The following is a 288,358-nucleotide window of genomic DNA, read 5'->3' as shown; positions in this document are numbered from 1 at the left end:
AAGGACGAGTTGAATCGCTTACAAAAGAGGCTTCTCCCTGCGTGCCAATTTTAGGAAACGATTTAGTATCTGAACTAAGGTTTCATTTAGTACCCCCATCTGATGAGCGAGAACCACCTTTTACTCTAGTTCAAAGAAGGAGGATTAGAGCTAAGCCACGTCAGATACCTTCTGACCACGTCCTGATAGTTGCCTCCAAAGACACAGATAGCTCTCCCAGGCATATTCAACAGCACTTGGCCTCTCGCCTTAATCCAGCTAAGCTTGGGATTCTTATTAAACAGATTCGCCCAACTCGTTCCAAGGAACTTTTAATACGTTGTGAAACCAAGAAACATTTAGCAAAAATCAAGAATTCGATAGAAACGGTTCAGGAGCTCAAGGAGACGTATCAGGTCAGAGAGTCAAAACCTTTAAGGGAGCCCATAATAGATTTTGGTGTCCCGCCAAAGTTCACGGCTGAAGATCTTGTTTCAACCTTTGAGTCCTACGTGCTACCAAATAAACCAGGGACAATCCATCCAAGTATCCCGCAACATCGCTCCGATAGTCGGAATAATTGGGTGATTCAACTGGACAAAGACTATTTCAACAAGCTAGGCAAAGAGGGTCGTCTTTACCTTGGATTTACCTTCTGCCAGTTTAGACAGTACGTCAAGATTACAAGGTGTTACAACTGCCAAGGTTTTGGACACGAGAGTCGCTAATGTAAGGTCCCGCAATCTTGCGTACAGTGCGGAAAATCTCACGAATCTTCAACAAAGAACTGTCAGGAAACACCGACGTGCACAAACTGTGCAACTTCTAATTCCGAAAAAGGCACGGAGTATAATCACCCGGCAAGCGCTAAAACATGTCCGTCGTACAAGAAAGTACTCCAGCAACAGATAAGAAACCTAGCTTCGAATTAAACTCCCCTTTAAAAGACAGTTTCAAATATTTCAGATTTTTGCAATGCAACCTACAGAGATCAAAATTTGCTACATGCCATATGTTACACACGCAACTTGAGCTTGGAGCAGAAATCAGCTTATTTCAGGAACCTTACACTTCCAAAGATAATATCCTTATAAGAATCCCCTTCCAATAGTAAAACCTTCTTATCTAACAATAAACTGGCTTCTATAGTTTACACTAGAAAGCTTTCTCCTTTATTATGGAAAACTACAGAACACACAGTCTGAATAGTCATTGATTCAATAGAGGGGAAATATCTAATCATGCGAGATTGGCGTCGGTCATAGAGGATGCGAGATTGGCGTCGGTTATAGACTTTATAGACTCCAATAAGTTTGTGATATTAAATGCTACAGACTCTCTGGCAACATTCGACATCCTTCGGGCTAAAGGATGGCCAGATCTTACCCTTGCATCCACAAGATCTACCTCTATGATTCACGATTGTAAAGTCCTTGATAGCATCACTTTAAGTGATCATCGCGCTATCACATTTAGCCTGAACTCTACTTTTAATACCCTTTCCAAAAGAAGATTCAAGACAGCGTATGGAGGCCTAGTAACCTTTAATCGCTATTTCTCACCATACATCCCAGTTCTCCTTAACGAATTCCAGAATTGTCAGACAACAGTGGATTTAGGCAATTATTATGATCGCCTAATAAATACGTGATTCAAGCCTGCCACCAGGGCTTTCGATACAAGATGTACAAAGGAAGCACAAGTGCACCTGGGTGGACAGTCGATCTCGCAAAAGAAATATGCAAAGTATGTCGCCTTCGCAGACAGGCACAATCGACCACAGACTGAATTACGCCGAAATCTCTTTGTACAATACAAAAAAGCACAGGGAGAGTAAAATAACATACTGTCGTGGCAAAAGAACAGTCGTGGAAGAACTACTGCACAAATACCATCGATGCGTATGGTAAAGTGTACAAGATAGCATCAGATAAGGTCTTCAGACCAACTGTACTTCCAGCTGGCATCCTACCAACAGCACAATCTTCATCTGATGTAGTACAATTCGTTATTTCAACGCTACTTAAGGACGACTCCACGGAGGAGGATACAACAAGCCAAATTAGATTGAGGAATTATTTTAATAACTATGTTCCCCACCGCTCCTCTGGAGACCCCTCCCGAATAAATCGAAACTGGGAAATTACATAAAGCATCTAAATCCTAAAAAGGCCCCACGGCCCGATGGCATCGACAACTTTATCATACAGATGATAAATAAAATAGCGCCTGGCCTTATTACAACTTTTGTCCAAGGCTGTTGGAAAGTGAAACAATTCCCACTTGGTACTAAAACGGCAGAAGTTGTGTTGTTTCACTAGAAAGATAAGAATCCAGAGCTACTTACATCCTATAGGCCAATCTGTTTGCTTCCAGCTTCGGGAAAATTGTTGGAAAGAGTAGTGCTGGGCAGACTCGAGTTCTTTCTATCAAGTTCCAATAAACTGGATCCTGCACAATTCGGCTTCCTTAGAGTGAAATCCACCGATCATGCCATCTCTCGGCTAATCTCAGTGGTTCGATCCAACAGGGCCAACAATCTACACTCGCTAATCATTAGCTTCGGTATCCAAGGCGCCTTCGACTCTCTGTGGTGGCCAGGTGTCATTGACACCCATGAGCTGTCCGGGCACTTTGATTGATAGAATTCGGAGCTACCTACAAGATCGCACAGTCCAAGTCCCTCTAGACTCTGGAGTCATTACAAAGAAGCTTTCTAATGGATGTCCTCAGGTTCATGTTTAGGACCTATCCTTTGGACTGTAGTTGCAAATACAATACTCGAAGAACTTAACGGCGCACAAAGCTGCAACGTCATAGCTTACGCGGACGATTTTCTCCTTGTTATAAAGGGAAAGTCGAAACTGGAGTCAACTGGCCAATATTTCATCGATTTATTCTGTAATTGGACGAGGATTCATAAAATCGAAATTTCAGCTTCCAAAACGCAGGCCATGTTAATAGGTGCTGCAAGACCTCTCAAAAGAAAACCTGTAATTAAACTACAGGGGACCTCAATCAAAATAGTCGACCATATGAGGTATTTAGGCCTTGCAATTGATTCACGGCTGTCCTGGGTACCCCATCTAAAATATATCAAAAACAAAGTAGGAGGCCTGAATAACAACATGAAGAGAACGGCTGCAACAAAATGGGGAGTCTCCTCGAAATTGCTCAAAGTATGGTACAACACAGTAGCAGTGCGATTGCTTTCTATGGCTCAAGTATTTGGGCATTTTCGCTCGCTCAGCATGAACGAAGAGTACTTGTTTCAATTTAGCGACCTCATCTGCTGCTAATTAGACAAGGATACCATACCACACCCACCACAGCTCTGCAAGTGCTCATTGGCATTCCACCTCTTAGTAGCAGAGCGGGAGTGTACACTCACCTGTGTTTTGCGCCTAGGACAAGATAAGACTCTATGGAACAAAACATATTTGAATATTAATTATGAAGGGAAAACACACAAATATCTTTGCCACCCTTCAAGTAATAATCTCGAGGATAATATTAGCACAAAATTTTCAATAACATCTACTTGTGGAATCACGATATATACTGACGGCTCCAGGACGGAAACCGGAACAGTAAATGGCCTGTGTGTTATGAAAGATGGCGTCCCCATACACAAATGGCGACGAAGGCTGCATCAAAACAATTCAGTCTTCCAAGCAGAGTTAATGGCCTTAAAAAGGCGATTAACCTCTCCAGCCGCTTTAATGCACCTGTACACATTTTGAGCGACTCGAGCTCAAGTCTGGAAGCCATTCGCGGTACCAGATACAGGAACCCATTCGTTTTTGCAATACAAAAATAACTGCTTCAAATTTCGCCAGACTTAAGGCCCCAGTTGCGCTGAGTTCCAGCGCACACTGGCATCATCGATAACGAAATTGCAGACGAACTTGCTAAGGAAGCAGCAATGAGTATTTATCTACCAAAACATGCACAATTGTGCCCAAATTCCTACCTCAAGAAGACTATATATGCACAGCTAATTTCCAAATGGCAAACCAGATGGAATGAATCAACCACCGGAAGACGTACTCTTCGTTTCCACAGATTGTATCTTCGTTTTTACCAGCGCTAACTACCTTCCTCACTGGCCACGGCTCATACCCGACGTATCTGCACCGTTTTGGAATCGCTGAAAGTGATACATGCGAGTGTGGACAGCAAGGCAATCCCGACGACTACGCATTCTCCTGCGAGTTTTCAAAGAGATACCACCTGTCCAAGACTTCAAAATCATACTGGAAAGATTGGGCATTGCACTTAATGAGGCATAAAGGTGCACTCAGTAAATTAATCAATGTATTTCAGTACTGCAGTACACGCTACTGTTAATATACACTTGCATGAGCGTATATACTGCACAGTTCATTCAGTTTTCATCCTGCAATCGTTGTAATTTACTATTGTAAAATTATTATTGTATTTTTGTAAAATTATTTTCATTATACCGTGTTTAGTAGTAGTATTGGTAATGCTGATTACATACAATCATCAGTACTTATATTCTGCTTATGTACTTTTTTAATTCTAGGCATACCGAATGTGTATATTGTTATACTATATATTGTTCATATACTATACAATTATGTTCAAACATGTCTGTATTTAGATACTTAAGTTCATACTTTAGCTTAAGTTTTCTATTTTCTGTTATAACCTAAAGTATTACCGAGGCTACTCACTTTATTTGCTAATAACTGTGTCAGGTATTTCCCATGGAAAGGCCATTGATAATGCATGCAATATATGTACAGTAACCGTGTTATGTTATAGGAAGTCAGTAATTAGATACTTGGTTTAAGTTTTCTTATGTACTGTCTTATACTATGTATACCGAATGTGTGTATAGTTACACTATATACTGCCCTTACAATATGCAACTATGTTCAAACATGTCGGTACTTAGATATTCAGTGTAAGTCTTCTACTATCTGTTATAATCTAAAGTATTACTGAGGCTATCCATATTAATTTGTTAATAACTGTGGCATGTATCCCCATGGAAAGGCCATTGATAATGTGTATAATCTATGTGCAGTAACCACGTTATGTGATAGCTATGCATAACAGCATAACGGCTTAGTAACGTCTGATCATTGTGCATTATTCTCAGGAATAATACCACGGAAATATCCACAAAGGCACAATAGTATTTTCCTAGAACTTTGGACTCTCCGTTTCTACTTTTACTGTGACTATGGACTCATTTAGTGATTCAAACACGAAGGCATACTATTGTCTAGATTAATCCCCCCCCCACGAATAATCTTAGCATTCCTATGCAAGGTGACTAAGCAACAATAACCTACCCTGTCCATGAAACTCTTTAGTGGCAACGAATAAATTTACGTCTGACGGTCCTACGCTCAGATTCTTCCACCGAACAGGCATCATTCCGCTTGGATTTCTAGGACGGAAGCCTCCTTTGTGACGTACAGTCCTTTCCCATCCGCACAAACATGGCCTTAATGGCATTATTTTTGCAGGCGCGCTTGCATTACTTCAGTAGAAGCGCTCTCGAACTCGATGGAAAGTTATCATGACTCCGAAGTGGTCTCCTGTATGATTGTATGCAGTTCTTTAAGGACGTCCGGGATCCGCAATCTTGGAAATATCAGCTGCCATCAAAATGCCTTTCCATTATCCGATTCGAACTTCCGGTACAAGGCGCCGTTTCGAATGGGGAGTGAGCCTCAGAGAGCCCAATATTGTTTTGTTGTGAGACTTTAGCTCGATATATCCTGCCAGGTAGGTTTCTGGTTTGAAGATTCCATTAAATAAATAAATTATGGGTTTATTGCCATCGTCTTCCAACTAGTCTTTCCTGAGTTTCGTTGTCCCCTTCGACCCTGGAACAACATCAAAGCTTTATGGAAAGTGTCTTCTAGAGTCAGTGTTCTAGAGAGAATGTCAGCATTCTCATGTAATGATCCTTTCCAATGACGGATAATTATGTCTTCAGAGACAAAATGCAGTTCGTTATTTTCAAGGTCCAAGGAAAAGTTTTATTTTCGTAAAAAGTCTAATCCGAGTATGCAACGGTCTGCACTATTTACTACATATGTCGTGTGATGGTAGGCGGCATTCCTAAACGGGATGTTAAAGTTTCATTTTCCATCCATGTCGATTTTATCCCTGACACTGTTTGAAAGGTAACGCAGGATGGCGTCATGATGAGTTTACCTTCCAAATGTTCAGCCAAATCTCGTATGATGGACACATTGGCTCCAGTATCGATAATATCAACCAGTATTGCAAGTACTCAATCCAGTATTGCTAATCCAGTAAGGCTCAATCCAGTATTGCAAGGAACTCCACTGATATATCCCTTGATGGAAGGTCCTTTACAGCCGTCACTCACTGCAGAAATCTGAAGCGCTTTAAAATGTGGCTTCTCAATAGCTGGCAACCTCCACTCTGCGAGATTGCCACTAATTTGTTTTTTGCATCCTTGCTGGGGATCTTATTTTCCGTGCGTTGGGGTGTTCTGTAGTTCCTTCGTACAGGGCCTCCAGTACCGCAGTTTCAGCACTTTAGGGCGGTTTCTTGTCACTCCTATTCGTCTAGACGAGCGTTAAACACAATGCAATGCAAAACGCATCTGAAGAGCGAAGCTAACCGAGAGATATCTCAGTACTTCGAGTTTACGCTAAACTAAACAACAAACACAGAACTGACAGCAGATACTCCCCAGGCGTATATAGTTTTTATCGAGCCCCGAGAAATATCTAGTACTTCTCGAAATTACTGGAAGGCATATAAGGATAGGTACGGTTACTGTTGCATATGAAGTCAATTACAATACCTATTATGGTGATACACGGACCGAACCCAAAAGTCGCCAAGTGTGGGGGTCTTTTGACGATTTCTCGCCAAAATTTAGCAACAGTTAGTCCTCAAAACTGTTGCCAGCTTGGCGATATCTCGGCAAATTAGCGAGATAGCCATTTACTCAATGTTGAATACACTTGCCCTTGTATTCTGACTTTTCCAGCAAGCTTCGTCTCTCTAGATTTTTCATGTTACATTATAGAGTAAAATACAATAATTTCACATATAACTGCCCTAAAATCATCTATCTATATACATAATTTGTAACATTATTGAATCCTGTGAGCCTGAAGAAAATCTACAAAATATTATTTATTTTTTTATCATGGGTAGAAACAAAAATATATCCCTTATATATATAAAACAAAAGTTTATTATTCAACTCTTATAAATATAAGAAATTAACTGTAATCATTTTATACTTTTTAAGCTTCAACCAAAGAAATTAAAAAATTATGAGAGAAATAGATGGTCTTGAAGTTGCATAAGAAGTTCTAAGGTATTTTCTCCCTCAGTCCAGCATGCCTTCGTAGTGCAACGTAGCACACTCGGCGTGTATTCGAGAGGTCCGAGTCCCGGCGAGGGCATTGCACATTTTCCCTATCTCCAGCATAAAAAAAACTATTGACTCTATAGTTGCGCCCGAACTAAAAGGTGATGGAAAATAATTCGTCACCACCAGGATTTGGCGAGTGAGTTCCTTAATCCCCAGTCGCCCTTTAAAAGGGGAGTGTATAAGATATTTTCACCTTCCTTCGAGCATGCCTTCGTGGTGTAAGGTAGCACACTCTGCGTGCATGCAAGAGGTTCAGTTTCGAGTCCCGGCGAGGGCATTGCTCATTTTTTAAGGCTCCTGCTTCAAAAATTCCTAAGGACTCTACAAAGTGTAAACAAAAACACATTATTTTTTATGTTTTATTTAGTTACTCCAAAAATGATAAATCGAAGAAATTTCGATCCTATATAAATAGATGGAAGAATATTTAGAAAAAAGATTATACATTTAACGAAAAATTTTAGCGAAACCCATACTTCTAACACGTATAAAAAATAAGCATTTCCTTATCAATAAGTAAGGTTATTATGAGTGGTATAGGTTTATCAGCAACTACATTTGTTACACTTGCTTCTTTTAAAGTTTATCAGCTGGAATATTAGAAGTTGTTGATTTTACTATAAAAATAGCAGAAAGAAAAGAATATAGACATTGTTTAGATTTTTTTAAGAAATCCTTAATTCTTATAAAGCCAAAGAAATTTTTGAAGAAGAAATGTATAAAAGAGGTTGAAAAATATATAAAACAAATGCAACTGAATGATTATAAATATTGTTCCTGAAGTCACCAGCATGGCGACATTAAGGTTATTCATTACTATTATATTATTTAGTTTTTTATTATTATTATTTATAGTTATTTATTACTATTATATTATTTAGTTTTTTTATTATTTTTTATTATATTATTCATTTTGGCGACATTAAGGTCAATTATTAAGGTCGAAAACTTTGGGGTTAGGACTTCGTCCTAGACCGCAAAGTTCTTGACCTTATTAAATGGTTTGTAAAAAAAATATTTGTATTTTTAGAGAAATTAATGCAGAATGTTTAATAGGTTTAATTAAAGGCGGTGATATTGTAGGATTGTAACAAGATAAAATAAATCCTCTGAAAATGCATTTACCAGGATATCAATATTGTGATCCAATTACAAAACTAGAAAAAAGATTAAAAAGAGGAGATACTGGAATAAATAGAGTTGATAAAGCTTGTAAAAAACATGATATAAAATATAGTAAAATAAAGTATGCAAAAGAGATTTAGAAGTAATTGAAAATCCAACTATAGGAGAAAAAATAGGCAGAACTATTACGAAGCCGATTACAAAAGCTAAAAAAGACATTTCCGTATTGGAGAATTTTTACCCTTAATAGGTAAGAAACTGTTGGCTCATTTTCCCTCGTGTAAAAAGAAAACAGCAACTAAGGATCATTATGAAAGTACTACTAAAAATGGGGAAAAAAATGGGAAAAGTAAATTTGGAATAAAAAGAGTACTTTTTTAAGGTTGAAGGACTCCTGAAAGAAACATATTATAATCCAGAAACAGGAAGATATATCCAGAAACAGGTAGAATTTATGAATTAAAAAGGAAAACAGAATTACCAAAGAATGACACTGAATAATTTTTACATATACAAGATGACGGTCGAGGACACTTAGCCGGCGGGACAATTAACCGACAAGACATTTAGCCGACAAAGGCACTTAGCCGACATGGACACTTAACCGACAGGACATTTAGTCGAAACGGACACTTATCCGACAAGACATTTAGCCGACAAGGACACTTAGCCGACACGGACAGTTAGCCGACAGGACATTTAGCCGACAGGACATTTAGCCGACACACAGAATTCGCCGTTAGGGCATTTAGCTACGGGACAGTTAACTGCCATAGTCAACAGGACACTAAGCCGACAGTGACGTTTAGCTGGGGCGTGCCCAATAATTATTTAAATTTACAATCAATTACAAAATTTCTCGACTTCTCCATAAGTTCAATACGTAAGTTATTTTTTTCGCCTATCATTAAAATTCAGTTTTCGATTCTTGAAGATCTCATACGCGCTTTTAATTATTGTGTTAAGTTAGCATTGTTTGATATGTATCGTGCTGTTTGGTGTATATTGGCTAAATTGAAAAAACGCTGAAATTTCTTGTCAGGGAATATGAATTAAATTTCGAAAGGAAAAAAGAATTTTTTAGCCAAGCACAACGGTCACTTAGTTACATTTTAATATGGGATCTTCAAAAGTTATCCGTAATGCTTCTTCATTTAATCAACTGGGTTCTTTTAAACACTTTCACATGATTAATAATTTCCATTGTTTACTTAATGATAATAATTTTCCAATCTCGCTCTTCCAAATGCTTTCAAATTTCTAATATCTTTATGTTTCATTAATATCTTACTCATCACGTCATGTTACATTCTTTCCCTTACAAAATCGTTTGGCTCCTCCCACTAATGAAATTTCCTTTCCCTGTCCTATGAAGCGACGCAGTCGCAGATGTAGGTATCGAGCCATTGCCATACCCTGTATATAGCAAGTGAAATTACTAAGCATAACTTTTTCTGTGCTAGCATTAAGTTCAGGAAATTTGAATGCGAAGCATTCAGATACCATTTTGGCGAAATAGGAGGTGATGAGCAATTATAGTAGGCATAACTTGCTGGTAGGAATATCGTGCGAGAATCCGCAGTAAGGCGGGATCATTCATTTCGTGTTACGAAGCGCAGTTACTCGAGAGACATCGTAGGCTAGACTGAACTGGCTGCTGTCCTCAGCGTAGTAGGAGTTCTGAAATATCTGAATCATGCAATAAATGTTATTGTTATTCTTGAATTATATTTTATACAGAAACAAATGGTGGTGATGGTTAGTTTAGCAAATATATTTTATTTTGTTATTAGAAACAATTAAAAAAAGTGAATTTGTAAGACAAGCAAAGGTATAAATTATTTGTCACCTCTATAATTTGCAGTTCATGTCACCATTCTTGAGGTAAAAATATTGTGACATTTTATTGACCAAGCCTCTCGCTTAAAATATTGTTACGAAATGTACAGGCGCGGTGAGATAGCTTCCCCGCAAAGCAGTTTTAGGGTTGCCATAAGAATGGCAAGGGAGGGCAGGGTTGCTATATTTGGCGACAAAACTGGCGATATACCATGGACGGTTGGAGAGCATTCTGGAACGAATTCTTACCGGTTTAGCCCAGAATGTCCTCGAACACAGGCCGAAAGCTATATAAACCATGCTGGTTCGCAATCAGTCAGTGTATGTCTCTCATCGAGAGTGTGTCTCGTCTAGCGAGTCAATCCCTGCGGAGTCGATCGTGTTGACAGCCGGGCAGCGAGCGCCGAGTGGGTCGTCGAGTGCACCGAAGTAGTCTGTTAGTGTAGCGCGGTTAGTGCATCGTCGAGAGAGCGTACTGAGCTCCGGAAACGACTGAACCGAAGAGTGGGGAGCTGTGCTCGTGTGTCGTCGAGTGCATCGGGAGTTGTAGCGTGGAGAGTCTCGAGAGTACGTGGAGTTCCGAGAACGACCATGCAGAGTCGGGTGCTTTGCAGGAAGCAGTCTCCACTGTGATAGCCTGATAACCTGAAGGCTGTGTCGCTGATCGTGTCAGCGTGTTTATAGTAGTTCATCGACGACTGTAAAAACGTGTTTTGGAGCTGTCCTGGCAATACTGGCTAATAAAGTGTGTTTCGATACTTCATCAAGTGTCGTCGTTATTCACTCCAAATCTACGAACGTGAAGGAAGAAAATAACGTAACAACTGGTGTCAGAAGAAAAAAAGCAAAAATACTTACGTAGGTTAATGTTTATTGCTCTAAACTAGTGCATAATGTTTAATTTAGAAGTAAAATATTCTTTAAGGTTTTGATTTATTCATAACTGAAGCTGCAGAAGGAGGGGCCACAAAGCAGGGCGGAGAAAAGCGACACATCGTGAACAGTCACTGTGACTTAGTGCCATCTAACGATTTAACTATATTTGTCATGCAAATAGATAACATTATTTACTATGTTTTGAAAGTCGCGATGTGTAATTTGCAATATTATATATTATATTAATGTTTTTCTTATAAAATATAACTTCTCTCAATATCTGTTAAAAATGTATAAATTTTCATTTAATTTTTTATTCATTTTATTTTTTCTCTTTCATTCCTTCTCTATCTCGTTTTTGGTTTAGCGGCCACCTAACAGAAGTAAGTTTGGTTTATGTAATTACGGCAAAGCCAGAGGCTATTTGCCTAAGGGTAGGGATGCCTTGTGGAGGACTTTCTAAGGAAAATTTCCTCGTATACATGTTACACATGAAAAAAACTACGAAAACAGCCTGTCTGTTCGCGGGATTCAAATTCGGACCGAACTGCCAGTGTTCAGTGACTTTACCGCTCGGCAGCTGCTAAGTCTAACAGAAATAGAGTGACCGTTTTACTTAATATATAACCAGTCTCTTCCAATGAAAATTTCCCTTTTATGCTAGAAATTTATTAATACATTCAGGAAAATGGGCACCAAAAATTTTCCAATTACCATGTAGCTAAACCGAAAACGAGAAGTAGAAGGAATGCAAGAGGAAAAAAAATAATAAAATGAATGAAAAATGAAATGAAAATTTATACATTTTTAACAGATATTGAGAAAAGTTATATTTTATAAAAGTTACATTAAGAACATTAATATAACATATTATATTGAAAATTACACTTCGCGACTTTCAAAACATAGTACATAATATTATCTATTTACATGACTGATCTAGTTAAATCTAGCATCGATAGATGGCACCACATTACGGTGACTTTTCACGATCTTACGCTTTGCTCCGCCCTACTTTGTTTGTGGCCGCCTCCTCTGGCAGCTTCAGTTATGAATAAAAAAACTTAAAGAATATTTTACTTCTACATTTAACATTATGCACTAGTTTAGGGCTATAAACATTAAGCTATGTAAGTATTTTAAGCGAGAAGCATGGTCAATAAAATGTTACAGAATTTTTATCTCAAGGATATTGGCATGAACTGCAAATTATAGAGGTCACAAATAAATTATACCTTTGCTGGTCTTAGAAATTCACTTTTTTAAATTTTTTCTAATAATAAAATAAAATATATTTGTTAAACTAACCCTTACCGCCATATGTTTCTATAAAAACGTATAATTCAAGAATAACAATAATTTTTATTGCATTATTCAGATTTTTCGTGACAGGGAAAGGAAATTTCATTAGTGGGAGGAGCCAAACGGTTTTTTAAGGGAAGGAATGTAATATGATGTGATGAGCAAAATAGTAATAAACACGTAAACATATTAGAAATTTGAAAGCATTTGGAAGAGGGAGATTGGAAAATTAATATCTTTAAGTAAACAAGAAAAATTATTAATGATGTGAAAGTTGATTAAATGAAGAAGCTTATCCGTAAAGCTTCTAAATTAAAATGTAATTAAGTGACCACCGTACTTAGCTAAACAAATTCTTTTGCCTTTCGAAATTTAATTCATATTCCCTGACGAGAAATTTCAACGCTTTTTCAATTTAGCAAATATACACCAAACAGCACGATACATATCAAATAATGCTAAATTAACACAATAATTAAAAGCGCGTGTGATATCTTCAAGAATCGAAAACTGAATTTTAATGATAAGCGAAAAAAATAACTTAAGTATTGAACTTATGAAGAAGTCGAGAAATTTTGTAATTGATTGTAAATTTAAATAATTATTGGGTACGCACCAACTAAACGTCACTGTCGGCTTTGTGTCCAGTTGACTAAATGTCTTGTCAGTTAACTGTCCTGTAGCTAAATGCCCTGACGGTGAATTAATTGTGTGTGTCGGCTAAATGTCCTGTCGGCTAAGTGTCCGTGTCGGCTAAATGACAAGCGTCTAGACCCCAAACCTCACTTTTGCTCATCACCCGGGTTTCGGAATGACAGAGGGCAAAAGGTATTTCGTCCAAGCGCTTACAAATGCTCATGTTGGATTGCATCCACGCGCTCGCAATTGCTCGTTTCGAAGACCGCGTGTCCTGAAATACTAACGAATATGTGTTAGTAGTGTTATATTTACTTAGATTAGTTTTTCTTAAACATAAAGTGGCTAATTTCATTCAATATACTGTGTACCATTAATTGCGTGTAAAATTTCCGTTTGTAAATTGTGCAAAATTTTGTCTGAATGCAAATATTTCGCATATTTATATTATTCAATATGAGCAGGCAATCCCATGCCAACAGGTGACTGCATTTTGGCTAATAAATTGTTAATTACATTAATTTAAATCTCATCTATATAATGGGTAAATAAGGGGCATAATTCGGACTTTTGTATGAGGAAAATAAAGAGTTTTGATTTTCATTAGCAGCTTTGATTTATGAATGTAAAAACCCTTCTCTGTACGAGATTGAAACTTTCAAAGCTATACAAGCACTTATTTTATTTAATATTTTTCTTAACTTACGCTTATTATCTTAATCCATTCAACTAGTTGACGACTTTGTAAATTGGCAAAAACTGTGTGACTAACTTTATGGCTGATAGGTAATGTTCTGTTCTTAAATAAACAGGAAATTGAATGTGAAAAAGAATAACCTTTATGTGTGTTATTTACATTTTAAGAGCAGGTAGCTACTGTTCTGCGAAATGACAGTTAAATGAAGCATGTTATTTAATTCCTGAAACAAATGTGTGGTACATGCAAGCACGGATCAGCTGCTGTGGTCTTTATGCACAAAAAAAAAGATTAAAAAAAAAAAAAGATTGTAAATAAGTAGATTTTTTTAAAGGAGGCATAATAGGCTATATTTTAAATTATTTTTCCTCTTATCTTTGGTTTGGTCTGGCAAATTTAATATTGACTTTCATTCTGCAAAAATAAAATTCTCGTAAAAATTTGCTAGCTCATTTTATAGTATGATTCATATTTTATTAACTATTAAGTGCATACACATATTCTATGCAAAGAAGATTTTTCAAACATTTTCCTGTTTGGAGAAATTTATCTGATATTTCTTCCCTACGCTCAACATCTTTTAACGTTAAATGTGTAACTGATTGTATCCCTCCCAAAATCTAAGTTTATTTAGTACCATTCCATGTACATAAATCACATAACTGTTCATTACCGAAAGAAAAAAGAAAAAAATTAAAAGTAGTGAAATTTCACTACTTTTATTTTAATTTTTTTTGGTCCACTGAAGCATGCATTATACAAATTGTTATGTTATTTTAATGCACGTACACATCAAAACAAAAATGAAAAAGTATACAAGCAATACCTAAAGTAAGAATTGATAGAAACATTGTAGGAGTTAAACAGCTGCATTAAAAGTAACCAAAGAAATAAATAGCATATATATTATGATATTGACAAGGATAGAAAAGGCAACAAAAAGGTATAAAAAGTTATCATCAGAAACATTTATATTGTTTGGTTTATTTAATTATGACAAAGCCCACTAGGGCTATCTGCCTAAGGGGAGGAATGCCTTCGTGGATGACTTTCTAAGGGAAACTGGCTCGTATACACGTTACACATGGGGAAAACCACGAAAACGTCCATGCAGCCAGCCCGTTCGCGGGAATATTTATATTGTAATCTTTCTACTCTTTCTAGCTGTTACATTCCATTACGCTGCTAGAATCCAAAGCTCATGGCATGGCAACACTTGCTGTGAGACCTTTAGTTTATCATCTATGCTACTATGGGAAATAGCATTCTTAGAGACATTTATTCATTGTAGTGCATCTTAAATTTATATTTAAATTAAAATTATACATTGCTTATTTAATTGATTTAATATAATAATTATATATTATTTTCACTCATCTGGAAAAAAAAAAAAAAAAAAAAACTCATGAAAAATTGGACAGTTGAGATTTATATATGCATTTCAATAATATCTAATCAGTGTTATTTATAATCCATATTTTGTAAAAAAATAGCTTTTATATGGTGTATGAAAGACCTAGGTGATATTTTTATAAAAATTCCTAATACTCTGTGTGCCAGATTTTGTACGGTATTTTTACAATATTCGTTAAATATTGTAAAATACTGTTTAGAATTTCATAGTTTCTGGAAGTTTAATAATATGGAAATAGAACTCGATTGTAGCTTCTTCCATTTGTAGGTCTTCTACTGCAGTACGTTTTAGTCCAGTTAATGTTTTAAACATGGGATATCAAGAATTTTTAAAATATTTAATAAAATTTTGGTGGCATCTTGTGAGAGCACATGCAATATGTGCTTGCAAAATTTCCTTGTTAATTTAGAAATGAAAATTGTCCCAAGATTAAATAGAGCACTCAACCCAGGAAAGGATTATTTTATGGATTTTGAAGTGCTACCAATTTTCATTTTCCTTGTGAAGAGTTCAACAGCATTTTTTTTTACATTAAATATAATTTTTTATTCGTTGTGTAGCTTCTAATATATAAATTTGTATTTGCAACAATTTATATGAATAGACTAAGTGATGCTTTTTATGCGAGAAAAATCACATTTTTTCATCTGCAGAAATGGCTATATAAATATATTATCACAATAATAAGATTGCGAAGACAAACTATTTGGTGCAATTTTTTTTTATTTGGCATGATATAAAACAAATACATTAAAACTGTTTTGATTGATGATTACTTCGATACTGATGGTCGACTGGTTGGAAAACAAACTGTCTGTAACTTCTTGTGGAAAGGAGAAAAATCTTGTGGCAGTGCTAAAACCCATAGAAAAATTAATTAAAAATGTTAATTATCCCAAATAAACTTGTAAAACTTTAGATGTCCGAAATATTATTCACCCAAACCATAATTAACGAGAGCCTGTAAACTACTTAAGGGGAGTGTCTGCTTGTTAGTATGGCATAGCATTACAAATCTGTAAGATAGGACTGAATTATATTTTTGATATATTTTGTAAAGCCTAGACATTTAACAAAACTCTTGAGACCTTAACTATATCAAAGAAGAGTGCATATATAATTGATTAATAGGCAAATTGAGAATTTGGGTCTGAACCTATATTGATGTGAAATTATATTTTAGTCTTTTCAGAATAGCTTTAACAATCTTTCTCAGCAGCGATAATAGACTAAAAAGGACTGCGCATTTATTACATCAAAGCTTGTGAATTATCTCATAAAATAAACATTTTCATTCACTAAGTATGTATTTTGTATAAGATTACCAATATGAAAGTGAAAATATGATAAACAATGTTTGATGTATCTTTCTCAATGAAAATTTGTTTTAACCCATTGCTTGGTATGATAATGTCTATATTTCAAGACTGTGAGCTTCTGATGCTCAGAGATGGCAATTTTATTACCTAGATAAAATTCCACTGCTAAAAATTGAGCTAAACTGTGTTCCATCTATTTGGATCTATTAGTAAACTTGTATGTATAATTTAACTTCCAACATGAAAACTGAAACTTTCCAGTGAATTTATGCAGGTAGTGCAACACAAGAGTACCTGATCCATCAAAAAAGTATTTTTTCTGAATGTATATCCTAGAAACAGATCTGTAAGTGACTATGAAGAAGTTCATAGAAAATATGTAAATAAGTAAATTGAGAGCCCTGAGCCAAAATATCCGCCAAAACATGCATCGGGTGTACTCCAACTGCGCTGATGAAAATCCCCCCTCGTCCTGCTATAGTCCAACTGCGCCGATCAAAATTTCTTTCCCCCGTTGCCTACAGGGTTACAATTTTATTTTTCGAAGCCAACTGTAGCCAAAAGGAAAATAAAAATAAAGAAATATGTTTTTTATAAATGAATAGTGGATTTGTTGCCAATCTAGAAAACCTAAGCTTCGGCAACAACAAAGATAACGAATTCTTTTATTATTATTACAAATTAAGTCATGCTTAAACCTTTCTGGAATTTATTCCAGGAAATGTGTTTAAGATTTACTTCGTAATTTTTAATACAGATATTTTGAGTTTTTATGTATTTTTGCCTTGTCGTGAAGTAAGAACTGAATTAATTGATGAGAAACACTGAATTGTCTGTGAAAAATCGTTTCTTTTTTGTTTTTTTAATTTCTTTTATACATCGCTTTAGATTTACTTTTGTTAATATCTCTGTAACACAAAAGAAATTTTCATAAGACTTGCAGAAGGTTTCGTAATACTCTTGCAGGCAATAAATTCATCTTTGTAACAACATGTGGGGCTACAAGGCATTCTTCATGAGCACAACTATTGGCTCTGACCTTTTTCACCCCTACAACCGGAAGTCAGTGCATATTCCTTAAATAGCTAAATTTTCAATCAGTTCCGAACGATTCTTTGACTATCTTGGTGAAATATATATATTCTTCTTTTATAAAATTCAACCTTGAGTTAAACTTGGCGTTATTTAAGCATATTTACCTATGATGGAGTTTATTCGCAGTCAGAGAGGAAAAATTCTCGTTCTTTTCTCAGGACATAAATTTTATAAGGACTGTCGAAAAGCAGAGTACAAAAAATGGCGTTGTACAAGTAAAAAATGCAAAGCAACACTTTATCTTGATAAGACAAATAACGTGTTATCAAAATGTTATCCGTGTCACAATCATGAGCGTTGCAAGACTATTTCTAGACAAGTTGTTTCAAACGGTGTTAAACAGAAAGCAGCGGAAGATACATCTGAAAAACCTCAGAAATTAATCAGGAAAGAACTGACTAGCTCATCATTCAGATATCGTTAGCAGCCATGATGTTCACTGTATTCGGAGAAATATGTACCGACAGAGAAGGAAAGTCCTACCTCCACTTCCAAAATGTATTTCTGATGTGTATTCTGCATTAAATGTAATGCAAGTGATATCTTATCAACATGAAAATCTTCTTCAGATTAATGACGATAGAAATAATATAGTTTGTTTTTCAACAGATTCAAATTTAAGGATCTTATGTGACAAAAAAAAAAAAAAAAGTTTTTTGTTGATGGCACTTTCACATTTTGCCCAAAATTTTTCTTTCAGATATTTACGTTTCATGCAGTGGAAAATGGACATTATATCCCACTTGTATTTTTTTTTTTTTTTTTTCTACCAGGAAAGTCTACGGCAATATACGAAACTATGTTTCAAAAACTGCAAGAACTCTGTTCTAACTTGCATTTGAATTTTCAGCCAGAAATTGTGGTGGCAGATTTTGAATATGCAATCCATGAAGCTGTGAGAAAAATGTGGCCTGAATGTTCTATTACAGGATGTAGATTCCACTTGACTCAAGCTTGGTGGCGAAAACTTCAACAGTGCGGATTGCAGCAACAATATAGGAATGTTAATTCAGAAATTGGCAGATGGCTTCGACTGGTATTTGGATTACCCTTTTTGGATGCTACTGAAGTTTCGGATAGCTTCGTTGAAGATCTGATGTCAGAGCAACCACGGGATGCAAACATCACACGCTTTACTGATTACATAACCGAGAACTACCTAGATGAGGATGCAAAAATTTCCCCGATACTTTGGGCTTGCGCTGATATTTCATCGGAAAGAACAACTAATGCATGTGAAGCATTTCATTCAAAATTCAGAGCGAATTTTTATCATTCCCATCCTAATATATTTGTCTTCACAGATGTAATTCGTCAAATTCAGATAGATATATACGCTGCAATAAATGATGTGAAGCAGCATAAAATAATAACAAACAGGAAGTACGCAAACAGGGAAGGAAAGAATCGAGGATTTACTTAACAAGCGCAGGTATGGAATGATTTCACGATTAGAATTCCTAAGACGTGTTTCATGTTACCCAAAAATTGTAAGTTAATTATTGCAATCCATTGTATTCAAACAAATTAATGTGAAATATCATAATAAATGTAATAATTTTAAATTACAAAAGTATTAAGAAAAATATTTAAAAAAGCATTATATACCCTACACGGAGCACGCATTCCTTGAAACTGAAATACGGACATAGCGGCACAGAAAAATATTTTTTGAAAAGAACTATGTAGTAATGCATAAATGAAAAAAATTAAATAAAAACTATCAAAGAAAATATATAAGAATTATTACATCAAACACTTTCTTGACCGCAAGTGATAGAATTTTGTTTTCTCGTTTATCTTTTAGCAAAGCTTATACAATTAAATAATCACTTTCATTCGCGTAAAATTATAAACAAATGTAAATTATTATAGAAAACGCATAAAGTTAAACACTACAGTGTGAAAGGAAAATTCTGGAATAAAAATGTTAAGAAAATTAGATGAGAAATAATCCATAATTTATTGATATCCATATAAACTCTATGCTTTTGGAAAAAGTTACACATAATTTGCACTGAGGTATCAATCACCGAAACCAAGTTAATTTCTTTCCTTACTTTTTCTTATCAGAGGGATTTGTAAAAAGATACGCTAAGGTGAAAAATTTTGAAATATTTTTAAAGAATAAATTTTAAAAGTATTTTTACGTCATGAACTGAAATTTTTACTATACATTTTTACATAGTAAATAAGTACAAAAAAAGAAAGAGCTAGGGGATCACTGGGACTAGAAACTCGAGTCGAACTACCAATGTTTAGTGACTTTTCCGCTTGATCATAAGACCTTTTGAAATTAGGCTGAACAATATATTAAAGAAAATAGAAGATACAGCACACGTAAGAACAAAAGTGGGCTGAATTAGAGATTTACATGTTTGGTGAATGAGTTAAACTTACCTGTATGCCATTATGAAATATTAGGAATCATAAAAGCATGAGTGAAGAAGGCAATGGCAATCTAAATCATTGCAATCTAAATGTATAATCATTATCAGTATCTGCTATTAATTTCAATACTGCCGAAAAAATTATAGATGAATTATATTATAAATCACATATTTGTTGCATTATAAATTACAACAGTTAGAAATATTATTAGCGTGATTTAGCGACCATCTTTGTTAACAAATAATTTCAAGTAACTAATTTTACAAATAATTCAGCCTGAAACTAGGTTAGAAAATAAGCTACATGCTGAAGATTAAGCTTTGCCAAGGTGTTAGAAACATCTTCTATTAACTAGAGTTATGAAGCAAGAATTTGTAAAAATTATCATTTAAATATAAATTGGCATAAATACAATACAAATTATATAAATTTTACATTCATGAAAACTTGAGTACAGTGCAACAATATGTGAAAAAGGAATGGATTGAAAGGGAGACTGAATGAATATAAGGGAGTTTGAATTTTTTTTGTTAATTATAAAAATTCTGATGACGCTCATAATTATCAATTTATTAATTAAATGTGTATTAGAAATTAAATGTATGCCAAAGTACATCAGATGGAAAACAGAATAAATATTTAAACGTTTCCAGTATTAAAATATGGAATTTGTAACAAAGTTAAATAACCTTAAAATAACGTCAATGATTAAAAATGGAAAGCTTAATACGGGAATATATTGCAATAATATTAGTGTGAATTTAGAACGACTTAAGAAGTCCAATTTTTAGATTTAATAAAATAATTTTTATAATTAAATTAGAACTGTTTACCTAAAATGGTAAATTTGAAAGTTAAAACCATTCTGCTATCTAAGAAGATTTGTTAATATTTATCTAGACAAGAAACTTATTTAAGGTGAGCTACAAATCCGATATTTGATACGTTGATTATGTATCAGTTTTGTGTATGTCATTAATCTATCAATTTTACTATTCAAAACTGATATATATATCAGCGACTAAAATCTACAATTTGGAAGGTTTTTAATTCTTACAGAGAATAAAAAAGATCTGGCTCATCATTCCTTTAAGCATCATAAAACTTTAAAATGAGTATAAAAGAAATTTATTTTTTAGCACACGCCAGACTTTAAATTAATATTTGTTTTACATGCACAATTTTTACAATATTGATAAACGAAAATAAAGGCTTACAGTCTCAATAGAATGTCCCATTAATGGCGATAAACGACTTTTTGTAGCACCCAATCTTCTTGGAAAGAAATGGGGGACAGGAAACGTCGCGCAGTTCGTGGATTAAAAAAGAGGGGGACGGGGATTTTCGATCAAATTTGGCGCAGTTCGTACCCTACCCATGCATCCCAAAAATAAGCACATGGTTGAGCTGGTAGTCCACAATTAAAAAAAAGGTTCTCATAAATACTAGTTATTTACAAAGACTGCCTGTGTTTTATCCATGAGAGGATTTTCTGCATATTACAATATTTTCCACATATATTCCTCTATATACAAAAATGAAAAATTTACACCACTTTGTACAAAATTTTTTTATTTACGATCATAAATCAATCTATTTATATCAGCTATATAAAATGTTTTATTTAAAATATAGCAATTAAATTTATGAATTATAGTAAATTACATAAAGATAAAATAAATTTTAACTGAAAAAGAGTCATACCACAGAATTACATGATTTAAAGCGCAGGAAAGAATGCAAATTTAAAAGTTCTAGTTGGATGCGTTGCCAAATACATTTTGCGGATATTATGGATTGCCTATTTTGTCAATATACCACAATGTCGGGTGAATTTTTTTTATGGTTGGGTAGATAATCAGACATTTCTTAGTACTAATTTCTTTTTTATTAATAGTTTGTCAATGATTAAATTGCTTGATGTTAGGAAAAACTGTTTTCCCTTTATTTTTACATATCCAAAAGTATGTAATGATCATAAGTTACACTAAAATTACAGAAGAGTAGTAAATGATTTGTAAATTTCTTGCACAGTTTATAATGCATTCAACCATATTATCCCCCCCTTTTTTTTAATTTTTGTATATCTTAGATATTTTACAATAAAATTAACTGTGAATTATCTTGTAGAGTCCAGTTGGTTAACTTCTGTCTGTATACTGGAGTAGCAGGAAACTACACAGGAGAAGGGTTCATGTACCCTTTATAACCTCTTTAAAATTTACAATACATCAACTCGAAGCTAACAAACTTCACCTTTACTTGGACGGTAACTGAAAGTCAGATAATTGAAACTAAAAGTTGAAATATTAACAAGTGATAAAACTAACCTACAGGGCTCAGCGAGATCCGTAATTTCAACCTCCTTCTTACTAGTGGCAGCAAAGCAATGCAAAATAAGCCACTTGAACCAGCAATAAGCAAACGTACCTCAGTAGAGGCGGCAGCTAGAGCTTAACTCTCTCTTAACTACTTTCTTCAAAATAGAAAATTTGCATTCATTCACGCGCGCTACAATATTTAACTATTCTGGCACTGATAATTAAGGGAATGAAGACTTATAGGAAAGTTTTAAATAAAACTTTAAATGGTACTATTCGGTTTTGAGGGCTGTAAAAAATCCCAAATTATTGTTGATGCCAGGTGCTGCCAAAAATAATTGCACACTTTTCGTCATGGGCAATTCCCAAGTTTTTAAATCCACAGGATATCAAAAAATTAATTTAAAATCACAAAAAATATTTAAACTAGTATTTCAATGGCGTCTTAAGAAATATAGAACTATATAAACTAACACAATCTAAATCAGCGTGTACACTAGATTTGGCGCGCTGTAAAATGGGCACGTTTGCTAGATTTGGTGCATACATTTTCGCTGTATTTCTTTTATGGTCTTCAAAACGGAATAGTACCTTTTAAATCATTAGTTAAAATAAATATAAATTCCTACAATCTTACGTATAGAAAGGAAAGGTATCACTAAATTCAGTACATGAACATAGTGTAGATAAATAATACATTGGTATACGATAAACATTTGAATAAACTACACAGCATCTTAGTAAGTTATGATGGGATAGTATGCTTTACTAAAAGAAAATACAAATATTGAAACACTAACATAACATATGCAAATCTGTGGGAGCATTGCATAACGCACTGGAAGGAAAACACAAGCCTGACGGAATGAAGAACAAATTGTTACACAAAACGGGTAAAATATCACATCTAATATTTTTGGTGGCAGTTTTCGATATGTAAGAATAAAGGAAAAACAGTTTTTCCTAACATCAGCATTTTAATCATTGACACATTGATAAACTATTAATAAAAAAGAAATTGGTACTAAATATCTGATTATCTACCCAACCATAAAAAGAATTCACCCTGTTCCACAGGGGAAAGGTGTATACACCTGGCTACCTGAGCCGAACTCCCTACCGATATCAAACAAAATTAAAAAATTACTAATTATGTGAGCATTAACACAAAAAAATTTCTAAATTAAAAAAAAAATTGAGCTATATGAACAGATATAAGTAACAAGTTAGGTAAAAATAATGGATAAGTTTGAGCAATTTGAAATATTAAATTGACACGTCCTGTCAAACAAGATACAAAATAGTGCATATCTGAGAGGAGATACATATATAATTCAATAAGCATAGTTACAATACATATCACAAGTGCTGACTAATAATGCAGGTAACAGTAAGAAAACATCAATTAACATTTACATTAAGTATGGCCATAGGGCGTTTGCAGTTAGCAGGATCATTAATGTCGTAATTACATATTTTAATGGCAGGGTTTTGAATATTTTTTTGGCTTTCAAAAAAAATTCCTTGCTAATTTACAATATATACTATTAAGCTGGTCCATTTTGAGCTCAAAATTGATACGGTTATTACGAATGTACCAGGGTGAGTTTGAAATTTGACGTAATATACAGTTTTGGGCTGTTTGGAGCCTTTTTCTATCTGATTTGCAAAAGAATTCACCAGCCACTGTGCTATATTGCCAAAATAGGCAACCCATAATATCCACAAAATGTATTTGGCAACGCATTCAACTAGAACTTTTAAATTTGCATTCTTTCCTGCGCTTTAAATCATGTAATTCTGTGGTATGAACACTTGCCATGTCTTTTTCATAATTCTCGGTAAATCAGTTAAAATTTATTTTATCTTTATTAATTTACTATAATTCATAAATTTAATTGCTATATTTTAAATAAAACATTTTATATAGCTGATATAAATAGATTGATTTATGATCTTAAATAAAAAGAAAATTGTACAAAGTGGTGTAAATTTTTCATTTTTGTATATAGAGGAATGAATATATGTGGAAAATATTGTAATATGCAGAAAATCCTCTCATGGATACCACACAGGCAATCTTTGTAAATAACTAGTATTTATGAGAACCTTTTTTTTTTTTTAAATGCAGACTACCAGCTCAACCATATGCTTATTTTGGGGGTGCATGTTTGACGGATACTTTGGCTCAGGGTTTACTTATTTACATATTTTCTTGGAACTTTTCCATAGTCACTTACAGATCTGTTTCTAGGATATACATTCAGAAAAAATTCTTTTTTGATGGATCAGGTACTCTTGTGTTGCACTACCTGCATTAATTCTCCGGAAAGTTTCAGTTTTCATGTTGGAAGTGTAACTATACATACAAGTTTACTAACAGATCCAAATAGATGGAACAGAGCTTAGCTCAATTTTTAGCAGTGGAATTTTACCTAGGTAATAAATTCGCCAACTCTGAGCATGCAGCTATCTTTTTCCGTAATTCATAGAAGAGTCAACAGTTGATTTTGCGTGTCCCTGAGAAAGAACTTTTAATTGTTTCCAAGGGTATCCGCTGAATTTCAGATGCGAAATTACTTGTCCCTCTAAAGATCGTTTTATTATTTCAGAAGATACGTTAATACATTTTTCGTACCGTGATTTTACAGATACGCGATATAAACAACGCTATATAAAATTCCCTATACTCAAAATCCCTTTTCCCTTCCTCATATCCCAGAGAAAGAAAAAACCGGTTATGAGCAAAAGTGAGGTTTGAGGTCTAGCCGTTTGTGGCTAAATGTCCTGCAGGCTAACTGTCCCTGTCGGCTAAGTGTCCTTGTCAGCTAAATGACCTGTCGGCTAAGTGTCCGTGTCAGCTAAATGTCCTGTCGGCTAACTGGTGTCGGTTAAGTGTCCCGTCGGCTAAGTGTCACGGACCTACAAGATGAATATGGAGGAAATAAACCCTCTATTTGTAAATTTAAAATAAGAGTTTATGTATTTAATAGTGATAATCAATTTGATGCCAATTTATTATTTATTACAAATTATATTAATATAATGATGGGACAAGCTATTTGTTAACAGTTACAGATGCATGTAATAAATATGCATGGGCTTTTCCTTTATTAAGGAAAACATCTGAAGAAGTAATACAAGGATTTAAATTATCAATGAGTTGAATACATTTTATTGTTAAAGACGACGAAAATTATTTGAAAAAAAATTCATGATCCCCTCATTTTTAACATAAGTGAATGAATGACTATAGATTATAAAGAAAGAAAGAAAAAAAAAAAAAAAAAAAAAAAAAAAAAAAAATGAAAGAAGATATTTTACGAATTCTTTCCTGTCTTAAGAGATAACAGATAAGGAACTCTCACTTAAAATACAAGCTATAGGTGACAAATTGAAGGAACTACTTTCAATGAAAGGACAAGGTTTAAAAATTATACATAAACAATTGGAAAAGATTTATGACTTAGCAAATGAGATATACCATCATAATGAAGAAATTGAAAGTGAAGAAATTTTAGAATATAATAAGGATGAAAATACAACAGATCAGAGTGAAAATGCTACTTATAATTTTATTATAAAAGGGCAAAAATATATATATTTTATATTCTAGAAGTTTTCTGCAATTAGAACTAAAAATTGTAAAAAATAAAGGTGTTACTATTGAAGAAGAAAATGTAACTTTAAATAGTTTGGGACGATTTATTTATGCAGCACAACTAACTATAGCAGGTAAACATATTGAACATCATAATATAGATGCTTCATTATTGATTCATACTATTTTTATGATTCATTGTACTCCTGATTATTCGACATCCAAAAGTAAGAATGTTTTTCTAGCCAGATACTTTGGATAAACCTGATAAGCGATTTATTACCTTAAAAGGAGCTGATATAAGATTTGAATGAAGGATTTTTTTAGAGATTCTTTGTTACAAAAAAACAGCAATTATGCAAAAATATGGATTCCTTTAAAATACATATTTCCTTCCTTCAGAAACTTAGAGAAAAAATTAAACTTGAATATTATACTTAAAGTGAAAAATTAAAGTGTTAACTTCTGGGCATTTATAGTATAACAGCTCAAAATGCCACTTCGAAACTAACAGCCTTTCTAGGCTACAGCCGCTTTGGGCTAATAAATTTTTTAAGGAGTCAAAAGTGTTTATCACTATGATGTATTATGAAATGAAATAAAATTCCTTTATAGAAATTGTGCTATAATACTCATCTACAATTTAAAAAAAGCAGCACAATTTAGAAATTTAAACAAAACTTTCTAAAATTCGTTTTTAAAGATTTAATATTTTTTACTTATTTACACTAATAAAAAGCAAAAAAATTGCAAGAGAAAATTGCTTGTTTGAAATTTTCTATTAATTCAGATTTAAAATATTATTTCCTAAAAGAAGTAGTTACAAATTTCCTTACGGCATAGAAAAAGCTAAAAAAATAATCCAGCCCTGAAAGCATGCAATAGCTTCATAATTATTTGGAACGTTAATTATGCTTGATAAATATGCTAAATTTTTAAAAATCAATCTCAGTTTCAAAAATAAAAATATGGAGAAATTCTGATTTGTGAAATAAGGCACTACAACTTTTTCTTGACAATTATACACGCTGCAATAGGCAACCAATGTTAAATTTCTGCAAGTCGTCCCTACTCCTCCGGATGTGATCAAGGTGACAGCCGGCAACGCCTCAGACGAGGGAGAAAACCCGTTTGGGTTAGTCTATTTCTTATAAGGTCCATGATTGTATTTTGCTTTCATCACCGCATGTTTATCAACGGATGACAACTTGAGTGATGACTCATGCAGCGACGCCAAATAACAGAGTATTATCCGATTACAGATTTAAGTTTAATGCGCTAAAATGTTGACAAGGGGAGATTTAGCAGAAATTTCTTTCCTTATGCTAAAAATAGATTTTGTTAATGATAGTCATAGGACAAACGATTATATTTAGTGATACTTGAATTAAGAATAACTGATTTGTTATTCACATAAAGCCAGAACCAGCGCCAGAGCTCGCATGGCCGCACCAGGCGGCAGAATTTAGGGAAGTTAAACAGAAGTTTTTCATTGCGATGACAATGCCCAATCATAATCAATTAACGGAGGGCGAAATCTGCAGTATGGTTCTAAATCCAGAAAATACAGCTACCGATAGTGAAGAAAGTAACAGAGAGGTTACTGAACGAGAAAAAATTTTGATTGACAAGTTATTCGGAATTCTCGACACAGCAATTACAGGTCTTGAACAATGGAACTTAATAACTGAACAAGAAATTATATGTCTATAGTATTAGTCTAAAGTATTAGCAGAGAAAACAAATCAAACAACTCACATTGAAAGAAATGTTTAATAAAGTAAAGATATAAATATTAAGCTCTTTTCTTTTGTAAATTTTGATAACCTTTAAATCATAAATGCTTCATTATTTCATAAATCACGATTTCATATTTTCAATTTTATAATTTCTACGTGCCATCTTAGTAGATTTAAAATGATCTAATATCCGGAAAAATCTCAAATCTGGGATCGCCGAAGTCCCGACGAGTCCAGACCTCGGACTTTGTACTGTATATATATATATATATAATACGGAATGTATATTTTCAGTTAAACTTCTACCCAATAATTTTAGTAATTCATGAAAGTTAATTTTGCGTCTAGTTAATTCAGGAAAATTAGTTTCTATTAGTTGTTTTCAGCTTTAAAAATATTAAAAAATTTTTAATTAGTTAGTTATTTTCAACTAATAATTGTATTGCCATTAGCCAAAATAATGCATTACTATCGACAGCATAGGATTAAACCAAATACTTAATTGTCTATTGAAGCTTCAAAACGTATTTCCGAATTTAACTTTTTCTCGGCTAGCGTTACCGAATTTGCCCTTGGCGACCTAAAATCGAAATGGAGCCAACAGATTTCCCGCGAAATCGATAACAGACCCTCTGTAGAAATAAACTCATAATCCCGATATCCCATACATATAGTATGTGCAAAAGAGAATAAACTCTGTAGAAGGTGATAAAAAATTAATTTATGGCTTAATTGAAACAAACACAGAAATTAAGTTAAGTAAAACCGTGTAAAAAGAAATTGAAATGATGAAACTTAATTTTCATGTGAATTTTCAGCGCTGACTCTCCCATTCTAGAAATTTCAATTTGTTTCAGACCAAGACCACATTTAAGGATTGTTATCCATCAATATCCAGTCTTTGTAATCAGCTTGATGAAGCCACAGTTTATTGAAAATGCACTTTCCATGTATCTCGTTCCTATTGGCGTCGGAAGGGTTGTGGCCTTCCAGGTTGGAATTGCTCTAATTTTGGCAAATATTTTCAGAATTCCCCCCCCCCCTTTTTTTTTTCTCGAGCACCTTTATCATCACTTTCGCCTCTTAAAGAACTTCCGGCTTCACGCTTTCGTGACAATCTGCCTAAATTTATAGATAACACCTGTTTCGAAAGATTGGGTGAATAGCCAATCAGACACCGATACTTTAGTAGCTAATTGTAGGTAGCTATTTTTTTTTTTTATCGTTTGCAACGCAAATCTGCCAACAGATTGGTTAAGAGCCGTGTAATTTTAATTCCATATTCATGAGAAATCGTAATTCACACTTAGAATGGCAATCATTAGAAATGATAAGAAATGTCAAATGAGCAAAATTAAGGACCGTTTATTCATTTTGGCCAAAATTAAGGACTTTTAAGGACCAAAAATCATTTTTGAAAAAATTAAGGACTTTTAAGGACCGTACGAACACTGTCTAAACCAGAAAATAATGTAAAATTTACAGAGCATTTTATAATTCATCATTAATACAAAAAATCATTCAAGATCATTTAAATATAAATTTGCTTTATTTAATAATGCAAAGTATCTAATAACTAGATTTAAAAAGAAATATTAAATTATTGTAAAAGACATATCTTTCAAGTCTCTGAAGCTATGAATAGATCTGATATTCAATATATAAGAGATCAAGCACACACACATACACACACAAAAAAAAATTCTTAAATTTGTTTCCTTTCGATAAAGATTTATTTTTAAAAGCTAGAAAGCTGCAAATAAAATATAAATGCAATTTTAATTGGGAAAAAAAAAAAAAAAAAAAAAAAAAAGAACTTACCGAAGCAGATTCGGGTTTCATACTGGATTTTAAATGTACACTGCTGGCCATTAAAATTGCAACAACAGGAAGGAATTATTTTAATGAAAGTCAAAACCACATGAAAGGAAGAAGAGGTTGGGATATGCAAATGGTTAGTATTTTAGCACATTTAGACGACGCAGGAGGGGAATACAACATCTGAAGTACTGTATAAAAGAAAAGTTGTGTAGTGGATATCTCCTTCGGAAACCGCTTTGTAAGGTCAGAGTTTGCTCAGAATACCGTGCTATGCCTTGAATAATAATAAGAAATGCTTACCAGCAAATGTCGGAATTTGGGAAAGGCAGATCATTGCCTATCAAGAGCGCAGATTTTCGTTCCGTGATTTCGCCCGTTGCACTGGTCGACATCCAACCACTGTCATGTGAATATGGAATCAGTGGGTTGCGGAGGGTCGTCCTGAATGGCATGCAGGATCTCAACACCCTCCCATGACTAATGCCCGAGAGGATAGATATATTGTGAGGTCAGCTCTGCAAAACCATACAACCACATCACGGACCATTAGTCAGGAAATGGGCATGTTTGCAGCACGACCAGTATCCACTCGTACGGTGCATCGACGTTTGTAGCAGTGTGGACTATCAGAACGGCGACCATTACTTCGGCTTCCCTTGACAACGCAAGCATAGAGAAAGATGGCGACTCTGGTGCGCCGAACGACAAAACTGGATAGAGGGATGGTAAAATGCTGTCTTTTCAGATGTGTCCTGGTTCTGCGTGCAGTATTCTGATTTTCGTGTACGTGTCTGGAGGCTGCGAGGAGACCGCACGTCTTCTGCTTGCATTCGATATCGTTATAAGGAGCCCTGTACCTGGTGTGATGGTTTGGACAGCCATTGGGTACACGACACGCACATCTCTAGTTCGAATCAACGGTAATTTTAACGTAGATCGGTACATTTCTGACATCTAATGGCCAGTGGTAGTACCCTATTTTTGAAGCCTGCCAAAACGCCATCTTCCAACAAGATAATGCAAGACCATATGTTGCACGTCGTGTTCTGACCTTCCTTCATACACAGGGTATTCGATTGCTGCTCTGGTCTGCACGGTCTCCAGATCTGTCATCCATTTAAAATATCTGGTCATGATTCGCTCAGGGACCTATCTGCCACCCTTCTCCAGCTAATACAGTTGATGAAGTGTGGCACAGACTTGAAGCAGCATGGAATAAATTGCCCATTTCTGTCATCCAAGCCCAGTTCGACTCCATGCCAAACTGGGTAAGTACCGTTTTAGCTGGCAGGGGTGGCAGCTGTTTTTACTAATTTCGCCTCCCTTGTAAACCCCCCAGACTGCTTGCAAATTTAATCATTTTGTCTTCATGCATATTGTTTACGTACATTAATTATCTTTTTTGCATTTGCTTTCCTTCAAGGAGTTGGAATTTTAATGGCCAGCAGCGTATACTGAATTCAGGAAATTAATGAATTTTTATACATTAGAAGAAATAAAATTTTTAAAAATTTAATAAAAGAAGTTTTAAATAAGAAAAACATTTAAAAGTAAATTTTAAACTATTTTGTAATTATAAAAGAGATCTGAATGATTCTAGTGAAAAACCTAAAGAATTTTCATTTAAAATACAACAAAATCTGTTGTAGTAAAGTATTCAGATTTAGATGACTTTTAAGGTAGTTGTGCTGATAAATTATTAACAGAAGCTACTGAATTTTAAGAAGGATCAGGATGGAAATTAGATGCAAGAAAATTTTTAGAACTGGCAATAAATAAATATGTTCCTTTAAAAGGATCAAGTTATATAGAATTACCTAAGGAGTTAAAAAAATAAAAAACCCAATTATAAATGGAAAAAATAAATGTTTCGTGTGGTCTATTTTAACTGCAATTCATCCAGTAAACAGAGATTGTGAAAAAGTATACTTTAAAACTGTTTCACAATCTCTGTTTACTGGAGTAAAAGTATACTTTGAAACTGTTTCACTATCTCTGTTTACTGGAGTAAAAGTATACTTTGAAACTGTTTCACAATTTTTGTTTACTGGATGAATTGCAGTTAAAATAGACCATACGGAACATTTATTTTTTTCCATTTATAATGGCCTTTTAGGTAATTCTAAAGAATATGAGGTTGAATAAAATTTCGAAGGACTTGATTTTCCTGTTTCTTTAGATTAAATTAAAAAAATTGAGAAGAATAATATATCTGTTAATATATATGGTTAAGAAAAAAAAAAATCTTTTTGTATTAGTATAGAGTAAAAATAAATTAACCAGCCATGTATACTTATTATATATAAAAGATTGCTGGATTAAAATGATGTCTACATTATTAAGAAATCAAACTGGAATGGCATCAAGTATATTGGTATAATAGATGTTTATTAAATTTACATACAACTAAAAAATTTAAAGAATGTGAAAAAGAAGTCCTTGCAAAGTTCAAAATGCCTAAAAAAAGCAATTTTATAAAATTTAATAATTATAATTGATCAATGAGAGTTCTAATTGTTTTTTACACAGATTTTAAATGTTTATTAAAAAATAAGTAGTTCTAGATTATCTTATAAGTATGAATCATAAGAATATATAAGTATGAATTAATAAGAATTTATAATTTGGCAAAAGAAGAAATAGGTAATGGATTGTATAAATCAATTCTAAAACATAAATATAATTTTAGCAATGAAAAAATTAATCAAACTGAATTAAAATTAAATAAAAATTCTTATATACTTCCATATCAAAAACATAACACTGGTGAACTCAGTTATCACATTAAATATAATAATGAGTAATTTAAATCGCTAGTTTATTATACGGGAACTGATGAAATGAAAAAAAATTGTGAATTCACTGAAACGGAATCTGAGACATTTAATAGCAGAAAAGAAGAAAATAGAAAGGTATTAAACCTATAATAGATTTTTATGAAAATCATTATAAAACAACTAATAAATGCCATATATGTGAAAATTTTTTTTCACCAGAAGATGATAAAGTAAAAGAACTTGGATTCGATATTTCTAAATTAACTGCTATTATTAGTACTGAAGAAAAATATTTATCCTTTACTAGAAAATTTGCTAAATACTTAAAATTAAGATTTATAGATGGATTTAAATTTATGTCTAGAAATATAGATGATTTGAAAATTAGTATAGACTTAAAAGTATAGATCAGGGGTTCTCAACCGGTGGTACGCAAGAGAAAAATAGATCGTACGCAAAGAAGCAAAGTATTTTTAACTATTAAATTCAAAAATTAAAACCCCAGCATCCTGATTGAATTTTTCTCTAACACTCGTAAATTTATGTGATCTGAGTTTTGTTCAAGAGTGGTGGTGGTACTAAGGGTTTAAAATTGTTGTTTAGATAATAGGCGTTAGTCAAAAGGTTGAGAACCAATGGATGATTTAAAGAGAATTACCATGAATATTTTAAATCTGTGTTTAAAGAAACTGTAAAACATTTTCCTGATTCCGTTTTAGATTTAAAAATGAGAAAAAGTGTTTATCCTCATGATTATATAGATTCTGAATAAAAATGCAAGGAAACAAAATTACCACCTCAGAAAAAATTGTACAATAGATTGAATGAATGTGATAAAAATGACGATGATTATAATACTGCTAAAAAAACTTGGAAAGCCTTTAGTATTAAAAATTTAGGAGAATGTTCAAAATTAAAATATATATTTCACTATTAGTAGATGTTTGTTTGAAAACTTATAAATTACATCCTGCTTAGTATTTTATAACTCCTGGCTTATCTTTGAATGCAATGTTAAAAGACTGAAATTAAACTAAATTTGATAAGTGATGTTAATAGAGTTTTAATGATAGAAAAGTAAATAAGAGGTGGAGTATCACAATATTGTAATAGATATGCAAAAGCAAATAATAAATATATGAAGGATTATGATAATAATAAAGAACCTAACTACACTCTTTTGAAAAAAAAAAAAAAAAAAAAAAAAATCGAAGCGCCATGAAGGAAGTGGTTGTTTTTTATGAAATTGAATATGTGTATAGCTCATACACAGATAATACAATGATAAAAAAATCAAGGTCATAGTACCTGTTCACAGCTCACAATCACCCATTCAGTGTTCAAATTAGTAGTTGGTCGAACCGCCCCTGACGGCAATGCATGCTTGAATTCGTCGAGGTAAGGAGTGGTAAAGGTTCATAATGTCATCCTGCGACACATTCTACCGGGCATTCATCAGTTGTCGCTCCAGATCTGCAATATTTTGTGGTGCCCGAATCTGGCGGCCTACTATGTCCCAGACATGCTAGATTGGTGAAAAGTCTGGTGGCCAAGGAAGAGTATCAACCACAGAGACAGTCCAGAGATATGCGAGCGGTATGTGGCCTGGCATTATCCTGTTGGAAAATGGCCCCACGATGACAAGCCATGAAGGGTAATGCAACTGGCCGCAGGATGGTATCAACATATCGTTGAGCTGTTAAAGATATACGGAGGATGAATAAAGATGACCTCTGTCATAAGAAATAGCGCTCTACACTATCACACCAGGGGTTAAAGGCTGATTGAGACCACTGCCCCGTCTTCTACAAACACCATCATCTGCTTCAAAGGTCATCTGTTTCAAGAGAGGAGCAGGATTCATAGCTGAACACTATACGATGTCAGTTTGGTGGCAGCCATGATGATCGGCTGCGTCACCACTCCAGACGACTCCGCCAATGTTGTGGGTTCAAAGGCAAACTTAAAGGCCTCTGTGAGCGTAACCCCGCCTCAGATAAGTGCCGTGAGATGGTGGACAGTACCACGGGAGGTATAGACATGGCTGTAGTGTGTTGAATAGTCGACAATGATACCAATGAGGCTCGGGCCTGGCGAACAATCATCCTGTCTTGCCTCACATTTACGCTCCTTGGCCTTCCAGAGCCTTCATTTCGTCGACAATTTCCTTGTAGCAACCATTGCTGCCAAGATCTTTGCACAGCAGTGTCTGTACGCTGCAGGTGGCGGCCTATTGCTTGGTATGACCAGCTAGCAACCCTACAATGCGACCATGTTCGAAGTCGTTTAGTTAAAGTCTTCGATATCGTCATAATGGCATCTTTAGTTGCTTCTTTACGGAATTACAATGGCAGCAACAAGAAAAAGCTAAGGTTAGGTTAGGTTATCTAATTATGGCAAAGCCTCGAGGGCTATATGCCTAAGGAAAGGGATGCCTTCGTGGAGGACTTTCTAAGGAAACTGGCTCATATACACATTACACATGGGGAAAAACTACAAAAACAGCCATGTAGCCAGCCCATTCGCGGGATTCGAATCTCGGACCGAACTACCAGTGTTCAGCGATTTTACCACTCGGCCACTGGTGGGCACCCCCAAAAAGTTAAAATTTTCTGCCTCTGTTACTGGTTTTATACTTTGCGAATTGCGCGCTATGATTGCAATTCCTGTTCATTTGCATTTTTGATAAAGATGTTTTTGCATACCAAATTTCCTCACGTCCTTCTTGGTGCTTCGATTTTTTTTGCAAAAGAATGTATTTAATGTATTTAGATGCTAATGATTTATATGGTTGTACTATCAGTCAATATTGACCTTATCCTAAATTAAATACGTAGAAGAACCCAATTTATTAAAAACCAGATAAGTATGCAGAAAAACGACATGCACAAGATGTTGACTTAGAATATCTAAAAGAATTATATGATTATCATTTGGACTTACCTTTAGCATCAGAAAAGAAAATTCCCGATGGTTCTTAATAAGAAAATTATTAACAACTTAATGATAAAACGAATTATATAATACGTTATAAAAGTTTAAAACCGTATTTAGATATGGGATTTAAGTTTCAAAAAGTACATAGAATTTTATATTCAAACGATCAGACTAAAAACTAAAACTCAGTGGCGTAACAGCGCTAATGGGCCAAGGCCTGCAGTGCCCGAAAATCTGCTTTCTTGTCCGTGGGCCCCGGGGTGCATAAGCATATGCCCTGAACAAGTGGTCAGCTTGCCGCATGACCCCGTGTTTAGTCCCCAAGCAAACTTGGTGCTCATTTTATTGACACTAGTGATGGAAATCAAATGCTGAAAGGCTGAGTCGACCTTGCCCAGCCCGGGAATCGAACCCCGGACCTGTGGTGCTGCTGCGCGAAGCGCTAGCCACTGCGCCACCGGGACTCAAACGATCAGACTGGTTAAAAATAAATATAGATTTAAATACTGAGAGAAAGAAAAAAAGCTGCTAATGATTTTCAGAAAGAATTTTATGCATTAATGAATAATGCACCATATGGTAAATTTATTGAAAATGTTAGAAAAAGAATAGCTATAAAATTACATACCTTTTACACTCAAGTTAAAAAATTAATTGCTAAATCAAATTTTAAAGGTAGAATAATATTTACTGAAAATCTAGCTGCTATTCATATAAATAAAACAAAAGTAAAATTAAATAAACCGATTTATGTAAAAATGGGAATTTTAGATTTATCAAAGCATTTAATGCATGATTTTCATTATAATATTATTTAACCTAAATAGTATAAAGGACTTTCATTACCTTATATGAATAGTATAATATACATGATATTAAAACAGATAATTTTAATGAAGATATGAAATATTTTGATACATGATATTATCCTAATGAAAATAAATATACCTTTAAAAAAATAATAAAAAAAAAGTATTACATAAAATGAAAGATGAAAACAATGGTAAAATATTTATTCAATTTGTAGGATTAAGATAAAAAAAATCTATACTAATAAAACTGAAGACAAAATAATTACAAAATCTAAGGGAATAAAGAAATATGTAGTAGAAAATAGAATTATGTTTGAAATTATAATAACTCTATTAAATGAAAATGAACAATATAGAACCTTGAATCTTATTAGAAGTATGAAATATGATTTATATTCAATTGAGGTAAATATATTAGCATTATCTCAAAAAGATAATAAAAGATTTATATTAGAAGACAAAATTCATACAACAGCATTAGGTTATTCTAAAAATCGTAGCAATCATTTCCAGATAAGTTTGATTGATTAATATCTAGGCATCAGACATTATCAGAAGAATTTATTGAAAAATTTCAAGATAAAGTTGATTGGATATTTATTTCAAAAATTATCAGGGGAATTTACTGAAAAGTTTCAAGATGAGGCTCAAAGGAATGCTATTTCTAAAACACAAAATTTACAGACAAATTTCAATATAACGGTTGTTGGACATGCATGCATTTGTGAATTTCAAGAATTAACAGGAGAATTTATTGAAAAATTTCAAGATATGGTGACTGGACCTGTATTTCTAAATATTGGAAATTAACAGAAGAATTTATTGAAAGATTTAAAGATAGAGTCGATTGGGAACGTATTTCTACGTATTAAGAATTAACAACACAATAATTTATTAAAAATATCCAGATAAAATTGATTAGAATTGTATTTCTATATATCAATATCTATCCAATGAATTTAGGGAAAGATTTCAAGTTAAATTTTATATTTTTAAAGATAAAAAATTAGAAGAAACTGAAAAATATTTTAAGGAAGCTGTGTGTTTAGGATATCCTTTTGGATTTCTAAAAATAACTCTAAATAAATGGAAAAATCATTAAATGGTATTACAGGTAGAGCTTTACATTTTACAAATCGTGAAATTATTTAATCTTTGTAATGATTTGTATGAAAAATACATTTCAGATGCCTCTGAAAAAGAATTATCAGAAAAATTACAAGCAATGTTATTGTTGTTGCTAATCCTAGAGTCCAGCTTCTACTAGACGATATCCACAAGTTTATTCACCTCTAGTCCTGTAGGTTGCCTCACTGTGGCAAGGGGATATCACTGGGTGGAATGGGTGAAGTACATCTGAAAAGTATTCTCCTGATAGGGTCACCGAAAGCATGAAGGCCTTTCCATTATACCCAGCGAAATACCTCCAAGCAAACGAGCTGAGTGAGTCCTCTACCTCTGGTGCTCAGGTCTTTGGACTAACAGAGGCTGCCTTTTGTCCTCTGTCTATGAGTTATGAGTTATTTCAAGCAATGATTGAATTAATTGAAAAGGAAAAAGATGAAGATATTAAACTGAAAGGGTTAGGAATTTTACATGATATTCAAAAGAATTCATACTTGTGGTGAAATTATTATTTTATATAAAAGCCTTTTTTAAAATATGTTTATTTACAAATGGAACAGTCTTGGATATTATCATTTATACTCAATGATTATAAACTATAAAACTCAATGATTAAGAGCCTGGGAGATAAAATCTGATCTAAATATGGAAAAACAAACTAAATATGGAGATTCATGAACTGCAAAAAAGATGATGATGCAGAAAAAGTGTATTTTCTTAAAAAAAATCATGGAAAACTTTCTGACAATGCAATCAAAAAAATTAATACAGAAAATTTCATATTTAACTATAATGTTATGATTGGTGGAGAATATTCATATGAATTATTTAAAAAAATTTTAGGCAAAAATATTTTAAAATGTATAATTTTTTTTAACTTTGGCTTATCTCTTATTTTAGAAAACACATATTTTTGTCATTTTTATTCTAAGAAACTTAAGATTTTTTCATATCCATAAAACATATATTTTTATGTCATTTTTATTCTAAATACTTGATATTTCACTTAAGATTTAATTCATTTTTTCATCTAACTTAAGATGCATTTTTTTCATATCTAATTTTATTAAAAAAATTTAAGTTTTTTTTCGTTTTTACCTGTAATTTTTAGTGTTTGTTATATCTAAAATATGAAAAAAAAAAAAATATTTCATTAAAAAAATTGACATGTAACAGTCGTTCAGGTTTTTGGAAAAAAAAAAAAAAAAAAAAACAGAAAAGTAATTTTGACTCTATCTTATATGCTTCAATTATCATCTTAAAATGTAATTTTTTTAACATGCGGATATTGTTTCCAGTCATGGTCTGAAGAGACAAAAGAGTATCCTTAATTATAACATCAGTATATATATTTATTAAATGTATTTTACATTTGTATTTGTAAATGAAACATATTATAAATAATTATACACATCTTAACATCAGCTCTGGAATATATGCAAAGTAATATTTATGTATGTATATTTTTTTCCCTTTCCTGATACAATCAAACATAACTGAAACTATAAAGATGTGTCGAGTAGCCTACGAACTAAAATTAGGCACTGAAGAAGAAGATGCTTCCGATCGAGTTTTCAGTCTTGACATACCCCACCACTATGCTTGGGTAATACCTGCTTCACGGATTGCTCACTACAACCACAAGGCCAAGTCTTCTAAGGAAATTTCATTCAATAAAGGTGATATTTTGATCCACAAAAATGAGTACTGCACTGTCAATGCAGCTCTAAAAGGCAAAATAACTAATGGATTTACAAAGATGGTTCACAGTAAAAAAGAGATAACACAAGGATTTATACCTAATTATAAAACAAGGGAACTCTTTCAATTGATTGACTTTCCTATAAGGGATATTCAATGGAATTAATACTTGATTACAAATAAAAGTGAATATTGTGAAAAAACCTTTAAACACTTATTTTTCTGTATTCCATTTAAAATATGTTCAACTATGTATGCAGATATACTTTAGTTTTAAAACAATGTTTATGAAACTTTTAAGAATTGTTAATGAAATGCAGGTTTTGAACCTTTGTTTAAAAATGAATCGTTCAGCAAGGACATATAATTAAGTTAGATCACGTGTTATGAAAACACTCAATATAATAATAATCACTCATTTACTGCTGTAATTGTTTGTTCATAACCTTAAAAATTCAGTTTACAGATCACAGAGTGGCTCTCAGCCATTTTTTTCCCATCTTTACATCTCTCTCTGCTTAGGGACCCAGCAGCTATTTGAGCATATGCAAACATGTCCCCCCGGCATTGAAACATTTATAAAACATTCAATCACTAAGCTGTAAGAGAAATTTCATAGTAGTTTACAAATTATAACACTAACAATTCAGTAAAATAACTATGTAGTATACCACTTTAACCATAAATGCAATAAATAACACTAGAAATAATTTTCATTGAAAATTCACCTATGCACAATGTAAAACAATTTCACTTATCTACTTTATATATAACAAGTTTCGTTCAGGAATACGTTAAACAAAGATTTCGGAAATACATCTTTCAAATAGACCTGTTTTAGTTTCAACAACCCTAATTTTTTATCATCACCATAATACACATCAATCATTCGACCTACAACCCGTTTGTCAGTAGATATGTTATCTTCTACCAATAAAACTAAATCTTCTATAAGAATATTATCTTTTTCAAATCTCCATTCCTTTGCTGCAGTGCATTTAAGTAACTATGGTGACATTTGTTTCCAAATTAATTGTATGATTCTTGTTATTCTCTGCTATTTTTTAAGTCGATTTTTCATTTAACTTTGTTAAATCAAGCTCAATAACTGAATTTATTGATCTATTTATCAAAAAATGTGCAGTAGTTAACACTCCAAAAGCATCTTCATTAGCTGTTACAACACAGAGAGGTCTTGAATTTAAAATTCTCTCAATCTGTATAATTATTGTTAAGAATGTTTCATATGTTAAATGTGCGCCACCTACAATTCTTTTAAAATAATACTTAAGTGATTTAATTGCAGCTTCCCAAAGGTCTCCAAAACTGGGTGTCCCAATTGGAATGAATTCCCATTCAATATTCTAGACAGATAAATAATTAGCTGGTTTCATATGGGATTTTAACTAGACTGTGTAGTCTTTTTATTCCTTTGTTGTCACCAATGAAATTTTGTCATTGTCAGAACATAATTTTGTGCATTTATCCCTATGAGATTTAAATCTCTTTTATGCAGCTATGATGACTTTGGAAGTTAGACACATCACCATTTCAATATGCTCTACCTTTTAACCTTTTAACACAAAACACACAAATATGCAAACATACATTTTATGTAAAATTCCTTTTCTTTGGTTGCAAACTCTTATAAAAATGGACCACAGAAGTCCACTCTACAATTAAAAGGATAATCTGGTACAGATCTGTCTGACGGGAGATTTCACATTATTTTATACACAACTGGTTTGTTTTTAAAACATACAATATAATCATGTACAACTTTACGAAAAATACATGGACCATTTTAATGGAGAAAACTTTTCGCACACGACTCAATAATGCATTTGCACCAACATGTGAATTTTTTGTGATAATGTTCAATAACTAATAAAGTAAATTTGAGAACTTTAGGTAACACTGCCAGATATTTAGCAAAAGTAAGATTTGTCTTACTTAAACAGCCTCCAAATCAGAATCCATGAAGGGATTCAGATTCTTTAATTTACATAAGACTGTTCTGTGTCATATTAATTGGCGGATGTCCTCACCAAAGCATTAATTTTGGGTTTTTCATATCAGAAACAATTCTGCTTTGGCTATTTCCTGCATGCTAATTGGTCCTGACAATCTTTCTAAGGGCTTTAAATTATTCCCAAACCTGAAAATAAAACTATTTTCATATCAGAAACAATTCTGCTTTGGCTATTTCCTGCATGCTAATTGGTCCTGACAATCTTTCTAAGGGCTTTAAATTATTCACAAACCTGAAAATAAAACTAACACATAAAATAGTTACGCAATTTAAGTAAATTATGTAAAAAATTATTCACAGTCACATTCAACGTTGATAAAGTCTTTATCAGATGAGTTTTTGAGTTTGGCACTGAACTCTTAATTTTTATCAGAGATAGTTGCTATACGACTTGGATAGTCAGTGTCCACGAGAAACACTGGACCAGACCAACATAATTTGCAATGCACTTGCTTATTAGGATTTACATCCCATGACAGGAGATCTGCTGGATTCTGATCCGATGGAACATGATGCCACTGTTGGACAGATGAAAGTTCTTAAACTGTGGCCACTCTATGCTGAACAAATGTCTTAAGGTCCATAAGTTCCTTTTGCAGCTATGTGAGGACTATTACTGAGTCTGTACACAAGTTGACTTGAGTCACTGCTACTTTCAAGGTAATCAGGGCTTTTTTCACCAACTTTGATAATAAGACAGTGGCACATAGCACTTTTAAGAGGAGCAACTTGATTTACTCATGATTAACCTGTTGTCCCAGAAGAATCGCTGGACTTGCAATAAACTGCTTCTGCGAAACAACGTTTAGAAGCATTGGCAAAACCATGAATCTCAACAGCTTTAGCTTGATCAACCACAACATGTCTGTCAATATCAATGTTGTTTATGCTGTCTAGTGTCACCAGAAATTGATGCCGTTTCTGATTTTTCCCAGTAGTAAGTCTATCACTCCAACCAATTTTAAGATGCCACAGTTTTTGCATAAAAATCTTTACTTTAGGTATAACTGGGACAAGAAGATCCAAAGGATCAAATATTCTGGCAATTAAAGATAAGACATTTTATTTTAGAGTATGAACCAATCCCTTATTAGTTTCCATGATACACCCAAGGTTTTAATTTCAAACAGATCAAAGAAACTGTATTCTTTCCAATTTAGAGTAAGTTCAGAATGACTTGTGCACCACTTATGCAACTACTCTTTGCAAAACTGCTATAAGCTGCTGTTGGTCTCTTTTAACACAGAACCTCCACATAACACATCATCCATATAGAAATTTTCACTTAACACAGGTGCTGCCATTAGAAAATTACTCTCTTTATGTGAAGAAAGCTATTTTAGTGTCCTCACTGCAAAGAAGGGAGCACTGACATACATAATTACTACCATCTCATAGATTTTTGGTGGTTCATTGGCACTATCACTTCACATAACTCTTTTGAGGCTGTGTTGACTTTTATCTATCAGTATCATCTTATACATCTTTTTTACATTGGTCATTAAGGCATATACATGAATTCTAAATCCCATCAATTACCAAAAATAAATCTTGTATAACTCCACCGTTATACTGGAGAGTTGAATGAAATCCATTACTTGTTCACCTTGAACAGTTAAACATGACTCTTAAATTAGTAGTGGTGGTTTACATACTGCATGTTGTGTTGCATAATATGCCACTTCAGGCTCTTTCTCTTCTTTAACTTCCTTCACATATCCTACTTCAATATACTCATAAATGAAGTCACAATATATATATATATATAGAGAGAGAGAGACTTTGGATCTCTCGACAAGCGAGTCTACAGCCATCTGAGTTTTTTAACAGCAATCTAATTAAACTGATCTAAACATGAAGGATCCTATTTAAAGGGGCATTGTTACCACTTATCTACATTCCTCACTTCTCCTGTGCACTTGCACAAGATGTTCCTCACATATAGAATTTTCTTTACTTTTGGTTAATTCTAAATGTACATTTTTATTTCCCAAACATTTTTTAATGTTTCATTCAGATTCCCTTCCCGTATCAATCCACAATGTATTTTAGTCTCATTTCATTGATCAATACTTCCACTTGTGATATAGCCAAACACTGTATTCCGTAAAAGCAATTTTGAATTTTGGGCATAAATTTGTTGCGGTCTCAATAATTCAGGATATCTCTGCACCTAACATATGAACTTTCCCTTGGATATTAAAACTGTAATGAGCTAAGTTTGAAACCTCAACATTTACATTGAGTACCTGATGTGGTATAAGATCTGTATAGATAAATTTATCTCTTTCTCAAAACTCCTGTTTTAATTTACAACTGTTGTTGTAATGTGATCCTTCACTACCATTGACAAATCATTTAAACACATAATTAATTTATTTACTTTTTCGCTTTTTAGTCCTCAACACTTCATACATTGTTGACTTAATAAACATGTCTGAGATCCTGAGTCCAGTATACATCTCACCTCTTCTCACTGCAAACTGTTATTTTTAATTAATGCTCAAACTGTACTTAATAGAACATCTTTTGTGTTAGCTCTCGCAAACCTTGAAGTGACGACAGATTTATTTATGTTTGAATCCTGCAAGGAGGGAAAAACTGCATTTTCACCTATTTGATTTCCACTAATGGTTTGCAGTTCAAGGATATTCAAAGGAGTCCTGCAATCAGGCTTATTTTTATTTCGTCTTGAAAAATTAATTAATTTATTATGTGGCTTGCCACTGAAACAATCTCTTCCTGTACAATTTCTTGCACTACATTTCGGGGGACAAACATTTGAAGTATACCTTACTTATTTTTACCACGTCTACTCTTTCAGGAACCAAAAGTCTTTTAAATTGCAGACATGAGTTTAAAGCATAGACTTCATTGTTTTCACACAAATAAAATGTAACACATTTTTCTTCTGATAAAAACAAATTTGAGACCTCTTTTTTTAAAACACAAATTCTGAAACTTTTGCTGCTTATGACTTTCATACTGTTTAATTTTGTTTCCATTCGAAGGTTTCATATTTGCATTATATTCCCTTTTACTTTTACTCTTTGAAGTTAAATAAATGTCACATTCTCATCCTAGCTATTCTGGTTTAAAATACAATTCTCCTCTTTTAGTTGCTATATGAGTCACCAATTCACGATCAAATAAAACGAATATTTTAACTAATACAATTAATTCCCATAATGATTTAAAATCACTTACTTTATGCAACTGACAATAACACTCGAATGTAGCACTTAATCTTGATGCAAATTGCACTGTCTGAATATAATTTTTGTACTCTTTGAAAACAGTTTAAAAACTATTGTGTCGTTAGCTGAAATTCTTTCAACACTATTCTTTTAAGCTTATGATAACTGCACAAGTCTTCTTGAGTTAAATAAGCCATTAAATTATTAATGCTCTCACCCAGATTATTTCAAAGAATTTCCGATTTTAGCTCATCAAGCACATTTTTGGTTTCAGACACTTTCTTGGGGGACTGGAAAACAAGATTAAGCAACTTTAGTCTTGAGGGTACTGGGACACATACTGTTTAATATGTTTTATTAAATTTTCTAAACTGTCCTTTGACGGCTCTACCATCGAAGATGATGTATTTTGAGACAACTCCTTACACATATTTGCGATTTCCAAGTTCTTTTTCAAATTGCGCTAGCTTGATTTTCTCAAACTCTAGCTTTGTTCCATTTCCGAGTTTTTTAAGACAATTTTGACTTGGTTTTGGTTTTGAGTTTTTTCACTTCCTCAAGCACATAATTAACTATACTTTTTATTAGCTCCAGATCGGTTTTGAAAACCATACTAGTTTCTATCAAATTCTTTAAATCAACAGTTTTATGTCTTTTGACAGACCTAACTAGACAGCAATGAGTTTTATTTGTCTTTCCTTAATTACACAATTACAGACATATTATAAATAAAGCTAAATAAGGAAATTGCTCTTACCTCAAATCACTAGGATCACTGAATTGCTTTATGGACTTGTTGGGAATTATCACTCTCTCATACGCACTTTGTATACTACTATCCACTGATTTATCGCATCATCCATTTCATAACGACCCATGTTATGAAAACTCTTACTTAGTATAATAATAATTACTTCCTGACCACTATAAATGGTTATTGATAAACTTAAATAATCAGTTCACAGATCACACACACAACAGCTCTCAGCCACTTTTTTCACCTCAGGGGACCAGCTGCTATTTGGACATATACAAACATCAACACTACTAAAAATATTAACTGATAGAGATAGGGGTTCATGATTCTTGAAAATCAAAGGAAGAAAAAAGCAGACACATAAACATATTTGCCATAAGCATAATTTTAATACAGAGCAATAATTTAACAAGAATATTTACAAAGTACATTTTCAAATAAAAAAAACTTTCATTCAGTAGTACAATCACAAATATTAATATTTAGTTCCTCATTCCATTTACTGGAAATGCAAATATAAGGCATTACTCCATCTTGCTTCTTTCAAATTTTGTTGTCATTATCTCCTGTAGCATTAAAATGGAAGACTATTACTGACATGTATAAAGAGCACAATGTATTTTTATACAATGATGGTAACATTAACACAATTTTAAAATTTAATTTAATAAAACAAAGTTATTAAAAAAAGGAAAAAATGTAAAACTTAGAGGAAATCATTACTACCAAATCTCTTTTAAAAAAACATGCAGTAATTTCTGCTGCGTGTACCAGAAACTAGTTTACAGAGACAAATCTACATGTTAGAGCAGATTTCTGCACATAAAGAAATTCTTTATTAAATACTGGGAATTGCTAACTAGCAGTACAGAAGAGTAACTGCAGTTTTAATTCACGTGATCAGTTGTATTTTAACTTGGCTAGCATTTCACATTTTAATATAACAATCTGAGAAATTTGGAAATTACTTATAACATATAGCAGATTTATGTATAGAGATATTGTTTTTACACACACACAAAAAGATGAAATTAGAAACATAAAAATCATAGCAGTGGTTTAAATGGGATAAACATACATACATTAAAATGCTACATATTCCATTAGCAGAGCAATACAGAGTGATTACAAACTTAAATGACTTTAACATCCACAGAACAAAAGATGAGGATATACATGGGATATGTGCTGTTGAGGTTAAAGGGAAAATACATTTTTTTTGGGGGGGGAGAAGAAGGGGAAGAATTAGTACAGTATTTTGCCACTAAAAGACAATGACAAGGAGCTAGGACTATAACTTCTAAACAGATTATCAGGAACTTTATTAGAACAACTTCTAGGGGACGTTTCTGTTCACCATATGTTGAAACAGCAATGTAGTATTGAAAGTTGCATTAAGGATTTCAAGAGATCCAACTCATATTTTACTGACCTTCTGCTTAAACGCTGGATATCAGTTTCACTTATACATGTAAGTTTTAAAAAAAACTCTATGCCAAAGCGAGGTCACAGGGTAACCACGCATCTGTAAATAATACAAAAGTCATTGAAAATGGGATAATCAATTTTAGCCTGTAACCAATATGAACAGTTGATCTATTTTACATAAGGCTGTAGTATCCAGCTATTCCTACTTTTGTAAAGCTGGAACTGTGCAAGGAGTATACTACAAAATGCATTTGTATGTATGCCTCACATAACCTTGAAGTGCCAGCCTCATTGTGGCCTCTTTTGGCCAAAATGAGCTGGCTGCAAACTTACTCTATACAATGTGTCCACTAAGTCCTTATACAGCCTTCATTCCCACAACTGTTGGTCAAAGGCATATAATTACAAAATGTTTTGTTATTCTTAAATTTAAAAAACTACTTTTGAAAATATTACAAAATTTAACTTTTTAAATGGTCCCACTGTCCCTATACTTATTACCAGTAAAAATTTACACTTTAAAAAAAAAAAAAGAAGATAAAGTAAGCTTGATTCAAATAGAAGAAAAATTTAGATAGTCTTAATATGAAAAATTTCATTATATTCGATATTATTTTTTATGCTAATAATGTTATGAATAATATGGAAATAAATTTAAATTGATTAATACGTTTCAAAAGTCTGCAAAGCAGTACTTGTCAATCTATTAACACAGAAATCTTTTTCTAAATGGATAATTCACTTTCCACTTCAACTGCAAATATCTCACAATTCAATTTATGCATGATGCCTGAGCATGATCTAACATCATAATTAAACATTTCAGTCAATTTCCATTACAGAGGAGTAAATTTCTTGTTTTATTTTTTAGAATGTGCATGCCATTCTACTAACTGCATACAAGCAGATGATATAAAAAAATAAGATTCATAATTTTTACAAAATTGTTTGAATTTTTAAATGCCAGAACTAGAATACCTGCATCACTTCAAAAATTTTCTCCAATTGGATACATGTCTATGACAAACATTTACAAAAACAGGCGTTTGTAAGGACTTTTGTACACTTGGTGTATAGTAACATAATCAAACTGTAAAGGCTTCTATTGAAACACATCAGTACGAAAGGAACAGCTTATGTGGCAGTTCTGAGTGTTTACTGCTCCCTGGAAGAAAAATGTGGCTCACTTGTCCAAAGGTACTTCGAAGTCTACATCATTCATTCTCATTCTTACTAAAAATGCAGAGTAAAAGAGATGTGTTTAAGTAGGTTTTGTGATTTCAAATTCTGAACCATTCACACTTATCGATATCACTTTACAATGGACCATAAAATCTCATACCTTTTCTTAAACCTTTCACACTGCAATATTCTGAGAGTGCAGTAAGGAACTATTAATATCCCTCCACCTGAAAAATATAACTTCAGCAAAAGCATCTGTTCTTTCTTCTCTAAAGGCTGAAGGAAAATCGATGCATTCTTAATTAGCTGGATGAGGATCAACACGAAACTATTTTACAAAACTAAACCTTTGCTTTTTAAACCAAACGCACACTGCTTCCTAATTTGTATAAATTTTTACTGAAAAGCTCCATCAAGAGATGCGATTTTGAATGACAATTCTTTCATTTGGAAATCATCTTCCAATTATCCAAACAGCATGTATACCAAGTTTCATATAGCTTTGAAACAAAGTTGGACACTGAAAGGTGGGAGAGAAGTTTATTATAGATGATCTGCAGCAGTTAGCAAAAAAACTGGGTAAAATGTTTCTTTAAACACATGAAACACACATTTCTTTAAACACTAAAATACCTCACTTGAGGAAACTAAATAGTGTCAACTATATATAAACAAGAAATGGTCAGGGAATTTTGAAAAATTACATATGTAAAGCAATTTATATTAAATAGAAATAAAAACACAGGAGAAACTAGCTTAACCACTTAGCAGTTTTGCTCGAGCACTGCTCTGATGCTACAAAAGGGAACTTCTCTGATTTGCCTGTACACCACTCGGGCAGTATTTTTTCCTACACCAGTCTGATGATTTGTCTGGCCTTTTTCAGTTTTTTTACTTTGCAGCGTTTTTAATAAATCTCTAATAGTCCAGAAGAGACTGCATTGTAAAACCAGTTCAAGGACAGTGAAGTGATTTTCATTTAGGCTTCGTTTAGGTGCTTAGGCTCAAAAAGGAATGACATCAGAAAAGAAAACAGATACTTTTATCCTGGTTGTAATACTGGATGCTGATAACCTCCATGTTTTAAAATACATCACACCAAAACTGAATTTTGAAAAGAAATAAAAATGTAAGTATTTAAAAAAATACATCCCCCCCATCTCCTATAAAGTGTTCTTTCCAACTTTTACACATTCATCAGGAAAAAAGCCAACTCTAAGTAAAAATGCCTTATTTTCAATGTAGTTAAAAATTAACTTAATAAACACAATACTTGAACCAGGTTTGACTGCTGATTTAAATTCAAAATTGTTTATTAAAAATATGCTTATTTTTAACACAATTGGGCAGAAAAATAAAACTGGTAAATGGGTAATAAAATAAATGAGGATCACAAGAAACAGCAAGGCACTGAGACAATGAACAAATAAACTACTATAAACTTTTTAAGAGTGGAATGCTGAATAGGTAAGGTGAATATAATTATAATGCCTTTGCATATTTTTTACTTCTTCAAACAGAAAATTAGATCAACTTAATTCATTACTAAAAACTATTTTCTGTGAACTGTCAAATTCTATAAGCATTCATCGAATATCCAAGTATAAATAAAATTTATTTTTAAATAAATTCAATACAGTTAAAAAATAAAAATTCCCTTAATAATAAGATTTATTCTAAATATATAAAATTAATTAATCACTCATTACCTCATCGGAATCCAAAAGACTAGGTAAGGCTCTGAAAATGTAACACACATTAAATGAGTTCTTCATTTATAAAAGCTACTGTCATAGATGCATGAAATCAAATCATAAAATACATTTTACAACTTACACATCTGATAAAGATGTAGGAATATTTTCTTCCACCCATTTTAAATCTTCATCCTACAGATAAGTATAAAGAGAAATGGAGTATTACAATGTTACCAATTTTAACTGTTTAAAAAGTTAACTAAAACTTTAAACATGCATCACTTCACAAAGGCAGAAAACATTTCAAACTAAAAGTAAACAGAAAAAAATATCTTAATGGTGCTGAAGATAAGCTGAGAATTGAACATCATTTACTCACTCTTTATACAAAAAACTTTCAAGGTGTTTTAAGGGTACTAAGTTATCAAACAATATTTAGTGATCATATTTAAAGCTTCTACCTCAAAAATATATTAAAACTTATTATAAAGTTTTGTCTCCTTTAAAAATTTGGTGATTGTTTTGATTACTGAATATTCCAATTTATTTTATTTGCAATTCTTAATGACTTTTTCCATTAAATTGTTCAGTAATTCTTTATCTGTTACCTAATTGCATTCATAGTTTCTTCATTATTATTATTCACCTTTTTAGCATATCTACTTATTTAAATTTAATACACATCATTTGTATGCATTTGCAGTCTTTTTGTATGGCTTACTTTAAGAACATCTGCCTTTGGCATTATTTAGTAATTACCCCACAAGAATTTTAGACCCTCCTTTGATGTTTTTCTGTCTACTCTATGAAGGATATTCTGCAAGATGATTGGGCAAGAAGAAATACTTTATTTCACTGATGTGCAAAGATCACAGTTCACTTTCCTACTGTTTATTTATGTTTTAGCTTTTAGCCATATAGCACCATTCATGACATCCACAAAATTTTTTGCTCAGTAACTGTGATAAGGAAAAGCTGAGAATAACTTGTAATAAAATCTTTACTTAAAGGGTCATTGATCAAAACTTCCCACTTAAAATTTACCAGTAAATTTGAAACTGCAACAGCATGAGAAAAGATATTAAAAAGAAGCACATTGCATAAGAAAGCAATATACAAAACTGGTTTATAATATTAGCTTGAAGTAGTATCCCAGTATTTCACAGTCAAGACCCACTAAAAAGGACATAAAAAAAAGGTTACAAGTAATCAGTGGTTTATTCTAGAGCCCTCTAAAATAAGCAGCTTTAAGACTACACTCATCACACTTGAATGGTATACTAAGCACTGACCTGTATTCTCAGTAAACCCTTATAGCATTAAGTATATTCTTATAATCCCAGACAACAATAACATACACGATTATTTTTTTCTTATTTGGGATGGAGTGAGACCTCCAGGTCTTGCTTCCAATAATCAAATCAAAACATTTAACTCCATCTGCATGATACCAAGAACATACTAAATCTATATTCATGTTTAGTGTTTATCATTAGTTGATATCAAACATACTTTTCAGTTATGTAGTAGCCAAGATGTTCTATATTATATATCAAGAGACATATTGTATATTATTTGTTAATATTTAATACCAAGATGAACTGATTACATTTAGCAATAGATTAAATCATTAGTCACACATGCATGCATGGAACATGAAATACACTGTGAGTCAGATATAAGTTATGCAGTAACCAAGATAATCTGTATTATACATCAAGAGATTAAAATATGACCATTAGGAATGATTCCATGCTTGTTGAGTAGCACAGCTAAATGCCTCAAGTCCAAATATAATTTAAAACTTGTATGTTAATAAATTGTAAAATATATTATTTTACACGATTAAACTGTATTTTTATTACGTCTATACCTAACACTTCTGGTTTACAAAAACTGGTTTATTTCTTTATTTCTTATGATTAAGATATTAAGGGATCAAGGACTTATAATTAAACTACAGGGTGGATGTAATCAAGCTGATAATACTCAGAGGTATGTGTGGAGAATATTATCTTCACCTGATTCATATGAAATTTGGTATACATGATAAACAGACCATCGGGCAAAAATTTAAAAAGAAAGATTTTTTTTGTTGAAATTGAAAATTTATGCAAATTAGAAGAAATAAATTTGCTGATTTAAAATCGTCAATGGCTAATGTCAGAAATCATTCAATTTGGTTCATCATGGTCATAAACAAGGAAAAACATTGGATTGGAGCATATTTAGGGCAACCAATCAGGACAAAAATGATTAATGAAATTACTATTACAGTAGCTAGGAAAACTGCTAGTACACCAAATGCTTCAGTAAGTGTCCAAGCAGTGGCACAGAAACTTCTATTCCTTGATCAATGATGCATAAGATTTTGCAGATCCCTACAGAATCAAAATGATCTAACATGTGAAATAGCAAGAGTCACCTAATGCTTTAATTATTTTGCTTTGAATTTTTTTATGCAAGTTTAATTGAATGAGCAACACACTGAATTTCCTGTGCATAGAAGAGTCATATTTCTACTTCAAAAGTGCATCAGCAATTCTAACTGCTACTTTCTTAATATTAGTGCATCCTTGCATTATTTAAAAATCATTACATTTGGCACAAGTAATCATATGATGTAGATACATTACTAATTTCATTCTCGCCCCCCCTTTTTTTGAAAAGCATAACATGTGAAAGTCTTGTGAGATGTATAGCATATTGTGACAGTGTTATAAGACCATGAATATGAGGATACTACCATTCAAATGAAAGACAGAGTAATTGATCACAGATGGTTACATGCTAAGAATATGTGCCATCTCTTGGGGCTTATAAAATTCATATTATGGAAAAGGATTCCGAAGTGTTTATTGAAGATGTATATCCTCTATGTTACAGCTATAAAAGTCAGCATATGACATTATCTCCCAGACTCTTCTTGACAGTATGATGCAACTGATAATACAATCATGTGGTTTCAAATATGATACACAATGAAAGATCTCACAACTTTACAATTTTATTCATGTAATAAAATTCTGGAAACCCATCTTATAGCTGTTATTCTTGATAGTATTAAATTTACTCCTGATGGAAAAAAAAATTGAACTATCTTTTTCTCTTCATGAATTTGTGCAGTCTTGATACAGATAGCATGCAAATCAAATTTCATTAGAACTGTCTTCACATATCTCAAGGTATTAATGAGTTTAGTTGTAACCAGTCTGTATATACATATTACACACAAATAAAATCCTGAAAATATTATGCAAACAATCCATGAAATGAGTAGGAATTGAAACACAGACTAATTATCAGTGTTTCATAGCCTCAGCCACTCCTGTCACTGATCACCATCTACGTGGAAAGATTAACAGATTATTTGTACAACGAATTTTCCAAAATTCACAAAAACCAGAAAATATCGTCTCCCAATACTGAAAAACCTTTTAACAGCATCAACTAAAGCTTCTCAATTTATCTATTCAATAAAATGATAGGAACGATGCAAAAATTATTTAACCACAAATTCTATTCAGAATACAAATGCAAAAGTTTTAGTTTGGCATTTTCAATGCTGTTACTCAAAATAAACTTCTAATTCGCAATATTTTAAAAACTTTAATTCGAAATTTAAGCAAATACTACTGAAAAGAGCACACAAGTCATCATGCATTTCCTACAACTGCTAGGTTATGCTAATTAACAGAAAAAAATGAACTCCACTTCAAAATCTTCTACAATGAATTAAGAATTTAAAGACAAGACATTGATACCTGCTTGGATTTTGAATCATCTTGCTTAGGAGAAGCACTTGAGTTATTTTTTGTCCTCATTTTCATACCAGCTAAAAGGTTTTATATATATATATTTGTACATCATCACATAATAAATATACAGAAAAAAAGCAAACTGCATGCATAAAATAATATGAAAAGCAAAGCAAATATTCTAAACAATTCTAAGTTTTCAAAAATAAATGCTGCCAACTGTTTTACTATGTAGTTAATGTACATGACAAATTAAAATTTAATATAGTGCTACAGTTTGCAGTGATATTTTATAAACATTTAATTTCAGTATTATTATAAAATGCTTCTCTTATCTACAATAATGTAGAAATGGAAGACACAGTTTACCATTTTTTATCAAACATTCCTTTTTAATAAAAACTCTAAATGCAACAGGAAAATCCTCATATACAGAGGCTACACAAGTTAATTATATTAAAATTATCAGAAATCAAACGAATTTTGTAAGAAATAAAATTTTTAAAATATAGAGAAGGTGCAAAAGAAACTATAAAATGATGTGCCATTTGGAAAACTATCAAATTTTAAAACTGATATATAAAATTAACTGAAAAATCACTGATACTGGAAGTATTACCTAGCTGTATGATATTATTCAGAATGAATAATAAAATGAACTCGAGTAACAAAATTCAAATGCAGAACAACTTAAATAAACCATATTAATTAGGGTCACAAAAACTGCCTTCTTCCCTTTACACCACTAAATGTATTCTGACCATACATATATTAAATACAGGATATGATCACTTAACTCTTGATGATTCAGGATTATGAAAAATTTCAAAAGAGATTCCCTTTATCGCATCACCTTTGTACGTCCCTGTGCCAGGGTCCAAAAGAATTAGCCCTTTCCAAGGCTACGTCAAACTGACCTTACACATTTTGTTTTGGAATGTAAAATTTGTATTCTCATCTAAGAATCACGAAATTTAGCCTTTATATTACATTTATTATAACAGACATTGTTTGAGTCTCCTTACAGACAATGATAAAATGAATATTTTGTAAAGGTTATATGTACTTTGATAGGTTATGTGTACTCTGACTATAAGTACTGAATACAGATTTATGATATGGGCTGTTCTCAAAGTTTGCAGGCTGGCAACACAGTACATATTCTATGATAGCAATTCTGTGAATGCAGAGTATATCACAATAGTGATGAGAAGGAAATAGATTTAATTAACAGACAATGGATCAATATTGAATTTTGTGTCTAGTTACTCATAAACAGACAAGAAACATTACAGATTATAACATTAATGTGCAAAGAGAAAATGGGCAGATTCAAAAGGTGAAGGCATTCAAAGCGAGGCAAATGCAGGATGAACTCAGACCTCAATTCATCATCAGAAATATACATCAAATATACATCAGAAATATTACATTTATTATAACAGACATTGTTTGAGTCTCCTTACAGACAATGATAAAATGAATATTTTGTAAAGGTTATATGTACTTTGATAGGTTATGTGTACTCTGACTATAAGTATTGAATACAGATTTATGATATGGGCTGTTCTCAAAGTTTGCAGGCTGGCAACACAGTACATATTCTATGATAGCAATTCTGTGAATGCAGAGTATATCACAATAGTGATGAGAAGGAAATAGATTTAAATTAACAGAAAATGGATCAATATTGAATTTTGTGTCTAGTTACTCATAAACAGACAAGACACATTACAGATTATAACATTAATGTGCAAAGAGAAAATGGGCAGATTCAAAAGGTGAAGGCATTCAAAGCGAGGCAAATGCAGGATGAACTCAGACCTCAATTCATTATCAGAAATATACATGAGCATCTGAAGAATGATGAGAACACGGTGAAAACAAAGACATTACTGAAAGACAGACAATAAACTATTCGTGAATCTGCAAATTATAAGAAGTACCTGGAAATATGTTACATTTTTGCATAATAGATGAAATATTCATTGAATGAAGGATACAAACTCTACCAGATCAGCACTGCAAGAGAATGGAGAAAAAGGCTTAATTTTCTCAACAGAAAATTTGTCCCCAAGAGTCCAAGATCTGATATTAAAATCCCAAATCAAAGCAGCAGTCCAGCATACAGAACACAGTCAAGGAGAACTGTTAAAAAATTTTGGATTTCGATCATTCAAAGAAGTTAATACTGATTTTGATTTTTGATATCTGTCTAACTGTACTGGAGAGCACTGGTTTTCAAGGAAGCAGAGATTATTGCACCAATGTTTTAAAAATTCACTTGAAAATAAAAAGATTAGAGTTAAATTCATGAAGAAGGGTTTCTCCTTTAGGATAGAACCTACTAGGTTTCTCCTTTAGGCCACCTACTATAAAATATGCTTCAGAAGATTCTGAAGAAAAATAGTGAAAACTTTATAGACCATTCTACACATCTAGCAATTTGCATGAGTTAACAAGATAGGAATCACATCAATCATAAAGTGAAAGCTACAATATTGACTATCTTATACAAATTTTCAGAAAATGGGCTGCAACTTGTATCAGAGAAGCCTTGCATCTCTGGATCCTGACCTTACAGAGTCAACATAGTTGCATGTTTTGCTTCATGGCTAAAAATAAACAGTGTTGTGGGTAAATGATCTAACTTCCTGCAGAAGAACTGCACTCGGCATGTCAGTATATAAACTGGACCAAAACTGAATCTGATTTTTCCGCACAATGCTGAAATTTCTTTTAATCAATACATTGCTCCTCTAGGCCTGAATACACAGCATACCATTTTTATTATTTTTTTGTCAAAATTCTGACTTTAAAAGGTAGTGTGTCGGAAAGGGTTAAAGTAACGTCATGATTAAAAGGACATATGTAAATTTTGATGACCATTTCATAATGCTAAAATAGAGTTTTAATTAAGTGAATCTAAAGTCAGAATGCATGTAGTCAAATTTCTTCCTAAATATTAAAAACTGTTATCCACAAAACAAGATTAAAAGGCTAAACGACAACATAGATATTTTATGAAAAAGTTTCTTAATTGGGAACTTCCTATTTTATGTTATTTATAACTATATGAATTTAAATAAATGGGAAAATGCACATAAAGTACAGCTTCAATATTTGGAAACAACCAATAAGTTGAATAAAATGTTTTGTATATGGAATTTCATCACCTCATAATGATGAGTGTATCTTTATGCTGGTTATTATGCCAATCAATAATAAAAATAAATTTTTAAATTTCAATCATTTATTATGCTTGAATTTCTGCAGAATAAGACTGAAATACTCTCACTTCCTCTCCCACTAGAGACAAATTCAGATAATATTCCAAATGATGGGATATACTACCCAAACCTTCTTTGTAAAACTCTTGAATAAAAAATAATTTATATAACTGTCATTTTCTATATTATTTATTAATGTTTATGAGCAAGTGCACTCTTGCTCCTGAAGGTTAACTTTAACAAAAATTTAAGACATAAAAACTATACTTTTGTTTCTATTAAAGAAAATATATTTATTTGACAGTTTGCATTTTCATTCTACGTTGTTCAAATTCAGTAGCCCAATGATAATATCTCTAAAATAATAATAGAATATCATTTACTCCATATCTATGGTTTAATGTGATTTTCCATTTTTAGTTTCGCATTCTGGTGAAAAGAAATATTCATGGTACTTATCCATTTTTCCGGTGCAGGCGATAAAGTCACTAATAATAGTACAACTGATGCCAAACAGAATATCCTCGCTGGTAACCTTTTATGCCTTATTTTCAAAACAAGTCACAGCCATTTCTTATCAGATTGGTTCTTTCAATACTGGCATACAGTTACATAGAATTTACAGTTACATAGAATTTTTACCAGATAGTACAATTTTATGCCCTAAGGCCATTTGCGGTAATTAAGTTAATTAGGATGCAATTACACTGCTCACCCGAAGGCAAAAATATAGAAAAGGCAAAGTCAAGGGTTAAATTCATCCATTCTAATGAAAATACACTAGCGAAGTAAAGCACTGCGGTTTTACATAATTTCTGAGTAAACTATTTGTACAAACTGAAATAATTCTTGCATTTAAACTTGTATTCCAAATTAAGATTTAACTTGAAATTAATGTAGATAATAACTGAGAGAATTAGATTTTTGTAGCGTAGTTTATATGAGATGAGATCACTTGGGTCGCGTGATATGAACTGCCAAATCAGCTTGTTGAATCATGAAAGCATAATAAATTCTTAAATTAATGCCTTTTTACAAATTTATTGGCTTTTTACAAAATTTTAAACAATATTAAAATGTTTATGCCTTCAAAATAAAAAAAATTCTTAGAACTAACATTTGTTAACATTTTTTTTTATGTGTATACTGTATGTTGTCACCAATTAAGTCTGTTTGACAAGATTTGTGGTGGCGAAATGGTAAAGTACCACATTCATTACCAGTTGGTTCTAATTGGCTCTTAGTTATTACTGCAATGTATAAGTCTCCTTTTAAGAATAACAGTTTGCAACACAAATGCATCAGAACTACTGTGAATGTTCAGACTTTTGTGCCAAGCTGCTGATACTTTCGTTCCAATTTAGACTATCAACGTTATGCAAGTGTGAGCCACAAGATGCTCAGCAGTAAAATCTCTGAACACTGGTAATTCTGACTTGCATTCAATTCCAGGGAAACGAGCTAGCTGCATGGGTGTTTTCATGGTTTTCCCTAAGCATAATGTGTATACCTGCCACTTTCCCTTAGAAAATCCTCAATGAGGGCATCCTCCCTTTAAGGAGATAGTCCTAGTGTGCTTTGCCATAATCAATTAAACTAAACCAAAACCTTATGCCAGTGCTATGATTTTGTAGCATAGTGCCATGGTTTTTATTTCATCCGTTACTTGAAAAAGTAAAAAATTGGATTTACATAGCTGTGTTCCTGAATGAAAATGCTGGGGGTCTTTTATAAAAGTTGCTTTTTTCTTTTCCAAGCTAGTCACTGACATCTATCTAACGGCCATGCACTTTTATGCCAGAGGAAGGTTTCTAAACAGCAGATGTCTAGCATAAAGGTGCTAGAACCTTTATGAAGAGGCACCATATAAAAGCAGCCAGAATAATGAATGGAAAACTTATTTCTGTGCTCAGGCCATACTAAGATTAGATGCCTTCAATGATAAAATCTACAACATATATATATATATAATTTATTTCCTAAACAGTAATGATTAATTGATTATATTATCTCCTAAGTTTAATTAAAGTAGAATTATTTTAAAAGTGTGCATCCATAACCATAGAGCTCAAATCAAAAAATTCAACGCACAAAATATAGCATTAAAATAAGTACACCATCACAACTTAATACAGCAGAATTAGAACACTTTAAACACCATGACTTCAACTCTATTCAACTTCAGATACTAGATATAATACCCAATCACAAAACACGAATTTTTCAGGAATCTCTCTATATACTAAAACAACGTTCACTTTATCCATATGGACTTAACAATTATATACATAGTCATAGAGATACTTCTAAGAAGTCTATTTTCAGCCAATTTAAACTCTACAGCATCAAAACGCAGAGAGGAAAAAGAGGAAGCAAAATAAAAAATAATGCAAGATTTTTATCCACTTTGAATACACTTGCATTGAAAAAACAATTGAAATGTTTTTTTTGACTCAGACTGCTTTCCCAAGAAACTTCTCAACTGGTTACACTCCTGTACTAATAAATTCCTTATCAAACTAAAAAAATTCATTCAAGAAAGCTACGACGACATACAAATCATTAAAGACATGATTCTTGATTTTAGTCTTTTCAGACTCTCTAATAGTCTCACTCAACGCAAAATTTATTTTAAAGTCAATTTTCTGCATCCGCAGTTTGGCAATATTCATTTCTCAAGAATCATCAGAGATTGTAAAGATTACTTCCCCGCAGTTGACACAATACCAATGATTGCATTTAAATATCAAAGGACCTTAAGCAACTTGCTTACTAACCACCATGAAATAGATGAAACTGCAGAATGACATTGTAAGACACCAATTTACAGCAATTACGTAGATTCTCATCACCAGCACATAATTACTGGCAACCTGAATATCATATAAAACCATCAACTAAAAACACTAATGAGTTATGGTACAAAATTTAGACCAGTCAGAAACATGACTACAAATTACTGTTACAAGACTTTCGAAAACAACATCAACGAATTTATAGTTAAAGCAAGCTATCAACTGAATTTACCCATAGATACCTTCTTAAAATGGAAAGCTAAAATTCTTCAATGCATATCCACAGAAATCAGTCACCTCAAATTTAAAAGCACACTGAATTGGTCGCAACTTACATCAGATATTAGTAAATTAAAACAGCTTTTTACTATTACAAAAATAGATAAAGCAACTAATAACTTTAGCATTATATGAAAACAACTCTACACTGAGATTATTCATAAAGAACTTCTCAACGCAACTACTTATCAATTAGCCAACCTTACAGAAACATCTATAATAAACAGGATTAAAACTTTTCATAAGAAACTCAATATTACTTTCAATGCAAACTACAACAGATTTACTAATCTTTATGCGATTCCCAAATTCCATAAAACACCATTAAAATTTAGATTTATAGCTAATGGAAGTAATAATTACAAGAAAAATATAGACTATTATTTTTCAGTTCAACTTAATAAAATCTGTAAATTTATTTTCAATGATTGTAACACTAATCATAACTATTGCTGGATCATTCATAATAACACTCCTGTCATTAATACCATTCATACCATTAACATCCAAAACATTAACTGCTATGATTTTGAAAACTTATATACCTCACTTCCTCTAGAAGAAATCTATACCAGTCTACTTGATCTACCAAAACTTTTCCCTAATATGCTCAATATCATGACTCTTGACAAATGGAAAACCTACCTAAAATGCACACTTTTTCATAACTACATCAAGTTTCAAAATCAACTTTTTAAACAAGTCAGAGGATTGCCAATGGGCTTACATTCCAGCACCTCGATCTGTAATATCTTTTTATTTGTCAAAGAATTTAACTTCCAAAAAAATCTACAACCACAAGAGTTAAATTACTACAAACACACCTACAGATATATTGATGACCTTATTACAATTAATAATTTTAGTAAAATTGAAAACTCCGACATTTATCCGAATTGTCTTAAACTTAATAAAACTAATAATTCACAAAATAGCATAGACTTTCTAGATCTTCAAATCATTAACTACAAGAAAATTTTACTTTTTGACAAAACAAGAAACTTCAATTTCAATACTAACAAATTAATAAATTGGAACTCCAACATATCCAAAAAAGTAATTAACAATACTATAATTAATCAAATACAACGAATTAAAACTATATGCACAGATACAATAGATTTACAATGCGAAATTTTGATCCTTATCAAAATTCTCAAAAATAATCTAATTCCCTTTCAATTTATCAACCATTGCCTTAAAAGAGCAGGCATTAAATACTCACTCTAAATCATTTAACTGATAGGGATATGATAATTTATTCCTAAACCTCAGAAGGTAGTATAAGTTGGATGACTGTCAGTTGAAAGATTTGTATACAGTGTAATTACTCAATTGTATATATTGTAAAAAGCTAATTGTCTTCAGACATATACTGTTACTAAAAAAACGGGCCTATTTCCTGCCTTTAGACTGTCTATTAGCTCTTGGACAGTGAAAATGCCCTTTTTCCTTTCTTAAATTATTAATCATTGCAACACGACAATTAGCCAAAAATTAATTAATTTCCATTCACTAGTATTTTCAAAAAAATCTTAACAGACGGTCTCTCTCAGATAAGAACTCCACAAAATACATCCCTCAAGAATTCCAAGTCCCACCCACTACCATAAATTACTTCACCCAAGTCTTACCGACTGATATTATTCAAAGCCCCTACTGCCGCTAAGAATTTTCGGACACCCTACACTTCTGAGTCAGACATGAAGAGAAGACTTTGCCAACTCCCCCACTAAAAAGAATGTAAGTTACTTAATATCTTTCTGGCCTTTATATCTTCATGTACATTCACTGATCTTATTTATATTATTTTCTATATTATTTTTATATTATTTTTATGTTTTCTTTGATTTGTTTTTACAAAGTTTGCATTATTTATCTTTTTTATAATCTTCTATGTTTATTTCAACTTTACTTTGAATTCGATTTCATAATGACAATTTCCAATGTTTAATTTCTACAAATAATATAGTACTCAAATACATAAAGATGATAGTGTCAGCGATGGTTACTCGAGTTTTACAGGATTTCTCTACAGTAATTGAATTTTACTCCAAATTGAATTGACTAAAATGCTTCATGAGAATAAGTTCTTTGAGTAGCAACTATTCGCGGAAATTTTTGGCCTGACTAGAATTGCCGGTTTGGCTTTAACTTATAACTCGAGTAAAGACAAAACACTTTCATATTTACGTATTTTTATCAATTATTGTTCATTGAACGGGAATTGGTTTGTTCCCCTTGAAAAGTCAACTAATTTCCGATCAATGACAATAATTACATGTTTTAATTTTTTCTTTTACAATTGATATATTATTCTTCGTGATGATTTAACTCCAGTCCCCGTTAAAACATTATTAACATTTTGCTTTCAAATTACTTCAAAACATCTTTCAAAATATAACTTACCAGTATGGATGCACACTTTTAAAATAATTCTACTTTAATTAAACTTAGGAGATAATATAATCAATTAATCAATACTGTTTAGGAAATAAATTATTATTAACTAACTTTGCAGCAATTGCGCAAGTAATAATAAATTGTATTCGCACTAAATGGATTTAAGTTCATACAACATATATATATATATATATATATATATATAATATATATATATAAAAGTAAAAAAGTAAAAAAGCAAATTTAAATTCTAAAAAAAGAAAAAAGCCAAAATAATTTAAAAATATGCAAACATGTAAAAGATTTAATTCTTGAACTAATCTACAATATCATTTAAAATAATTTAAAAATATGCAAACATGTAAAAGATTTAATTTTTGAACTAATCTAGTTCGAGAATTCAATCTTTTACATGTTTTCATATTTTAAAATTATTTTAAATTATTTTGGCTTTTTTCTTTTTTTAGAATTTAAATTTGCTTTTTTACTTTTTTACTTTTATACGTATTTGTTAAGAATTTAAATTTGTTTAAATTTAAATTTCATTCCTTGCAGCAATGGCACAAAGAATATTTAATTAAATATGTATTTAAATTTAATTTTTTAAATTAAACTCAATTTATTCTTATGAAACAATATATATATATATATACCTATATCTAATATAATACATCACTTTTTCCACAAACAGAATACTTTTCAAGAATCTACACAATGGTACTTTGAGGACTTAATATAATAGTGTATGATCTGAGGATGGCAAAGCTCATGACTGATTAGCTAGAAGCTGGCAAGCCTCAAACAACTATAAGGCTCTTTCCACTGCCTAAGGCAAAGTTCACAAAATTCCCTTCTACTTAACATTAACTATCTTATACAAACCTTATGCTATACTCCTACCCTCCTTCAGTGAGTCTTTTCAACACACAGACAATGTACTCCAGATTCCTGATAGCAGATGAAAATATGGGCACTGCTGGGAATCCATAAAATCCAATTAAGGTGTGAAAAATTCTCTCTTCATGGACATGTACTCTGCCAGCTCAGCTGGGAATCCACAAAATCCTGGTAAGGTGCAAAAAATTCTCTTCATGGACAGGTACTCTGCCAGCTAACTGAGCTATCAGGAGCCAATAACCAGCTTTTGATAACTTTAAGAAAAATTGTAAATTATGTAACTTTTCTGTGACTAGTTGATACAATCATTGCATGACTAAATACATCTACTAAAATGCTTCTTTTTATCTGCAACAACAGATGTCCCAGCTAAGTGCTGTTAAGCATGGGAAGACACCCTGCAACTTCAAAAGCTCTACATTAATTAGGAGCACCATTTTGAAGATTGAGCCTTAGCTGGGAATTTAAGCCATGTTATCTCTCCCAAGGGCAAACACATTTACTAGATGAGCTATCCAAAGCCATTGTTTAACCATAATATTTACATTTTTGTCATGAGCATATTCCTTTCCCAGCTGCAGGGAATTAAAATTCTATTACATGCAAACAATGCCCCTGCATTTATTATTACCAATGTCAAATAGCAATTACAATATCATTTATCAGTCAAGGCTGAATTAATACCCCTGTCAAATGATGGCCCCACTGCACTACTCATTCTTCAAGCAGCAGTGAAAATGGCTGGCTATTACCACAACATAACACCAGTTATATTGGGGATGGTAACACTCATGTGGTCTATCAATTTCAATGTGAGCTTGGCAAATTGTGTTTGGGAAACTTCCTTAAGGTACCATAAGAAACTACAAAACTGTGAATGTGAAACTACAGAATCAGAACTCCTGAAGTATGTGAGAACAATGAAACATACATTCAGTAATCCAACTCTTCAAGCTGAAAAAAATAAGCAAAAGAAAATGGTATGTCATCTATGCAGAATGTGCTGAGTCAAAATTAGTTATGATTGTAGTCACATCCTGTAAAAAAATGAAGTCACTATTCAGATATGTGCATATATTTCAAAATTCAGTACTTTTTCGGCCAAAACTGCAACATTTGCTCAACAAATTATTAGACTGCTCTAATAATGCTGTCAATTTGCTTTACTTATCACTTAGCTTAAAAAAAGTTTTAATGTATCTAATATTTCTGGTTCATGGTTATTACATAAAAGCTTCAGCAAATCTAAATTTATTACATGCAGTATGTAGCTGAATGCAACCAAACAACAATTCAGAAGTACTGACATCAAGAGACAAGCAAGGACAGAATCTAGCTTGATGCAAAAAAGACAATTACATACTCTAAACTTAATTAAAAAGTTATTTAAATTACAAAGTTGCTCTGCATTTCACAGAACAATTTTCATTAAATGATTGATGGCTGATGGCTGATTAAGTTAGGCTTCATAATTTAGAAATTAAAAATTACAAACTGAATGAGTTTTAAACACCGATACCATATGCATCATTTGTCATAGGACCATCTTCCTCCTCCTCATCATCCTCCATAGCATCCAGTAAAGGAGTAAATGCATACCTAAAATTGAAGAAGTTATAATCTTTTGCACTTACATATATATTAACACAATGTAACTAAAAAGAAATTCAAATCCAACTACCGACATTAAAATAATATGTTCTCTCACACACTGATGGAGAAAAGTTTTTAAACTGCATAGAAGTAATCTGTATTTTAATTTATATTAAGCAGAAAATTAATTTAGCTCACCTTTGATTATTATTTGTTGGTCGCCAGAGTATCATTATTACAAAAAGAATAGTAGAAAACAGAAAATGCCAATATGCCTCATCAACCCATAATTCTTTCCAATCCTACAAATTAGTCTTAAAATTAATTAGATAATGTTATTAGTACAAAAAAAAACTATAAGGACTTGAAAAGTCTGATAAATCTGAACTTACAGTAATACAGTTCACTAACTTATGTGCATGAATGGACCAGGTCATAAAAGCAACAGATCCTGGAAATTAAGGAAACAGGTTTTAAAATCGTATACAAACTTTTAAGTGTGAACTTAAGGATAAGTACAGGATATTTACCTATAACAGAGAGCAAAAGAGTATTTGTAAAATGCCTATATAACTGCAGTTTCACAATGTTTCTTCTTAATCGTAAAGTTCTAATAGTCTGAACCAGACTACTAAATATTTATTAAAAATTAAGGCAAATGTATGTGAAAATAAGATACACTGATATCAAATGTATTTTGCACAACATTATAGAAATCTGAAATACACTTTTCAAAAATGAAAATCATACACAACAGACAGCAATGAGATGATAAGAATACAATCAACTTTACAAACAGAAAACATAAATTTCAAACTGGAAATTACTTATGAAAAAAAAGTTGCTTTACCCTATACCAAATTAACAACAAAACTGATACATGTTTTTGAAAACTTTAAAATTATAGTGTACACTAAAATAAATACTCTGTGATACACACATAGAAAAAAATTCATGCACCTCAAAAAATATTCAATTAGGATGAAATGGTGCAGTAATGAAAAGACACAGATCATGTTATTAAAACTGTATACCAATCATTCTGTTTATTTAACAAACATAATAATCATTAAATACAATTACAATGCAAAGCCATCTCGCCTCTGATGCTAATGTACAAAGGCACTCGGTCTGGCATGTATACTTTCAAACAAAGATTACTCCCCTGTGAAACTTCTTATCAGATACAGCAGCAATTCGCTTACTTACTGATATGGATGCAACTAGTCCCATATGTACTTGACTAAAAAGAAGTCTGGAGGACAGCACAGCACTATGACAATAAACAACTGCTGGTAACATTTGCTGTTTTGGGGCTAGACATTATTTTCTAAAAGTTGGACTCCAGCAAACACATCACCATTTGAAGGGAAATAGATCACAAGGTGTCAGGGACGTATCACTGGGCTGTTAATATGCACAAATGATCATGAAAGGTGATCGCTTGATGCAAGATACGACTTTCTAAATGGTAATGCTCAGTGAATGTGATAAATATAAGCAATTCCACACCCATGTCAGATGAAAAGTTTCGGTAGAGCTTTCTCCGAATCCTATAAACTCTCCAGTCATTTAAACTATGCAAAAATCAATTCATTGCAGAGCAACCTATATTGATAACATAAACCCAGTCTTTCTGTAACAGAATGCTCAGGTATAAAATATTAAGGAAAATCAGATGTGTGTCAATACATTTCAGATAACAAAGCTATCAAAGTGTTTTTTATAATACTTGATATCAAATTATCTTCCCCTTGTGTGATTTATATTTACTCTGTAAAAACCCCTTGTATCCCCATCAATGGCATCACCATGTGCAATTGTTCCAATCTGTATCAATCACTTGCTTTTTCTTGGTTGACAATAATAATGACATCCATCAACTCACTTTATATGGTGCACTGTCAACCAGAGGATGTTCTGACATTCTGAACTGCTAATAAGCAGTCGACAATTTATACAAGGCTAGCCAAAAAATAAGTTTCCCACTTCATAGGGCTCTAGAATGTGTTCTATTGATCAAAATGAGATAAAATTTGAACTACCAATAATTAAAATGATGCACTTGGTATTTATTAAATGAAACATTTTAGTACAAAAATCCGATGATAGGCGGTGCTGTAATACACACAAAAAACATTTAATATGCTTTATAAATGTTAACTAATATCAAAAAGTACCATTAAGTGACCAATATGTCATGCTGTTGAAGTTGTGGGATAGCAAAATCCCTCAGCATATCACAATACCATTGTCTTGAGATGGAAGAGGTTTGTATTCCATTTGCAATTATCTCTTCAAAAAATACGGTCAAGTGGTAAAGGTAGTTGTAAAATCACACCATACTCTCACGTTTTCAGGATACAAGGATTGTTCTTGGATAGAGTGAGTTTTCCTGCAGCCCAAATTTGACAACTGTGAGAGTTAATTTGCCCATTGAAGCAAAAGTGGCTTTGTCAGTCCACAGAATGTTCCATGGCCAAGTGACATCATCAACCACCATTCAAGCAAGAAACTGAAGTGCAAATTTTTACAAACCTATAAGTCTTGTCCTCCTGTAGGTGCACAAGCTTGATTTTGAAAGGAAAAATATACAAAATCCATTGTAAGATTCTGCATACAGTGGACTATGGAATATCCAGTACACTGGAAATAAATAGCACATTAACTACCCTGTGATGATTGACTGCTGACTTCAATGACCATGGTACCTGCATTTTCAATGCTAGAAGACAGGATCTGCTTTCTTCTCTGCCTTGATGAGTGTCAAGTTGCCCAGGTGTTTCAAATTCCTTTATCATCTTGAGTAAGGCACATGGAGACATTGGACCTTTTCACATCTGCTTCACACGATGGAATTCTTTTACAGATGCACAGGTGTTCTGCTGACTCTGGTAAAACAATTTTACCAGTAGCAGTTTCTCTTGCAACATAAGCATGGAATGCAGAGAAGTAACTAATGCTCATGCAGAATATGCTTTCTTTTTACCTAAAGAATAATGCTAATAGACATGCGCTGTAACCTAATGATGTTTCATATTTTCAATATATGCAAATAAATACCATTTGTGTGATCGATGGATTTTTATAATAAAGTATTTTATTTAATAAATTTCAAGTGCATTATTTGAATTATTCTGTAGTTTAAATTTTATCTCACTTGGACCAATAGAACACATCCTAGAATCCTCTGAAGTGGGAAACTTATTTCTTGTTAACTTTGAATAACAGGTATCTCCATCACCAAAACAATCATGTCATCCCTCCAATCTGTATACAATAATTTATCAATATCAGCAACTCATTTCAACTGATGACATGCTCTCAATTAAAAGAAAACTAAAGCTCTTGTCTGATCTAGTAGATTTTGTGCATTCAATGACAAGTATTTTCCACAAATTAGATGCATGACTAAAATATTTTATGATTAAGCTTCACTATTCTGGAAAAATTTTTCGAGATGCACAGATTTTTAAAAAAAAGTACACATTATATATTTAAATACATAAATTAAAGGATATCCACCAACAGATGGCACTATCAGTTACAGCAAGAGGTATCCCTGCCATTAAAGCCTGGTTGCCAGGATCAGTTTTGGGCTAGAATAAAAATTGCACACGTATTTTGAGCATGCATGTATTTTCCAGTTTGTAAAGAAAACTATCTCTACAGTAAATATTAAACTAATATAACAAAAGAAAATAATATTTTAAAACATACATTATCATAAATGCAGTATTATGCTAAATCTATTTACATATTCTTATATTTAATATTTATCATAATTTGTTTTCATGTTTCCGCTTTCACTTTTGAATACATAAAATTAACAAAGCCCCAATTTTGTGTCTAGCAGAGACTCGGTCAAAAAATTGATCGGTATCAAATGCAAACAGGTACAGGTCCTTCTTAATCGGGCTGCAGGACTGGAAAGCAGCAGACGAAACGGTTGTATCCACACCCTAAGGCAGTAAAATGAATGAGAAGTTAGTGCTATTAGACGATAAAAATAGTACCGAAATTGAAAAATTAAGACAATAGAATTTTAAAAGTGTTATGAAGGACTGGATTGTACTTAAAGTCATTAACTAAACAAGATAAATCTTTGTGAATGTGAAAAGCTTCAAGAAAATCCAATTCACTATTGGAAGAAGCTTTTTGAATGATTTTTGCAAAACCAAACTCAAAACTATGATTAAATTTCCAACTATGATTAGCTATCAAAGACTTGTTAATTTCACCTTTTCGGAGATAAGATTCATGTTCCTAGATATGAAACATTAATGCTTCTTTAGTTTGGTCGATTGTATCTCAAACTACATTAAGATGATATGCCAAAAATTCCCCAAGAATTAAAGTCAGGAATGGAATCTTGAAGAATCAAACTATGCATTTTATTGATAGACAAGAAAATGACGAAAATTGAACTTCAAGAATCTGTGCAATTTTATAACTGACAGAAGGATGATATAGAAGCACAACAAGGTTATTAATGCTATTTCTAACAACAGAATGTCTTCTTTGATGAACAGCAGAAAAATTTTTTAAGGCTTTATTGATGACTGCAGGAGAAAATTCTTGGTGAATGGGAACTGAACTTAACTCTTTGAAATCCAAACCCTTCGCTAACCTGTATCCTCAAAAGACCGGACTGCACGAAATAGTTTTCCAGTTTCACAGCAATTTCCTCCCCTCCCCGTCCACTAACGCAGAAAATATGTGTGAAGATTTCCAATGACATCCTTTGTACTTTCTAACAAAGATTTCATTAGTCTTTGACCCCGTTCTTTATAAAACTATTCTGAAGGTCAAACCAACAAGCCTTTAAGGCTTTGTTATGATCACGACTGAGATTTTGTTTATTTCCATTATTTTTATAGGAAGGAATAAATTGTTTAAAAATAAATAGAATCCTTAAATTTTTAAACTGCTCTTTTATTGCTGTTTAAAGCTTAAAAGCACACTGTACTACAAAAGAATCAACAACTAAATGTCATGAGCAAGATAATGGCAAGATAAGAATTTACTTAGGACAAGCTGTCTGCAGTAAACTGATACAATGCATTTGGGGAAACTGCACCTGCTACTGCATACCTTAGGGGAAGGGAAGAAAACAACATTACAATCTCGGCCGTTTTCGTGTGGTTCTGGTTGTTTCAATGTAGGGCTGTGTCAGGCGGATTGGATGTGAAGGAGTTAAATAATTTAGTTCATAAGCAAACAAAGGTTCTGCAGAACAAACATCAAAACCAAGAAATACATAGCAGTAAACAGAAGCAATTTTCTGCTTAGCCGAATAACAGGCCTTAGCATGGGGCCGTAAACAAACAGAAAAGGTTTTACGGTAAACAATAATGCACAAAATAAGATTCATTGCAAGTTATAAGAATATCAAGGAAGGCAAAGGTATTGTCAGATTAAGTTTAAAAAATGAACTGGTTGGCTGGATCAATCAAAATTACGCATCCGCAAAGTTTGACTCTCAGAAGCTTTGCTTGCTAATGAATTCAATTATTTGAGATCAACTGCCACTGACTGAGGATTTTCTCCCATGGTCATTGATTAAGCCTTTACAAAATTATCAGCTTACCATCAAAGATGACAACTACTGTTAATAATAACATTAATAACCTTGCCATGCTTCCATTTCATCCTTCTGTCAGTTATAAAATTGCACAGGTTCTCCAGAACTACAATTTTCATGTAATATTTCTCATCTATCAATAAAATCCATGGTTTCATTCTTATAAGATTCCATTTCTGATTTTCAGTTTTGGGGAGTTCACAGCATATTGTTTCAGTGTGGTTTGAGATACAATCAGCCAACTAAAAGAGCATTAAAGTTTTGTATCAAGGAACCCAAATTTTATGTCCAAAAAGGTGAAATTATCTTTGACAGCCAATCATAGGTGGAAATTTAATCATAATTTTGACTTTGGGTCTGCTTCTTCCACTGATTAATTGGAATTTCTTGAAGCTTTTCACATTCACAAAGATTTATCTTTGTTTAGTAAATGACTTTAAATCCATCCAATTCAGTTCTACCTAACGTTTTTCTATTTAATTTTCCAATTTCATTACTAGTTGTGCCGACATATGGGTACTATTTCTCTTCCATTTTACTGCCATAGGGCATAAATATGACCATTGTGCCCACTGCTTTCCAGTCATGCAGATTTCTTTGCTCTTGATGAAAAGGAGCACGCATCTGTTTGCCCCTTGAACTCCACTGACTTCTTGACTAAATCTGTGCTACATACAAGGTTGTTGCTTTGCTAATTGTATGTTTCACTTTGGCATGTTTCTATTCTATTTTTAAAATAATAGATTAAAAATTCTCACAATGCACCTGATCTGCTTTCAGTCTATGAATTCTCTGAATTTCATACAGTACAAAGTGTGAAATCCGGATGTGCATCATTCGAAAAAATCTAAAAATCCAAGCTTCTGGACCACCAGGAATCTTTTCTTTTCAGTATACTAAGGCACAAATTTGAAGGTTTTCAGATTTCAAACCAAAAGCAAAATTTTTCAATTAATGGAATTTGTAAGAAACATGAATAAGCAATAAATGAAGTAAGTAAAGTAATAAATGAAGTAATAATGATAAGTAATAAATGAAGATGATGACACAAGTTTTTCATTGCAATAAACAATGCTCTAATTAATAGTCAACTAATGCCTGGTGAAATAAGTAGTACAATTATAAATCCAGAAAAAGTTGTTATCAGTAATGACGAGATTTACAGAGAGGTTGTTGTGAAGAAAAAAAAAATCAATAAGCAATATAATGGGAATTTTAAACATGGCAATTATAAGATTTGAATTATGAACTTTGCAACTGAATAAGACATTGTCTACAGAATTAAGAGAAAGTATTACAACAAAAAAGTGGCTTAAACAACTTACGTTGAAAGAAATGTTTAATAAAGCGCAAAAAAAAAAAAAGAGTTTTGATTCCTTTAATGGTCATAAATGCCTCATTATTTCATAAATCAGTATTTTATACTTTTAATTTTGTAATTTATACAGGTCCATATAACTAAATTTAAACAGATGATCAATATTTGGAAAAATCCCCCAACTTAAACCCCCCAAATTCTCATAAGTCTGGATTTTGCACTGCACAAGGAAATTGTTATATCTCAAAATATGAAACTTTGTAATCCTTCACAAAGGCAGGAATAGGCTGAGAAATTAAATAACACATTTGAAACTACCTAAGACTTGTTAACAAATTCTCTTTTTTCTCTTGTCAAAGTGCAAATGAGTTGAATTTCTACTTTACAACTATGCATTTGTAAAGTGAGTAGCACAGTGAGTTGGTGATATGCTACAAAAGGAAAACAGACAGAACAATGGCCATTTTAGTACAATTTCCATTCTTTCATAAAAAGCAAATATTGGAAACATGTATGTTCTTTCTTGTGTATGCTACTGTAATACACATATAATTGAGCACTGGCCATCAAGAAATGAAATATCCGTCCACATGAGTTAAATATGTAACAAGTTACAATGTCAAAATAAATACACCCCATTTATAATAGGGGAATTTATTTGTTATATTCAAAAATAAGCTGCAAAATTATTTCAAACGAGCATTTAAAATTTCTAAAACATAGTGTAACAATGAGAAGTCCATTTCAGCAAACCCTTTTCAATTACCAGACAATTCTTGAATCCTTTAAATTTGAATTTGAAAATTGAATCCTTTTTTTCAATGACACATACTATGTTCCTAAAAATGGCATGGGGCTCTAGAGAAAAAAAGCAGGAAACCAAGGAAACTTCAAGTGCCTAGTTTCCAACTGGCTTAGGCTACTTCTCTGGTTAGTTGGTTTAAAAAAAAATAGCAAAACAAACAAGGGCTTCTGCTTAAGATAGGGCTATCTACGAGAAAATGGATAGTATTTATGTTTTTGGTCTCTGCAGGTCTATGAAAATTATGACAGAATATCAAAAGTAGCCTTTGTAGTGTAACCAACCATTGCATTCTTCTAAAATTTTTTCACAATTTTCATGTCAAAATAGATCACAATCCTTTGCATAAATATTCATTTTCTTACAATAAATCGTATAATGTTGATACAAGTAATTGAATGTGTGGGTGGTTCGATTCATAATTTGGCTGATTATATTCAAGACATGTGAACGCAAAAGATTTACATAAGAAGAAAAACTGAAGTAAAGAACATTTTAGTAAAAGACAAACTCATGAAAACTTTCCAGAATGGTTTTCACTGAGCAGACACACACTGAGAATTATTAAAAAATAAAGAAATAAGAAAATCTAATTCCAAGGCAGTAATGAAAATGATAAAACAATAAAGCCAATGAAATTTAAATTATATTACTTTAACCCTTTTTTATTGTTTTTGTTTTTCAGATGCTAAGCCAAATTATTGGCAATAACTGAATGCAGAACTTTGAATAGCAGTAGTATGGATATGTTGGTGGATCCTTAGATGGTTACAAAAGGGACCAAAACAGTTGAAAACTTTAAAATTCCACCTTTTAAAGACATTTGCACAATATGTACAAAACAAGCTCTTTTCTTAACATAATCACTGAGTGAAATGAAAAGTTTAAATGTGAAAAAGAGATCAAAGGCAAGGTTCAAAAGAAGGGGTGATAATGATGTTACTCTACCAAGAAAGATATCACATTCCCATTCAACTGACGATCTCCAATTTAAGTCTTGGTTCCATGAATGAATGGTAGGTTTAACTATAAATTACAGTAAAAATAATATTTGGAATATGTTCATAGTTTCATACTTATTAATTATAGTAAAAATAATATTTGGAATGTGTTCATAGTTTCATACTTAATAAAACATTAAAATGCTTTTAAGAATACAAACGAAAAAAAAAAGTGTGGGGAAAAAGATTATATCATTAGCAAATATTATACAACATGAAAAAATTTTTCTGTTAAAATTCTGATTTTCACTTTTGTATGGCACATTAACATGTTAAATCAGCTTGCAAGTCTGATAACACCTAAATTTTTAACTTGGCATGTCATCAAGAAATACCTTCAGTAGCAGTTTCTCATCAGAGCTACAATATTAATGCAACATTCTCTTAACTAACCTATGGTTTTTACCAGTTTAAATCATATAGTTATCTCATTTAATTTTAATATAAAAAATGTAATGACACCGAATTATCATTAGATTCATTACATCTGAAAGACTATAAAAATTCAACAAAACAGCATAATACATGGATTACATAAAAAATTTACTTTTTCAGCCCACTAAAAACTCAAAGGTGAAAAAATATTTATGGTAATCTGTGGGTGTAAAATATTCACACCCACAAATTAGGAAACATACACTGCAAAAATAAATCATAAATATGGGTTTATAATAACAATATGTATTTTAACTTTAATAAAATAAGAATGAGGCAGTGTTACCTTTAATACTCGTAAACAACCTTCTATTGTGCCTAGACAGAAATATAATGCACCAACACCAATAATTCGATGCAACAAAGGACCAAGACGTGGCCTATAAATATTCCAAAAAGAAATATGCATCTAGATGAAACAAGAATCATGTGGAATTCCCCCCCCCCACACAAATGATAACTATACATACTTGACAATTCCAAATCCAAGGCTTACAATAATTATTAGCATTCTTGCTAATGTTCTTTTCATGCATGATAGTATCTCTGCAAACAATATAGCTCCTTGAACTGCAAGTCATTGAAAACACCATATTAATGAATGCATTTACAAAAAAATATTTTTGTACTTTTAAATTCAAAATTTTATACATATATCAATATCATTAAAGGCAGGACAAAGAGGTAAATTTACAGAGATTCATTTAATTTTTTAAACCGAATTGTTTATTTTAGAACCAAAAGACAAGATTAAAATCTTTTCAAACATATTATTTTTTAAAAAGTAAAATTAAAAAGTAATAACTGAAATCTTAACCAAAGAATCTACGAAGATATAGAAAAAGTAGAATCATAAGAGATACATTTTAAAACTACTGATGCATGTTTTCACGTCTTGTTATCACGTCACGTTTAATCATCAAGAACATGTTCATTACACAATCCTACAGTTCAGATATAATATTAAGGTCATTTTTTATGTTTTCTAATTATGAACTATATATACAGTACAAAGTCCGTAATCCGGACTCGTTGGGACTTAAGCAATTCCAGATTAGGGGTTTTTCTGGATTATAGATAATCAATTTAAATCTGGTAAGATGGCATGCAGAAATTATACAATTAAAAATATGAAACTGTAATTTATGAAATAAAGAGCAATTATGATCTAAAGGGTATCAAAATTTACAAAAAAAAAAAAAAAAAAAAAAGAAAAGAAAAGAAAAGAAAACTTAATATTTATTTGTTTACTTTATTAAACATTTCTTTCAATGTAAGTTGTTTAAGTTGCTTCATTTTTTGTGCTAATACTTTCTCTTTAATTCTATAAACAGATATAATTTCTTGTTCAATTACAAAGTTCCACCTTTCGGAAGCGGTATTTTCTGGATATAGAACCATACTACAGATTTCACCGTCCGTTAATTGATTGATGATTAGGGCATTGTCTTCACAATGAAAAACTTCTGTTATATCATCTTCATTTATTACCACTTCTCCAAATTTCTTTACAAAATCCAATAACTGGAAAACTTCACCTTTAGTTTGTGATGTCCGAAAACTTTCAAATTCATGGCTATCATCTTCATTGTCCTCACAATGAAATATGGCAGCTGACCATAAATTATGCCAAGCATTTTTTAATGTATCTGGAGACACATCCCCCCAACGTGCATGCTTAAACATGCATTAACGCGCATGCGTAAAGCATACCAAAAAAAAAGTTTGTGCCTTTGAGGTCCAGATTATAGATCATTCTGGATAATGGACGTCCAGATTACGGACTTTGTACTGTACTATAGAAACACTGCTTTGCAAAATCATGCAGAAATTTTATAAAGCTTTTATAGAATGATATTCTGTAAAAATTTGCAGTTTTCATACTGTATTCAAAGCAAATTTTTAGTTTCCAATGTAGTGTATTGAATATAGAAAAACAGAAGTAAACAATTTTTTCATAAGTGTTGAAACTTTATTGAATGATTTTACACTTACAAGTTTTTCCCCCTTAGCTTAATGTTTTTAGCTTCAAATTTATGTAACGTGTTGTATAATTTTCAGCACAATACTGCTTGTATAATACAAAAATTAAATTTTGTAAAAGCATAAAAACAACTTAAATTTCAAAATTAGCTAAAAGAATAAATTTATGCTGTTATTTATAAAATTGTAACTTTTGAAATTAATGCATTTAATTATTTTATGCGTATCCTCAGATAAGAAATTTTTTAAAATTAACTATTATTTAAAATTCAATTTTTTTTAAAGTAGTTAAGTTTAATTTTTTTAAATCAAAGCAATAGTGAGAATTTTTATTGGGGAGGGGGTACCTACCCAAAAGTTTTATCCCCCCCATGTCACAGATAATTTCAAATATTTGTTTAACAACTTCTAAAAAAAATCATTTTATAATGTTTTTGAACACCAAAGGCTTTTAAAGGTTCTTTTATAGAAAACTCAAGCAAGGAACCTTATTTAGAACACTTTAGAATTATAGCCCAATATTTAAAGAAACAAAACCTCATATTTTCAGTAATATTCTGCTCATTGATTCTATACATATAAGATCCTATATGTAGAAAATATACAGAATATATATAGTGCATTAGAAAATTCATACACATTTTGAACTATCATAGAATATTTATTTTCCTACCTATAAGGATAAATTTCTAAAGGAAAGTAATGTTCCTTTTGCCTGTTTCCTCAACGGGTGCCTCCTGTTGGGGACTTGGGGTCTTTTTCTAAAGTTACTGTAACTAGAGAAAAGTACCTAACAATACTTGCTGATTCCATTTTCTTATCAGAATCGGACATGAATTAGTGTCAGTCAGCTGTTATAGTGTCACACATAAAAACCGATACCCCTACCCCAAGGAAAGGGAAAACTGCAACAATTTTTTTTCCTCAGAGAATGTCTTTATTGCAGAAAGAAGTTACGAGATCTAGTGGTTGTTAGAAAAATATAGTATGAAACTGTGGCTGTTTATTTTATTTCGATTATTTGTGATATTATATTTTGTATTGCTGAATTGGTTTCCACATAAATGATTCACTATTTAAAGGAAAATATTATCAGTTTAAAAATTTAGTGAAATTAACTAAATTAATTATAACAAACCTCAATTAGAGAGTTCATACTTTAACTAAACTTAAGGGTAAATTTAAGGTAGTATTAAGTATAAGAAATTAGGTTTTCCTTATTTAAACTTTTAAAGATTGAAGTTTATTTAAAATCAAACCATGGTTTTTATGGGACATGGAAAAAAGGATTTGTTAGTGTTAGCTGCTGAAGTAAAAATTCAAGTAGATCCAAGTATGAATATTATAGCAATAACAAATAAAACAGTTCAAAGTGAATGAAGTATTTGCTAAAGAAATATTTTTAACGATTGTTGAAGAGAGGAAAAGAAAAGAAGAAACAGAAGAACTGCAAAAGAAATAACAGATTGAAGAACAGAAAAGGAAAGAAGAAACAAAAGAAAAGCAGAGAAAAGAATTAGAAGCACAGCAGAAAAGAGAGCAAATAGAATTTGAATTGAAGAAACTCAGAATTGAATCACGTAATTGACTGACACAAATTCCACTGTCAAATGAAAGTGGACAACGCAACTTCAATTTAATTAAGCTTATTCCTACTATTTAATTAAGCTTATTCCTACTATTTAATTAAGCTTATTCTTACGTTCATGTTAAGAGACAATGATATTCTGACTTATTTATCCTTATTTGAAAGACAAGCTAAAAGAGCAAAGATTGATCCTAAAGACTGGGTATCATGTTTATTGATTTTAATGCCATCTGAAATCATTCAACTAATTGGGAAAGAATATGAAGAAAATTTTGAGGATTATGAGTACAATTAATGCCATTTTATTCAAGAGATTTAAATTAAATCCTGAAAGCTTTAGAAAATAGTTTGTGATGCACTAAAAGAGCAATGAAAAATCATGGAGGGATTTTTGGCTATGAAATTACAAGTTATTTTGAAGAATGAATCAATGGCCTTAAAAGTCACAGACTTTGGCAGGTTAAAAGACCTCATTATCACAGACCAAATTACAAAAAGAGTGCCTCATGAAGTAACAGACCACCTTCTTGGCGACTGAGTGAAGTTCATTTCTCCAAACAAATTAGCGGATAAACTTGACAAATATGACTGTGTTCGCAATACTTCAAAAAAGACTGATGGTAGTCCATCGAAAGACAAAATTAATGAAAAGTGGCGGCCTTGTTCTCCACTTCCAGAAAGGACTTCCAAAAACAAATCATTCTCTGTTCAGAGCACACCAAGAGTAAACACTTCTCGTAAGAATGACGAGCCACGAAAGCCAATTTTCAAACTATAAAGCTATAATTAATTATAGCTATGTTAAAGCTATAATTGTGGGAAAGAAGGGTCATACATGTAAATTCTGCACTAAAAATTAGATACCAAAAAATATTCCTGCAACAGTACAAAACAATTTAATTCAAACACAAACAGCCCTTGCAGAAAAGGAAAAACCAGAAGTGCTACCTGTCAAGATGTCTATTCCCGTCTCAAAATCCGTGGACATACCTAGCAACATAGATGACTTGAAACTTGTCAAAGTTAAAAGCAGAGATACTGTTCTAAATGGAATCGTAGACACGAGAGCACAAATTTCAGTAGTCCATGCGAGACTGGTCGACGACATATCTTGCGAAGGAGAAAATAAAATAGATATCTTTTCTACTTTTAGTGAGAACAAAATTACTCCACTGAAAACTGATGATAATCTTCATGGCAGTGTACCCATTACCTGTGCTGTTTCAAAAAACTAATTACCGAGTTCTTCAGCTTATGAAATGCTCTGCAAAAATATGCACTGTGTCACAGTAATCATCAGTTAGAGATGTACCTCTCTTAGAGTGCGAAGAATCAGAAGAACCCTCACCAGTTGAAGACACTTCAGATTTAGCTGTTGTTAATCAGATTTCCCAAAGAGACATAGAAACTATGAAAACAACAGACAAAACAAGACTAGAATTTAGAACACTTCAAGAACAAGATGAGACTTTGAAAAAGTGTTTTGAATGGGCAAATAAGAATGAAAATTCATATGCTTTTGATAATGGCATATTACTTCACTCTGAATATACTTATGGTGTAAACATTCAGCAAGTTGTGTTGCCTTTAGGAAAAAGAAAGGAAGTTCTGAGAATGCCACATGAAAATCACTCTTGTTGGATACCTCAGTGAGAAAAAGACAATTCAACGAATCAAGTACTCATTCTTTTGGCCTACTATTAAGCTAGATGTTAAAGTTCTGCAAAAATTGTAAAGAATGCCAATTGAGAAGGACAATTACATACAAAGATAGAATCCCAATTCAACCTATCATTAGACCGGAAACACCCTTTGAAGTATGGAGCATCACAGACTGTATTGGACCATTAGAACCTCCATCTGGTAGAGGTCATTGGTTTGTGATGTGTGCAGTTAACCTATGCACCAGATTAGAACCTCCATCTGGTAGAAGTCATTGGTTTGTGATATGTGCAGTTAACCTATGCACCAGATGGGCAGAAGTCACTCGCATCAAAGAGATAAGTGTAAAACCCTGCCCCCCAACATGCAAAGTTTTGATGAGGAGTTTTTCTCAAACTGGATTTCCAAAGATGATTTGTTCTAACTAGGGAACTAATTTCACAGCAAAACTCACCCGAGCTTTTGAGGACCTCCTTGGTGTAACTCTACGAATATCCATGCCAGGACACCAAGAGAGTACGAGTGCTGTCAAATGTTGAACTAGAATCTTAAAAGGGATGATGAACAAAAATGACCAAGAACATATGAGAAGTTGGGAATTGCATCTTCCATATCTCCTGTTTGCCTACAGAGAAGTGCCACATAGCACCACTACTTTGTCGCCTTTCCAGATGGTGTATGGAAGAATACCATCAGGACCTTTATCCTTGTCCAAAGAGATCTGGACAGGTGAACATAGCATTCCAGTCACAGCTTCCCATTGAAATTGGAAATTATCTACAAGATCTTTTACAAAAATTAAGAAAAGCTCGTGACATTGCGTCAGCAAACTCCAAAATATCTCAAGAGGAATACACTTCAAGATATAACCTACATTCTAAAGAAAATACTTTCAATGTGGAGGACATAGTCCTCATGTTAATGCCCATCATCACCGCATAAATTGCTCAACATGTGGCAAGGACCAGCTACCATAATCGAACTTACAAGGCCACACGGAAAACAGAAGTATAAGAGAACTCCACATAAATAAGTTAAGACCTTATATTGCTCGTGTAGATCACGTTGGTATCATTTTTTTTATCAAGATCAAGACTTTGGAGATATCCACTATGCACCAGTGGATCCTATGACTGCTGAAGATATCTGAACCCACTTACAAAACTTGAAAGGTGACTTAAAACATTACCAATGAAAACGACTATTTAAGATATTAAAATCTTATGCCGATTAGTAACAAACTGGGACAAGCCAATGTCAATGGTCATGACACAAAGGTTACAACAGACTATAATCTGAAAAGATTAAGACCTTATCATGTGCCTGTTTCACTTCAAGATGAAGTTGACTGCCAAGTTAAAGAACTGTTAGAATGGGATCTTATAGAACGCAGTGACAGTAAATGGGCACATCTTGTGGTATGTGTTGCCAATTGCCAGAATGGTAGTGTTAGACTGTGCATAGACTTTAGGCTAAAATAGCTTTAGAGTTCCTGACGCCTATCCGATGAAGATTGCTGAAGATTTACTCTTTGAAATAGGAAAAGCCAAATTCATAACAGTTCTCAATTTAACCAAGGGATACTGGTAAATCCCGATGAAAACCAAACCTAACAAAGCATTTGTCACTCATTCTAGCCATTACCAATGGAAAGTTCTTCCTTTCGGTTTGAAAAATGGTGGATGTACCTTTCAATAATACATGGATAAAGTACTTGCAAACCATAAGAAATACCGCCGTTCATACGTTAATGATGTGGCAACGTTTTCTGAGACATGGAATGACAACTTCCATTACATCGACCAAGTGTTTCAAACTCTGAGAAATGTAGGTCTAATTGCAAATCTAGAGAAATGTGATTTTGGAAAGAGTCATGTGAAGTTTCTAGGTCACATAATAGGTTTTGGAACTCACTCTCCAGATCCTGAGAAAGTTGAAGTCATCCGGAATCTGTCTAAGCCTACCACTAAAAAAGGAAGTTGGAAGTCTTTTAGCGCTAGCATGTTACTATAGAGATTATATCACAAATGTTTCTGAAACAGTTTTGCTTCTAACAAACCTTAAAAAAAGGGTGTTCCAAATAATATTACTTGGGACTCTAAAATGCAAGCATCTTTCAAACTTAACGAAGACCTAATTAAAATGCCCTACCTGCACACTCAGGACATCGACAAGCCTTTTCAACTCTATACAGATGCATCTGCATTTGCACAGCATGTTTAGTTAAAAATGCTGAACATGGCAAAGAAATCCCTACAGCATTTTTCAGCAAAAAATTTACTCCATGTCAACAACGATCGTCAACCATCAAAAGAGAAATGTTTTGCGTTATCGAAGCCTTGAAAGATTTGACATCTGAATTTTCGATGCCAAAGTGCAAATTGTGTCTCACCACAGTCCCCTCACCTACTTGACCCAAAGTACCCCTCATGGTGCTAAACTGTCTCCTTCAGCCTTAGCATTACAACGTTATAACATGACTGTGACATACTGCAAAGGCAGTTCACACGGGAAATCTGATGCCTTAGGTATCAGTTACCTCATAAGGAGAATTAAATAATAAAGAAAACTTATTCTCATAATACAAAAGCAAAATATTTCCAATAGTATTAATTTAATACTGTAGTATTAACTTCTGATAGAGTGAATATGTTATATACAGTCAAAAGTCGTTAATCTGGACTCGTCGGGACTTCGGCGATTCCGGATTATAGATCATCAGTTTAAGTCTCGTAAGATGGCATGCAGAAATTCTAAAATTAAAAATATGAAACCGTAATTTAGGAAATAAAGAACAATTATGATCTAAAGGGTATCAAAATTTACAAAAAAAAGCTTAATATTTATTTGTTTACTTTATTAAACATTTCTTTCAATGTAAGTTGTTTAAGTTGCTTCATTTTATGTGATAATACTTTATCTTTAATTCTATAAACAGACATAATTTCTTGTTCAGTTACAAAGTTCTGCTGTTCAAGTCCCATTAATTGCTGTGCCGAGAATACCGACTAACTTGTCAATCAAAATTTTTTCGTTTTCACTAACCTCTCTGTCACATTCTTCATGTCTTTATCCATTTTTTGCAGCAATTCCACTTTTTGTTTGTTGGACATCAAAACATACTTTCGTTTTGTAGATCCTTTGGAAGTTCCAGCATCGGAAATTCTTTTTGACATAATCGAAAGTTCAAGTTTACTTTTATAAAATTGCTCTTACAGTCTGCAAAAAATAATAAGCGGGATCCAATTCGAAGATTAGAAACAACGCAATCATTAACATTAAGTGAAATAGATAATTAGATAATTTTAGCTTACACCGTCTGTTATACATTAAACGCGCAGGCGAAAACGTATTCTGCACTTGCGCACATGCATATGCGCAGTAGTCAAGGTCTTACGCGCACGCGTAAAACGCCTGTGCGCATGTGCCAACGCGGCGCATGCGCAGAAAGTTTTTAGCGTTGAGGTCCGGATTATAGATCATTCCGGATTATGGGTGTCCGAATTAACGACTTTTGACTGTATATATATATATATATATATAATTTCATATTAGCATCTGTTCATTAAATCATTTTATTTGGGGGAGCTGCATATAATGGAGCTCTAACTTATTCCTCATTGTTTTGAAAAGGAGCAGTCTTGCATTTTTTTTTTTTTCCCCAGTTACTGCATTTTCAGACTCTCTCTCTGAACTCTGAGCAGCATCGTCTCTTGGGTGACGAATGTGCTTCTCGTAGAGGGACTTGTAAGGATCGTTAGTTATAAATAAAAGAAAACTGTGTTATTTCGGTATGGCAACATAAAAAAAGAAGATTGTGACTTAAAAAATAGAGACAGTAGTGTCAATCACGAACAGAGGAAGAAATGAACACTGCTTAGTTGTGCTAAAGGTGTTTGTTAAATTGAAAGCCAAACGACTGGATTTATGAGTTCATGTGACAGAATCCTAGTCATCCACTGTGAAAAAGAAAGTCCTACTGAAACTGTTCTCATAAAATTTACTTTCCTCAGAGAAACAATGAAAATGAGAGTAAATTCTTAACATTGACATTTAAAATAATGAAGCGTTCAATCATTTTTCATGAATATTCTGTAATGCATATATGGAACTCCACCCCCTGAAGTTACAAAAGCTTTGTTGCAGTTTTAATTGCAATTTATTTTCTTTCTTTTCTTAAATACTTGCATTTGAAGTTTTAAACAAGTATAACACTGAAACTGCTATTCAAGTAGTAGACATTTTATTAGTAAATTTGTTATAATACGAGTTAAGAGGTATGAAAATATTTCTGTTGCACTGACGTACAATATTACAATTTGAAACATACAACAAAGATGCAATATATTCAGCAATAATCCGTCAACTTCCAGGGACAAACAATCTGCATGATAATTTTCAGCTAATTATTTTACATACACATATAATACTGCACTGTGATTCTCCATACTTTTCTCATATTTACATATATTTTGTAATGCTGTATTATACTTCCAGTTCTGAGTAATTATGATGCTTGTAGTTTATTTTTCACAATTAATTTATAAACTTACAATGCTCTAATTTTTATACCATTTCAGTACTGCTTTTCAAATGGCTTAGCTAAAGACTGTCAGTCCTTGAAAAGTATTTTTCCATTTTTAATACTATACATAATATGCACAATACTGTGGCTAAATATTCTTATTTTTACATTATTACTGTACATTTTTAAATAACTGTTCGAATTCAAATTTGATATAGTTTTATACAACTAGTTTAAGTATACAATAGCTAAAAATATAATCATTTAATAAATTTGAGGGTATTAAAAATATCCAAATCTTATTAAATGAGGACTTACAGCTGCAGCAGATGGCAGTGATAATAAATAAGGAAATGTTTTTTCTCCAAGGACAACAAGAACATGATTAAAAAATACAACTACATTTTTACTGCTGTAATGAAACACATGTGAAAAGAGAAACAGCATGAAAGTAAAGCAAAACTAACTAAATTAAAAAATAAATAAATAAAATAAGTGTACATTTTTAATACAAATTTAAATGAATACCACAAAGAAAAGAAATAAAACACCAAACCATCTCATAATTTGTGAAAAAGTAATAAGAAACAAATGCAGAAACTATTATATCTTGAGCCAAAAGTGCAATCACAGATAGACAAGAATAGATAAATCAAAACAAGAATAAAGAATCCAAGAATCCTAGAGGACAAGAATAAATAAATCCAAGAATGGAAAATGAATGGTTATGCAATCTTCAGACATGCAGTACCATAAAACAATCAATTCAACCCATTTCCATGTTTCTGACCGAAGAAATGAATAACAAAATGAGTAACTCGATTTTAAAAAATAGTATATTAATTTAATTTTTTTTTAAAGATAAATAATAAAAGTTACACTCTTTTGAAAACTAAAAGGAGGGACACCTTGAAGAAAGTGAAAGAGTTTGTTGAAATTAAATAAGCAAAAATCTTATACACAGGTTAAAAAAAAAAAATTATTAAAATTCAATCCAACAGGACCCAACAGTGGCTAGCGACTGCACACAGAATGTTCTAGTCAGTAACTGGTGAGTCACACCTGGTGGCGATGGATGCTTGTAAATGTTGAGGTACGGAGCAATAGGTTCTTAATAATCATGTGAAACATTCTGCCAGGCATTCATCAACTGTTATTCCAGACCTGAAAATTTTGGAGTGACTGAATCTGGTGGCCTACCATATCTTATAAATGATTGGTGAAAGTTCTGGTGACCTTGCTGGCCAAGGAAGAGTATCAAGAGCTTGGAGACAGTCGAGAGCTATGCCAGCTGTATGAGGTCTAGCATCATCCTGTTGGAAAATGGCTCCCACATGATGTGCCATTAAGAGTATCATAAACATCATTAACATATTGTTGAGCTGTTAACGTTGCATGCAGAATGACTAGGGTCAACCTGCTGTCATAAGAGAAAGCACCCCACACCATCGTACGAAGTGTAATAGCTATGCGCCTCTGAAAAACAATTCTCATTAGTACTGTTGGCACCAAGCCCTTCACACACAGACTAAACGATTACCTACTCTAAGACTTAAGCAGTATCTTGCTGAACACTATCTGATGTCATTTGGTTGGCAACTATGATCACTAGCTATGACACCACTCCAGATGACACTGTCGATGTTTGTGGGATCAATGCAAAGATTTTAGGGGCTAACGCGAGCACAAACCTATCTCAGGCACGTGCCATGAGACATCAGAAGGTGCCACAGGTGGTATGGAAGAGGTTGTACCATACTGGATAGTGGACAATGAAGTCACTGAGGAAGTTCAGGCCTGTCATACAATCATTTGATCTTGCTTCGCATTCAAGCACCTTCACCTCCAAACAGCCTTGATTCTGCCAATGAATTTGTTGCAGCACTTTTTCACAAATGTGTCCATACGGTGCAGGTGGCAACCTACTGTTGAGTATGAGCAACCCACTAGCGCATCCATACTGCAGTAGAAATGTGTGCTATGACTGAAGTTAACGCAAAATAGTGCTGGAAATTTAATTATTTGCATACAAAATTTCAAGATTTTTCCCCCCAAAAGAATGTATTTATTATTATTCATCTGCACATTATATGCCCCAAACTACACAATACTAGCAACAAGACAAACAAGTTCTTCACTGAAATAGCTGTAATTAATCCACCAATTTATATACATAGTGACCACAAAAGTACGTACCCTGCCTTATGTTCGCAACTATTAGTCGTAGAAATATACTTCCAGTTAACAAAAACATTTAAAATGGTGCAAAGATTCATGTTTTTATATTTTTAAATAATAAAAAATAATCTTGTGTAAAATATGAAATTAACTTTCCCTCTGATCGGAATACTTACAGTTAAGAAAATTTTCTAAAACTAAAACTAAACTCTGGTGCATAACAGCTCTAATGCGCCAAGGCCTGCAGTGCCCAAAATCTGCTTTCTTCACCGTGGGCCCCGGGGTGTGTAAGCATATGCCCTGAACAAGCGGTCAGCTTGGTCACACGACCCCCAGTACTTAGTCCCCAAGCGAACTTGGTACTCATTTTATCGACCCAAGTGATGGAAATTAAGGGATGAAAGGCTGAGTCAACCTTACCCAGCTCAGGACTAGAACTCCGGACCTGTGGTGCTGCTGCGCGATGCGCTAGCCACTGCACCACCAGGCCTCAGGAAAATTTTCTACTTGTTATAAAAAATAAAACATAGTTTGACTCGCATATAACAAATCTGGCCAAGATATATAAAAATCTGAAATCATATTCAGGGGCCATACACAGAGAGAGAAATGTTTGCATTTCTATGTAACTAAAAATAAAATGTCATTTAGAAAAATATTTCTGATAATACATGATGAGCATTTCTATGCAAATTACTGTCAAAAATACTGATCAATATACATGACCTCCATATTTTTCAAAACGGAGACCTCACTCAAAGCATCTTATAGAATTTGTGTTTCAGTATAAGCATGTAGCCAACCCAAAATATTATTTGTATTAATTAAAAATGAAAAACATTGCATTTTAATAAAATTTTACAGTTACCAGATTATGATTCTAAAGTAATAAAACTTCATGAGTATATTAACATATTTTTAGACTTTGAAAATTTGTAAATTACTTGTGATAAAATTCTTTCAGCATGCTATAAATATAACAAAATTTTAAATAAAGACACAAAAGAAAGCCCTGAATGGCATTTAAGCAGGAAAAAAATCAACCTCCATTTGTTCTACTTACTATTTATCAACTGACCCTTCAACGCAAATTCAAAATGGCATCAAATATCATAAATTTTGCAGTTAAATATCTTGGTCAATTTTTCCCATATGTGAGACAAATATTTTGTGTTTTATTTTTTAAAACATGTACAAAGATTTTCTAATTATAAGTAGAGAGACCAAAGAAGCACATAAAAATGTGAATTTCAAATTTTATATAAAATTTACATTTTTAAATTACAGAAACATGTATCTTTGCATCATTTAACACTTTTTTTTAATCGGAAGTGTATGTCTACTACCAATGGCTCTGAAAATAAAAGCCCAATAAGAACTTTTGTGGACACAGTGTTGAATAATATGTAATAAAACAATTTTCTTCAGTACGGTAAATTTTCTCACTTACCAAATGGAAGCTGACCTAAATTATTCAAAACTAAATTAATAAATAAATTAAATATGCGTATTCCAAAAGAGAGTACTTTAAGTCATTTTGCGAATGTTATATAGAATTTTCCAAGTAGGAGGCAGACATTCAATGAATATTTTTTTAACCCCTTTGCGCCGGGTAGCGCAAACACGTGCTTACCGCGGAGGACGGCAGTTTTTTACGCGAGCGTCTGTCCAGGGCCGGGGGCTTTTTTGCTATTAAGATTAAATCCATGAAATTTCCAAAGTATCAACGCATTGTTTAATAATGCTCTATAGAGTATTTAAACGGCTTATGCTTTATAGATATTTTTATATATACTTTAATTACCTTATTTCTTGTTTAAATGCATATTTTACACATTTTATTTTCATTACTCACCATTTTATGGCTTTTAACATTATACATCTGAAGACTAAATATATTACTTAAAATTCTCTTTTCATATGAAAAATTTGAAAACAGGGATCTACATACAGTCCTACGTTACATTTCTTGCACTCATAATAATTTAACGTTTTGGAGGATTTTTCCGGGAATGTGAACAAACGAAGCATCGTCGTCTCATTTTCTTATCAGTCTCTTTTGAGCAAAGTTTTGGAAAATTCTGCCAATGAATTTGTTGCAGCACTTTTTCACAAATGTGTCCATACGGTGCAGGTGGCAACCTACTGTTGAGTATGAGCAACCCACTAGCGCATCCATACTGCAGTAGAAATGTGTGCTATGACTGAAGTTAACGCAAAATAGTGCTGGAAATTTAATTATTTGCATACAAAATTTCAAGATTTTCCCCCCCAAAAGAATGTATTTATTATTATTCATCTGCACATTATATGCCCCAAACTACACAATACTAGCAACAAGACAAACAAGTTCTTCACTGAAATAGCTGTAATTAATCCACCAATTTATATACATAGTGACCACAAAAGTACGTACCCTGCCTTATGTTCGCAACTATTAGTCGTAGAAATATACTTCCAGTTAACAAAAACATTTAAAATGGTGCAAAGATTCATGTTTTTATATTTTTAAATAATAAAAAATAATCTTGTGTAAAATATGAAATTAACTTTCCCTCTGATCGGAATACTTACAGTTAAGAAAATTTTCTAAAACTAAAACTAAACTCTGGTGCATAACAGCTCTAATGCGCCAAGGCCTGCAGTGCCCAAAATCTGCTTTCTTCACCGTGGGCCCCGGGGTGTGTAAGCATATGCCCTGAACAAGCGGTCAGCTTGGTCACACGACCCCCAGTACTTAGTCCCCAAGCAAACTTGGTACTCATTTTATCGACCCAAGTGATGGAAATTAAGGGATGAAAGGCTGAGTCAACCTTACCCAGCTCAGGACTAGAACTCCGGACCTGTGGTGCTGCTGCGCGATGCGCTAGCCACTGCACCACCAGGCCTCAGGAAAATTTTCTACTTGTTATAAAAAATAAAACATAGTTTGACTCGCATATAACAAATCTGGCCAAGATATATAAAAATCTGAAATCATATTCAGGGGCCATACACAGAGAGAGAATGTTTGCATTTCTATGTAACTAAAAATAAAATGTCATTTAGAAAAATATTTCTGATAATACATGATGAGCATTTCTATGCAAATTACTGTCAAAAATACTGATCAATATACATGACCTCCATATTTTTCAAAACGAAGACCTCACTCAAAGCATCTTATAGAATTTGTGTTTCAGTATAAGCATGTAGCCAACCCAAAATATTATTTGTATTAATTAAAAATGAAAAACATTGCATTTTAATAAAATTTTACAGTTACCAGATTATGATTCTAAAGTAATAAAACTTCATGAGTATATTAACATATTTTTAGACTTTGAAAATTTGTAAATTACTTGTGATAAAATTCTTTCAGCATGCTATAAATATAACAAAATTTTAAATAAAGACACAAAAGAAAGCCCTGAATGGCATTTAAGCAGGAAAAAAATCAACCTCCATTTGTTCTACTTACTATTTATCAACTGACCCTTCAACGCAAATTCAAAATGGCATCAAATATCATAAATTTTGCAGTTAAATATCTTGGTCAATTTTTCCCATATGTGAGACAAATATTTTGTGTTTTATTTTTTAAAACATGTACAAAGATTTTCTAATTGTAAGTAGAGAGACCAAAGAAGCACATAAAAATGTGAATTTCAAATTTTATATAAAATTTACATTTTTAAATTACAGAAACATGTATCTTTGCATCATTTAACACTTTTTTTTAATCGGAAGTGTATGTCTACTACCAATGGCTCTGAAAATAAAAGCCCAATAAGAACTTTTGTGGACACAGTGTTGAATAATATGTAATAAAACAATTTTCTTCAGTACGGTAAATTTTCTCACTTACCAAATGGAAGCTGACCTAAATTATTCAAAACTAAATTAATAAATAAATTAAATATGCGTATTCCAAAAGAGAGTACTTTAAGTCATTTTGCGAATGTTATATAGAATTTTCCAAGTAGGAGGCAGACATTCAATGAATATTTTTTTAACCCCTTTGCGCCGGGTAGCGCAAACACGTGCTTACCGCGGAGGACGGCAGTTTTTTACGCGAGTGTCTGTCCAGGGCCGGGGTCTTTTTTGCTATTAAGATTAAATCCATGAAATTTCCAAAGTATCAACGCATTGTTTAATAATGCTCTATAGAGTATTTAAACGGCTTATGCTTTATAGATATTTTTATATATACTTTAATTACCTTATTTCTTGTTTAAATGCATATTTTACACATTTTATTTTCATTACTCACCATTTTATGACTTTTAACATTATACATCTGAAGACTAAATATATTACTTAAAATTCTCTTTTCATATGAAAAATTTGAAAACAGGGATCTACATACAGTCCTACGTTACATTTCTTGCACTCATAATAATTTAACGTTTTGGAGGATTTTTCCGGGAATGTGAACAAACGAAGCATCGTCGTCTCATTTTCTTATCAGTCTCTTTTGAGCAAAGTTTTGGAAAATTCTGCCAATGAATTTGTTGCAGCACTTTTTCACAAATGTGTCCATACGGTGCAGGTGGCAACCTACTGTTGAGTATGAGCAACCCACTAGCGCATCCATACTGCAGTAGAAATGTGTGCTATGACTGAAGTTAACGCAAAATAGTGCTGGAAATTTAATTATTTGCATACAAAATTTCAAGATTTTTCCCCCCAAAAGAATGTATTTATTATTATTCATCTGCACATTATATGCCCCAAACTACACAATACTAGCAACAAGACAAACAAGTTCTTCACTGAAATAGCTGTAATTAATCCACCAATTTATATACATAGTGACCACAAAAGTACGTACCCTGCCTTATGTTCGCAACTATTAGTCGTAGAAATATACTTCCAGTTAACAAAAACATTTAAAATGGTGCAAAGATTCATGTTTTTATATTTTTAAATAATAAAAAATAATCTTGTGTAAAATATGAAATTAACTTTCCCTCTGATCGGAATACTTACAGTTAAGAAAATTTTCTAAAACTAAAACTAAACTCTGGTGCATAACAGCTCTAATGCGCCAAGGCCTGCAGTGCCCAAAATCTGCTTTCTTCACCGTGGGCCCCGGGGTGTGTAAGCATATGCCCTGAACAAGCGGTCAGCTTGGTCACACGACCCCCAGTACTTAGTCCCCAAGCGAACTTGGTACTCATTTTATCGACCCAAGTGATGGAAATTAAGGGATGAAAGGCTGAGTCAACCTTACCCAGCTCAGGACTAGAACTCCGGACCTGTGGTGCTGCTGCGCGATGCGCTAGCCACTGCACCACCAGGCCTCAGGAAAATTTTCTACTTGTTATAAAAAATAAAACATAGTTTGACTCGCATATAACAAATCTGGCCAAGATATATAAAACTGTTGCAAAGTTTTGGATGTCTTTCAGTTAATCTGAGCGATTAGTTAATATTTTGCATCATTTCTGCTATTTAATGCCCTGTTAAACATTTTCGACGCTTCGACATTGCAACGGTAAAAACAGAAAGAATTCACGTCTAACAAGATCTAATTATTATCTAAAAACTGAACTGCAAAACGAAATACCCAACGCTTTAGCGAAAATAAAACTTCTCTACTTACAAACAACTACCACGTGAGAATTTAAAGAGACGTCATAAATCACGCCATTCGGAAACATTTATTTCCCCTTTTGTTTATATAATCAAAAACACATGTATGTGAGTCATGCTTCTCTCATTTCGAGTAGAAGGTCTAATGTACATGTATCTGAAACCAAATGGACATCCAGTGACATCTTGTGGCAGAAATTATAGTTTTTAAAATGTTCCAGGACACTGGCACAAATACGTGACGGTCGGGGCTGAAAGGGAAACACTCTGGCACGCCTGCGTGTCCGGCGGGAAGTGAGTGTGTTCGTTGCTGGCATGTAGATGTGACAGCCGGCGTGAAGGGGTTAAACTTTCCAAAAAAAATTTAATTAAAATTAGTATATATTATTTCTTAATTTCAATTACTCACTTAGTATTGTTCATTGTGCTGGTATGAAATCAGGTGACTCGTTGAAATGATTGCTTTCTAATACTGCACCCCCAATGAAGAAAGTAAAAACCAATCAATTTCCATCCTCTGTTTATTTGTTCGCCCATTTGACTGTAATTACATTTTTAGCCCAAAATATAGATGTCCCCATTTATGTTTTTTAATTTTTTTAATTTTAGATTCATGTGACAATTTCTTTCTTTTCCATTCATCACTTATATTTAAACTGAAATACAAAATATGGTCAACTCATATCAGTATGACCTTTGAGATAACAAATTGTTCTAATACAATAACCAATAAAAAATTCCAAACCAATTTTCCATAAGCCTATCTTCCATTTCATTATACAGTCAAAAGCCGTTAATCCGGACTCGTCGGGACTTCGGCGATTCCGGATTATCGAATTTTCCGGATTATAGATTATCAGTTTAAATCGCGTAAGATGGCATGCAGAAATTCTAAAATTAAAAATATGAAACCGTAGTTTATGAAATAAAGAGCAATTATGATCTAAAGGGTATCAAAATTTACAAAAAAAAGCTTAATATTTATTTGTTTACTTTATTAAACATTTCTTTCAATGTAAGTTGTTTAAGTTGCTTCATTTTATGTGATAATACTTTCTCTTTAATTCTATAAACAGACATAATTTTTTGTTCAGTTACAAAGTTCCGCTGTTCAAGTCCCGTTAATTGCTGTGCCGAGAATACCGACTAACTTGTCAATCGAAATTTTTTCATTTTCACTAACCTCTCTGTCGCATTCTTCATGTCTTTATCCATTTTTTGCAGCAATTCCACTTTTTGCTTGATGGACATCGAAATATACTTTCGTTTTGTATGATCCTTTGGGAGCTCCAGAATCAGAAATTCTATTTGACCTAATCGAAAGTTCAAGTTTACTTTTATAGCATTGCTCTTACAGTCTGGAAAAAATAATAAGCCGGACCCAATTCCAAAATTAAGGAACAACGCAATCATCAACATTAACTGAAATAGATAATTAGATAATTTTAGCTTATACCGTCCGTTATACATAAAACGCGTAAGCGAAAACGTATTCTGCGCTTGCGCACACGCAAATGCGCAGTCGTAAGAGGTCTTACCGCACGCGTAAACGTCGACGCGCATGTGTCAACGCGGCGCATGCGCAGAAAGTTTTTAGCTTTGAGGTCCGGATTATAGATCATTCCGAATTATGGGTGTCCAAATTAACGACTTTTGACTGTAACAATAATTTAATACAGCACCCCTTCTCATGAGAACATAGACAGTTGTTTAATTCCACTTATACAGTCCTAAAATATAGCATGTCAGGTGAAATTTTCATTTAATATTATTGCCTGATACAATGCATATGGAATTTTCAGTACGTATATACTAAAATAACCACACATATTTACTAAAAACATGCTTAAAACTGTAACTTTTTTCAAAATAATAATGAAGATTGAGGGTCAATTTTTTTCATAGCCTAGCATGTATGAACTACCAGCCCTGAGGCTATGCTTTCCAGGGAGATCATTTATCACACTAAAATAACCATGCATGCTGTTATGTTCATAAAAATTATCATCTGATATTTCCATTAAAAAGGAGCTTAACTGGAATAGTAATGGGTGGCTGGGGTATTATGCAGTGAGGTATTACAAAATTTGTTTTTAGTTAGCTAGAATGAGAACAGAGATCTATTAAAACACAAAATAGGTTTCATCCATTTCAAAAAGGCATCGTTTATTTTTCACATAACTTAGAAATTCATTTTAGTATGCTTAAAAAATTGTGCATAGCTGAATGCTTACCTGAATGACCACTGTAATTTATACTCTGATACTCAGCATAAAAGACAGCTTTCTCCATTAACCCTTTGAAAGAAGAATTAAAAGCAATATTACCAAAAAGAATTATGAAGTTGTCCAACTGTAGGCTCAGCAAAAGCAAATGTCATAACATTAGTAATGTTCATAAGTTTTCTTATTAACAACTACATTTTTTTAACTAAAAATTGTGGATTTTTGATACAAATTCAGTCAAGCATATTGTAAAAAATTCCATGCTAAAGATACATGAAAATTTTACAAAATTACAGGGAAAGAAATTTAACACAGGAAAAACTTGAGAAATCAAAATCAAAATTGTACATGACTATATGTATATAGTACATATGTTATTAATACAACCACCTTAACAGAAGGCAACGAAGTTTTGAAATGTGCCATACTTTGCAACCACACACAAAATAATTCTTCAGTTTTAACAAGGAAAATTACCAAATCCAAATACAGTTTTCATTTTGTATTCAAAGCTTTAAATTTTACTAGGCAATTTTTTTTTTATTTTTATTTTCAACTCGATTTTGAAAAAAAGCACTTGTGAGACTTGAGCGCAATGAAAGAAAATGTGGTAACATGTTGCTGCAAACTTGCTAAACGCTCTTAATTTATTCCTAAACAGATCAGAATAAATTTCTACCAGAACCAAAAGCAAAGGCCTGCTTGCAGGCATCAGTGACTTCCCTAAACATTTGCTACCCCTCTTAATGCACACACACACACACACAAAAAAAAAAAAAAAAAAAAAATCTATAAAATGTTAGAGCGACATATGGAAATAAATAAATGCTATGTATTATTTTTTTAATACTATTTTAATTCTAACATTTTAAAATCTTATTTTGCTTGTTTTTCATAAGCAAGGTTATTGAAGACATATTGGAAGATTGTTTCATTATTTCAATTGTTCTTCTCCTACAAGATACCCACTTTAGGTCTTAGATGCTTCTTAACCAATTTGTATTTAGAAAAACTCCTCTCACATGTAACACTTAAAGCAATTGTGAGGAAAATTCAAAGAGGAATTAAAATATTTGGAATTTTACTTTGGAAATATTTTGCATTTGCCTGAAAACTTTCAAAATGATTGTCTTTCCATGTCACAGTTTCATTTCCCCAAGCTGTAACAGAAATAAAACTCTCTCAGTAAGAATTATGACATTAAGCTCATAATTTATATTTTCCATTCAAAATCTTTTTGATGCAGTCAGGAAGGCATAGCAAGAACATGAAACTATTGAAGTCTCCCAACAATTTCTTTGACAATTCAGTCCAATGTAAGAACAATTCTCTCCACAGTTCAGTTTCTTATCATAATTTGACATCTCGTGATTTTTCACCTCACCAATAAATGAATGGATAAGATGGCTGGATACAGGTAGTTTGAAGTTGCTGTTAAATCCCAAACAATGTTTGGGATGAAGAAAGCACACATTGGAACATGAGGTTGCCTTCTATGATTTTACCTCATGTATAATGTAGGGTTTGTAATGCTGTATTCACATGATGTGAATATGAATGGGTGACCTTTTTGCAATGTGAATTTAAGGCAGTTCCCATTTTTTTATGGCCTTAATACATAACTTTAGTCTTTCACAATTTCATCCCTCTCCTTAGAAAGCATACTGAACTTTGCTACAGTACAATAAACATCCCTCAGTCTTTCTGTTTCAAAGGTGCATTATATGATATGTTTAAAGGGAGAAATACCCCCTCCAAAAATATACTGATGTCTTCTAGCTATTACATTGGGTTTTTTAGATTGATTTTTCAGATAAAAACTAATTAAAATGCAAAATATGTATTTGATAATATGGATGAAAGAATAAATAATTTTTTTACAATTATATATTATCATTATTTTCCTTCAGTATAATGTCAAACTGCATTGAGGTAGTTAAGCTAAACTGTAAAGTAAATACGAAAAATAAATGCCTGTATGTAGTATACTGTAAATAGTGTACAGCTGATTTAATCATAAGCTTCAAGGTTTAAGGAATAAACCTTAACTTATCACTGAAAGATTACTTCATGCGCACCTTATTTCCAAACCTTATGTACTACTCATCAAATCAAAAAGTTCTGTTGTATAGATATGGTAAGTTGCAATACCTTTTGAAAGCAGCTGTTAATGAAGCAACAAGTTTAATATGGCTATATTTTATACAGCACATTTTTTTAAAAAACAACTATCAAAACTTAAAATTTTCAGTACCAAAAGCTACAAAATACTTAATAACAATACCCAGTTATTCGTAATTTCCGCTGCAGTTCCAAAATGCTACAGTAAAATCCCAAGATGAATGCAGCAAAAGAAACAAATCAAGTTTTTAATAATAACTGTTGGTAGTACATGGCAGCACACAGTTGAGTGAAAGCAGTAAGTGAATCAAAATGGTGTTCATGTGTGAACAAAAAGCTTTTTGTGTGTTAGAATTTGCTAAATTGTAATCAGTAGTGTTGGTGCAGCGGGCATTTCGTACAAAATATCGAGCACATGGACCCACTGACAAGACGATTCATGTGTGATGCAACAAGGTCTAAGGAATTCAATGTGTGTGTATGATAAGCAATGAAGTGCTCGGTTGGGTCCATCTGCAGAAACCATAAGTGATGTATGGGAAACATTTTTGAGGAGCCCCACAAAATCAATCGCTTGTGCAAGCCATGAATTGGGATTTCACAACCAACAGTGTGGTAATTGGTATGCAAAACTCTGCATATGAAGCTATATCAATTGCAAATGGTACAAGTGCTGACTTCCGGGAGGGGCTGCATTTCTCATATGAACTTTTACACCAAGCCAATGATTCACAACAGCAGAAAATGATTTTTAGTGACAAATTCACCTTTCACTTGTCCAGCAAGGTAAACCGCTATAACTTACACATTTGAGGCACTGAAAATCCTAATACAGTAGTGGAACACTGTTGTGATTCAATGAAAATTAATGTGTTCTGTGCTAGCTCCTGCTCACATGTGTATGGGCAATTTTTTTTTTACATACTGGTGTAGTGTACATGGATAAGCTACAATTGAGGTTAATGCTGCAATTACATGAACATGAGGAGGACAACCTAATTCTTCAACAAGATGGCATTCTATCCCACTTTCTGTGGGATGTATGTGAATACCTTAACACACAATTAACTCATTTGTTTGGGCGAGCTTCTGAAGATGACTTACCTCTTTTGCCATGGCACCCACACTCACCAAATTTACCATCATGTAATTTTTTCTTGTGGGACTATGTAAAAGACCTTGTTTTCATGCCCGCTTTGAGGCATGGCATGATTTAGCAGAATTGCATGAAAGGATCACATGGGATGTCCATACCATTGATAGTACAATGATGAATACAGTCTGGCAGGAGCTGGACTATCGCATTGATGTTATACCATGTGACCATGGGTTCACACATAGTACACCTCTAAGGGCCACAAATAAAACTTGAATTGTTTCTATATGTTGTGCAATGTTCTTTTTTGCTATATTCATCTTAGTTAAGTCTTAGTTTTTTACTATAGCTTTTCTGAAACCCCAGAGGAAATTATGAATAACCCGGTAAAAATACTTTTGCCCTTACCAAAAATCACAATGTATGTACTTTTTCTTCTATTTGGATATTTAGTTATATTCCATGCTTAGCATAAAGAGCATGTTTGCTACATTACTTCAAATCAAACCTACATAGCTTTAAAATTTTATATATTAACAATATTTGTGCACTTAGATTTATTTCCAGCTAAACACATTTGTGACTAAACACATTTACAGCTGATGAATTTCAACAAAAACAATAAATTATATTATTATGATTCATTCAAGATTGCAACAAACATGCACATAGAAAAAGGGCTATACAATAAGATCTTAACTTAATAAATCTCGTAACTTTATATCTTATTCAGTCAAAATCCTATCTGTGATTCATTCATTCGATTCTGCAATACACAGCCATCAATAACTTAATACTAGAACTATTAATGATTTTTTTTCCAAAAGGGGAAAATATGTCATTTTGATGGGTTGATACTTATTGTTACATCTTCTAAATTTTCAAATAGACAGAACTGTAGTTGACACTGTGTTGTCAAATACGACATAGCACATTTATGCAACAAATTGTGCTAATTTATTTCTGGAAGTACAGGAGTCATTTGCATCTACGTTATTAATATGTCATTTGGAGGCTGAAAGTTCTGGCTTCATTCTTATAAATAACAGCAACTGCTCAAGTTTTACAGGTTTCACAACAAACTGAAGATGAAACACACCAAATTATGTATTTCACATTTTTACTGTTTTACTTCCATACAAGAAAGAACACACATCAAGATTATGAAAGCTATATAAAGTTTACCATGAGACTGCTATACGAGAATGTCAGTACCAATAATAATTTTCTTGAAATTGTGTGCTGTGGATTTTGAACAAAGCTTCTCAGTCAAGCAGGCAAGTCGAGTTGAATGACAACAAAATAAAGGCATTAACTGAGCCAAACCTACATTACTTAGCATGAAAAATTCTGGAAACATTGAGCATTCATGCACTCACGACCCCTGAAGAAGCTGGGATGCATAATAGAGTTCAGTATTTGGGTTCCTCACAAGCTTCATTTGACAATATGCATAAACATCTGCAATGTGTTTATTGAAGGCAAGGAAAATTCCCCTTTTTTGGAACAACTGATAACTGGTCATGAGAAATGGATTGTTTATAATAACTTTGTATGCAAATGGTTCAAAGGTTTCAATGCGATAATTTACATTAAATGATATCAAAAGGAGACATCGATCAGACGAAGGTCATACTTTCACTAGGGCAGGATTTTAAATTTTCCATGTTCTTCGAGCTTCTACCAACAAACCAAACAACCAACTGAAATGTGTACTGACAACAATTGGGATGCTTGAATGATATGGCTCTTACGTGTAAGCATGCTTGTAAATTATTTAATTGTTATTAGACAAAATATCTATTGAGAAAATGGCAACAGCTAATTTCTGGGTGTCGTTCTATTTATAATTATTTAAAATATACATGGAGATGATATACGCTTGAAATGTTTAATGGTATGATGCAGTAAGTACGTTTGTTATGTTATGTACGTTTACGAATACATTACGTGTAGGTTATCAAAATTTATCTTTAAATAAATGTTTGTCTTTTAAAACCATTTTATGAGTGATTAATTTAACTACAAAAGGAAGTTAACATAAATCAGAAGAGGGATTATTCTGAAACCTAAGCCTAAAGCTACAAGGATTTGCTATACGTAAATAAATTGAAAAGAATTTGAATTTCAAGGTATGTGCATTGATTGATGTAATATATTTATTATAGAATTTAATTTTGTTATTTTTTTTTATCATTTTGGAAAGAGAGTTTATTTTTTTTTCATTTCTTTAAATTTTGAAATATATTTAGAACGTCAAACAAACTTATATAAAATACCAATAACTGTGTTCTACTAAGTTGTCTAATTGGAAGTTAATAATAATAGCATATATATATAATTTGCATTTTAATGAGTACCAAAATGTCTATTTGTGGTAAGGCAAAGAAACGCGATTTAAGAATATTAGCTGAAGAATTGGGAGAAGATGTAAATGAGAGTCATAAAATGAGCGATTTTAAAAGGTAATTTTGGCTAGCAAAGAGTACGATGAAGAATGCGCCAAAGAATGGTTAAACATTATAATAAATGAAAGAAAAGAAAAAGAAGAAATTGAAGAACGAAAACGTCAAGAAGAAATTGAAGAACGTAGGCAAAAAGAAGAAATTGAAGAACATAGGCGAAAAGAAGAAATTGAAGAACGAAAACGTCAAGAAGAAATTGAAGAACGTAAGCGTAAAGAAGAAACTGAAGAACGTAGGCGAAGAGAAGAAATTGAAGAACGAAAACGTCAAGATGATGAACGTAGGCGAAGAGAAGAATATGAGGAACGAAAAGAAAAGTATGAAATGGAATTTGAACTGAAAAAAATACATATTGAAGCAGTAGATCTACAAATTCTGGCACCAATGAAAATAGCGGTATGCTCATGAATCCAAAGGAGAGCTTCATCGTTTTTGAAGCAAAAATTTAAACCTGACGAGAATGATATCAGTTTGTATTTAATCATGTTTGAACGTTTGGCTAAACAAGTTGAAATACCAGAAAATACATGGGTTACTTATTTGTTTGGCTTATTGCCGTATGATATTGCTCAGTTAATTGCCAGAGAAATCGATGAGATTGCAAACGATTACAAAGAAGTTAAAAGGATCTTATTAAAACGGTACAAGATGACACCTGAAAAATTTCGCCAAAAATTTTTTATGCACAATAAGAGTGTAGGAAACACATGGAAGAATTTTGCGTATGAGTTAAAAAAATTTTTTAATGAATGGATAAGCGGAATTAAAGTAGATACTTTTGAGAAACTTAGCGACCTTATTGTAGCGGATCAGATAAAACGTAAAGTGTCTCCAGAAGTAAAAGATCATTTTATTGACATATGGTCTGAGTTGATTTAACCAATTGATTTAGTTGAAAAACTAGATGATTATGATACCTTGAAGTCAACTTTTAACAATAAACAACCGCGTAAAGAAGGGTCTAACGACAAACAAAACTCCTTTAAAGATGGTCCAGTTGCTACAATCAACGAAAAGAAAAAGCTCTACGGGATCACACATAATGAAAATGGTGAACCAAAATGCTTCAGCTGTAATAATTTTGGACACATCTTAATGGACTGTCCGCTGCCCAAACCAGTAGTAACATGCCGAAAATGTAATAAAACAGGTCATAAAGCTAAAAATTGGGTTACTAAAGCTGAAAATAATCATTCAAATGATAAAAATTATTCTGTTGAGCGAAAATTTAGAAGAGAGCAATTCATATTTGAAGAAAGCAAAACTGAATAATTCTGAAGTAGTACAGGCTTTAATTGATACGGGGAGTTCTTGTTGTCTCTTAAGGACTTCAGTTGCTCAGAAACTTGAAGTGAAACAAGAACCTGCTATGAATGAATTGTACGGTTTTGGAAATCAAAGGGTGCCTGCAGTGACCTCTATAGGAATGATTAAAGCCGATATTGAAGTTGATAATGTAAAAGGCCAAGGCATAAATATATACCTTGTACCTGATAATGCACAGCCAGTTGATCTAATCATCGGACGGACATGGCTTGATCTACCTCACATCGCTTATGTCAGTATAGGAAAGAGATTTCACTTCGGGTATACGGAAGATGAACTATTTAGTAACCTCCAAATTGATGAAAAAATAAATCGAGTCTGCCTCAAAGCTCTTGAGGAAAATGAATTAGAGAAAAATACGATCAGTCTTGTCAGTTCTCAAACAGATTCTGTAGATAATGAATTAATTATGATAGAAAATCCTTCCGAAGGTATAGAAGCTGTTTATTAGAAATTAAAAATGGCGAAACTTGTACACCAGTGATTAACGTTGGCGATAGAAGTGTTAGGCTCCAAAAAGATCAATGCATTGGTAGAGCAGAAGAAGTTGAACTATGTTTAAATACTGAAATTTCTGAATTGAGCTCGAACTTAGCAAAATCATAGGAATGACAGTGAATGCAGTCAAAGTAGAATGGAAGGAGAAGCAACTAGTAAAGATATTGAAGCAAATGACGAAGAACAGCAGCCACGCGGTCAAGGCTCTAGATCTTGTCCACCTTACAGATCAAAAATGGGTTGTCGAAAGCCCCACCAAGCTGATTCACTTGCTAAAAACAGATCTTCGAAGGCCATCATTTCCAGAAATACAGAAGATGACGAGGTTGACGATGAACTTAAAAGACCCAACCGAACAGTGCGCAAACCATTGCGTTATAGAGACTTTGTATAGGACTTATAGAATTTTTTTTCAATTATATTTCATTTTATTTTTTTCCTACCTATTATTATATTTTTGTTGTTGTTTATTTGTTGTTTTAATGTATGACAAAATTTGGTTCAATTGAGGACAACTGAAAAGTCAGGATGGTCGAATGTAAGCATGATTGTAAATTATTTAATTGTTATTAGATAAAATATCTATTGAGAAAATGGCAACAGTTAATTTCTGGATGTCGTTCTATTTATAATTTTTAAAAATATTCATGGAGATGATGTACGCTTGAAATGTTTAATGGTATGATGCAGTAAGTACGTTTGTTATGTTATGTACGTTTATGAATACATTACGTGTAGGTTATCAAGATTTATCTTTAAATAAATGTTTGTCTTTTAAAACCATTTTATGAGTGATTAATTTAACTACAAAAGGAAGTTAACATAAATCAGAAGAGGGATTATTCTGAAACCTAAGCCTAAAGCTACAAGGATTTGCTATACGTAAATAAATTGAAAAGAATTTGAATTTCAAGGTATGTGCATTGATTGATGTAATATATTTATTATAGAATTTAATTTTGTTATTTTTTTTATCATTTTGGAAAGAGAGTTTATTTTTTTTTCATTTCTTTAAATTTTGAAATATATTTAGAACGTCAAACAAACTTATATAAAATACCAATAACTGTGTTCTACTAAGTTGTCTAATTGGAAGTTAATAATAATAGCATATATATATAATTTGCATTTTAATGAGTACCAAAATGTCTATTTGTGGTAAGGCAAAGAAACGCGATTTAAGAATATTAGCTGAAGAATTGGGAGAAGATGTAAATGAGAGTCATAAAATGAGCGATTTTAAAAGGTAATTTTGGCTAGCAAAGAGTACGATGAAGAATGCGCCAAAGAATGGTTAAACATTATAATAAATGAAAGAAAAGAAAAAGAAGAAATTGAAGAACGTAGGCAAAAAGAAGAAATTGAAGAACATAGGCGAAAAGAAGAAATTGAAGAACGAAAACGTCAAGAAGAAATTGAAGAACGTAAGCGTAAAGAAGAAACTGAAGAACGTAGGCGAAGAGAAGAAATTGAAGAACGAAAACGTCAAGATGATGAACGTAGGCGAAGAGAAGAATATGAGGAACGAAAAGAAAAGTATGAAATGGAATTTGAACTGAAAAAAATACATATTGAAGCAGTAGATCTACAAATTCTGGCACCAATGAAAATAGCGGTATGCTCATGAATCCAAAGGAGAGCTTCATCGTTTTTGAAGCAAAAATTTAAACCTGACGAGAATGATATCAGTTTGTATTTAATCATGTTTGAACGTTTGGCTAAACAAGTTGAAATACCAGAAAATACATGGGTTACTTATTTGTTTGGCTTATTGCCGTATGATATTGCTCAGTTAATTGCCAGAGAAATCGATGAGATTGCAAACGATTACAAAGAAGTTAAAAGGATCTTATTAAAACGGTACAAGATGACACCTGAAAAATTTCGCCAAAAATTTTTTATGCACAATAAGAGTGTAGGAAACACATGGAAGAATTTTGCGTATGAGTTAAAAAATTTTTTTAATGAATGGATAAGCGGAATTAAAGTAGATACTTTTGAGAAACTTAGCGACCTTATTGTAGCGGATCAGATAAAACGTAAAGTGTCTCCAGAAGTAAAAGATCATTTTATTGACATATGGTCTGAGTTGATTTAACCAATTGATTTAGTTGAAAAACTAGATGATTATGATACCTTGAAGTCAACTTTTAACAATAAACAACCGCGTAAAGAAGGGTCTAACGACAAACAAAACTCCTTTAAAGATGGTCCAGTTGCTACAATCAACGAAAAGAAAAAGCTCTACGGGATCACACATAATGAAAATGGTGAACCAAAATGCTTCAGCTGTAATAATTTTGGACACATCTTAATGGACTGTCCGCTGCCCAAACCAGTAGTAACATGCCGAAAATGTAATAAAACAGGTCATAAAGCTAAAAATTGGGTTACTAAAGCTGAAAATAATCATTCAAATGATAAAAATTATTCTGTTGAGCGAAAATTTAGAAGAGAGCAATTCATATTTGAAGAAAGCAAAACTGAATAATTCTGAAGTAGTACAGGCTTTAATTGATACGGGGAGTTCTTGTTGTCTCTTAAGGACTTCAGTTGCTCAGAAACTTGAAGTGAAACAAGAACCTGCTATGAATGAATTGTACGGTTTTGGAAATCAAAGGGTGCCTGCAGTGACCTCTATAGGAATGATTAAAGCCGATATTGAAGTTGATAATGTAAAAGGCCAAGGCATAAATATATACCTTGTACCTGATAATGCACAGCCAGTTGATCTAATCATCGGACGGACATGGCTTGATCTACCTCACATCGCTTATGTCAGTATAGGAAAGAGATTTCACTTCGGGTATACGGAAGATGAACTATTTAGTAACCTCCAAATTGATGAAAAAATAAATCGAGTCTGCCTCAAAGCTCTTGAGGAAAATGAATTAGAGAAAAATACGATCAGTCTTGTCAGTTCTCAAACAGATTCTGTAGATAATGAATTAATTATGATAGAAAATCCTTCCGAAGGTATAGAAGCTGTTTATTAGAAATTAAAAATGGCGAAACTTGTACACCAGTGATTAACGTTGGCGATAGAAGTGTTAGGCTCCAAAAAGATCAATGCATTGGTAGAGCAGAAGAAGTTGAACTATGTTTAAATACTGAAATTTCTGAATTGAGCTCGAACTTAGCAAAATCATAGGAATGACAGTGAATGCAGTCAAAGTAGAATGGAAGGAGAAGCAACTAGTAAAGATATTGAAGCAAATGACGAAGAACAGCAGCCATGCGGTCAAGGCTCTAGATCTTGTCCACCTTACAGATCAAAAATGGGATGTCGAAAGCCCCACCAAGCTGATTCACTTGCTAAAAACAGATCTTCGAAGGCCATCATTTCCAGAAATACAGAAGATGACGAGGTTGACGATGAACTTAAAAGACCCAACCGAACAGTGCGCAAACCATTGCGTTATAGAGACTTTGTATAAGACTTATAGAATTTTTTTTCAATTATATTTCATTTTATTTTTTTCCTACCTATTATTATATTTTTGTTGTTGTTTATTTGTTGTTTTAATGTATGACAAAATTTGGTTCAATTGAGGACAACTGAAAAGTCAGGATGGTCGAATGTAAGCATGATTGTAAATTATTTAATTGTTATTAGATAAAATATCTATTGAGAAAATGGCAACAGTTAATTTCTGGATGTCGTTCTATTTATAATTTTTAAAAATATTCATGGAGATGATGTACGCTTGAAATGTTTAATGGTATGATGCAGTAAGTACGTTTGTTATGTTATGTACGTTTACGAATACATTACGTGTAGGTTATCAAGATTTATCTTTAAATAAATGTTTGTCTTTTAAAACCATTTTATGAGTGATTAATTTAACTACAAAAGGAAGTTAACATAAATCAGAAGAGGGATTATTCTGAAACCTAAGCCTAAAGCTACAAGGATTTGCTATACGTAAATAAATTGAAAAGAATTTGAATTTCAAGGTATGTGCATTGATTAATGTAATATATTTATTATAGAATTTAATTTTGTTATTTTTTTTTATCATTTTGGAAAGAGAGTTTATTTTTTTTTCATTTCTTCAAATTTTGAAATATATTTAGAACGTCAAACAAACTTATATAAAATACCAATAACTGTGTTCTACTAAGTTGTCTAATTGGAAGTTAATAATAATAGCATATATATATAATTTGCATTTTAATGAGTACCAAAATGTCTATTTGTGGTAAGGCAAAGAAACGCGATTTAAGAATATTAGCTGAAGAATTGGGAGAAGATGTAAATGAGAGTCATAAAATGAGCGATTTTAAAAGGTAATTTTGGCTAGCAAAGAGTACGATGAAGAATGCGCCAAAGAATGGTTAAACATTATAATAAATGAAAGAAAAGAAAAAGAAGAAATTGAAGAACGAAAACGTCAAGAAGAAATTGAAGAACGTAGGCAAAAAGAAGAAATTGAAGAACATAGGCGAAAAGAAGAAATTGAAGAACGAAAACGTCAAGAAGAAATTGAAGAACGTAAGCGTAAAGAAGAAACTGAAGAACGTAGGCGAAGAGAAGAAATTGAAGAACGAAAACGTCAAGATGATGAACGTAGGCGAAGAGAAGAATATGAGGAACGAAAAGAAAAGTATGAAATGGAATTTGAACTGAAAAAAATACATATTGAAGCAGTAGATCTACAAATTCTGGCACCAATGAAAATAGCGGTATGCTCATGAATCCAAAGGAGAGCTTCATCGTTTTTGAAGCAAAAATTTAAACCTGACGAGAATGATATCAGTTTGTATTTAATCATGTTTGAACGTTTGGCTAAACAAGTTGAAATACCAGAAAATACATGGGTTACTTATTTGTTTGGCTTATTGCCGTATGATATTGCTCAGTTAATTGCCAGAGAAATCGATGAGATTGCAAACGATTACAAAGAAGTTAAAAGGATCTTATTAAAACGGTACAAGATGACACCTGAAAAATTTCGCCAAAAATTTTTTATGCACAATAAGAGTGTAGGAAACACATGGAAGAATTTTGCGTATGAGTTAAAAAAATTTTTTAATGAATGGATAAGCGGAATTAAAGTAGATACTTTTGAGAAACTTAGCGACCTTATTGTAGCGGATCAGATAAAACGTAAAGTGTCTCCAGAAGTAAAAGATCATTTTATTGACATATGGTCTGAGTTGATTTAACCAATTGATTTAGTTGAAAAACTAGATGATTATGATACCTTGAAGTCAACTTTTAACAATAAACAACCGCGTAAAGAAGGGTCTAACGACAAACAAAACTCCTTTAAAGATGGTCCAGTTGCTACAATCAACGAAAAGAAAAAGCTCTACGGGATCACACATAATGAAAATGGTGAACCAAAATGCTTCAGCTGTAATAATTTTGGACACATCTTAATGGACTGTCCGCTGCCCAAACCAGTAGTAACATGCCGAAAATGTAATAAAACAGGTCATAAAGCTAAAAATTGGGTTACTAAAGCTGAAAATAATCATTCAAATGATAAAAATTATTCTGTTGAGCGAAAATTTAGAAGAGAGCAATTCATATTTGAAGAAAGCAAAACTGAATAATTCTGAAGTAGTACAGGCTTTAATTGATACGGGGAGTTCTTGTTGTCTCTTAAGGACTTCAGTTGCTCAGAAACTTGAAGTGAAACAAGAACCTGCTATGAATGAATTGTACGGTTTTGGAAATCAAAGGGTGCCTGCAGTGACCTCTATAGGAATGATTAAAGCCGATATTGAAGTTGATAATGTAAAAGGCCAAGGCATAAATATATACCTTGTACCTGATAATGCACAGCCAGTTGATCTAATCATCGGACGGACATGGCTTGATCTACCTCACATCGCTTATGTCAGTATAGGAAAGAGATTTCACTTCGGGTATACGGAAGATGAACTATTTAGTAACCTCCAAATTGATGAAAAAATAAATCGAGTCTGCCTCAAAGCTCTTGAGGAAAATGAATTAGAGAAAAATACGATCAGTCTTGTCAGTTCTCAAACAGATTCTGTAGATAATGAATTAATTATGATAGAAAATCCTTCCGAAGGTATAGAAGCTGTTTATTAGAAATTAAAAATGGCGAAACTTGTACACCAGTGATTAACGTTGGCGATAGAAGTGTTAGGCTCCAAAAAGATCAATGCATTGGTAGAGCAGAAGAAGTTGAACTATGTTTAAATACTGAAATTTCTGAATTGAGCTCGAACTTAGCAAAATCATAGGAATGACAGTGAATGCAGTCAAAGTAGAATGGAAGGAGAAGCAACTAGTAAAGATATTGAAGCAAATGACGAAGAACAGCAGCCACGCGGTCAAGGCTCTAGATCTTGTCCACCTTACAGATCAAAAATGGGTTGTCGAAAGCCCCACCAAGCTGATTCACTTGCTAAAAACAGATCTTCGAAGGCCATCATTTCCAGAAATACAGAAGATGACGAGGTTGACGATGAACTTAAAAGACCCAACCGAACAGTGCGCAAACCATTGCGTTATAGAGACTTTGTATAGGACTTATAGAATTTTTTTTCAATTATATTTCATTTTATTTTTTTCCTACCTATTATTATATTTTTGTTGTTGTTTATTTGTTGTTTTAATGTATGACAAAATTTGGTTCAATTGAGGACAACTGAAAAGTCAGGATGGTCGAATGTAAGCATGATTGTAAATTATTTAATTGTTATTAGATAAAATATCTATTGAGAAAATGGCAACAGTTAATTTCTGGATGTCGTTCTATTTATAATTTTTAAAAATATTCATGGAGATGATGTACGCTTGAAATGTTTAATGGTACGATGCAGTAAGTACGTTTGTTATGTTATGTACGTTTACGAATACGTTACGTGTAGGTTATTAAGATTTATCTTTAAATAAATGTTTGTATTTTACAACCATTTTATGAGTGATTAATTTAACTAAAAAAGGAAGTTAACATAAAGGAAGTAAACATACGGTAAATATCACCTAAAGCATGCTGGTGAGGGACAATTATTAATTAACACAAAATGCCAAAATAATAATTAGAAATTAATATAGTCTGTATAACAATCACTTAGAACCAATTTTAAAGAATTTTGTTACAAAACATAAATCAGTTTCTGGTCAACTTCTGTAATAATATCCTGGCAGTATTTATGTTAATACACAAAATTTATTAAGAATCCAAATTTTCCTTTTTCTGTCCTTTTCCTTTTTCTGATAGAGTCATCTGTAATTTTACTGTTTTGTGGTTACTGCAAACCCACGACCTCACTCGGATGGATTTCTGGTTCTTTTCTAGAACTGAAAGATGCCAGAAGTTATACTGCTTCCTGCAATGTTACATTCATGATTGTTGACAACAATCTCCTGCATGCAATGTGTTATTACCTGTGAAGGTGGGCACATTGAAAACTCTCAATTAAAACAAAAGTATTTTCCCTCTTGTATCTTCTGTTGTCATTTGTTCTTTATAATACTGTTCTTTGCAAATGTTCTGTGCTGCCAATTTTTGTCATACATGTAAAACTCTAATGCCATTCATGGTCTTTCAATGCACTAATTAATTTGTACGGGAAAAAGTGGAAATTGTCATTTGAAAATTTCAGAGTTTATCACTGTCACCATAACTACAAGAGCTCACCATAACTAAGAGTTATTTTAAATCATCACAATCTCGAGCACACACCTTCAAATAGCAATATCTGAAATTTCATTTTGATTGCTTGAGTGGATAGTATGCTAGGGTTTCAAATATCTAGGAAGTTTTTTTTATTATCCCCCTATGCTTGACAGAAATACATATTAACCATCATTCTGTGCAGTGAATTTCGAAAATTTAATATACTATGAAAAAGTTCTTTACTACCTCGAACAAAGTAAAGGAAGTATTGTAATCCTGAACAACTTTGGGTATCATATTTCAGCGAAAATATCTATTTTGACTGTTCTGAAATCCATTTGAACGATTCTCTTTTGCAGGACATATAAATGTATGAACAGAATAAATAACACTTTTTTCCCAAAGTGATGGATTCCGAAATGAATTTAAAATGGATTCAGAGGGGATTTTTCCATTATGTTTTTACATATGTTCCCATGTATCCTGCATAACTCAAAAACCATTCTATAGGGCATTGAAATTTTGCATATAGGACTGTTGTGACTTCTAGTTGTGCCACCCACATAGCACAAAACATCCTCAGGATGTCCTATTTAAGTCGCAGTATCTCTGGACATATACTTAGGATGTCCTGAAGATGTTGATTCTCAGATGTCCTGAGGACTTTACCATTTCACATCCTGAGGACATTCATTCTGCATTGTCCGGAAAACTTCCGTTGTCAAACACTCTGAGGATATTTGTTCTCAAATTTACCAGTTTTAATTTTTTGACATTGCACATCTGAAACTTGCACATTATTTAATTTTCATATGTATTTTACAAAGTTGTTTCTAAATGCTGTACATTAAAAATATTGATATGATTGATGATTTATTCTTGTTATTCTATTATTAATTTTAACTGCTATTTTTCTGACATTTTTAAAAATTTATTTAGTCATGGAAAAGATTTTTTTCACTGGATTAGCATTTTCTAGAATATTTGCTAAGTTCTAAATATCATATATTTTTTTATAAAAAATGTATAAATTGCATGTATAATTACTTACAGATTACAAACCCTGCTATAAATATAGGTAAAATTATATATATAATTTTTTTTAAATTAAGGAAACGAATTCTTTTTTTTTTTAAATTTGGGTATACAGACATTAGTTTTTTTTTTTTTTGGAGGGGGGGAAAGCAGGAAAGATGAAAAATTAGCAACTGCCTTCACTGGGAATCGAATGACGGACCTCTAGAATGCCGGCCCAGTGTGCAGAACCACTACACCACGAAGACACGCTAGGAAAGTGGGAGAAATACCTTATATTACTCCCTTTTCTAAGGGCAACTTTTTTTAAGGGGACCCAATCGCTAAATCCTGAGTGTGGATATACCTTATCCAACACCCTTTTTTTTTGGTTCGGGCGCCACTGTAGAGACATTAGGATTTTTTGGGGAAGCCAGAGAGATGAAAAATTAGCAACCGCCTTCGCCGGAAATCGGACCACGGACCTCTGAAATACCTGCCCAGCGTGCAGAACCATTACACCACGAAGGCATGCTAGGAAAGCGGGAGATATACCTCATAAGAGGAAAATTTTTTCCCCTAATTACAGGACAGAAAATGTTTTTCAATCGCGCAATCTGTTATTGATATTGAATTACAGTCGTGCGATAATTTCACAGTAAAAATAATCTTCTGATGACTATCCAAGATTCTAGAAGCTTTGTCCTTATATAGAGATGGTCGTCTTAGAGAAATAATGCTTAATATCAATATTTATTTATAATCTCAGAACTATTGGTCACTTTCAGAAGTGGTCGTTTGAGAGGCGATATTCTATACATTTATTTACTAATACTCTCAGATTCCAAAATGTGTTTATATTCTCAGAAATATTGGACAGAAGGTGGTCATCACATGCATGCAAAATTTTACATTTCATTAAAAATTAATTCATTATTTAACTAGTTCCCTATTAATTAATTAATGAGATAAAGAAAAAATTATGAAATAGTACTGTTTATTACGGAATAATATAGGAAGTTGCAGAACTACCTTCTTTCGCATCATTGCACATTGTATCCGGCAAACTATTAGTTCCTTGTATTCTTCCGCAAATCCGTAAACGTCCGTCTGATTTGAAACGAAATCCAAGATGGCTGCGCCATGAGGTTTACTTGTTCTATGGATATTTTTTGTTGCATGAAAGGTAAGTTCAGTTGCAATACTTGTATGTTTACTTTTTTGCTTTTCGAATTTATGTCATTTTGACAGTTAAATGTGTTAGCTATCACAGCTTTATGAATTGTTACCGTTCTGTCGTGAATTACGTGTATATCTCAATGGTTGTCTTTTCAAATATCTGATTTGTCCTGCTATCCAAATGTTTATGAGTGATTTTTTTTTTAGTCCAGTTTATGCATTCAGATTCAAAATATTATGTGTGATCAGGTTATTATTTTATTGCAGCAATAAATTTATATTAAATAGTTTGAACAATTGTATAAAAAAAGAGTTTGCATTGTTTTGTTCAAAACATGTATGGTTGAAACATTAACTTAATCTAGTTTGGAATTCAATTTTAAAACATGGAGAATTGGAAGTTTTAAGTTTTTTGGGGGGTACTGTTCTGTTATTGGGACCGGATTTATAAATGTATGAACCTGGGATTGTAAGTATGTGCATAGATGTGTATATGTATACACACACACATACATTTAAAATATACAAGCATACATAAATACTTTACATACATAAAAATGAGATACTTTAGTTATGTAAAGTGAACATGAGAATATTAGGAAAGCTGAAGAATATGAATAGCTACCATAATACATATGTTCAGGAACGAGCACGAACTCAGTTAATACACAATAATTTAATATGTTCATTATAATGTAGATTTTTTGTGGCAACAGTGATGTTGTTTTACATATTACTTTGAGTGTGATAACGCATGGAATGTTATTCTTTTTGTAATGTTTAGAATGCTAAATAAAATAGTTCGTTGTTAATTAAAAAGGTTTTCTCTGCTAAATATATTAACATTCGTCCGAAATTAATAAATAAGTCAAGAAATTGATTAATTTCAAACAACTGGCGTCCGCGACAGGACGGAATTTCTATTTGAAGAAAACGAAACGATGGTTTGAAAACGAAACATCGATTTCATATTGGAATTTATCAAGTGAGTTTATGATTTATTTGATTATATCCTTTATTATTTGAATATATTGGACATATTGAATTTAAAATCATGTAAATTTCATTAAAAAAGCGTAAGCCATTAAGGCAATCGTTTACGATTACTGCCAATGCTTTAGATGCTGAAATTCTAAAGCCTGACGTGGAAGTTAATCAACTCCAAATATTGAGCTCACAGTGGTAGGAAAATTCAACAGATTAGATGAAGTTCAATCACAAATTTCCGAACTTTTATTGAAAAGTGAAAACGAAAGTGTACATTTAGCTGATTTTGACAGGAATGAAACATATCGTGATAAATATATCAGTTTAAAAACAAAAGTAGAAAATAAAATGGTGAATTCCACTCCTGTAATTACCCCTGGAATTTTAGAAAATTCCACGAAAAGGAACTTTAAGTTACCAAAGTTGGAACTTCAAAAATTCAATGGGGAGACCCGAAATTGGTTAGCAGGGTTCATAGCCTGCTAACCAATTTCGGGCCACATTTTAGTTAAAAAAATAAGCACCTATAAGCACTTTTTAAGCACATTTTAAGAAAAAAAATTAGCACCTGTCTAATTACATTATACACAACTGCATAACCTTAAAAGAAAAATAAGACTTGTAATTTAAAATATGAGAAATTCATTGTTTATTAAGAGAGAATGAGCATTACTCAGCCATGGAAAACAATTACATACTTTTTTTAAAAATTTTAAATAATAGTTCAATTTACAGAACTAGTTTACAATGAGAGAAAAAAAACTATGCAGAACTAAACTATATTACAAGATTTAATGATGAAATTTCAGTTCAGAATAGAGGAAATAAATAATAAGGCACATTTATTATATTCGCTTGGAACTTAATAATAAATACAATTTATTTTTCTACTCATATTGATATTTAACTAATTTAAATCTAAATTCTGAACATTTTCTAAATTTTCATCGTATATCAGTTTTTCCTTAACAGATATTGCAAGCAAAGTAATTTAAGTGAAAAAGAGGAACATTTTCTGAAATCAGAAGACAGAAATTTGCTTCATGCAATCATCCTTTAACAGTAAAAGCTTAACTACCCTCATACTTGAAAATTGGCGAATATTCAGAGAGTCGAGCATAACTTGAAAATGAGGAGCGGAGGGGGGGATAGACTGTAGCCGTTCTTTAGATTTTTCTGCGAAATAAAGCCTTTTGACATTTCGATATGTGCATCATATAAAAACAAACCAATGGAACAGAAAAATATTCTGCTTAGCAAGCACAGTAAAACTCTTTTAAGCGTTCATAAACAAATCGCGGACCGAACATCAAAATTAATTATCTGTACAAAATATCGCAAACATTATTGCGCAATATGTGCGCCGTAATTCTTCCCTAAATGATATTACGCAGTCGGAATCAACAGCTGCCGGTATTGGGAGAATAAAGAACTAAATAAAGGAAAAGAAAGAGACTAACCAATCTGGGGTGTTTTTCATTCTAATTTTCAACAGACTGCATTAAATTTACGGAATAGAATCATTCTTCGCTTGGGTTGGTAAACTTTTAGTCCTATTCAATCCAGATTGGAAAGTGACCAAAAAAAAAAGTCCGTTGCTTGTTTTGCAGTGAACTGTAATAGTTTCAATATTTGAGATTTTGCGGAGAAAGGCGAGAACCCTACAACCTTCGTACTGTATAATGTATTGGCCAAAGAGATTAAATTATTTTAACTATTTGGTTACTTTCCCTTTATTTAAGCCATTCCGAATATTATTCCTTAGAAAGCTAATCTGTGTTAAAACACAACCATTTTTGGAAGTTTACTATACTTCAGCAGTTACTGCAACTATGTTATTATAAACATTCATACATATACTCATAATCAGGGTTGCCACTCAAACAGGAGAATGAAATTCCCTGACTTTTCCAGGTTTTCCAGGTATGTTTCGAGAAAATTCCAGGCTATCAGTGTAATGTATGTTGGCTGTGCTAAGAGGTAAATTAATTATGGTATTACTTGTACTGTGTAGCAAATTCACTTAATTATTCAATAAATCCCAGAGGACATTTATTCTTAATTATTCTTGGTACACTTTGTTTGATAATTTTGTTTACTTTTCCACTTAAGAAACTTAATAAAATTTAAGATATATACATTGGATAACAATTGTACGTTTTATTTAATTATTACTCATGATCATCACCAGTTCAACATGAGGCTAATCCGGTTCTTATAAATCACAACGCAATGCTAAAAGTTAGGTTAGATTTTAGGTAAATTTAATTTGTGTGAGTCTTCTTAAAAGGCACCTTAACACTTGAAAACACAAATATAATTATAATAGGAGTTGTTTTCTCCACTGAAGATTGAGATTAGAATCTCCCCAATCTGGAATAAAATAAGGCTTTTTTTGCAGACATTCTGCAGCTAAATGAAAGAAAGAAATCTATTTAATGATATTTTTTTACTAAATTGAGGTATTTTATATTTATTTCGCAGCATACATAAAAAAAAAAAAAATATGTGCATTAAATTTCGTGATGTCATCATACTGCTAGAATTAATTTCAGGATTATGCCAGAGAAAATTTCCTGAAATTTGGAAATATTTACTAATGATAAATAAATTTAGAGGGAAGATGGAACATTAAATGATATGAATAATATAAAAATAAAGATAATTACTTACAAATTGAATTAGAATAATCAACGATATTTTAGCGAATATAGTTAGTTATATTACATGGTTGGCCTAGATGACTGATTACTATTTTTTTATTTTACTGCAAAATGACAAGGTATTTATTAAAAAGAAAAGAAAAAAAAAAAAAAAAAAAAAAAAAAAGATTTTGCGGTAAAAACCTAGTATACGGTACGGCCTTCGCACGATTTTGAAAATTGTCGCCAAGAACAAAATGACTCGTTTACTGCTCATCATCATGTCGCAAATCCCGCTGTACCATACATGGAGAATAATCTAACCAAAGAATGTCTATGTAAAGAAGGAAAGGTTCCATACACCTAAATGCTACTACGCGGCTAGAAAGCGAAAGGAAAATTTGCCAAGGGATTTGGCGACGGAACCTGGCGGCCAGAATTTCCCTCTCCGCGATGTGCACAGGAAATTGAGAAACACGTGTTAAGAAGAAACGTTCTTTGACAAAAAAGAAAACTACGAAAATCCGTTTTCAAATTATTGCGAAAATCCAAGAAGAAACGTTTTATCAACGAACGTTTTTTCTTGGATTTTTTGCAATAATCTTAAAAACGGATTTTCGTAGTTCTTTTTTTTTTTTTTCCCTCAAAATAACTAATCCATGAATTAATTTACTTCCGCCAAAAAATATTTTCTTTTCCTTTAGAGTTTAAAGAAATTTTAAACGATATTCATTTTATGAACTCTTGATAACGTGACCTTCGAACTTCGACACCGGTTTCGAGCTTTGGCAACAGATATATCGCGCATGCACAGCTGTTTCCCTCTGTGATGGAGCGGATCTAACCTTTATGGTACCGTATACAAGGATTAAACCCATTTTGTTTTATACGAGAACAGGTACTTTCTTTAGTTCTTGCACTGCACATGCGATTCTCGAGGCTACTGGAAACCAAAAGTTGCCGGAAACTTGATTTGCCTTTCTAAAAGACAATCAATTTGGAGCTGCGAAAATTGGCTCTATGCCAGCTGCCCGAATGACACTCACGTGATACACAATTCGCCAAAAAAGTGATCTCTTCCGACGTCAGCGCAAAACTCGCCTTTTTTGGCGGGATCGTTGTATGAAATTCCCTGACTTTTCACTGAATTTTTTGGTCAATTTCTGAATTCCCTGACTTTTTCCGGTTTTCCAGGTAGCGTGGCAACCCTGCATAATATAAGCATAACGATCATAATAAACACGAATATGAACTGACCAAGCGGAACGAGAATGCAAACTATTAAGATCTTGATAGAAATTCAAACGTGTGTAGTATTTGGGAGGGGGGAAAAGAATGCCGAATGTACCGAAATTTTCTACTGCTTTCGCAATTCTTTGACCAACGACGGGCACCTGTCTGTACTCTCCGCGCACACCAAAGGCTATGTTAATGCAGAAAAATGGGGGAAAAGCTATTTCCGGGAGTATGATTCACCATCTGACATTCCATATTAGGAAGTGTTGGAAAATATAGCTTATTTTTAAACCTTTTACTGCATCATCTCTCCTCCTTGAAATGTTTATTTAGTTTAGTCCTTATTTTAATGTAATATAGTAGTTACTTCTACTTCTTTTTCTTGCTGCCACTGTTTGCATTGAGAACGGACTGTTTCAACCTAATTGAGATGCAAAAACGAAACATGATTTACATCATCTGAAAAGCCGATTCGTGCCGATAGTTGATTGGTTGCCGTGAGATGACGTCATTCCTACTTCTGCTATAAGTATCTCGCGTCGCTCTGGCTCAACCCTTCTAGTTCCTGGTTTCCTGGCTGGTGAGTGAGCGGTTTCCAGCCCCTTCAAAAGGATGCATGCAGTCCGGTGAATAAAAATGCCTTGATTCCGGTTTGCGAGATGATGGTTCCAGATTAAAGTTCTTCGGTACCAGAGGCTATCCTATGAGTGACTGCCGTGGGTGGCATCCATGTTTCTTCAACGAAGGCGGAATTAAAGATACGTGAACGGCGACGACTCCTTGTGTAAACGGAGTTAGGCCAGTTTTAAGTGTTTTCACATTTAAATTTTCAGGTGTTTTTCTTGACCATATATTATGGACTGATTAAATGGGTAGCCAGCTTTATTTTTAGGCCGCATAGTCACTGTTTAGGACATTTTTTGTTTGTATAGAATGCCAGTGTTTTGGAGTACAGGTAAAAATATTTGATGAATGATGATTAGATTATATTTTTCCTAATACTCTAATATTGTTGACATTTATTTTTGTGTTTTTATTCTTTATTATATTGTTAATAAATTGGTTAAGTTCAAAATCTTTTATTGTCTTCAATGTCTGCACAACATATCTCAGGGAGCTTTCATTGCTACTACTGCTAAATGTTTAATTTCTTTAAACTTTAAACTTTGCTTTAGCATCATTTTGGTTATGGGCCACCAGCTCCTGAGTTATTTTTAGTGTAGACTTTTGAAGTTTAAAGTTAATTTAGGACTTAAGAGATTGGGGGGGCGATTTTTGTTAAAATTCAAATATGGCTACTGTCAGTGTCATGCATAATATTGCTAAACTTGATGCATGTAATTATTTTACATGGTCCAAAGATATGAAGTTTGTCTTGAATGAAAAAAATGCATGGCTTTTGGTCAAAGGTATTGAAAAATGTCCTGATTTGGATGATGTTAAGGGTATTGCAAAAGAAATTATTGCCGACTTTCAAAATAGAAGTCGATTGGCATTATCGTTAATTTATATGAATGTAAGCCCTGAATATAGAAATTTGATATGTGAAATTGATGACCCGGTATTGGCATGGAATACGCTTGCCAAATATTTCCAGCCAGATTATCGGTCAAGACATATGTCCCTGTTTTCAGAGTTCTTAAATTGCAAAATCAAGCCAAATGAAAGTATTAGTTTTGGCTTTGGTACGGGGAAAAATTGTGCATTCATTTAAAAAAAAGCACTAAAAGCAAAAAATAAGCACTAAAAACAAAAAATAAGGACTTTAAAGAAAAGTAAGCACCTATAAGGGCCTTTATATTTTATTTTCAAATATAAGGACTTATAAGCACTTATAAGGACCGCTACGAACCCTGGTTAGGATTTTGGGGACAGTTTAAGAAGATCGACGAAGATGTAAATATAGATGACGATGACAAATTTTAATACCTATTGCAGGCAACAGTCGTTGGATCTCCAGCGAGAGAGCTCATAGATAGTTATCCTCCCTATGGCGCGAATTATAAGGAAGTTATCAAGCAGCTAAGATCTCGATTTGCACAAGACGAATTGCTGGTAGAAATCTATGTTCGGGAATTATTAAAGTTGATTTTGGCTCAAGCTAGCAAAAAAGGAAATATGACTCTATCCAACTTATATGATAAGACACAACTCAGAGCTTTGGAGACGTTGGGGGTAAAAAGCGAGATTTATGCAGCTATGCTGTATCCCCTTGTAGAGTCTTCACAACCTGAAGAAATTCTGATGGCATGGGAGCGATCTCGCCAGCGTAGGGAAAGTGTTGCACACACTGAAAATTTGGAAAATTATTGCATTTTCTCTGAATTGAAGTTGAAAGTGAAGAGCGTCTTCAGTTGGCCCGTACAAGTTTTTCTGCTCCAGACAAATTTGACTCGGTTCCAGCCACAGCAGCTTGTATTTATGCAGGAGATTCAAAGAAGAAACAGCTAAATTTTTGTGTTCGGTGTGACCAGGAAACACATAATTCTTATGAGTGCTTTAAGCTGCACAGCCTTTCATTGGAAGATAAGAAAAATTTACTAAGAAACAAAAAAGCTTGTTTTAACTGCCTAAAAATTGGGCATGCTGCCGAAAAGTGTAAAAGTTCTGTGAAATGCCTATTTTGCAACAAATGTCATGTAACGGTGATGTGCAGGGAACTGAAAGGTTCTAGAAGTTCAAAAAAGGAAGCACCTAAAGCAGCTAACGAAACTAGTAAGACTTTATTGTCTAACCAAAAACTGCAAACAACTCTTCTCCAAACTATTATGGTGAAGATTGTCTATAATGGAAAAAAGGAACTTGTGAGAACGCTTTTTGACAGTGGGTCACAAAGATCTTACTTACGGAAAGACATAATAAAGAGACTAGATTTAGTCCCATTAGATCAAAAGATTTTGAGCCACAATTTATTTGGTGGAGTTGAAACTGAATCTCAGGTCCACAGTATTTTTTATATCAAAATACAAGGAACGAAAAATAAATTCAAATACGAGTTATCGGTTTTAGATAAAGACAAAATTTGTGGATACATTCCTAGAGTGAAACTCAAACATATATGTTCCTCACTTCGAGAACATAAAATCAAAATCAGTGATTCTGGAAGAGATATACCAGATATCGGATTGTTAGTAGGAGCCGGCTATTCCGGACAGTTGATGACGAATAATAGCATTCCAATTGACAAAAACCTTATTGCCAATGAAACAAAATTGGGTTGTACCCTACAAGGCCCGGTGCAAAGTCATAATACCTTGCTTGATACCGTCGTACTTTGTTATTTGGATCTTACAGAACTATGGAATTTAGAGACAATTGACATAAAAGATCAGGCGGAAGTGAAGACTAAGGAGAATTTAGACAATGAAACTATCAAAATTTTCCTAGAGAACATTAAAGTAATCGAGCGCAATATGTATGAAGTCTGTTTGCCTTGGAAGCATAGTCATCGGATTCTTGAAGATAATAAAGATAAAGCGGAAAAAAGACTTTTCGCCAATACACGAAGACTGCAGAAGATGGGATTTTTCGAAGAATACGATGGTATTATTAAAGGCTGGCACAAGGAAGGTATAATTGAAACAGCTCTGAATAATAGTGATACTGGTCACTATCTCATCAAGCAGTAATCAAGGATTCCAGTCTGACTACGAAACTGCGACCTGTATTGGATGCATCTTTGAAGGATGAAAATAGGAATTCCTTGAATGCTTGCCTCGAAAAGGGGCCGAATTTAATAGAAAGTCTTCCAAAACCTTTGATACAATTGGTATTATGTAAATCAAGAGTAGCGTCTGCCGTAGCATAATCTAGGAAGTGACTATTCCTAGATTAGAGTTGCTTGGAGCACTTATAGCTACTCGGCTGTATCGTCAAGTCACTGACGTTCTTAAATTGACAAACTGCCAAGTGTACATTTGGAGTGACTCGTCTAAAGTTCTGACATGGATCAAAAAGATTCCTACTGGAATGTTTGGTGACAAATCATGTAGCTGAAATAAGGAGATGCACAAATCTGGACGACTAGCATTATGTACCAAACTCAAGCAATGCAGCTGATCTTCCCTCTAGAGGGTGCGATGCCACAATGTTGCTACAGAGCAGATGGTGGAAGTGCCCGGATTGGCTTAAAAAAGAGCCGGATAAATGTCCTCTCTCTGAAGAATCAGAACTAGAAACTGATGAACTGAGTAGAGACTATGTTGCAATTTCCTAAAATTGCAAGGTGGGAGAATGTTCAGGAACGTGCACGAACTCAGTTAATACACAATAATTTAATATGTTCATTATAATGTAGATTTTTGGTGGCAACAGTGATGTTGTTTTATATATTTGAGCGTGATAACACATGGAATGTTATTCTTTTTGTAATGTTTAGAATGCTAAATAAAATAGTTCGTTGTTAATTAAAAAGGTTTTCTCTGCTAAATATATTACCATTTGTCCGAAGTTAATAAATAAGTCAAGAAATTGATTAATTTCAAACAACATGTATTTTTTCATCCAGCCCATTGTTTTAGAAACAAATGCACCATTAATATTATAATTAATGCTGGCTTATTTTATAGTTATATGCAGTTTAATTTTATGTCCATGTTACTGTAGTATTGTCATTATAATAAAAGTATTGATAATTTTTGTTGAATCTTACAAGTTGTCTAATATTCAGAATTATTTCTATCGAGTTTTACTGATAGGTTTGATTGAGTTGACATAATCTGTCTGATAAATAAAATAAACTAGTGTTTAATTTATATGCATTTCTCTTCATGTTTTATTGATGGTGAAATGGAAATATAAATGCTATCCAGAAAAGTGAATTCTTTTTTTGCCTGAAATAACAAACTGTACTAAATTATAAATGTTTATATTATTTTAGAAATGCCAATATTTTAGTTTCTCCCCCTTCTCTTCTTTGATTTTGAAATAATCTAAAATAAAATAATATATGCATAACTGTAATTAATGCAAAGTGTCATTCAATAATATAATTTATTTTTACTGATATTTTTATATTTCTTAACTGGGTTTTCTTTTGGTGTTAGAAAGAAGAAAAGGAAAAGACTGTAATGTTTTAATTAAGAAAATAATTAAAATATTACAGTCTTTTAAATAACACAATTACAGTAATGTTTATTGAAGCAATCAGTACTGTGTGATCACCAGTGATTGAATAATGTTAAAATGCATTGTTCATAAGGAAATTTGCTTATCTTTGTGTCATAGTTTTTATTCTGACACAAGCTGAAATTTGAATTATTTACTGAATCATTAATCAGGCCAATATTCTGTTACATAACATACAAATTTTCATACAAAATTATTTCTTTGAGTATATTATAAAGCTCATTTAATTTTATTATTTGTACAAATTTTAGACAAATGTAGCATGTATCAGTTAAAGATTTATCAAAGCTTACTTATTACTTGTGGTAACAAAGAAGTGTGAAAGATATTGTCACATTAGCAAACATCATTGATGCTTAGTTTAGTAATTTAATAATATACTGAGAAATGCTGAGAAATTTCAGAAATGGACATTTTGGAAATGATGGGCTTCATAAGAAATTTACATGGTTTTATTATTTATTTTTTAGTTAAAAATGGATTTTAGATGTTCATGTGAAAGAATTCTGTTTAATTATATGTGAAAGAATTGTTATAAGTTTGTCATTTAAAAAATGATTTAATAGTATGCAAATATCTTTTTATTATACATATATTACTATATATTTCTAATGCACTATGTAAATGTCAGTGCTAAACAATTTAGATACTATTGTCAGGGCAATTTTTTCTTATACATGAAAAATTCTGATACTTTCTGATCATCTGCCCTCACAGCTTCAACTTATGCTAAAACTGCAATAGTATGTACACGATAATAGCAAACTAGGAATATGCATACCACACACATGTATTTACATGCTTTATATTTATTTCTGAATAGTATTCCGTTGCATGAAAAATGTGTGAATATTGACCCAATATATATATATTTTTGTGTGTATGCATCCTAAAATTTCTTGTTTCTTATAAAGTGCTTATTTGAATTACTACTTGTGAACAGAGCAATAGATATGAACCAGAAACTAACCAAACAAACATTTTGCCAATTTTTCACAGCTTTGCAGATAATCAGAAAGCACCAAAATTTGTAATAATGTTAAGTTTAAATGATGTTCTATACTTTTGTGTTAATTTTTCTATTCTATTAATTCTATTATTGTGTTATCAAACTTTCTGTAGGGATTTCAACTGGTTAAGCTGTTATTACCATGCGGAGAAGAATTTGGTTTTCAAGCTTGAAAAAATTGCAGCTGAAGGATTTTGTGGAAGATCAGTCAAACTGGTTTTAGTTAATTATAATTTAATTTTGGGTGAAGAAGTCTCAAATTTATTTATCATAAGTGTCTAAAAGTCTTCTAAATTAAATTCTGCTTGTTTTGAAATTTTTCATGACATTCATTCTTTGATTATTATTTTTTTTTAAATTTACTAACTTATGTCCATGCACATAGCTTTGCATTTAATGCCATACCTTAAATATTACAAAATGCTAAAATTATACATTTCACTTAAAAATGTGGTTGTGACAGTAAATTTTCTGTTACATTTAATCATATCTATAAACACTGGTATAGATCATTTTTCAATAATCTATATATTATTTTGTGTATTTCTTTCACAATCAAGATATGGCATATGACTTGTTTTTTAAACTGATAACATGGTGTAATAATGCAATCTAATGGTTAAAGTTTACTATGGAACGGGCCAAATTTAATAAATTATTCTTTGATAAATTTATTCATGTGTTCAGTCTGTCTCATCTCTTAAAATTGCTAAAAAAAATTTATGTACTTGCATTTAGGAATTTTGACTGTATCAGTGTAATTTTGTTTCAGTTATAACATGGAAGGGAAAAAATTCATACATAGCTCTGTATTTAAAATTAGTTAATTAAATTCCCTAATAAAGACGGACGTTTCGTTGTTTTTAAAGTCAGTAGAGTTTAATTCAAAAATATTCCACATTAAGGGTTACTTTTTAACCTAATTGATAATTTTCATTACCTTAACATGTCCAATAATTGTTATTTGGAATGTTATTTTAACTCGGATATTGTAATAATATCAAAATTCCTTACTTTTTGATAGGTAATCCAAATGTGAAACAAGAAAAGAAAAAATTAAAATGTAGAAGTATATTTCATAGCTCTAAGAAACAAAAACAACATGAGCACTATTTACTGTCTATCTGCATAGTGTGGCATGTCCCGTAAGACTCAGATTTGTATGGTCAAACCCATGTTTCAATTAAAGGAAATGCATGCACAGTCTTCTTATTTTCACTTCGATTAAGGATTCTGTATATACTAGCATAAGAAATCTATTAGCTCATGCAGTGTTATACATCAATATTTATAGACAATTGTTGTGGCTATGTTTATTATAATCTTGTTCACCATAATGGCTGGAATGCCCAAACCACCATGCTGTGTAAACAAATCTCAAACCTTCTTCTCTGCATACTGCTTCACTAGTGTTTAAACCATTGAAATGGTGATTATGGTAGAACATCTTTAAAAAAAAAAAATTTACTCTAAGGTAAAAATTTACTCTAAGGTAACCCTTGGCGAATCCTTTCTTTTTTGATACCAAGATCGTCACCTGAGAGGATCGGCACCAATTTCAAGATGGCCGCTACACAAAACCAAAATAAGAAGTCAAAGACGTACACATACTCAGCGTCCATATACGCATCGACCTATTTTAACTTAAAAAAAAAAAAAACAGAGAACTGCACAAACTAGGCATTGTGCACTGCCTTAACTTTGTCCATGTACACATCGACCTATTTTCACTTTCAGAAAATCAGTTAAAACTATCATGTTAACCAGAAAAAATTCACCGCTGTCTTAACACACAGAGACAACCAAAAATACACAAGCAGAGCAGAATAGTTACAAAAAATACATATTTCCTAACATAAAAACATTAAACAACAAATCTTTTAACAAAAATTAACACACAGAGACGAATAAATAAATAAAACGTCATTTTTTAACACACCATTTTTTCACATGCATACGTTTAGGCTTCCCACCACCATCTCTTCCATCCTCCAGGTAAGCAATTCAATTAAATTTTTCGTCTCTTAGTCACCTCAAACATACTCAAATGATGGTATCCACACCAAAATAATAGCAAGATTAAAATACTAGACCATACCACTTACGTGCAAACAAACACAGCAATTGAAAAGAATGGTAAGAACCGAAAACCCGGGTCCATACAAAAGGGTTACTATTACAAAAAAGAGTCCAAAACTAAATTTATCACAACACGCTGGCAATAATTGTGGAAATAACCCTTTTTTATTGACAAAAATTCCCCCCCCCCAAGCCTACTTTTGCCAACATTATCAACATTAGGATTACCAAAAAACTTATTTGACACAATGGGCTTCCAGATTTCACGAACAACCAATACCACTTTGCGATTTTTTTCAGACAGAAACCAAGGTGTACCATACAGTAAAGATTAGCCACATCTTCATTTACTACTGTTACAACATAAAATATACTTCTTTGGTAGATTTCTGCAGTTAAATTCAAAAGTTTAAAATGAATAAAATCTAATCTGTGCAGAAAATAAAATCTAATCATGATTCTTATCATGATCAGATTTTATTTTCTTCATGTGGCTAACAATTACTTATGTGTTGTCAGATAAATGTTACCAGATGCAGTTACCGTATTTGACGGCATATAAGACACACTTTTTTTTTCTAAATTTGGTCTCAAAAAAGTTACCTGCATCTTATACGTGAAGGACACAGGTTAACTTTCAATACTGAATGCTATTTTTAGCCCGGATAAAGATCTAGACACACATAACTTTTTCTACATCTACATGGGTGTGGCCTTCTAAATAAGGGTGCGTCTTATATGCCGTCAAATACGGTAATTATTTTTTACTTGCCAATCTCACGAGACAAGTTTTTTTTTTTTTTTTTGCTCCTGCAAGATAACTTTACTTTGTGTTGCAAAATAAATTCATTCTCACTCTTTTTGGACTTGCTTACACAGTAAATTTAAAATATTTTTATGATTAGGTAAGATGTGATTATCATAATTTTGTTTCTCTCTTTATCTTGGCAACTTCATATATTGATTCGGTATCCAGGTTACACACCAGTGGCTGATTGATAAACCTGCTCATATGTTCAGATGGTGGTTTGAGTTTAGTTTCTTACATAAAAAATTTTTAAAAGGCAACCCCGACATTTATTTTACTATAATTGAATAATCAAATAATTGCTACTCTGTTTATAGGTACTAAATGTTAAAATATTTTAAATGCTTCCTTTAATTTGCATGCTAATAGTCATTAGTTTAAATTTAATTATGAATTATATTCACATATAATAATTGTGTCTTTTTTTATTTTAGGTGTTGTGAAAGGCAATGGCAGAGATCCAGTTTATCAAGAGTTCTTATATACATAAGAATACATATTCATTTTTTACATGGATATAAGATTAATTTTCAGGAATTTAAAGAAAATGTCATAAATGGATTAATAAAAACTATTTTGAATTTAAAAAAGTGTTTTTCCTCTGTTAATCTGCATAGTGCCATAAATTTCTGAATGTGTTTATTTTTCATCCAAATAAATAGGTTTACAAAATTTGTCATATTAATATTTATTGCATGATTTAGCATTATTATAAATATTTATTGTAACAGATTTAGCTGAACTACTTTTTTAGTCCCTTTGCAGATGAAGTCACAAAGGTAAGTGGTTAGATATTTTTCTGTATTCCCCATTAAATAATTTTATCCGGTAAATTACCATTACTTATATACTAAAGGTGAAAGAATAAGCTTTCCTTGAAAATACAAAATTTTTTAGACATTTGAAAAAATTGGTATACGTAAAAAATTCTCAAACTGCCACATATGGGAAACTGAAAATCTTATATATGAAATATTTCAGAAATATAAATATTTTCACTATTTGTTAACTATAATTCACTGCATTTGTTATATATAATCACAGATTAAGGTAGTAGTGCTTTTCTCACTCTGATTTCTCACGTATTTATAACACGTACATAAATCCACGTATTTTGATTTGAGACCGAATAAAAAATGAACTAAACATTTTCGTTGACATTGAGAGTTGAATAACAGGTCACCTCAAAATAAAATGAATTAATAAATTTATGGAAAATTTTACACAGCATATATTAAGCAGAAAGAGTACACTGAATATACTTATTATAAGTATTAATAATTGGTAGAACTGATTGCAGAATAAAATGCCTTAATTGCATGGTAAACAGTAGATCTTCTTTTGGAGATGCAGACTTAAGTGTTTGATATTGATTGTCATATAAATGGCAATTACTGTGTTATTTTGCTCTGAAATGAATGGTTAGTAATAAAATTCTGGATGAGATAACCTTTAACATGTGCTAGAATTTACAAAGCTTAATTTGGTGCTGATTTCAAACGGTAAATTTCATTTTACTGAAATTTGCATAAACTAATATCCAAACACTAGTGCAAATTATTTTCAGAACATTTTTTTAATCCAAAAGGGCTATTAGTCTTGAAATGTGACTTCATATCATCAATCGTAAGCTTGTTTCACTTTTCATTCAAGTCTTGTCATTTGGCAAAATTTAACACACTAAAATCTAATCTCTTATCGATTAACAAGCCAAGCTATTTAAAAGCAATACACACAGCTCTTAACAATGTATTTTTTTACTTTTTAATCTGATTGATTTAAAATGCATTTAATTCATGATATATCTAATTGAAAACATTTAATATTTTTATATAATTACATGATATAGTTCACTTTTCAAATATACAGAAGATATTTAACTTTCCGGTGTCAGTATCTTATAAAATGTTTTGCTATTTTCACTGCCCCATCTGTACTGATAATCTATGCACTCATAAACTTTGAGCCCTTTTGAGTGACTGCTAAAATCAAATCTGAGGCCTTTCAGATTTTTTTTTTTTTTTTTTTTTTTGTGAATTGTGTGAGCAGAAAGATAGAATTTTAAAAGAGCTCACTGAGTTACTTTTTGAATGATGTAAAGAATTGTTAACATAATGTCAAGAACATAATTTTTACAACTAAACTAAAAACAGCCTGCAGCATTTTCATGTTACGAAAACATATTTATTTATTCTGTGGCTAGGAATTGATTTAGTTTTAAAAATACAATTTATTCCTTTTAACAATTTCCCAATAGTCTCATCAAAACACTAAAATTTCTTTACATGTTTTAAAGAAAGATGATTCATTTATGTAAAGATTATTAAATGGCTAATTTTATTATTGAATTTTTAATACAAATTAACTGAAATTAGAAACTGATTTTGTAAAATAGTTTAATTATCTATACTTTAATTTGGGGGCTATTGGATGTTTAAAAAGGATCGAAAGATTTTTAATATCTTAAAAATAAAAGCAAAATTTTCTGTTATAATATTTTGTATTAATAATTCATTTTAATTTCCTTGCTCAGTTTTAATATATTCACAAATTCAGTTTTAAAAACAAAATAAGTTGTATAAATATTCTCAACATTTCTGATTTTTCCAGAGTAACCACAGGAGAAGGATTTGAGACTATCTGTGTAAAATAAGTAGGTTTTAGATCATTACGACACCTTCACATACTTTCACTGGAAGTTTCTTTGTATATATACTGGGTATTAAGTAGTTGAGAGTATGTATTTAGGAGGTTAAAGTGATATTGTAACTAGTAAAAATTTCAAATCCTGATAACATCCCCATATGCTGTCGTGGGACCTAGATAGGATGTCCTAAGGATACTAGGATGTGACATGAAGCACTCAGGAGGATGAGTTTAGGAGGAAACTGGGATATTACGGGATGTCCTGTGGATGTAGTAAGTAGGACTTTAAATCTTAATAACATCCCATATGCTGTCGATGGGACATAGACAGGATGTTTTTAGGATATAATGGGATGTGTTTAGGAGGTTAGTGGGATACACCGGGATGTCCTGAGGATGTAGTAAGTAGAAGTTCATACCCAAATAACATCCCGTACGCTGTCGATGGGACTTAGTTAGGATGTCCTGAGGATGTACTGGGATGTGGCATTAAGCCTTTGCAGCATGGTGGGTCAATATATGTCCCACCTAATTAATATTTATTTTCTCAGTTAGCAATTTCCGTTAGAAATTTTCTAATCTTTTAAAAATAATCTATTTTAGTTATTATTTTTCTCAGTAGATTAGTCAGATGACAGTAGATGTCATTACTATACCAGGGCTTAAGTTTATAAGCAAAAAATATTCAAAATAGGATCACAAGAGTGATATCCATGTATCTCGCATTTTTCAATATTTAAAAAATTTTGGTATACAATTTATGATATGTATGATTCTTTTTAATATTCAAAGGTATTTTAATCTTAATTGGATTCAATATTTTATAACATTAATTTTGCAGTTGAAATAAGTGGGTTAAAATTTGTCCCACCACACACTTGAATTTCCGCTCAATAGATGGCAGCACTCACGATTATTTTTCCTTTTCTTTTTTGCATCTACTTTTTTTGCGATTGCGCGCGCTTTTACATCCGTTGTATGCTCTGATGTGCAAAAATGTCTAGAAAAAAATTAACAACTCAGGAAGCTTTGGATCTTTTTGCTGAATTGCCATCCGATTGCGACTCAAATGCTTCAGGTGTCTGTTCTGATTCAGATGAAATTGAAATCCAGGAGAGAATAACTGAGGTTGAAGTTATTGCTGAAGAAGAAAGGGAAGTAGTTATAATTTGTTTCACTTTTTAAAGACACAGACCCATCTATGCATGTGGCTGCCATCTATGCATGTGACACTGTAAATATGAATCGGAAGTATCTACTCACAAATTTATGTCAAGAGAATATATAGACTTTTCAGTTAGCGATGATTCAATTTATTGCATAAAATGGAAGGATAAAAGATCCGTTTCTATCCTGTCTTGCTTGGAAAAGGGAACTGAAATGAAAGAAATTAATAGAAAAGAACGAGATGGAAAGACAAAAAAAGTACTGTGCCCAAACAGCATTATTTCATACAATAAGAACAACATGGGATATGTCGACTGATTGATCAACTGAAAGGACTCTATGAAATAGATTGCAAAAGCAAGAAATGGTGGCACATGATTCTTTTTTTACTTTTTAGATGTGAGTATAGTAAACGCATTTATTTTATTTAAGTTTGTTCCCGAACCCGATCATGATGTAAACACAATGAAAGATTTTCTTCTCACAGTTATAGAAGTTCTAATGGCACTTGCAGGCAAGAAAGAGGTGAAAAGAAAACTGAAACCCCCAGTTCAAATAAAAACTAAAAACCCATTTGTACAACCAGAAAAGAGACTAAAACATGTAAGTCCCACGCCAAAGAGAACGAGCAGGAGAAGATGTGCATATTGCAGCACATCGAAAGAAGAACGACGGACATTTTGGATGTGTGAAACATGTGAAGTGCCTCTATGCTTACAAAAGAATGAAACAACATGTTTGTCAAAGTTTCATGAAAAATGACTTTTTTTCAATTTTAATCATATATAAATGTTTTTGAATCAAGTACCAATTTTAGGATTTTATTTAGTATCATATGTACGTGTATCAAATTTTAATCTTAAAATAATATTTAAGAAAATATTTTCTTTTGTTCCTAAAATTTAAAAATATTAAATATATATATGCAAAATGTGCATATGCAAAATTTTACAAGTCATGCATATATGCAATAAGTACAAAATGCATTTTAGTGTTTATTATGAATATTTTAGAATGCATGCTTTATTTTGTTTATTCATTCCACATATTATTTTTTTTCCTGCTATACACCAATATGCTATCAGACATGTGCTAGCTGCATGGTAGGACAAACGGTATCCCACCTTCTCCCGTAAAAACTAAAAGCCCAGAATTTTTTTTAAGCCTTAAAGGCACTTAAGTAAGTTTATCTGACTTATTCTAAGGCATTTTTTTAAAGATTAAAATATATTTTAAATATGCGTGTCGCAAAGGGTTAAGCACTCAGGAGGAGGTGTTTAGGAGGTTTGCGGGATATTCCGGGATGTCCTGAGGATGTGTGCATATCACACAAGCAACATCCTCGGGATATCCCAAGGATGTTTTTGTGCTATGGGGGCCCTTTTTTGTTGCAACTGGCCGTACCAAACATATATATATGAAACAGTTCACTGAACCAGGTAAGGAAGAGGATAGGTATCTATTCACTCTCTTGCACAGCTCGATAAGCTCTTTTTCTTTTCCTCTTGGATGCTTGTAAATTGTGTATTTTTTCTTTATGGGCGATTGAATTATGTTATTCTTATGATCTGGTTAAGGTTTCTGTGCCTTTGGTTAAACTGCATAAAACAGTCATGGAATTATTTTCCTAACATATGCCTCACATTCCTCAATGCGACCTCTTTTAGTTTGACCAATGTAAATTAACCACAATGGCAAGGGATCCTGTAAATACCCCAGGAATTCATATCTGGAATGGGATTCTTGAGTATGAATCTCAGAATTTTATCGATAGGAGAATATATGGTCCAAAAGTTAAATTTCTGTAAAATCCTTGCAATTTTATAGCTCATTGATGGAAAGAAAATAATGACAACAGAATTTTTATAATTCCCTAAAACTAGAGTGTGCCTTCAATGAATTGAGGTGAGAATTTTTTAACTGCTTGGTTAATAATGTTGGGTGAAAAGCCCTTGTCAATTGCTATTGTTCTTAAATAATTTAGTTTTTGATCAAGACCCAATTTGGAGGAGCAAACTTGAAGTGCATGGATGACAGAGGAATAAAATGAAGCTAACTTTTCTTTAGTCAGATGGCATGATTTAAAGTGTGGTTGGAGATAAACCGATGAAGGTTTACAGTAAACCATAGTACTGCAGTTTGATGTGTTATATGTGAGCACAATGTCGAGGAACAGAAGAGAATCGCATGTCTCAAGTTCAAAAGTGAACTGAATAGCAGGATCAATAGAATTCATTATTGAAAGAACTTCATTTTGATCATCTTTATTACCCTCAAACAGGGTAAAAGTATCGTCAACATAGGAAAACCATAGCAGGAAGTTTAAAAGTTTCAAATAATTTTGATTCATAATAATGCGTGTAGATATCAGCCAGAATCAGAATAAGTGGGATTGCTTTTCACCTAACAATATTAACAAAGCACTTAAAAAATTCTCATCTCAGCTCACCAAAAGGCACATTCTTGTTTTAGGAGATTATAAGAATTATGTTGTCATTCCTCTCTTTCCATCAATTAGCTACGAAATTGCAAGTATTTTACAGAAATTTAACTTTAAGGTCATTCATTCTCCTATCAAAAAATTCTGAGTTTCATACTTAAGGACACCATTCCAGATATTAATTCCTGGGGTATTTACTGGATTCCTTGCCAGTATGGTTTAATTTATATTGGTCAAACTAAGACAGCCTTAAAATTTTGCATTAAAGAACATAAGGCATATGCTAAGAAAAAGGCAACACAGAAGTCCTCTGTTGCCCAGCACTGTTGGTCTGAAAATAACACTTTTCATTTTTCTGCAATCAAAATCATTCAAAAAACATCTTCCATTGCTGAATTAGATTTTCTAGAGGCATTTCACATTCAAAAAAATCTTTCTGTTCTAGTTAACAGCCCTAATTTCAATTCATCTTGACCTTCAGCCTTTAAGGAAATTATGTTTTAGTTTTCTTGTTTCATCAATAGATGGTGTCAGTAGCTTAACTCCTGTATCACTATATCTGATCTCATTCATTTGCACTTTGGCAGCTGAGGATGGTCCTTCAATTAAACCATCGAAACTAGTCCTGTGAAAATTTACAAATATAACGCTGATTTTTGTTGTTTGACTTCTAAATTAATATTTGTCCGGTGTGTTATTTTACCTTAATCTTTAAACTTATTAGGTAATATTTTAAAGAAAAAGCTTTGGGGCAGTTTATTTCCCTTAACTGTCTCATCACGAATAAAAAAGCTAATGATATATTACAAAGAGCAGCTGATACTGCACCACAAAGGTGGAGAGAGACAACATATAGACATTATCATCAGACAACATATAGATAATACAATTAAAACATAATGGGAGACTGGATCAGTTGCTATAGTTAAAGTGATTTATAATACATGTGTGAACTCTGTAGTATTTCTGTGAAAGCTTCTTTATTCCCTAGTAAGAAAAAGGGAAATTTCTTAATTCTTGCATAGCCTGATTTGTATTAACCATCATGATAAATATACATACTCATTTCTCAACAATTATGTTTATGCATCTTTCCATCAATGTATCCAGTCAGAATTATCAAATATTTTATTTAAAAAATGGCATTACTCTATCTTGAAAAACAAAATTTTTGGTGTAATATTTATTAATATCTAATTTTCAAATTCTTTAGTTAAGGAGGGTGGGAGACTACACAGAGAGAAGAAAAAATTATGCCTGTTAACTAACGAAACACTTCAAGTCCTAATATTGATGGCAATACTTAACAGCTAATATTAATCACAAAGGATAACATTTCAGACTTACCCAGAAGTATTACAGCTCCAATCCAAAATTGAATACGAAGTAAGTCTCGCCACTGTAGTGCAGATAAAATCAGCCATGCAATAGCGTATATGACATACAAGCCACACATTATACCATAAAACTAAAACATAAAACAAATTTTAGGCGTGGAAAGTATTTTTAGACATAATTCAGAAATGATTTTTCCTAAAACAATGCATTCTAAGCAAAACTGTTAAAAAATAGTAACGGATCTTTATTATAAATTTATAAAATTTCAAAATAACTAAAAATATTTCAGCCTTCTCAATCATAAACTCTGACCATCCTCACACTGATAACATTCAGAACTTAATGTAGGGGTCTTCAATCCATGGCCTGCAGCCCACAAGTGGCCCAATGAAGACATTTTAGTGGCCCCCACATTTGCATTTGAAGAAAAATTGAAGAATTTTAAGAAATTTTGATTTCAAGAAAAATTGCCTTGTCTGCTTTTTGTCATAAATTCTTTTTTTTTCTTTTATTCTTCATATTTAAAACATTTTAATGACATGCGTGACATTATTTGAGATAAAATTTTCTGAAAATGACGAATTTTTCAGAAATTTCACTTTATCTTATGTAATTTAAGGAATAAAAAAATTGACTACGTACAAAATCTTAATTCCACAAAAAGAGTAGATTCTTATCTCTAACAGGTTTGCAACAAATGTCAGTATTTCATCAATACCTCGCCAAAGGTGACTTTGAGCGTGCCGCTACTATAGAGGGGAGGGGGAATAAATTAACAGAATTCCATTTCTCCTAATGTTGCAATCACATGTCAAAGGGAACAATGATCATAAACATCCTGTTTGATTTGGTGACAAGCAGATTTCAAGCTAGATTACTCACGCTCATTCCACATTCTAAAATTCAGAAGCATTTATGGTCTTTGAATGAGTATACAATCACAAGCCATGATAACAAAAAACGAAAAGTTGAAGGAAAAGTGCGATGTTTTCAAGAAAAGTGGTCAAATCGTTATTTTATTTATTTTTTTTTTTGTTGTACATAAGGGTAAGGCAGTTTGCCTTATTTGCAATGACAGTGTAGCTGTGTTGAAGGAATACAACATTAAGAGACATTATGATACTAAGCACAGTGAGAATTATTCTGCATTGCAAGGTCATTTTTGAAGTGATAAGGCAAGTGAATTAAAATCAAAACAAAATTTTCAGCAGTCTTTCTTCACCACAGTGAATAAAGAATCTGAAAATAGTATTTGTGTTAGTTACATGATAGCAGAAAAAATTGCTAAGTGTGGAAAACCCTTTGCTGATGGAGAATTTGTAAAAGAATGTCTTCAGAACACAGTTGATGTGCTTTGTCCATCACAAGCTCAAGCATATTGAATATTAGTTTATCTGGTGTGACAGTAGTGAGACGCATAGAGCATCCTGCAACAGATATATTCAGTAAATTTAAATACAAATGCAAAAATTTTGGAGTTTTATTCTGTAGCGATGGATGAATCAACAGATGCAACAGATACTGCACAAGTAGCCCTTTTTATTCATGGCACTGATACTGACTACACAATTATAGAGGAATTAGCCAGTGTCATTGCACTTAAAGGTACAACACGAGGAACAGATTTGTATTCGAATGTGACCCAAATTTTGGATAAATGTGAATTAGACTTCAGTAATATATCTGCTATAACTATGGGAGGTGCTATATCTACGATTGGAGAGAAAATAGGAGTAAGAACATTATTCAAATTTGATGTGAAGGCAAGTGGAAGTAATACTTTGGTAACTTTCCACTGCATCATCCACAAAGAAAATTTGTGCAAGAAGTCCTTCTCAAACTTTGAACATGAATGTTGTTGTAAAAGGTGGTTAATTTCATTCAGTCTAAAGGACTTAATCACAGGCAATTTCAACAGTTCTTGAGTGATATGGAAGCTGAATATGGTGATGTTGTGTATCACACGGTGACAATACTTTCTGAAACTTAAATTATTAATAACTTAATTTGTAATCAGCAGAGTTCATAGAAACAGTGGAAGTGCAGGTGTTAAGACTTTGATTAATATAAAATTAACAATATATGGACAGAAAATTTTACCTTCTTGAATTTTTAAAATTATTTTACAAGATGAACTTGAAGAAATTACAACAGCAAATGTAGCAGAAATAATAATAATGTGACAATTAATATTACAGTACAGTCAAAAAACTTTAATTCGGACTCGTCGGAACTTCGATGATTTCGGATTATCGTTTTTTCCGGATTATAGAGCATCAGTTTCAATCTGGTAAGATGGCATGCAGAAATTATAAAATTAAAACTATGAAACCGTAATTTCTGAGATAAAGAGCAATTACAATCTAAAGGGTATCAAAATTTACACACACACACAAAAAAAAAAAGCTTAATATATATTTTTTACTTTATTAAACATTTCTTTCAACGTGCGCGTTCGTAAAGCGTACATTACGCATAGTCGAAATTAGAAAATTGCAACCAGAAAACTATTTGATGTATATTTGTGATATTTATAATGACGAGGAATTTTATTTAAATCATATCAAAGACGGTGTACATCAAGATGAAATACTTACTATATTTAGTAAGGAATTATAAGCCGAATAAAATAAAAACATCTGCTCTGAAGATAAGGATAGTGCTGACAGATCAACTTCCAGTTCATTGCGCACCGCAATGTGACAATTTTAAATGAGTAACAGGCAAAATGACAGCATCACGTGCAAAGCAAGTAAAATGAACTTTTCTATTATAAAAAGAATGCATCAAAATGTTTTATTTTTTTCCTCTGTATTGTCTTATCTTTATCTGTTTTCAGATACATTGTGTAAAAACATTTGGTAATTGTAAAATTATTATAATAACTTAAAGAAATATCAAAACTGCTAAATTTTTCGGCTACTCCCTGCTGCAGGTCTCGCAACCCACAGTTCAAGAAATGCTGTGCTAGAGCATGTAAAATTACTGCAACTTTAGCACATAAAATCACTTCACAAATTTACGTAGTATGTGATCACTACTTGGCAGAAGTAGCTTCTGACGGAGAAATAAAACCTATTTTCCTCTTCCACTGAAAGTTGTCCCACTATTAGACATAGTGGCAGCCCATATTACAAATTCTTCAGCTCCCTCCTGATTTTCTATTTTAACATAAATTGCATGATCTATGTTAAAATAGAAAAGGTTGGTTTGACAAACTTTGATAAAATTTCTTTAAACAGATCTCTAATCATTGATCGTAAAACGTAATTTAATTGAATTTTGCAATTCTACAAAAAAAGGAAAAAGCTTTGTTAAGGTTCAAAGACAAAAACATAAACATTCGTTCTTCACAAGATAAACTTACAGTAATCAGAAAATGTTTCAATTGTCAAGCATTTTTAGTCCAAAGGGACTATTGTTCCTGAAGGACTATTGTTTTCCTTTTGCGACTTTGCATTGAAAACTTTAAAAAGCTGTTTCACTATTCAAATTGTTGCCACCAAATACTATTGCACTGTATTATATTTGAAGAAATTAAATAATGAAGAATCTGCATAAATGTATGTTTTTCGCATTGTGATAAAACCTAGAGCCATCCAATTTTGAATAATGTAATCCTATTGCAAATATGGGCATCTGAAAGATCAAATTTGAAATTTGTTTCATTATCGATTTCATATTTTGTAAAACCTTAATGAATTTTTTATTAACAAACTCAGCGATTTAAAAGCGAGCAATGACAACACTCTACAGGGGGGGGGGAGAACCTTTTTATCTCCAGTGCGCGGAACTCTGTAATGGAATTACTAAAGATATGCTCATCTTAAAATTATTTTGAGACATTGCTGTTGAACTGAATTTTATGGTTTAAGTGCAAAAAACATGATATTTAATAAATAAAGGTAACACATAAAACTTATCACCTGCTTATGTTTCGCAGCATTATTTTCAGAACTGCCTATTAAATTGCTCGGAGGTACATAAATTATTTTTCTCAAACCTATGTTTAACAGTGTGGAAGTTGTAAATATATCTCCATTTACTTTAGGTATTTGATAACTTTCCGACCTTTTTACCTTAATTCTAGAAGCGTTTTCTTCTTCTTTAAAAAATGTAAGAAGTGTAAGAAGATAAATATTTCTATAAAGGTAATCAGTACATACATACATTTTATTTATTTATTTATTTTTTATATAATTTCAGTATTATGCAGCTGTTGAAATTTTTTCAATTTTTTCTTCCTTTTAGAACTCTTTTCAGGATCATAATAAATATCAATGTGTTCATTCACATTTATTGGTAAAGAAGGTGCCGTTTTTTCAACTGCTAAATGTAAGAGATGACAGGTGCACCTCATAATTTGAAAATCTGGATTATTTAAATTTTTTTTAAGATTCCTGCAACACCAATCTTGAAGCCTACCGTTACTGGTGCAATGTTGGCAGTAAGTGCTAAGCAATTATTCAGAGGAATTAATGAAGATTTAATAATTAGCTGAGCGATATTAAAGCCCGTCCAACATCCTTCTACAATGAGAAATAACAATCAATTTCTGAAGGATTATAAAAAGAAACAATTGGATACAGTTTTGCACTAGTTATTTTTGCCTTTAACCATACAGAGGTAGAATGGAGATATTTTAACACATTAGCTGCTGTTGTGTTGACGCAACAGTCAAAATAAATTCGTATAACTACCTAAGATATTTTACACCAGCAGATGATTTTGTGTCTGGAATATCATGAAGATTATTTCTGTAAAAAAATATTTGCCTTCAACAATCATTTTGTTTATAATAATTAATCTCATACTTTAAGCAACACTTTCAACCGGGTATTTTTGCCGAAATTACTATTTAACGAAAGAATTGCCGTCTTTACGAGTTATCTATTTTTCATCAAGGTCACCGCTTATCAGAACATTACATCAATCAGATGTTTATATTTGCGTTGGGAAGGAAAGAAAATCAGGTATTGTGCTGGCACAACGTCAGCAGGAAATGGGTAATTGCCTTTTTTACGCATTCATTTTGATGTTCTGGTTCATGTTCTGGCTGCTTTAAAATGCATAGAATGAGGTATCTTACATTAGAAGAAGCCCTTCAAAGATTTTTTTATGAAGAAACAGATGATGATAATGTTAATAAAAACCAGAATGAAACTGATATTGTTGTTGTTCCCACAGAAATAGCAGAAGCTAGTGATGAAGAAGGGAATGACAAAGTTTTAAGCAAAGATAATTATATTTTACCTTATCATATGGCTGGGGAAGTTGAAATTCACGTTAAGAAGTAAGATTCAGTCTTCTAAAAGTAAAAGTAGTCATACGAGAAAGTTTAAAAACCAGAAAACTTAAAACTTGAAATGGATAAAAAAGGAACTGTCAGTTATGTCTCAGAAAGAAAATAAAGAAAGAGATAGAAGATAAACTATAGAAGACAAAATACAAGGTAAAACTAGTAGAGAGATTTTCAATTTTCTTTTTGGTTCAGACATTTACTCTCTTCTCGTTGAACAGACAAATATATACGCTCAGCAAAACAAATCACCCAGAATTTATTGCATCTGAAGCCTATATGAGAAGATTTATTGGAATATTATTGCTTACGGGATATCATTCTTTACCTCAAGAAGAAATGTATTGGTCTCTTGAAAAGGACATTTCTGTTCCTATTGTATGAGAATCGATGCCGCCTTTGCAGTACAGGAATATAAAGCAGAATTTATATTTTGCTGACTATAGTCAAATTGACAATACTGATCAATTATATAAGTTGAGACCGTATCTAAATTTAATAAGAAATTCCAACAATTTGGTATATTTTCCCACAATCTGAGTATTGAAGAGGCAAACATTCAGCAATGATGTCCATGTTTCATTTTGATATTTATTCAGGTAAGTCGACAGCTTTAAAGTTACCAGAATATGAAGAATTTGGGCTTGGAGAAAGTGTGGTGATAAAAATGCTCAGTGATGTTGAAACTCCTGCCAAGCATGCTATTTATTTTGATAACTTTTTTACATAATTTCAGCTTCTCTGTCATCTGAAAAATAACGGTTTCAGCGCTACAGGAACAATTTAGGAAAACCGCATACAAATGTGTTCACTAGAAACTGTGAAATGTGTCCATAAGAAAGATAGAACTTATTATGATTTACAGTATGAAGACAAAAACAAAATAATTTTTGTCCGATGGAACGACAATTCCGTTGTAACTGTTTGCTGAAGATTTGGAAACATTCAGCCCATAAAAAATTTTTCCCGTTATTCTAAAACACAAAGAAAAAGGGTTTTATATCTCAGCCTCATCTTATTGAACAATACCATGACAAAATGGGTGGAGTCGATTTATGTCACAATTTAGTAACTAATTACGGAATGCAAAATGTTCCTGGCAAAAAATTGTGCTGGCTAACATTTACTAATTACATTGATGTAGCCTTCATAATTGCATGGAAAATATCACAACTTTCTACTACTGGAAATAAAAAGTCTCTTTTAGATTTCAGAAGCGAGATTGCATTATTTCTTTTGCAAACTCCTATTGAGAGTGTAGAATTAGCCAGTTGCATTATTTCTTTTGCAAACTCCTATTGAGAGTGTAGAATTAGCCAGAAATAGATCCACAACAGGAAGACCTAGTAAATTCAGTATTCAAACACCACTGCATGGAGATGGTAGGCATTTTATTGTAAAGTCCGATGACAACAAAAGACTTCGTTGTAAAGAGTGACATAGCCAAACTATTCATAGATGCAAAGTTTGTAATGTAGCTTTATATCATGATTGTAGTGAAGATTTTCATGCTTGAATCTTTCAATTGAAATAATCTGTATTTGTAAAAGAAATATAATGTATATTTTAATGTTAAATTAATTACAAGTAAAGTGATTTGTAGATTTATAAAATGTTATACAGCTAAAAGGTAATCTAGTGCTCCACTCAAAGGAAGCATCGCACAAGTACAACCCCACTCACTAAACATCAGTAGTCTTATTTCGCTGATGTTGCGTGAACACAACACTCGTTTTCTCCACAGGTAAGAGCATTTTCCTTATTTTCTATGAAAATTTATGTTATAAATGCTTAATTTAATATTTGTTATTATTTTCATGAGAATAGGATCATTCCTTGTAGTTTTGGCAGTTAATGAGTTAATGCAATCCGTAACTGAAGATTTATTTTTCATACCCATTTCTTTAGAAATTTCAACCATTTCTGCCCTTGCACTACAGTATTTTTTAGCGATTTTGCTATTGGGAGACATTTTTCTAAATAAAACCGTAGAATAATCCGAAGCATTTAGCAAAAGGTTGTACTACTATAGAAAGGCCACAAAATAGGCATTCAAAGGACAGGAATATGAAAAAATAAAAACAGCATGACTTTAAAAAAAAAGTCTGATTTTGTGTCATAATATGCAATAATATCTTAGAATAACACTGTATAGTATAAATCTAATGTATACCCTAAGCTGAGATTTCGTGACATAAAATTGTAATTATGATTATCGTGATTATAGCAAAGCCTCGAGGGTTATCTGCCTACCACGACATAAAAAACTGTAAAAAAGGTTAGCTTTAAATATGTTCTTGGCCCATAGATGGCGCCACTGTTTTTATATTCTTCTATAACTGTGCACTCCAATAAAACTTCACTTGTGTTCCAAACTCCCAACAGGTATGTTGTGTATTATTTATTCTCATGCATGCAAGTTACCACTCTCTGCTATATTGAGTTTCTAATAGGTTATGGGCCCAGGCCAGATTAAGAAATGAGGATAAATAATCTAGTGTCTAGTTAAGTTAGTTTGTTTATTTAATTCTATTTGTAAATTTTTAGAATTACTTTAACCAGAATTGACCACATGGTTATGTTAGGGTTAGCCATAGCACATGGTTGCAAAAGCTTAACTAGTACAAATATTTTTGACTGTTAATTATTTGGGCAAATGTTTCTTTGAGAATAAAATTAATTCAATAGAAAATTTGTTTGAATTTATCTCAAATTATAATTTTTTTTGTCTCTTGTTGATTAAAATTAAAAAAAGAAAAATGCCAGGGGGAGAAGGTTCATTTAGTCATAAACAATTGAGTGGAAGGGAAAATTACATGGATTGGAAATTTTCCATGAAAATGTATCTTATTAAATTAGATTTATGGGCTTATGTAGAGGGTACAAAAGAAGATCCAGTAAAGGATACCAAAGCTTTGTCATATATAGTTGAAGGGGTAAGTGAAATTATTTTCAATGATATAAGGGATTTAACAAGTGGAAAGGAAGCTTGGAAAGTATTAGCTGAAACATATGAGGATAAGGGAATCACAAGAAAGGTTTCAATAATTAAAACATTAGTGAACACCCGTTATACTGATTGTAAGGATATGTCTGACTATTTACATAGGGTCATTTCATCTTATCAGCAGTTAAAATCTACTGGTGTTAAACCTGATGAAGAATTAATTGCAGGAATAATTTTAGCTAATTTACCTGATAGGTTTGAACCTCTTATAATGGCTTTGAAAAATTGTGAGGCAATAACAGTTGACAATGTTAAAAATCGCTTGTTAGCTAAAGATTCAAAACCCCTAGTCAATGAAAGTAAGGAATACGCATTTGTTAATAAAAATATCGGAAGCAAAAGGTACTTTAAAGGAAAATGTTTTAAATGCAATTTGTTTGGCCACAAAAGCTCTGATTGTCAGAAGTCACCTCTCAAAAAGGATAGATATAATGAAAACAAGTTTAACAAAAAGTCTAATGTTGGATTAAAACATAAAAAAGGGGAAGAAGCTTATGTAGTGGAAATTAGTGTAGCTAATTCTAATCCACATCCCAATATTTGGTACATGGATTCTTGTGCTTCTTACCACATGACTCCACATAAAGAATTATTAGATGATTATCAGGATGCTAGTATTCATCAAATAAAAACAGGAAGTTCAGTAATAGAAGTAGAGGGTAAGGGTAAAATAACTTTCCTCTTATCTAGAAATAAAAAAAGGGAGTCTGTAACTTTTAGTAATGTTTTACACGTTCCAAAGTTAACAGCCAATTTGCTGTCCATTAAGTATTTAAATAAAGTATTTGGAATGGTTAGTACTTTTACAAGTGAAAGATGTTTTGTGTATGATGGTAAACATTTAGTTGCTACTGGAACAGGTATGGGAGATAATTTGTATTCTCTTGATTTATGTAATGAGTGGGCTTTAATTACTGATAAAAATATTTCAAATGAATTATTACACAAAAGAGTGGGCCATTTAAGTGAAGGAGGAATGACCAGATTAAAAGATATGGTCGAAGGTTTTACATTTAACGGAAAATTGTTAAATTGTGTGTCATGCATTAAAGGCAAAATGCATAGACAACCATTTCCCAAGGGAAAAGCTAAGCGTGCAAAAGAGTTATTAGGCATAGTACATAGTGACCTGTGTGGGCCTATGAATGTTACATCAATTGGTGGTTCTCGCTACTTTATTAGTTTTATTGATGATTTGTCGCGAATGACTTTTGTTTATTTTTTGAAAAATAAATCTGAAGTTTTTGAAAAATTCAAAATATTTCAAGCATTTGTGGAAAGGCAAACTGGCAAATCAATCAAAATCTTACACTCAGATAATGGTACTGAGTATGTAAACAATGAGATGGATAACTATTTAGCATCAAATGGAATTCAGCATCAAAAATCTATTCCATTTACACCAGAGCAAATGGGTGTAGCTGAACGTAGTAACAGAACTCTTGTAGAGCGAGCACGATCAATGTTGGTGGATGCTCACCTTGATCAAAATTATTGGGCTGAAGCAGTGCAAGCTGCAAATCACTGTAAAAATATATCTCCAACTATTGCAGTTGCAGGTATGACCCCTTATGAAAAATGGTATGGGGATAAGCCAAATTTAGAATACTTGAGAGTATTTGGATATCGTGCATTTGCTCACATTCCAAAGCAAAAACGTAAAAAGTGGGATATAAAAGCAAATGAATTAATGCTTGTTGGGTACTGTCAGGAGAGAAAAGGCTATCGATTAATAGATCCCAAAACTTATGAAATAATAAATGCACGAGATGTACAATTTTTGGAAAATGAAATGTACTACAAAAAGGCAAGTAATATGCCAAAATTCTATGATGAATCCTCATTCAGTGGGAGCGTGATTACGACATTTTCAGATACTGAGAATGCAATAGCTGATAATCAGAACGGTGAATTGGAAGGGATTGTTAATGATAATACTCAGTCTGATCATGAATTAGTTAATGCTAGTGTTAAATCTAATCACGATGAACATAATACTGCTCAAAATGATAGCCATGATAACAGTAGTGTAGTTGATGAGCTACCTACATTGACTAGAAACAGAAAACTTAGATTCCCAAATAGTTATACGGACTATGACACACACGGGATGCCAGAAATGCCAATGCCAAATTTAGATCGAATGTGCTTTGTTAAAGCTATGGCAGCAGCAACAAATGATGTGTATTCTGAACCGAAAACCATTGATGAAGCATTAAGGGGCAATGATGCAAACCATTGGAAGGATTCTATATGGGAGACTATATTAGGCCATATTAAAAACAAAACATGGGAAATAACAGATAAACCTTATGATAAGAACATTTTAGATTGTAAATGGGTTTTCAAAATTAAATGTAATTCAGTAGGCAAGATTGAAAGATATAAAACACGTTTAGTTGCTAAGGGCTATTCTCAGATTGAGGGAATAGATTATACTGAAACATTTGCACCAGTTGTCCGATACGTAACATTAAGAGTTTTATTAGCTTATGCAGCTATATATGATTGGGAAATTGACCAAATGGATGCTGTAATGGCTTTTGTACAGGGAACTCTAAATGAAGACATTTATATGAAAATTCCAGACGGTTTCAGTGAATTTTACAAGCAAAACTTAAAGGGAAAGGTCTTAAAATTAAACAAAGCATTAGATGGTTTAAAGCAGAGTGGTAGACTATGGTACCAACTGTTAGAAAAGGGTTTAATAGAAATGGGACTGAGGCAAAGTTCTTTTGATAGTTGTGTCTATATTAAAATAAATGAAAATAAAGATCTTGTTATTGTTACTATTTATGTTGATGACTTACTCATTTTTAGTAATAACATAGAACTTAAAAACTGGGTAAAACAACAACTTAAAGAAAAATTTGAAATGAAAGACTTGGGACCAGCAAATTATTGCTTAGGAATTAAAATTGAACGAGATAGAACTAAAGGGTCCATTAGCCTTAGTCAAACTCAGTATGTAGAGAGTATGCTTTGCAAATATAATATGCATGAATCTCATGGTGTAAAAACACCATTAGACCAAAATCAAGTGTTATCTAAACTGCAGATACCAACTAGTAAGGAACAAAAGCTACTTGTTCCTTATCAGGCTGCCATTGGGAGTCTTCTTTATGCAGCTCAAGCAACACGGCCAGATATAACTTATGCTGTGAATTTCCTTAGCCAGTTCTCCAATAATCCGGCAAGGGTTCACTGGAATGCTGTCAAGCGCATCATGCGGTATCTTCGAGCCACTACAGATGCTACATTGTCTTTTTCAAAGGACCATAGTGCTGATGTCCTTGGTTACAGCGACTCAAACTATGGAGGTGATGCTGGGGATCGACGATCAACCACTGGATATGTTTTCCTCATCGGAGGTGGTGCAGTGTCATGGTGTAGTAAGCGTCAACGAACCATTGCAACTAGTACAACAGAAGCCGAATATATGGCTCTTTCTGCAGCTACTAAAGAAGCCATATGGCTCAACAAAATTGTTAAAGAACTTGGGATTATTACTGCAAAGCCAGTATTATTATACTGCGATAACAACGGTGCTATTTATCTCAGCAAAAATAGTGTGTATCATGGTAGATCAAAGCATATTGATATACAACATCATTTCATGCGAGAAGCTGTGAAACTTCAGCACATTGACATACAATATAAGACTACTAATGATATGATTGCAGACTTTTTGACAAAAATTGTAAACAGTGCAAAACATGAAATGTCTGCAAAAATGATGGGTTTAAAATGAAGACCAATGTAATTTAATGTTTTATTATATGTATGTGTGCTGATCTAATTTCTCATTGTATTTAATTAGGATGATATTTAAACCTAAAGTGGGAGTGTAAAAAAGGTTAGCTTTAAATATGTTCTTGGCCCATAGATGGCGCCACTGTTTTTATATTCTATAACTGTGCACTTCAATAAAACTTCACTTGTGTTCCAAACTCCCAACAGGTATGTTGTGTATTATTTATTCTCATGCATGCAAGTTACCACTCTCTGCTATATTGAGTTTCTAATAAAAACACACAGTGAATTTTATTGAACAGCTAACTGGAAAAGGAGATATGTAAAACAGACCTTTTTTCTTTTCTTTTTTTTTGACTGACTATGTTCAGTCTCACTTCCCTGATATATAAACTGCAAAATGTAGAAAATGTCTCTAGAGGGCAATGCTGTGCAACAAGGGGAAAACCGAGAGTGTGTTCTCGCTTTGGAGAAGAGAGTGTTCCTGCCTTTGCGGTGAAAGTGTTAAAATAATTACAGAGATGTGATATAAAAGCTACAGTCCTAACTTTATAAGTGTTTTCGAGTTATTGCAGAAGTTGTGATTTATAAGATGATCTTTCATGGGCCATCGAGCCAGAATTAGAAACAAATCAGCGACATCTAAATAGTGAATTCGTGAAAACGAAAGTGTGCTCCTCTTCTGAAGCGATTGTGTTGTGTAACCTGTGTTCATAATAATAGAAGAAAAAATTAATTTTTTAAAACATGAAAGAGCTACCCTAAACGGTAAAATCACCTGTTTAGGAACCTTTGTAGAATCGGTGTTTGAACCGATAAATGAACATATTATAACCAAATTAGAAACTGTATGCACCCTGAAAGAATGTACAGTGGTGGCCAAAATTGTGGACACTTTTGGAAATTTTTATGTGTTTGAACTTCGTATGCTTAAAGAAAATGTTACGTTTCGCAAAATGCAAACTTGTATATAATTATTTTAAAGAGAATTTATTACTAAATTCAATACAAAACACAAAATTCAATTATTTGCAATACAAAAAATGTTATATGTACTTTAATATAAATATAAAACACAGTTATGAAGTGGTTTGTAATGTCTAGCTTTCCTGGCCAATCACTGTTCTTGTTCTGAGAACCAATCAAATGTTAGTAACTGAGAGTAGAAGCTGACATCATGTTTGAAACAATTCATTATTTTGCTTTGTTCTGTAGAAGGAGGACCTGTTTCTTATACACTGCAATTACAAGTAGGAATTTTTGTAAAAATTTTTAATATTTAGTCAAGAAGCAATGACATCAAATAAAAGAGTAGATTGGACACCTAGAAAGAGATGTAATATTATTGTGTTACAAGAAAGTGGTCTTTCCTATGCTGAAATTGCAAGACAGGTGGGTGATTCAGTGACTACATCTGGAGTCCGAAAGTTTTGTTTACGATATCAGGAGACAACTTCAATAAAAAACAAAGAAGGAGAAGGCCGAAAAAGGTGCACCACATCTATTGATGACAGAAGAATAAAAAGACTAAGCCTCCAAGACAGAAAAATGATCAGCGGCCATCAGAAGTGATCTGAATGATGCTGGCGTTTCTGTCAGTTCAAGAACAATCAGAAGAACATTAACAGATGTTGGAATGAGAGGTAGAATTCCACGAAAAAAGCCTTAATTTTCAGCAACGAAAAAAAGACTACAGTGGGCAAAGAAACACATTAATTGGACAGATGATCAGTGGTCACAAGTTATATGGAGTGATGAAACTAAGATATAGTTATTCGGTAGTGATGGGCAAAAATATGTAAGATGTAGAATAGGAGAAGAGCTACATCCTGACTGCATTCAAGCAACTGTGAAGAACCCAGTTAGTGTTATGATTTCTTCATGCATGTCAGCAGATGGTATTGGTCGCCTTCATGTCATCGATGGGACACTGAATGCCAGAAAATACATTGACACTATTCTAGAACCAAAACTTCTACCTTCCCTCAGAGATCTCTTTCCCAACAATGCTTCGTTTATTTTTCAGCTGGATTCTGCTCCTTGCCACATGGCCAAAATATCGAAAGAGTGGTTTTGTACAAAGAGCATTAAATTGTTGCCATGGCCAGGAAACAGTCCTGATCTCAATCCTATCGAAAATTTGTGGCACCGTTTGAAAACTCTTGTCCGAATGAGGTGCCCATTAAATAAAAGGGAACTAATTGAGGCTATAATTGTTTCCTGGCATCATGTAATAACGAAAGAAGAGCTTAAAACTCTTGTCAGCTGAATGAAACGTCGATGTGAAGCTATAATCAAAAATAAAGGGTACCCTACTAAGTACTGATAACTCACTGCAATCATCACTATCTAATGTATATCGATAACTATTATCGTTTAACTTTTTTTGTATTGCAAATAATTGAATTTTGTGTCTTGTATTCAATTCAGTAATAAATTCTCTTTAAAATGATATATACAAGTTCGCATTTTGTGAAATGTAACATTTTCTATAAGCATACAAAGTTCAAAAACATAAAAATTTCCAAAAGTGTCCACAATTTTTGCCATCACTGTATAGCTGAATTACAAAAGGATTACTTCAAATTGCCTATAAAAGTGGATATTAGTGAAGCAGAATCGGATTTAGAAGAGATGGAGATTTGTCTGGAAAAAATTGAAGTACGATTAAAAACATTCTTACGTAAATTAAATGTGAAACTTTCTGTGAAAAGTACTGAAAATGAACAAGTTAAAATAATAATAAGTGTTAATAATTGATCTAAAATAGCCCCAGATGTAAAGCTCCCAAAATTGAGTTTACCTACATTTACTGGTAATGTTTTTGAATGGATAACATTTAATGATCTATTCAGTGCTGCTGTGCATAACAAAAATAATTTGTCAAAAGGACAAAAACTTCAATATTTATTATCAGCCCTTAAAGACGATGCACTCCGAGTCGTAAAATCAATCTCAGTTTCGAATCAAAATTATGAAGCTGCTTGGTCACTCCTAGAAGAAAGATTTTCAAATCATCGAGAACAGCTGTATGCCCACATTAAGAGATTTATGTTAATTCCACCTATTCAGAGTGACTATGCTAGTGCTTTACTACATTTAGTTGACATTACCATTTGAATGTACAAGAGCATTAGAAATTTTAGAACACAAAATTGATGGGTTTGCTGATATAATGTTTGCATATGTTTGTTACAAAAATTAGATGCTTCAACAAAATTATGGTTTGAATGCGAATTTGGTAAGAAAAATGTTACCAAATTGAATGACTTAACTGAATTTCTAAAAAATCCTGCAAGAACTTTAGAAGCGTCTAGAGTTTCTAAGAACACTAACCAAAAGCATTGTTCTAAAAGTACTGTATTGTTGATTAAAATCAAATCATCTATGTGTAAATTCTGTTTGGATAATCATATTATATATAAATGTCCTAAATTTCAACATATATCAGTAAATTGTAAGTTTGAATTTTTAAAAAAAACAAGGATTGTGTTTTAACTGCTTTCTAAACCATAGTGTAAAACAGTGTTCTTCAAAATTTTTGTGTCGTAAGTGTGGTAAAAAACATAACACCCTGATTCACTTTGAGAAAAGAAATAATAATTCATCCCATGGTGTACATTCTCAAAAAGCATCTTTCGCCCCAAATAATGCTAGTGAAATAAGCATTTCAAGCAAATTAAATCCGGTCGTGATTACTTTCAAAACTAAAAATGCGATTCCTAATATAAATCAGTTATGTGTCGTAACGAGTTATGAATGTGAACATAAATCCTTCTCGGTGCCAGAGCAAAGGTTTCCTTTTCAAGGACGAAAAACTTACACGCTTTTCTCTACTGCTGTAATTAAGGTTCGAATATAAAACGGAGAAATAATAAACATTTTAGCAATTCTTGATGTAGGCAGTCAAGTCAGCCTAATTTGAAGGGAAATCACAGATATGTTACAAATAAAAAAACAAGCAATAAATGCTATTATATCTGGCCTGAAAAATTCGATTCTAACTGTTAAAAGTAAGCTAACAACATCAGTGGAAAATTCAAAGGGAGACTTTAAAAGAAATGTTGAATTTTTAATTGTAGATAGATAATATTAGTGATATTACTCTTTCGACATGTGTAACATATATACGAGCAAGTTTCCCTTAGAAAGTCTTCCACGAAGGCATCCCTCCCTTTAGGCAGATAGCCATTGTGAGCTTTGCCATAATTGAATAATCCAATCTAATCCTTACTCTTTCGAAGCAATTGGAGGTTAAGAAAATTTGCTTTTCAACAAATATTTGTTATGCTGACCCCAATTTTTATAAATCAACCAAGATCGATGCTCTTCTAGGAGCTGATATTTTACCTGCTGCTCAAACCAAGTCAAATAAAATTACAAGAGGAATCTAACATGTTACAAGAGACAGTGTTTGGTTGGATGGTGAGTGGGTCTGTGAATTTAACTAAACAAAAGCGTTATCATTGTGGATTAGTAAACAATTTCGAAGATTTAGATAATCAATTAACAAAATTCTGGGAGTTCGAATCTCTTGGTATAAAAGATACCGAATTGAGAAAGGAGGCACTAGAGATGTTCAATGAAACAGTTTGTTTTAAAGATGGACGATATGAGGTTGAGTTACCTTAGAAGAAAAATTGGCAGAAACTTGAAGACAATTATGATGTTGCAATTATAATGTGATATCTTTAATAATTATTTGAGCGAGGGAATTATTGAGAAAGTGATGAGTCCTGTTAAGGAAGTAAATAAACCTTTATATTACTTACCCCACCATGCAGTTGTAAGGCAAGACAGCTTAACTACTAACGTAAGGATTGTTTTTGATGGAAGTCCGCATGAACCAGGACAATTATCTCTAAGTGATTCTGTATATCAAGGAGTTAATTTAAACCCAAATATATTTCATTTATTAACATTTTTTTGCTTGAAAAAGATCGCCTTCTTCGCAGATATAGAGAAGGCTTCCTTGCAAATTTCTTTATGTGAAAGAGACAGAGACGCAGTGAGATTTCTTTTCATTAACCATATGAATAATGTACGTGTATATAAATTCAAAAGGATAAATTTTGGAGTAAATGCTAGTCCCTTTCTATTGGCAGTAACTATTAAAAACCATATAAAAAGTATAGAAAGGACTTTCCTGCTACAGTACAAACGCTTGATACCTGTTTTTATGTAAATGACCTTATTACAGGTAATGACAACATTCCATCTGCCTTTGAAATTTCCAAAGGTGCTGAAAAAATAATGAGAGATGCTGGGATGCCCTTAAGGAAGTGGATTTCAAATTCTGAAATGTTAACAAAGGAGGGAAAAGCTGTAGGATTTAAGCAGTTATGTCCAGAAGAGTTAAAGGATAAATTACACAGAGTTCTTGGTCTCTTATGGGATCCATGCAGTGATTACCTATCCTAATAAATTAATAGTTTGCTAGAATTTCACCAACAGGAAAGGAACACCAAGCGATTTCTGGTAATGGTTGCTGGAAGAATCTTCGACGCACTGGGTCTTGTGACTTCTTTTACTATCCGTTTCAACTGTCTGTTCCAGGAGATCTGGCAAAGAAAAATTTCTTGGGATGAAGCTTTACCTCCTGATATAAGCGAGAAGTGGATGAGGTCGTGTAAAGAAGTTCCACTACTTAAAAATTTAAAGGCTCCAAGATATATACTTGGTTCTTTTATTGATCAAGATGCAGAACAGGAAATTTATACATTTTCAGATGCTAGTATGAAGGCTTATGGGGCAGGTGTTTATGTTAAGTTAAAGGTCGAGAACGAAATCTTGATAAGAAGGTCACCTTATACTGAATTCAAAGTCCAAGTAAAAAGTGGAAGCAATTTATATCAAACCGTGTGAAGGAGATACAAGTCTTGACAACTTACGCTACGTGGCATCATTGTCCAGGCAAGGCTAATCCAGATGATTTACTTACCCGTGCTGCAGTAGTGATTCTCTTCTAAATAATTCAACTTGATGGACTGGACCTGACTTCCTAAAGGATATTATTCCTGAGCCTCCAGAACTTAGTGTCACAGAGGATGAGTATTTTAATGAACTGAAAAAGGACTGTGACAATATTGACTCTTTGAAACTTTTTAGTATAACAAAGGACTTTTTAAATCATATTTTTGACTTAAGTAATGATTTTATGCATATTTTACGTGTTTTAAGTTTTCTTTTCAGGTTCATCTATAATGGAAGAAACCCAAGTACTGAAAGGCCAGGATGCTGAACTAGAGCAAGCAGAGATTATCTTAATCAGACAGGTACAATCTTAAGAATTTTCGGCAGAGCTGAAAAGTTTATCTAAGGGTGAAACAGTAGCCCCCAATAGTAAGCTAAAAGGTTTAGCCCCTTTTATCGATAAAAATTCTATTATTAGAGTTGGTGGTTGCCTCCAAAATTCTAATCTTGAGTTCTGTAAAAAACATCCTATGGTGCTTCCACCAAAAAACCATTCAACAGAATTAATTGTAATGTATTTTCACAAAAAATGCTTTCATGTGGGATTGCAAACTTTATTATATTATGTGAGAAAATTACTGGCCCATAAATGGGAGAAATATTTGCAAAAAGATTTGCCATCAGCGCATTGTTTGTTTTAAGGCAAATCCTTCTACTTCTCAGTTACTATGAAATCTGCCATCAGAACGTGTTAATGACAATTTTCCATTTAATGACATATTTCCATTTTGACATTTTTCCATCTTTCAACATGTGTAACATATATAATAGCCAGTTTCCCTTAGAAAGTCCACCACGAAGGCATCCCTCCCTTTAGGCTCCCTCGTGTGCTTTGTCATAATTGAATAACCCCCTAACCCATTTAATGATACAGGAATCGATTTCTGTGGATCCTTTCTTGTAAAATACAAAAACTAACATAAGGGTGTATTTAACAAAGTTTATGTTGGCATATTTATTTGCTTCGCAACCCATGCAATTCATTTGGAAATCATAACAGATCTAACGACGAAAACTTTTATTTCTTGTCTTAAAAGGATTTTTCCTCAAAGACGCAAATCTAGAAAACTTTTTACAGATAATGCACAAACATTTGTAGGTGCTGCAGCAGAGTTAAAGAGATTGTTTAATATGGTGAATTCTCCTGATGAACTTCTTGGAGGATATTTATCTTCCGAAGGTGTTGACTGGAAGTTAACCCCTCCAAAGGCTCCCAATTTTGGCGGTCTTTGGGAGGCTGGCGTAAAGTCATTCAAATACCATTTGAAACGTATCGTGGGAAATACTAATTTAACTATAGAGGAGTTTTTTAACAATTGTGATACAAATCGAAGGGTTTTTGAATTCACGCCCTCTTTCTCTTATGTCTTCCGATGCCAATGATTTTAGAGTTTTGTCCTCTGGACGCTTTTTGATCGGCAGAGAAATCACCTCTATACCTGAGCCTAATTTAACAGATACCCCTAAAAACAGACTTTCCAAGTGGCAAAAAATAACTAATTATGTTAAAAAAATTTGGCAGTTGTGGCAAAAAGATTATCTTAGTAATTTACATCAAAGACCAAAGTGGCAGTTTGATAAAAATAATGTTAAAGTTGGAACTGTTATACTTATAAAGGATGAAAATCTTCCACCAACCAAATGGTTCGTTGCTAGAATTGCTGAGATATTTCCTGGCAAGAACGGAAAGGTAAGAGTTGTCAATTTACGTGTATCAGATGGAAAATTTCTTAAAAGAAGTAGTCGGCACATATGTATCTTGCCAAATCAATAGTAGACTATATGGTGTATTATTGCAATTGTGTTGTATTCATTATGTTACAATTATTTTCATTTAAGTTGTTAAACAGTGTTATTGTAATATGCGTTTTATTATTATATATTATTGTTATTCAAGTTGCAAAATTTGTTTTGATATTTTCATATTGAAATTTGCAATTTCAATGGGCGAGAGAATGTTCAGTCTCACCTCCCTGATATATGAATGAAAAATGTAGAAAATGCCTCCAGAGAGCCATGCTGTGCAAAAATAGAAAAACCGAGAGTGTGTTCTTGCTTTGGAGAAGAGAGTGTTCACGCCTTTGTGGCGAAAGTGTTAAAGTAATTACAGAGATGTGAAATAAAAGCTACAGCCCTAACTTTAACAGTGTTTTCGAGTCATTGGAGAAGTTGTGATTTATGACATGAGCTTTCAGACTATGCAACTTATTATTTATAAGAAAAAAAATGTGTACTATTGATCAATATATAAAAACTGTTTTAAGTAAAGAATCTATTGCTTTTTCAACTTGTAAATGGATTTCAATGAAAAAAATAATAAAAGTGCCTAAATAAATAAATTGTGCCTGAAATTTCTAATGGCAGATGTAACATATTAACAAATGTTATAAATGAGGTATAATTGGCTATTCTGTGGAAATGGTTTCCAAAGAAAAGGTCTCATTGATGGATCATCAAATAATGCATGTTTATCGTCTTCAAAAGTTGACAAAGATTCTGTATTTACAGCAACTCAGACTAACATGCAAGTGGATTTCTGGGTATGTGATTCTAGTGTTTCATACCATCTGGCAGTGAATAAGAATAGTTTTCAATATACAAATGCTTTGTTTCTTCTACTCAAATCTATTGGCTGATATGAGGAAATAAAAATTTATAGTATAGGAAGAGACAGTGTTGAGATTTACTGCAAAAGTCAGTACTATTCATCTTATTTATGTAACATTTGCATGTTTCTTGTATAAGGCATCATTTATTTTCTATAAAAAACTCACTTTACTTATGAGATTATGCAAAGTATCTTGAATATTTCCATCTGATTTTTTTCATCATGATTTCCAAAAAATCTAACTCTTCAAGCACAAAATCAGTCTTGCTTTGAAAACAGTCATGGAACTATTCTGCTATTCTAAACTCAAATTATTTATTTTTTAAACATTGCAATATATTTTTGCTATCCCTTGAAACCATTCATCAATATGAAATTTCCAGCTTAACTGAAGTAAGCAACCTTCAAAAATGTGTTAATCCTATGTACCAAGTCAGAACCCTTATCCACAAATATTTTCTATTTGGTGCGAAAGTCTACATTTTAAACATTTGATAAATTACTATACACACAACACTATATTTAACAGCTTTAAAAATAGACGAATTTAAAAGAAAACTCCATACTTAAACTGGTTTGATTATCAAACTGTAAAGAGAGAGCTATATGACTAAACCTATTTGCTCAGTACTGAAAATATAATCAGCTGTCAATCTGGCATGACACACTGTGATACAACAGCAAAGGACTAGCTACATATGATACATAAGGAATCAGGTACCCTTGTTACATTTCATTTGGACACATTTTGGTCAGTAATGGTCATACTGGAAATAGTTAATATTGCTTTTCTTTTTATTCAATCTCAAATTAAAAGTTTTCCCAATATTTTTATTTGCAACAGCATTTATTACAGCACTTTGTTATTTTCTGCCGTTATGCATAATTTTTTTATATACTCGTAACTAAGCCGTAACTTAGCCCCTGGGGTACACAAACCACAGGTTTGGCACCAATGTTTTGAATAATTATTTGCACCAAAAATGCATTACCATAATGATAAAATGAAATAAAAATTAAGGTTCTTTTAGTCTTCTTGACTAAAATGTGATTCAATATCAACAAGGATAAGATTAACAAAGATACAGAATGTGATGAGCAGAAGATTAAGAAAAATACAGAATGCGATGGACAAAGTTGTTTCTGTATTGCAAATCTGGAGAAAGAACACGACTTGATCAAGAAATACATCAAATCAATATCAGCACCATAACATGGCATAAATACTGGGCCCAACGAACATAAAATAGTTTTATCACCAATTTGTAGCAGAATATGCACAGAACTTCAGAAATTCTGACATAAAGAGTGCAATTTTTTATATTTTATAACAATATGATGCAGCACAAGCTGTTACGCACAATTTGTTACAATTGAAACAGTAATCGTAACACTTCAAATCTGGATATTTATAATGTCATTTGCCTCTATTTTCCAGACTTCTGTAACTATTTTTAGAAGAAGTAACAGTTTTTAAGCTACGTAAGCTAATAAAATTCAAAGATAAAAAAAATTTTTTAAATGTAAAAAAAAAGTGCCCAAAATATTACTTGCATGAACCATAATTAAACGCTTGTTAACCTTAACTTTTTATATGATTTAGAATTATTAAATATAACGGAAAAATTTTACGATTTTGAGTTTTAATAAGCAATAAGAACAAAGGAACAATTCAAATTATAAAAACTAACATATTTTATGTTTGACAGAGATTTGCAATGCTAAAAATTAGGAAAAGAACGCAGTACACAAATCATTACACTAAGTCCATACTTAATGATTTACATACCAAAAGCAAAGGGAAATCAACAGCAGAGAGATAGCCATGTTCACCTTTCATAGCGACATCCACTTAAAAAGAAAAATATGCAACTGCACTTAGCTATATGTTGAAAATAATGAAAATATTTTAAAAAGAAAAGTTTCAGTAAATAATTTCTAAAATTAATTTCTATTTAAATACAGATTTTACCTGACATATTAAAATTCTTCTGATCAACACTTTTCACTTTCAATATGAATAAATATATTCCATCACTATCAACAGAAGTCAATTTTGATCCAAACTGTAGGGGGGGGGAAAGTAAATTCAAACTCAAATTTTTATATTTATGGCTGTTGAAACAATAGCAGATAAGGCTTAGTTATGACAAAGAAATATTACATAGAACAAATAAAGTCAGTTAACAAATTATAATGTATTATTAAAGCATGTTTAGCATATAAAGAACAGAAAAGTATATATGCAAACTTAATACATGACACAATAACAGAAACTGATGTAATTTAATACTTCATAACAAAATCATTTCTTAAATTTTACCCATAAAGTTCAAAGGTAGTACAGATGCAGTAGGTAAAACAGATCTCTCACTAAACCGCTAAAAAGTCTGCAAAAACAGACTTGGGCATAGAATTAAATTAAGATTTGTTGCAGTTACTTGATAATGACAAGATTAACAGTTTAGTATAGTTTCCAACCTTGAAATAAGAAAAACCAGGAGTTTCGGGGAGGTCCATACGTGGCTAGCCAATGCTCTTTCAAAAGAATCCAAACTGACTTAAATTCACTTTATAATACACGATACAGATTACTGAAATATTGATAAAATGATTCCTGATGCAAACTGTATTTTAAAGTTAAATACAGTCAAAAGTCATTAATCCGGTCACCCATAATCCAGAATGATCTATAATCCGGACCTCAAAGCTACCAACTTCCTGCGCATGCGCGTAATAGGTTTATGCATGCACGTTTAATATAAAACGGACAGTATAAAATAAGCTAAAATTATCTAATTATGTATTTCAGTTAATGTTGCAGATTGTTTTGTTCCTTATTCTTTGAATTGGATCTGGCTTATTATTTTTTGCAGACTATTAGAGCAATTTTATAAAAGTAAGTTTGAACTTTCAGTTATGTCAAATAGAATATCCGATGCTGGATCTACAAAGGGAAAGCATGTTTCGATGTCCATCAAACAAAAAGTGGAATTGCTGCAAAAAAAATGGACAAAGGCTCCTTTGTTTCTCTAACCATTCCGAAATCTGTTTATTAATTTCACGCTGCTCTGCGTGGGGAGAGGGTGGACGTCGCGGCGGGCAATTAACTGGAAGTTGATCTGTCAGCACTATCCTTATATTCAGGGCAGATGTTTATATTTTATTTGGCTTATAATTCCTTACTAAATGTAGTATTTCATCTCCATGTACTCTGTCTTTGACCTGATTTAAATCAAATTCCTCGTCATTATAAATATCACGAATACAAATCAAATAGTTTTCTGGTTGCAATTTTCTAATTTCGACTATGCGTAATGTATGCTTTACGCATGCGCGTGTTGAAAGAAATGTTTAATAAAGTAAACAAATAAATATTAAGCCTTTTTTTTTTTTTTTGTAAATTTTTATACACTTTAGATTATAATTGCTCTTTATTTCATAAATTATGGTTTCATATTTTTAATTTTATAATTTCTGAATGCCATCTTACCAGATTTAAACTGATGATCTAAAATCCAGAAAAATCGATAATCCAGAATCACCAAAGTCCTGACGAGTCCGGATTAAAGACTTTTGACTGTATTTTAAATTTTATGTTCTTGATTAATTTCACTTTGTATTTATCTTACACTGTTTACTTTTGAGAATATCTGGCCTACAAAGCTTTTTTTTATCAAAGTATTTTTAAATAAGATAAAAGTAAAATTAAAAATTAATGTACAATTAAAAAGGGGAAGTGGCAGTTTTATGCCTTCTGTTCAATTCGGACGATTGATAAAATTCAACTTGCATTTTATGTCTTAAAATTGTGATTTAGAATATATATTAGATTAATATAAATCAATGTTCTAACATGCTAATCCTGACTCAAAATTGGGCTTTTTCAGAAATGACGTGCCGCCAGTTTTTTTCCATTTGAATACTACGCATCACAATGACCAAGTTAAACCAAAACATAGTTCAGTGGACTTTTTTCACTTTCTACTAAGAGTAATTTTCTTGGCAAATTTCTCAGTTTATGTTAGCCTTTCTGGTTCCCTTTTATCCTAAAGGTGTGGGGGAAAAAATGTCACTTTGTTTCTTTCTTGGAAATATTTTTATATTATATTAGTTTTTTAAATCACAGCTGCTATTTTAAGATTTTTCCTTTTTAAAGAATTTTCTTTTAATTATTTGGTGGTTGTATTGTAGTTTTTCAAACAGTTATACAAATTTTTATTTATTCATTTGCATTGTGTTCTTTAAGCATGTTAACTCATTCAAATGTTTTTATCTGACTTTATTTACTTAAATAGCATGTCTTTTGATACTTTGTGACCCAGTATTCAAAACGATACCTTTGAAAATTGCATTCTGCATTGTAAGAGAAAATACTGTAAATCATGGTTAAATCTTTCACATCAAAGTCGCCCCAAACGCCCAAACATTCAGACATCGGCTGGACGCCCGAAACGCCTGAATAATTTCCTACCCAGTGCTTTCCCCCATCACGTTACTGCATTACTCATTGCTTTCAGGTGTTGTTAAATCACATGTCAATCATTTCCTTGTTTCCTTTGTTTACTGTCAGTGTTTAGCTTTTGATACCCAAAGTTGCAATCCCGTACCAAAGGGAAACTTCACACAGTGTCAAAGCGTCGAAGAAAGAAGGGTTGATCTTTATATTATGGTAACTTGGCGATTTTATGGCGAAAATTTGGCGACCAACTCTCCTACAGCAACCTTCTATTTTTTTCCCCGCCGCCATTTTGTCTTCACGAAGTAAAGACATGTTTCTTTTCTTTTTATCTACTGAACACTTCTTCCAAAAATCTACTAGCCGAATTACACTTATGCTAGAAATTTTATCTAACAAAACTGCTTAATCATGACAAATATTCACTGCAAAATTGGGAAAAAGTGCACAATACCATACTCCTTATGCATTTTTTAAAATAACACATAAACCATGTACACGTCGACTTATTTTTAGTTAAAAAAACATCCCAGAATTACACAAAAATGGCATTGCGCACACTCTTCACTATATCCATGTACACTGCTTTTTTCTCATAAATTAGAAAAATTTCACGAAAATACATGACAATTTTCTGAATCTTTAAACCCGGTAAAAAGAACATATATGAAATTACCTGATCGCGAAAAAGTATATACCCTTTCCAAATATGAACATTTCCACATATAAAATAAATAAAATATCCAAAAACTTTTACCTCTAAATCATCTATTATATTATAAACGTCACCAACGAATTCATACCGCAAGCATTACAAATACTTAGTGTCAAATATTTAAATTATTTCTATGCACGTTTACTTCAACTAAAACGTATACCAAATTCCTACAAACATAAAATTCACAAAATAACTATCATTTAATTAAAATATCACTAAACAATGTACACGTCGACTTATACTCTTCACCATATCCATGTACACTGCTTTTTTCTCATAAATTAGAAAAATTTCACGAAAATGCATAACAATTTTCTGAATCTTTAAACCCGTTAAAAAGAACATATATGAAATTACCTAATAACGAAAAAGTATATACCCTTTCCAAATATGAACATTTCCACGTATAAAATAAATAAAATATCCAAAACCTTTTACCTCTAAATCATCTATTACATTATAAACGTCACCAACAAATTCATACCGCAAACATTACAAATACTTAGTGTCAAATATTTAAATTATTTCCATGCACGTTTACTTCAACTAAAACGTATACCAAATTCCTACAAACATAAAATTCACAAAATAACTATCATTTAATTAAAATATAATTAAATTCAAAAACACTACTTAAAATATAAATAAGCACATACATTAAATTAATAAAAATTAGCTTACAATCCTAATTACTTTAAACTAAATCATTGCTAATAACAATTTTCCCAATAATACCAATTTACTTTACTTCCACCTTACATTTAAAACAATGCATAAAAATAATATCCTCAAATAATTAAAAATACCAACTTACCTAATCTTCTTCAGAATCTTGCTTACATGGTGGATACACTTTTATTATGGATTCAATAAAATTATTGAACGATTTTTTCTGCGAATTTTTCCTCCACACTTCCTCCGCTAAATAAAAAGCAAAATTATCTTTATCACAATGCCTCGGAATGGCACCTTTTATAGCACTCCACGTGCCCTCTATTGTATTGGTATGTGCACCTGTTTCCGGATCTTTAAAATAATATTTGTGGTTCACAGCAAGATGTTTAACAGCAAGATGTTCACAGCAAGATGTTCCTTTATCTTCCAAACATTCATACGATTTCCAGCAATCTGAAATAATTATAGTACCCAGTAGAATATATTCTTTTATAAAACTTAATAAACAATCTTTACTTCTATCTCGCACAACCTCAAAAAACATTTATTAGTACCCCTTTCATTCCTACCAAACACCAATTTTCCTTCCACTCTCCTACCTCTCTGATACTTCCGCTTCCCAAACTTACTCTCATCAATTTCCACAATAACATTCATACCACCAAGCATACCCATATCATTTTCACAAAATTCCACGCACACTTCCCTACAAAAAGAATTCCAATCAGATGCAGTCCTACTGCTAATTTCTAAATCCGAAATCCAATAGTCAACTGGCAATCTATTCACCCAATAATAAGAAATCAATAAAATCTCACCCATACTCAAACGACTTTCAGCAAACCCTTACACTCCGTTTCACAAAATGTCCATTTTCACCAGATTTCTCGCACCGCCATTCAAACTTATCAGTAATATCCTTCCTTTCACACAATCTCATTTCATTCCCGCATTTTGGACATTCATACTTATCCGCAATTAAACCTACACTCATGCACCATTCAACCAATTCTTTTAAATTATCACACAAACACATTAAAAATCTAGAATTCACTTTAGACAGCGCCATACAATCCCAAAATTATTCAACCCTACTTCACACAACACACAATGAGCTTAATACAAAATAATATACAGCCACAGATATTTTTCCAAATTCCCCCCTTTTCCGATTAAAGAACCGTAATTCGTCCATTAATATCACATGACATATCTCATGATCTCTCATTTACCTCACACAAAATAATGCATAATCGGAACTGAGTACTGCTCACATTATTACCAAAGTCCCAGGTAGTAACCTTTATCGCCTCCAAAATGTCGCCAAACTACCAGTTACCATATTCTAAAGATCAGCTGAAATAAGTTCTCGCTTTACTTAAGTAAGGCTATTGTTAGCGCTGTAGTATTCAACTTGTCATGGGGGAAGGAAAAGCATTCTAGGAGAAATTCTTAGATACGGGCGTTTTCGATGTTTGGGGAATTGAGATTTTGCCCTCTCTCGATGCGAAAGAGTTAACATGTCTTTCAGTAGGCCATTCAGAAAGATACATAATCTACATTTTATTTTAGAATGATATGTATACAAACAGGGCCGATCCTAGCACGAGGCAAGAGGGTGCACAGCATGTGAATGGGCAAATTTAAGGGCGGTGAAATGATTTCTGTAGGATACTATATTTCTGTTGAATTTCTGTAGAATAATGGCTAATTTTAATTTGTATGTGGACAGCTGATGGTCTAGAATCGGAACTGTAAACACACAATTTTTACAGTTTTGTCACTGTGCTATTGCTTTACACAATTTCATCAGCCTACTTTTAGTTTGTTAAAATATCATCCACATTTCCAAATAAGTTAAAATTTTTCACTTTTTTCGCAAGAATCATAGAGCATAACATAAAAAAAAACTAAATCTTATACAAATAAATAAATAAATAAAAAATATTTTATCTTTTTAATACCTGACTCAAAACCTTAATAATTTTCCTGACATTCTCCACCTATAACTGCAGTCATTCTCTTTTTTATTCTCTATATACCATACTCACTTTTGAAACAGCTTGTTTTCTATGGCATTCTGAGTTTAGGTGTCACCTTCCATTTCATCAGCATTTGGCCCGAATAAAAAAAATGAAGCAATTTTGTTCATGTTACTGAACATTTTTACAGGCCAGGCATTTGAAGGTATTACATGAAAGAAAAGACAGATTTCTTTTATAATGAAAACAGCTTTAGCTGATATCCATAAACTTCTTTGGGTAAATGCTTGAATCTTCAACAAATTCGGCTAAGACATCTTTATATTCTCTACTTATGATACAATATAAAATTCTAAAAAGTAATTAAAAAGTATGCAGTCCTTCAGAGAAAAACAGTCGCCTTTCACAATGTTATTTCTTGTGTCCTTTTCACTAGCACATGCACTTTTGCTGAAACAGTTGATGCATTTGTTCTGAGTGAAAACGCTCAGCAGAATACGGTAGACAGATACCAAGTAGCACAACACGTAGCAAACTGGTCCAAGAGATTGCAAAGTGGTCGTAGTAACGTCTTTGCTACATCGTGTGCTACTTGGGATATTTTGCCTTGAGCACAGTTTCTTTGATGCAGTTTTCTTCAAACCACTGTTCTTTCTTTGAATTTCCTTCTTTCAAAAACATTTGTTTTCAGTGCTGACATAAGCATTTTTTTTTTTTTTTAAGTTATATTTCCATAAAATTTTTATTCTTATCAAATTCTTAAAAAATTAAGTTGTATCCTTCAAGGAGACTGCTTTTCCTTTTTTAGACATTTTAACAGCAAATAAAGTTTAACAGGGCAATTAGTTGAGTTAAAATGTGCTTACAAAAGGATGAGAAATAATGCATCTCACAAACTTTTTTGGTCAACAAAATCCAGCACTTATTCAGTCTCACCTAGGGATCTGATATTCATACTGAATTCAAATAATATAAATCATGTAATTCTGACAATTTTAAGACTAGTAAATGACACATTAAACAGCATATTTTTTTAAAATTATCTGTTATGAGGAAAACTATTTGACAAATTCTTTGTAAGAAGATTAATATAAAAATTTATATTTCATACATTTTAATCAAAAGATATGACCAAAATCTGTCAATTTTTAAAGATTATTTTACATTGTTAAATACTTAGTTTAAAACTACTTACTGTGACATAGTTATACTCTTATTAAGTTTTTCGTTTTATGGGGAAAAAAAAAAAAAAAAAAAAAAGAATCTATCTAAATATCATGAAGTTTCAATTAATCAAAACTGATGGAATACACCTCTCAAAAAACAAATACCGTACGTTTCCACAGATTAGATGATTGCTTGATGCAAAGTCATTGAAACGAAGAATTGATGATGAAGGTGAAACATTTCTATCTCAAATAATGGCAATTAAAAAAACATGAATTAAAAACTTTGACCAGCATTGAAATTGTCAATCCAGTGAAGTCCACTCTTCCTCAAACCTAAAAAATTTCAAGATGCTCAGTCAATGGTGAAATAAATGCTTTCTCCCTAGGATTAATAAGGTATTATAAAAGTTTCATGCGGAAAACGTGTTAACTGCAGCACATTTATTATTAACAATTGCAAAAATTGTGACAAAATTGCATCAAAATGACTTAACTTGCTTAGAGATGGAAAATTAATTTTGAAGAACACTCACACATGAGAAAGTTGAGACAAGACTCCTAACCAGTATCGGCACAGAAGTTTACCTCACAAAATCCTCAGCCTTAAAATTCTTCTTAAAACTGAAAGTGCCCATGCGTGTAAGCAATTTTCCTCTTTGAAATACGTTTCTTCAGCAGTTACACGTTCAGGGACTGAATAAAAATGGTATTCTGTGAAATAGCACATCTTTCAAGACACTGGATCATGACTGTTGTGAAGCAAAAGTAATTACACAGAAGCAGAAACCGTCTGAAACATAAATAACGTGAGAGAACAAAAAAATAGAGAGCATTACTTTTTAAGATACCTTCGTATTTGCATATTTATTTTTTCCTACTTTGATGGCAATTATCTGCTCTAAAAGTAACATGGTTAAGATAAAAGTTAGCAGAAATGAAATTATTTAGAATTTTTTGTTAGTCTAAAGATCCACATGTGGCAGACAGTTTGAAATCAATTAAATCAATAGGTACATAATTTAAGAAAATTAATTTGTGTTTAAAAGAAATATGTTATTGTATGATTTATATTTTAAAATGAAATTATACTTTAAAAACTCCTATTTATTAAACCACATTTAAGAAGCCGAAGGGTCTCACAAGCTGCAGTTAAGATGTTGGAAAGGCATAGTCTGGCCATGCCTGAAATATAAATGCCTTCTCTGAGATTCAAAAACAGGCCCTTTGGTTTGGCAGTCAGTGTCACAAACCACTATCCCATCTGGGTGGTAATGCACATATACCAATTATGATTTCTCAAGTAGGATTCTGTGAGCTGTCAAGAGTTTAGAAAAGGGCCCATAACTGAGAAACATATTAACTCAAGTAAGCCTATTTAAAGAAATATCTATATTAATTTTGACTTGAATATATTATTAATCAAAACTCGTTACATATGCTACCATACCTGCCAACTTCTAAAGATAAAAATTCAGATTTCTCCAAAATTCAGAAGAACACGAAGAATTAATATCATGCATTGATATTAAAAAAATAACAATTTATACAAACAGAAAAAAGAAAATTGTACTTATATTAGTAAATCTCAATTAAGTAAGATTTCTCCAAAATTCAGAAGAACACGAAGAATTAATATCATGCATTGATATTAAAAAAATAACAATTTATACAAACAGAAAAAAGAAAATTGTACTTATATTAGTAAATCTCAATTAAGTAGTAACTAAAAAATTTATTAGGAAACATAAAACAAGAACTTAATGTTACAAAAAAAAAATTATTGCAATGAATTTATTGTGCATTTTTTGGCTTTAGCCAAAAATTCTTTGGAAAATTTCCTGTAATAACAATTAATTTCCTCATAACATTTAGCAATTAAAATGTTTTCTAGAGTTTTTGGTAAAACTGAAAAACGAAACATAGTTTTGTTTTTCTTCACAACACTGAAGACTCTCTCGCACTCAGCATTACTGTGTGGAATTACGAGAATAGCAGATAAAACTCTTGCTAGTCTATCATATTTTGGTGTTCCATCAGCTCTTTTTATTCTTTTTAAGGTACCAACGAGGACATCAAGTCTATCTTCTCCAGAACAGCGCTTAGGGGCACGTTGTGTTCGATGAGGAATGCAGTAAACAAACACTCTGCCAAAATGACATCGGCATCCGAATTCGTAGCCGTATTTGAAAAAAAAAAATCGGAAGCACTTCTGCAGAGAACCCGGTAAATGTAAACATCGCCAACTTTGGCGATAATAGTTCAAACCTAGTAGCCCAGAGTATTTATCCTATTTGCTTGTTTGAAGTTTGCAACTATTCCTCTTGCGTTTAAATTTTGTTGAAATATCACTGTCGTTGTTTGCATTTGCAGATTTATATTATTCTTCTCTTATTTATTATTATTTTTTCTGAATTTTTTAACAACGAATAGATAGAAATATTTTTGTAGATAGATGCCGGTTCTCGGTTCGGGATGAAAGGAAGAAAATATGGCGGGTGGGGTGAATGCTAATTTGTAACACGGCTGTTCACGTTGTGTTCTTAATTATTAACAGCTCTAAGAACCATGAGGTTTCCAACCTCTAAAATAATTTGTTTTCGTAGGCCGCAAAAATGTGCATGTGAATTTTAAATAATTAAGTAATGCTTTTATTTTTATTATTGTCATCTAAAATTATGAGAATAAATCAATTTTTACGGTATAAAATTTTAACAAGATAATATATTGTTAATACTTTTCTAACAATAACCTTTCAGAGGATGGCAGGTGTGACATAAATAGATGATTAAATTGAAACAAAAAATATTACTGATTATATAAAATGACAGAATAGTTTGATGCATCGCCATAGTCATCAAAATTAGCAGACCACTTGCTGGTGTAAGGAATATATTGTTTTCTGAGTTAACCGTAATTTAAGACAATTTTTTTTCGTATATCACGTTTAACCAGTTAATTTTAGTATATTAATACTAATTTATGTTTTTTAAATGAATTTTTATTTCCGTTATAAATGCTTCCGTGCTAACTTGAATTTAATACAAATTTATTTTCGTATATCACGTTTAACCGGTTAGTTTTACATCTACGTGCTTATTATCTCTGAATTTTTACTACCATATGCTTAATATATTGTTTCGTCTGCTAACTTGAATTTACATGCACTAAAAATCACGTTTACGGCTCGGCTCATCGTCGATGAACCGCGAGCTTGGCGAGTAAAAATTCAACGGCGCCAACGGGTTCTCTGCGGATGAAAACCCAAAAAATCATCCACTTTCTTCGACGTTGTTGAAGTCGAAGCATTAACTTCATGCTTTTTAGAAATTAACATGCTTCACAATGTCGCTTCTTCTACCGTGACTTATTATGAAGTCACAGTACACGTTGCAAAATGCATAGTTATTTCCTTTGAAGGATTCTTTAATTGTTGGAAATTTGGCTTTGTAGGCAGGCTGAAAATATTAAGAATACGTTTTTTTTAACTCATTTCGTAACAACAACGTATTAAGAAAATTCATAGCATGTGCAAACAAAAGAAAAAAAAACAGAATGCGACAATCCACGCTCGCTGAGTAATTCCCTTGTTGCTGAAGTGAACGCGAAAAAAATAATCTGGTGCCCACAAACAAAAAAGTGGGAGAAACAAGTTCGGCACATTGGATTGGCTGGTTAAGTGGAGAGTTGGGAGAAACCGCAGGTTACTGGATTCGAAGTATTTGGTAGTTGGCGGTAAAACACGATGCAATTGGCAAAAATCGCTGAATTGGTGAAAAATTCTAAAATTTCGACGAAAATCACTAAAAACACTTGAAAAAGGAAAAAAAAAATCGTAAAAAATGGATTACGATCGTAAAAGACAAACGCATTTTCGTAAAAATTACGAAAAATTCGTAAAAGTTGGCAGGTATGCGCTACACGTCTTAGCAAACTTTATATATACACACACATACATGCTTTAAGAAAATAATTTAAGTCTTAGTTCTCTTCTTCCCATGCTAAACAAAATTTTTATTTCAACATTAAAAAGAAAATCTACTACTCTTGCACATTTCATATCTCTGTTTAATTGCGTGTAGTAAATATTAGTGACAAAATTTTCAGCTTATTGGAACAGCAGTTATTGATAAATGATCAGCTTCTGACCATGAAGTCATCAGATCAAAAAATTTCATAACTTTACAAGTTCACTGCAATGGTTATATTGAATGAATTAAGTTACATATGTTTAAGTAAGTCAACCAAGCCTATCTGAATGAGGATGTTCTGGCAAGCATTCGTGACCCATTAAAATTCTAGGCAACAGCTAGAGACCAGTAGAATCTTCATAGCTTTCCATTAATCGCATGTAAGAGAAAAATTATTCCAGTTTGCTTCTTCCAGAGGTAAGAAAACTGGTCACATGGATGGTAAAAGTTCTAAAAGTGTTTAATAAGGGTATGATTACTTTGGAAGGGTCAGTATTGTGTTAATTTTATTCATCAAAGATGTGCTCTCTTTAGCTAATCTCGAAATACTGGAAACTGTCTTATTGGAGAAACAGCAACTATTTCTCTCTGATGTGTTTAATCACTTTATTGAAAAAAAAAAAAAAAATGAAACGTTGTAGCAGAGCTTATATGAGAATCAGAAGTAGTCACATGTCCTATTAACCGTGAAATGCATAATTACCTTTATTCAATCATGAGTTTTTTGTCTTGCTGCATATATTAAAATTTTAAATATTTTGCTTTCTTATTCATTAATGATGTAAGTATCATCTGAATGACTGGAAGTTTATGAAAACAAGACTAAAATAAGCAATTATACAAATCTAGCTATTAAATATGGTTTCAATACAGGTCTTTATGAGAAGATCCAAAAATCCATGCCACTCGGAGGGTTAAACTACAAGTCTGCACAACTTATATAGTTCCCACTCGAATACACAAAATATGATGCATATGCATGAATGATTATGAAGCTACTTGCTATAATATTTAGTCATATATATGCAGCCAAACTAACTTTTTCAATCTATAATTTACTGTCACCTCCTTCAGTTTTGGAAAGCAACATAAAAGAAAGTGGTTCACGTGTATTTTTCCCTCACCAGCTCAATGGGAAATAACATAACTAGCTTGAAAGAATGTAACTGCACTGCACCTGCATAAAGATATGCGTAAGAGTCTAGACTGTGATTTAATGACTTTTAACATTCACAATTCTTCAGTGTATCACCTGAGTAAGACCAAAACATCACACTACCTTCATCCTATGAGTATTTTTCAAATACCAGACAGAGAAAAGCATTCTCAGTTTTCCTAGAATAAAAATGCATAAAATCCCTCACGCCATAACTGAACTTGCTTGTAAACACACTTGTTCAATGAAGAACTTATTTCATACAGAGTCTAGCCTCTTTCATTTTCTCTTGTATGAGATTTAGGCTATAAACAACAGTATTTACCTAATGTGCAGACTTTCATGACATCATTGGCAATTTTCAGCCCTATCCTAATAGCACTATCTTGAATGTTCTTTTAATAATATAAATAGAAACTGAAAAAAACAAACCTAAAAGGTCATTTCTATGAAACAGCTAATTTAGGTAGGTTGCGAAAATGCCCCTAACACTCATATTATATCTCAATGCATTATCATATGTCACACAATTTATGAATTCTTTGATCAGTTATGACTTTTCAGATACCAAAATATATCAGTACTATAAATGTACAGCATGTTTCAGAACTCCACGTATAAACTTGGAGGAGAGATAGACGATATCAATAGGAATTGCAATCATCACACAAGAAAGCAGGATCCCACATGCTGCCCTCAAATTATAAAGCAACATAAAAGACAAAGCAAGGCCACAATACAGAAAGCAGTATTGAGCACTTTACTATACTAAAAGAAAAGTACAGTAGCATTACAGGAGGTGTTCAAAATTCCGCCCCTCGCCATTAATGCATGACTGATATCTAAGCTGCATGGACTAGCGAATATGTTCAAAAATACTAAACGTTTCATGGATTAAAACAGTAGTGATAGCAATTCTTGCAACAAGGACCATTTTAGAATCTATTGGACTTTCATTCTAACTCATTGTTAGTAAAATGATGCATGTTCACCTCACTCCGTTGCTGGCTACAATGAGAAAACTACTACTTGTGTGCTAACCTCGAGAGCTCACTTACGGAGCCACCTATCCATCTGGGACTCTGCTTTTCTATGTTACTCTGATTCCTATTGATACTTTCTTCTTTCCCTTTAAGTTTGCATGTGGAGTTCTGGAACATCCTGTATACTTAAGACACAATAACACGCCGAACAAATACCGATTCAGAAGTCAAACAACAAAAATCAGCGTTAATTCACAAAATTTTCACAGGACTAGTTTTGATGGTTTTACCGAACCATCATCTTCAGCTGCAAAACCGCAAATGAACAAGATAGGAAATAATGTTTAGATAAGATAAGAAAGCCTGGACAAGAATAAGCAAGTGGCGCCATCTGTTGGCAAAACCAGAACTAAAACATAATTTCTCTAAAAGCCGAAGGCAAATTTGGATTGGAATTAGGATCGTTAACCAGAACAGAAAGATTTTTATGAATGTGAAATGCCTCTAGAAAATCCAGTTCTCCAATGGAAGATGTTTTTTGAATAATTTTGGCAGCAGAAAAATTGAAAGTGTGATTTTCGGACCAACAATGTTGAGCAACAGAAGACTTCTGTGTTTCCTTTTTTCTAACATATGCCTCATGTTCTTTGACGCGAAATTTTAAGGCTCTCTTAGTTTGGCCAATGTAAATTAAACCGCACTGGCAAGGAATCCTATAAATACCCCAGGAGTTCATATCCGGAATGGGGTCCTTGAGTATAGAAGTTGGAATTTTATTGATGGGAGAGTAAACAACCCGAAAGTTAAATTTCTGCAAAATATGTGCAACTTTATAGCTAATTGATGGAAAGAAGGGAATGACAACAGAATTTTTATAATCTCCTAAAATAAGAGTGTGGCTTTTAGTTTGTTGAGATGAGAATTTTTTATCTTCGCAAATCATTTCAAGCAACTTAAAACATTCGCTTATCCCATCTGTTGCGAATTGTGCCAGATTATATGCTCTTCCCAAAATTCATAAAAGTGGTATTCCTTTCTGCCCTATTGTATCAAATTTAGGTACTGCCTCGTATCCATTAGCTAAATATTTAGTTTCTAGATTTTCCACTCTATTAGACAATAACATTTACACCATAAAATATTCAATAGAGTTTGTAAAAAACGTTAAAAACATTTCTCCTCGTAATTTACTCATGGTTTCTTTTGATGTAAAATCATTATTCACTAATGTCCCGGTGGAGGGTGCATTAAGATGTCTAGAAACCAGACTTCGCGAATTTCATTTCTCTTGCATCGAAATTGATGAGCTAATTTCTCTAACTCAACTCTGTTTGAAACAAACACATTTTGTTTTCCAAAATAAATATTACAAGCAAACTGAGGGATTAGCCATGGGAAGCCCCCTCAGTCCCATCCTGGCTGATATCTACATGCATTATTATGAATCAAAATTGTTTGAAACTTTAAACTTCCCGGTATGGTTCCACTACGTAGACGATACTTTTACCCTGTTTGAAGGATGATTTAAATAAAGTTCTTTCTACAATGAATTCTATTGATCCTGCTATTCAGTTCACTTTTGAACTTGAGACTTGCAATTCTCTTCCGTTTCTCGACATTCTGGTCACACGTAACACATCCAACTTCAGTACTACAGTTTACCGTAAACCTTCATCGGTTTGCCTTCCACCACACTTTAAATCATGTCATCCGACTAAACAAAAGTTAGCTTCATTTTATTCCTATGTTTTCCGTGCTCTTCAAGTTTGCTCCTCCAAACTAGCCCTTGATGAAGAACTAAATTATTTAAAAGCAATAGCTATTGACAGGGGCTTTTCACCCAACATTATTAATCAAGCAGTTAAAAAATTCTCATCTCAACAAACTAAAAGCCACACTCTTATTTTAGGAGATTATAAAAATTCTGTTGTCATTCCCTTCTTTCCATCAATTAGCTATAAAGTTGCACATATTTTGCAGAAATTTAACTTTCGGGTTGTTTACTCTCCCATCAATAAAATTCCAACTTCTATACTCAAGGACCCCATTCCGGATATGAACTCCTGGGGTATTTATAGGATTCCTTGCCAGTGCGGTTTAATTTACATTGGCCAAACTAAGAGAGCCTTAAAATTTCGCGTCAAAGAACATGAGGCATATGTTAGAAAAAAGGAAACACAGAAGTCTTCTGTTGCTCAACATTGTTGGTCCGAAAATTACACTTTCAATTTTTCTGCTGCCAAAATTATTCAAAAAACATCTTCCATTGGAGAACTGGATTTTCTAGAGGCATTTCACATTCATAAAAATCTTTCTGTTCTGGTTAACGATCCTAATTCCAATCCAAATTTGCCTTCGGCTTTTAGAGAAATTATGTTTTAGTTCTGGTTTTGCCAACAGATGGCGCCACTTGCTTATTCTTGTCCAGGCTTTCTTATCTTATCTAAACATTATTTCCTATCTTGTTCATTTGCGGTTTTGCAGCTGAAGATGATGGTTCGGTAAAACCATCGAAACTAGTCCTGTGAAAATTTTGTGAATTAACGCTGATTTTTGTTGTTTGACTTCTGAATCGGTATCCTGTATACTGTTCACTGAAATATATAACCATAAAAAATAAGCATACCTTAACATTAGTTGTTGAAGAAAATGGACCAGAAATGTAGCCATATGGGTATGAATTTTTATTAGAAAATGGTTCAGTGTTATTCTGAAGATGGATAGAATTCGCTTGAGCACTCTTTATTCCAGGTTGCTTAATTAATTGACTGTCTGAATTGCTCTCAACTTGTGAAGCTACAAAAATTTTAAAAAATGCATTTTAAATCATTTCATATAATTAAACAAAATAATAATCTAAATCTTTTTCTCTTTATTATAAATTAAAGCAAGTAAAAGAAAAAAACAAACTATTAAAATTACATTCTTAAGATAATAAATGATTTCACCAGTAACTGATATCTAATTATCATTAATGCTTCTCCCTCTACACCTAAAACGCATACCCACACAAAAAAGGGGGCTTATAATCATTTAAAAGCAGATAGATATATTGCTAGAATTATAACTTTCAATTATCAACTGAAATAAGAGAATTTGGATAAATAAAGAAAATTTCAAGGAATATACACATTAAATTCAAATATCATATTCCATTCTGGAATAACAAAACACAAAATTTTTTCAAATGCAAAAAATTAACTAAAAAATGATGGCTGTACCAAAATTCTCCTACAAAAGCATCTGAGTATGTTATTCATAGTTAATCCTTCATTAGTAATCCTGATGAAACTGATTATACTACATATACAAATAAGAAAATATTGTTAGCTTGATATTATATCCATTTCATTTTTTCACAATATTCTCATAATCATTAATAAATTTTTAGAGTTTTTATTGTAATTAACCAGTTATGATTATTTACGTCTTTACTATAACTTCTTTCTCTATTTCTCACCAGAATGCAAATTAGGTTTCAAGTACTTGCGCTGAGATTTTTTACTGTTTAGATGAGTGGTGTTGGCAGCAGCATTTCGCTATTACTTACTCTCGCAACTTCTGTTTATAGATAAATTTTGGCTTCAGTATCTTGCTAGCTGATGCTTTAAAATATGTGCAGGTGAAATTCTGAACCAGCTCAATTAAATCTGTTTGATGGAACCATATATGTCCACTTGCAGGAATTTAAAATAAAAAAAAAGAATTTTTAGTTCTGGTAACTTCAATAATAAAGAAAATATTGTTATAAAATCATACAAAAATTTTTAACGATCTTTCAAACTTCATTTAACAAAATTTGTATAAAAAATATATACAGTCAAAAGTCGTTAATCTGGACTCGTCGGGACTTCGGCGATTCCGGATTATCGATTTTTCCGGATTATAGATCATCAGTTTAAATCTGATAAGATGGCATGCAGAAATTACAAAATTAAAAATATGAAACCGTAATTTATGAAATAAAGAACAATTATGATCTAAAGGGTACCAAAATTTACAAAAAGAAAAAGCTTAATATTTATTTGTTTACTTTATTAAGCATTTCTTTCAATGTAAGTTGCTTCGTTTCATGTGATAATACTTTCTCTTTAATTCTATTAAACAGACATAATTTCTTGTTTAGTTACAAAGTTCCACTGTTCAAGTCCTATAATTGCTGTGTTGAGAATACCGACTAATTTGTCAATCGAAATGTTTTCGTTTTCAATAACCTCTGGGTCACTTTCTTCACTATCGGAAGCGAATTATAATGACGAGGAACTTGATTTAAATCATATCAAAGACGGAGTACATCGAGATGAAATACTACACTTAGTAAGGAATTATAAGCCAAATAAAATGTATACCATCTGCCCTGAAGATAAGGATAGTGCTGACAGATCAACTTCCAATCCGCCGCGTGAAATTGATAAACAGATTTCGGATTTCAAAACATACTTTCGCTTTGTAGATACAAATTACATATTAGTAAATACATATCGGAAATTCTATTTGACATAATCGAAAGTTCAAGCTTACTTTTATGAAATTGCTCTAACAGTCTGCAAAAAATAATAAGCCGGATCGAATTCGAAGATTAAGGAACAACGCAATCTGCAACATTAACTGAATTTTTAGCTTAGCTTATACCTCCGTTACACATTAAACGCGCATGCGCACAAACATATTCGCAGACGTAAAGGTCTTACGCGCACTCTTAAACGCCTGTGCGCATCCGTGAACGCGACGCATGCGCAGAAAGTTTGTAGCTTTGAGGTCCGGATTATAGATCATTCCGGATTACGGTGTCTCCGAATTAACGACTTTTGACTGTATATACATACAAAACAGGAGAGAGACATATTTTCATGGTGACTAAAAATTTTTTCCGCAGTTTCTTCTGTTAGTGTACAAATATGCTCTTTGCTGTGATAATTGGTTCATCCTCAAATAAAGTTCTTTTTCTGTCACTTTAATTTTCAGGTGTTGAATCAGTTTTGTTTTTAACTGTTCTTCAATGGGTTTCCTGATTTTTTGACAACCACATCAATTTTTGTTTTATTACATTGTTGGGCATTAAAATTGCAACACCATGAAGGAAAGCAAATACAGAAGAGATATTTAATGTACGCAAATAGTACGACATGAAGACAAAATAATTAAATTTGTAAGCAGTTTGGGGGTTTACAAGGGTGTGAAATAAGCAGAAACAGCTGCCACCCCTGGCAGCTAAAACGGCTCTTACCTGGTTAGGCATGGAGTCGAACAAGGCTTGGATGACAGAAACAGGCAACTCATTCCACACTGCTTCTGAAGTGTGGTATAAGTCTATACCACACTTCATCAACTGTATTAGCTGGAGAGGGGTGGCAGGCCAGTCTCTCAGCTACCAATGACCAGATGTTTTCAATGGGTGACAGATCTGGAGATTGTGCAGACCAGGGCAGCAATTGAATATCCTGTGTATTGAGGAATGTCAGAACAAAACATGCAACATGTGGTCTTGCATTATATTGCTGAAGATGGCGTTTGGCCGGCCTTAAAGATAGGACAGAACCCACTGGACCTAAGATGTCAGAAATTTACCGATTTGCATTCAAATTACCGTCAATCCAAACTAGAGATGTGCATGCCATGTACACAATGTCTGCCCAAACTATCACACCAGGTGCAGGGCTTCTATGCCAATATCGAATGCAACCAGGTGACTTGTGGTCTCCTCAGAGCCTCCTGACTCGTATACAGCCATCAGAATACTGCATGCAAAACCGGGACTCATCCGAAAAGATGACATTGTGCCACTCCACTCCTGTATCCAGCTTTGTCATTTGGTGCACCAGAGCTGCTATCTCTATGTTGCATTGTCAAGGGAAGCCCAACGTAATGATCGCTGTGCTGATAGTCCACACTGCTGCAAACATCAATGCACCATACAAGCAGATACTGGGCATGCTGTGAACATCACTCCATATTTGCATGACAGTGGTTGGATTTTGACCAGTGCAATGGGCAATATCGAATTCTACCACTTGCTGGTAAGCATTTCTTATTATTATTCAAGGCATAACACAATATTCTGAGCTAACTCTGACCTTACAAAGCACTTTCTGAATGAGAAATCCACTACACTTTTTTTATGCACTGCTTCAGATGTCATTTCTCCCTTCTGCATCATCTAAATGCACTGAAATACTAATCACTTGCATATCTCAACCTCTTCTTCCTTCCCGTTCCTCAGATCATTCCCTTTTGGTGTTGCAATTTTAATGGCCAGCAGTGTACATCAGAAAGACTACAAGCATCTTTTCTTAGGTGTAGGCAGAAATCTAGCATGTTTTGCCATTATCGAATAAACCAAACCAAACCTTTCTTTGGTAACTGACTTTAATGTCAAAGTTAGAATAAAAAATATCTCTGAATTTATCATACAACACAATGCCGTGTAATTTTGCGATATTTAACACTTTTGAAAAGGTACATTTTCTTACACTTTTTAAGGAATAATGAGGCTTTCTCCTTTCTAGGTAGCTTGTACACTTGATCCTTTTAGATATACCTTCCTCAGAAACTGTACATTTTCCTCTGAGGTCTATCTGTGCTTTTCCATTTATAGCCAAAGCTTCATTCATTTTTTGCAATTATTTTAAGTATTATAATTCTTAAGTTTGTTAAAAGAAGCAAAGTATTTTTAACCATTAAATTCAAAAATTTAAACCCCAACATCCTGATTTTTTTTTCTAACACTCGTAAATTTATGTGATCTGAACTTTGTTCAAGAGTGGTGGTGGTAGTAGTACTTTGTAGTGGTGGTACTAAAGGTTTTTAATTTTTGTTAGATGGTATGCATTAGTCAAAAGGTTGAGAACTGCTGCTCTAAGGGATTCAGGTCCGGTGATCTAGCACGGCAGATGTGGAATCATTTCAATCTCCAGATAACATCAAACCACTAGAACTGTATGTGGGCAGGTGTTCTCTTCTATAAATGTCATGTTGATACCATTGCAGTGACAAAGGTGCACAAGAAGGTGTAGAATTTTACGGGATATCAGATGGCTGTGACGGAAGCATGGCGGGAGTAGTTGTGCTGCCTTGAAGTTGGAAAGATCGAATTTCCAAAACTGACCATTTTATGAGAGGAGACGCAGGGTTTGATTTGGACCTTCTGAGATAGGGTGTAGGCTACAGAGCAGTGATGTGCACCACATAGCCTCTCACTGTCCAAATCAAGCCTTCTCGTGGCGCCGCTGGTAACCAGGTTTGACTGGACTGACTATATTTATCCTTATGGGTCAACTGGGACTGACCATCCCAGCTTACTGGCTGGATCAATATCTAGACTGCCTCAACTTCTGGGGTAAATAAATTGTCTTTACAGCGACTATAGCTATTGTTTATTTGGTGGTAGGTTCAGACTTGGTACGGAACGTACTGGTATAGTTCGTCATTAGCGACCATGATCTCTTTCCAGAGGTCTTCATGTGATCTTTCACATCGCAGCAAGTAAAAATGCCCCTTTTGAACGAATCTATACATTTTGGCAGAATGCCAGCTAAAGCTGCATTTGAGACAGTCAAACATCTTCTCAGCCACTTGGTTGTGGGAACGTTACATTGTTTGGTATTGCAGGTCGTCCTTGAGGAATGGGCTTCCCTTGATCAATACTAAGGGACAGTCGATGTCTGACTTTGTGACTTTGTTCTTTTTCAGTGGATGTGTTGTTATCCACAACTGTTTTCTTGCGTACTTATAATTGTGCACGTGAAACACTTAAGTTCCTCTGGATTGACCAAGGGTTTGGTGCCTCCTCGGATAGCCTCCAGGGGCTGAGGCATTTTAACTGTGTTAAGTCTGCCTTGAACATGCCAGGTCTGAGAGCCCCTTTGTTCTGGTGTTCTGTGATGGAAGCACCATGAGTCACACAGAGGTCGGTGTGGCCTTTCATTGCTATCACAGCCTACAAGTAATTCTCTGTAATAGTCTCTTTCGATAATGTTTGGTGCTCTAAAGCATGTCCCTGTCTCTTGCCATATCATTGCCATTTGGGGATCGATCTGTATGTTAAATCAAGGCTCATCCATAAACAGTATGTGGCTCCACTGCTCTGGTATCCATCCAACTGTGAAGTTCACGGGCCCAACTCAATGATGTTCTGACATGCAATGGGGACAAAGCAATACAAACCACAGGTCATCAGGCGTACAGTCTTTATTCATGCAATTGACGTAGCACAGTCTGAAAAGATATGAGCCATCCTACAGCACCAGAGAGATGCGATGCCGGCTATCATGCTTTTAGTGATCTACGACATCTTGCACATAGTACAGGAAGCATTCATCTGCCGTTGTGATAATCCTACAGCTGGAGTTTTGATCCTTTGCTAACGATTCCACAGCCTATTGATGACAGTACAATGCACATTCAGCTCTGTCGCAACAGCGTATTTTCTTGCACTCGCCTGCAACATCTTGACAACTATCCATCGCATTTCAACAGCCAAATGATATCCTTGGCTCATGCTTTCTGCTTGGCTAACTCGGATTACATGGAACTATTGCTGCTTGCAAATTTATGCAGAGGTCCTGTATGCCCCTTTCTAAGGCATCGTAGTGCGGCTGTTGGATTGCGTTTTATGATAAATTTTGGTTAGCTATTTGCATTTGGTGATGCAACTTCTATCTCATATGTAAACTGCATGCTTTAATTCCATTTTTTTTTTCATTCACACCTTTTAGCATATACTGTTTCTTTTTTTAGTAGAAGGGTATATATATATATACAGTAATATGCTATTGAATTAAAAATACCAAAATACTAGTTCTCTCTCAATAACTAACTATATTGCAATCCAGGTTAAAAATATACTGCTGTCCAAAGCTTAAGCAACAAATAGAGAATTAGGCAATACATAATTATATATATATATATATATATTCTCGCACACAGCACAGACCAAAAGGGTAACAGTATGTGAGATTTACACCATATTGTTGCGTAGATGAAGAGATCGTACAAATGAACAGGAAAGTACCCAAGTCTAAACTCAAGATTTTTATTATTTCAAACTGAATGAAAAACTACTTATATACAGCTGATGAACATGCTGGAACATTCCACACTCTGAATGTTCTAGAACGTAAAGAAAACAGATTCATAAGAAGGAAATTTACATAAAAACGAATTATACGGCACTTGCCTTTGGTAGGGTTTCGAACCTGGGACCTTCAGGTTTCAAGTCCTGTGTCTTCTATTTTAAGCTATGAGGAGCTCAGTCAAAAGGAGCAATTTTTGCTACATTTTCCCCTTCTTAAGCAGCAGCAGCATCCCGCTGCGATCTGGTTTGGCTTCTTGTAACAAGTTTCCTTGAAATATTGGGCTTTCTTTCACCGTCTAGTTGTACTTTTGAATTAAGATACGGCTTCAATCTCAATATGTGAACAATGTCTTTGAATTCTCTCATTTCCTATTTTAATCTATACTTTCTTAGTATGCCACGTCAGAGAGCTGTCATGTTATTCGATATGGTCCACAGTAATGTCTTAGGAGCTTTTCGGATAATCCAACCTTTCGTACTGGAGTGAAGACAAAGACTAAGTCTTCGATGACAGATCGATGCCTCTCATCATATCGACGCTTGTCTGTGGTTTACCCTTTAAGAATATAGAGTTTAGCAAGCTGTCTAGCTTCTTCAGCTCTAGTGATCAGATGTTGCGCAGAACTATCGTTGGAATCTTCGATACTGTATGGAAAAATTACACCAAGAGAAGTCTAGATATTTCTACTCTAAATGAGAAAAATGGGCTGAATTATAGGCATAGGTTACAAATGGTAGAATAGTATGCCAATTTTTCTGTTCAACGTCTACGTACATGGACATGTCTGCCAGTGTCTTATTGAAGCTTTCAGTTAAGCCTGAGGGTGGTATGCAGTTATCAAAGATGAGACGTCTTGCATAGTTGAATGACTTCTTTAACAATGGTGGACAGGAAGGTCACTTATCATCTCTTTGGGGGCACCATGCTTCAGTACAATTTCTTCAACTATAAACTTGGCAATTTTGGTGCCCTCAGCTGTCAGTATTGCCTTTGTGACTGTTAATCTGGTAAGGTAGTCTCTGCAAACTTTAAGCTACCGGTTCTCATTTCGAGTAACAGGAAAGTGTCCAAGTAGATCTATTCCAATTTTGGTAAACAGTGTGTCAGGGGGTTTTATTGGATGAGGCTGTTCTGGTGGAAGTTGCGGTGGCGATTTCCATCTTTGGCATTCTTGGCAACGTGATACATACTGCCATGTGCTCCCATATAGCCCTGGCCAATAGTACTTCCTCCTTATTCAGTCGCATGTTTTGGTAAATGCAAGATGACCAGTGGCTGGAGCATCATGAAGACTTCTTAGAACCTCACTACGAAGTTGTTTTGGTACTACCGAGAACCACTGCTGTCCCATACGATCATAGCTTCTTTAATACAGTATACCATTTCTTACTTGATAATTTTGATATGCGTCACCTCTATTGAGAGTTGTAATGATGGAATTTAACTGTTTGTCCTTCTGCTGCTCTTTTCCATAATCTACAATTGCTGCGAAGAAAGGGGTATCTTCATTGTTCTCAATTATTGGTTCTATAAGGGGCTTCCTTGATAGTGAATCTGCATCAGAGTGTTTGTAACCGCTCTTGTAAACGATATTTATGTTGTATTCGTGCAACCTGAGAGCCCACCCTGCAAGTCTTCCGGATGGATCCTTAACATTGGCCAGCCAACACAAAGATTGTTGATCCGTGACTACTGTGAAGGGTTTTCCATAGAGATATGGCCTGAATTTACTGAATTTACTTTCAGCCGCAGTAAGGGACCTGGATGCATAGGCTATTGGTCTTTCTTTGCCATCCTGGATCTGACCAGTACTGCACAGATGCCATAGTCACTAGCATCAGAATGTATCCTCGATTCTGCGTCTGGAATAAAATGTCTCGAAACAGTGCCACTGGTCAGCAACCTTTTGAGCTTTGTGAAAGATTCAGTCCGTAACGTGTTCCAGGAAAATTTTGCATCTTTCTTCAACAAGTGATGCAAAGACTTTGCAATATCTGCGAAATTTTTAATAAATCGTCGGGTAGTAGGAGCACAAGCCCTAACAACTTTGGACATCAGCAATATTTTGCAGAACAGGGAACTTTGCTACAGCCTCCACCAGAGATATTTCTAACACCTCTGAAAGCATATTTACAGAAATACGCTTTAAAAAACTAGCCAAGCGTATTTTCCCGCATTGAATTTTTAACACAGGTTTAGCTTAAAAAATGCATAGTGCCCCACCGAAATCAACAAATAATCTTTTTTTCTACTCAAAACACCACTGAGACATTTTCGTAAGACTAATGAAACTGAAGTTTCATTGTATATTTACGAGCACTGATTTCGTCACGCATTCCATGTTACTGGATGGTCATTTGAACAGTAGAATTGGTTATCGACACATGTGGTTTGGGAGTTTGGTGAAATTTCACATTACCAGCTGAAAAATTCTTTTGCACTCTTTTCAGAAAATTGAAAGTGTAGTAAAAGTATATATAAAGACAATAAAGTTTTTTTAAATTTTTCTAGCATGATTTCTAATATGCCTTTAAATTATTTTTATGCTTATAGTGTTTGCATGTTTAATTCTTTCATTATTCTGCGCTAGTCAGGAAAAAAGTCAAAATTTTACCGAGAACTACCAGTACAAAAATAAAATTTTAATTCCAATCTTCTTTTTAAGAAATCATGATCTTCACTAATCTTACAGTGCAAATCTGTGCAATTTATTGCTATCTTTTCGTTAAAAAATAGCAATTTTATAACGTTTTTCGGTACAAAAATTGGAATCGCATCGATAATTATCGGCTGTAATAAAAAGTCATCTTCTTGCGAACTTCCGGTTGCGGACACTTAGCCGACGGGACACTTAACCAACATGGAAACTTAGCCGACAGGACATTTAGCCGACACGGACACTTAACCGACAGGACGTTTAGCTGACAAAGACAGTTAGCCAACAGGACATTTAGCTGACATAGACACTTAGCCGACAAGGACACTTCGCCAGCATGGACAGTTAGCCGACATGACATTAAGCCGACAATGAGTCTCGCTCTTCCCAATGCGTTTAGATTTCTAACACTTTCACATTTCATTACTGCTTTGCTCAACACGTCGCACTACAATCATTTCCCGCATAAAGTAGAATCGCTCCTCCCACTAATGAAATTTCCTTTCCCTGTCAGGAAGTAGAGTGATTTGCCCTACTCCTTGCCACACTGGAACTATTTTTTTTTTTCTAAAATGCTATTTACACCCTCAGAATGCTATTTATAGGTTAGGCATTGCATATTTATCAATCTGGGATAGGGCTCCGGCACGGGAATTCATACCTCATGGCCTGCGGCCACCTAACAGAAGTAGGTTTGGTTTATGTAATTATGGCAAAGCCAGAAATCTATCTGCCTAACGGGAGGAATACCTTTGTGGAGGACTTTGTAAGGAAAACTGGCTCATATACATGTTACACATGGGGAAAACCATGAATACACCCATGCAGCCTGTCCGTCCGCGGGATTCGAAATTCGGACCAAACTGCCAGTGTTCAGTGACTGCTGGGTTTAACAGGAATAGAGTGACCATTTTACTTAATATATAAACAGTCTCTTCCAATAAAAATTGCCTTTTTAGGGTAGAACTTTATAAATGCATTCAGGAAAATGGGCACTAAAAATTTCCCTATAACCATGTAGCTAAAACAAAAACGAGAAAGAGAAGGAATGAAAGATCAAAAAAATTTAAATTAATGAAAAGTAAAATGAAAATTTATACATTTTTAACAGATATTGAGAAAGTTTCATTTTATAAGAAAAACATGAAACAATCTAACATTATATTGAAAATTACACATCGCGACTTTCAAAACAGATTACATAATTTTATCTAGTGATATCTAGCATCGACAGATGACACCACATTACAGTGACTTTTCAGGATGTCGCGCTTTGCTCCACCCTGCTTGGTGCCCCTCCTTCTGTAGATTCCTCAGTTTCTCTTCGGAGATTTTTCCCACGTCCAAAATTTCATATCAGCAATGTTTTCATTATAATGAAGAGTGAAAATGTAGTTTTTGAAGAAATGTATTCAGTTATGAATGGAATAAAAACCTTAAAGAATATTTTACTTCTAAATTAAATATAATGCACCAGTTTAGTGCTATAAACATTACCCTAAGTATTTTCAGCAAGAGGCATGGTCAATAAAATGTCACAGAATTTTTATCTTAAGTATGGTGGCCCATTATAGACGTCAATAATTTATACCTTTGCTTGTCTTGTTTTAAAAATCCACTTTTTTTTTAATTGCGTCTGATAACAAGATAATATATACTTCGAAACTAACCCTTCACGGCCATATGTTTCTATAAAAAGTATAATTTAAGAATAACAGTAATTTTTATTGCATCATTCAGATTCTTCATGACAGGGAAAGGAATTTCATTAGTGGGAGGAGCGAAACAATTTTGTAAGAGAAATGTAACATGATGTATCGAGTAAAATATTAATCAAACATACAGGTATTAGAAATTTGAAAGCATTTGGAAGAGAGAGATTGGAAAATTAATATCATTAAGTAAACAAGAAAAATTATTAATGATGTGAAAGTGTTCAAAGAAACCCAGTTAATTAAATCAAGAAGCTTTATGGATAATTTTTGAAGATCCCAAATGTAATTAAGTGACCACCGTATTTAGCTAAAAAAATTCTTTTTTCTTTTCGAAATTTAATTCATATTCCCTGATTTCAGCACTTTTCCAATTTAGCCAATATACACTAAACAGCACGATACATATCAAACAATGCTAAATTATCCCAATGATTAAAAGCACATATGAGATCTTTAAGAATCGAAAAATGAATGTTACTGATAGGTGAAAAAATAAACAAATATTGAACTTATGGATAAATCGAGAAATTTTGTAATTCTAGTAAATTTAAATAATTATTGAGTACTAGTCAGCTAAACGTCACGGTCGGCTTAGTGTCCTGTTGACTAAAAGTTTTGACAGTTATGTGTACCATAGCCAAATGTCTTGAAGGCTAACTCTCTATGTCGGGCAAATGTCCTGTCGGCTAACTGTCCTCGTCGGCTAAGTGTTCTTGTCGGCTAAATGACCTGTTGGCTAAGTGTCCCTGTCGGTTAAGTGTCTTGTCGGCTAAATGTCCTGTCGGTTAAGTGTCCCGTTGGGCAAGTGTCACGGACCCGCAATCTTCTAGTGGGCAAATTAGTACTTAACGTTCTGGTTATATGAAATTAATTCATCTAAGAGTCAGCTCATGCAAAAATCGATACTTAGCTGACATCTATCTATTCGAAAATCAGTATTTTGAGTAAATTTTGAGATTTTGGGAAAAAAATAAGTACTTTTCAGATTGTACAAACCCTGCTGTAAATACTCTTGTTTTCTTGAAATGTACTGTAGGAGAGGAGTATAATTTTTATTATTATTGTTTTAATATGATGGCACGAGATCGCCAAACTCATTACTGATTTTTAACCAAATGTCGCTCTTAAAATGTTTGTAATTTGTATTTGCACTTGTAAGATAAATTACTTTCATATAAAAATTTATATTTTAAATTTAAGAAATTCCATACAGTCTGCAAAACGAAACAAAAGTTTCTACAAGTGATCAGCTTTTAGGAGAAGCACATCAAAAATATTTTTTAGTTTCTAACTAATTTTTTAAAACTATTTAATTCAATAGGGATCCTTGAGACTGAAGCAATTATTCCAGGAGAAAAATTAATTTAAATACGAGTTCTAAATCTATCAAGGTGGTTTTGATAAAAAAGCCGTCAAGCCAAGTGTCAAACAGCTCAGAACTGTCAGCTAAGAAACCAAAGATTGATGAACAACCAGAAGAAACTACTTCTAAACATGATAAGTTTTTAAGTAAGTGGCTTAAAGAATTTCCTTTGGTGCTCTTCAATAAAGAGGAAAATACAATGTTCTGTAAAGCATGTCAATCTACCAATATGAAGAATGGCGTGGGTGTGATGGGTTCATCATGTTTCCAAAGAAGTGCTCTGTCTCGCCACTAAAAAACTATGGAACACAGGCTTTCATCAAAAGGAAAAATCTACAGCAACACATGGAAATTTGGCAGTGTTCAAAACTGTTTATACTATTGGAAAAGAACTTCCTTTAACGAAATTTTAATGATGCTTATAAAATCCTGTGGAAATGAGACTGTGAAAGAGACTCACTTGAATTTATGTCAAAATTCAGTTACAGACATAATTAAAGCTATTTCAGAAGTATTAGAATCAAATTTAGATGAGGATGTTTCACAAAGCCCCTAATATTTCTTTAATGATAGGTGAGTTAACAGATACTTCAGTTGACCATAAATTAATTATATATGTCAAATATTTTTTAAAAAAATGAAAGTGAGAACAGTCTTTGGGCAAATTTAAAACTACCAGGTGAATGAAATGCAGATGCATTGAAAGAAAAAGTAATAAAGTTTCTCAACAACAGAAAAAAGGGGGTACCGTTATCAAAAGTTGTTGGCCTTTCAACAGATGGTACTGCTGTTATGATGGTAAAGAACAACGGACTTGGCAAAAAATTTCAGGATATGATACCCGGTTTGTTGCACTATCACTGCACAGCTCACCGTTTAGTTTTAGCTGTATCCCAAGCTGCTTACGGAATATCCCTGTTTCAAAGCAGTCAGAGAATTTTAGGTTCATTGTATGCTTATTTTCACACGTCCAATATTAGGATTGAAAAGCTGAAATTGATGCAAGATGTGTTAAAGAGCCAAACATAACTCTCAAAGACACAAATGCTGTTTGGTAGTTGTCACTTGGGAATGCAGTTGATGCATGTCATATCAATTATGATGCTGTGATCCTTGCCCTCACAGACATAATTGCAAACAGAAAAACAAACAATCCTATGGACAAGGGCTCAGAACTATTTAAACAATGCTCATAATTTTCATTTGCAGCCACCTTGTCATTTTTGAGAGATGTGTTACTGATTCAGAGCAATGATGTGGACCTCGTCGTGTTGGTTAACAGTCTAGAATCCACTATTAATCGCATGCAGGAAATGAAAAAGGAAGAAGGTCATGGCATTCATCTAAAGGAATTTTTAAGAGTCTGCTCTTGATAATAGGTATTATAGAGTTCCAAGATATTAAATTATCTGTTTCTACTAAATCTTTAAATGATTTCATGAGTGCTAAACATGATTTTTTGAGTGCACTGATAGAGAAGCTGCAAGAATGATTTAATTTGCAGCAGATGCATCTTTTGCAGGATTTTGATGTTTTGTTGAATCCATCTTGTGTTATAACAGAATCAAGACTGGAATCCCCAGATAATGCTATTAAACAAAGTACAAACCGAAGTAGAATCTGGCCTATGATAATGTTTTGGGTGTTTCAACAGAAGAGTTAAAGCAAGTGCACCTTGAAGTAGAGTGTTTTTATGCACTACAGCCCTGGCACAAATAGCTATGACTATACCTTTGTCAATGGCTGTTTGTAAAAGAGGATTTTCTACTCAAAATAGGATCAATTCAAATAGTAGAAACAGATTGGGGGAAAAACAACTGAAAATTCTACCAAGAATATCGGAGAAAGGCTCAGATTTCAAAGAATAAAGGGGAAATGTTTTTTGTGATTTTAATTTTGAAAGAGCAGTAACCTTGAGGAAAAGGAGATTAGAATTGTAATGTAACCACGGAAAAATGTTTTTTGTGACTTTAATTTTGAAAGAACTGTGATACTGTAAGGCAATCAGGGGAAAGAGATTAAAATTGTAATGTAACCAAGAATAAATGTTTTTGTAACTTTAATTTTGAAAGAATTTTGATATTGTAAGGAAATCAGCTGTAACACTGTAAATCAGATGAAAAGGATATTAAATTTGAAATCTTAAATAAATACTTCATTTAGAACGTTTAATGTAAAATAAATTATTTTATGTATAATGTTTAATATTTTCTACTAATACTTAACATATCCTATAATTGCCAAAAACCAAAATAGCATCCTCATTTTTTTCTATTAAAAAAGCATCTTTTTTTATACAAATTAGTCTCTGTATATGTAGTTTATGCTATTTCCGTATTTCACTCCTCCTAAAAAAGTCAAGGATTATTTTTACTCTTCCAAAAAAATCCTAGGAATAACACTGGCCACCACCTTTTGTGGATTGGGATATATCCCATGTTGATAAACTAAGTGTCCCAGTATAGTCAGCTTCTTTTTGCCAAATGAACATTTCTTGGAATTTAGCATCAGTCCTGTTCTTTGGATACATTTCAGTATTCTCCTCAAACGCTTTTGGTGTTCTTTGAAATTAGGTGCTTACACGATTATGTCGTTGAGATAACAAAGGCAAATATTCCATTTGAGGCCTCTTAGTACCATGTCCATCATCTGTTCAAATGTGGCTGCAGCACTGCATAATCCGAACGGCATGACATTAAATTCATAGAGACCATCTGGAGTCCAAAAGCTGTCTTTTTTTCTGCCTTTATCATCAACCTCTATTTGCCAGTAGCCTGACTTCAAATCCATCACAGAGAAAACATTTTTGCACCAATCAGGCAGTCCAAAGCATCAGTGATGTGGGGTAATGGATAGACATCCATTTTGGTTACCTTGTTCAATTTTCTGAAACCGACACAAAAAATGACAGTCACCATTTTTTTTCTTCACATGCACAACTGGAGATGACCATGAACTGTCTGACGATTATATCAATACATGTAACCAAGTTCTGAACAAACTGTTTAGCAGCAATTTCCAGATTTCAACATCTTGCAAAACTTGCTCTTCTAAGTTGTTCACTATTCTCAATCTTAAAAGAAAGGGATAAAACACATAACTATCAAAATAATGTTTAACAAAATGCGCACTGTTAGAGATGTTAGTACTTCAATGTACTTAACTACAGTGCCAAAAAGTACTGTGCGTTTAGCAGCCATTTAAATCTAATGTAGTCTTTCAAGAAATCCATGGCTCTACATTTAAAATATATATTACAAAGAAATACATAACATTTTGCTTTAAAGAACAAGGAAATATATTTCTTAGGAGGGGAAAAACTCATGATTCTTCCATCATTAATGCTCCTGTCAATAAAGTACGTAATTAATTTCAGTGTCTTAAAGTTACCAAAATAGCTTCTGCAATGGATGAAAGTATCTGAAACCTAAAATTTGATATTTTCCAATAAAAATATCAAAATTTGTTTCAATATTTAATAAATAACTATGCTACACTAAATCTCTCCTATTTTGAGACATTATATTGGCACATATTTTAAGACTCGGCATTAAATAATTACATCAACTTCTTACATTTAAATACAGGATAATTTTTATTTTACTTATTAACAAGTTATTTACCAATTGAAATGAAGTCATTTGTCATTAACAAAACACATTTATATAAACCTGACAGCACTAACTAAAAGGGCTTAACATATTGCTATTATATACTTCAGTCGGATGCCAATAATCAGCAACCACTTAATCTGCCAGTAATGCATGCACTTAATTTGCAAATACCCGAATTATGTGCTCTTTTTAGAATGTGAACAACAAAACAATTCTAAAAATTAAGTATGCTGGAAAATTTACCAGTAATTTTTCCTCAAGTGTATGAGCAAATAAACTTTCGAGAAAAAGCAGCACTATAAAATGTGTTTTTAAAGAAGGAAATTCATTTTATGATTCAAATAGTTTAAGAGTTTGAAGCATACACAACAGTAATCTATTTTTATAATATGACACAATTCTTTTTTATAATAAACAGAAATCATATTTCTCTGAAATATTTTCATTTCAGATAAATCTTGAATTAGACATGTATATTTCACTGTTTTTTTAAATCAATTTTGAATATATGCATTTCATGTATGTTAAGAATTTATATGTCCACAACTTTTTACAAAAGACCACAATTTGTCCACAACTTTATTTATTTATTTAAACTTAAATACACTGTTTGTGCTGTTGTAGTTAACTTGTTTACACTGATGGTGATTAGGAATAAACTCTTGCATTTGCAGAAATTCTCCGTAAGTGAAACATGGAAAACATAATAAAGACAAAAAATTTCCTTTTAGAAAATTTAAATTTTCAAATCTAGAAAATTCTGTCAATTACTAATAGTGTCATTAATCCAGCTGGATATGTGCGGTACATAACGACAAGAGTAGCACGTGGATTACTTTAGGGGAGACCCTGCTACAAGGATATTTAAAAGCAATATATTAATTTAATTTGTACGCTTAATTGCATACAAATTCTGAAGACAATTTTGCAGGCAGAAATGCATTTCATTTCATATATGCCACATTTTAAAAATACTGAGAGTAAATACACCACTACTTTCGTTTCTCATAAAAATTTCCCTATCATTCATCCCTTTTTCTCTTCTACATTCTTTCCTCCTATCAATGGAACCATTATTTTCCTTGAACATAATTGTATTTAAAAAATAGAATAATTTTATGTTAAATAATTCTCAATGTTTGGTTACCCTTTATTTAGTTATAATGGTTATGTTTAGTTATGTGCAAATAATCCAAATTTAGTATAAAAATTAAAAAGGAAAAATATAAATAAAATTCAGAAAGATATATTCTCTAATTCATACAACCCTTCGTTCCAAAGTACACAGATGGATGGAAGTTTATTTTACTGCAATTAACATAGCGCTTCAGTTTAATATACTAATATAAAATATACAACTTATGGACCAAATACAGATTTTGCATAAGTAAGAATGAAACCAAAAGCATATCTGAAAAATAAAGTGTCTGAAATTTCATGGCAGATCAGTGGTCTAAAATTTCTCAATTACCCCGTTTCTTGATAGATGAAATATGATTTGAAACATCATAATTGGAAGTTTTTTTCATGTTCCCATTAGTGCTATTTTCATTTTTCTGGTCATCTGAATGAAAACTATCAGTCTGTGAAAAGAAAAGGAAAACATGGTTATCAGTTAAACATACAACACATACATACAAGTTTTAAAGTTTTGTAATTAAATATACTGTATCAAAATTTCTATTTAAAAAAATACACAATTTACGCTAAAATTACACTAATTTTATTTTCAGACATGATTTACACTAAAAACAAAACAAGCATTCAACAATTTAAAACTTTTTAAAAAAAAGTCAGCTTTATAGTCTCATAGATACAGTTTTTCAATGCCTTCTAACAACACAATGGTAATGTAACAAACTATCTATTGTGGCAAGGATTTACAAGCTAAAATTATTGGAATAAGATTAATATTCATACATTTGCAGTACTGCAAAAAATTTGTGACTATTATGCTGATTCTTGCTGTTTTAACTCCTCGTGGCATGTTATTTTAACTCAGAATTAAAATTAGTTACATGCTGCAAACTAATAATAAGCATTAAATGAATTCATAATGGCAGAAATCTGTAATCACTTTTACTACATTGTTCAATGATTCTTGATTATTACCCCACAGCTGTCAACAAGGGAATTTCCACTAAGGAGTTAATTTCATGATTTCTGGAAAGGAAGCATATCACCTCAAACTGACAGACTCTTAAATGTAACAACAAGCTGAGGTCCTCCCAAAGTCCTGCTTTGTGGCAAGAGTCCTCAATGTGGCAAGAGGACATCCCAGAACAGGGTGGGTGAAGTATGCTGGGAGTTTTTCTCCCGGTAGGGCCAATCCATTATGACCAGCTAAAGCTTAGTAGTCACTTTGAGGGAAAGTCAAACTTGAGCCCTAGTGGTTTCTCACCTAAAGGAAGCTGTTTCTTGCCCACAGCCAAGGATCAGGCACATCTATTTGATTCCAATACAGCATTGTCCATCACGCTCGATAAAGAGGGATGCAACCAGGGTTTAGGTAGAGGGTACTGGTCGACAAGTAAGTTACATTCTACACCCAGATGTAAAAATTTATCAAAACATACGAGGGCTATCCAGAAAGTAGATTACGTTTTGGAATAAAAAAGTAAACAAAGTATAGGAAACAAATTTTATTATATACAGATGAAAGCCACACTCAAATACTACTTTTCTACATAGTCACCATACAAATTAAGGCATTTATCGTAGCGATGTACGAGCTTGGAAATTCCTTCGTCGAAAAATTCGGCCGCCTGCGCCTTCAACCACTTCGTTACCTCTTCTTGCAGCTGTGCGTCGTCATCAAAACGCTGCATAGCCAGCCACTTCTTCATTGCTGGGAATAGGTGGAAGTCGCTCGGTGCCAGGTCGGGACTGTACGGCGGATGAGGAAACAACTCCCACATAAAAGATTCAAGAACTTTACGAGTGACATTTGCCGTGTGGGGCCGGGCGTTGTCGTGAATCAACAAGATCTTAGAGCTCAACATTCCTCTGCGCTTGTTTTGAATTGCTCTTCTGAGTTTTTGGAGAGTTTGGCAATACCTTTGAGAGTTTATTGTAGTGCCTCTTTCCAGGAGGCACTACAATAAACCAATTTCCTCCAGTTTTTTGCAGTCAGAAACCTTATTACTGAGCGCACATCGCAGCTCGCGGGATTTTCAATTAACGCAGACATTTCAAACCGTCACAGTATCTGAACGGAGCACAGCACGAACCTCTCACTAGCACGGCTAGATGCAGACTGAGCTGCGCAACGCTCTGACCCCAAGATGGCCGCGCTAGCCCCGCCCCTAGCGGACACAGACGGAAACGTAATCTACTTCCTGGATGGCCCTCGTATTTTACAGTATAACATCAATGGTCTATGCATCTAAGGTCAAGCTTGAAAATATTTTAGAATTTGTTGATAAACACGAAGTATCAATCTTTGCTCTTCAGGAGACAAAGTTAACCCTTTGCAGTTCAGTGTTCCACTACATGGAACACCCAAATTGAATCGCTTCTGAAAGCTTTAAATTCAACTGTAAATACATAAAAATGTCTTTATAATATACTTTGAACTTTTCTTTTTAAACAGTAGATAGCAGCATATCACAAGGAGACACAGAATTTTCATTTACTATGTGTTATTAAAATCCACTTTTTTTCAAGTAATTTTCTCTATTTTTTTAATGATATAAAAAATTTTATTTGGAAAAAAAAAATTAGGCATAATTTTGCTGGCTGTACTCCAAATTATCTGTTCTATATTTTTTTAAATCTTTCAGACAAAAACCATACGCAAAATCATTGAATAAAACCAGGTGTTCCATTAGCGGGAACACTGCGCCTTTAGTGATCTTATGCTGTTACGAATCAGAGCATCTGTGCTTAGGAGAGGACATCCGTTGTTTACGTTTTCTGTTTCCGTTGCTTTGGGGGGGAATGAAGTCAAACAAAGCACTATTGAGGGGTGAGGCGTGTTTTGTGTTATGAATGCTCTAATATTGGCACCTCGAATTTTTTGGGACTAGTTTTTTAGGCGGAAATTTTATTAGTAGCTTGGCTCGTCTTTACTTAGACCTGCGCGAATTTTTTGCTGTCGCTTTTTAGTCTCATTCCCGTTTATTTTCAATAATTGTGTATATATTTTTCGTGTATGTATATATCATAAGCCTATTTTTCTTTATTGTTAATATTAATCGTAGTTAATTTTTTTATTATTAATTTTCCATAAATGGCGCTGAGAGGTCTAACTCTTTCCGAAGCGCTCTTTCCGAAAATTTTTAAACATTTTTGTATATACGACTTGTGTATATAAATATTTATCTCATTTATCCAAATAGAATATTGTGTATATCCAGGAAACCATGTATACAGCCATAATACAGAGTTTTTTCATTCTTATACAAACGCTTTTACTCGTTTTCGTGCTTCACTGCAATGCTCGCTTAGTCGCACTTTTAAAAGCTCTGGCGGCGCAGTGTTCCACCTCATGGAACACCTACAGAATTAAAACAGTAAGTGCATCTTTTACAAAATTTTACCTGTATACTCCTTTAGGACTAAATAGACTGCATACAACTTTTTTTGTTGAAATTCCGACATCAACGTATAGTGCGCCACAAAGGGTTAAGAGAAATACACCAGTTAAGAGCTAATGGTTACAACACAGTACGTTAGGACAAGCCTTCTACAGATAGTGGTGGTGGCCTCATGTTTCTGTTTAGAGATGTTCATTATCAAAGACTTAGTGGCATCACTACACTAAATTCTGGCCTGGAGTGTCAGGGAATTAAAGTCCTTTCAAGAAAAACTGCTACATTAACGTCATAAATATGTATCATCTTCCTCCATCATAAATATGTAATGATCAGACCTTTGATTTGGATACTTTGGAGGGGCTATTCAAGGACTCACACTTCTACTGGGCAATCTCAATGTCAAACACTTAACTTGGCGGGGGTGCCTCGGCTAATTGTAGAGGCCAAGACTTGGAGAACTTAACTAATGATAACTGTGCTCTGTTTTTAACAATGGAACTCAAACATATCTTTCCCACAGTCATAATACTACTGATGCTCTGGATATGACCATCACCAGAGCAGACATATTTCCATATAGCTCCTCGAAAGTAGTTGACTATGTCAGCAGTAATCACTGTCCCATATTTGATTGGTTTGGCTTAATTTAATATGGCAAAGCACACTAGAACTACCTGCCTAAGGGAAAGGATGCCTTTGTTGAGGACTTTTTAAGGGAAACTGGCTCGTATACACATTATGCATGGGGAAAACCACGAAAAAGGCCATGCAGCCAGCCTGTTTGCCTGGAATAGAAACCAGGTCTACCAATGTTCAGCAATTTTACCTCTCAGTCGCTGGTGGGCCTGTCCCATATTGATTGAATTGGATTTCAATGTTAAGACCTATATAGAAACAACAACTTTTGACTGACAGCAAAAGTGCAGCCCAATACTTGAAGGACTGACTGCTGATCTGCTAGCTAGAGAGCACAGTGAACTGCCCACTGCCCCTTCCTCCAAATTACAAGATTCTGAGGTCTATTCCGTTTCCGACCAATGTTAAAAACACTTCGAAGATCCCACCAGATCATGCATCGTAAGCTGCAAAATGCCCTTTATTGTCACTGCAGTGCTCCTACCCCAAATCTGCTAAAACAGCTTTATTTAGATTTAGGACTCGACACATTAAGAGTGCAATCATCAGTGTAAAGGAGAAGACATATACCCTCATATCATCAGTGCCTCTATGAAGGACTAGGGTTTGCTTATGACTTGTTGATGCATAACAATCGTTCGGACTTGGTTTAGAGTCCTAAATCAAAAGGATGAGCAACAACATAATAACTGATGCAAACAAAAACTGGCTAGGGTGCAAATGAGACCACATGACCTGTACTTTATAATGTAAGCATAAACTAAGCACAGAAGCCAAAAGCAAAATTTCTTTGATAAAACAAACATATAAATAGTGATAATACAATTCAAAAAATTGCCTTTAGCAAAACATTTTCTGTCATGAGATTTTGTTAGCACTCTTTCTGAAACACTGTTAAAACTCTTGCGACCCCATTTTCATTTTCCTGAAAGCAAAATGATATAATTCACATTAATGTTTCCTATTACTGCCTATTTGCTAAATTGTGCCTGCAGATCTTGCATGTGTTCCTCAGATGATGAAGACAAACCTGCATGGTGACCAAATAACAAATCACAAAGCACACTAAGGTCACGGACTAAGAGCATCAGGAATGGGGAATAGCCATTAGTCTCTTAGACAGCACTGTGACAGGCTAGTAAGAACAGAGGTAACTTCTTGTTCTGGTCCTGTGGTTTCTGGAAACCATCAGCAAGAAGTTAAGGATGGTTCGATTAAACCATGTTGCCTGATTGCTGATGTAATGGTGATGCTTGGTTTTTTATATATGACGAGTAGTTTGTGGATTTATTTAATTACAGCTGAGGTGAAATTTCTTCCTTCATCGGAATGTAACTGAACAAGCACACCAAACCTGGAAATCCAACTCTGTATCATTACCTCAGCTTCCGTGACAGCCTCTTGATCAGGAACACAATATGCTTCAGGCCACTTTGTCTTGATAACATCACTTTCTTGTATGTCCTTTAGAAGTTTCCCTACCTCCTCCTGTTCAGCAATCGGTATCTGCCTGGGATCTTGCTTGACTGGGACATGATCTCCAGTATCAATTTTATGCTCTGCTAAACTGGTTCGACCTACATCAAAAGATGTGTGGGACAAAACATCTTGAAATTCTTAAATAATACACTCGGCAGCACTCTTCTCTTTATTGCTTAGTTGTGCATTCCGCGGTAACTCTGATGTTAGGCTGTTCGAAGATACAGAGATTAGTGGACTATTCAGTCATATAATGTAGGTCACTGGAGAACATGCTGCAACCACTTCGCCTTTAATAATAACTTTTGCCTTATGTTCGTGACTCTCAATGGGATGACGGTCTTCAAAAAGTCAACAAGTCCCGAGGCTTCTAGTACTCCTCTTGGGATGCTACAGTTCTTGAAATATTCCTGTTTCTGTTTATGGAAACAAGTAGCAAGAATTCTGTTCTTTCTGGTACTGTGATATCGTCCTGAGCTATTATTCCGCGAATGGATTTAACTCCATCTTTATTTCCAAACAGTGTTATATCCTCAGAGGCAGAATTCAGTTCATTATTTTTAAAGTGCCACGAGAAATTATAATTCTGTATAATGTCTAATACCAGTATCAAAGAGTCTGAAATATTTGCCACATACACCATTGTGGTCACACTAATTCCCCGATAGTATGAAACGGGACGCAGAGAAGTGTCCAAATGAATTTACCTTCCAACTGTGGAGCAAAATCTTTTCAGACATGGAAACATTAGCTCCAGTATTGATGGTCATATTGCAAGAACCTCCATTGATACCCATGATAAAAAGGTCCATTACTGCCACCACTCACTGCAGAAATCTGAAGCACTTTAAAATGGGGTGAGTTGGGCACTAATTCATTTCTTGAATCTTTGCTGGAGAGCGTTTTTACTTTCTGTGCCTCGAGATGATCTGCAGTTCCATCATACGTGGTCTTCAGCAAAACGGTTCCAGCACTTTAAGGTCACTTTCTTGTCACTCTTATTCCGCCTCAAGGCAATGACTTGTCTGGAATTGCCTAGATGAGCAGACACTTGATCCACTGGCTCATGGATGTGAGCATGTCCGATTGGGTGGCAGTCTCTATGAGTTGCTTGCCGGCTGCCTCGAATTTCATGGCATATACTAAAGTCCTTGACATCTGCCATTTACAGGACTTTCTGTGTCTCAGGATCCCAGATGCCATTGATGCAGTACTGCAGAAATAGAATTTCCAACTACAGGGCAGTCTGAAAAGATGAGATGAGACAGCCTTTCAGCATCTGTTTTCAGCTCCTGGAGTATTTTCTTAGGCTTCTGTTGAAGAGATTTTCACTGAAGCATGCTATACACTTCTTGGCAAAGCACTTCTTGCCAAAGCACTGCTTGCCAAAGCACAACTCCAACACATCACACAACGCTTCGAAGTCTAGCCTTTGATTTTCATGCAGATTCTGAAGGTTATCCACTGTGTCTGCTCTCAGAGAAGTGGCAAGATAGCTGACCTTACCTTCTGAATCCTATTCATTTGCATACAACACTACACAGAAGTGAGTTTTATACACATGCCAGGAAGGCTTTCCACCATAAGTAGACAGAGGTCTAGAAGAATTGAATACAATTTGAAACCATCAGAATTGCTTGCAGCTGTCACTGTGAATTTCTTAAAGCTATCAACTTCTTTGGTGACAGCAGAAACTTTGTAATCAATTTGTTGTTTGACAGCAGAAACTCTCCCTTCTATTTTCTGTTTGAGGGAAGAAACTCTTTCTCCAACTGGTTACTCAGCGGCAGAAACTCTTTCTTTTTTCAATTTACAGCTTGGCAGCAGAAACCCTTTCTTCAATTTCACCATCATTGTTTCAACTGAGTCTACTCTCCTTCCATAACTTCAAATTTGCTTTCTATTACGGGAGTAACCAAATTTGTTTTCTAATTATGGGTGTAATTTCTCTTGACCTGCTTCAGTCTTTTCTTGAACTTATTTGACGGCCCTTTCCACACACACAGAACTGATGATATCTTGATAAAATTTATTTTTACCAAAAGAAATACTTTACAGTTCTAGAAATTTCTACAAAAGCACTTGTGCAGGTCTTCTCAGTATCACAGAACACAATCAGTAGTTATACTCCAACTACTAAGAACATTAAACATGATACAATGCAAAGCGCTCCTGAAAGGTGAAATTCTCAGATATTTTAATATGCCAAAGTCACTCTGAACTAACAACTGGAAAACTGATGCTCTCTCCAGCCTTATATAGTTTCCCCCAGTTGTCAAGAAATCTCTAGAATCTTCCACTTCTTGAAATTAATCGAAGGCATATGAAGCCGGGATATGGTTAGCTACATAATGGAATCAACAAGGTTCGTACACATTTCTGCACATGGAAAATAAGTACCCTTAAGGACTTTTAAGGACCATTAATGAAAAAAATTAAGGACCTATGAGCAAATGGGAACTAAATAAATTTAATTAAAAATATTATGTATACCTGAACTTCACTTTTGTAATACCATCCTAAAAATAAAATAGATCCATCAGTAGGATACATGATTATTAAACATAACTTAATAAATATAATTATTAAGAAGTTTGAGAATAAAACAAACTGTATGAAATTTATTAAGTAGCATTAAATATTTTACACTTATAATAGTTCGACATATTTGAAAGAAGATATGTGACATTTTATTTATGCTTTACTTAACAGTTAGCTTTATGATGATTTTTTTTAATGTCTCATTTTGTCAAATACTTTTCAGTCTAGAGGTTTAATAAATAGCAGGTACATTTTATGTCAAGGGGCATGATTCATAACAAAAGAGTGGCTGTTGTTACCACTTTTGTTTGCCTAGAGAAAGACCTGATAATCACAGCAAACCTAAAAGGCCTGATGTGAGCACGGTTGGCAAGTTTTGAAAGTTAGTTGGACTCTGTCTGACACAGTTAGTATTGTAGCTTCGTGTAGAGTCCCAGGGATTGTAACCCAGTTAATATTGGTAATAATTCTTGGTAATATATATTTCATATTTCTTGTGACTTGTGACTATGTAGGTTCCAATAAACCGCTAAAGCACCAGAGGTGATAAGTTATTTAGTATTATATTAAGTCTCACTAGATGCAAAGAATAAGTTTTACGTGAATTTTTATATTTTTGTGTTTTATCTTGTGACCATGATAAGGATTAAAGAAAGGCAATAACTGGTTTTAATACGCAGAGATAATTTTAAGGATAAGCAGTTAGTTATAAATAATTAAATTATGTAATTAGATTAGTCATTATGAATTTATATGGTCACGATTTAATTTTATTTATTTTTAATAATATTTATTAAAAGGGTCTTTTAAAATCACAGTCCAATAACATTTCACTTTAAAATACATGTAATTTATGTGGGAAATCATAACGTCCAATCCTGAATTAGAATTGCCCGTTATGACATCATCAGTATAGCATCACCCAGTGCAGTAAGAATCATCCCAGACAGCGCTGAGACCTGGTCGAGAGCGGATGGCAGACGTGAGCAGACAGCTCACACGTCTTCAAGAGTTTATGAATTTAGATTGTGCTTTTGATGTTATGCCTTTAGGTGTAAAAGGACTACATCATCATGTTAATCCTGCATACTGTTAACTTCATCTTTATTTACTTTTACTTCTTTCTATTAAATAAACCATTTAAATATTACTTCGTGCTCTCATGCTGTGAATTAAGTCAAAGTCTACAAAAAAATATGGCGACCAACCGTGCGGCTCAAACTTGGAAAATGTGTGAGTGACATTATGAACTGTGTTCTGAACTGTGCTTTAAACTAACTGAGTGAACTATTCTCACAAGTATTCAATTTATTGGATTACTCGTATAAAGTGTGGATTACCCAATTGACGACGATCATCTGTCGGGTGAGTACAAAACTTTCTTTCCAATATGAAGTTAGTAGAAATTCCAGAATTGGAAGCAGCTTTAAAGAACAGTAAAAGTTCTGAAATCAAAAGTTTGCATAAGCTTATTTTTAATACTGATGGAGACCGAAATAACCGGAAAAGATTACGTGAATTTTCTGGCTTTATATTTAAACCATTTTCTGAAGAATTTAATAAGAAAATAGATACAGTGCAGAATAGTTTTACTCTGAATGACTTAATTAAAGTTTGCAATGTATTGTGCATAAATTCAGAAGGTTTAAAAACGGAAGTCGTAACCCGAATTGTCTCTTTCCTATGTGATTTATCTGTATTATTTGAAAATATTTTGCATGAAGAAAATAGTGATATTGAAGATGAAACTATTAATAAAATTTCTGAAGTAATGCTTGATGATAATCAAAGAGACAATCCTGGTTTTAATGAGTCTCAAGTAAATAACAGTATGCAGCTTCCAATTCAAGATCATTTTAAACCTCATCTTAGTTTTTCTGATATTGAAAGTATTGTTAATCCTTTTTCTGGTAATGCATATGAAAATGTTGATAAATGGATTGATGAATTTGAAGATGTTATAAATTCTTTGAAATTGAGTGATTTGCATAAATTAGTTTTTGCTAAAAGATCATTAAAAGGTAAAGCGAAACTATTTATTCAGAGTGAACCTAAAGTTAATGACTGGTGGAAGTTAAAAAAGCTTTTGAAATCTGAATATGGTAAAGCTTTTAATTCTCCTGAGTTGCATGAAATGTTATGTAAGCGTAAATTAATGCCTAATGAATCTTTAGATGAGTATTTTTTGAAAATGAAAGAAATGTGTTCGCGAGGTAACATTGAAGATGCTTCATTAATTAAATATGTTATTGATGGTATTCCCGATTCTGTGGTTAGGAAAACTATACTATATGGTTGCGAAACAATAACTGAATTTAAACAAAGGCTTAAAATTTATGATAAAATGAGATCAGACAATGATAAGTTTAAAAATCCGAAACCGAAAGTAAACACTCAAGTTAAAGATAGAAGTAAGCTTTCGTTATCTTACCGAAATCAATCTAACGTTAATAAGGTCAAATGTTTTAATTGCCAGGAATTTGGGCATTATTCAAAGCATTGTGTAAACAAATCAAAGGGTGTAAACTGTATAAAATGTAAGAAGTTCGGGCATTATTCAACGAACTGTCCAGAGCAGACCCCCGAGAAACAAGCAGCTTTATTACAACGAATTTGTGACAAGGATAGAATTATGAAGACTGTAGAAATAAATAATCATTTAGTTGATAGTTTGGTTGACACTGGTTCAGATGTAACGATATGCAGCGTAGAGTTACACAAGCAGATTGGTTCTCCTAATTTAAATTGTAGCGATATCACATTAAACGGAATTGAATCAAAGCAAACGTACCCCATCGGCTTTTTCATTTCTGATATTTTAATTGATAGTTTTTCACTGCGTACGAAAATTTATGTTGTTAAGTCATTATGTAATCAAATTGTATTAGGTTTGGATGTATTGAGTCAGTTTAATTTCTCTTTTACCGAGAATGGCCTTCAAATAATTTCTCATCGGAATAAAAGTAATGTAAACCTGATAACTGCTGAGTCACATCGAAATTCTAACGTTCGTTGCGTTATGGGAAATTTGAATATTGCTGTCTCATTGAAGAATGCTTATGATCCTTCGCGATCGTCTGGCGTCTGTTAATGTAAACAAAAGTCCCGAAAGCGGAAGTAGCGCGACGTTTAATTACCTTTCACATCTGGTGAATGTTATTTCTGTCAACGAGATTAATTTATCGCATATTTCGAATGTAGAACGTAAAGAAAGACTGTGTAATTTAATTAATTCGTACTAGCCTCGGAAAAATAGACAATCTGACTTCGAGATGCAAATAAATTTATGCGATGATATTCCTGTCTGTCAAAATAGAAGATACATGTCTTTCGCGGAACAAAAAGTTGTTGACGATCAAATTAAGGAATGGTTAAAAAGAGGGCATAATAAAGCCTAGCAATTCTAATTATTCGGCGCCTATTGTTTTGTGTAACAAGCGTGATAATTCGAAACGTTTATGCGTGGACTATCGGAAATTGAATAAGAAGATTATTAAAGACAAATTTCCACTGCCTTTAATTCCGGAAGTACTTGATCGCTTAGAACAGTCAAAAGTCTTCACGACACTAGATTTGAAAAATGGCTTTTTCCATGTAGACATAGACGAAAATTGCACCAAATATACCGCTTTTGCAACACATAATGGTATCTACGAATTTCTTAAAGCTCCTTTTGGTTTATGTTTTAGTCCAAATGTTTTTCAAAGGTATATTTATTCAGTATTTCATGACTTGCTAAATGAAGGTGTATTAATTATTTATAGGGATGATATAGTCATACCGGCTAATGATGAAGTTGAATGTTTAGACAAATTAGAAAGAGTATTCAAAACTGCTTCGGAGTATGGATTACAAATAAATTTCAAAATGTGCCAATTCTTAAAACATAAAATTGAATTTTTGGGACATGTAATTGAAAACGGAACTATTCGACCATCACCTTCCAAAACTGTTGCTGTTCGAAACTTTCCACAGCCGCGTAACTGTAAACAACTACAAAGCTTTTTAGGACTAACGGGATATTTTCGTAAATTCATTCCTCAGTATGCTAAAATAGCTAAACCTCTTAGTGACTTACTTAGAAAAGGTATTGGTTTTAAGTTCGATTCCAAACAACAGGAAGCCTTTTGCAGATTAAAAGAAATTCTCTCTCAGGCACCTGTTCTACATATATTTAGGCAAGGATATCCATTAGAACTTCATACTGATGCTAGTAGTCAAGGCTTTGGTGCGGTATTACTCCAATTGTCTGATGATGGTAATTATCACCCAATCCAGTATATGAGTAAGAAGACTTCACCGCAGCAAGAGAAACTCTGTAGTTATGAATAAGAAGCCCTTGCAGTAATAGAAGCTCTGAAGAAATTTCAAAACTATTTGTTAGGGACTAAATTCAAAATTGTAACTGATCGTAGCGCTTTTCAGAAAACTTTGGACAAGAAAGATTTAACTCCTAAAATTGCAAGATGGGCAATGTTTATTGAAGAATTCGATTACGAAATTGTACATCGTTCAGGAAGCCAAATGAAACATGCTGATGCTCTAAGTAGAAATGCTCTAATTTTAACATCATACACATGCGATGTAACTGAGAAGATTCGGTTAGCACAACAACAGAATGAAGATGAACATGTGAAATTGATAAAGAATTTAGTTGAGAAGGGAGAAGAAAATGGATTCTTCGTGAGAAATGATATTTTGTACAAATTTGAAAATGGTAAAGATCTGCTAGTAGTGCCAGAATCCTTACAGAATGAAATCATACAGAAGGTACATAGAAAAGGTCACTTTGCTGTAGATAAAACTGTGAATGCCGTAGAGCAAGAATTCTATATTCCCAGACTGAAATGCAAAGTTGAAAAAGTAATTGCTAACTGTATAGAATGTATACTGTACAAGAAGAAGCAAGGAAAAGCTGAAGGATTTCTTCATCCTGTACCAAAAGAAAACGTTCCCTTGAGTACGTATCATATCGACTTTATTGGACCTCTTCCATCAACGAACAAGATATACCAACACATTTTAACTGTTGTTGACGCTTTTACGAAATTTACTTGGTTCTATCCAGTGAAATCACCAACTACGCAAGAAGTTATTTCAAAATTGAAGCAACAACAGACTGTATTTGGAAATCCAGCCAGAATCATTTCAGATCGAGGTAGTGCCTTTACATCGAAAGAATTCTCAGCGTATTGTACTGAAGAAGGTATAGAACATGTCAAAATTACTACCGGTATTCCAAGAGGTAACGGACAAATTGAGCGAATTCATAGAATTTTGATTCCTGTTTTGTCAAAATTATCACATGAAGATTCAACGAAATGGTTTAAGTATGTTCCAGATGTTCAGAGAATTATCAACAGTACGACTACGAGAAATAAGAAATATTCACCGTTTGAGCTTCTCATAGGCACGAAAATGAAGAATAAAGAAGATTTGAGAATTAGTGAGATATTGAATGAAGAATATCTAAAACAATTGATGCAAGAATGTGATGAAATGAGAGAAGATGCGAAAAACAACATTTTGAAGATACAAGAAGAGAACCGTAAACAGTTCAACAAGAAATGTAAGAAACCGAAACTATACAAGATTGGCGACTTGGTAGCCATTCAGAGAACTCAATATGGGACTGGTTTGAAACTATGACCTAAGTTTCATGGACCGTATAAAATCATAGCTGTAAGATCAAATGACAGATATGAAGTCGAGAAAGTAGGATGCCATGAAGGACCAAATTTGACATCTACTGCGGCTGACCATATGAAGCCGTGGTCAAATTGATTTGATATTTGTATCAGCTCAAAGCCTAAGGACCTGATACTCTTTTTTTTTATTATTATCTTTGCAGGTACATGATAGTGATGTCCATTCAACAGACATCGAGGACGATGCCTCTTCAGGCTGGCCGAAGCTGTGGGAAATCATAATGTCCAATCCTGAATTAGAATTGCCCGTTATGACGTCATCAGTATAGCATCACCCAGCGCAGTAAGAATCATCCCAGACAGCGCTGAGACCTGGTCGAGAGCGGATGGCAGACGTGAGCAGACGGATCACACGTCTTCAAGAGTTTATGAATTTAGATTGTGCTTTTGATGTTATGCCTTTAGGTGTAAAAGGACATCATTATGTTATTCCTGCATACCGTTAACTTCATCTTTATTTACTTTTTCTTATTTACTTTTACTTCTTTCTATTAAATAAACCATTTAAATATTACTTCGTGCTCTCATGCTGTGAATTAAGTCAAAGTCTACATTTATGACATTGATTCTTAAACGATATTATGATAATTTCACATTAAAAGCTTCAAAACATTTATTTATGATTTGAAGCAAGAACACTCAACAAAATATATTTGTCTTTTTAATTTGAAGCCTTCCCAGACATTTTGGATAATTTATATCGATTTCCTTCTCTTTAAGCACCTTTTCTAACAACTCAAGACTTGTCTCAATATGCAAAACAGTGCTCTCGCTATTTTCTGCATGCTTTATCTCATAATTTATCAACCTCTCCACAATGTACCTATGAGGGCTTACTTGATCTGGTTAAAAGTTAAATAGACAGACGTGAAGCAAATTTTTGCTATGTCTGAGAGTAACTACAAAGTCAGGCAAAGGTTAAAATAAGCCTCTTATTTAAAAACGTTAGAACATGGAGACATGTTCTTATGCTAAGAAAATCAATTACAACTCATGGTGATGTAATTAAACAAGAAGAGTCAAATTCAAACTAAAAATGTGGACTAGTGGTCAAAGACTGTAGAATTTAATTTGTATAGTCTGGCTGGCTCAGTAACTATAGTCATAACAAATTTAAATGTCGGCAGCAATAATGCAAAGATGAATAATTACAAATTATTAGAGCTGGTAGGAACTAATGCAGCGAGCAAGCGAAGGTCAGAAACACACTTTTCTGTCTTACACTCCAAAAAGCTCAGCTTAAAAACTGTCTGAGTGATTTGTATTCTGGTTAGGAAATAGAAATGGGAAATTATAGTTAAAGGTTGAAATTATAAACAACTGGGTAATTTACATAATAATCTGTACATATCTTAGAAGAATAACTTTTTTCTCTTCTTTTTATGTACGTTTCCTTTTCATTTTAGAATCTTTTGATTTAATTAAAGTTTTCTATTATTCTAAAAAAACTAAATCCATTTAGAATGCACAGAAAAAGCTGCTAATTTTATTTCTTTAATAATATGAACATTCACAAGAAATATGAAATATATATGGTAAGGGCTGGTTACAGAGCTGGAGTGGCAGAATTTTTAGAATTTAGTGACACACTGAGGAACAAAATCTAAAAATGGCAAAAATTTTTGGAATTTACAGCACTCACTGGAAGCAGAATTTAGAAAGGCACTAAGCAGCAGTATTTAGGATTCAGAGATTTGCGTCAGATGAGAAAATGCCAAGCACCAGTCCTATATATGATCCATTAAGCCACATTATATGAATCTCTTAAATTGTCAGTTTTCAATTTCTTTATTAATAGAAAACTTTTTTTTTCTATAATGCCTGCCCATGTGATAAGATTAGAAGCATTTTTGATATTTTCCATGCTTGTTTCTAGTGAAAAGTAGGGAAGATAAACACATTAAGAAAAAGATTCTAGTATAAGAATATTATGTTTTCAAATATTCACATTTTTCTGAAATCTTCTAGAACCAAGGGTCTATATATCTTGCCTTTCAGTTTTGAAGGCAAGATCTAAAGAATGCGGCAATGTCTAAAACCCTACGAATTCTGTAACAGCAAAATACCAGAAATATTTTGGGGAAAAAAAATCAGAGGGAAAAGTGTAAAATTAATTTTATACTGAAAACTCATGCATATTCTGAGAATTCTGCATATGTTGAGACAATTACACAGGAAAAACTCTTAACATGAAAAAAATTCAAAAGAAGACATATTTAATTAATTACATAGCTATTTTGCTTTTGCTAAGAACTATTTCTTTAACTGTGCTTTATAGCATTATACGTCGTTTATTTTTCAGGTTTAAAATATTGTATAGTAAGTGGCCAAAATGGAATTTTATAATATGACAGCGAAAGACAAAAATTTTTTATTTCAATGTTATTTTCTAAATATAATTTCAATATATTACCAATATTTTAATCAAATTTATCAACGTTTCTAAAAAAAAATGTTGAAAAATTCACAGACCTTGGAATTAAAATTTTCTATAGAAAGTGATCTTAAAATCGCCAAAATGTTGATAAGTATCCAAATTTAGAACCATTTAATAAAAGAATTCATAGCTTATGTTTCACTTCTTGCTCAGAAACTAGAGTATGCCACCATTTATATTAGAAATAGAACAAATTATAACCCATGAATCCATTCAAAAGATAACCACGTTTGCCAGAAAATCGCCAAACATATTCCTCCAAATGCTCATTCACACTCAAAATGGCAGTCATAAACACAGACAGAAATTTCAGATGATTAAAATTAAGGACTTTTAGGGACTCAAAATTGATTCCAAAACACCTAAGGACTCTTAAGGACCGTATGAACTCTGAATCAATTATACTTATTCAATCACAATACCAGTTATAGTTATAGTGGGACTGAACCAAAATGTTTCCACTCGCCAAAACCATTGCCAATTTAGCGAGACAGCCATTTACTCGATGTTAAATACATTTGCCCCTGTATTCTTATTTTTCTGGTACAGCATCGTCTCTTTCAACCACTTCATATTCCATTATGCAAAAAATACTACAATTTCACATATAATTTCACTAAAATTATTTACATATATACAAAATCTGTAACGCTACAACTGCCCATGAGCACCACTACTATTCCCATATTGCTAATATTCAGCAAACAGCTCATGCTATAAATCTGAATTTTTAAGTGATTTTTTTTTTCCACATAATTTTTTTGTAATAAATTAATAGTAAGTTTAAAGAAAGTTAACAATAACAGTCAAGTATTGAAGAAAAAGACCAGGATCATAGCTGATTTTAAAAAAAGAGATTGCTGAAATGCATGAAGAAGGCTTGTGTCTGAGACTTGGCTATCACACACCATATGCCAAGAACAATGGTATCTACAACTGTGACAAAAAAAAACACTATTCCGCTAACATGGTGAAAGGGATGAAAATTATTACCAGACAAAGATCAGACCTGGTGGTCCTCAACCTGGTCCAAGAAGGGACACAATGAAAAAGAGAAAAATTAATTTGGTAAATTTTCATTTATGTACAGTATATATTTCATCCACTGCATTTTTATTTTAGTATGATACAATAATAATCACAATAAGATTCTTTATAAAAACAGGTTATTTATTTTCATTTTATTTTTTATTAAAAAGTTCATTTAATATATATCCATGGATCTGGAATGCATTAACGATGTATACTGAGTACGGATTCACATCCATTGTCATTCATCGCAAAGGAATATGACAGTGTGTTATCTATATTGGCAAATTATTCTATGAAACTAACAAAGATGAAGCAACATCTGCAAAATTTTCATTCTAAAGTGAAGGATAAAAATATTTTTTAGCATTGCACAGCCCTCTAAAACATATGAGATATATTCAAACAAAGGCATTTTATGACATGAATCATAGAAACTTCCAAGTACAGTCTGGAAAAATAATTTTCAGGTGCTCAATGACTGAATTCATATGGTAATAAGAAGCAGAACCATGCTTTAGGTTATGCAACGACTGACAAGTCATAGCACTGATTCACTGAGTTATCTTCTTCCTTGAACACAGCTGATCATTGCAATAATGACCGAAAATTTCATTACGAGTGCAATGGAGAGCATTCATATGAAGACAAATTGTGTTTTACAATAACAGATTTAGGACTTCTCCGGACCAAAGAACTACTTCAATATTTTATTGGGAATGCCAAAAATTAAGCTTCATGAGCCTACGCTTTATATACCTAGATTACACAGGCTTCCCAATCGATAGCAGCCCTAGAAATCAAGTAAAGAAAAAGGAAATGGAGAAGAAATTACAGTTGAGCACAACATATCTGACATTAGAGAATGAAAGTAAATCACAGGAGGTGCTAGAAATGACCTCCACCCCTAAAAAAACATTTAAACAGAGTTTGGCCTAGTGTTACAAGTTCATGAATGTAGCTGCCAGAATTTTGGGTTGAAACTTCAGGTATCACTGTGAATGCTTTGCTGGAACTCACTATGGATGCATGGTTCATTCAAGTAAACCTTCCTTTAATGGTTACCCTATGGGAAAAGTCAGGTGCCAAATCCAGAGACTGCTTCATCTTCACTGCAACATAAACAGCAAAACTGACTCTTGGAACTTGCTTGTTAACATACTTTCTCAATATTTATGAAGTTGTTGTCATTTCAACTTTCTTATGTAATGGTTGTCTTCCATCTAAATTTGATTGCATTCAGTGAATTCGCTACACAATGGTATGGCAATTTCTGAGGCGCTTTTCCAGTGGGACAAGCTGCAACATTCCATTAATATAATAACATGCCATCCTTTTACCTGTTACAAATATTTAAAGTGATCAGCAGTTAATGCTGATGCCACCACGAATCCTGACTGTATGTTCTGAAATTCAATATTGAAAAAGTATCAGTTCAAGGTACTTATTAATCAATGGGCAATGAATTTCATAGTGATGAAATAATAGCAATTGCTAACCAAACATGGCATTCTTTGTCTTATATTTTAGGGTACTTGCTATTAGCCAGACACAAAATGATTTCGTAATGGTTTTGTGTTAGAGTGCTTGCCTACAGGCAGGATGTAAAATGAAATAGTACAGATGTGTGATAAAGCACCAGATATAAAATTCACAGTTAATTAAGAGTACCATATTTAGGTAGCAACTGCCGTATTTCATCACCATGAAATTTGCTGTAAACTAATCCGTAAGTACCCAGCTCAAATGCTATCTCAACCCTTCACACCTAATAAGTGATAATCATTGCTAAAACAGGATTTCAGAGAATACTAAATACAGAATTATGTTATTCATCAATTCAGGTAGTTCTAGTGTAACATTAACACAAATATTAACAATGATGGTTCAGTGCTAAAACTGTTTACATGATTCCAGATTACCTATCAAATCCACCTGAAGATCCTGTGAAATTTTTCTATCAGCTAACTTTCATGCTCATTGAATAAGTCTACCTATAATGATGAAGACCTCTCAACTGATCACACAAATAAAATAACGGGTAGCTTGATGGGTAAACTGCAAGCATGCAAAGACTTGGAAATAAAGATTTAGGAAGAAAATGGCATTTTGTAATTTGTGTATGTCATTAATTTAAGCAATGCATTTCCATCAATGAATAGTTTAATGTTTATCATTAAGTAAATTTTTACAGCGTTATAGATATTTTCATGTGATAGAATTTTATATAAAAGCAGAAGTCAACGGTTTTGTATTTATGTAATTTTGTGAAGTTTTCAATACTCAGGAGCTATATATATTTTAAGCTCAAGCAGTGATCAAAGACTTTGAAACTTTTAACGCTGTTCAAAATAAATTTGAAATTTTGCAACAATGCAATTCTGAGATTCTTAATAAATTAACACTTTTTCATTGCTTTCAAGAAAACACAACGATCATATATTTGTACATAATGAAAATATCACCACGAAATTAATGAGTAGCCTTCATCAAACATATATATATATATATGAAATGTTGAATGATTTTAAATTCACTTAGTTCAAAAACAAGTTTTTCTAATACTTGCGCAATAACTGCAAAGTAAGATAATAAAAATTTATTTATTAAAAAAATATTGATTATCTCCTAAAATAAATTTAGTAGAAGTATCAAAAAAGAGGGAACCCATATGTAGTCCGAAGTTAATTTAATAATTTAAGTTTAATTCTGAAAATTGTGTTTTAAAGTAACTTGAATGTATATATATATGTTATTTTACAATAAGGAACATTCTGTGCTTTAGGATCTTGAAATTATTTTATGTTTAACTATCAGTCTGAATTAGTTGCATATTATTTATCAACAATAAGGACCCAGTAATAACTTAACAATAGACTCAACAAAACTGGTAGTTTATCATTGTTATAATTTCTAAATCATATGAAACCATTAAACTTTCATATTTGCATAAAAATCCTCAACCAACCACACAAGAAATTTACAGGAATTCCAAAGATGGAGCTCAAATATTTCTGTATCAGCTTTTCATGATATACTCAACATTCTGTAAAGTTCTGTCTACCTCAAAGAATACTCAATATTCGAATATCAACTTTATATTAATGCTCAGTTTCTTTCTTGGTAACACAATAAAACAAAAATTCATGCATAATCATTTGTGACTAAGCTTTCAACAATGCACTAATTTTTACTATTGCTAATATTTTCAAATTAGATATGTAAAAATATCATCACAAAATGCATACATTCACATACTGTATGCAAATTATGCTAATCATTATAAACGTCTGTATTCTTTCAGAAAAAAATTAAATTTTGTTGAATGTATAAATAAGATTTAAAATTCAATATCTATCTATCTACTTATTAAATCCAAATACCATAATACACGACAATTATGTCTAATTACAAGAAGATAAACTGTGTTAATTATATGCATCATTAAAATAAATTACAACAAACAAACCTTGACAAAATGATGTTCCTGAGAAAGTGCATGAGATGCGTTATCCATGTTTCCATTCACAGTAGGGTTAGTGGTAAAAATATTTACACTATTCTCACATTCAGGTGGGATATCAAGCTGTTAATATATTATGATAAAGTAAAGTTTAGGAAAACCCAAAATGCAGTCAATAAATGTCTAAAAAAATAGATGTATTACATAAACATCAAAATTTTAAAAAACAATTATAATAAATAATGAGTTGGATTTACTTACTTTTTCTGAGAAAGTCACAAAAGAAGCATTTATATACTGAAAAAAAAAAAAAAACAGAAAAAAAATGTAACTTGTTAAAGTAACTACAAATTTCAGCATTTTGTTAAGCTATTTAAAAAAAAAATAACTATCTAATTTACTTGAAATTAAATTAAACTTATTACAGAAAGTTGAAACTAGTGAATAAGAAAGACAGGGAAACATTATTATTTATATTTATAAGCGATAGCATAACAACCTGAAACAGAAAAACGGGAAATGTAGATGGTCAAACCCCACACTGTACCATTATCTACACTAAAAGACACCAAGTTCTACAATAATGCATTAGAGTACTTAATTCTCTTCTATATTCAAGAATAAGTGTCATATACACATTTTCTGAGAAACAATACACATTTCTAACACACATAACTTACTGGATAGTAAACAACACAGCCTTGCCAATTTCTACTTAATACTATGCAGTATCTCCATGAGATTAAAATGCAGTTGCATTTATTGCAATAAACATATTGTGGTAAGTATCTTCTATAAAAGACGACTTGTAAAAGTGACCAATATTTCTGTGAACATATGTAATACATAAATATTGATAACTGCATCATAATTTTAATACTTCAATTCCATCAAAACATCTCAACTTCAGCAACAACACAAAATATTTATAAGTACTACAGAGATTAAGAAATGCATCTCCAAATCTATGTTATATTGGAAGAAAATGTTTTAAACATTTCTGAAATACAAACTTTATATTAATATAATTTACTTGAAAGAATCATTACGTTTCTTAAGTGTTTATGCTAATTTTTCCATTTCTTCTCTGTGCACTTGCATTCATTTATGTTTTTGCAATTACTGCAATCAGTCACCTTTATTTTGAAGTTGTAGCTCAAGTGATGCATGCATGCAGTAAATTTCATAATCTTAAGTATGCTACTTTAAGCACTTAAAAAATAAAAGAATAAAACTTACAAACAAAATTAAAAGTTACTCAAAACATTGCTGGCAAAGAAAGTTGACAGAAAAGTATCAACAAACATCCAAAAAATTTTAAAAGGAAGCAAAGCACTCTAGGAAATAAATTTCATGACGTGAATACTCAGTGTTTCTGAAATTACTAAAAAAATTTATAATATCAAACTTCTATAAATCTTATTTTCCTTCACATATAAAAATGCTTTCCTAATTTTTTTTTTTTTAAATATTATTCACTAACAGTACTTGAGAAAACTAAGTATAAACTAAATCCAATTTAAATAATAACTTTTTGCTACTTTAATTTTTGTGATTAATCTTAATTTTAATGTGATGTTATTAATAATTAGATATCCTACACTTCGGCATTTTTAATGGACCTCAAGAAATGCTTCCTTAAGAAACTTCAATAGGGTAAATTTATGGAAATTGGTAATTGCCATTACTGATAATCAAATTCTCCAAGGCAATCACCTCCACAGAAAATCAGTCGAGTGGTAAAGACACTGGTAGTTTGGATAGACCTGGTTTTGAATCCCATCGAATGGGCCTCTTGCATGGAACTTTTCGTGGTTTTCTCCCTGTGTAACATGCATATGAACCAGTTTCCGTTAAAACGTCCTTCATGAAGACATCCTTTTCCATAAGCGATGCCTTTATGGAGGACCATTCCTTTTAAGTTACTTAACCAATCAACCTAATCAACAAATCAAAATCATCTGAAACCATTGGTGGTCTTCTTGGTTCACTGTACCATGAATGCTACTACCATAAATACTTAGAAGGGTTATGAATTTTCACTGACTTTTTAAGGAAAACCATCCTGAAATTCAGTAAGACTACGCAGACATCTCTGCCAGCATTTCACTTGTTAATAAATAAATTTAACAAAACAAAAATAACACACAGACAAATTTTTGATGAAATTAAAAAAGGGATGTTTTGTGGACCAACCATGATACAGGAATGCTCCAGAATGTTCCTACCACCAATTAATACTCAGCACTAACTCCAAACAAATCAAACCTATAGCTCTGTAAGATTGGACAGGCATTTCGGAGCATTAAATGCTCACAATAGAAATGAAAAAACACTGTGAGCATATCATCATCTCAAATAAAATATCTTTTTCCTCATATTTGGTACACATTTAGTACAAGAGGAACTCATTAATCAATGCAGTCCTAACTGAAAGGCTTCATCCAGTTTACACTATATGCATATCACCACCATCCAAATTAAATAGAAATACAGTTTATTTGACTAAATAATATATTTATGTTTTCTTATATATGTCATAAAAATTCTGAAGCTCAAAAATTCCTGATTTTAATTTGGCTCTGTCCCCTACATGGAATCGAAAGCACATCATCTGAAAATGAATCCGTTTCATATTTATGTAATCATGTTACAGTGTGATAGCTCTTCCAATTGGATTAACCCCTTCACAACAGCATGTTGCTGAACTAAAAACCCTCTGCAGATGGGGGGTGTCATATATGCATCAGCCCAAAATGTCTCTAGCAAAAGGGTGATGCACTGGTGCATTGCCACTTGCATTGATCTTCAGACGGCATTGTCAAACATACACGTTCTTTTAGAATTTTTGTAAATCACTACATGGCAACTCTGTGTCCACTACAATTAGCTTATTTGAACATATCTGTAAAGTACTTTCTGATTCCAGTGACTCGTTTAAATGCATGAGCAGATGGTACAAAGTAAACAAAACCCAGCTGACAAGCAATTGCCTTCATGTGATATAAGCATTGAACAGTTTCCAATGCATCAGATTTGCTTTTTGTTTTTTCCTATGGAAAGATTGGGAGTGGAACTGTGTTTTAGGAACTCTGATTTGTATTCAGGTTGCATCTTCTTTACAGAGTAGACATAAATTTTTTGCACTGGGTAATAAAGTTAAATTAACAGTGCTAAAGAAATGTTCAACGGAAGAAGAGTATATTCAAATTGTAAAGCCCAGGAGCGCTCATTCGAGCCCATGAGTTGATTATGTTGACACTGGAAAACTCTAGATTAAAGTGAGAATAGCGATTTTGATAATGAAATTTTCTCATAGGATGAACTGGATGTTTGTTTTGCTTTCACCTCACAATCCATCAAAACAGTGGCTACTTCGTCATGAACTCGATCTGTTGAGTAATTAAAGCCTTATGAATTCATGGGAATTGCAGAAGTAAACTTAATTCAAAGTTATGAAAATGAAATTGATTTTTTTACCTTTTTTTTTTAAATTTCTAATGAATAAAATAGTTCAAGAAACTAATAATTTCTAATACAAATATCCATCTGCTCATTTGCAGTGAAAATCCATCTTCATCCAAAATCAAAATACTCCTTTAGATGTGCCTAAAATGAGAGATTCCTAGAATTAATTATTTTGCTGGGATGGGATAATTATGTTCACTTGCAGTGAAAATCCATCTTCATCCAAAATCATACTCCTCTAAATGTGCCTAAAATGAGGTGATTCCTAGGATTAACTATTCTGCTGGGATGGAATAATTATGTTCATTTGCAGTGAAAATCCATCTTCATCAAAAATCATAATACTCCTCTAGATGTGCCTAAAATGAGGGAATTCCTAGGATCAATTATTCTGTTGGGAGGGAATAATTAAAAAATTCGACCTGAATATGTGTTTCAGAACTAATGAAATGATAATAACTAGATTATTGCACACTGTCTCCTTTCTGAATCATTCATGCTATAATATTTGATCATATATTTTATTATTTTTACATGTTTAGATGAAGATTTTTAAGTAAGTTTTTTTACAATATTTCATGAAGATAAGTCAAATATTTTATTTTGCATTTAGATTTTAATTAAATTTTTTTCATGTTCATTTGCAGTGAAAATCCATTTTCATCCAAAATCAAAATGCTCCTCTAGACATGGAGGTAAGAAAGGGAGGAGGGGCCATTCCGCGCTAGAAGTGAAGCACTGCTTTGAAGCTTGGGTCACCAGACGGGGTGTTGTTTGTTTACATTCAGAAGCTCGCTTGACAAGATTCTGATAGTATTTCGACACACGACAGTTCCATAGAAATCGAAAAAGGGACACTTTCGCATGAAAGAAACATTCATTGTGTAATGGATAATAACAATTTGTATAGTTTAATGACATTTACGCAAAAATCACATCTTGGTTATTTTTCGATAACTAACAACAGCGATTTTGATTATGAATTTGTTTTATAAAATTCTAAGCTGTTGCACTACAAAAATATAGATTTTAAGAAAATTGCTAAAAGAGATTTGCCAAAATTTATTTTCTAGAAGATTTGAAAAGTTTGAAACTTGATGGCTAAATGTAAATATAAAATTATGTATGTTAAAATATTTGTAATTAGTCACATAGGTCAGATTAAGTTTTTATTAAATAGAGTAACGCATGCAAGGGCTATCTGCCTAAAGAGAGAGATGCCATTGTGTAGGAATTTTGAAGAAAAACTGACCTTTGAGTGGGTATTAAAAATAATACTTATAATTTTCACTCAAATTATATTCATATATATTTTTTATGTAAAACTTTCGGGTCTATGCTAAATTAGTGTAAATTACTTTACACGAAAAATATAGTGAATGCACAGCAATTAAAGATTTGCACATGCCGGAAATGATAAATAGGAAATATGTATGGGTATTTATGCATGTGCTTGCAAAAAGCATGTATCTGCCTTTGACAAAATACTTAAATATTCATTAAATTATTTATAAATGTATTTGAAATGAAGAATTTATTCACTTATAAACAACTGTGAAAGTACTGTGAAGAAATCTAATGATTAAATGTATCTAATTTATAATGATTATAAATGTTATCTAAATATACACTCACGTTTGTGAAAATTGCAACACCAAGAAGGAATCGTCATAATTGAATGCAATTTAATACACAGTTGAGTGGTAGTGGTACAAATAAATGATTAAATGTTCAAAGCAAACAAACAAGAACAAGAGATCAGAATCAGTATTTTGTGTAGCCACCACGCGCCGCAATAAGTGCTGCTACACGACGTGGCATGGAGTCAAACAAAGTTTGAATGTCTGACTGAGGAAGAGCATTCCATATCGTTTGTACGCGTACCCAAAGTTCGTCTGCAGACGCAACAGGACGAGGATCACGAGCAAGACGCTGACCAATGACATCCCACACATGTTCAATTGGCGACATATCCGGGGAACACGCAGGCCGAGGAAGAAGCTGTACCTGCTGCGCTGCAAAGAAGTATTTAACAATCCGAGCAGCATGAGGGCGGGCATTGTCCTGTTGAAATACAGCGCCTGGCAAGCTTTGAAGGAAGGGAACAGCTTCGAGCTGTAGAACTTCACGGATATACCGGTTGCTGTTCAGATTGCCCACAATTCGTAGCAATTGAGATCCTCTATGATATGCTATGGCACCCCAGACCATAACTCCGGGTGTTCGTCCACTGTGGCGTTCGATAATGCACTCCGGAAGGTGGCGTTCACCGGCATAGCGTCTGACACGAATGCGGCCATCATGGTACCACAAATTAAAGCGGGATTCGTCAGAAAACACGACATGCTGCCAATCAGCACGCCAGTCTCTATGCTGATTGGCCCATCGTAGCCGCAGGCGGCGATGGTCGTGCGTTAGGGGGATCCTGTATAAAGGAGTCCGTGCGCGCAGTCCACACTGCAGCAGACGTCTACGAATTGATGAAGCACACAATGAAACACCTGTAGCTATTGACCACAGTGCTGCCAATTGTCTAGAGGAAGCTGTACAGTCCGTCCGCGCCATGCGGACCAGGTGTCTATCATCGCGAGCTGACGTCACATTTCGGGGTCCACTCCCGGATTTCCGAGTTGTCCGACACTCGTCCGTCCACTGCTTCCAAACGCGCATCACTGTGCTGCTGTTACGCTGCACACAAGAGGCTACTGCACGATACGACAATCCAGCTTCATGAAGGCCGATGATTCTCCCTCGTTCAAACTCTGTAAGTTGTTCAAATCTCGCTCTCTTTCTTCGACGAGGCATAAGTACAGATTGAGTTAACGTTTACCACTAGCAGATAACCACCGATAACCATACATGCCTCGCTACAGCCGTCTATTTATTCGGATCCATCAGCCGTTCAGAGGGCGCTGCTCAGCATATGCATGCGCTACGGATTTGCAATTCTAATCATTTGCATATCATGCGCTACTTTGCATTTCCTGAAAATTTCAGCTCACTCGCGTAAGTCCTTCATGGTGTTGCAATTTTCACAAACGTGAGTGTATAATAACCTTAATAATATTGAATTGTAAACATAAATTGAAATCCTGTTGACAAATACGTTATAAAACTATTTAAGCAACAATTCTTCGTATTGGAAAGCAATCTGTTAAAAGGTATTGTAAAGCAAATGCTATGAGATGCGCACTTAAGAACGTAATAAAGAGTTTTGGAATATGTATTGTTGAAATGAAGGGTAAAAAAAAAAAAAAAAAAAAAAAAAAAAAAATCTGATAAGTATAATTGAAAGAATTATTCACTTTACATTTTATAATAACTCAGTTACAAGTTTTAAATAATACTTAAAAAAAAAAAAAACTTATTTTATTCCCTTTCAGAAATGTTCAGAGAAAGTCAAATACTATTTAATTCCTAATAATTCTCTAATTTAAAATGAACCGAATAGAGCATTAATTATAAATTGACTTACATTTTTCGATTTAAAAGAAGCCAAAAAATCGTCATATTTAAGAAAGTATTTTAGGAAGAAGCGCTATAAATAGAAAAGAATAATGCATAATTTTAATATTAATAATACAATAAACTTCGATCTTAATTTTTGTACCTTCACCGAATAAAACCGAATTACCTTAATTTTTTTTTCTAATGTAATTAACGAAAACTTGTGAAAATATTTCATTCAAATTAAACCATTCTGAGAAAACTGTCCTGTGAAAAGTATAGCATTTAATTCCGTTCAGAATGAAATGTTGTTTAAAAATATGTTGTTTTCACATACTTAGGACTGTTGTTGTAGAAAAAGAAAATATATACATTTATATGTATATTTGCGACGTAATTACAAAATATTTACACCCGAACGCGTCAAATCCCATAGAACTCAATGGTAAATGACCCAATGTTTTGGTCACCACGTAGGGATCGCCGGTGCTTCAGAGCAGGGTACGGAGAAACTTGTTTAGGGCGACTCCTTCTTACTTCCTACCTCCATGCCTCTAGATGTGCCTAAAATGAGGGGATTCCTAGGATCAATTATTCTGTTGGGATGGAATAATTAAAAAATTCGACCTGAATATGTGTTTCATAACTAATGAAATGATAATAACTAGATTATTGCACACTATCTCCTTTCTGAATCATTCATGCTTTAATATTTGATCATATATTTTATTATGTTTACATGTTTAGATAAAGATTTAAGAAAGTTTTTTTACATTTCATGAAGATGAGTCAAATATTTTATTTCTCATTTAGATTTTAATTATTTGATATTCTGCATTTATGATAATATTAGTGTTAGATACCATTACAAAAAAAAAATTAAAACAATTGATAAGAACAGATTTTAGCGATGCAAAATATCCTGTGTCGCGAGACTGTACTACTGCAACAACACACCGTCTCCAAAGTGAGTTGCGCTAAACAGCATGTAATCTTGTAAGGAAGATTACTGCTGATGCATATATGATTCACCTATTCTAAAAGGGGTTAAAGAAACTTTTAATTAAAAATACCAGTGGTGGTATTGCACATCCCTTTCTTTCTCTGCTTTGCTTGCACCTGGCAAACATGTGTGTTCTCACTGCTCTGTTTAGTCCATTGTCCTAAAAATGTGATCTATTATATAAAAGTGCGATAAGAACCCAAAATGATGCAATAACATGTTTATGCTTACCAGAAATTTGCATGAATAAATTAATGTGTTGTTTTCATCAAGTTTGTCTCTATAACGTTATAAGATATTTCTCCCGGCTTCTTGGCATGGCTTCGCGGTTTAATGGTCAGCACACTCTGCGCATACTTGACAGGCCCGAGGTTTGAGTCCCGGCAAGGGCAATGCACATTTTTCATGCCTCCTGCATTTGAAATAACCTAATGTCTCTACAATGCCATCTTGTGAATTTACACATTAAAGCCTTTCCAAGTAAATGCAGATAACTTCTTACAGTTATCAGCCAAATCCCCATGTCATCTACATCGAATTATAACATATATGTGTAAGATATAAAATATGTACCTCAAACATCTTAAAATTATAAACTTTACTTTGGCAACAGTCCCTTTTATTTCACATTTTAATTTAGCTATTTGGCTATCCCCCTTTTCGTTCTAAACTGTCTATAATAATTTTTCTGATCTGTGTCTTTCTGCTTCATGCTTGCTTAAGTAATCCTCCTGCAGTGTGACAGCTCATATCCAGTCACAGATCCAGAATTTAAAGAAAGAAATCAAGTTTATAAGTAGTACTCTTACAACTGCAGTCTCTTTTCTTTTCACTTTGCTTTGCTGGTGCTGAAATATATCATCTTCCTGCTTCACTTCATCCTATGTCTGAAAAAATGGATACGTTATGAAAAATTTGTTGTATCCACAGTGATGTGTAAATGAGAATATGTGTGCTCAGAATTATCAAGAAATAAAATTGTCTTGTTATCTGTATTAATGCCCACAAGTTCCTTCTCCTACAATGCACAGCATCAGTATGTCAGCAATATCTATAACCATCTCGGCCATTACTAAAAAATAATTGGTGTCTTCTCTCCCATGCATCCTAAATTTATTAAAATTAATAGCTGTCATCAGAATTATTATTATTATATAAAGAGAGAATTCAACATTTCTGCATTCAAAGCCACATAACAACAAGAAGTTTTGAACACTGACAAAAAAGCCTCATCTGAAATCCTGTTTTAGTATCCACTCCATTCAGTTTAATATGACTGTTCATGGTACGGACCTGTACTGTCTGTCTGCAAAAGTTTTCATCTGGTGACTTGATTTGCTATCTCACACCACATTTACATCTGCTGTGCAGTGATTTATTTTTCACAGACTGGGGGGGGGGAGGGACTTGCTACAGTCTATCTTGTCACCAGATAAACATGTAATAATTGGTAGTTATTTAGAGAATAACATCCAAAGAAGAGAGTCCCTGTTCATATCTATAGCATCATGCTACTTAATGGTAATATGAGATTCATTTTCTGCTCTAGTGCAAGAATATTATGCAAAACACATACATACAAAGTCCTACAGTACATTACAGTTGGTGTAAGAATATATAAACCTAGGCAAAGAAACTTAGGCTCCCCTCTAAATATTACCTGCAATAAAATCTCTCGGTTTTTATTTTCTGTATAGCTTTGAAGATCATGACTATCAGTAATTTTCAATACCAATGCTTAATTATGCTTCAGAAATACTGGCCACTTTTAGGTGTGGTCTTGGTATTCTGCAGGAGGTAGTTGTTAAAAGAGTTTCACTGTCGATATTTCTATACTTTAGATGGTAAAATAATACTTACTTAAAATTATAAAACAATATTCTGTTAGCATTAAAAAATGGAAAATGCTCCTAAATAATCATGTAGAATCACCTACTGGCAAAATCAGCCTGGCAATTCATATCTACAGTTACACATTTATCAAAATTTAAATAGCTTTTTCAATACATATATTTAAAATTACTAAATATAAATCATTTACTTTAAAGTACCCTTTTAACAACCCCCAAAGATAAAGCATTACATTACGCCTGGCCAAAAAGGTACAATACACTCAAGTAATACTTTATTCAACATCAGGTATTTGCAATAAAGATGCACTGATATTTTATCATAAAAAATTTAACTAAAAATATCAAAGAAATTTTTTAAGATTCCTAATATAGTACAAAATTTCTGATTTCAGTTATCTAATTAGCTCATTTAGTATAGAAATAATTTTTCACACTCTTTGTGAAAATCTGAAATTGAGTTAAATTAACATACTGCTATGAATTTTGTATTTTTTTATATTCTGGTGTCAGAAGTGAGAGATTGAATGCCAATGACTAAAGCGAACTATTAAGGCAGCTGTTGGAAGCGTTCACTCGATTCAAAGAAGAGATGAAAAGCTGGCCACAATTCTGTTAAAAAAGAGCTGAAAGCTTCTCAAGGAAAGACTAAAGCAGGTCAAGAAGAAATGAAAAGTGAGAGAAATTACCTGCATAATAGAAAACAAATCTGAGGCTATAGAAGGCAGAACAGATACCATTCAAAATAAAGTTCAACAAATTGAAGAAAAAGTTCCTTCTGCCAAAAAACAAATAGAAGAGAGAATTTCGGTCATGGAAAAAATTGATTACAGAATTTCTTCTGTCAAAGAGCAAATCGAAGAAAGAGTTTCTACAAATCGAACTCTCCAACAACAATTCGAACAGCAAATTCATGACAGGGTTTCTGCAGTTGCCAAAGAAGTTATCTTGAATAAATTCATATAACTACAGGGAGCAATACTGATGGTTTTAAATTTTTTCCCATGCCTGCTCGTCCCTCTCTGAAGCTATATATGTATGATGGTAAGACTTCCTTGCAAATACATAATACACAATTTTCTACAGTGGCGGATGTGAATGGATGGGATTCTCAAGCTAACACCAGTCATCTCACTGCTTCTCTCAGCGCAGATGTGAAGATATTCTTCAAACTCTTCCAGAAAACCAGAGACCTATACGTCGAAGCTATATTCAGCCCATTAGAGAGAAGTGTTTAAAAGTTTACAGCATGCTTCAATTAAATTCCCGTCAGCAGAAGCCCACGGAAACACTCCAGGAACTTGCTACTGATGTCGAAAGGCTGTCTCCATCTCACCTTTTCGGAATGTCCAACAGAAACAATAGAAATCCTTTCCTTGCAGTACTTCATCAACGCCATTTGGGATCCTGAAATACTGAAGGCTCTATGAATGACAGATATCAAGGACTTAAAAAGTACCCCAGTGTACACCATGAAATTCGAGACAGCCCAGCATGCAACTTGCAGAGACCGGCATGCAATCAGAACTGCTCAAGTCCATGAGCCAGTGAATCAACTGATGGTTCGTTTAGATGATTTATCCAAACAAGTCAATGCTTGGATATGGAACAGGAGAGAGGACAAACTCTAAAGTGTTGGAAATGTGGTACTGAAGGCCACATACGATGGAACTGCAGAGCACTGCAGGGAATGGAAAATAAAACAGATGATCTAACCAGACAAGTCACTGCCTTGAGATGGAATAGAAGTGACAAGAAACAAACCCTAAAGTGCTGGAACTGTGGTGTTTACAGAACACCCCAGGTCATGGAAAATAAGACTATTCTGCACTGAGGACACAAGAAACAAATTAGTGGCCATCTCGGGAAGAGGAGTTTGAAGTATAATGAGAAGCCCCATTTTAAGGCACTTCAGGTTTCTGCAATGAGTGGCTGCAATAACAGACTTTTCATCATGGGACATATCAATGAAGTTCGTCGCAATATGGTGACTGATACAGGAGCGAATGTAACCATCATTCAGAAAGATTTAGCCCAACAGTTTAAATATGAACTCATTTTAGACCCCATCCTTTGTTTGTCAGACTGTGCCTGGTGACAGAATCAATATACAGTGGTGGCCAAAAGGACACTTTTGGAAATTTTTACGTTTTTGAACTTTGTATGCTTATACAAAATGTTACGTTTCGCAAAATGCAAACTTGTATATATCATTTTAAAGAGTATTTATTACTGAATTCAATACAAAACACAAAATTCAATTATTTGCATTACAAAAAAGTTATATGTACTTTAATATAATTAAAAAACACAGTTATGAAGTGGTTTGTAATGTCTAGCTTTCCTGGCTAATCACTGTTCTTGTTCTGAGAACCAATCAAATGTTAGTAACTGCCAGTAGAAGCTGACATCATGTTTACACTTGAAACAATTCATTATTTTGCTTTGTTCTGTAGAAGGAGGACCTTTTCTTATACACTGCAATTATAAGTAGGAATTTTCGTAAAAATTTTTAATATTTAGTAAAGAAGCAATGACATGAAATAAAAGAGTGGATTGGACACCTAGAAAGAGATGTAATATTATTGTGTTACGAGAAAGTGGTCTTTCCTATGCTGAAATTGCAAGACAGGTGGGTGGTTCAGTGACTACATCTGGAGTCCGAAAGTTTTGTTTACGATATCAGGAGACAAATTCAATAAAAACAAAGAAGGAAAAGGCTGAAAAAGGTGCACTACATCTATTGATGACAGAAGAATAAAAAGACTATGTCTCCAAGATAGAAAAATGTCAACAGCGGCCATCAGAAGTGATCTGAATGATGCTGGTGTTTCTGTCAGTTCAAGAACAATCAGGAGGAGATTAACAGATGTTGGACTGAGAGGTAAAATTCCACGAAAAAAGCCTTAATTTTCAGCAACGAAAAAAAGACTACAGTGGGCAAAGAAACACATTAATTGGACAGATGATCAGTGGTCACAAGTTATATGGAGTGATGAAACTAAGATATAGTTATTCGGTAGTGATGGGCAAAAATATGTAAGACGTAGAATAGGAGAAGAGCTACATCCTGACTGCATTCAAGCAACTGTGAAGAACCCAGTTAGTGTTATGATTTGGTCATGCATGTCAGCAGATGGTATTGGTCGCCTTCATGTCATCGATGGGACACTGAATGCCAGAAAATACATTGACACTATTCTAGAACCAAAACTTCTACCTTCCCTCAGAGATCTCTTTCCCAACAATGCTTCGTTTATTTTTCAGCAGAATTCTGCTCCTTGCCACATGACCAAAATATAGAAAGATTGGTTTCATACAAAGAGCATTAATTTGTTGTTATGGCCAGGAAACAGTCCTGATCTCAATCCTATTGAAAATTTGTGGCACCGTTTGAAAACTCTTGTCTGAATGAGGCGCCCATCAAATAAAAGGGAACAATGTAGGAGCCCCTTTTAAAAATATCGCCTTTGACATCCTGGGACCTCTGCCATGACCTGCTGATGGTAAGAAATACATCCTCATTATCACAGATTACTTCACCAACTGGATTAAAGTGTACCTTATTCTTGACCAAGAGGCTGCCACGGTAGCAGAGGATAGCAACATTGGATTTCCTGCTTCAGAGTGGTTCTTTAGCTACACTCCGATCAAAAAAAAATTTTGCATCACCTGTAATTAAAGAACTGCAAGCTACTCAGCACTGACAAAACCCAAATGACACCTTTACATCCCCAGTCAGACAGCATGGTGGAGAAGTTCTAGTCGAGCCATCCTTAATAGCCTCTCGTTAGTAGTTTTTGGAAACCAATAGTACTGGGACAAGAAATTACCTCTATTTTTACTGGCTTACTGCAGTGCTGTCCACAAAACTACCGGCAATTTCCCATCTCAGATGCTCTTTGGTCATGATCTTCAGCTGCCTTGTCATATTTTATTTTGTTATCGTCCAGATGTGCCTTCACCACCTGAGAAGTACATCCAAGATCTAGAGGCACAGTTTGAAGTGATGCACAATTTTGCACAAGAGGGAGTCAACTTAGCAATGGAGAAGATGGAGACCTGATACGACACGGCAGCTACAGGATATCGATTCAACAAAGGAGACAAGGTGTATTTGTGGAATTTGATTCAACGGAAAGGACTCCCTCCTAAATTACAGTCATCTTGGGAAGGTCTTTACACAATCCTAAACAGGACTGTGTGTGGAATCCGAAAGCTAAGTCTCTGAAAGCTAAGTCTCTGAATGCTAAGTCTCCGAATGCTAAGCCCAAAGTTGTTCATTACGACAGGCTAGCTTCTTAATATGGCCTTTGTCGTAGTGTATATAATGTAAATAGTATAAAACCATAGAGTCCCCCCCTTTTTTTCTAAATTTGTAAATTTGTGCACTCATTTATTATTTTATTTGTTTTATGTTACTTATTGCTTCTGTTGTTTGTTATTGTACAGTAATGTTTATTATTGCATTGATGGTTAAATTGCAAGTCTGGCTTCCTGTCCCAGGGATTGTACTGCTCGGGACATGCAGTCCTTGGGAAGGGGCAGTGTTATGAATTTTCTATTAAGATAGCTAATTTTATAAGAATTATAATTAAAATTGTTGTATTTCCCTGTACAATGGAGCATGAGACAAATTTTAAGAGAAAGCTATGCTGGAAAAGTAAATATACATGAGCACATACATTTTACATTGAATAAATGGATATTTCGATAATTTGTATCAAAATTGAAAAAATACAATTGGCCACTATGTTAGCTGTAACTGTAATTTCCTCATCTCATTGCTTTCCAGTAAATTCGAGAAGCAGAAATTGCTAAAAGTATCTCGCACGGCCAGTTGAAAACTATTTACAGCAAAGAGGAAGAGCATTTGCTCTCAGTTGATTAGTTACCTGCTGTTGTTATTGTTAAAGTTCAGTGCAAGATCGGATTAGCTTACTCTTTAGATATGCTTTTAGTTGCATTGTGTTTTAACGTTTTTTAGGAGATTGAAGTATAGCTACTGATTATACTGTGTGATATTGTGAGCACCTGTACGAATATCTCTGAATCGAATTCCAGAGTTCTGTTATATTTCTTTTGATAAGAATAAATTTTATTAACCTATTATTGGGCTTGTGCATTCAATCTATCATGAACTTGTACACAAGCAACAATAGTAAAAATTTTAACATAATAAATAACTTAATGCATGGAAGATTTTACATCACCTAGCTCATTAGTACTGTTAACTGACTTTTATTAGTGTTAAGATAAAACAGATCTACAGGTAATTCTTTACAATTAAATAATAACTCAAATGGATGCAGGATGAAAATTATTTAAACGCAAAAATACTAACTCATGTGTTTGGTGATGACATTTCTGAAATCTAGAGTTAAAAAAAATATAATTGAAGGGAATCTATATTAAAAAAAAAAAAAAAAATAGGCATTTCATAGAATGTTTAGCACAAAATAAATATGAAATATCATTCAATTTGGGTGGATTAACATATAATTTCATAAACATGGCTGTATGTAATAATCAGAAATGCTGCTGTGTACACACTACAAACAGAGGAAAAATGGACTAGCAAATGTAAAATTTAGCAAAATTATATAAGTTAGCAGATAAAATATTCTATGCACAATACAATATAATAATTTAAAATGATACCATTCAGTTTTGCTCAAAAAAGAAAATAAAAAGCTCTGTCGAAAGGCTAAATATTACTAAAACATAAAATGCTATGAGCATTTTATTAAAAATACCAACATTACTCTGGATCACATCTCAGTCAGCCTTGTATATGCTTTTTGCTAGAATGTTAGATAAAACAGAAGTCAGAATATTAAATAAAATATTAACCTAATACACGTTTTTCTAATACTTACATCAAATATATTTAAAATACAGTCTGCAAAATAATACACTTAAAAACCATTATTTAAAAACAATCAGAAGACTTCAATGTTATTACACTTCATATAAATATTGGTTATCAAAATATGTACCTCTAGATGAATTCGATTAGAACAATCTAGACGAACAGGTTTAGAGACATAGAATCGGATTTTTGGAAAATAATTTGTGCTCATAGGACAAACAAAATACTGATTCAGCACCTGAGGATTCTGAAAGAGTAAAGAAAATATATGCACAAATAGTATGAAATATACACACATATGGAAGGAGGATTCTACTGTATACTTTGTACACATTCAAAAAATACCTATGCAAAAAACAAAATATATTAATAAAATTGAATTTATAAAAAATTAGATGATATTTTAAAGTTATAACATGGTTGTTAAGCATACCTGTAATATTTGCAATATCACAAAAATAAATGCAAGAGTGCTGAATATTCATTCAGAGGAGTATTATGGATCTTCTTAATGAATGTTCTCTAGAAACTGATCTTAGTAACAGTTCACAGATGCATTATTAAAATATTTCTCATACACATGTCTCTCATATGAAAGCAGTGTCAAAAAAATGTAGAAATATTCTGAATATTTTTCCATGGACCCTTTTTTTTCCCCCTTTTCTTCTGATGAGCACCATAATATCAATTATCACTTAGTACTAATGTCAATAATTTTACGTACTCTATTTAAGAAGTATAAAATTCTTGAATTAATTTCCTTAAAAATTCCCCCATAAAATTTAAAAGCAGGCACAATGAAGACTTATCTAAAAGGAAATTTTCACTACTAACTGCAATGATTTCGTAGCATTCACTTAAAGAAAAACATCTGAAAATGTTTTTTGTTAAGCTACTGAAAAAATACTATGCTCTGATTAGAGCATTTTAATGCTGCACCATGCTTACATAATTGTTTACAAAATTTACCTCATTGATGATGAAGCAAAATTTATATTATTAACGAACAGGCAGTTTTGGTAAATAGCACAAAGCAAGCAAAACTAAGAAAAGAGAAAAAACTTTACTTAAAAGTTTTTAAAAACTGACAAATATGCTTTAGAGCGGGGGAGGGGGGTCTCAAATAAAATATGCACTGAATGCATGATATGAATACTACTGACAGCCCTCTTTTTTTAACAAAATGAAAAGCATTTAAAATAAATTTTAAAATTTGCCTGCTAATATTTATTAAAACATATAAAAACAATAATAATATCACAAAGGGCGGAGAGCTTAAATTTATATTTATTTCCCATCTCAAAATTTGGAACCTGTGATGCCTTTTGGTTAATCTTTGGATTATGATAACTTGGTGAATTTTGGCGAAAATTTGGCGACCAACCCTGCTACAGCAACCTGCTAGTTTGTTTTTGGACGCCATTTTGTTTTCACGAAGAAAAGGCAACTTTTTTTTTTTTTTAATCAACATTTTTTCCAACAATCTGCTAGCCGAATTACGCTTATGCTAGAACTTTTATGGAACAAAAGGGCTTAATCATGACAAAGATTTGGTGCGAAATTGGGAGAAAGTGAAGAATCGCCCACTGCTTGCCGCGTTTTTAACAGGGACAGGGAAAAGTGGACGGAGCACCAGAACTTCGTCAGTGACTTTTACAGGTGTTGCTCCGCCGCACTACCGTACCCCGCTGGGCTTTTAGTTGGCCCGCATCGGATGCTAGTCTACCAAGACATTTACATAGTAATTTTACATTAATATTAGACTTATGTATTGAATATACAATTACAAAGACATAGTATACAATTATTGCAAAGAAATTAACCTATTAACAAAAGTTGGATTATGGCAAATTGATATAACATAATTACTTCGAACATACATACAAACTTTCATTGTACATTGTACTTCACACAAACAATATATTTACATTAGTATATCTAGTTACATCGAATCAAAATAAACATCATTTTAAGGAACTAATTGAAGATTTTTTTTATTTATTTTTTTATTTTATTTTATTTTTATTTATTTATTTTTTTTTGTGCATTTTATTATACTTAGTTGAATTACTAAGGCGAATTCTCTTATTAATACATTTCCTTTCATTTTTTTAACTTGTTACACACAAACAAATGCATCAGCACTGAAGTCTTACATTATTTTTGTAAATTAATGTATCATAAATACAGAAAATATACATTAGAAAATCACATAATACTTACATTTACACTAATATATCTAATAGAGTCGTATATTATTTATATTATTTTTTAATTAATGATTTGATTATTACAAGATTTTTTCTCCTCATCTCCTAATACAGTCCAAATTCTTAATGTAACTATTTTATAAAAACTATTCATACCATAATTAGCCTGTTTCAGACATTTGCAATATTTATGAAATCTTGCATTATTTTTGCAAGTTGTAGAATAAGAGGTATTTATACAGATGTGACAGCATCTTGACATATGTCTTCTTTTTTATATGCGAAAAGTTTCTTCATAATCAAAGAAACCTTTTGTTGTAATTGAGGTATCGTTAGCATGCATTTAATGTACTCAGGCATAATTTGTGACCTTCCTTTGCAGTGTAGCTCTTTTGTGAGCTGGCACTTGAAAATATAGAGTTCTGGGTCTCCCTTTTCCCCACATACGCACTTGTCTGAATCGCTCAAATTTCGTGCAAAGTAGTACGTGGGGAAAGGACCATGTCCAGATAAGAATATGTTGATGAAGAAGTTATAAGAGATTGGATCATATGTGGGTTTCTTGTAGAAGTTGAAAAGCCTTCTACCTACTTCTACATTTTCCCATTCAGTTTGCCATTTTTTTAATGTAATTTTTTTCAACATATGTTTCACATACGATTTAGGGAATGGGACATTGATTGGAGGTAGAGATGGGTCTTGAGCTGCATTTTTAGCAAGTGCATCTGCCCTTTCATTTTCGGCTTGTCCAGCATGCACTTTTACCCACTTTATTTTTATAGATGTTCTCTTGTGCTGTGATAATAAATCGTAGATATCTTGCACTATTGATGATGTTTCTTGCATCATCGACAGCTTTAATTGCCGCTTGGCTATCACTCTAGATGGTAACATGTGTTAGATGCTTTTGATGAGACCATAGAATAGCGTGTTTTATGGCTGAAAGCTCAGCTTGGAAAACGCTGTTGTTGTTCCTTAGGTATCCTTTCCATTCTGTTGTTTCTTGTTCTGAAAGGAGTGCAAAGAACGCGCATCCTACTCCTTCGTTTAATTTTGACCCATCTGTGTACACGACTGGAAATGAAGGTACACTGAGGGTGTCTTCTTTTGTAGATATTCTGAGTTTTGCATGTACTGCAGGGTGTCTTATGTAAGGATTTCGTGGCTGTTCAAAATCAAGGGGGCACAGGTTTTGATCTTCTACCTCTATGTTTTTCTTGAGGTGGAATAACGTGGCTAAGTCTGCATCTTCTTTTGCTTTCAGGTGGAGAGGTGGGATTCCTGTTAATACACAGAGAGCTGCCGTTGAGGTAGTTCTGTATGCTTTTGCTATTTGTAAGAGGAAGGGGCGTTGGATCGAAGCTAAGAGTCTTTTCTTTTTCACTGTCACAGGGTAAGTCCATGCTGATGCCCCATAGAGGATTATTTTTTCAATCACGGCATTATAGAGAATGTTTTGCACCCTCGACTTGAGGCCCCACGTTGTGCCTTGCATCCTTGCAAGGGCTCTAGAAATAGTTTGGGTCTTCTTCCGAATTTCCATGAGGTGTGGGATCCAAGAAAACTTTTGGTCAATTTTCAATCCAAGAAATTTGATTTCTTTTGAGATCTTGATTCTTCTATTATTGATTTTAATGCAAGGTAGCCTTTGTAGCGATTTGCCCGGTTTTGGAAATAAAATAATATATGATTTGGGCTCTGAAATTATTAGTGTTTGATTGACGCAGAGGGAATGGAATATGGAGAGAGTCTCGTTACTATTCTTTTCTAGTATGTCTCTTGAATGCCCATTTGTTACAAAGGCCACATCGTCGGCAAAGGCGATGAGCTTTGTATGGTCCGGCCACTTGTAGGAGGTGATATAATTGAAGGTGATGTTCCACAGGTCTGAACTTAGACAAGAGCCCTGTGGACAGCCCCTCGTTATTCTTCTTTCTACTATACAGTTGTTGCTGATGATTATCGTTGCTCTGTTTGTTAGGAAACTATTCATTAGCTTGAATATGCTCTGAAGGCATTTAATGTTGCGCAAGGCTTCAAGGATACCAGGCCACCACACAAAGTCAAACGCATTTTTGAGATCCATGCAGAGTACTGCCGTATGGAGAGCTGAAGATTTATTCCTACGGATCTGCTCTTGAAGTTCTACTATCGCATGAGATGTAGATTTGAGAGGTCTGAAGCCGTATTGGTTGGGGCTTATGGTTTCATTTTTCTCTAAGTGGTGGCGTAATCTGCCCGCGATTGCACGTTCCGGAAGGTTACCTATTGCAGGTAAGAGGTCGATTGGTCTGAAGGCTTCCGGATCTGTAGGATCTTTATTATTTTTCTTGAATAGTATTGTTTGTCCCTGTTTGAGACAATTCGGGAAGACATAAAATTTGAGGCAGAGGTTTAGTAGTTTGTGGAACAGAAAAGGCATTGCGTGGTGAATTATCTTAATAATCCTGTTGTCTAATCCGTCAGGTCCCGGAGCTTTATTATTCGGAAGATACTTAATAATTTTTGAAATTTTTTGTGAGTGGAATTCCACATCGTCTGGAGATTTGGAGCGGTATTGTTGTATCTAATATCGGAATGTGAGTGGCCATCGTCTTCTGCATTATCTTTTAGGAAGACAACATCTAAAATATTGTTGAGAATCTTTTCAGTGACATTACCAAGCTGGCTGTTACGTGAGAGTTGATCTCTCGAAAGACCGATATGTGCGGGACTAAAAACTTTACTTGTAGCCATTTTATACAGCTGGCCATATGTATCTTTATTACTACAGCAGTAATTCTTACAGCTGCGTAATTTTGCTTCAGTTATTTTCTTTTTGTAATTTGCTAATTGTTGCTTGTATTTTATCCATATTTCCATTTTCAACCCTTCCGGAGCACTTTTCATTTTTCTACGAAGGGCCTTTGTATGTTGCTTTCCACGTCTTAATTCCTTTGTCCACCAGTTAGTCTTCGTAATCTTCTTGTTGTTATGGAGTTTAAATGTGTTGGTCGCTGTCTCCTGTATTGTTTTGATAATTGTTTCCATTAAATCATGGACTGCATCGGGTGATGTGCATTTATCTACAAGTTTCTCCGCATACTGAAGACATGTGGAGATTTTTCTTCTAAATTGCCTTGCTTTTTGCTTTGAGATTGAAAATTTCTTAATTTGAGGTCGGGGATTTCTTCTGATAATTCAAATGAGATGTAGTTATGATCTGAGAGGCTTGGATCATCAAGAACTTTCCATTCTTGTATTTTATTGGAGATACTCAATGTTGACAGTGTCAAGTCCGGCCATCCTTTACCATTTGTTGTTTCAAATGTAGGAGTGTCTGAAGAGAGGTTATGTATATACAGATTGTGTGTAGCAATAAAGTCAGCTATGTATGTCCTCTATTATTATTATTATTGTAATGCCACATTTGATGGTGAGCATTGAAGTCACCTGTAATCACGTGCTGTGATCTTCTGAGATTACTTAAGATATTTTCTAATTTGTGGAGATTCGGCCCCATATCCTCTCGTGGTGAGCAGTAAATGGAAGTAATTAATAGTTGTTCTGATTTACAGTTAATACTTATCATCATCACATCTCTATGGCTTAATATAATTGTAGGGGACCATTTGGTATTGGTGACTATAATACTGGCACATGGGTTAACTAGAGGATCCTTTTCGGTAGATTGAAATATTTGCCAGTGAAGGGGAAGGCATCTAACTTCACCTTTTACGCAATACGGCTCAGTAATGCAAAAAATTACATCATGATTGTTATTTTCAATTACTTCACTAAGTTGTTCTGACGCCTTTTTTCCTCTGCCTAAGTTTATTTGAAGGATTCTAAGCTTGTCCTGTGGAGGCGAATTATTGTGTAAAATTGTCGTAAATAGTTGAGAATGGGGAATTGAAGGGGCGGCGGTAGTACTTGATGGATTCATGTACAGAAAGGAAAGTTTAAATTAACTTAAAAGAAACTAGGTAGTAAGCTAACTATTCTTCTTGCTTTGATGTGTAAACTGCAGCAGCTTTAATTTTTGAGATTTCCCTCTGATATAATGGGCATTTGGGGGAGAATGCAGCATGTAAAGTATTGATGTAGGTTCCATATGTGCAGTTGAACAGTTTACAGTTGATACAATCCGGTACGTCTTCTTTGCAATTCCTTATGGAGTGAGGTCCGCCACAGAAAGCGCAATAAGTCCTATATTTGCATGCATTACCAGAATGTGAGAAATCTTGGCATCTGTAGCATCTCCTCACTCCGTAGAATTCTGCAATTGGGAGAGTGCTCCAATTAATTATAATTTTCCTACGTTCAATATATTTTGATAGAGTACGAGGGGAGCATTCGAGAACCCACTTAATGGTGTTGGGGTTTTTGCCTTTTGTGTAAAAGAGAGGTGAAATCTCCTCTTTATCAATCCTTAGTTGGTCAACTAGTTCTTTGAGAACTAATTTTGGTGGTAATGTATTAGGGATATTATTGATTGAGATTTTCGGTTTTTTAACTCTTGGTGTTTTTATTTCTATTAAGTTATTTGCTTCTTCGGAAACGTTTATGGCGTTAGTAATCTTGTTGAGTTCTTCCTTTGAAGTGCTGCTGATCGCGATGCCTCCATTCTTAATATTTGCTATATAATCAATATTGGCATTTATTTCTTTGAGGGGAAGGATCTGATTTAGTTTCTCTGTAATATGGCATTTTAGCTCTTGCTTTGGGTATAGCAAAATAGTTGGGTTATTTTTTCTTGGTACCTTTGCTACAGCATCAGCATATGAAATTTTAGGAACATTATTATCCTCTAATAATGACGGCATTGTTTCTGTATTAATTAAGTCTGTGGTGGAATCATCGCACTGACATGTGACGGCGTGGGAGGGATGCGGAATACCTATCGGAAACGGAACGTCGCTTACGTTACTGATCCCATTACTTGTAGCAATATCTCTGAGCTCATCGAGCATCTTTTTTAAGCTTTGTGAACATTCCTGGTGGGATGACGCGTTTTCCGCCTCGTCTAGTACTGGCTAGATCTAGACATGCATGATAAAGATTTACGGCTCTTATATGCGGTTCTTGGCGTACTGTTGCTGTTTTTTCCGGTGGTAAAAGCATACTTTCCGAGTTGACGGACACTGGGTTCGAAGGACGTGTAGTTTGAGCCATGCTGGAAGCTGACTATGAGGGAATTACTATTATAAATTGTGAACAGTTATACCGTGATAAGTTGCACACACTCCTGAGAAATGTCGTAGTACAGAGGTAATTGAATGGAAATGCTTTCTATACGGAGAGAGCCTTTTTTTTTTTTTTTTTTTACGATGAATAATACCAGTATTAATTACTAATCAGATTAGATGAGTTAAATATAAAATATATAACAAAAAACAAGTACAAACATAATAATAGAAAGTTAAGAACAAATAGATTCTATTCAGTGCAATAAATGAAAAAAAAAGTAACTAATATAAGAATGTAACTTATTAAAAACATTGGTGAAATGAAATGAAAAATGTTAGGCCGAATTTATATTAAGTCAACTGCGTTATTCAGCACTTAAGAAAATAAGGAATATTAGGCACCTTAATTCATCTCTTTAAACACTAAGCAATTAACTCTGTTTGTTATTAAACTATGCAATGCGTGTGGTATAATTAATCAATTACAGAAGCAAGGAGAATGAGAAGGAGAAAGAGTAAAAAGTCCTACCTTGGTAGCAGTATTTCTTCCGTAAGTTAGACAAACTCCAAGAGATAAAATTCTCAATTCTTGTTAAGAAAAGAGTGCGAAAACAATGAAACACTAATCTTATCACACAATATAGAGTCTGTATAAGCTGTTACTAAAATCAAAATTTTGCAAAAAGCACTAAAATTGAAGTAGATGACCGATAGAGATGCAAAGTTCACTTTTAAAGTACTCTGGAAGACTTGAGAGGGAATTTCTCTGTCCTGTTTCCGTTTTCTACTTGAATAAAGAGTGACTGCACAATTGAGGAATATCCACTGTCGTAAAAACCGCAAACGTAGTGGGAGAGGCTCTTTGTTCGTAAGGGGAGGTCCTGGGGGGGGAGGGGAACGTTGTAGATTCCTTCCTTGTGGGGATTGCTGTGGTGGGATTTCCTCCAGGGTAGAAAGGAGAAAATAAGCCAAATTTTATATTTTCTGAACTATTTGATGGAGAATCTTTTAATTTAGAAATTCTTAATCATCATTTTCCGCTGATTGTTGTCATCTTTTTTTTCATGAAAAAAGGGCTGTAAAAACTGGAGAAACTGCCTGATGAAGAAACCACTAGTACCTTTTGTTATCACCAGCTTTTCTTATCTCTTTGGAGCTCTTTGTCATAGTAAGCAATACGTTCAGGGATGAAACCGTACTTTTTCCTGCAATTTCACAGATGACTCATCACACCATGTGCTAGATAAGTAATCTTACGTAATTAACGTAATAATAATCTGATCACTACGAAAATAGTTCCAAGAAAAACCTGACACGATTGCGCGTTTTTAACAATTACACATACACGGTATCATCCATGCACACGTTGACCTATTTTCACTTAAAAAAAATATCCCAGAATTGCACAAAAATGGCATTGCGCATACTCTTGACTTTATCCATGTACACTGCTAAAGTCCTAGCTAGTAACCTTTATTGCCTTACCAAAATGTCGTCAAACTACCTCTTACCATATTCCAAAGAAAAGCCTGCATTTTTGTTGGATATACAGTCAAAAGTCTTAATCCGGACTCGTCGGGACTTCGGCGATTCCGCATTATCGGTTTTTCCGGATTATAGATCATCAGTTTAAATCTGGTAAGATGGCATGCAGAAATTATAAAATTAAAAATATGAAACCGCAATTTATGAAATAAAGAACAATTATGATCTAAAGGGTATCAAAATTTACAAAAAAAAAAAAAAAAAAAAAAAAAAAAAAAAAAAGAAGCTTAATATTTATTTGTTTACTTTATTAAACATTTCTTTCAACACGCGCATGCGTAAAGTACATATTACGCATAGTCGAAATTAGAAAATTACAACCAGAAAACTATTTGATGTGTATTCGTGATAGTTATAATGAAGAGGAATTTGATTTAAATCATATCAAAGACGGAGTACATCAAGATGAAATACTACATTTAGTAAGGAATTATAAGCCGAATAAAATAAAAACATCTGCCCTGAAGATAAGAATAGTGCTGACAGATCAACTTCAAGTTCCTTGCGTGCCAAAAACAATTACATACTTTTTTTAAAAATTTTAAATAACAGTTCAATTTACAGAACTAGTTTACAATGAGAGAAAAAAAACTATGCAGAACTAAACTACATTACAAGATTTAATGATGGAATTTCAGTTCAATATAGAGAAAATAAATAATAATAAGCCATATTTATTATATTAGCTTGGCACCTAAAAATAAATACAATTTATTTTTTCAATCCTATTAATATTTAAATAATTTAACTTAAATCAAAATTCTGAACATTTTCTAAATTTTCATTGTATAACAGTTTTCTCTTAACTGATATTGCAAGCATAGTAATTTAAGTAAAAATAAGTAAAAAAAAGAAAGTTTTCTGAAAACAGAAGGCAGGAAATTGCTTCATGCAGTCATTCTTTGAAAGTAAAAGCTTAACTAACCGGCATATTCGGAAATTGCCGAATATCTGAAAATTCTGGATAGTCGAGCGAAACTGGTAAAAGAGGAAAGGGAGGTTGTAGCCGTTTTTTAGATTTTTCAGCTAAATAATGATTTGACATTTCCATATGTGAATTATATGAAAAATAGTCCAATGGAACTGAAAGATAATCCGCTTAGTAAGCACAATAAAACTGTTTTATCTCTGCAAAATATGGCAAACATTATTGCGCAATACGTGAGTCTTAATTCTTCCGCACGTGTTACGCAATCAGAATCAACAGCTGCCGGTATTTGGACCGTCATGTGCCCATTTATCATTGAGCAGGACACGTTGCGTTCCACGTGATATCCATACTACACTCATATTGATTAATACACAGATTTACCAATATGAGGTGTTTTTCATTCTAATTATGAACGAACTGCATTAAATTTCCGGAATAGAATCATTCTTTGCTTGGGTTGGTAGACCGCAGAACTTTTAGTCCTATTCAATCCAGGTTGGTAAGTGACCAAAAAAAATGTCTGTTGCTTGCTTTGCTGCGAACTGTAACGGTTTCAATATTCGAGATTTTGTGGAGAAAGGGGAGAACACCCAATTTGCATTCTGTTTAATGCATTGGCCACAAGAAAAAAAATAAATAAATAAAAACTATTTTGACTATTTGATTACTTTCACTTTATTTATGCCATTCTGGATATTATTCCTTAGAAAACTAATCTGTGTTAAAACATGCTCATTTTTGAAGTTTATCTATACTTCAGCAAATACTGCAAATATATTATAAGCATACCGATCATAATAAATGCGAATATGAACTGACCACGTGGAACGAGAATGTAAATTATTAAAATCTTGATAGAAATTCAAATGTGTGTAGTATTGGGTGGGAGCAAAAGAATATGGAATTTGCCGGAATTTCTACCGCTTTCGCAATTCTTTGACCAATAGAATGACGTGCATCTGTCTGTACTTGTGCATACCAAAGGTTATGTTAATGCAGAGACGGGCAAAAAACGATTTCTGGGAGTACGATTCACCATCTGACGATCCATACAAGGAAGAAAAGTTGTTTATTTAGTTTCAGCTTTGGTACAGTGCGTTCATTAAAAAAAAAAAAAAAAAAAGCACTAAAAACAAACAAATACGTGCTTCAGAGAAAGAGTAAGCACCTATAAGGGCTTTTATTTTTTATCTTCAAATATAAGGACTTATAAACACTTGTAAGGAACACTACGAACCCCGAATATTGTATTTCTGAACATATATAGTTGAAATGTCTTTGGATGTCATATAATACCGTATGAGGCCATTGTATGCCATATGAGACCCGCGAAATCCCAGTTTTAAGACAACTACTTTCGAGTTTCATAAATAGTAGAGTCAAAAGTCTTTAATCCGGACATGTCGGGACTTCAGCGATTCCGGATTATCGGTTTTCCCGGATTATAGAGCATCAATATAAACTTGGTAAGATGGCATGCAGAAATTATAAAATTAAAAATATGAAACCGTAATTTATGAAATAAAGAGCAATTATGATCCAAAGGGTATTTACAAAAAAAAAAAAAAAAAAAAAAAAAAAAGCTTAACATTTATTTGTTTACTTTATTTAACATTTCTTTCAACGTGCGCATGCGTAAAGCATATGAATACTACAATTAGTAAGGAATTATGAGCCGAATAAAATAAAAACATCTGCTCTGAAGATAAGGATAGTGCTGACAGATTAACTTCCAGTTCATTGCGCACCACTTCCCCCCCCCCCCCCGCCGCAGAGAAGCGTGAAATTGATAAACATATTTTGGAATGGTTAGAGAATCAAAGGATATGCCTTTATCCATTTTTTGCAGCAATTCCACTTATTGTTTGATGGACATCGAAACATGCTTTCGCTTTGTAGATCTTTTGGTAGCTTCAGAATCGGAAATTCTTTTTGACATAATCGAAAGTTCAAGCTTACTTTTATAAAACTGCTCTAACAGTCTGCAAAAAATAATAAGCCGGATCCAATTAGAAGATTAAGGAACAATGCAATCTGCAACATTAACTGAAATAGATAATTAGATAATTTTAGCTTAGCTTGTACCGTCCGTTATATACATTAAATGCGCGTGCGTAAACACATATGCGCATGCGTAAAGGTGTTATGTGCATGCATAAACGCATATGCACATGCGTAAACACTACGCATGCGCAGTTTGTTTGTAGCTTGTAGCTTTGAGGTCTGGATTATAGATTATTCCGGATTATACACTTTTGACTGTACTTCACAATAAGAGATAATTTTTAAGCAATGCACTGTGAAATGTCTAACAGCTTACTGGGAGAAAGGAATTAAGAAACTTCCATTGAAATGAAAGGAGATTCAATGAAAGAACACTTTCATTTCAACTTAGAAGGCACTACAGAGATTTAAGCATATAATTTTCAATAATACTTTCTATCTGACTGCTACAATAACAGTAACATTAATTTTCTTAACATTTCCATATTTTTTAAAGCAAAATAGCTGGAAACTTTGTCACATTCCCTAATATTTAAGTCATTTAAATCATTTCTCTAATATATGCTGTTAGAAATAGCTATGTCCCTTACAACAATGCATTCATTTGTAATGATAAGAATAATAATGAAGTTATATTACAATGCTACAATACTGGTCATATGCAAATAGCTTTACCAATGTAATCTAGTGCATCATTATAAGCAGCATTCCTAAATCAGATTTTAACACATTCCTAAATCAGATTTTAACAGACTCCATCAGGTTTTTATATCCATTTATAGCTAACACAGCTGACTATATTTTGTCCCAATCATAAAACAAACTGACATTATTCAAAAAGAATGATTAGAGCAACTGCAAATAACCAGAGAGGAATTTCATAGTCAGAAATATCTTCAATTCTAAGCAAGTTTTTAGAACATAAAATGAACTGTGATCTTGTATATAGTTGTTTTAAAATTCTTTCAGTAGAAACTATCCTCTGTCATAGTCATTACAACTGCCAATATATTGCATGAGTTATTATATACTTTCCCTAAGCATAGTACATAAATAATATGGAGATACAATTCAATTTTGCTACACTGCTGACCAGTTTTCAGCACTCTAAAAAATGCTTAGGTATTATATACAGTGCCAAATTTCATAGTTTGCTAGTCACAGATCCAACAAACTGTCAATGTCTTCATAAGAAAATTAAATTACTTTTTTTTTTTTTTTTTTTCCTGCAAGTTGCAACTGAAAAATTATTGACTCTTTACATCACCCAAGATCACGCTATTAGGTAGTAATAAGTACCTTTACACTGTAGTACTCTTGCCGAACAAGAGTAAACCGTTGCTGAACGTAAGGGTTATGTCATTAAACCTCTCGGTGCATATCCTGCAATTTCTACAGGCAACGTAGAAGTAGCAAAATTTGCACAACCCACGATTTCCGCAGGGATAAATTTTTGTCGTGTATTTAACTGTGCAACCCACTCTTTTCCCGTTCAAAGTTTCCTTTCGGCTTTTCTGTGATATTTAATTGTTTATTTAAATGTGGGCTAACAGATGGCGTTAGTTGTCCACATTTCTGCCGAATATACAAGAATATGTAATGTAGCATTTTGCATGCGCTTTTCAGAGCTCAAAGATGTCTGGCAAGAAGCATTTCACGAGTGGATATAACCTATATTCCTGACAATATTTCTGACACTGATAGTAATTTTGACTCTGATTTCAAGTATATTGAAGATAGTTATAGCGAAACTGATGAGAACTTCTCGAATTCCTCTGCAGATAGTAATGAATCTAAAAATTCAGTTTCTATTGAAAACACTCAACAGTGGTGAAAAACATTACATTATGCAAATATTTTCATCAGTATATAAGTTTTACCTTTGTATTTTATAAAATAAATCATAATCTAACCAACATTAATTTTCAAAATTTTCCTTTTATATCATTATTCTTCAATTTCAGTAATCTGATAACCTTTTCTATGATCTAATTCTATAATTGAGACACATAAGTAATCTAATTCTATATTGAAAAAAACTCTTTTACAAAAATTTTTTGTATATTTTAACTCTAAGATATATGTAGATTTCAAATATGTAATAAAAAAAGCAATTTTTGAACCTATTTTGATAAAAAAAAAAAAGTACGCAGTGAGAGGGTTAATACATCGTGCATATGGAAAAATCAAATTCTGCAAACTGTTGATGAAAAAAGTTTTAAATATAGTTACGTTAAAAAGTATATATTTACGCAAACCATAATATTCCATAAACATCATGCATATGGCAAAATCGCATTCTGCAAATTTTCGACAAGAAAAAAGTTTTAGATATTGTTACGTTAAAAAATATATATATTTACACAAACCATAATATTCCATAAACATCATGCATATGGCAAAATCGCATTCTGCAAATTTTCGATGAGAAAAAAAAGTTAGATATTGTTACATTAAAAAATATATATATATTTACGCAAACCATAATATTCCATAAACGTCATGCATATGGCAAAATCGCATTCTGCAAATTTTCAATGAGAAAAAAGGGTTAGATATTGTTACGTTAAAAAAGTATATATTTATGCAAACTATAATATTACTGTAATAAAAAGAGAAAAGTGAAATAAATGTTAATTGAAAGGATTTCTATTACAGTTTAATAATTAAGTACACGATACAATTAGTTTTTTAAAGAACTGGTGACTTTTGCTTGTTTAACGCAACTCATTACAGGTTTCATGGTTAGGAGTGCTCAGTTTTTCAGACCTCTCAAAAAGTATCCCCTTTTTTATTCATTTGGGTCATCTTCATTACAAAATCAGACAGTTCTTGTGCCTTTTCTAACAATTTGCTTACCTTTTGGCATGTTAAAGGCTCTGTATCTTTTTTTCACTATTACTGCTTTTACTGTCAGTTGGTGCTATAAGATCATCCAATCCTTCATTTGTCACTTCACTATCATCATTCTCAACTAATTATTTTATTTCATTTTCTTCATTATCTGAAAATCCTTCATCGCCTATTGCTTTTGCAATCTGTACACTTTCTTTAGTTTCACTTTCAATCAATAGAAATCCTTTAAAATTGCTGATAACTTCTGGCTAGCACTGATGTCAGCAAGCATTCAGTATTGATGAATGCATTTGTTCCCATGCAAGTTTAAGCATTTCTATGCAGTGTCTTATGTTGAACAGCTTCCAAAATGGCATTAGTGTGCTGTGCTTTCTGTCATCTAGTGATTTATTTGCAGAGATACAAGCATGCTTAAGATAATGTATGTTTTTATGATTCCTTGATCCATTGGCTGAATTAAGAAAGTGGTGTCCAGCGAAAGGACCAGAAATCTCTACATTTGAATGCAATGATGTGAGGGTTTCAGTACTGTGTCTTGGAGCATTACTGAGAATTAGGAGAAATTTAAAGCTTAGGTTTTGCTGTTCTAAGTAATGTCTGACTTTTTTAATGAATTAATTTTCAGATCAGTCATTAAAGAGGACTATCACAACATGACCAATGCTCTGAAGCATAAAAAATATAATTGAAATTCTCACATTTGACAAATTATATGGAAACAATATAATGGGTAAACGCAAAATCAAGTTCAACAAGTTCACATTTGGCAAAAATTTACTGTATAGAACATGCATACAAGTCCACATAAGAGAAATGCAACATCTAACATTGTAATGTAAGCATCTTCAGGTGCAGAAATATATTCTGACCAGAACATATCAATGATGAAATGTTTTAACTTTTCCAGATGGGAATTTATTCTTTGATCTAACTCTCGGTTGAAATAGAAAATATATATTGTCAAAAATTTACACGCATGGAAAATTGTAAGCATAAAGCTTTCTGCACTGAAGACAAAGTGAGCTTTATTAAAATAAAACAAATGCAGCCAAAACAATACATGCTCAGACAGGCCTACCAGTGGCCAAGCAATAAAGTTGCTGAACACTAGTTATTAGGTCTACAGTTTAAACCTCAGTGAATGGTGTGGCTGCATGGGCGTTTTCATGATTTTCCCCATGTGTAACTAGTATACAAGCCAGTTTCCCTTAGAAAGTCTTCCAGAAAGGCCTCTCTCTCCTTAGGCAGATAGCCCTTCTGTACTTTGCCACAATTAAATTAACCACACAATGCCACAATAAAAATGCTCGAAATATACCTCAGTTGATTGAAACAGTGGAAAAGCTCATACAATCAAAAGTCGTTAATTCGGACAACCATAATCCGGACCTCAAAGCTACAAACTTTCTGCGCATGTGTCGCGTTGATGCATGCGCGTAAAACCTTCACGGCTGCGAATATGCATGCGAGCATCGCAAAATACGTTTACGAATGCGCTTTTAATTTATAACGGACAGTACAAGCTAAGCTAAAATTATCTAATTCAGTTAATGTTGCAGACTGCGTTGTTCCTTAATCTTCAAATTGGATTCGGCTTATTATTTTTTGCAGACTGTTAGAGCAGTTTTATAAAAGTTGTTGGAAAATATAGCTTATTTTTAAACCTTTTACTGCATCATCTCTCCTCCTTGAAATGTTTATTTAGTTTAGTCCTTATTTTAATGTAATATAGTAGTTACTTCTACTTCTTTTTCTTGCTGCCACTGTTTGCATTGAGAACGGACTGTTTCAACCTAATTGAGATGCAAAAACGAAACATGATGTTACGTCATCTGAAAGGCCGATAGCTGATTGGTTGCCGTGAGATGACGTCATTCCTACTTCTGCTATAAGTATCTCGCGTCGCTCTGGCTCAACCCTTCTAGTTCCTGCTTTCCCGGCACGTGAGTGAGCGGTTTCCAGCCCCTTCAAAAGGATGCATGCAGTCCGGTGAATAAAATGCCTTGGTTCCGGTTTGCGAGATGATGGTTCCAGAATAAAGTTCTTCGGTTCCAGAGCCTACCATGTGAGTGACTGCCGTGGGCAGCATCCATGTTCTTCAATAAAGGCGGCAATTAAAAATACGTGAGCGGCGACTCCTTGTGCAAACGGGGTTAGACCTGTTTTAAGTGCTTTCAAGAACTTCATTTAAATTTTCAGGTGTTTTTCTTGACCATTGATTATGGACTGATTAAATGTGTAGCCAGCTTTATTTTTAGGCCGCATAATTACTGCTTAGGGCATTTTTGTTTGTATAGAATGCCAGTGTTTTGGAGACCAGGTAAAAATATTGTTTGATTTAAATGACGGTTATATTATATTTTTCCTAAGACTCTAATATTGTTGACATTTATTTTCTGTGTTTTTATTCTTTATTATATTGTTAATAAATTGGTTAAGTTCAAAATCTTTTATTGTCTTCAATGTCTGCACAACATATCTCAGGGAGCTTTCATTGCTACTACTGCTAAATGTTTAATTTCTTTAAACTTTAAACTTTGCTTTAACATCAAAAGTAAGCTTGAACTTTCGATTATATCAAATAGAATTTCTGATATATATTTACTAATATGTAAAGGATCTACAAAGCGAAAGTATGTTTCGAAGTCCATTAAACAAAAAGTGGAATTGCTGCAAAAAATGGATAAAGGGATATCCTTTGTTTATCTTTAACGCCGCGGCACGCAATGAACTGGAAGTTGATGTCAGCACTATCCTTATCTTCAGGGCAGATGTTTTTATTTTATTTGGCTTATAATTCCTTACTAAATGTAGTATTTCATCTCGACATACTCCGCCTTTGATATGATTTAAATCAAATTCCTCGTCATTATAATTCGCTTCCGATAGCGAAGAAAGTAACAGGTTATTGAAAACGAAAAAATTTCGTTTGACAAATAGTCGGTATTCTCGACACAGCAATTATAGGACTTGAACAGCGGAACTTTGTAACTGAACAAGAAATTATGTCTGTTTATAGAATTAAAGAGAATGTATTATCACATAAAAAACGAAGCAACTTAAACAACTTACATTGAAAGAAATGTTTAATAAAGTAAACAAATAAATATTAAGCTTTTTTTTTTTTTTTTTTTTTTTTTTGTAAATTTTGATACCCTTTAGATCATAATTGTTCTTTATTTCATAAATTACGGTTTCATATTTTTAATTTTATAATTTCTGCATGCCATCTTACCAGATTTAAACCGATGATCTATAATCTGGAAAAATCGATAATCTGGAATCGCCGAAGTCCCGACGAGTCCGGATTAATGACTTTTGACTGTACTAAAAAATATCTGTTTGTGAAAATAAACTGAATATGGGGCAAATAGTAAGTATAAGAATGTTGCAAGAGCATTAATGAAATGGTTAAAAAAGAAATGGTTCAGACAGAGGCTGTTGCATTTGCCAAATAATCCAGAAAGACTGTCTTTGTTTAATGGTTAACTGGATAATTCAGGAAGCATAATAACATATCCACAGCAGGGGAATGGAAAACTGCAACAAACAATGGAGAGATATGGATAAAAATATCTTTCATATCTTGCTTCAGTATAATGAAAAAGACATTTTCAAAATCAATTAACCTGTTTTACAAGCTGATACCAAATCCAACATAAAAACCTAAAGGTGTACGGTGCATTGGCAGAAAGCTTCCTAATCCCTAAATGACACTATGACACTTTGCTAGCTGATATTGATGGTTTAAAAAATTAATTAAAACTTTAATCATAATTGTAGAATTCATGCAGCAAGAGAAAATGCAGCAATATACTCAAAGGTAGGAAAAATGTTTCATGACATGCTAAAAAGGAATAAAAAAAAAAAATCAATGACATTAAACTCAACATCTTAGTCCTGCCATCATTAGCTCATCACATCCCTTCCTCCAGTTTATAAACAATAATAAAAATACTAAATAATATCAATACAAGTATATTTACAATATGACATACAATAACAAAAAAGTTACATAAAAATGATATATGCAATACGTTACATTATTTTATTCCATGACAAAGTCTCCATATCTTGAAGGTTGTCTAATCAACCGTCCACTTCTTGTTATTGTACTACTGGATAGATTATTCTGTTGATTTCCTATATTAACAGGCACAGAAACATTCTCAGGGCTTCCATTTGAATTTTCCTCTTTATCTATATCATCATAATCATTATTAACTTTGTAAGGTGATTTTGAAAATTTCATGTGGCGTCTGTTTCTTCGCAATATTTCCCCATTTGAATTTCTTACAATATAGGATCTAGGAGCTTTATGTTTTGAAATTATTTCACCTTTGTCCCATTGCCCAGTTCTAAAGTTGAACAAGGTTATACTATCTCCAGGTTTTAACTCAGGCAGTTTCTGTGCGGTTCTATCATAATAATATTTTTGCCTAGCTTGAAGTGCACGGAATTTAGAATAAGGTTTGTTTATCTTAGTATTTAACAATTTATTACTGATAGGTAATTTTGTCCTTAATCTTCTATTAAGTAACAATTGTGCAGGAGACAAATTTATTCTACTAATTGGGGTATTTCGATATTCCATTAAGCTTACACTTATATCTTGCACTTTCCTCATGATATTTTTTCACTATTCCTACAGCTTTTTCAGCCAACCCATTACTTTGTGGATATCTGGGGCTACTAAATTTAAGTTCGAAATCCCAATCTTCAGCAAATTTCTTAAATAAGTAGCTATTACAGGGATTATTGTCACAAACGACTTCATTTGCAATACCATACCTGGCAAAGATGCATTTTAACTTTATCATAATTTCATTTGCTGTCTTATCTTTTATGCTAGAAATCTCAATCCATTTAGAGTAATAATCGATAACTACTAAGTAATTTTGATTACCAAATTGCAAGATATCAAGGGCAATTTTTTTGAATGGTTTAGTTGGAATTTCATGTTGCATTAGAGGTTCTTTTTGATTTCTATTTCTGAATTTTTCACATATTTCACATTTGGAAACAAGCTGCTCAATGTCATTTGTCATACCTGGCCAGTAAAAAATTTCACGGGCTCTACTTTTACATTTCTCAATTCCAAAGTGCGCTTCATGAATTAATTGCAACATATCTTTTCTCAAACCATAAGGTACAACTAATTTTTCATTAATAAATAACAAGTCGTCATTAATATAAAGATCATTTTTAACTTTAAAGTATGTTTTTACACTACTATCTACTTTTTTGTAACATTTAGGCCAACCCTCTTTAATATATTTCATAACTATTTGCAAATCTGGATCTGATTCAGTTTCTTTCCTAAGTTGCACCACTCTTCTTTCACTCATAGGCAAATATTTTGAAATAATGTGAACAACATTTAGCATTTCAGGATCATCACTAATAGTTTCATTCACAGGATATGCTCGTGACAAAGTGTCAGCAAAAAGCATTTGATTACCTGTCATTTGATTACCTATTATCTCAAAATCATACTTTAGTAATTTTAAGATCATCCTTTGCATTCTAGACGAGATTTTATGCAATGGTTTCTTAACAATTGCCATTAACAGTTTATGATCACTTTGCACTGTGACTTTCCGTCCATAAACAAAATTGTGGTACTTTTCAAAAGAAAATATTATGGCCAATAGCTCTTTTTCGATCTGTGCATAGTTTTTTTTCACTGTTAGTCAGGCTGCGAGACACAAATGATACAGGCTTACCCTTTTGAATTAGACATGATCCTAGGCCATCCTTTGAACTATCACACTGTATAATTATATCCTCATTACCACTGAAAACTTTTAAAATTGGAGCTTTGGTTAGCAGTTGTTTGATGTTGTTAAATGACTCTTCCTGAGTTTCTCCCCAATTAAATTCTACCTTTTCTTGAATGATTTCTCTTAAAGGAGCAGTAACTTTAGATACATTAGGTATGAATTTTGACAGAAAATTTAACATTCCTAACAACCTCCTTACTTCCATTTTTGATTTTGGTGTTGGCATATCAATAATTGCTTTAATATGACTAGGATCGGCTTTTACACCTGACTCAGAAATAATTTGGCCTACATATTTGACTTCCGGTACCCTATATTGTAATTTATCAGGATTAAATTTTATATTTAGAGACCTAGCTCTTTCAAGAACCTTAGAGATAATTATATCATGAGTAACCTCATCAGATCCTGCAATTATGATATCATCAAAATAAACTTCCACACCCTCAATATCACCAAATAATTTTTGGTTTCTTTTCTGAAATATTTCTGGGGCGGAGGATATTTTAAATGGCATTTTATTAAATTTATATCTTCCATAAGGAGTATTAAATGTACATAGTTCAGAACTAGCTTCATCTAGTGGTACATGCCAAAATCCATCTTTTAAATCTACAACTGAAAATACTTTTTTACCTTCTAACCTACTAATTATATCATCTGGAGAAGGAATTTGATAGTGCTCCCTTTTAATTACTTTATTTAGATCTCTAGGATCCAAGCATAATCTCAGACTCCCATTAGGTTTTTCAACTATAACCAAACTTTGAACCCAATCAGTTGGTTTATTTACTTTCGATACTATCCCTTCTCTTTCAAGTTTATCTAAAGTATCTTTTAATTTAGGCTGTAAAGCCTGAGGAACACGTCTTGGGGGTGTATTACTGGTATTGCATCATCTTTAAGGGTTATATGATATAGTTCGTCAGGAAATTGCCCTGTGCCTGTAAATACATCTTTATACTGAGCAATTAAATCATTTTTATTAATGATATTGCACTTTAAAGAATCAATCCTTTCGATTAGCTTTAATGCAGAACAAGCTGTTAACCCTAATATAGGCTTAGATCTTACATCAACAACATAAAATTGTAAAGGTACATTCTTAAGCCTTTCAGTTGAACGATTAATTATAAGAGTACCTTCTGGTTTTAACTTAAAATTACCATATGCAGTTAAGAACAAATCAGTTTCATTAAGTTTAGGCTTAAGTTTAACATTATTTAAAACATACAAAGGCAAAATATTTACTTCTGCACCAGTATCTAACTTAAAATCAACCTTGAAATACTTATTATTTACATACATTGTGATACTTTTCACCCATGTTTCACTTACCTTGTGAATATCCTTTTACTTCATCAATAGAATTTGTTAGATCTTTAATTGATTTTGCACTTATTTTAAATTCAGTAAGCCCGTTTACTGGTGGATTCATCATTACAGAGTCAACAAATACACTATGTTCATTATATATTCTAAGTTCATTATTTGGTATTCCAACTTCATAAATGTTCTTGGGACACCTTGCGGCAAAATGGTTCTTTACTTTGCATTTCGCACACGTCTTTCCGAAAGCTGGACAGTCCCGATATTTGTGCCTTCTTCCGCACTTCTTGCAGTCATATTCTAGTGCTGATTGCTTCTGCTATGACGATAATTTTGGTGGCACTGACTGTTTTGATTGATGCTGCTGTTTTCTATATTTCTTCATGCTGTTCACAGTCGCTGGATCATCTTTCATGTTCCGGAGTTGCTCTTTGCTTGTTTCAGCAGCACGGACTATTTCTATAGCTTTTTCTAATCCTATGTTAGATTCTCGAAGCAAACGTTCGGTCAGACTCCTATCCCGAATGCCTAGTACAATACGGTCGCGAATCAATCCATTTTCTTGCTCAGCAAACTCACAAGTTGACGCTTAAGTCTTAACTGAGTGACATAACATTCAATTGTTTGTCCTTCTTGCTGGCTACACGAAAAGAATTTGTAACGTTCATATACGACATTCTGCCGTGGTGAACAATAATCTTCAAAAGACTTCAAGACCTCTTCGTATTTCTCCTTATTCTCAAATGGTTCAAATCAAAACATGTTATAATTTTCGAGTCCTTCAGTACCGAGTAAATTCAAAAGGATTGCAATTTTAGTCTTATCTGGCTTGGCATCTTTTTCCGTTGCAAGTAAATAGTTTTCTAGCTCTTGCTTCCATTTTTTCCACTTTTCTTTAACATTTCCGACGGAGAATGTTAGCGGAGCAGGTGGTCTGAAATCCATTTTGCTACTGACACCATGTAACTTCTTGTGTAGTTTGTTGAATTTAATTACTTCTGTACTTTAAAAGAAGACTCAACTAATGAGTATATCTCAAGAATTCAAAACTTTTATTATTACAATTTTAAACAGTTCACATGACATTCAGCTAGCACAGTAACACGTGCATCACAACAACGGAATCGCATAGCATGAGCGCCATTAAAGTTAAAGTTATTTTAAATATACATCACAAGGTGAAGGAAAAAATGTGTGTTAACTGTAATGACAGCAGATGTCACAGTATCTGAAAGTTGCTTTTATCTACAAATGTACATAGTTTAATTGTGCATTACCCAGAATAAATAAATATTGTTAAATCCTCCATTAAAGTAAATTGTTCACCCTTACAAGTAACTTAAGTGTACAGCCATTAATCCTCTGCTTTACACTGATTCCTGTTGAAATACAAGAAAAAAGTAAACCAAGGCCCTCCAAAGCGTGCTTTGCCATAATTTAATAAATCTATATCCATAGATATGGATTTATTAAATTATGGCAAAATATGATATGGCAAATATTCATATTTGTATAATATGAATCATATTATGCAAATATTATTTAATAAATACAAATATGATTTAATAAATCATGGAAAAAAAAGAGAATGAAGATGAGCACATGTGCTCAATGGAGAGAAAGAACTTCGAATACAGGTTTAATTTAATAAAGAAATTAACTTATTCTCCTGATTAAACTGCTAAAAAATGTACAAAAATTGTTAACAGTATTTCTTGGTTAATTATAAGTTGGATTATCCCTCTTTTTCATGTTTTTAACTACTCTTGGGTTAACTGTGGTTTTGAGTTAACCATGGACATTATCATATTACTCTGGTTGCTTGGGAGTTAACTGCGCTTTCCACTCAACCATCAAGCAAAAATTAAAGGAAAATTCAAAAATACTTTTTACTCCTTTTAAATTAATATATAATTTTATGCAGAAAATGATTATCAATAATTATGAAGGTCTAAACCAGAGGTCCCCAAATCTATGCCCGTGGGCCTGTTGTGCCCACCAACATTTCTATGTGTGACTGTAACAAAAAATTATTTAAGCTTTCAATAAAATATTATGCAAAAATTTATAGGTAGTTATTAAACAAAGAAATTAATATTAATGGATTTTTTACCCTAAGCAGGAAAGATAAATCATTTCCAAAAACTGCATTGTATTACTGTATCATTCATTAGGAAACTTTTGCGGTATATTATTATTTTTCATCACATCATGAACAGTTACAAAAATAGTTTTTTGAGTAATCCCTTCATAACAACACTTTTTTAATGCTTTACTGGAAAATTCTGAAGATCCTGATCTCATTCTGTGCATTGAAGTATGTTGATTCAGTAAAGGCAAAGATCTTGCAAGATTCGTAAATTGAAGAAATTAAAAAATAATTTCAATACCAAAAATCAAAATTTTGCTGAACTAAAGAGACTTTTAATGGCTGTCTGATTTAGGGTTTCTTACAGACATAATTGAGAAAATGAATTACATTGGTGCTGCAGTGAAAAGACAAACACACAGCTTTAATGATCAGATCTGTAAAGTCGTTTATAGCTAAACTGGTTTTGTGAATATCATATCTGAAGTCCCTTGTGTATTTTTCAAATATGGAAGAGGAAAAAATAGATACAGGGAAATGGAAAAATTCTCATTTATTATTACTTCAAGAGCAATTTGAAGAAAGAATTTTAACAATTTAGTGTTCAAGCCCATGGTCACCTTTCACATCAATTGTTTCACCTGCACAATTTAACCAAAAAAGCTGCCTAGAGAGTTTATTCAAGAAAGATGGGAAGAAAATCCAATGCACCAGGTAAGAAATTCTAGAATATAGTTGACATAAACAAATTTTCATTCATGAAAAAAAGCATCGTGTAAGATAAATCGTGTTTTGGTTCTACATATTTCTATGAATCATTGCTTTCAAGAATGAATATCGCAAAACCAGAGTACAGATTTTGACTTAACAGATGAACATCTTGATGATTAATTATGAGTAGGAATATAATTTTACTCTCCTAGTTATGAAGTAGTTATACTCTCCTAGTCAATGAAAAGTAGTGTCAAACATCACATTGGCTCAAAAATTGCATTATGTATGAGGAATGTTTAATCAATGAATTGTAAACCAAAGAATTTGGAAACTTCTGTCTGTACGAATATAATCAATAATTTTTATATCTTAAATAATGTTTTTGGATTTCTTATATATATATAAATTTGTAATATATATATATATTATGTGCACTATTAAACAATGCTACTCGCTGGTCTAAACTGTAATGTTAATGCAAAGCAATTTACCATGTGATGTTGTTATATAGTTCTATTAAAAAGAATGAAAAACATAAAATAACTGCAGATAATATATGTAATAAATCCCTAATATGCAAGTTTTTCAAATTAAAATTATTATGAATGTATTTTGATAAGTGTGAAAACAGCGCTCAGTTTTTTTATGATCCTTTAGCCATTTTTTATAATTTTTTTATTATCAACTTCTCCTAGATCAAATGTAGTGAAACAAAATTTTGGTTGTTTGACTGTTTTTACAGCAGGTTTGACTCATATTTTATTACAATAGTTTGCAGTGTTCAGACATATACAATCAGATCCTAACTAACCATGATAACACAACAGACAACATCCACATTTTATTCTAAGGGTAGCCAAAAAACAAAGGAAAGAGGAATAACCTTTATAAATAATTAAATGGTAATATTACTAACAATTTACCTATATTTTCAAGCAGTCTAATTTGAAGAATTAGTTCATTTGGTTATGCAAATTATATCAAAGATACCCCTCACTCTCAAGCATACAAATGTACCTTCTCTCTCTCTCTTTCTCCGCCTAACCTTATCGTTACCTCCTCACTTCCTGATGCACATATTTTTCATGTTTATCGATATTACTAACATGTTTCAATAGGAATCAGTGTAAAAAGAGAAGAATAATTGTTGTGCCTATTTACCTTTAAGATTGAGTAATTTATGTATAATGGATGACTTAATGTTTATGTATTCTAAATTACATATAATTATACATTACACAAGCAGTTTTATTTTCATTATTGTGTGAAAGTGATTTTGCCAACATTTCACACTAAACAAACTCAAAAAAGGGGGGAATAGGATCGATCTTGTTAATCTGAAACCTATTTCATCTGCCCTCAGGTAATCAGAAATTTACTAAATTTTATGATATATTTTTTTTAAATATAAGACAGCTGTAAAACTTTTAATTAGTTCAAATTTAAATTATACCATTCTTTTAATTGTTTAAGGGTCTCAAGACCATTAAAATCTGCAATTAAAATTAATTTCCTGAAAAAATATTATGCCACAGTTTGAACATTTCTATGCACTTTTAAAAAAGTGTGGAAATTTCCCAATTCGTTAGAAGAGACCATTACAGACATGAAAGTTATTGGGAACAAACTCCTTTATTATAAAACTCACATATGTAAACAAAAATTTAAGAGATAAATAGCTTGTTCACTGCTGTCCTAGCCATCGTATAACTGAGTGTTAATATATTACAGCCAGCAGATTTTATTTTTATTTTATTAGCACAAAGTGGCAGAGTTTTCCCTAAACCTGCTTTTGAATCTAAATGTTTACTATATTTTGCACTTTCTGTAACTGGTTCCATACTGCTTGATTATGCAAACTTTGCCATAACAATCTAGTGTATAATGACTTTTGATTTTGTATTATTCTTTTTATTGTATTAATAACTGTATTCTATTTTGATGGCAACTAATATTAAAAAGTTTTATGAGAAGCTAGTTAAAAAAAATGTTGCTTTCATGGAAATCGTTATACCCATAATAGATCTGAACTTTCTGATAAAAGCTTGTTATTTTCAACAGATGATAATCATAATACTCTCATTCAGCATGGAGAAAGTGCATTTGAGAAAAAAATTATCAATTCGTTATTTCATGAAAACGATTGTGACACAGTCAGCTGTTTTCAAGGTTACATAATTATGGATACAAATATACAGTTTATGTTTTTCAAAGAAAATATATTGAGCAAATTAGATTCTGTAAATATTTCTGAGAGAAAAAACTTTGAATTATCCTATATAATTTCTGTGCATTATGGAAAGTGTGATTTCAAAACTGAATTCCATAATTAGAAGTTGACTGGAGAACACAAAAATGCTCCCGAATTGAACAGAGGTATTTTGTATGCTATGAACTGCATAGATCAAAGTCTAGAAACATTGGAAACACTTGCAGTGAAAGAAGTTAAATAAACCAGTGACTCAGAATGCTTATGATAAAACTCTCAAATACTTAAAAGCAACCTAAAAAATTTCTGCTGTTGAAAAGCATGCAAAATGCTGCCAAAGGAAAGGAAGGCAAAACTGGTTCAAATTCTATCACTGCAGTTGAGAATGGAGCATGGAAAACAAGAGGATGTGCTTCATATATAAGAGTCTGTATTATAAATTGGTGTTGTAAAAGGTATTTTAGACACTGAAGTTTTCTCCTCCACTTGCAAACGAAGTGATTTGTGGAAGGCTGAAGGATACGGAAAAGCTTTCAGAGTGCCACAAAGCATTTGCCAAATTGCCAAAACAATCAAGTGGGTTCTTTTAAAAAAATAGAAGTTGATGGAATGGTAAAAATTTTCCACAGATCCCAAACTGAAAGAGGTGCCAAACACATAAATTAATTGGTTACAGAGACTCAAAAACATTACCTGTTATTCATGATAGAGAACAATATGGTAATGAAATTATTTCAAAACTTGAATGTGCTCGTCAGGTGCAAAGCAAAATGGGAAGTCAACTGAAAAAGCTAAAACAAGACTACAGATCATAGAAACTGGAGGACAGTAAACCTTTTTATCAGGCAAAGGACAACTAACTGACACTGTGATAAATAAGAGCTGACTTAGTACTATGGTAATGCAATTCGTGCAAATGCTTTATCAGTTAACAAAATGTATAAAAGTATTTAGGAGGTTTATTTTCATACTAGATCATCTGATGCTGAGTCTTCACATACATTTTGTCCTTCTGGTGCAAAATTATGGTGCAAATATCAGCAGGAAGTTTCAAATGACTCAAGGCAATTTTTACTTCAATCATAGATGTCATAAAACCAGTTTTTTAAGTTTTATCAAGTCAAACATTTTAAAATGATGCCTTGGTAGCACCAAGAACCTAAATGTATCTTTTAATTCCTTCGTATGGCACATATGTTCATGGACATCTGGATCTGGGAAACAAACTGCAAAAATTGTTCTACGTGAAGCAGCAATTTTATTCAACATGGGCAACAATTAGGTATCCATCCAGGAATAAATGCAATAAAAATTCCTTTTATAGTGATAAAAACATGTAAATACTGCTAAGAGAAAAATGAAAAAAAAAAAAAAAAAAAAACGTAGAAGCCACAAAAAGCAAGCAAAATAACAATAATTCTTCACTTGAATGCTCATCAAAACACACACTTGATGTAATCTGTTTATATTTGCATGATAACAGCATGTAGCTCCAAACTGTAATGAAAAATCCATACTTTTGTTGCCACTACAGCTAAATTATTTTACATTTCAAGTACAAGGATTTTTTTGCCAAAACATCTTTATATACCTATCAAACATTTATATTAATCAATTATGAAAACTGAAAAGATTTAGACTAAAAAAAATACTCATGATTATGCATAAATGCAACACATGCAGAATACTTGCAAATCACATAGAAACACACAACTGATCATGTGCATTTTGAAAACTAAATACATTTTGCTATTCAATTAATTCAACTTTAACTACAAAATGAACATCAGAGCATATATACAGATTATGTTACCCGCTAGGGATTTTTCAATTAACCTCATGAATACAAGCACAAAATACAGGCTTAGCTGATTTTCATAATGCTGTGCGACAGATGTGCCATGTGCTATGCTGCAGTGCTCAACACAGAACACAGTTCACCCACTGCACAACAGTATGATCACTAACTGCTTGGCATCCCATGATGGTGAGCATGCCATTCTCCAATAGTCATGCAAGATATTAAAAATTTTACATTCAAAATATAACCACGAAATGTACATTAAAAAACCATCATCCATATCAGATGATTAATGCCCAAATCCACAGTACATGAAGAGTGTCATGTTATAATTTATTTTGTACCAAAAAAAAAGTTCTAAGTCTAGAAAATACTGCTTTTCATACACTTAGGGAACCATATCCACCATACATAAAGAGTACTAAAAATGAAAAGATGTACGCATAATAAAACACCTTAATAATTCAACAATAAAAGAGAAAAAGATATTCAGCATATTACAAGGAAACGTGTGACATGATACCACTTCTTGTGACTGGTAAAGGAATGAATGCAATGCTTAATTATGGGAAATCTTACTGTGCTATATTTTCAAAAAGGGTGAAAAATACATTCAGTACTTTCCGATTATCTGCAACCCCTCTAAAAAACTTGCCAAATAGTGAGACTAATTTTTTGCCAAGCTGATGCAAAAGATAATAGCCATTCCGAAGAGCAGAAGAATTGTATTAAACATCAGCCAATAAACAAAATTAAAAAATGCAAGAAATATGCATAATAAAAGAACTTACCTCTTTTTCGGGAGAAGCTCTGTTCTCCCCATGCACACAACATGTTTTATCCTCAAAACACACCACAGAAATGCACAATCTTAAACACAATTTCACATTGCATCGTACAGAACTTCACATTGCATAAATGGTCATTTTTCCCATGTACACAATGCTCTTTTCACTTTAAAAAAATTCCAACGACTGCACAAATTCAGCACTTTACACGAATTTTAATCCACAGAATTTGACAGTTTAAGAAGTACAACTTCACTTAATGTGAATTTTTTCATTCTCTGTTTTGAACAAAACTGATTTCAAACATTTTTCAGGAGCCAGTACACTCAACTACAAGTCTTTATAAGAAAAACATTGCTCTCAAATGCATCAAAAACCATCACTAACCATAAAACTGACCATCAAATCTGAAGGTAGGAATCAGTTCTAGGCTGCTGTGCACTTATGCATACACTTGGATGCCACATAAATACATATTGGTAACATCATGAGTTGCCTATTTTGGCATCATAGGCTTATGTATACACCTTCAGGAAGGTGCAGACAATTAGAAAAAATAAATCTTCTAAAATTTTTCACCGTATTTCTTCTAAAAAAAATGTAAAAAAGACTTTTTATAACCAACAAAAATTGCAAGATGTTCTGAGCTATAGATTTTTCAGTGCTGGCATTTTAAAATTCAAAAAGTATAATGACCAGAAAAATGGCCAAAAATTGTTAAATTAATTGCAAATTCAGAAAAAAAATTTCTGTAAAAGCCTTTCTTTCTATTTAAGGACAAAAATGAACAATCAAATGATTCAGCAAAGATATGCATGCACATATAAATGCTTATATGTGTGTATATATTAAAAAAACTTCAATACTACATAAAAAAAATTCTAAATTGAATTTTGAAAAGATTGCTCAGAGATGCACACGGAATCCCCCTGAGGATTCCATAGTTCTAGTTCTCCCCAGCTCTATGCAACCAAAATAGACAAACAAATACACTTTTTTTATTACTATATACAATAAAAAGTTCAAAATCCAGATGTCCAATATCTGGACCACCAGCAATTTTTTTTTTTTTTTTTTTTTTTTTTTCAAACGGCAGAAAGTTTCAGATTCCAAAAATAGCATCTTGCCTTAGTATATACTTAATGCTTCATGCAGCATGCACAGTACATATGTTTTCATAATAAAGTATGTGAAAGCTCCTGATTCTTAATTTCAGATCGGCACTAAAGAAAATCTCTACACATTGAAAAAGAAGCACGCTCATTTATCAGCTTAAATCTATATAACCAATAATTTGTTACTTCTGCAGCCACCTCTTTGTTTGACATACATCTGAAATTGACACATTCTACCATAGGTCAATGCTGATTATACAACTAGGGAATAACTTACACCTCCGAAAAAAAACTTGCAATAATTTTTTTATTATTTTCCGCTTTCAATCACCTCATGAATATCAATTCATGGCAGCTTAAGAAATGACTTAAGGAGTGATGTCTAAAATATTTTTTTAATATTATTAATTGAATACAAATAAATAGCATGGTAATCTTTTACACTGATTACAAACTTCAGCTAATTGTGCTGTTAAGCAACGAATGTGCTCATGAGGAGAACTTTAACAGAAATTGCTTTACATATATATAACAGATTTTGTAAGTAATATTCTTAGATCAAAATATTACACATTTAATACTGTTTGATTTAATAATAACTGATTGTTTATTCAGATAAGCCTCAAGTATATATGGCAATTTATTGATTGAGTACTTTAGGATATGTGGACAAAGGATATGTCTTAAGGATATGTGGATAAAACAAAAGAAATTATAATAGTTAACTAAACTAATATAATTAAGGCTTAACTTCCACAGTGCATGATTAAAAACAAGACAAAATTTAATGGAACAAGATTTCTTTAGTTGCCAATCTCATGATATATTAGTAATCATATGTAGCACATGCTATCTAAAAATTGAGCTATGCTAAAATAAAACATTGCTTGAAATATATTGTATGGTTCTGAACACATAAAATATCACTACTGGTAGTCTGGAAAATGACAAAGAGTTTGTTGAGAGCAAAATGTTTCAACTGGTAGTTTAGTATGAATACTCAACTTAGCAGTTACAGGTCCTGAGCAATGGAATTTAGTAATTGAATGAGAAATTATGTGAAGTAATTTGAATGACTGACATTGAAGGAGATATTTAATAAAGCAAACAAATCAATATTAAGCTTTTTGTTAAATTTTGGTTCCCTTAAGATCACAAATGCTTCATAGTTTCATACACATTTATTTCATATTTTTATTATTTCCAGATGTCATTTTATTGGATTTAAACTGACCATCTAAAAACTGGAAAATTTCAAAATCCAGGATAGCTGAAGTCTTGATGAGTCCGGATCTTGGAATTTGTACTTTATTAACAAAGTTATAAATTATAGCATTACAATCTGATATTTAAATAAAGCAACCTATTTACAATACAGCACTTCTTGAACTGTGAAATATTCAAAGTATACAGCTGTAATCCTTCCCATTTGAAAGTTTTGATACAAAAGCCAAACATGCCAATGGATTACAAAAACAAAGACCTATAAAAATTTCAAATTAAGGCAAAGTATTAGTAAAGGCTACTCCTCAAGCCCATTTTCAGTCCATGTTCCAAACTAAAACATACAGTGCAATATTAATTTTCAAATATTTCAATACAAGATCCTCTTAATAACCTTGTAAATTTACCCACTTTTCTTTTTTAGGCATTCCAAAAATAAATTCATTAAATAAGTAAAGAAATAAATAAATACAAAGCTCTAAACCATCTTTTAAACATAATCAAATTTATCAGTGTAGAGATTATAAAAAATTTAATCAGAGCATTAACTTACGTAAATATCAGAAGCAAGATAATCTTCAAAACATGATGTTTGTCTTAGCACCCACTGCAGTTCAATTTTCTGAGCATCATGAGATTCACAATTTACTAGATTGACAAAGATTATAAAATAAAAATATCAGAAAATACTTAATGGAATCAAGAAAAACTGATATATAAGTAGGTGTATGCGTTTTTTTCATTCTAAGAATAATGAACCAGTAAACATAACTGTCTATTTTAATGGCAATGGAAGATATTTATAGTTCTAGTGACAGTTACAAATACGCTCTTATAAATTTCATGTTGCATTTTAAGTATATTCCAGTTAATATGCAACCATCTATTTAAAAAATTAATTCACTTCCCTAGTGTTTATACAGAGTGATTCTAAATTGTTTTTACAAATTAAGAGGGGTGATAGTACTCATTCAGATGAGCAATAATTACCATAGAACGTAGGGACACATTCCACTCTGAGAGGCAGAAAAGAATATTAGAACTTCAACCTGAACTTAAAACAGTGTTGGGAAGGCAAATGAATGAGACCAAAAGGTGCACAAACAGTTTAGTGAAAAACTCAGAGAGTGCATAAAATGAATAAAACCAAAAACATGGCTTTCGAGTGTTAATTTGAGCTCAGACATTGATGGCAAACATTCAAATGTACATCTTAGGTTGGCAAGGCCTCAACTTCGCAAACAATTGCAACAAATTAATTATCCAATCAAGAGCTGAATATTATCAACTAACCAACTTCCGATGTATGCCGAGATTAGCATGAAAAGTTCATGCTGTGTTCCGGCTGTTAGAAGTTCGTGTCCCATAGAAGGGCACTTCAAGTAGAATGAGCACAGCACAGTAAGTTCAGGAGGACAGGATAGAAGTTGGCAAAGGGAAAAAACTGATAGCATGATATCAATGTTGCAGATTTCCCCCCTAATAATTTAGATAATTAACTTATTGCAATCATTTGTGAGGTTGAGACCTTGCCAACCAAAGATGTTATTTGAGTATTTGTCATCAAAGTCTGAACTTGAATTAACACTCGAAAGCCAAGTTTTCAGGTTTATCCATTTTGTGCACTCTCTGTGAATTTTTCACTAAATTAATTGTGCAACTTTTTGTCTCATTCATTCACTCTCCAAACACTATTGTAAGTTCAGGTTGAAATTCTAATATTCCTCTTTTCTGCCTCTCAGAGTGGAATGTGACCACTCTGAGAGGCAGAAAAGAGGTTCTGCGGTTATGTTATAGCCCCCGTTATAGCTCATCTGGATGAGTACTATCACCCCTCTTAATTTGTAAAAACAATTTAGAATCACCCAGTATATATCTGTGTGTTAATAGCTTTAACAAAATTACAGACCATATCTTCTCATGTGTATCAACAAATTTTCAAAAGGAATATCTAAACCCAACAAAAAATGCAATTAACTAATTTTTGATAAGGAAATGCAGATTCAATATAGATTCAATATATTTTTTGTCAAAATTGAGGACACTAATAGACCATTAAAAGTATTTGCATAATTAAAAAGTACAAACTATGATAATTATAACTTTTAGTAAAGATATACATAATTTAAATTTTTGCCCATATTGTCTGCAACAGAAGTTCTAATTAGTTAACAGTGTTTAACTAAAGATAATTTTAAAGAATTTTCTACATTGTGTAAACATGATGCTGAAAACATGGTCAAAATTATATGATAAATTACTTTTGCCTGCAGTGGAAGCTATAATTCTGTGATGGCCTAAAACTGAATTAATTCACATAAAAAATACTTTAATTTTAGCATTATGAACTGGAATGTAAAATCCCTACTTATATTCATGCTTTCTTGACATAAAATGTATCTTTTTGAAATATACATTCAAAACTTAAACATATCTGCACTAATATTTATACATGGTTCCCACATGACAAAAAATAATAATAAGTAATGAATCTTAGATAATTTTGATCCAATGAGGAGTATTTTAATTTACATTTTTGACTAATTTAGCTAACAGACATACTTTTTCAATAACACTTTTGTCCTTACAAACCCTGTATAGAAATTAATGACTGGAAATTTTACTAAAAGTCACCATGGGGCCAAGTTTTCAGTCTGAAAGCCTAGCTTATTTTATTCATTATTAAACTGGAATAATGGCTCTATGCCGACACACACTTCTCTACCCCTAAAAAAGATATTTGTGCCACCTTTCCCAAATACTCTGTATAAAGAATTATTTGATATTATAAAATATGAGATTATAATATCAAATATCTTTTTCCCTAAATAAAATTTAAAAAAATTCCTTTTGATTTCAAAAGATTGTCATTGTCATCCTCCCCGAAAAAAGTAAATTTTCTTATTAATTATACAACTTTAAATTTAAAAAAATATATTAGTTGGATGCCTTTAACCTTCTTTGTTACAATCAATCAAATCAAAGGCACATTTAGGTCACATATCTGGGGAAGCCAGTTCATACTTCCCATTGCAACAAGGAGAAAATAAAAAAACTTGAAGACAAGTAATTCTTCACCAGTTCACAGATTGAATTATAATCATATAATTTTATTCACTAAACTACTTGTGATTTTTATGATTTTTCAAAAGAGTCAAAAATGCAAGCAAGAGAGGTATATGAAAAAAAAAAACTTACATGATATCAATATACTAGAATTAGCATACAAAGGTTTATGTACGCCAAATATTGCAAAAGGTGTCTAAAAGAAAGAAAAAAAATTTAAATGTTATTTTTTATATATGTATATTAATACAAATCCACATTTTTTTATTAATGATACACAAACTGGAAATTTCTGAACACATTAACATATAATATACAAGAGAGATGACTTCCTTATGACTCATATGATAATTTTAACAACCAGCTAGAGACAAAACATATCATTTCAAGAGTACCTATGAAAATGTTTACAATACAATTTCTTATGCCTGATTACTTGCTTTCAAAGAATTCCATTACAATTCTGACAGTCAGCATGTTTGATGCTGCTGATATGAGTATAGCCTTGAATTACTTCATCTTCAATGTTAATATAGATAAAATTTTACTTAAATATCTGTGATTTTTTTATTTTATTTTTGCAGATGGATTTTAAATATATTTTGTTACAATGAATTTTTTATTTTAATGGAATTTTATATTTATTTACTATGTATTTTGTCTAGCTTTTAAATGGTAACCATTTTTGAGTAATCAAGTGTTTTATTATATTAGTAACCTTACGTAAGCAGATGTTAGAATAGCGAAAACTCATTTAGGCAGTGCCATGATGAGTCCATGATGAAGTTGCTTCAGGCTTCAAGACAAGTATCTGTCATAAAACTTTCAATTTCTCACCAACTTTGGAACTTATGAACACAGCAACATTTTAGAAGTTTCCATATAACACATTTCATCTTCTTGATTCAATGATACATTTTTCTAAAATGCTCTAGCAGTTCTCTTTTTGCCCCTCGTTAGCAATGGTGTAAACAGAAGATCATGAGAAATAAGTCAGCTGAAAGATTAAATTACTTGCCGACTTATCGGGTTTTCTATCAGCTGCAAGTTGTTTATCAATTTATGGCATTTACAGCTTTGAAGTTACAGGGTTTCAACTATGGTGATACAACATTTCATACCTGCTAAGTTAAAAAGTAAAAAAATCACAAAATTGTTAGAAAAAATTCAGAACACAAAATGAAAATTTTAATCACATTTATATTAACATATTCATTACATATAATTTTCCTTTTGTATTATGTTTTGCAATCGCCAATTCATGTCGGGTTTCCAGGTTGCTTTGACAAACTTTTGCCAAAAAAGCACTAAACATGGAAGATACATATTTTAAAACAGAAAGTGAAAAAATACATGTTGAGATTTTAGATTAATTTTATTGCAGTATCAACACTTTAATGATATCACAGTAATTTTAATATATTTTTGATAAATTGTGAAGAAATTCATAAATTACCAACTGAAATGCTGCCAAGCTAGCAAACCTAGCAACACACAGCATCAGATTATGGAAGTGGTGAAATGCTTCGATATTTCTTCCCTTTCCCAGGCAAAACCCGATTTGTCAAATCACATGATGAAGCACAGTGATCTCAAAGTTGATGAAGAGGCTAACATTCTTTGTGATCTGACAGTAACTCCAAATTCTTATAAAAATAAGCACCAAAAATAGATGTAGTGACAAATCGGCATTGTGGCAAAAACAATGCAAAATTCATAAAAAAAATAAGTTTTTGAGCATAAAATCATAAAACTACAGAAGTTTTTGCAAAAAGTCAGTATACATGAACATTTTTAAGGCCAATTTAGGGATATTTTCTCAAAAAAAAAAAAAAAAAAAAAAAAAAAAAAAAAAAAAAAAGTTAGCATTATCTTGTTCACATTTAGCTAATCATCTTTATTTGTAAAAATAGTCATAATTCAGAACTGCAATAAAGACCCCATTTGCTTCTTCGTTTGTTCAGAAAGTCCTACCTGTTCAGAAAATTTTAGATGACCAGAGCTTGATGAAGCAGCCCAGTCATCTACAAATGGTCCAGTATTTTCAATTTTATTTGTTTAAACATGGTTCTGAAATGGTGACCTAGATTTTTAATCTCATTTCTAGCTTACTTTAATCCTGAGTGCCAGGATCATGATTCCTAAATAAGAAAATATTCAGCCTTCTTATCACTTGAGAATATATTATAATCTTCAAATATACAATACTTAATTTATCACTGCTAAAATATTCAGTTATTACTAATTTAAAATGTCATTAAAACTGTGACAGAAGTTTGACACAAAAGTGAAGTTCTGTACATGAAATACTGGAAGAAATATTCTCAGATTAAGAGATGATGAACCTAGTCTTTTGATCAATGAAATTTGTGCAAATTATGCCACCTGAGAAAGCAGTATAAGCATTTTAAATGATACAATGCCCTATTTTACAGACATTTTATAATGTAAATGATAGTAAATTACACTGATCAAATTTAAGTGAAACAAAGTCTCAAGAAGTCTCGATTTCAGTTGGTAAATGCTAAGAGGGGGGAACCAGAATACCAGAAAAGAGAATTACCTAATGTTTTTAGAGAAAGGGACTCCTCATCTAAAAAACACCACACCTTCCTCACTCCTTTACACTTATTCTGTGAACTCTCCTTCAATTGGGCAGAGCAAAATTAAATTAAACTTTTGTCTATTTTATGTTATGTGTCTATTTGTCTATTTTATGTTAATTTCTATTTTATGTTTTATGAATAAAACGTTCTTTCCAGAAAGCATGTGATCTGCAAAATGATACAGGGATTATGCCTACAATCCTTAACTGTGCATTATCACTTTTAACTTTTTCATGATATTATACCTCCCCAATGTTAAGTTCAACATTTTGTTTTTACCAGACCAGCAATTTCACTCTCTCCTAAAAGATGATCACTCTCATTCTGTCTCATCCACTCACCAACAACATTAACAGTTTTCTCAAAGCTGTGCTTTCTCATTATTAATACTAAACTGGCTAGTCCAGTATTAACAGGCTCGTACCAACAATAGGTGTAAGGTCATGCGGCGCATGGTGGCGCCAAGTGAAAAAGGCGCCAGGCAGTCATTAAAATAAGCAGTTCGTCTCGCTGCCTGTCTGAACAGAAAAATTCTTTTCTTATTTGAACGTCTCTCCGGAGGTCGATTCTGGTACGACCTGGGAAGCTGCTGATTAGGATCTGTACCTAGGCAGTCTCAGCCACGGGTGTTTAAAATCAGTCTCTGCAGGACTGGAATCATCGCTAATGATGACTGTTTCAGGATTGGCAGGGACCATATGGTGTTATCCTCTGTTCCGCTGGAGCTATATATTTATGGCTGTCTAGGGCAAAACACCCCCCGTCGGTGGAGTCGGTGAATTCAGCAAGCCTTTTAAAATGCTTGAGGTTTCCAGTATGCGCCTGCAGCCTGAAAACTACATATTCATATTGTGATGTAATGGGTGACACCAACCAACAAGATGTATAGAGGGTGCTAGCTCTCAATCTGAAGGCGCCAAAAGTTTAGTTTCCAAGAGGGAGACCGACCGAGAGGTCATAGGGAAGGTTCGTGGGAGTCATTAATGAAACCGAAATTAACTTGTATTACTTTATATATTTCAGTTATTAGTATAGTAGTTTAATATTAGTTTTATGTTTGTGCAATAAATGTTCAAAATACAAAAAGCTGGAGTTATTTCTCTATGAGGCGGAGGATGAATAAAGGGGTGATATTACACGCTCTCTCACTCGAACCAGAGCTTTAGATGACGGTAGAGAAACTTCAAGCGAAGCAGGTAGAAATTGATTTTATTTACTTAATGTATAGATTTATTGAAGATATATATATATATATGTATATATAAATTAAAATATATAAGAATACTAAGAAAGAAGATTTAGTAAACCTTCTTGGTGAAACTGAATATACACAAACTGTTGGTTTAACAGTGGTCCAATTAAAAGGTAAAATTGAGGACAGTAAAATATTTAAAGATGATACAGAATTTGTAATTGGGTTATTAAACTCAATAGTTGAGGAAAGAAAAATTGGAGAAGAAAATGAAATAAAAGCTAGGGATGCACAGTTAAGCTTTAGAAGCTCAAAAGGTTGAACTTGAGAAATTAAAATTAGCGCAGCTAGAGAAAGAATTAGAATTGGGAAAAGTTAGAAGTCAGAACACAGTTAAAGATGGATCTCGTGCAGATAAAGACATGATTGCAGGCTCGAGAAATTATTTGGAAAATTTGATAAAGGGTGTTAAAACATTAACTATTCTTGTTCCGGGAAGATCGGAAAACTTCAATTTGTTTTTTCAAACATTAGAGAGTGAATTCATAACTAAAAATGTACCACAGGATAAGAGAATATCAACCATGGAGGTAAGAAGTAAGATGGAGTCGCCCTAAACAGGTTTCTCTCGTACCCTGCTCTGAAGCACCGGCGATCCCTACATGGTGACCAAAACATTGGGTCATTTACCATTGAGTTCTATGGGATTTGACGCGTTCGGATGTAAATATTTTGTAATTACGTCGTAAATATACATATAAATGTATATATTTTCTTTTTCTACAACACTTCAGAGTACTAAGTATGTGAAAACAACATATTTTTAAACAACATTTCATTCTGAACGGAATTAAATGCTATACTTTTCACAGGACAGTTTTCTCAGAATGGTTTAATTTGAATGAAATATTTTCACAAGTTTTCGTTAATTACATTAGAAAAAAAAATTAAGGTAATTCGATTTTATTCGGTTAAGGTACAAAAATTAAGATCAAAGTATATTGTATTATTAATATTAAAATTATGCATTATTTCTTTTCTATTTATAGAGCTTCTTCCTAAAATACTTTCTTAAATATGACATGATTTTTTGGCTTCTGAAGCAACTTTTAAATCGAAAAATGCAAGTCAATTTATAATTAATGCTCTATTCGGTTCATTTTAAATTAGAGAATTATTAGGAATTAGCGAAATACTTTAAATAAGTATTTCGATAATTCCTAATAATTAAATAGGTATTAAATAGTACTTGACTTTCTCTGAACATTTCTGAAAGGGAATAAAATCAGTTTTTTTTTTAAGTACTATTTAAAACTTGTAACTGAGTTATTATAAAATGTAAGGGGAATAATTCTTTTAATTATACTTATCAGATTTTTTTTTTTACCCTTCATTTCAACAATACATATTCCAAAACTCTTTATTACATTCTTAAGTGCGCATCTCATAGCATTTGCTTTACAATACCTTTTAACAGATTGCTTTCCAATACGAACAATTCTTGTTTAAATAGTTTTATAACGTAGTTGTCAACAGGATTTCAATTTATGTTTACAATTCAATATTAAGGTTATTATATATTTAGATAACATTTATAATCATTATAAATTAGATATATTTAATAATTAGATTTCTTCACAGTACTTTCACAGTTGTTTATAAGTGAATAAATTCTTCATTTCAAATGCATTTATAAATAATTTAATGAATATTTAAGTATTTTGTCAAAGGCAGATACATGCTTTTTGCAAGCACATGCATAAATACACATACATATTTCCTATTTTTCATTTCCGGCATGTGCAAATCTTTAATTTCTGTGCATTCACTATATTTTTCGTGTAAAGTAATTTACACTAATTTAGCATACACCCGAAAGTTTTACATAATATATATATATATGAATATAATTTGAATGAAAATTATAAGTATTATTTTTAATACCCACTCAAAGGTCAGTTTTTCTTCAAAATTCTTCCACGATGGCATCTCTCTCTTTAGGCAGATAGCCCTTGCATGCGTTACACTATTTAATCTGACTTATGTGCCTAATTACAAATATTTTAACGTACATAATTTTATATTTATAAAACGTGTAAGCCCAAAGTGATTATTTTTCAGATATATAAAATTAAAACGATGGGTTTAAAATGAGCAGCAGTAAAGCCTCTCCTCTAGAAAATTTTGAAAGGTACATGTTACAATAATATATGGATGTGAAAAAAATTTGTTTTATTTAAAACATTTTGACGTTTAAAAAATAAAATAAAAGTAGCGAATACTCTATCAAGGGTATCGAAAGACGTATACAATTTTAAATGTACCATAAGGTATTTTTCATTCTTTAAGCATAACATTTTTCTTAAAATCTATATTTTTGTAGTGCAACAGCTTATAATTTTATAAAACAAATTCATAATCAAAATCGCAGTTATTAGTTATCGAAAAATAACCAATATGTGATTTTTGCGTAAATGTCACTAAACTATACAAATTGCTATTATCCATCCCACTATGAATGTTTCTTTCATGCGAAAGTGTCCCTTTTTCGATTTCTATGGAACTGTCGTGTGTCGAAATACTATCAGAATCTTGTCAAGCGAGCTTCTGAATGTAAACAAAGAACACCCCATCTGGTGACCCAAGCCTCAAAGCAGTACTTCACTTTTAGCGCGGGTTGGCCCCTCCTCCCTTTCCTACCTCAATGATATCAACCAACCGCTTATGAATGTTTAATGGATTTCCAAAGAGCACGAAGCAATCATAGAGAGTCACAGGTTCAGTTCGCATCTAGACTCTGCAAATTTCCAGTATTACTGTCAATTACGCGAAGTTAATGACTTTGATACACTTTCTCGACTAATGATATCCGACAAACTTTTCCAAACGTCAGATAGAGAAACGGCAACTTACATTAATATTAAAACAGGAGAAAATTGGTTCAAACCTAAGGATTTAGCTAAAGAAGTTGACCTTTATTTGTAAACAAAGGCAAATTGTTAAACGAAACCACTTTTAACATTAACGAAAACATAGCTAAAGTATCCCATTCTTCAAGAGAATCGAAATATATTCCGCTTCATATGAGAAGCAACATAAATAAAAATAAATATCCACCCAAAGACTGTTACATATGTGGAAAATTAACGCACCTAGTGAAAGCTTGTCCAAAAATAAACAAATCGTAAAAACCAAATACTCCTTTAAAAAAGGAAACACCAAAGAAAAATACTAGTGACAAAGTAATAGCAAAAATCGGATCTTTATGCTCGTCAGATGAAATTTTTGCACAACCATTGCAAAAGGTAAATATTTGCATTGCAGGTAACGAAATCCAAGCCATAATTGATTCGGGGGCTGAAATTTCTGTTATAAATCCGAAACACATATCAAATTTCTCTATTGAGAACAACTTAAAATATTGACCTAATTTCCACATTTGGAGAAACCATCTCAGCTAAAGTGACTAGAATTCCTATATCCGTCAGAAATGCTGATAACCTTAATTTATTGAAACCTGTCGAAATATTAGTAGCTGTAGCAGAAAAACTTCATATTCCCTGCGTAATTACTCCAAATGTTTATGATTTGTTGACCTCTGAATCACATCTGCTTAACACGAATCTTGATTGCGACACAGTGTCTCCATCGCAGATACCGGAAGTGAGGAGTCATCAGTCAAAATAATTTGAAGGTGAAAGCCGTGCTGATTTATTTATGACAGGAGGAGAGCAAAATGTTGTCATAAGTTGCATTCAGCTTGAAAACGAAAGTAAGGGTCAACATTCAGATGCCAGTATTTTTAAACAACAGCAAAGGGAATGTGAGACATTACGCAATATCTATAAAGACGTGCAAAGAAATAAAGATAAATATTTTTTAATGGATGATTTGATTTATCATACCAAAAGAATTTCCGGAGTACAAGTTAGTCAGTTGGTATTGTCTAAAGTTAGAAGGGAGCAAATTTTTAAATTAGCTCACGAATCTATTTTTGCAAATCATTTAGGGATGAGAAAACAAAAGAAAGGATTCATTATTAATTTTATTGGCCGAACATGTCACGAGATTTGAAGAATACTGTAAAACTTGTAAGGAATGTCAATTACAAAGTAGAGGAAGAACCAGAGATTGGATACCCATAGTTCCAGTTGAGAGACCTGAATTTCCATCTGACACAGTGAATGTAGATATAATCGGTCCTATTGAAACTCCATCAGCTCGTAAACACAAATATGTACTATGTTTAGTCGACCAACATTCTAGGTGGCCAGAAGCTGTCCCTTTGAGAACAATTACAGCAAAATCAACATGCGACGTATTATTAGAAATCTTTATGAGAACGAGCATACCTCAGGTAATAGCTAGCGATCAAGGTACCAATTCTGTTGCAGAATTAAAACAAGAATTTCATACCAGATTAGGAATAAGTCCTAGATTTGCAACAACAGGACATCCACAAAGTTCGGGATTAGTTGAACGGTATAACCAAGTTCTAAAATGTATGCTTCGTCACATCATTTAAAAGGACTCTAAAAATTGGGGCAAACACATACCATACCTGTTATTCGCTTACCACGAAATTCCAAATTGTACTATGGGAGTACCCCTATTTAAATTAATGTATGGAAGGTCAGTGGTCCGTTGTCAGTATTAAAATCGTCATGGTCAGGAAAAATTCCATTACCAATAAAATTGGGTAAAAGTGCTGTTGATTATCTACAGGAGCTAAAACTGAATTTAGAAATAGCAGCAGGGCAAGCATCTATAATAGTAGAATTGAAACAAGGTGCATATGCAAGATATGCTAATCAAAGGGCTATATATAAAGAAATAAATCCTGAAGATCAAGTGTATTTGCTGATTCTAGATTCCAGTAATAAAATGTATGCGAGATGGACAGGACCTGCATAAATAGTATCTCGTAATCCAGATTCTTACAGAGTCAAACTGGCAGATATTCCAAGTAACTTGTTACTGGAACCACGGAAGGCTAAGTTTTATTTGGCTAAAAACTGAATGGCACAGATAATTCTTTCAATAACATTGTGCCAATGCTTAGTCACCTTTTTTTTTATTAATTTTGAAATTCTGAATCAACAGGTTTATTCTTCCATAATCGTTCTAAGAAATCGGAAAGATGTAGATTTCAGAAATACATTTTATTTTTTCATGAAATTTTAAGTGCTCATTTAAGTGATTCCATTCATTAAATTCAGAACTACACAGTTTTGCGTTGCTGAAACTGTTAAAAATTCTGCAACAAAAACAATAAACAGAATTTTTTCAGCAGAATTTAGCAACCTTTTAACTCTTTCGTTGTGTGGCAAGATTCAACAAAATACATCTGAAACAATTTACGTCCATTTTTGCCTTTTGGGAAAACGAAACTCGAAACCAGATAATACAGGACCATTTTCTATTAAGGCTTGAACTTGCACATAATTCGGAATCATCAGGCACAGGAATATGCGTATCTACTACTGTAGATTTCACTAGCATTTTTTCTGTTTTTTCGACCGTCTGCATTGAAGTTAAAGGTAATTCCCGCTTGAAAACACTTTCTAACTCTTTCTGATTATTAGGTTCTTTTGGCAATTTCAGTAGCAGCTGAGATGTTGTTGGACAACTAGTGCTAGTAGCATCAGTCTCTGGGTTTTGGAAAAACTAAGTAATTTTAAAGTTCTGATTTATTATGTCTTCTTCTCACTTTCTTTTTCTTCATTGCATTCTGATCCTGAGACAGTTTTTTCTGTTTTCCCTCCAATATCTGGGGAAAGGTGAAAACAGAAAAAGCAGAAGTAAAAATAAAAGTAGAAAATATCTATTATAAGAACTATTGTATTAAACACTTCTTCTTAAGAACACTTGGAAAGTCACTGTTTAAAATATTTTACTGTACTTCTCAAAACTGAGTATATCTTAAACCATTGCTTGGAAAATATATGAACTATTAGATCCATACCAAATAATTCAAGGAGGTGGTAGTACTCTTTTGTTTATTAATGTAAATAAATCAAACTTAAAGTATGTAACTTAAAGTAAAATTTAATCAAATAACAAAACATTTGCCTTTAATTTTCCATATTGCTAAAAATTGGAAAATGGCCAACTTTTGGTTTCAGAATACCTTGTATATTTTTACTTCTTCAAATCTCAAACAGGTATATTTTCAATTCAGTGGTATCCCGTAAATATATCAATCCTTTCTTCTAGAAAGACAATAATTTTTAGTTGAATACACAAATGGTTCATGTAAAGAAACAAAAAAAAAAAAAAACTTTTTTCGAGTAAGTATCCTCAAATTGTGGCTTTTTCTGAATCAAAAAGCTAAGCTAAATTTAACATAGTATGACACTGCACTGACCTTTTTTATGTAGAATAAGAATAACAACAAGCAATCACCCAAAAAAATCACAATAAATATAAATGTTGCACAAATTACTACAATTGCAACAGTAGACACATAACAAGGACTAAGCAATTTATCTATCGCATCTATGGCGACAGTGTCTACCTTACATACTCATCAGCATCATGTATTTTCGTTCACATATATTTACAAAATCGGCTCAACTTATGTCAAAAACTGCAAACAGAATTAACTGATAAAAATCAAAGCTATATAAATAGTATAGATCTTATGTATGAACTGCAGTTTTTGAAAACTTTTGGAGGAAATGTAGCATTGCCAGTTGAAACTCTAAGCTACATCGTTGTCAACAACATAGAGGTGTGTAAAAAGTAATTTTGGACATATCTCTAGATATCAGCTGTTCCGTCTCAGTTAGAATATTTCTGCGTATTTTGTACTGGCTTAACATTTGCAGTGCCACGTAAGGTCAGTGGCAAGAGCCCAGTACTAATCAGTAAGTGATAGGGATGCACTCGGTTCATACCGAGTCTCCGTTCCTCTTCCAAACTAAGCGGCAGTTAATTGTTCCTTACTCAGGGGTACTTCAATCTACCAGCAGAGGTCTTCATACAGGAATCATGTGAAATTATTAAAGAACTAGAGGACTATCTGGAGAAAATGGAGGTAAGTCTCAAATACCTCCTTTCAAAATTAAAATCAAAAGTTAATGCATTACCATTACTTAATAGTACTGTTGAAAATATTAATGTTAAATTGCCTGAAATACCGTTACCTCAGTTCTCTGGAAAATATGAAGGATTTCACGATTTTAAGTGCCAATTTATATCCTTAATTGCTGAAAATAAAAGGCTAACTGAAACACAAAAACTTTATTATTTAAAGGCTGCTCTTAATGGAGAGGCAAAAAATATCAAGAATTGTGAAGACACATACCGATCACTGTTTCAAGCCTTAGAATTACGTTACGAAAATAAATGAGCGATAGTTGATAGCCATATCCAAAATATTTTGAACCAAGAGAAAAAATTCAGGAAGAATTATCCAAGGAGCTTCGCCGATTATAAGATCATAACAAATGCAATCTACGCTCCTTAAAAACATTAGAGTAAAACCTGGATAGGCTATCTAACGCAATTTTAATAAACATTCTCCTCCAGAAAATTGACAAGGAAACTCGAAAGCAATTTGAGCTTACCTTAAAATCTAAAGATGTTCCATTAATCGATGAATTTTTAAGTTTTCTTGAAAATCGAACTTTGGTGTTAGAAAGCATTCATAAAAATATGCCTATCAAATTTCCTCCTAAACCCAGAATCAGAGCAAAACCAAAGAGTTTTGTTATAAATTCAATTAATTTCAACTCAAAAAAATGTATCCATTGTAAAGGAAACCATACCCTCTTTAAATGTAGTGCATTCAAACAAATGAATGTTGAAAATAGGCTCATTGTTGTCAAAAAAAAAAAAAATTATGTGTGAATTGTCTAAAATCTCATTCCGGAGAATGCAATTCAAACTTTTCGTGCAGCCACTATTTCCGAAAACATCATTCCTTTCCCCATGGGGACAATGACCCTCAGTGTCCAACGGACACTCCCTGCTTTCTGCCAAACCAGGGAAAAACAAACCTCTCCGAAGAAGCTTCGGGTGACAATATACAGCAAGCAGTACATAGTCTTGCATCCACTTCTGGTGCGGGAAACTCTGTCTTACTGAGTACGGTGGTTATATATGTGACGAATGTGTTCGGGCAGCGCTGCAGAATAAGAGCCTTACTGGACTGCGGTTCGCAAATGAACCAAAGAATTCACCAAAGAATGCGCACCAAAGAATCACCAAAGAATGCGCAGAATTTTTGGGCTTGAAAACTAAACCCATCCGAACGCACATTTTGGGAATAAGTGGATCAGCTCATTCAATCAAAGCGAAAATTTTCACCCATATTTTGAATGAAACACAGGCTTTTTCTCACAATTTAGAATTATGTATTATTCTAAAAATAACAGATGTAATTCCTTCAACAAAACTGGATATTTCTAATCTAACGATACCGCATGACATTAAATTAGCAGACCCTAACTTCTTTCTATACACCTTGTAAAATCAATATATTGACAGGAAATGAATTATTCTTTAACATCTTGAAAGAAGGTAAAGTTCAAGCGCTGAATGGAAACATAATATTGTAAAGCACAGATTTTGGTTATTTAATGACAGGGGTTCTACCTACTATTAATAATCAACCCTACTGTTATTTGATAAAGGAATCAAGTTTCGATAATGCAATTAAGAAGTTTTTCGAATTAGAATCCTTTCCGGGAGATGGTAAGGAAGTCGTAAAGAATGAAGAAGAAATATTTTGCAAAAAGTATTTTATGAAACGTACTTGTGTGATAAAACAGGTAGATACATAGTAAAATTACCTATGAAGGATGATGCTACTTCTATGCTGAGTTCATCTAAAGAAATTGCTATTAAGAGACTGAATACAATTTGGAATCGTCTTGATGCTAACAAGACTATGGGCTAATTTGTATAAGGAATTTATGAACGAATATTTAAGCTTAAATCACATGGAATCTGTTAAACCCATGGATAACTATGATACTTGTTACTACATTCCCCATCACGCAGTATATCACCTGGAGAAAACTTCAACTCGATTAAGAGTTGTTTTCGATGCATTGTGTAAATCATCAAGTGGCTATTCGCTAAATTCAATTCTATTGAACGGAGGAACAATTCAAGAAGATCTTTTTTCTATAGTTTCCAGGTTTAGAAAACATCGCTTTGCCTTCAGTGCAGATATTAAGCAGATGTATCGACAAATACATCCATCGCAAAGAAATTTACAGCAAATTGTTCGGAAGCCAAGCCGCGAGGCCCCTGTTCAAGTGTATAGGTTACGTACGGTTACATATGGCACTACTAGCGTGCCATTCTTAGCCATGAGAACCTTTAGCATTGGTAGCTGACGAACAGGACCATTTTCCCAGGGCGGCTGCTGTCACATCTACGGATTTTTATATGGATGATATCCTGACAGGAGGGAATACTTTAGAACAAGGATGTTAAACTCGCGGGCCGCATGCGGCCCACAACAAATATTTTTGCGGCCCGGCCAATATATCGGCAAATAATAATATATAATAATAAAATAACATATCGACGAAGAAAAAAATGAAATGTTTACTGCTAAGTAATTAACGATAATTTATTCAGTGTTGTTAGATTACTCACAGCGAGCTGACACACACACTACTTAAATTACAAATGCGTGTGAGTAGCTTGCGTTCAGCTACCTTCGGCTTTTGGGGGACGTGTGCACTCAGAACTTGTACGCATCCCCCGATAGCCGAATGTGGCCGAACTCATGATCTCAGTTTTCCAATCATAGTTTTGTATGATATATTGGTGCATGCATGTGCATGCACTTTGCTTTATTATTAATTATTACTTAATTCATATTGTTATGGATTTCATAGTTATTTATTTATTTAGTTTTTCTTTATTTAGAATTGTAATTAGATTTGCTTCATGTTGCCTTAGCAACGCAGACGATTTTTGAAAAAGACAGCTGCGTTGGAAGGTTAAAAATAGAACAGCGCGTGCATTTAATACCTAATAAATAAATATCTTGTAATTGCTGTTGCCATCCACAAAAATCCAGATATTTATAGATGTTTCCAGTATATTCGAGAAATTAATTATAAAATTATAAAGCTTATAAAAGCCGAGAACAAACAACTCATCTCAGTAGTAGCTGTAGTTCTAGCGAACTGTTTGTTTACTTAATGCTGTGATTGATTTGTAGCGATTTCGCTGTGAGATAGAATTAGTTTCTCTGTTTTTAATTGATTTTTGCTAAACGTTTGACATTTTGTGATATTGTTAGAATATTTTTGAAGAAATATTTCAGCATTTTGATTTATCTCTTGTGGAACGAATAAATTTTTGTTAACTTTTTAACGTTAACCGTGTTTATTCCAGCCCTTTGTATTCAGTATGTCTATATCAAAACAAAGTGGTAGTAAAATTAAACGAAAAATCGCTGACGAACATAGAATATTCCAAGTAAAGTGGGAATTAGAATATTTTTGCTGTGAAATAAAAGATAAAATAATCTGCTTGATATGTAATAATACTATTAATGTACCAAAGTTATATAATATTAAACGTCATTACGAACAACACAAATCGAAATATAACAATTACGAAGGATTAATGAGAGAAGAAACGTTGAAAGAGCTCAAGTTAGGAGTGAAAAAGCAACAGTCCATGTTTAGTAAAGTATTGCAAGAAAGTGAAGCGGTGGTACATGCAAGCTACGTCTTGTCCAAGTTGATAGCTAAACATTCGAAGCCTTTCACTGACGGTGATTTCATCAAGGAATGCCTAATGAAAGCTGGAGAAATTGTTTGTCCTGGAAATGTGAAGGCTTTTCAATCAATTACATTGTCTCGAAATACAGTTGCGGAAAGAGTTACTGATTTAGCCGCGAATTTAAGAGATCAGATCAAAGCAAAATCATCTAGTTTCGAAAGTTTCTCCATTGCCTGTGACTAGAGCACGGACATTAGTGGCAAAGCTCAATTAGCAGTGTTTCTTTGTTCTTGTGACAAGAATTTTAACATTTTTGAGGAATTACTGGAACTAATACCGATGCCTGGTACTACCACAGGAGAAGATATATTTACTTGTGTTTTTGGACTTCTGCAGAAATACAATCTACCTTTGGCAAAATTAAATTCTGTAGCTACAGATGGCGCTCCATCAATGACCGGGAAAAACAAGGGCTTCGTAGCATTACTAAGAAAAAAACTTAGTGAAATTCAAGGTTCAAACATTCATCATATGCATTGTATTATACATCAAGAAGTTCTATGCACGAAAGTAATAAATATGGAGAATGTTTTGTCATATATTAAAAAAAGTTATAAATTTTATAAGATCTCGAGGTTTAAATCAGCGTCAATTCACTGCTTTCTTAAGTGAGTTAGATAGTGAATATTCGGGTGTGTCCTACTATACAGAGGTACGTTGGTTATCTTGCTCCAAGATTCTCAAACAATTCTGGGATTTGAAAGAAGAAATATGTCAGTTTTTAAAAACGAAAAATCAAGACGTAAGTTTGTTTTACGATCCAATATGGATACAAGATTTGTCTTTCTTGGTTGATATAACCAAACACTTAACCGATTTAAATTTATCATTACAAGGAAAAGATCATATCATTACGAACATGTTTGACATAATTAAAGCATTCAAATGTCAACTAGTTCTTTGGGAAAAACAACTTAAAAATGAAGATTTGATGCACTTTCCGACGTGCAGCATGAACAAATCAAGTTCAGATGATATTTGTTTGTATCAAAAATACGCAGAAAAAATTGCAAATTTAACAACTGAATTTGAAACGAGGTTTAATGATTTTAGTTCCCTCGAAGACAATTTATTTTTGTTTTCTTCGATTTTCTCAATAAGTATTGACTCAGTACCCAGCCATATGCAAACGGAGGTGATCGAGAGTCAATGCAACTCAAATTTGAAAGCAAAATTCATTGAAGTGGGCGTGCCTGAATTTTACAAATATTTACCAGCCAGGTTTGAAAATACTCGAAACTTCGCATATGAAATTATTTCCATGTTTGGTAGCACTTATCGTTGTGAGCAGTTATTTTCAGTCATGAAAGGTAATAAGTCTCCTATTAGAAAATGTATTAATGATGCTCACCTTGGGTCAGCGTTGAAAGTTATCACTGCAAACAAAATTTTTCCCGAAATAGGAAAGATAATAGCAGAGAAGAGATGTCAAGTATCAGGATGTAAACATAAAATTTTTCTTGTTCTTTTCTATATAAATATATGTATGTTTATTATTGTATTATTCGAAATAAATCTACGTTTCTACGAATTTTTTTTTTTTTTTTGGCCCGCCTAAAGTTAGGCATATTAAAATTTTGAAACTGAGTTAGGGGTCTGAGCAGTCGGTTTAACTGAGGGGTTATTAGACTGATTGTCAGTCTTATTGGTGAAGGAAATTCCCTATCAAACAACAAACTGAAGACAAGCGGCGTGAGACACTTTTGTTCTCAGGCCACATAGATGACCATTCGAATTTTGGATGCCGAAATTTCAGGTGGTGCGTTTTAAAGCTCTTATAGCAACCTCGTATCATTCATCTTCTGTGATAGTGAGGTTCCTTTAATGTTATCTGGTGACTGTGTTCTTTTGTGACTGGGTATTATTTCTGTTGTGCTATACTTTGATGGTCATGGAAGGAAACGATTTTCCCTTGTTACCGGTTAAGAATTTAACTATTGGTCTCCATCATGTGGCTCGTCTCCTTGCGGATTTTTGCTCTTACAGGAACCAGATCTTGGAAGACAATTGACAGAACTTACGAAATAAAGATTTTAATGTGTTAACCTTTAAAAGACTGAAAAGTCTGGAAAGGTTTACTTAAAAAGATGGGAAATAGGAATGTTACTTCCACCCCCTTAAATTGCCATTTCAATGTGAAACTACTACTCTTTTGAAATCTTTCCTTTAGGGTGTCACTTTTGTTAATTTTGAGATAACAGACTAAAGCGAAGGTGCGAAGGTCATCGGACGAGTGGCAGGGAAGGTTGGACAATGACTAGCCGCATACCTTGAAGGGTGAGGGGTGGCAGAATTTCTCTGAATGGCCTATATTTCAACCACCGTCTTCAAAGTGGACATGTTGGTGCTTTGCTCAATATGGAAAATTTTGTATGGAGTTTGTTAAATTTCTTGGGATTGCTTGGGCAATTTTCTTATCGTGTTAGAGTGAAACAGTGTTATAGGAGGGTTCTCGCAATTTATGATTCGTGTCATATCGAAACCGTGTTACTGGATGCTGTCTTGCAGAAGGGCTACCTGTACTTACATTTTATGCCATTAAAGTCTTTTTCCTTCCAGATTTTCTGTAAGGATGCAAGCAGGTGAAATTTTGTACTTGCCAAGAAGAAAAACAAAATCTTGTAAATTTTGAATTTTTACATTTAATAATTAAAAATCTAATCTGATTGTAAGAGGTGAAGGTCCTCTTTTTCGTGTACTTATATTCTGGCAGGGAAATACGTGAGGTTCATCTATTTATTTTTAACTAATAGTACATTTTAAGCTGGAAAGTATTTACTCTCTTTTCACCCATGCCTTTCATGTCAGAACGTAAATGAGATAGTGAGAGTTTATTCAGATTAAGGTAGAATGAAGTGCTACTTAAGCAAGAATTTCAGAAGTTAGTTTTCAGAAAGTGTCTGCCTAGTCTAGGCCACGTTGTGCTGTGATTATTTGCGACTTGTATTAGCAGCGTTGGTGTGTTCTTGCCTTTAGGCTTGTCTCACCAGTTACTTTAGACCTGTGAGCTCTTCCTGTGCATTAAAAGTATTCTGTGAGCCATTAGGCTAACCTACAAGGCCTTTGAAATTACTAGTTGTTATGTATTTCTGTTAATCCAGAAGTGTTAGGTTCTTGTAACCCAAATTGGATCATTTGTTAATTTTATGATTGAATAAAGGGTCTTATACACCTTTCCTCTGATCTCTGTTTAGTTTCACAAAGTTACAAGATAATTCTTCAAAAGACCATTTTAAAAGTTTATGTTTCCTAAGCATCATAGACTTGACAACCCGTATTGATAAATTTTTGTGGTGCCCTTCTCCCTAATGCCCTAAGCACCTGCTTAATTTGCTTAATGGCTAATCCAGGTCTCATGGCAAGTTTATTGGTGGAAATAGGAATTTGCATTTCTCCCGTTCGCGATTGCACTAAGCAGAAAAGGTGAACTATATAATCGTGCAGAAGGTTCCTCTGGACGGAGAGAGAAAGGGTAGTGTGTCTTCCTGATTCCGATGATGTTTGCCAATGTGGCCAGCAGCTGTGATTCTCTCATGCATGGTGCAGAAATATGATGCATGGAGTCTTAACAAGGAACAGCACAGTAAAAATAAGAAACTATTCAAGCATTCAGGATTATCTTTCTACCTCGCCAAGTACCTGCCTGTATGAATAGAATTGTTAAGCAGGATCAAATCATGCTGTACCAGTCAAGTACATTCGTACGTTATCCATAGTATAATTTCATTAATGTGTCATAGTTTGACACGATATGTTCATCTATGTTGTTAGACTTAAAAGTCACTGATTAAAACTTATGTCATTTCAACTTAGTGTAATTTATACTTCTGTATCGGAGAACCTCGGCTCTACACCTACCATTACGCATAACTCTCAAGGTTCTTTAAAGAACATAAATTTTTCAAATACAACATTTATAACCAGATCTTTTTAACATGGAACAGATGCATTGTGTGATCATGTAGTAGGGAAAAGTTTTAATAAATTTACTATTATCTAATGTGATGTTTGATCAGTAACAACATTACTTTTTGAGAAATGACCATTAAGAGGTTGTTTATTGATTATCTTGATGAGTTTTTTAAATAAAATCAGGATGATATGTATTCAGCAATTTTTACTACTGAATTATATTCAGTTTCATATAACTCCAGTGTGGAGCTGAAATCCTTTGCACGTTTCAAGTAAAAATAAGAAGCAGTTGTTCTATGGAAATGAAAAGAAAAAAACACAAACAGGATAATAGCTGGGTTGCTAGTTTGTTTGTGATAAGATTGTACACACTGGTAACATTTTTAAATACAAATGCTATTTCGGTTAGAGCAGACTGAAGGGTATCCCTTGTATTATCGCGAAGTTGTTTCATTCATCGCCAAGTTGTTGTTTCGTTTATGGTAACCTGAGTAGTTGAATGTTCCGTAAATATACTTTTACCTAGAATTGGGTACTCCTTTGACTTTTTAAGTGAAAATATATTGATGTGTACATGGACAAAGTCAAGGGAGTGCACAATGCCTAGTTTGTGCAATTCTGTGATTTTTTTTTAAAGTGAAAATAGGTGAATGTGTACATGGATACCGAGTTTGTGCAATTCTTTGACTTGCTATTTTGGCTTTGTGTAGTGGCGATTTTAGCAAAAATCGCCGCTACACAAAGCCAAAATAGCAAGTCAAAGAATTGCATAAACTCGGTATCCATGTACTGCTAAAAATTCCCAATTTTTGACAAGGGGTACCCGTAAATATACTTTTACCACTATTTCTTAAACGGTCAAGAAATTGAATGCTATTATTGATTTCTCTATTCATCATAAGTTGCAAGATGGGAAAATTTTCTGAAATAAAAAATTACACAGCTTTAAGTTCATTTTCTGAATGTTTTTACAATACAAAAACATCATCTACATTACCTATTACATAAAATATGTTTTGGGATGAACTTAGATAAAACAAAACTTTCCCCATTTCAGCCAAGGTAGGTGACACTCATGCTCCCATAATGAGACCTTGCTGTTTGCAGGTTTCTTCGTTGGTTTGAACAAGCTCTACAGTAATTTATGGAAGAGTAAGTTTTATCAAAGCAAACATTAAATAACATTAAATTTATTTGAATTTTTCACCACTAATCAATTACCCAATACATCTGCTCCATTTCAAAGATGTGATTATTATAAACTTGCCATTACCCTAACCCCATCCACCTGGAAATTGTTAAAAATCACATAAATGAAACGTTGCCACAATAGACACTATATTATCCTGATTCACAATGAAGATATTGGTACAGAAATGCAATATATCGGCTCAAGATCCAGAAAACTATCGATAAGAATTACTAAATATTAGATATCTCCGAGTTCTCTGCCAACCAGTTCATTGCTTAAAACAGCACATATTTAGTCAAATACTTTTCCAAAGATCTACATTCAATAATTGCATGGGAAAATGATAAAATCATCAAAAATTATAAAAAGAATTGAAATCACTACATTGTTGAGTGAGAACAGAGACCCTCCTTTCAATCTCCATATATCTGGACCACAATCTTGTCTCCAGAAACTCTATAAAAACCTATTAAAGGCTATGAACATGATGATGTCATTCATTCCGGGTCCAACTGACGAAGCAGTGCAGTCAGTCATCCACAAAAACTCTTGTACTTTTATTTTATTTAGGTTTAAACATGGTTCTGGCATGTCACCCTAGAGTATTTTACTCATTTTCAGCTTTATTTTAACAGCATGTGCCTTTTTTTTTATTATTTTTTTTTTTCCTCTTAACCCTCTGGCTGATCATTCCGCAGGCATATGTTTTTTTCCTTTATTGAGGAGTGCATCCCGATTTTTTCATGGTTTAACCATTGAAATAAATTATATAGAGTATTAGGCGTTTAGTTTACATTTTGGCCAACAGATATCATTAGTTGTCCACTAAATTGCGGCATTTGAAGGCACGTATTAGTGCTCAAACTTTACTTTTTGCCGCTTTTTTCTTACAGAAATGGCTGCTAGAAATATTCAGCGATTATCTTAATTCTTTCATTAAATTATTGAATCATTAATTAGATTTATTGATTAGATTAATAATTAGATTGATTATTAATTAGATTTATTGAATCTGGTGCAAAGACTGAGAAGTTGGACTTTGACTTGAACCCTGTTTTGAACTCTAGCATACTAAACTGCATTTCTAGGGTATTTTTCCCCTCAGTGCTTTATATTTTCTTAAATTTTACTTTTTTATATTATGCAATAAATAGAAATTAACTGTAATTCGACTGAAATTTATTTAAAAAAAGATTTTTTTGGTAATAACATCTGAAATTGGTTTTTCTGGCAACTTGTTTCTTATGATAAAAATCTATATAAAAAATATTTTCTAGAAAGCAAAAGTGCATTTTTCAATTCTCCAATATACATAGCAGGGGTGGCCAAACTGCGGCTCGCGGGCCTGATATGGTTCTCGCAGGCAATTTGTGCGGCTCATGCATATAAAATATATGTATGAAATATGGTAAACTAAAACTATTCAGTGTTCAAAAAGAAGTAATTAATTAGTTTAGACTCTTTTTACAAAGTTATCAGGGATTTCTTTCTATTTAAAACCTCCTCCACTACTTCTATAATGATGTAAATACGAACTTGTGGCTTTTAGAAAATCTAGATGCGGCTCTCGAACATTCCTGAATTCAAACATGCGGCTCTTACTGACATGAAGTTTGGCCAACCCTGTTATATAGATTTAAAATATGAAAAGAAAAAAAAAAAAAAAAAAAAAAAAAAAAACCAATTCTGGAAGCAATTTTGGTCTACAAATTGAGTAGTCAGAGGGTTAAAATGCCAAAATAACTTTCATAATGATACTGCTATAAAATTAATTACATTACGCAAAGCAGACCGATTACTACACAGATTTCATTTCATTCCTTTCAAACTCTGGCAATAAATATATTATTCTTCCCAGAGGAAAAAAATTCTTTTATTATCATTTTATGATAACTACTACAATCTAATTAATAAACTTACAAAGAAATTGAGATACTTAACATATTTTCACGTACACCATTTCTGACAAACAAAATTAATCATGAAAGATGTGATTTATATCCAATAATGGTTTAGGGAGACATTTCAACATACTTATAAGATCTTCACTTTAGTTTTATACACTTCATACTAGTTTTTTTATGTGTTATATCCATAAAATGTATCAGTTGATTATCTGAATAAAGACCTATCTGTTTCTTCCAGACTTCATCAGAATGACTGGTGCAAGTTTTGAGCTCTCAAGTTTAATATATGATATATTCATAACTTGTGTCTCTTGATTATCAGACTAAAAAAACAGCCATAGATTCCTTCAAACTTCTGTCAGAATGTTCGCCGAGATCTCCACCAACTTTTGGGGTCACTGGGAAAATATATGTAAATACGAAAATTTCTAATTATCATGGATAATAACTTTTAAATAGTGTTACACTCCAGGGGAGTCTAAACGGATATTAACACTAGCATGGCCAGTTAAGTGTTAATAACAAGAACTCATGGTTACGAGTAAATTGTCAATGTTGATGTTGGGAAGTGGATAAGGCAGAATAAGAGGATAAGCATTTTTGGAGAGAGTTAAATTGTAGGTAAGGCAGGTTGAACCTAAGTGTAGGGAAGTACAAGACCATGGAAAAGTTAAAATAATGAAGCACAAAACTGTAAGCAATTGAAGATATCCAGTATTATTTTGAAAGCCACATACTTCTTTCTGGAAAGAACATTTTATTCACTCAACACAATGCAGTTGCATTAAAAAGGAGCAAGTATAACAGACAATTATGTATTACCAGATTAGTTATTTTGGATTTGCGTTTTTATATCTTTTATAGCATATTTATGCATTCTATTTCCATTCTGAAGCATTTAAAGGCATTTAACAGATGAATTTGAATGAAAGTGATACAAGTTATTTGTAATCTTTAGAACAGGTTTCAGCAACATATTATTGGATATCTTTGTCACATTCTGTAAAACTCATCATTTCTGGTAACTTGCCATCAACTTAGTCTGCATTATGTATTGTAGCTAGACCAATAAAAATATAGCAAATAGTTTTAAATTGTAAGGTGATGTGGTGAAGTATTCGCATGCAATATCCATGTTTGCTGTGTTGTACCCATGCGCATTTGCTGTAGTGCGAGTATAAAGACTTAAAACTTTTCGACGAGAGCCACACTGTTAGACTTGTATTTCACTGTTCCTGCTTGTTCATGGTCTACATTTGATGTTGGCTTCTCTTTATGTATTTAGTTTTGTGTTTTACCTTTTAATTTTAAGGTTTATTAAAGTCTTTGGCTTTCCTTTTAATGAACCTTCTGACAAATCTGGAGCATACTTGCCAACCTATGACACTCAAAAATCAGGAGATTTTTTTAAGAAATCGGGAGATTTTTCACAATGTTAAAAAGACTTTTTAAATGATGAAAATATAGTTTTTAATAATGAATTAATTTTAAATAGTAACTAATTCTTAAATGCAAGCAACACAAAAATATCTTACACATAAAAAACATTTTTATTACTTGCATCGTTTAAGAAAACAAAAACAAACAATCATACAAAAAAAAAAAACCACTTTTATCAGTTTTTGTAAAAATGTTATAAACAGTGGCAGATTTTGCTTTCTTTAAGAAAGGAACGTCATAATTTTGTTCATAGCAATTGCCACGTACGCCTGCTTTCACTAATAAAAGTTTTTCTAATTTGTCATCACTAATATTAGATCTAAATTTAGTCCTCATTTTCGAAACAACACTGAAAATTCTCTCGCACTCTGCATTACTGTGGGGAACTGTCAAGATGGCCAACATAATTCTAGACAGTTCACTATATTTTAAAATTCCATCAGCATCTTTCAGTTTTCCAATTAAACTCCATTGAGTGTCAATCCTAGATGATTTTATAAGTTTTCTAATTGTAAACTGCTGTTATGCAGCTGTTGGAACTGTTTCACTTTCTTTTAGAACTCCTTTCAAGATAATAATAAATATCAACAATGTGATTGACTTCTGAATTAGTATCAACAATGTGTTCCTCCAAATTTATTGATATAGAAGCTGCCCTTTTTTCAGCTGCTAAATTTAAGAGGTGACAGGTGCACCTCTTAATCTGCAAATCTGAATTTTCCTAAGATGCCTGCAACACCAGTCTTCAAGCCTACCAATACTGGTGCATTATCAGCACCAAGTGCTAAGCAATTATCCAGAGGGACTACAATTTCTTTTAAAGTTTTAATAATTAGCTGTGTTATATTAAAGCCTGTCAAATGTCCTTCTAAAGTGGGGACAGAAAGTAAACTGCACTCAATTTCTAGACTCTGGATTGAAAAAAGAAACAACAATTGGCTACAATTTTGAATCGGTACTATTGCTTCCATCCATAGAGAGGCAGAAGAGAGGGCTAATCTTTGGAATATGGTAACAGGTAGTTTGGCGACATTCTGGTAAGGCGATAAAGGTTACTAGCTAGGACTTGAGCAGCGTACATGGATAAAGTCAAGAGTGTGCGAAATGCCATTTTTGTGCAATTCTGGGATGTTTTTTTAAATGAAAATAGGTCGACGTGTACATGGTTACCGTGTATGTGCAATCTTGAAAAACGCGGCAAGCAGTTTGCGATTCTGCACTTTCTCCCAATTTCGCACCTAATCTTCATCATGATTAAGCACTTTTGTTCCATAAAAGTTCTAGCATAAGCATAATTCGGCTAGCAGATTGTTAGGGGAAAATGTTCAGAGGAAAAAAAAAAAATATGCCTTTACTTCGTCAAAAAATGGCATCCAAACAAAAACTAGCAGATTGTGTAGCAGGGTTGGTCGCCAAATTTTCGCCAAAAAATCGCCGAGTTACCATAATCCAAAGATTAACCGAACGGAGCTGTTTTATAGCAATCAATAACTGAAGATTTATTTTTCAAACCCATTTCTTTAACAATTGCACCTGTTTTGGTTCTTGCACTTGAATATTTCTTAGCGATTTCACTATCGGAAAACATTTTTCTAAATAAAGCTGCAGCGTGATCCGATGCATTCAGCGGCAGGTTGTGCTCCAGTAAAAAGGCAGAGAACAGACATTCTGCATTAATAACTTTTTGGTCCTCTGTTTCTGAAGAAAAATTTAATTTTCCGTATTTTTCAAAACAACTCATGTTGTACTTGTGTTTTTGTGTACGCAGATGTTTGAGAACATCTGCCTTTCCACCATGCGAAATAAAAAAATCACAACAACAGGCAGTACACATCGCAAATTTATTACATTTCCTTGAGGAAATAATGGAAGGAAAGTAAACTGTGTACGATTTTTGAAATGTACACGAGTATTTCACCTTTCTCACAGATATAACAAAACATGATAATTTCTAAAACTATTTCTCGAAGGCATGTGTACTCACACAACTCAGGACAAAATGACTGAAATAACTAAAGAACATCCAAATAACAGCTTGCTTTGTCCTCATTGGCTAACATATGCCAGATGACACGCAGTGAAGCACGATGCCCATTGGAGAACTGGAGAACGACCTTTCTGGATACATATATGCTCTCACTCACAAAGCAGAAGTTATCTGATTTGCAAGGTTTTGTTTTATATATAAGCTAGAGAAAATTCAATTGCTTTCAGACATCCAAAATCACTTTTTTTTTTTTTTGTTCATATAACAAAGTATTAAGCTAAGTTCCATAAAAATCATGAGAAATTTTAAGAATACGAAAATGTTGGGAGAAATATATTGTAAATCGGGTTGGCGGGAGAGCGGTCAAAATCAGAAGAGTTGGCAACTCTGTTGGAGTAATGTGGCATAAGCCATCGCCACAGTGATATGAGTAATGTGGCAACAGATCTTATAGCCACCTTAGCTACATAAATTAAAAACTTATTGGGTTTTCATCTGCAGAGAACTCGTTGGCGCCGTTGCAATTTTTACTCACCAAGGGATGAGCCGAGCCGTAAACGTGATTTTTAGTGCATGTAAATTCAAGTTAGCAGACAAAACAATATATTAAGCATATGGTAGTAAAAATTCACAAATAATAAGCATGTAGATGTAAAACTAACCAGTTAAATGTGATATACGAAAATAAACCTGTCTTTTTCATAATATATTTCACAATACAAATAACCTTCAACAGTAATCAAATTTTCTTCAGTAGCATTGTTAATAAAACTAGAACTTTATACATTTTATTATTTTTCAAGAGTCATTTGAACTGTATTCCTTACACCAGCAGTGGTTTGCTAATTTTGATGACCAAGGGTATGCATCGAACTACTCTGTCATCTTAGATAATCAATAATATTTTTTATTTCAATTTGATCAGCTATTTATGTTACACCTGCCATCCTCAGAAAGGTTATTTTTAAAAAAGCATTAACAATATAGTATCTTGTTAAAATTTTACGCCATAAAAATTGGAGCCGAGAACCGGCATCTATCGACGAAAATTTCTTTAATTATACGAAAATAGTTCTATGTATTCGTTGTTAAAAAATTCAGAAAAAATAACGTGGAAAATCAGAAAAAATAATAATAAATAAGAGAAGGAGAATATAAATCTCCAAATGCGAACAACAGTGATAATTCAACAAAATGAACGCAAGAGGAATGGTTGCAACCTTCAAACGAACGAATATGATGAATCCGATAGGTTACCAGGTTTGAACTATTATCGCCAAAGTTGGCGATGTTTACATTTATCGGGTTCTCTGTGGAAGTGCTTCCAACTTATTATTTGGTGACTAAATAAAAATGATCAACAGGTATATTAAATCCAAGTATGTAATTGCATAAAAAATGCCGGTTAGAGTAGATTTAAAGGTGCCCCTTGTATTATTATGAAGCTGTTGTTTCATTTATGGCAACCTAAGCAGTTTAATGTTATGGAAAACCGGTTTAATCCTAGTATCCGGTGCACAAGGAATTGGCTACTTTTGGTGACTTTATGACGAGCAGTAAACGGGACGATGAGTAGTTAAACGGGTCATCTTGGTGTTCGCGATAATTTTCAAAATCGCGCCAAGGCTGCACCGTATACTAGGATTTTACCGGAAAACCTATTATGGCATAATTGGTTGTGTGACTGCGGTTAATTTGAATGATGGGAAAAGATTTGTACAGGCTTGTGATGTGTGTTGGTTGGGAAGTACATTGTTATTTTGGCTTTGTGTAGCGGCAATTTTTGCTACACAAAGACAATATAACAAGTCAAAGAATTGCACAATCGTCACCACACAAAGCCAAAATAACAAGTCAAAGAATTGCAGGAACTCGGTATCTATGTGCGGCTAAAAATCGCCAATTTACGCCAAAGGGCACCCAACAAATGACAGTCTAGTTTTATAGGCTCAAGACGATGGTCTCATGATAATCGTAATATCCGCGCTAGTGACGTTTTAAATGCCCAGAAACTTTCCAGTAATATATAAATTCGCTTTCTTTCAGATGGATAATAGACTATCCCCATATTAATAAAATCTACGTTATATCTATGTTAGCTAATATAGAAAATGAAATTATAATAATAAATATTCAGGATTAAATACATTATATGTTTCCAAGAAATTCCACAAACAGCTGTATACTTGTATATTTTGAAATGAAACTATTTCAAACAATAACCGAATTTCTTTAATTACGATGTTCTTGAAACATTCAAATAAGATAAGAACTTGTAAAATATTTTGCACGTGAACAATGAACAAGAACAGAAAAAATGTATTCTATTAACAGTATATCTCACATGATGTCCGTACATGTGTGATCAACATCAGAATGAGAGAAAGCATCTTACTTGAACATAACTAGCAGACCACTGTCCCGGATCAGGAAAGCAGTGAATATACGCTACAAAATTTGTAAGGCAGAAAGATAAAAAAACAGTTTCTAACAATTCGAACAGCAGTTTCATATTCATCACATCTAAAACAAGGTGTATCTTTCAAATCAAATTGTTTACAATACAGACACAACACACACAGTAATTGCACATTGTAAACAAGTTGAGATGACTGGGCCCTGCACTGCGTAAAGCAAGCCACATTACAGTCTATTCATACAGAAGGCTAAATATGAGATTTTGCCGAAACAATCAAAACTACACTATGCTGTCCACCACTAGGCTAAAACATTAAAATTCCCATTGTAGAGATTATAATCTGCAGTCATGCTACTGAAAAACCATCTGGAAGAATGCTATACAGATGCCTGGGTTGAACAATAAATATTTTTTGGTGACATCATGGGTTCCCACGTAAATGCTTTTTGGCGATATGGTGCGTTGTTTCATCAATATATTCTCATGGTTTATCGGTGGAGGTGTACCAAAAAGAAATCAACTTGTAAAATATTAGGTACTGTTCTATAATCCAGACCGGATTAACAAATGTATGCATGTACAGTCGGTCACAAAAGTATTCGAACACCGGTACCCTATCAGAAAATGACAAGATGGCGTTTTTTTTTTCTCTTTCTCTCTGTGTGTCGTGTTATTCCATTCTAGGTTTTCTTCTCCCCCCCCATCTTGGAAAAAACTGGAAAAATTTGGTTACGATCTCTTTTCGAATGGGGAGATTCCATTTTGAGCAAAAGCTGACGACCCTATCTTGGAGAATGAACATGACCGCTCTACACACCCTTTCACTCTCTCTCTTTGAATTGGGAAGCCATTTTGGGAAAAATGCAGACGACCCTATCTTGGAGAATGGAAATGAACGCCTCTCCCTCTTTCTTTGAAATGGAAAGCCATTTTGGGACCTTCTATTCTTGGGGAGGGAGAAAACTGAAGTCTGCACTTCGCTGTCTCTGAAAAGCGGACCCTCTTCTTCTGATCTTGAAGAACTGAAAATGAACGCTCTACACGATCTCTCTTTGAATTCAGAAGGTATTTTGGGACCTTCTAATGTTGGAAAACTGAAATGAACGCTCTACGCATTTTCTCTCTCTCTCTCTTTGAGATGAGTAGCCATTTTGGAGGATTCTCCACCACCATCCTAACCTTGGAAAACTGAAATGAACGCTCTACACCTTCTCTCTCTCTTTCTCTCTTTCTCTGAAATGGGTAGTCATTTGAAAACTCCCTAACTTTGAAAAAAACAGAAATGAACGCTCTACACCATCTCTCTTTGAAAATGGAGGGTGTCATTTTGAGACCTCCCTCCCCTAAACTTGGAAAACAAAAACTGAAATGAATGCTCTACACTTTCTCTCTTTGGACATGAGTAGCCCTTTGGGGACCCTCTCCTCTTGGTAGGAAAAAAAAAAGAACTGAAGTGAAGGCTCTACACAATCTCTCTTGGAATGGGATCCATATTTCGGGAAACGTGGATCACCTCATGCTGGAAAACTGAAGTGAACCACCAAGATTGGACTCTATATAATATTTTTTTTAATTGACATCATGACCCTCCTCCAATTTGTTATTAAAAAATTGTTTTTGTTTGTTTTGGTTTTTTATCCCATTTCCGATGTGATTTCAGAAATGCAATTCCATAACAGTTCAATTTCATTCGAGGTTAAATGATCTAAACAGTCTTTGACCCACCCATCCGTATGATTATTTTCTTCTCCTTCCTGTTGCACCAAATTTTGTAAGTCCATATAATCATTCCATACGGGAAGGGCTGGATCCTCACAAGGCTGTCTTGAAACACTTGGAGTCTCTTTGGGATGAGTGGAGGGATCTAGGATGTCTGGACCCGGCTGCGATTCTACCTCCATGATTTCTGGACCCGTTGGAACTTGTTTACCCGGCTGAAATTCTACCTCCATAATTTCTGGACCCGTTGGAACTTGTGAACCCGGCTGTGATTCTGCCTCCATGATTTCTGGACCCGTTGGAACTTGTGGACCCGGCTGACATTCTACCTCTACGATGTCGGGACTTTTTGAAGCTTGTGGACCCGTCTGACATTCTACCTCTACGATGTCGGGACAAGTTGGAGGAGGAGAAGAGGATACTGGAAGAGGTTCTGTCTGTGAGGAGTCCGAAAGAGGTTGCCTGTTTGAACAAGTCGGGGAAGAAGAAGAAGAAGAAGAAGCTTCTGGATTCTGAAGCGGATTTTGCACGCCAGGTAGGTTCCGGTAAGTCGACCGTTTTTTAAGAGGTAATTTTTTTTCTTCCTCCTCATCTTCAATTGTGATGACTTCAATTTCATTCCGTTGCCGGGTCGATTTTGTTTCGGGCCATGACGACGGTTTGGTCCAGCTCCTCTTATCATCTAAGGAAGGGATGGGTAAAGGTGGCGGAGGGTTTTCTTCTTCTTTTTCTTGAAACATCATCGGCGATTGGAAAGAAATCTCCTCTTTCAATTGTTTCCAAAGCGAGTACGAGCACCGATCGACGAGAAAGAGACTCTTCTGGGTTGTGACGATGAGATATTGCGTTTTCGGGGGAACGACATAGTTTTGAAAAGGTCTTAGAATATATTTCTTATATTTCATCCTGTCGCTGACTTTAAAACTTCTTT

General features: G+C 32.9%; 2 protein-coding genes across 9 annotated transcripts in view; one reads left to right on the top strand and one right to left on the bottom strand.

The window, feature by feature from the left end:
- Positions 1-39,539, top strand: part of LOC118199442 (alpha-(1,6)-fucosyltransferase-like) — a 223,312-nt gene extending 183,773 nt beyond the window's left edge. For 2 of the 5 annotated variants that reach the window (XM_085810145.1, XM_085810144.1), the window contains one exon: positions 38,722-39,531. In XM_085810145.1, the coding sequence (XP_085666271.1) occupies positions 38,722-39,078 (357 nt within the window). In that variant the 3' untranslated portion in view covers positions 39,079-39,531. Of the gene's footprint in view, positions 1-38,721 lie in introns of all 5 variants that reach the window. The other 3 variants (XM_085810143.1, XM_085810142.1, XM_085810146.1) reach the window with 3 other exon arrangements.
- A 5,728-nt stretch (positions 39,540-45,267) lies between these two features.
- Positions 45,268-285,887, bottom strand: LOC118191758 (Golgi-pH regulating cation channel). Of its 4 annotated transcripts, XM_085809783.1 has the most exons (23): positions 285,685-285,887; positions 258,428-258,491; positions 255,783-255,877; positions 223,591-223,710; positions 208,085-208,120; positions 207,830-207,946; positions 187,464-187,575; positions 170,197-170,366; positions 154,433-154,526; positions 154,250-154,311; positions 131,830-131,950; positions 93,048-93,110; positions 73,771-73,870; positions 73,587-73,680; positions 67,682-67,759; positions 64,691-64,799; positions 64,553-64,611; positions 64,359-64,462; positions 64,087-64,166; positions 52,970-53,040; positions 49,345-49,397; positions 49,218-49,248; positions 45,268-45,464 (listed from the first exon to the last, which is right to left on the bottom strand). In XM_085809783.1, the coding sequence occupies exons 1-23, from the start codon at positions 285,805-285,807 to the stop codon at positions 45,423-45,425; spliced, it is 1,998 nt and encodes a 665-aa protein (XP_085665909.1). In that variant the 5' UTR covers positions 285,808-285,887; the 3' UTR covers positions 45,268-45,422. The 4 variants fall into 4 exon arrangements, with proteins under 4 accessions (XP_085665909.1, XP_085665910.1, XP_085665911.1 ...); XM_085809784.1 differs by lacking the exon at positions 207,830-207,946; XM_085809785.1 differs by lacking the exon at positions 223,591-223,710.
- Between the last annotated feature and the right edge of the window lie 2,471 nt (positions 285,888-288,358).

The sequence above is a fragment of the Stegodyphus dumicola genome, chromosome X2 (genome assembly GCF_044657685.1).
Source record: "Stegodyphus dumicola isolate Sdum_Otavi_A_Nest chromosome X2, ASM4465768v1".
Classification (NCBI taxonomy): domain Eukaryota; kingdom Metazoa; phylum Arthropoda; class Arachnida; order Araneae; family Eresidae; genus Stegodyphus; species Stegodyphus dumicola.
This window is presented reverse-complemented; position numbering and strand designations above follow the sequence as displayed.

What these genes read in the sequence shown, in the direction of transcription:
- LOC118191758 (XM_085809783.1), bottom strand. Translation starts at nt 285,807, where the DNA reads ATGAATATGAAACTGCTGTTCGAATTGTTAGAAACTGTTTTTTTATCT. An exon ending in CTTCAACAACTAATGTTAAG is followed by an intron (nt 154,527 to 170,196) that starts GTATGCTTATTT and finishes CCCCCCCTACAG; the next exon opens with TTTGGATCAAAATTGACTTC. An exon ending in CTTGGATTTGGAATTGTCAA is followed by an intron (nt 73,681 to 73,770) that starts GTATGTATAGTT and finishes GAATATTTATAG; the next exon opens with GCCACGTCTTGGTCCTTTGT.